This window comes from Desmodus rotundus, chromosome 4 (assembly GCF_022682495.2).
Source record: "Desmodus rotundus isolate HL8 chromosome 4, HLdesRot8A.1, whole genome shotgun sequence".
In the NCBI taxonomy this organism is placed as follows: domain Eukaryota; kingdom Metazoa; phylum Chordata; class Mammalia; order Chiroptera; family Phyllostomidae; genus Desmodus; species Desmodus rotundus.
In genome coordinates, this window is record NC_071390.1 from 117,571,773 (window position 1) to 117,860,130 (window position 288,358).

The 288,358-nt window shown below is 41.8% G+C and overlaps 4 protein-coding genes, 1 long non-coding RNA gene, 2 other non-coding genes and 1 pseudogene across 10 annotated transcripts in view; 3 read left to right on the forward strand and 5 right to left on the reverse strand.

Annotated features, from left to right (window-relative positions):
• Nucleotides 1-18,484, forward strand: part of REST (RE1 silencing transcription factor) — a 21,703-nt gene extending 3,219 nt beyond the window's left edge. For all 4 annotated transcript variants that reach the window (XM_024579827.3, XM_045185788.3, XM_045185792.3 and 1 more), the window contains exons 2-4: nucleotides 1-398; nucleotides 6,317-6,400; nucleotides 12,921-18,484. The exon at nucleotides 1-398 is cut by the window's left edge and continues 506 nt beyond it. In XM_024579827.3, coding sequence (XP_024435595.2) covers nucleotides 1-398; nucleotides 6,317-6,400; nucleotides 12,921-14,815 — 2,377 coding nt within the window. In that variant the 3' untranslated portion in view covers nucleotides 14,816-18,484. The remainder of the gene's footprint in view (nucleotides 399-6,316; nucleotides 6,401-12,920) is intronic.
• A 14,439-nt stretch (nucleotides 18,485-32,923) lies between these two features.
• On the reverse strand, nucleotides 32,924-46,844 carry NOA1 (nitric oxide associated 1). Its single transcript, XM_053923542.1, has 7 exons — nucleotides 45,302-46,844; nucleotides 44,251-44,415; nucleotides 43,163-43,368; nucleotides 38,938-39,069; nucleotides 37,860-37,976; nucleotides 34,962-35,082; nucleotides 32,924-34,294 (listed from the first exon to the last, which is right to left on the reverse strand). The coding sequence occupies exons 1-7, from the start codon at nucleotides 46,449-46,451 to the stop codon at nucleotides 34,086-34,088; spliced, it is 2,100 nt and encodes a 699-aa protein (XP_053779517.1). The 5' UTR covers nucleotides 46,452-46,844; the 3' UTR covers nucleotides 32,924-34,085.
• Nucleotides 34,321-34,490, reverse strand: LOC112296440 (U1 spliceosomal RNA). The gene has a single exon (XR_002973897.1). It is a non-coding gene; the product is annotated as a U1 spliceosomal RNA (small nuclear RNA).
• A 234-nt stretch (nucleotides 46,845-47,078) lies between the features above and the next one.
• POLR2B (RNA polymerase II subunit B) lies at nucleotides 47,079-90,030 on the forward strand. Its single transcript, XM_024579802.4, has 25 exons — nucleotides 47,079-47,254; nucleotides 52,104-52,176; nucleotides 56,074-56,224; nucleotides 58,224-58,336; nucleotides 58,462-58,681; nucleotides 59,061-59,219; nucleotides 61,972-62,136; nucleotides 64,662-64,858; nucleotides 65,014-65,133; nucleotides 67,844-68,030; nucleotides 70,724-70,867; nucleotides 71,113-71,252; nucleotides 71,352-71,463; nucleotides 75,294-75,448; nucleotides 76,187-76,385; nucleotides 76,705-76,873; nucleotides 81,605-81,701; nucleotides 82,729-82,823; nucleotides 83,878-84,128; nucleotides 84,209-84,298; nucleotides 84,544-84,651; nucleotides 85,498-85,611; nucleotides 86,029-86,189; nucleotides 88,807-89,002; nucleotides 89,766-90,030. The coding sequence occupies exons 1-25, from the start codon at nucleotides 47,236-47,238 to the stop codon at nucleotides 89,853-89,855; spliced, it is 3,525 nt and encodes a 1,174-aa protein (XP_024435570.1). The 5' UTR covers nucleotides 47,079-47,235; the 3' UTR covers nucleotides 89,856-90,030.
• Nucleotides 89,945-159,825, reverse strand: IGFBP7 (insulin like growth factor binding protein 7). The gene is made up of 5 exons (XM_024578362.4): nucleotides 159,236-159,825; nucleotides 100,847-100,956; nucleotides 92,604-92,720; nucleotides 91,856-91,982; nucleotides 89,945-90,210 (listed from the first exon to the last, which is right to left on the reverse strand). Exons 1-5 carry the CDS (start codon nucleotides 159,708-159,710, stop codon nucleotides 90,191-90,193), a joined length of 849 nt encoding a protein of 282 aa, XP_024434130.2. The 5' UTR covers nucleotides 159,711-159,825; the 3' UTR covers nucleotides 89,945-90,190.
• On the forward strand, nucleotides 92,716-100,615 carry LOC128780770 (uncharacterized). Its single transcript, XR_008426776.2, has 4 exons — nucleotides 92,716-93,081; nucleotides 93,567-93,609; nucleotides 98,126-98,219; nucleotides 99,785-100,615. It is a non-coding gene; the product is annotated as an uncharacterized lncRNA (long non-coding RNA).
• LOC112322195 (ferritin heavy chain pseudogene) lies at nucleotides 143,292-146,003 on the reverse strand (annotated as a pseudogene).
• Nucleotides 159,826-181,483: 21,658 nt separating the features above from the next.
• On the reverse strand, nucleotides 181,484-181,648 carry LOC112296437 (U1 spliceosomal RNA). Its single transcript, XR_002973894.2, has one exon. It is a non-coding gene; the product is annotated as a U1 spliceosomal RNA (small nuclear RNA).
• Between the last annotated feature and the right edge of the window lie 106,710 nt (nucleotides 181,649-288,358).

Consider the following 288,358-nt stretch of genomic DNA (forward strand, 5'->3'; position numbering starts at 1 on the left):
AGCAGAATCTGAAGAACAGTTTGTACATCACATCAGAGTTCATAGTGCCAAGAAGTTTTTTGTGGAAGAAAGTGCAGAGAAGCAAGCAAAAGCCAGGGAATCTGGCTCTTCCACTGCAGAAGAGGGAGATTTCTCCAAGGGCCCCATTCGCTGTGACCGCTGTGGCTACAATACCAATCGATACGATCACTATACTGCTCACTTGAAACACCATACCAGAGCTGGGGATAATGAGCGAGTCTATAAGTGCATCATTTGCACGTACACCACAGTAAGCGAGTATCACTGGAGAAAACACTTGAGAAACCATTTTCCAAGGAAAGTATACACATGTGGAAAATGCAACTATTTTTCAGACAGAAAAAACAATTATGTTCAACATGTTCGAACTCATACAGGTAAGAGGCTCTTTGTAGTCCGTAAGTTCAGCTCACTTTTGGTAGTTAATTGAGTGGGTAGTTAAAAATAATGCTAAAAAAGGGGAAGGGGGGACTCTTGAGTTCAAACCCTGTTTCATTATATGCTGTCTTTGTGACCTTGAACTCATTATTTATTCTATAGGTGCTTCATTTTCTCAGTGGAGGTCACAGTATACTATAGGATTAAATGATTCAGTGAAGGAACACAAGTATTGAGTGTTATATGGAAAAATAGCCATTAGAAATCTTATCAGTATTCTTTCTAAAATACATATTTTAAACAACTTGGGATAGACCATTTAGCCAGATTAGACAACTCGTTTAGAAGATTTATTTGGCAGTGAATACATCTTAAGATGCATACAGTAGTTTCCCAAAGGAATTGAGGGCTTAGACAAAAAGGAAAAAAATCCGCTGATTAACATTTGCATAACCCCATGTAACACAGCCTCAAACTAAAACATTTAACTTTGGATATTGAGCTCCCAAATAGGACAACCTAACTTGTTTTGTCCCCCGAACATAGAAAGGTGAGAAGTTAGTTTTTAAAGGATTGGTAGGATCACCACACTTGAAACCCATTTTCCTCAAAAAACAAATACATATGGAAAATGCAACTACATTTCAGACAAAAAAATAATGTTCAGTATATTTGAACTCATACAGGTAAGAGGACCTTCCTAATTTATAAGTATACTCTATCAAAAAGAAAAAAGGAACAGTCTTAAAAGTATGAACAATTTCAAATATCTTAAAAGAGAATGCTACAGTGCTCCAACATGTACCCATCACCTATACCCAACAGTTATGAATATTTTGTCACATTTTGTAATTCATTTTTTAAAATAATAGGCTTACTGAGATATACTGTACTCTACTATCACAGAGATCATCCATTTAAAGTCAAAATTCAGTGGTTTTAATATATTCACAGTGCTGGAGAGCATTGTGCTAAGTGAAATATGACAGTCAGAGAAAGACAAGAACCATATGATTTCACTCATGTGTGGAATCTAATGACCAAAACAAACAACATAGAAACAGACCCATAGGTAGAGAATAGACTGACAGCTCTCAGAGGGGAGGGGAGTTTTGGTCTGGGTTAAAAGGTGAAGGGATTAGGCAAAAAACAAACAAGACAAAAAAAACAGCTCATAGATACTGACAGCAGCATGGTGAGTACCAGCGTGGGGGAGGGTAGGGGAAGGTAGAAGAAATTACAGGGGGATAAATGGTGATGCAAGGAGACTTGACTTAGTGGTGAACACACAGTACATTATACAGTTGGTGTGTTATATAGAATTGTATACCTGAAACCTATATAACTTTATTAACCAATGTCACCCCAACAAATTCAATTAAAAAATGATAATAGTCACTTGGTTGTGCGGCCAACACCACTATCAGTTTTAGGTCCTTTTCGCTTCAAAAAGAAACTCAAATCAGTGGTTGCTCCCCCTTTCTCCCCAGCACTTCTTAATTATTCACTTTCAAATTTACTTTCAAGTCTTTGTAATTAGTGGTCTCATTTTTTTCCAAAGAAATGTTTGTAACTCTTGACAGTTAATTTTAATTTATATTTTCCTGTTAAGAGTTGGTGCTCCTGAGGTCTGATTACTGGTCTGAACAAAAGGGGGTAATCTAGTGCTGTACTCTCGGATCACAAGTGAAAGGTGGCTGTGAGTGGATGCTGTTTGGTTCAGTTCCCTTTGCAGGAGTTGTCACTTTGTAGGATTGAATCCTGAAGCTAAAGTGTGGGACACAGTGGGCAGGTAAATTGATACTGCTTTGCTTAATTGGTAGACTTCAAATTTGCAGGTGAAATTCCATTAAATGAAAGATATTCTGCAGCAATATTTCTAAGCTCCAGCAGATGGCTTCTGTATGTAAAGCTTTAAATCTTGTCAAGTAAAAGAATTCGTAGTCCCTTTGCAGTTTGTTGTAACCTATGAATGATTGTCAACGTGCTTTGAAACCATTTTATTTCAAAACTAAAGAAGTTCAAACATTACAAAAAATATAGTGTAGGAAACAAATTACTTGGGAATCCTGCCCCATTAATCACTTAACAGTTTTTTGAGTTAAACAAATTGTTAAAGACTAAGCTCACCTCACCTACAATGTCTTAAAACTAATCCCAAAGAAGATATGTACTGCGTTCATTAGTACTTAATATTCATTTAACAGCCTTTGAAAACCTTGGGGTCTAATTTGGAATTGGCTATAATGTAGAGCTTTCAGGTAGTAACTACAACATGTAGTAAAGTGCATGACTTTTATGTATACACCTTGATGAAGTTTTACAAATATGTATACTCATACCTGCCCTGAAAGTCAACATACAGAATGTTAGCAGCACCTCAGTGCCTTTGTTACATTAATTTTTAATTTTTATTAGTTTTAGTTTGATAACTTTGGAACCGTTGCGTCTCTGAACAGTTCAAAAATTTTCCTGAAAAGCTAAAAATGTTTTTATTTCCTTTCTGTTGAATTTATTGGGGTGACACAGGTTAACAAAATTAAAAATGTTTTCAAAAATAAATTTAAATTGTTGATTTAAGAACATTTTTAGCCCTGACCAGCATGGCTCAGTTGGTTGAGCATTATCCTGCAAAGTGAAAGGTCACTGGTTCAATGCCCTGTCAGGGCAGGTGCCTGCGTTGGGGGCTTGGGAGAGGGAACCGATCAATGTTTCTCTCCCTCTCTTTTTCCCTTCTCCTCTCTCTAAAAATAGATAAATAAAATCTTAAAAATGAAAACACTTTTTGGAAGAAAAAAGACAACTGGAAAAATTTCAGTTTTTGTGTGTATTTCTAATTTTTTATGTGAAAGGTTTTCTTTAAAATAGGGACTTTTTTCACTTATTAATTTTTATTATAGTGATTTATTTTAACTTAATTACAGCCTAGGTGACTAATTTTTAATGGCTATATTTTATATAGATTATACCATTTATTAACATTTTCTCCACATTAACTTGAGATTGGTATTATCACCATAAGGTTATGACTTACATACTAACATTGGTTGTATGTGCCTCATTTCACATTTTATTGTTAAACCTATTTGGTCTTTATGCTTTTAAAAGAGATTTCCCCCTTCTATTACCCTATTTGTAATATTTATGATTTTTAAAAAAACAATTTAGTGATGTATAAATTAAAGGATAATTTAATTATTTAAATTCTGAGAGTATCTTGGTATTAATGCATGGTGCAAAAAAATTGTATTTATGGAAAAATAAATTCACCTAGTGCTGAAGAGTAGAGAAAAGGAATGATAGCAGAATCACTTTCTGCTGTCTCATTTCTCATTAGGTAACCTAGTTTTCAGAGTCAGTTAATGGGTTTTTTTTGAGTGACCAGTGGTAGGTACTTCTGTTTATGCTAAGTTTTGGAATTATCCATTCATGAAATGGGTGTGCCCGACTGTAACCTTTGTTTACTTACTCAGAGGAGGTTCCCAAGGTCACATACAACATATTCAAAGTTCCTAATTTCATTTTTTTAAAATAAGATTTTATTTATTTACTTTTAGAGAGAGGGGAAGGGAGGGAGAATGAGAGGAAGAGAAACATCAATGTGTGAGAGAGATGGTTGCCTCTTACACACCCCCAACTGAGGACCTGGCCCTCAACCCAGGCATGTGCCCTGACAGAATCCAACCCGCATCCTTTCAGTTCCTAGGCTGGAGCTCAATCCACTGAGCCACATCAGCCAGGGCTCCTAATTTCTTTTTATAGGTAATTATTGTGGTGGGGGCTGAAGATTGTTTTAAGTCTTCAATCAAAAGATTTTTAATTTTGTGGTTTAGATATGTAACCAGTTCATGAATTCTACTTTAAAAGATGACACTTCTGCCTGTTTGTGTGACTGAAAAATCACTGTTTCGTAGATTGTGCCTATAGTGTAGAATTGCACAGATAAAAGCAATCTACTTTGTTACAAAGAATTTAAAAGTAAATTATCCATTATTGATTTTTCATGTTACTCTATAGCAGTATTTTATTTAATTTTTATTTCATTAACTTTTTAAAATAACAGCTTAATTGAGTTACATAGCATACAATTCTCTATGTTTTGGCCTGTTCTGGACATTTCATATATGTGGAATCATACAATATGTGTCTTGTGTGACTGCTTTCCCTTAGCACAATGTTTTCAAGGTTTGCTCATGTTGTATATACAGTACTTACTTTCCTTTACTTGTCATACAGTGTCTTGTATGCATGCACAACATTCTGTTTATCCATTCGTCAGTTAATGGGTGTTCAGGTTGTTTCCACCTTTTGGTCTACTATGAACAATGCTGCTCTGAACATTTCTTGTAAGAGTTTTTGTGCGGACAAATTTTTTTTTCTTTTAAATCTCCTTTGGTTGTATATATGGCTGGCAGTGGAATTGCTGGGCCTAATAATTAGGTTTAATCATTTGAGGAATTGCCAAAATGTTTTCTAAAGTTGCTGCATTATTTTACAATCCCAGCAGTGTATAAGGGTTCCAGTTGCTCCATATCCTAACCAATACTTGTTACTATCTGTCCTTTTTTTTTTAAATGTCTTATCTGTTTTGATTATAGCCAACATAATCAGGTGTGAAGTCTTCATCTTATTTTGATTTTCATTTCCCTTATGGCTGCAGATATTGTGCATCTTATGTGCTTATTGGCTGTTTGTGGATCTTCTGTAAAGAACTACTTTTAAAACCTTTAAAACTTTCTGAAAGTTCTTCCAGTTAAAAGTAGTCATTCTATGCTATGAATTATTTACAGCTAATCTGTAGCTGCTAGCCAATTATAGCTAAGCAGTTACTGGGAACACATTTCTCACTCATCACCACATCCTTTTTTTTTTTTAATTCGTTCTTCTTTGTCTCATTTTATTAGACACATGTGTTGCTGTATTTTACTATGTAGACAAAATAACTGATATTTATTGAGGGCTTAATATGTGCCAGGTACAATGTTAAGCACTTTGTATGTATTAATGTAAATTCTCACAATTTAAAGAAGTGAAGATACTGTTACTTTTCTAGACACAGAAACTTGCTCAAGGTCATTATTACCTTGTGGCCAAAGACTAGAAGAAACGAATTTTCAAGCTTAAAAAAAACCCAACACCTTTGTGGTTGACAACCCACGCTCAAACAAAAACAGAACACACATTTTTCTGCTTTAAATTCTTCAGTACAGTACTCAATCACTGGTCTTTCATCTTCAATTGCTCTGTCCCTATGGTTTTGTGAATAAAATTTGTTTTAACACTTACTTCATAACAGTTATATCTACCAGTTGAAATTTTTAGGGTAAAGCAACAAAATCCCCACTAAAAGCATTCTTGCTTTAAGTGGAACAGTTTCAAATGGCAAATTTATCATTTACAAGGATTTTAAAAAAAGTTACCTAAGCCATAACTCAGAAAATTTGGGTAGATTTTTTTTTAAGGATAATTCTAATTAAAAAAATGCTTCTTGATGCCTCATCAAGATAATTTTTCAGTTCTTAATATTTAATGTAGCCCTGGCCAGGTCGCTCAGTTGGTTAGAGGGTTGTCCTGATAGGCCAAGGTTGTGGGTTTGATTCCCCCCCAAGGCACATATGAGAATCAACCAGTGAATGCACAAATAAGTGGAACAACAAATTAATGTCTCTTTCTCTTTCACTTCTCTCTCTCTAAAGTAAATTTTTCAAGAAAGCCAATGATGATATCGGCAAAATTGAAATGATGATGTTAATTAAATTCTGAGTGAAATAATTAACATTTCTAATATTTACATAAATTATTTACTAGGTATAGGAAAAACATTTATATTAAAAAATACTCAGTATTGATTGTATATATTAGGATTGTATTTGCTTTATTTTATTGTATTTAAACATTAATCATTGTATTTTTGCAGGAGAACGCCCATATAAATGTGAACTTTGCCCTTACTCAAGTTCTCAGAAGACTCATCTAACTAGACATATGCGTACTCACTCAGGTTGGTAAGAAATGGGAATTTTTCTGTCATTTTTAGTAAATTTACCATTATAAGGATGTTCTTCTAGACTTGGACCTGGGACATTATTTATGATTATATTTTTAATGTAATTTAGAAATTAGAGTTAAAAATAAATGTTCTATTAATATGGAACTGTATTTAAACAGAGATTGTTAATGAGTCCATAGGTGGAACTCCTGTAAATGTAAGTGTGTGTACACTTTTCTGGAAGGCAGGTCCTTAATTTTCATTAGCTCTTCAAGTTTCATGACACTAACAAAAGCTGAACTATAATTTCATAGACCAAGACTGGTTATCCTTCCGGAACAACTACCTTCTCACACTCCTTCCTCAACACAGCATGACACCAAGTCCATAGTGTGTGATTGCGAGGCTCCAGGGATCCCTTCTTAGCTTCTCAGGTCTTGAAATTTGGATTTGTTCTCTTTTGCAAGTTGATAGGGCTTCTTTGAGTAATAATTTATAAAAAGTAAACTTTAAAGAATTATATATAATCTGAGATACTAATTTACTAGTCTATAATAGATAAAATGCAGGACTATAACAGGTGGGAGATTTATCTACTCTCCAGTGAAACAATCAGGATCACCAACGAGAACTGGTCTCCATTATCAAGGTGGCCAAGTTAAAGAGTAAATAATTAGCAGAAGTGGTCTTGAATGGGCTATTTTTCATTTTGGCCATGACTGACCCATGGTGAACTGCCATGTCTGATCAGAGCACACTCCTTCCAGATTTAGAGTATGTATGTACCCCATGTGGGCAAACTATGCTAAATAAATTCTTGCTGTTTATAAAAGTCTGTGTAGACCCATCTCCGTAAGTTAACAAGGAACTTACATCTGTGTGTCCAGTTGGGTAGCCACTAGCCCCATATGTTTGAGTTTGTGAAATGTGGTTGGTTGGAACTGAGATGTATAAAATAACTGAAATTCGAACAGTATGAAGAGCTCTGGCCGTGCAGCTCATTTGGTTAAAGCGTCCTCCCAATTCACCAAGGTTACAAGTTTGATCCCCGGTCAGGGCACATGTAAGAATCAACCAATGAATACATAAATAAGTGTAATAACAAATCTCTCTCCCTTCTCTTCCCCTTTCCCTCTCCTCCTCTCCCATCTTCGACTCTCTAAAACAAAAACAGTATAAAGAAAATGTAAATAACCAATTTTTTAAATATTGATTTTTAAGTCGACATAATGTTGGGTATATTGGGTTACATAAGTAGTACATTTAATTTTATCTGATTCTCTTTTAACCTTTGTAATGCGACTACTAGAAAATTTAAAATTAAATACTTGCATTTTATTGCTATTGAACATAGCTGTCTTGAGTGATGAGTAAGACATGATTATAGTATTAGATTCTGATTTGAGTAGTAATGAAGGGATTGCATAGTATGCTTGCTAGCCTTTTTTGATACGTGCTTGTCATGTTAATGTACATTGAATGTACCTTCTAAGTCTCCAAGTTACTGAGTTGGGTCACTTAACCAGAACCTAGTTATTTTTTCTGCACTTTGTGGTTTTATTTTCTGAGGGAACTCAGGTGCTTTCTAAGGCTTTGTTGAAGGTAGGCGTTTGTCTTGTTGGTAGCTATGCTCTTGCTCTTCAATAAAACATTTAAGAATCTTACATGAGTTAACTCATTTTAGTCTTCATTACTATCGTATGACGTGTAAGTTCTACTCCTATTTTACAAATGGGGAAACTAAGGCATTGAAGAAATGTGGTCATTTTTCTTGTAGAATGCCACCATTCCGGATTTGTGTTAACTTGCTTTCTCTTGGTGTCATTTAGTTTTTCCTCTGTCTCTGTGCCTTGTATTACTTGCACACTGGAAATTAAATGCTTGATAATTAACTTCATGGTGTTTCATTTAAAGTCATATCTGGTTGTGACCCTTACTAGTGTTTGCTGGGTCACTGGATTAGATTGACAGTACCTGTACTTTTTCATTGAATTTATAATACTTTCTTTTGTCATGGTATAAGCATTTATCTGTGGTGTTTTATACTAGTCAGTAATCTTTGCCTGAACAATTTTGAGTGTGCTGTTGTCTTGGATTTTCTTTGCTATATTTTAAAGGTGTTTTTTAGTAGTTGTTTGTTAATGGTACAGCAAGTCTTTTAAAAAAGTCTGTTAGTAGCCCTGGCTGGGTAGCTCAGTTGGTTAGAGCATTGTTCCCATACGTGTAGGTTGTGGGTGTCATCCAAGGTCAGGGCACATACAAGAAATAATCAGTGAACCCATCAATAAGTGGAACAACAATCAATCTCTGTCTCTTCCCTCCTCTCTAAAATTAATTTTAAAAAGTCTGTTAATAATGAATAGTGGCTACTATTTATTTATTGTATGTGTGCTGGGTGCTGAAAAATCGGGATTTGTTACCTCCAAATTTAGTACTCCTCAGATAACTTAATCCCAACTTGTAGATTAGGACACAGGTTTAGAGAAGACAAATGTTCCCTGTAAGGTTGTCATTCCTCCAAATTAGAAGAGCTAGGAAGAGCTAGGATTTGGCCTCAGACTCCCTTACCCTTCCATTTTTAGTTATCAACAGCCTTGAAAGAACATTATAAGGCTCAGAGAATGGCTGAAGAAGCTACTGAGTTATGAAATTGGAACCAGGGTGTACTGAGAGAGTAGAGCCATTGTCTTGTATCGGATGCCAATAGTTTGAGTTGCAAACAGGAAAAAAACATGGTCAGTCTATTTTGTGTATGAGTATGCTGAATTATTTTCAGCAGATACTGTATTTTAATACTTTTAATAGATGTTGCTGATAACACTTGGAATAAAGTAAAGCTAAATTCGGTCAAATTGAGTAGCTAGTGTTTCTGATGGGGTTGAGTGGAGTGACTATCATGGGTGCCTTCTCTGTGGAATGTAGTCTGATCTTTACAGGTCATCTTGGGCATTTTGGTTCCTTGTACATGAGAATATATTGTATATAAGAGAAGTGTGAGCTCACTGTCTTATTTCTGGAAGAGATTAGTCTTTGTTGAGTTGGTACATTTTAGCTAAACTGACAAAGAGATTGGTTTTTGAAGCAAAAACACATTGGGTATTTACTTGGAGCACTTCTATCCCTAGGGTAGAATGTCAGGCCAAATAGGGAAGGGACCAGAATGTTGATTTGGTCCCTTGCAAAAAGAAAATGGAATATTGATGAAAATACACACAGTAACCTAATCTGGTGTTTTTCTCTTTTATTGGTGTTACTGCCTAATGTTGCTAGAGTATCCTCACCTGGGTAGTCCTAGAGACACATACATGCTCGGCTTTCCCTTTCATATTCTCAGTAGAGATGCTTCCATTTCATCCTGGATGCCATATTTCTTATTGGGTGAAATATATTGTTTGTATTTATTTAGTTCCGCATCCTGCTAGCATAAGAGTTCATTTTTGCCCTGATGTGTGGCTCAGTTGGGTGGTGTCCTGCAAAGCAAAAGCTCATCAGTTTAATTTCTGGTCAGGGTACATGCCTAGGTTGAGGGTTCAGTCCCTGGTTGGGGTGTGTATAAGGGGCAACTGATTGATGTTTCTCTCCCTTTCTCCCCTCCCCTTCCCCTCTCTCTTAAAAGTTCATTTTTAATATTTCCCAATTATGAGCATAATGGATGTTAAAGGGAATTAAAAAACTTACCAATTACCACCTCCATTTAGTATCCTTTTTAAGATAGAAAATTATTTTATTTAGCAATCAGATTATTTTCCTTTCACTAAGTATTTATTATTATTATTATGGGGGCATTATTTTAATAGCTGGGCTTATTTGAAAGATGTTATAGTTTGAGACTCTCTTTGTGAATTCTGTAACAGTATTAAACAGTATTTTATTAAGGTTTAATTTACACACGTGAAAACGCACCCATCTTAGGAATACAGCTCAGTGACCTTACATCTGTTTTCACCTATTTGACTACTGCCCAGATTGACTGAAGACGTGGAACATTTTTACCACCTTCAGAAAAGTTGCCTCATTACCCTTTCCAGTCAGTACTCCCATAGTCTCGCCCAGCCAGTTCTCTAACTTTTCCTATCAGAAAGAATGTTCTCCTATAAAAAGTTTTGGATAATTCATCCCCTGTTTTGTGATCAGAACTTTGTTTTTATTGCTGAGTAGTTATCAATTGTGTGCCCTTATTACTCTTTTACTTAGAAATTTTCCTTGCTGTTCTTTCTAGATTATACTTGATAGGAATATGTAAGGCTTGTAAAAAAAAAAAATCTCTTTTTGAGTTTGCTGTACATTTATAAATTAATTTGGGAAGAATAAAATGGACATGTGATGCATTTGTAAAGATGAAAAATATAGGTAAATAACAGGGTGGGGCAAAAGTAGGTTTACAAGTCGTGAGTATGCAAAACAAATTTTATTCTTGTGTTATTTATTGTTGTATTATTCTTTTACATGAACTGTAAACCTACTTTTGCCTCACCCTGTATTATTAGAATTGAAAAAGTTAAAACCACTGGTACAGGGAAAAGGATTTACATTCAGCTAGGTACTAATAAGCTATAAAATTGGATGAATAGCTACCCTAATACAAGCGGGATTTTCATGGCACTAGAAGGAACATGGGGCAGTGAATGAATGGAGCAGGTAAATTACACTGCCATCAAATTTCGAACAGATTCCTACATCTTCCTATAACTGGATTGATGCTTGCTATGTAGATATGTAAATATGGTGCCCTTACTCACTAGGGTTTTTAAAATGGTGCTGTTTACATTATAATTCTTTTATTAGCACAGATATTTTCATGAGGAGGCAAACTGCATTAATCAGATGTTTACTCAGATGTTGGGTTCATGTGGAAAGGCAGGATAAACTAAACACATGACTCTTCCCCCCACTTTCTTTAACCCATACTAAAAATTAGCCAGTTGTTCCAAAAGTGACGAGAAGTAATGCTTAGTGACTTCCTGGCTACCTGCCTGTGCTAAGCGTTTTATATGGGTTAGATTATTTATAGCTCATGACACTCAACAATATTTTACATGTAGAACTATATACCTAAAACCTTTAATTTGATTAACTAATGTTACCCTGATAAATTCAGTAAAAACTTTTTTAAAAAGGATATTTTACAGATAAGGAAATTGAGCCTTAGAGAGTTTTCAGTACCTTGCTCAAGATCTCACAGGAAGTTGCAGGGTGCCATGTTGATCACCCAGACACTCTCACTCCAAAAAAGTTCTTAACCTATTATGCCACCTATCTTTGCCTGTTCTTTGTACGTGCTAAATGCTTGTCTCCACTGAGGCGATTCACTGGAGAGAGGACAGGATAGGGCCAGGTACTATGGTGTAATACAGCGTGCTATAGAAACCTGTATTTACCATTATTAGTGAACGAACATGGAAAAGAATTGTCCACTTCCCTACACATCCAATCTGGCATACCTGGATAAGTGTGTGTTTTTGTGATTGAGTCTTTTATTATCAGACATTTTCTAATCATGTAAAGCTTACCATCTACATGGTTTTACTTAATGTCTGAGTAGCTTTGCTTTATGAAAAAATTAAGATTTGCTATGAATTTGAGAATGTTTGAGAGATGAATTTTTATAAATGTCAATTTCCATTTTTCTACTATGCATTCCATTGGACCAGTGGGGTATGGATACCATTTGGTAATATTTACTAGAGTGTGATCTAGATGGGTATGTATTCAGATAGAATGTGTTACTCTTGTACCTTTCATTTGGGGGTGGGAGTCCTGGTTCTGTGCGTACCTGTGATTATGACTTTGTTTGCTTATTTTACATACCATATCTATTTGTATGCTCCTTCTCATTTACCTAGGTTCTTGTCCCATTTTTTAAAGAAGAAGATGGGTAAAAATCAAGAAATGATTTCTGATCAGACTATATTTTTGCTTTAAAATAGCAACTTTGGCATTGGAAAAATTTGTTCAATAAAGGTTGACTCAGCTCTTGCCTAGATGGATAAAAGGGTTACATTTAAAGAAAAAGCCTTTGCTCCCTGAGGCTAAAGCAGTGTTCTAAAACTTCTGTAGTGAAGGTCTGGGAGTGTAGCTTAGAATATAAAATATTTCTTTGAGGTCTCAGGTTTTATCTTAAATATGTATGAATTTTATATTTTACTCCATTGCACATTTGTTTAACTAAACATAAAACACTTAAAGTTATTTTTCTTTGAGAGCCCTTGTCCCAAAATGAATATCCAGAGCTCAGTTTTGCCAGTAATTGTGTGCTAACAAATCTCTACTTTTTAATAGTCCTTGAGAGCCTAGCTTGATGAACTTCTCAGATAGTGATGACTGTGAGATAATATTTTTGTTTGGTTTTAGAATCAATGTCAAGGGATAGAAAAAGATATACAAATAAATATGGTAAATGTTAAGTGCATGAAACACCTGTCAAAAATAATTTTTTGTGGGCTTTTTGTTTACATAGTCCAATTCCTTAGTATTTTAATAAAATCTTGAATTTATTTCTTAAATATCTTTAATGTCTCGTGTTTACTTTCAGGTGAGAAGCCATTTAAATGTGATCAGTGCAGTTATGTGGCCTCTAATCAACATGAAGTAACTCGCCATGCAAGACAGGTTCACAACGGGCCTAAACCCCTTAACTGCCCACACTGTGACTACAAAACAGCAGATAGAAGTAACTTCAAAAAACATGTAGAGCTACATGTTAATCCACGGCAGTTCAATTGTCCTGTATGTGACTATGCAGCTTCCAAGAAGTGTAATCTGCAGTATCATTTCAAATCTAAGCACCCTACTTGTCCTAATAAGACAATGGATGTCTCAAAAGTGAAACTAAAGAAAACCAAAAAGCGGGAGGCTGACTTGCCTGATAATAATACCAAGGAAAAAACAGAAATGGAGCAGACAAAAACAAAGGGGGATGTGGCTGGAAAGAAAACTGAGAAGTCTGTAAAAGCAGAGAAAAAAGATAATGTTTCAAAGGAGAAAAAGCCTTGTAGTAATGCTTCAATCCAAGTGACTACCAGAACTCGCAAATCAGCAGTGGAAGCTAAAGACGTGGATGTGCGTACAGGAAACAATTCAGAAAAAACCTGTAAAACCAAGAAAAGTAAAAGGAAGATAGAAGCCGAAGCCCATTCCTTGAAAGATTCTGTTAATGATGAGGAACCTGTGACAAGAAAGAAAAAGAAGACCGAAAGCAAATCCAAAAATAGTCAGGAAGTGCCAAAGGCTGAGAACAAAGTAGAGGAGAATAAGAAGCAAAATACTTCTGGGAAAAAAAACACAAAGAAGAAAACTTTGAAAAATAATAATAAATCAAGTAAAAAAAGCAGCAAGCCTGCTCAGAAGGAGACTGTTCAGAGGGGGCCTGCTCAGATGGAGCCCATGCCTCCCGTGGAGCCTCCTGTGGAGCCTGCTCAGATGCCGCCTGTTCAGACAGAGCCTCCTCCTCCTCCCAAGGAGCCTTCTCTGATGGAAGTTGTTCAGCAGGGGCCTGTCCACATGGAGGAGCCCCCTCCCGTGGCCCCTCCTCCTGTGGTGGAGCCTCCTCCTGTGGTGGAGCCTCCAGTTTCCAAAAGGTCTCCTCGAAAAGATAATAAAAAGGAAAAGTTGAACATGCAGAGTGAAATGGCTAGGAAGGAGCAAGTCCTTATTGAAGTTGGCTTAGTGCCTGTTAAAGATAGCCAGCTTCGGCAGGAAAGTGCAGGGGCACAGGGTTTCTTACCACCATCACCACCATTGCCAAAGGAAAACTTAGAAGAAGAGGAGTTAGCAGACCAAAAATCACTCACTGAATGCGAAGAAAATAAAGAAGCTCCCCTTCAAAAAGTAGAAGCCGAAGAGGCAGATAAGAGTCTAGCTGGTCTTGCTGCTGTTATCAAGGAATCTACCAATATTTCATCCTTGGAACAGAACTTGAATGTGCCAGAGAGTGAAACTGCAGATGGTAAACATCAGGCTGACAGTGGGCTTTGTGAAATGGATGCTAGTGAGAACAAAACAGAGAATCCCCCTGGAAAAGACTCAGCAGTCGAAGAACCAGTTTCGCCACTGCGTCTTCCCCTACCAACAGAAAAAGGTGAAGCAGTGTTCAAAACTGGTGTGGCATCACCTCCTGTTACCATTGCAGTAAACGAGTCTCAGGAAATGGATGAAGATGAAGGCATCCACAGTCATGATGGAAGTGACCTAAGTGACAACATGTCAGAGGGTAGTGATGATTCTGGATTAAATGGGGCCCGGCCAGTTCCACAAGAAGCTAGTAGGAAAAATGCAAAGGAAGCCTTGCCAGTCAAGGTGGCTGAGGGAGATTTTGTTTGTATCTTCTGTGATCGTTCTTTTAGAAAGGAAAAAGATTATAGCAAACACCTCAATCGCCATTTGGTTAATGTATACTTCCTTGAAAAAGCAGCTAAAGGGCAGGAGTAATTAAACTTTGGAAAAAGCTTCAGTTCTTAGTTCTAAGGTCTACGTTTTATATTCATTTATACTGGTAGACAACCTTTTATTTTTAGAATTGCTTTAATTAGTGTCCGATGTTGATTTTTAAGTGGCACTCTTTTTCTTAGGACTCTGTATACCTAGTGTATAAATCTTAGCAAATCCAAGGGAATTAGTGTACTAAACCTGCAGACACCTAAAGCTTTTAGCTTGTGCATTTAATTGAAACTAGAAGGCCAAGGTGGTATTATAGCATTGTGTTGCTTTGTCTAGCTATGACTTGTTAGTTTCCTCCCCATGTCTGTCTTCCTGTTACAACTTAGTTTATTCTTAATTTCTTGTTTAGCTCTATTAAAATTGGCATACTTAAATAGCAAATTACTTGAAGAATTTGCCTGCTTTATATAAAGTTAGCACTTTAAAATGTTTTTAGAGATGAGAAGAGACATTTAAATTGAAAAAAATCTCTCAACAGTGGACATTGTTTCAGTCCAGGTATTTACTCCTGAGTTTTGATCAATATTTCTTATTTGTATATGTTAATCGTCATAAGATTGATTTTGTTTTTTTTTTTTAATTTTTTTTTATTTTGGTGCTTTAATGGCTATATTGCACATTGTGTTTTTTTTTAACCTATGCAGTTAAATTTTTCCTAGATATAGCATTTGTGTTGAACAGTAACACTTTATACCTATATATGCATGTTTATTTTGTCCTCTTTGGAGGGATGCTTTTAGTCTTGTTTGCAAAAGGGCAGTTTTTCTTTTGCTGCAGTTGTCTTTTTTGCAGATTATTAGTGTGTGCAAGTTTGTGAGCAAATGAAACATGCAGGATCAAGTCATTGATTTTGATTTTCACATCTTATATCTATGCCAGATCTGTATTTCATGTAAGTTATTTATTTTAAGTGGATGTAGTAAATTCACCGCTCTCAAATTGAACTTTGCAATAAATGAACCACTAGGCTCTATATTGAATGGATTTTTCTCTCAAATACCAACCATAAGTAAAGTTTATTGGCCTGTTTTAGTACAGCTACTTCTTAAGTGTACAGTATTAAGTCATCTTTGAGGAAAACTTTTTCGTAGATGGTTGGTGTCCATATGACTACTCAGCTGAATAAAGAACTATAAGTGACATTGGGAAATTGCAAACCCGGAATTAAGAGACATACCACCTTCAGATTATACAGAATGTCAGTTATGAGATTCCAAAGCCATAGCAATTATACGGAAAACCTAGGATGATAAAGGCAGTATGAGTGCTGATTGACCAGCTGCTACTTCCTATGAATATAATGAAAAAGGCTGGTGAACCTTAATTACACTTCAGATTTAAAAAATCATACTTTCTCAGGGATCTCCACAAACTAGTGGGTTTCCTGGCTGTTCCTGTGACAGCCTCTTTATACAGGTGAGGCCTCAAATGAATTGCAGCTATCCTGGTGTTCCTATGGGAATACTTTGTATGGGGGAAGGAGTGTGTATTCCCAAACTATTTTGGTAGGTTCTTTGGCCAGGTGCTGAAGAATATGGAAATCCAACATAGGATTTTTCTTGCTGGTAGTAGTTATTCATTGAAGTAAAAATAAAGTATGGTTCCAGTAGGGAATCTTGAACAATTCTGATTTTCCATTTTCTGTTCTGAAATAACCACTTTATATTTCATTTATTATTATTTTTTTAATCTGGTGATCTCTTTGGGGCACAGGTTTCAGAGTTTGGCAGTGCAACATGAAGAAGATTAGGAAAAGCATTGATGAAGTGTGGGTGGAAAACTTGCTAAAAATCTGAGAGTGAAGTTTGAGTTGAAAGACATTTGAATTGAACTTTGAATTGACTGGGAGGCCAAAGATTGAAAGATGATTCTCTCAAGACATGAGGAGTAAGTTGTGTGTTCACGGTGTGTGTTTTGTGTGCATGAATGGGAATTTGTAAACGATGTTGAATTCTAGGTGAATTCTCAGCTCCGACAATCATTGTCAACAGAAGATCAAGCTGCAAATATTTATGTTTTAAAACTTAAGTTATAAAGCTAGTTAAATCTTTCTAACAACTAGTTTTGATGTTCATGGGTACATTTTATATAAGTTGTCTTTTACTTTATATGTGAAAAGATTCATGGTAAGTACAGATTAGAGACTGGGAATCAGTTTGGGGGAGAGGTTTTTGTGGATTCTTTCATACTACAAAAGAGAAAAGAATTGCCCTCTGTGGAATTGGATTGATTTTCTTACTTAGTTTTAAAGACCAGAACACCAAAAACAAAAATATAAAGGAAATTAAAAACCTTTATTGTTTAATTGGTCTGAAAAAATTGTTACTAGAAATTAAGTAGGACTTGAGGCCTTTCTTCCAGAAAACAAGGACTTGATTGTCAGGCCTATATTAGGTTCTGAACCTTAATGCCATGTATTTGTACTTACTAAAAATTGTTTCAGTGAAAAGTATATTAGTAATATGAACTTCTAGTCTAGTTGGGAGTTCTTCCATTTGAAAAATGTGATATTTGCATGGAACTGTTTGAATCTTTTTGTTTTTTCAGTTTCCCCTCCACTGGATAGAACTGAAGCTAGAATTTTCCCTTTTGGTAAAGGAATAAAAAGTGAAACATGTTATATGTAAATTGATGTTTAGTAACTAGAGATAAACTTGAAATCCTAGAAGACATTATAAGCCTAATCATAGGTAGTCTTATGAAAATGTATCTCTTAACTATCTTTTTGCATCTGTAATGTTTTCAAGATATTTTAAGTTATATATTTTTCCTCTTTTCAGAGCTGCTTTGGGGCTTTTTTTTTTTTAATTGAAGTGTAATTTACAAGGGGTAGCAATTTTTGACAAGGCTTCTTACAACTATGGCTGGATATTTTTTCTGGTCTTCCAAGAAGGACTATTTTATTTTTTAGAGTCACTTCTAAAGTCCTGTGGTCTTTAACTTTGGGGACTATTTTGCATATGAGTGCTAATACGTATTTAAACCCAAGTAGACCTCATCACATGTCACCCTATGAATGTTGACAATGGAAGGACTACCTTGCCTGTAGTATCAATATCAGTTCTGGACCGAAAAGCTGGGGAATAAATGTAATTTGCTTTTTTGCATAAATCAGAAAAATAGCTAGTTATATGGAGTTTCCTTGTTGACCTCAGCAGATAAACTGAGCTGATAGTGTTATTCAGATTCAGGAAGTTATCTGAATCTTGGTTTGTGTAGACTTGCAATCTACATGCAATATCAACTAAATCAAATAGCTTTTACAGTTTCACCTGTGTACATAGGCTCTCACCACCCTTTTCAGTATCCATTAGTTATTGAACTTTGTAAACTGGCATTGAAACATTGCAACACTATTTTGTTGCACCAATTTTATAAACTTTTACAGTGCAATACGTGTTATTTTTCAGAGACAAACCAAAGGTTAATTTCTCAAGGTTCTTGCTGCCTGCTTTAGCAGCATTTGATGGAGGATCTTTTATATACATTTGTAATAGATGAAAAATAAACCAGATTGCAAATCCTTTTTTTTAATGCTTAAACCATGTGTACCAAGTTGTTGGTCCAAAATCATGTAAAATAAGTTAAATTGCATTCTATTAACCAATATGAGTGTATTTCTGTAAGCATAGTTATGTTGAAATAAAGTTTTAAAAAGCATATTATGCCTTTGTTTATTATTGGTATATCAAGTATCAAGGAAGTTAAAATTATTTTGGTGGAATTGCAAGTATATCAATAATTTTGTAAATTATTTTTCCAGTAACTCACAGTAGATAAAAAGGTCATGGCAACCTATTGCTTGGGGAAACAAACCATTGTATAGTAGTCCCAAGCGTATCTTTCTGTTACCTGCTTTCTGGGAGGTGGAGGGGAGGAAGAAACAATGAGAGATCAGTTCACAGAAGGTTTTATATGGTAACTCCTTCCCAGCCGCAAGTCCCCTTACCGGTTTTAATGTACCTGTCCCTTGGCAGGTATAGTGGTAGTAAATTTTGACTCATACATAGAAAAAGATGATTGAAGAGAAAGTAAGTTGAGTTACAGAGTGTTTGAGGATTTTTGCTGTATTTAATGGAACTCGTGAGTGGAAATCGAAACTCAAAGGGAAACTGATAAGCCTTTTTGTTAGTGAGGTTTTGCTTCTTTTGTTAATGGAAATACACAATTGAGCTTATGTTTTTGTGAAGTTGAGAAAAAGGAGGAGTTGGAGAAACCTCTCTGGCTTTGCAAGCATCAAAGCAACTGGGTTTGCATTCTGTCCTGATGCAGTGAAGAGACTTGGAAATATTGTCAATCTTAAAGAATGGATATTTCATATTTGAATTGATGAGGGTGATTCACTCTTTCCCCTCTGAGATTCCTTGTAAGCAACAAAGCAAAATGAATTTTTAAGCATTTATTTTATTGGCATGGTAGAACCAGTGATAATGAGCTTGGAAGTTTCTGCCTGATCAAGGATATATGGGGAAATGTGGGGAATTTACTGTGAACACATACATGCTTTTTTTTTTTAAGATTTTATTTATTTATTTTTAGAGAAAGGGGAAGGGAAGTAGAAAGAGAAACATCAACGTGTGGTTGCCTCTTGCATGCCCCCTACTGAGGACCTGGCCTGCAACCCAGGCATGTTCTCTGACTGGGAATCGAACTGGTGACCCTTTGCTTCACAGGTCTGAGTTCAGTCCACTGAGCTACACCAGCCAGGGTTGAATACATACATGCTATTGATGTCTTATTTGGTTTGTTATCCTCAATGAATCAGAATGATTTTAGTGTTTTTCTCCAGTCCCTTGCTGCTATTTTCCTAGAGGTTTACGGATTTTTACATGTGTCAAACATTTGTTCTTAACCTATTTCTCCCTAAGATCTCCGTCAGGGCTTGGCTCTAGTATAGTGGTATGAGCTCCTCCCAGGAATACTTTATAGCTCTTCCCTTCAGCTCCGTGAAGGCAGTCTGGTGAAGGTGCTAAGAACAATGTGCTAATGTTTGCTAATCAGGAAACTTTTTAATGTTAAGAGATTGCCTTTTCACAGGATTTTGATGCTCACTGTATTACAAGCTCTGCAGGGCGTAGAGCTGGGTTCACAATAGAGCTATTTTTCTTACTATAATTGGACAAATCATTTTAACTTTTAATAAACTTGTTTCTTCATCTATAAAATGAGGATATCTACCTATAGAGTGGCTGTGAGTGTTAAATGCCTACTAAACATTTAGCCTAGTGGTTGGCCTTCAATTTTAAGATCTCTTTTACTAGATAACCAAATTAAGTATCCTTAAATATATAAAGTGCTTCCACTATAGGAGTGTGATGAAGTTGTATAATTCACCTGGTTGTCTTGCAAGCAAAAGAGTGGGGTTTTTTTTTACGTAAAAAAAATTGTTTAAAAATTTATTGACTTCAGAGAGAGAGAAAGAAACATCAATGTTCACTGTTTTATTCAAACACTTATAACATGTATGTGGTCCTTAGTAGGGCAAACAGTTGTTCATTGCTTAGTCCAAGAATTGTGTGTGAGGTGTGTTTCTCCTTGTTTTCACTAATTAATAGACAGTTTTACTGAATTAAAAAATTTTATAATGCAGAAATCTTTTAGTTCACAGACAGATTAGGGTATTTTTCTGGATGCCTTAAATGCAAGGAGAGTCAACCCAAGTAGCAGGAAATAGCAAATCTTAAGAAAGAGACTTTTAAGAAACACTATTTTGAGGAGGTTTCAAACTTTTAGAGAAGATGCAGGAATGCTACCCTGAAAATCTTGTGTACCCCTTACTTGGATTCACCACTCATTTGCTTTCTATATGTATTAAGTGTTAGTTGTTGAGCCTCAGAAATTAAATTTCAAGAATACCCCTTCATCAATTTTCTGTGGGAGGATATATTGAAACTATCTTATTCCCCCACAAACGCAATGATTTTTGCATCTCTTGATTTTTGCTTGACTCTATTATACCTTCTGTATGAGGTGGTATTCTGCACATTCCCTTCTCCCAGGAGATTGAAATTCTTTTCATGTGTAATCTGACAGTAATTCACTCACTTTACCCCAGGTCAGCCAGCGGGGGCTGCCCTTTCCAGCTCCCTATATGAGACTTCTTACAGTCAGTTAATATACTGAAAGAGTCTTACTTAGGGCCAAATACTTTGGAGCTCAGACATATCAAAATTTCACTCTGCTTAAGTCATAACAGTACTATAAAATTTATGAAAGCTTGTTGGAATGTTTTGAGGGATAAACTGCAAGTGGAAAGTTATTAATGGTCAAGATTATACCACCAGAAGGGGCAATTTTAGAGCACAATAACCTAATTTTAATTTTGAAATGTCACACCTCTTCCTGTGTGCTTTAATTACATTTAAAATCACATGATGCATATACAACTACATTCTCATAAAATTTAAACAAAATCCATCTTGACTAGCTTTTTCCTATTGATCCTCTTAACTCTCATTCCCCCCCCCCTTATTCATTTGTTTCTTTAGTTAACTACTGTTGATAGTTTACTAGTTACTGTTTACCTCCATATGTGTGCATATTGAAATGCATTATTTCTTGCTTTTAACGTAAGATTATTATTTTTTAATATATTTATTGATTATGCTATTACAGTTGTCTCATTTCCGCCCCTTCACTCAACTCCATCGTGCCCACCCCCTCCCTCCCACATTCCCCCCCTATAGTTCATGTCCATGGGTCATACTTATAAGTTCTTTGGCTTCCACATTTCCTACACTATTCTTACCCTCCCCCTGTCTACTTTCCACCTATCATTTATGCTATTTATTCTTTGTACCTTTCCCCCCTCTCTCCCCCTCCCAATCCCCTATTGATAACCCTCCATGTGATCTCCATTTCTGTGGTTCTGTTTCTGTTCTAGTTGTTTGCTTAGTTTTCTTTTGTTTTGGTTTTAGGTGTGGTTGTTAATAACTGAGTTTGCTGTCATTTTTACTGTTCATATTTTTTATCTTTTTCTTAGATAAGTCCCTTTAACATTTCCTATAAGAAGGGCTTGGAGATGATGAACTCCTTGAACTTGACCTTATCTGAGAAGCACTTTATCTGCCCTTTCATTCTGAATGATAGCTTTGCTGGATACAGTAATCTTGGATGTAAGCCCTTGCCTTTCATGACTTGGAATACTTCTTGCCAGCCCCTTCTTGCCTGTAAGGTCTCTTTTGAGAAATCAGCTGACAGTCTTATGGGAACCCCTTTGTAGGTGACTGTCTCCTTTTCTCTTGCTGCTTCTAAGATTCTCTCCTTCTGTTTCATCTTGGTAATGTAATTATGATGTGCCTTGGTGTGTTCCTCCTTGGGTCCAGCTTCTTTGGGACTTTCTGAGCTTCCTGGACTTCCTGGAAGTCTATTTCCTTTGCCAGGTTAGGGAAGTTCTCCTTCATTATTTGTTCAAATAAGTTTTCAATTTTTTGTTCTTCCTCTTCTTCTGGCACCCCTATAATTCGGATGTTGGAACGTTTCAAGATGTCCTGGAGGTTCCTAAGCCTCTCCTCATTTTTCCAAATTCTTGTTTCTTCATTCTTTTCTGGTTGGATGTTTGTTTCTTCCTTCTGGTCCACACCATTGATTTGAGTCCCAGTTTCCTTCGCATCACTGTTGGTTCCCTGTACATTTTCCTTTGTTTCTCTTAGCATAGGCTTCATTTTTTCATCTAGTTTTCGAACAAATTCAACCAATTCTGTGAGCTTCTTGATAACCAGTGTTTTGAACTGTGCATCTGATAGGTTGGCTATCTGTTTGCTGCTTAGTTGAATTATTTCTGGAGCTTTGAAGTGTTCTGTCATTTGGGCCTTTTTTTTTTTGTCTTTGCGTGTCTGTTACTTAAAGGGGCGGAGCCCTAGGTGTCCCTGGGGCAGGGTAACGCTGGTCGCAGTGCTGTGACGCTGTACATGGGGGAGGGGCTGAGAGGGAGCAATGGCGCCTGATCCCCTCTCCACCGGATTTCGTCACTCCCTCCGCTACCCACAATCAAACTGGGCCCCTCTGGTGCTGGTTCCCGAGTGGGTGAGCTTGTGCACACTCTAGGCCCCTGTGGGTCTCTCCAACGACCTCTCCTGTGAGGCTGGGAGTCTCTCCCACTGCCGCCCCAACCCCCATGGGTGCTTTCAATCAGAGGTCTGAGGCTTTATTTCCCTGAGCTGGAGCCCTGGGTTATGCGGTCTGCTTTGCTCCCCGCCGTTCGTCTCAGTTTATCTGTGTGCGAGTGTGGGGCCACGGGGTACTACCCACCGCTCTTCCTGCCCCTCTCTCCACCACTCTGAGTCTGGCCCTCTCAGTTTATCTGTGGGCGAATGTGGGGCTGCAGGGTCTGCTATTGGTCAAACTGCCTGCCCTGTTCGTCCCACGTTCCGCCTGTCTTGGTCCCGCCACAGCAACTCGAGTCCTCTGCTCCCCGGCTGCCCGTCTCCGCCCCTCCTACCGGTCTGGATGAATGTTTATTTTTTATCTCCTTGGTGTCGGACTTCCTTGCCGTTTGATTTTCCGTCAGTTCTGGTTATGCGAAGAGGCGCAGTGTGTCTACCTACGCCGCCATCTTGGTTCTCCAACGTAAGATTATTGATACTCTGCAATTTGCAAAACTCATAATTTGAAGGTCTTTGTCATTAGTTAAGGACCTTCATTCTCCTTAGCTACGCATAATGTTCTATAGTTATGTATGTATTATGGTTTAATCACTTTAATTTCTTTTTCTGAGATCCTTATTGCCAGAATTTGTTGACAATGTGGAAGTATATGGGAGTGGAAACTATGAAGTGTTTGAGAGGGTCATAATTTCTTAAACTTTACAAGTTTATACTTGTGTTTTTAAGATTTGCCGATCTTTCGGATTTGCCAATAGTAGTTAAGTCTTACACTCCTTATATTAAAGTTTTTTTTTTTAACATGGAAGATTATGTATTTGGAATATTTAATTTAGTGTTTAAAATAATGATGAATAGCATGTCCAACAACTAATGTTCAACATAAATATACCACATTTTGCCATGTATAATGCACTTTTTTGCCCAAATGTTTGAGGGAAAATAAGGATGTGCGTTATACATGGGCAGTACTAATGCCGTATCTATATAAATGTTTTAAATCTTTTATTTATGCTTGTGTGTCAAGTGTAACTCTAGAAAGCAATAACGATACCCGTATGCAACATAACACCATGGAATATGATAATTGGTTTTGTTTCTAAATATAAATACAAACTGAATTAAAAAAAAGATTTTTTTTCCTAAAAGTTTGGGCCAAAAACTTGGGTGCACATTATGCATGGTAAAATACGTAGCAGGGGGACTAACAATTTGGCACTTAACTAACATTACTGGAGTGAATGAATTATCCACATAATGGTATATTAAATTACAATTTAATAAGTTACAGGTCCCTACATGAGCATAAGCTACAACCTTAGGTCAATTCAGCCGTGTCTAGTGAACCAGTGTGGGAAGTCCAGTGGGAGCCTTATTTGCATAAGAGGAGGAAGATCTTTTTGACAAGATACAGCTTACCTTAAAAGACTGGGAGAGAATAAGGCAAGTTTACTCAGGAAGCATGGGTCCTTGGAATTAGAACTAGCCAAGATAAGTATGGTGATTGCAGTACCTAGAATCCAGAGGAACGCAAGGGCAGTAATGGTCATAAGCAGTATTGGGAGTACCGAGCGACCTTGGTAGGGACACTAATGAATGGGATAATTTCACTGGTCCACAGCGGCAGCAGTTGTGTGAGGACACATTGCCTCTGGCTGCTCTGCCTTGTGCACAGAAGTGGGAAATTCCATTAAAGCAAGCTGTTTGGGAGGAAGAAAGTGGCTCATATAAGAGTGGGCAGGCCTTACTCATGAGTCATCTGGGGATCCCCGGAAGTAATCTGAACAGTTTGCATGAGACTGGAGATCCTACATTAGCATTATGAGTAATTCTAGATGGACTAGAACCAAACATTATTCTAACCACATTAGATTAACTATTGATCCCCTTAACATGCCTAAGAAGTAGGTTGCTTTCTAAAGACGAGTTGCATCAAACACACCCACCAACCTGTAAATGGCACTTTGATGTGATGTCACAGAAGCAGTAAGTGACAGGTCTATGCCACGCTCACTGTCTTTCTGATTAAGTGAAAAATATAATGTGAGGAAGTGGATGCTAAAATAAAAGAATAGGATGGGTGGTCAAAAGGATGGGTTTAAGTCTAATTTGAATGTTGTTAATAAGGTTAATGCATTAACATGATATAGAGGGCACTCTACCAACTAGTTCATATTTACTAAAAACCTTCAGAAGCTTACCAGCAGTAAGATTAATTGCACCTTTTTGAGATGGAAGCACATGGTAAAACAATTGTGCCCTGATTCTGTTTATGCCTATAACTGAGTATAAGCTTGTGTTTTTAGATAGCTGCTGCGTTCATTATGTAGGTAACTATTTGAAAACATTAAGAATTGGATTTACTTGGAAATGTCCTTGGCCCTTGGACCTTGTGAGCCTGCTATATTGTAAGCCTCAGTATTTGTCCCATCTGATCCATTAGAATTATCGCTTGAGTTGCAGATACTTGCAGGAGGTTCATGACTCAGTCTCCCAGAATTGATAGGTCATGGTAGAGACCTGCCTTAACAGGACATCTAGACATGAGGAAAGGTGAGAGCAACAAATAGCCTGACGCCAGTCAGTGCCTATCTGCTTGTGTGGTATCCACCAGGCAGAGACAAACACACCCACCAGCCTATGAACTGCACTAACTGCTGGCGTTTGGGCTGATAAGCAGAGGGCCTACTGGCAAGCAACCCCAGGTCCGCTCACCCCATGCAGATAAAGGCAGAGGCACAGACTTATTTCAGGGCCTTGGTCTCAAGTCAGTGAACTCCAGAAGGACCCCGTGTGGAGATAGATCCCCTGGGCTTGGGTCATATAAATGTCCTTTACAGTAGCATCTGGAAAATCATAGAGTATATACCCTGAGATTTTGCAGGTTCCCAGATCCCAAATCTTGCTCAAACACTGTCAATTAAGTGTCCTTTACAAAGTTAACAATTCTGTGAAAGTATGGTGAAATTCATAAAGGTTTTAAAATCTTAAATGTTACAACTTTATATCTTTTTTTTCCTTTTCATTTTTATGATAGTTTTCACATTAACTGGTGGGGATAGTTCAAATAGTTTCTTTTTGGGTTTCAATCTTTTTTTTTTTTTTAGAGTCTGAAAAAAAGTTTTGCATTTGTCAGTAAATAGGATAGTGGTGACTAACAAAAGCTGCAGCTTTAGTGTCTTGGCTGAGGAAGCTAGATTAATATAAATTTAGGTTTGAGTGGATATTAAGGAAATATATGCTACTCTTTCTGGAATATAGTTGACAAAAGTGCATATGCTGGGGGCTTGTTTTCTGGGTTTTGATTTTTAAAAAGCTGAAACTTGATTGCATTTATTTACATTTTTTATCTTTCAATTACAGCTCTCATTCACTGTTCTGTGTCAGTTTCAGATGTGGGGTCTAGGAGGTAGAGACAATCACATACTCTACCGAGTGGTTCCCGATACTTCACGCGTCCCCCTGGCCCCAGACATAGTTACTACATTATTGACTATAGTCCCTATGCTGTAATTTACAGATCTGTGACTGTTCTGTGACTACCAATCTGTACCTCTTAATCCCTTCACTTTTTTTCACCCAGCCCCCCTCTCATCTGGCACCATATTTAACCTGTCTTCCTTCCACCCTCCAAGGTTTTGACACAGCAGGGTGAGCCTCCCTCGCCCCTTGGAGAATATTAGACATTTAGAAGCTGAAGTGGTTTTGTGTGTTTTGCATTTCTTGTTAGAGTTTTTAAAGTGGAGAGGTTTTACTGTTCTTTGATGTGATTGAATTGAAGTCAGGAATTTAGGAATGCCCAAACTCTGACCTTCCAATAATACTACCTCAAGAGTTCCAGAGGGGAGCTGTAACAGGCAGAAATTAATACCTTATCTCTAGATCCCCACTGTAAAATTCTAATAAGACACTGATTGGAATTCTGGTTTAGGAGCAAGTGGGACTGCAGTTATTCTCCCCAAGGCAGAGTAACTTCAGTTCCTGCTCCACAAGGTCCCCTCCTCCAAAACTAAGCCTGGACCCAGTGTGCTCTGACAGGACTGGAGCAGATGTAGGTGGGGATAGGGACAGACGGGAAAACCGCTGGCAAGTGGCCAGTGCTGAAAGGGTCTTTGAAATCACTTCTAGACTCCTGTCACCACCACCCCTCTCCCTGGTTTGAGCCAGTTCTAGGGCCTCAGGATCTTCAGCTTGGATTCTTCCTCAAACCCCCAACTTTTTTCCATTTTAAATTTACCAAAGTATTGGGTTGACCATGAAGTCTGTTACATTTTTCTGTAAAATAAGACACATTTTTCATTTTTACCAATAATTTTATTGGTTTGGATATTTTGAATATGTGGGCTATCTCCTGTAATTGGCTTGTAGTAGGTAGAGGCCAGGGTCCTGCTGAACATCTTCCAATGCATCAGGCAGCCCCACAGCAAAGAATAACTTGGCCAAAATATCAGTTGTACCAAGACACTTCACAAATCACGTTTGATTGATCAAGTTTGATCAGTCACAGCACCTTCTCCATACAATGCACAAATATTTGCATTTCAGTTGCATATTTACCTTTCTCGAAATGATAAAGCATAATATGCTGAAAACGCTGCGTATTTTTCCCATCTTCAATATTACAACGGCTGCATAAAAATTTGGCAGTTTTGATGTTTTTTTTTTAAATGGACACTGACATGACAGCTGTCACAATACAATCTAACAAAACTGTTTGAAATGAAGTTAAAGATAACTAAGCACTACCAGAGCCATCATACTGAAAAAACGTAATGGACTCTTGGCCAACCCAATAAAAATTGCACAGCTAAAAAAAATATTCCAAAAAAGATTTATGATGGAATAGAAATTTCACAGCCTCTCTTTCCTTTTCTCATCACATAGTGCTTTATGCATCTGACTCCTGAGGTAAATGTAGCATCATATTTCTTACTTGGTAGATTTACAATGGATTATCTTCATATAAGGTCATTAGAACAGATAACATGTTGTACTGCATTTTCCTCAAGGTGGATAAAAATGGCCACAAATTCTTTGCAGCCCTTCCAACCAGCTTGAATCTGTGCTGATATTAGGACTTGCTTTGACCCATAGAAGGTGACGATGTATGGCTTCTAAGCTTTGGCTTCCAGAGGCCTTGCAGCTTCTACTCTCACACACTTGACTCTCTGAACAAGCCACCTTGTGAACAAGCCTATAAGCTTGAACTAGCCAACTTGAGGATGAGACCCTATCAGGGGTGATGGCTATGGACGATGTAGCCATGATGGCTATGAATGTGGCCCAACCCCAAATTGCAAATTTACTTAAAACAGTATGAGGATTTTCTGTGTTTATGGTTGCAATGTATCTAATGTGTGGCCCAAGACAACTCTTCTTCCAGTGTGGCGCAGAGATGCCAAAAGGATGGACACCCCTGCTAGGGAGAGTGGCTAATGGAAAAAGGCCCAGCTGTCACAACCATCCCAGCTGAAGCTCCCGACATGGAGATCTCCAAATGCATGTCCTCAGTAGAACAATTAAGCTAAGCCCAGATTACACTGCCAGACTAAATAATGGGAGCAAGTAAATGCTTGCTTAAAGTCACCAAGTTTTGGAGTGGTTTGTTACTCAGCAATAGACACGGATATAAGCTTAATCATGCCCTCAATCTAGTTAATGGAAAAGAAGCATTTCCAATTAAATGAGCAACTGTGCCCAGAAGTGACTTGCTCCATGCCAAATGGGGGAGTTAATGGGTAAATGGGAGTGTTAAGCATTATTTTCCTTTGTTAAATAGTTTCATTCAAGTTCCCATGCTGAAAATTTTCAACACATTTCTCAGAATTAGTTTTATGTAATAGCTTTATTCCGTGAAAAAGACATTTTCCTTAGTGCTTCAATAAAACACACCTTTTATCTGTCACTTTAAAGGAAAGTAGTCCCCATTTTTCTAATTTTCCATCCTGTTGAGTATTTAACCATAGAGTTTAAAGTCAAAGGCAGTAAAAGAAGATAAATCTTTTTTTAGGCCAGATAATAAAACTGGAAATAATAGAAAGCTTTTAATCAGAAAAGCAGAATGCGTTTTTAGTCAAAGTCAGATGGTAAAAGGGACCGGAGGCAGGATGAGGGCTACACAAGGAGAAGACAAGGCCATTTAAACAGATTCAGAGCCAAACTAATTTTATTTTTCAGGCTATGTGATTTGTGAGTGGGGACCGCTGGTTCTGATCCTATGTCACTGGTAGGGCCAGGGTTACAAATCAGTTTCTTTTCTCTGATAGTTTAGTGGTGTGATTCTTTAGATGTTTGCATTCCAGATTTCCTGTGTATCTTACTTATTATTTTCTTAATCAGAATTGTGGGTCAGGATCTCCACTCATGCTGTGATCTGTCCGTGGTACTTGGAAAAGCTCACTAGCAATGTGAAAAGATTCCCAGAGAACCATAAAAGCACAATTTATTTAGTTTATTTTTATTCTTTTAAAAGATTTTATTTATTCTAAGAGAGAGGGGAAGAGAGGAAGAAAGACATTGATGTGTGAGGTAGGTTGCCTCTCAGGGGACCCCAACCAGGCACCTGGCCCACAACCCAGGCGTGTACCCTGACGGGGAGTCAAGCCAGTAATTTTTCAGTTTGTGAGATGACGCCCAATCCACTGAGCCCCACCAGTCAGGTTAAACACAGTCAATTTAAAGCTACCTGAGATGGTAAGACAGCATGGGAATCACACTGGGACATTTGTTTAGGTTTGGGTAGCATTGGTAAAGTAAGACTGGAAGGATGTTGCATCTCAAACACACACTCCTCCTAGCTCTTAAGTATTTTTAAGATAGAATTGTACATGGTAGGAATCAAAGTTAGAAAGACAGTTAAGTGGCAGTTACAGTTAACAAGAAAACTCATTTCTTTTGGAGGTCTTCAAAGTGAGTTGTACTTTTTTCTGAGATAACATGTTCCCCTGCTGAGGTTGGAAAGTTCTGGTGCTTAGACTTGTGATGGGCTCTAGTACATAGAGGAAGTATAGGGAGTAAATGCATGGGTGCTGGTGGGCTCATTCTGTATCCTGATTAAGGTGGCTGTTAAATGAACCCATACAAATATTATCTGTAGAACTATATATCAAAAGGTAAACAAGCCAGTTTCACTATATTATTTAAAAAACCCACATGGGCGTTGGAGCTAGACTGCTTGGGTTTGAATCACAAATCCATCACTTACGAGCTGTGTAACCCTGGACAAGTTGCTTGGGCCTCAGTTACCTCATCTGCAAATGCAGGCAACAATTCTTTCTGCATGGAGTTGTAAGGATTCAGCTAATATATGAAAAGCACCCCAAATAGTGCCTGGCTCAATGCAAGAGTTAGCTACTGTTGTAGGAATGTAAAGAAATAAATGATAAGGTACATGGGCTATTGTATGACTAGAGCAACTCTGAGTAGTCTGAAACACAACTAACGTGAGGTACTACTGCCTTTATGCAAGAAAGGAAGAAACTCTAGAAAAGTGTAAATTCTGCTAAGCATATGTAAGTCTGAGCTACATATGCTCTGTTGCTATTGTCCAAGGAGGACATAAGCTAATTAACCAACCAACCAAATAAAAAAATTCCCTCATTCTCCTAATTAAAAGTCTGTTTTCCAGGGACCTACTGAAAAGAAATGATCTTGGTAGTTTTTCACTTCCCAAATCACCTGATGATGTGTTCTTTAGCACGTGTGTGTGTGTGTGGTTTTTTTTTTTTTTTTTTGGTGGCCTCAGTTTTCCTATATTTACTGTAGCTATACGCCAAAGGTACTGACGATGTCTGTGATTAGGCGTCATACCTACTGAGTCTACCAGTGAGAATGTTAAGACCCAGTACATTCTTCTACTGGGTTCCCTACCCAGAAGATAAATTCTGAGAATTAACTTGGGAAGTAAAAGGAAGGTTTTGAAAAACAGGGTTTCAAGCCATGGGTGTTTTAAGGATGATCTAAACCTATACTTAGAAATATTCAGATAGTGAAACTCTTTTACTAAATGGATGCTCTTGGACAGGAAGGGAACAAGTGAGGCATCATTCCTATATGTTGTTCAAGTATTAATCTCGAACCAGTCCCTTGCCACTCCAGGTCATTAATAGGGAAGATAGCAATGACAGAGAGACATTAAGAGCAAGCAGAGGTGCTATCCGATTCACAAGACTCTGAAGTCTTGTTTTTTATGTTTAAGCATTACTCTTTGACAGTTGAAGGAAAACAATCCCCCTGGGAGGAGGAAAGCAGCCAAGAGAAAATGGAACAGTCTGAGAAAGAATGGAAATGATTCTATTGCTCCATGAGGCAGAGCCAAGTGGGAGGGCAGCCAGGGTAAATGATCAGAGGCTGTCTACGAAACGGCTTGCCTCAGCGCCGGGTGCCTACCCAGTGAAGCAATAACAGCCCTGCCATGGCTGGGACAGCCGAAGCTCCAAGTTAGTCATCTGCAGGAAACGTCTTGAGCTCCCTTTTGCAAGAAGTATCTGAATGATCAAAACACAAGCGCACAAGATTGCATCTGCACGCCACTTCTCCTTGGTCATGGGAAGTGTTACAAGTAACAAACAAATGTAGACTCTGGGGAACTACACAGCAAAGCCCTGGTGATGGGTACAGCTTGCCGTTTATGGTGATTAAAATACAAAGTGTGTTAAACTGAACATCGTCTTAGTAACTTTGGAAAAAATGGTGCTGTTTTAAAGAGAAAAAAGGTGTAACTTTTAAAAATAAAACCTAGTATCACCTGGAAAGTAAAAAGCCCTTTAAGGGCACATATTTTGTCTCTTTAGGTGTCATGAATACAAAAGAAGTGACATACTGGCCACCACAAGGCTGCAGAGCCAAGTAAACGATTTAGTATAAACTTGCTTAATTGTTTTCTTGCCATTCAGAACAACTTGTTCTGTGGAAGTGAGGGGGCTGTCCTGCCACTTAGCCATTAATTTGTCCTCTTTACCAGCTCCTGCAAGCTGCCATGTGTAACTGATTACTGATTCAAGGGACGTCTTTATACTCAGATTCATGGAATAAGGAGCATCAGTAAACTGACTAAAACTCAGCAACTTTCTTAAAGCAGAACCCACTGTGGAACAGTTGAATAGGCCAGCAGTGATCCTGGGCTGCATTAGGTTAGCAGAATATGAAGGAAATTAATACCAGAGCCTAGCAGAAGCCCTCAGCTGTCTGAGCGTGCAGTGTCTGTTTTGTGGGTGTGAGGTGTTGGAACCACCCTTTCCTGGCTTTTCCTGCTTTTTTACTGAGAATCGTAAAAGGTTAGGCCAGAAAAATCTGCCATTTCCTCACTATCGGTGAGAAAACGAAGATCTGAAGAAACGACTAAAGTAACTAGGGAAACTGAAACCTAGTAAACTGTGCTGTTTAAAACTCCTAGCAAGGCACCTGGGATCATTTTTAGATATGCCACGGTCAAGATCTATGAACACAAACATTGAATTTTAGAGGTAAAAGAGACCTGAGAATATAAGTTATGAATGTTAAAAAATGGTCTTTGTAGGCAGAGGCCTAAAAGCCTAGAGAGATGAGGGAGATCTGTTCTGCTTCCTAAAATATGTATTGAGAAGTTACCATGATAGCACCAGTTTTTAGGTTCTGTATTTCTCTACAAATGCCAAGTTTACCATATTTCCTCCATACTTTTCTAAAGAGTAGGCCTAAGCTCCAAACTATGAACGGTAAATAAAAATATAATGGCCACAATTTAACTGTGTAAAAATAATGGCATTTCATTCTGTCCGGAATGAAAAACTAGCAATCAGCTACCAATTTGAATTTGGGAAACTACTGCCCTCTAGAGGGTGAGTTTAGAAACGTCAGCGGTACTTTTAGGTTGCCACAGTGACTGTTGGAGTAGGGGGAGGGGCGACCGGACATACAGTGCAGTTTTAAACATAGAAAACTACCTTCCCCAAGATGCCAATAGCATTCACTTTGAAACACGATGAAAGCGAGATCTACAGTTTTTACAAGTTGCATCTTAAAATATTAACCATTTATTCTGAGAGGACTTAGTGAGAAGTGGGGCCAGAGGGTACACATTGAAAGAGAACAGTTTATGCTGCCCAGGCTGAGTAGCTCAGTTGGTTAGTGTCTTCCAATCCTCTAAATAAATAAGTGGAACACCAAATTGACGTTTCTCTTTCTCTCCCTTCCTCTCTCTCTAAAATCAATAAAATAAAACAATTTAAAGGAGTTTATGTTAAACCTGAGTCTACAGGAACTTCACGGACCTGACTGCATTTCAGGCCAGCTTTCCCGCTCCCATTATCTCAACTTCTGGCAAGGCGTCTGGGACTTGACTTGCCAATTGCTCATTGTATGTATTTATCTAGGAATAAAAAAACATAAAAACTTCTGATTGATGTAATGTTACACAGTGTATACAAATGTGAAAATGGTTAAACTCTGATAGTTGCAGAATAAACTATGGATGCTAACAAGATATAACTTGAAACCTTTTTTACCTAAAATTGCAGACAGTTTTTAACTCATGTAATTACAGTAAACTACTTTTTGTTTTCTAGGGTTCATTGTCCCCTTAAGACTAAAAATCTGAAATGGCCCCTACTCCCCCTTATCTCCCGGCTTTTTGTGAGTGGGTCTGGCTATGTGACTGCTGACCAATGGACTGTGTGAAATGATGTATGCACCTTCGGGTTCTGCCGCTTCTTTTAAACAGGGAAGCTGCTTACTCTTCATCTCCACTCCTCCCCCCTCACTGGGAAAGGATGGCCACTTCGGCAAGTACCAGACGAGAGATGGAAGCCATGGGGTGTTCTAGCAGCTGGAACCCTGCATGACCACATGGTGCAGAGACACCTACTCATATCTATCTTATTTGGAGAAATTGATTTTTTTGCCACTTTTTCACATGCCAATTGCTAAATTGTCCTCTCAACTAGACTCTAAATAAGAAATGACATCTGTTCTCAATGAAAAAAGACAGTAGTGAGAGAAACTTGAATGTAGCAGAACTCCTTTTTAGGTATAGGAGTATTCGGGTCACACATATGTACACACCCTACAAGAAAACTTGTGTTTGCAAACTGAGTACATTACAAATAGGCACAGTTCTGAGTAGTAAAAAAAATTTTAGCTCTGTATTTTAGCTAAAATATTCAGCATAAGCAAGGTCAGCATTATATTTTCATCTGTCGTTTCTTCTGCAGATTGTACACAAGGGAAGGAAGCTTCTTGGTTTTATAGGCCACACTTCTCTTGATGCGCTCTCCTTTGATGTTAACGATATGTGGCAAGAGGGGGGGCCGGACTGTCAGCGCTGTTCCTTGAGGTGTATAGCCTCGGAGATGGAGCCTGTCCTTCAGCTGAGGCGTTACTGCAACCCAACCTATGCAGGCATGTGACAGAACACAAAATGGTATCAGTACTCTCTTCGTCCTCTCCCCCTCTACCACAAGCCATGCAGTGGAGTTTCCCACAGTGGGGGAAATCGCAGGGGTCAGCATATCCAGAGTGCAATGGATAAGCCTGGCCCTGGGAAAACCACCTTCACGATCACAGTATCTCCCCTGCCAGGTACATATGTTAGCAACTGTCTTACTGAAAACACTAAACCTGTCCTAGAAACGTATGGGTTAGAGGGTTGTCCCATATGCCAAGGCTGCAGGTTTGATCCCCGGTCAGGGCACATACAAGAATCAACCAATGGATACATAAATAAATGGGACAACAAATTGATGTTTCTCTCCCCTTGTGCGCTTGCTTGCTCTCTCTCTCAAATTGATAAAAAAATTTTAAAAAGAAAAACCCCACTAAACTAACGCTTAAAATGGAGCACTGAAGAAGGCTAGTGTTCTCCTTCACTCTATTTTTTAAAAGAGCATACAAAGCATTTGTGAAAAGGTACAAATTTATTTTCAGAGTAGGTTGCACTTATGAATAAACTAGTATGTATACACTAAAACACTCACCTTATGTTGGTTAAGGCAGATCTCTACAAAAATATAAGAAGTCTACTTTATTTGCCTTTAAAGAAGTGCCTTGTGTAAAATTACCTGCAGAGGAGAACTTGATGTCAGCCACCGCTTCAGATTCCCCAAGTCCTTCTTCTAAGGTGAAGTCTTCAGCAACAAGCGGAGGGAATTCTGCCATTCGTTCTTTTCCACCCATTGGAACCTTCCATGGGGATAAAACGAAGATGTTTGGAAATGGAAATTCAAATTAAATTCCCCGTAACTCTAATATTAATTAAAACACTGATAATTCTGTATAGGGATCAAGAGTAAAATCCTTTTAATCATTAACTGTTGAAAAAACCCCAAAGCACTTCTAGGTGGAATGAGAAGCACAGGAAGCATTCAGTTCCCACTGCCAGGGGCCACGTGTGGGCGACAACCTGCTGATAGCAGAGTCTTGCTTTATGAGTTTACACTGTTTTTACAGCCCTCCATAAAGCCTTACACTGAGTAACGTTGGGCGATTAAAGCAACATCTTTCCAAATACCTTGGCTCTTATAAGCCTGGCGTCCCACAAAGGGTAATCCCTGCCTCATGACAAACCAAGGGTACATATATAAGATACAGCTTCTATGTTTACAGATGTTTCCATGAATTGGAAGTGACTGGATAATAACTATTCATTAACAGATGTCTCTGTGTTTAGTACTAGGGACACATAGATATTACAGTAGGGTCTCGTCTCCCAGGAAGATCAGAAGGTGGAAATAACATGTAAACCAATTAAGGAAGAAATGTGATGAGAGGCATATATTAAGTGCTATGGTTGTGGAGGAAGAAGTAATGAGTGGGTTTTGGTCAAGGAAAACATTAATGAAGGAGCATATCTCAGCAGTACTTTGAGAAGCAGGTCGAAGTTAGTGCAAAGTTATTCTGGGTTAGCATCATGTACAGATACAAAAGTGGAGAAGGGGTGAGTCCAGGAACCGTAGTTTAACTGTCCGGGTTTGCTGTGTGTATGCGCGTTAGTGATGAGGCTATCAGTGCAAACTGCTCAGTAACGTGCAACTACCAGGGGGCCATAAAGAGGAAAGAGAACAGAGACAACGACAACCGCACCAATCACCACCAGCACCGTGACCTGCTCTGTTTGTATTTGGGGGAGATCTCTACAGTGCAGGGTTCTCAACCTCAGAACTCCTGACCTTCTGGACTGAATGGTCCTTTGTCAGGGATGGGGATGCTGTCCTGTGCAGTGCAGGATTTTTAGCAGCATCTTTGGCATCTACCTGGCACCTACCAAGCTGTGAAAACCAAAAATGTCTCCAGTCATTGCCCAATGTCCTCCGGGGCAAAGTCCATGCCAGTTGAGACCCACCGCTCTTGAGGTGGGGAGGTATGTTTGGGGTGGGGGTAAAACTGGAGGAGGGCAGTAAAAACTGGAAGCTGAGAAAATTTAAGGATCTCAAAAACAGCCTAGTGAAAGCAGACTATAGGCTGAACTCCAGGGCTAGATTCAGAGAGAAACTGAGCCACATTGGGAGAGACGACTGGAATCGTTGCTTTGGAAAGTATCGGTGGTGTCCATCCCCAAAACCACACAGATACCTGGGGTAGAGCAACACAGAGTTCATGTTTCTGAGAGCCACGTCTGTTGCAGAAAAAGCAACAGATCCTATATTGCCAATTGCCTTTACGTCCTCCCCACTTGGCAAATCTGACACGTCTCTGGAATATTAACTGTAGGGCAGTTATTTCAGTGGAGTTTTAATTTCAGTCTGGCTTTCTTAGGAAATCCAGAGAAAAGTAAGTATCTGTATCTCAAGCCAGGTTAGTTTTTATCATCTTTGAAGGGCAGATGTATGTTTTGTGTTTTGACTTATTTTTGGTTACATGAGCTTGAATTAATGTTAAATTACCTCTCATTGGATGTACCTGGTACTTCTGCAACAGTCATATTCCAGCACCACCACCGCCACAGATGCTTACACAGCACTTAGCCCAGTGCCCTGACCTTGACCTCATGATGTAGGTTCAACACAGAGAGGTAAAGGTGACTTTTGCCTAAAGTCACACAGCGTTGTTAAGTGGTGGAACAGAGTGGAATTTGATGGCAGTCTGGCTCCAGTGACCTTACCCATTTTACAGTACTCACTAGCCAACAGTGTCGACAGCATGTCTTGTTTAGGAGCTGAAAATAGTACCCACTCAGTCTTTGGTGAATTTGGTAAGAACAGTTTCATTGACACATAAGGGCCAACAGGCACTTTAGAGGAAGGGGCATGAGGAGCAGGAGCTACCTTGATTGTAAACAAAAGGAATAAAGAGGACCCTGAGTTTTGTTTTTAAAGATGAAAGAAACCTTAACATATTTATAGGTTGAAGAAAGGAGCTTGTAGAACAGGATAGAAAAGGTGAGATATGGTCTGTAAGTGTCTGGGATTAAGAAGCTGGGAGGAGAGTTTTTCTGCCCAGACCAGGGCTTCTCCACATTGGCAGCATGACATTTTGGACCAGATAATTCTTTGTTGTGCGGGGCTATCCTGTGCACTGCAGAATGTTTAGCATCATCCTGGACCTCCACTTATTAAGATGCCAGTAGCATCGCCCAGTTCTGAGAAAATCTGTCACTTCTCTTCACTCAGCATTATCCCATACAACTCTCTGCAATGATGTGACTGCTGAGCGGCTGGAAAGTGGCTAGTGCAAACGACGAACATGTAATATTAAATTAATCACTTCAAGTAGCTACATATTGGAAAGTATGGACTAGAGAAAACACAGCTCTAGCTATTCTAGGATCAGTCCAACATCCCCTTTTTAAAATAGGGCCCACTTCACTTCAGAGTCAAATCCTCAAGGAGAACAAGGTGAGGGGTAGCTAGCTGATGGTATAACAAAGATGGTTGTTCTGCTTTCTTAGCAGAGCTGTGGGGTGTCTAGCATCACGGTGTATGTTAACCTAACTATGCAAGCACCAAAATGTGTCACCTTACCTTGAGTAATGTATGACCTGCATGCTTCTGGTATATAGCATCCGCCTTGTCCAAGGAAGTAATGTGCACAGGAAGGAAGTTGGAAGCCACAACTGTAAACCAAGCTGACTGACTTCCCTTAAGAGAGAAAGAAGTTATTTGGCACAATGAAAGAATTGCAAAAGCAGCACATTACATGATGCAATTTAAAAAATATCAAGCTCCCCTTATAAGTACTGGTATGGCCGCTGTAATCAAACTATATTAATGCCTAAAAATAAGGGCACAAAATGTTAGAAGCAGTGCATTACCACAATTTATGTAAAACAATGATTCCTTACCTAGCCTTGTTGACATCATTTAAAGATACTTTTCTTTAAAAAAAAAAAAAAAAGGAAATACTGTTGCTTCAACTGTCTCCGGGTAAAGTTAGGTTTAAAAAAATTAACATTCTGTGAGCTTTAAAGAAATATATAAGAGTTTTAAGTGTGTAAGGCTAAATTTCCAACCAATTGTGAGCAAACACAAAACCCAAGAAGTGTGCTAAAGTGCCTGCCAGTAGCGAAAAGTGTTGTCGGACACGACTGTGTCTCATTTTCCTTCTTCTCCTCACTTGGCAAGACAGGAGCGATTCTCCAGATAGTCTGAAACCCCCAGGATGATGCTATGTAAATGAATTCCAAACAAAAACCACATATATAAAAGTATACAAATCACGGGGTGGAAAGAAGCATGGAATCTATTTAATGCACCCTGTACTTAAAAGGTCTGACCGATGATTTCCATGGGGAACAATACCACGGGGTAGTGGCAGTGTCTTTTCTTAATGCCAGCTGTATAGGGTACTCGCCATCCTAGGGCAGATACGGTTTGAAGCGCTACTACTGTTAATTTGTCCTAAGTTTTTATTCTCCCCCCATTAATTTGTCCTAAGTTTTTATAATGGGCACTTTGAAAAGAAAACAAAAAGAATAGTATTCAATGCTCCATATAGTCATGACCTAGTTATCAACATTTTCCCAGTGTTCATAAATCTGCTTCCCTAAAATAAATCCTAATACTAAGTCGTTTTTTAATGGTACATACAGACGTCTCTTACCTGCAGGAAATCTATGCGGCCTATGGCACCCAAGAATAAAACCATTCCTGGTTTAAGCACAAAAGTTCTTGGAACGATGGCATGTGTTGGCAAAACAGCATTTACTTCTTTTTCTGTTAGAAGATTTAAAATCTGTGAAGCAAAAGGCAGATTTTTTTTTAGAGAATTACTTTTATTGAAGATATACTGTGATTTACCTGTAAGATAAAGAGATGAAAAAATATTCCAGATTTCACAATAAATCAAAGTATGTCAAAATTAGTTGCACATAAAATTTATTCATTGTTTCTGTCTAAATGAATCAATTTACAAATGCTCTATGCTTGTTTCACTAGTTATTCTTGAGTAATGACAAAATATTTATAGAAGTATAAACCTTTCTTATGTCAGCAGCATCCCCCGAAGGTCAAAATTGGCATGAACTAAAAACACTGATGTTCCAGTCTCAAGATAGAAATACGTGTTCTCACCATCAAGGCTTCTAGAGGGCAGCGGTTTTCAGTTAAAGGTAAGGCAATAAACTGTCTAACAGCCCACTGGCAAGTGTGCATGCATTAAGTGCCAAGTGGTCACAGCATTCTAAGATCAGGTAAAGGTTTAAAGAACCCCTTTCTAAATTCTGGTCTTTAGTTTCCTTATTTCCCCCAAATACTCAGCAAAAATGAGAGAAAGTTATGAATCTGGCTTCTAAGGATGAACAGTTCCTTAACAGGGCAGAGAAAATAGAAATGAAAGTCAGAACGTATAAGATTCTGGTAAGATCTAAGGAACTGACATCTAATTTAAAAAGGAAAAGAATAGAGAAGGTAAAAAAATGGAAAAACAAAATTTTTGTCAACTTGGCTCTTAAGAAAAATAATAAGAATGAAACTGACCACCAACTTACACCACCACCAGAATAAACTCAAAATGGATAAAACTTAAACATGAGCTGTGATGTCATAAAAGTCCTAGAGGAAAACAGGCAGTAGAATTTCAGACATCCCATGTTGCAATATTGTCGCCTGTATATCCTTGCAGGGACATCCAGCCTTTTGGTGTCTCTGGGCCACACTGGAAGAGAAGCGTTGTTTTGGGCCACACATTCAATACACGAACACTAATGGAAACTGGTGAGCAAAAAAAAAGGTTTTAAGTAAATTTATGATTTTGTGTTGAGCCGCATTCACAGCCATCCTGGGATCCATGTGGCTTATGCGCAGCAGGTTGGACACCCCTGCCAGGGCAAGGGACATAAAAGAAAAACTGAACAAATAGGACTCCATCAAATGAAAAAGCTTCTGCACGACCAAAGAAAACATCATCAAAATGAAAAGGGAACCAAACATATGGGAAACCGTATTTGCCAATGACACCTGGGACAAGAGTTTGGTCTCCAAAATATATAAAAAACTCACAGGACCCCACACCAGGAAGACAAACAATCCAATTAAAAAATGGGCAAAGGACCTGAACAGACACTTCTCCAAGGAGGACACACAGAGGGCCCAGAGGCATATGAAAGGATGCTGCTCAACATCACTAGCCATCAGAGAGATGCACATTAAAACTACAATGAGCCACCACCTCACACTGGTCAGAATGGCCATCATTAAGAAATCAACAAACAAGTGTTAGAGAGGATGTGGAGAAAAGGGAGCCCTCGTGCACTGGTGGTGGGAGCGCAGACTGGTGCTGCCCCTGTGGAAACCAGCGCAGAGTTTCCTCAAAAAACTAAAAATGGAGCTGCCTCTTGACCCGCTGATTCCACTGCTGGGATTATACCCTAAGAATCCTGAAACACCAATCCAAAAGAACCTGTGCACCCCAGTGTTCACAGCAGCTTTATTTACAATAACCAAGTGCTGGAAACAGTGCCCGTCAGTAAATGAGTGGATCAAAAAACTGCGGTACATTTGCATTTCAAACAAAATAGAGCCAGAGGCCTGGAAACAGGGAACACAATTGGAGGGGTGAGGCGGGAAAGAAGGGGAAGGGTCTAATCAAGGAATGGGTCTAAATGGCCCATGGACAGGGACAACAGGGTGGGGATTGACTGTGGGGTGTGGTGGGTGGGGCAGGACAGAGCAATGGGGAAAAATTAGGACAACTGTAATAGAACAACAATAAAAAAAATAAAAATTAAAAAAAGATTAAAACAGGAATATAACTCACGTTGAAAATATACAAAAAGAAAAATAATAAGGAAATAAAAAACATGTGATACCTAGAGAGGCTCACAAGAAAATACATAAAGGGGCTGCAAGTGGTTTTCCCCAGGATTTGTGTTTGAAAAAGCGCAGTGAAGAAACTGTGGTAAAGAAACCTTTTAACACTTTTTAGACCCTAATACTTCCATTTCACAACAGAATTTCTTGGTTTGGTTTGGAAAACACTGATTTACGGCCTCAGATAAATATATCAATAACCTGACACTAGATGCAAACTACCTTAAAAACCCTGAAGACCCCTTATATCCAGTATCTTGAGGTCTCATTCTGCTGGCTGGAATATTTAGCAAATTCTTGCCTTTCTGACTATTTGACAAGAGGGTATATGTGACTAAAGGAACTATCCCTGAGCTGAGTCTAAAATGGGAAAATGAGTTGAAGTTAAAGTGAGACCATTATCAGAAAACAGTGCAATTACTCTGAAGTTTTTGATTGCTAAGGAAGACTGGACACAGCAGTAATTCTAGAAGGGAAGGAAAAAAGATTCATATGAGTCTCTGTTATGGGTCACCAAATAGAACACAATTCTGAGACTGAAATGCTAATCCCCACGAGACAAAGGAAGGAAAAGTACCTAAGAAACCCACGTTGTCTTATAGGGAGACACAGAGGCAATTAGGTGAATTACAAACTGGTCAGTAACCAGATTCAAAGGAAGCCGATTAATGGACCTGCAGTTAGGCTGTATCCTGGATGTACACTTGAGTCAATGAAAGACTTGGATGATGATCAAACTGCAAATAAAAAATTGTGAAATTTAATGAGTTCCTGGGATATAGGCTGAATTTAACAAGATAGAATCAAAGCTGTCCAGGAGATAGTGCAATTGGATTAAAAAGGCAGGAAGATTTAATCCTATTCCAAATTATTCTCGTAGGAGGGCACTTATACAAGAAATTTAGTTCTTAGTGTCATACTCTAAGAACAAAAACAAATTCGAAAACATCCTGCAAAGAACATATATGCATGGCCCATGGATGTGGCAACTGTGTGTGGGTTGCCTGAGGGAGTGGGGGTGGGTGGGTGGGTAGAGGGGGGCCAAAAGGGGGAAAACTGGGACAACTGTAATAGCATAAACAATAAAACATAATTAAAAACCCACTAATGCTAATAAAGAATGCTATATTTTAAAAGCAAAAGAAAAAAAGAAGAAACATTCTGAAAAGGACCTGGGTTGATGTAGTCTATTTCTCAGAGAGAACATATGTAGGAAATAAGAACAAATAATCTGGATTATGTCAGCATAGTAAGTACTCAATGTTTGCTGAATGAACTAATGAAAGAAAAAGGCAGAGTGAGGGAGAAATAGGACATTATACTTTAAAATATTTCAAAATCTGACAATAGGCATTACATTCATTCCACACAACTTTGAGGAACAATGAGGACAAGTTACAGGGAGACTGTTCAGCTCAGTACAAAGAACTGATAAAAAACCAAATAGGTTACCTTGGGAGGTAAGGTGGCACTGCTTCAGCTGATGGGTCACTCCTTACTTCAGTTCAAGCTGGATGCCCTCTGATGAATATGTTATAGAGGGACTTCAAAGGTGCATAGGTGGCTGCGCTGCAGTGATATGTACGGTATATTGCTGTGTATAATGTGCACTTTTAGCTCAAATTTTTGAGGGAAAAATAAGGATGTGCATTATACAGGGGTATGATGATCACATACCATGGGCAAAATAATCCCATGTAGAATGAGCATAAAACTGTGGGTGCGCATTATATACGGCAAAATAGGGTATGATTTCTTTCAACCTCAAAATCTACGATTCTGTAAATGTTTCCCTGACTAAGGTAAGAAGCACCATAATATAAGTAGGGTGTCAGCAGTGAAGCCCAACAAATGAAATACAGAACTTGATGGAATATAGTCATCCCTGAATCACTTCCATGAATGAATCAAAATTGAGTCTATAATGAAAGTGGTACCTCCTTTCCTGTGTTCTATCTTAATAGGTAGACCATATTCATGCAGTTTATAGTTGTTTCTAAAACACATCAAATACATACACAATTTTCCTTTGTAATTCCAGGGGTGTCATAAAACCAGTGGGCATCTCTCACATCTTGTGGGGTCAGATCTACTTGTTTGGTGGATTTAGCTGCAACTCTAACAGGTTCATTTTCCATGTCAAAGGCAAGTGAATCAGCATCAAACTCAAAGGGAGCTTCATCCTTCTGTTCTTCTGAATACAAGAATGTTCTTCCAACTCTTCCTGGAACAAGTTATATTGAAGTTATTAGTCACTCCTTTAAAGCCTTTGACTCTAGACAGATAATTCTTATGTTTGTGTCAAATAAGTTACTAAGACTATGAGCTATGAAAGTGAGATACAATGATAACAGCTTTGTTTTTTATAAAAAAGGCAGCAGGAGTCAGACTCTTGCAAGGATCAAGTATGTGGCTGGCTGTGTACATCGGGCATGGGAATCAAACTGTTTTTGGTAAATGAAGGTTGTAAAGAAATACCAAGGAGAGGGGACCATCTTATGTAAAGCTGCTGCTTAGGGTCAACAACCTGTACTGGTCTGCAAGGAGTGGGGCTGTATCTCAGTGGGAATGCTTTTACTGCTGACACTGGCTAGGTGGGCAGTTACTGTATGGCTCCTTTCCTGGATTTCTCCAAGCATCTACTCTCTCAATTTTCTCAGCACCATGAACTCTGGGTTTGCCTCTCAAGGGCCTTGATCTTCCAGAGTGAAGAAAGTTGTCTGTCCCCGCAAAAACTGGCTAGCCCCAGACAGTGGTATTTCAGGTTGCTCAACAAAGAATTTTAGCATAGAGGCCCGGCCAGTGTGACTCAGTTGGCCGAGGGCTGGCCCAATAAACAAAAGGTCTCAGGTTCAATTCCAGACAGCGCACACAAGCCTAGGTTGTGGGGTTGGTCCTGGTTGGACGGGCGGCGGCAGATCGATGTTTCTCTCCCTCTCTTTCTATCTCTCTAAAGGCAGTAAACATGTCCTCGTGTGACTCTCCCTCTCTCCTCCTCCCTTCCCTTCTCTCCAAGGTCTGAGAGCATGTCTTCTGGTGAAGATTAAAAAGAAAAAAAGAATTTTAGCGTAGACCCCTCAAGAGTTTTCCTGCAGAAGATGCTTACCTACTACATAACCATGCTTTTTTAAGAGATGAAGTTGATTTTGTTCTAGCTGACTAAGATCTTCCTCAGCTTCAGTTGCATATTTTTTAAGCCTTTTTTGCCTTTGAAACATTCTGTAAGGAGTTGGGTTGCAAATAGGAAACTTCAGTAGGTTTAATGTAGTACCTGAAATACCAAACAATGTATTTTAATAAAATTGCACAAGGGAATAAGGGGAGGACAAGTAACATTTTTTGGAGAGGTACACACTGTCTTTGGGTACTGTGATTTATTTCACTTAACCTTTATGACAACTCTACAAATTTATCCTTACTTCACAGATGAGGAAATGGGTTTAGAGACTGGCTCACAGGCTTAACCAGGATGTGAATCCCAAATCTGCAAGCTTGATTTATTTTTATTTTACTACCATACTACCACCCTATACAAAAGAACTGCTGTGTATAATTCAAGTAAAGTCCAGGAGAGAGAAGAACAACTTACAAAACAAAGCTAAACACTGGTTTCAAAGAAACAAATGAGGCAGTTTTGACAAATGCTAAATACAAACAGGGTCACAGAGGGACCCAATTTGCATCTTAAAGCCAAAAAAATGACATTTCTTCTCAAGAAAGCCACATATCATCCTGTATTAGTGAATTATGACAATGTTAAATGTCTATAGTATACTGATCTCCTGAATAAACTTAAGATAGTGGACGTAGGTTTATAAAGTCAAAGGGCATTCCAGGAAAACATACAGTAAAGCTAAAGGGAAATCTCCAAGAGAGCAGGAACTTTTTGTTGCCTGGCTTATCTATCTCCAACGCCTAGAACCGTGACTGGAACACAGAACTGCTCCATAAATATTTCTATTATTATTCCAAGCACTATGCTGACACTGAAGACAGATGTGACCAAAGTAGAGAGAGAATTGTTAAGGGGAAGGCTCCAAACAGTTCCTGGTGGACATTTAACATCTCAGAAAACGAAGGGGTTTAGTAAACATTTGATATACAATTGTGTGAAAACAAAAACAAAACACGAAGGGGGCGGACCTCCTAAAGCTCACCTGGCCAAGAGGAGATAGTGGCTCGGTCGATAGCCTCAGGTCCCTTGGCGATGCAGTAATCTGACTCCAGGAGCGTGTTGAAGAGAGTGGACTTGCCAGCGTTGGTGGCACCAACCAGGTAGACATTGCCGCGATAGCGCCAGGAGCGCTGAAGCGCGGAGATCAACTCTTCCACTCCATAGCCAGTCTTGGCGCTGATAAGCCGCACGTCCCTGAGTATAGTACGGGACCCGGCCGAAAGATTCGAATTCTCTTCCCCATCTGCTGGCCCGCCCCCGCCGGGATGCAGTGGCCTTCTGTGGCCAGGGGACCGCGGGAGCCCGGCACGGGCACAGTCTTCCCACAGCCGCTCTCGGAGCCGCTGTAGGTAGCCGGGCGCGTCCTGGGGCAGCAGGTCCACCTTGTTCCCCAGCACGATCAGCTGCTTTGGGCCTACCAGCGCGGGCAGATCAGGCAGGAAGGCATCGGGTAAATCGAGCAAGTCCACCATGTAAAGCACCAGGGCGTGCTCGGGCTGCCGCAGCGCAGCACTCACCAATTCCAGGTACTGCTCGCGGCTCACCTGCAGGCGCAAGGCGCGCCGGTGGTGCACCAGTAGCCAGCACCGCTGGCACACGGTCCGCGCCAGCCCGCCGTCGGCCTGCGCCGCGGCGCTAAGGAACTTCTCGCTGGGCAGGTAGCCGGGCACGCCAGGGTCCTGGCAGTGCAGCTCCGCCCCGCAGCCCGAGCAGTTCAGGCCGCTGGGCGGCACCGTCGGGTCCGGGTGCCCCACGACCGGGTGCACCCGGAGTCTGTCCCGTAGCTTCTGCTGCCGCCGCTCCTCCCGCTGCTGTAGCTTCTGTCGTTCCTCCTCCTCCTGACGCTGCTGCAGCTCCCGCAGCTGCTCTTCGAGAACCGGTGCGGGCTCCGGCTCCGGGACGTACTCGGGAAACAGAAAACGCTCCTCCATGTCATCCCTTCCTTCGTAACCTCCACTCGCCGTCGGGCCACGAGGAAGCCCACGTCCCAGGCTCGCTGGGTGCTGAGAGGAGGTGGCGGCCGCGCATCGTCTCCAGAGGAGCGGCTCTCGGAGGCCGCGGCGCACTACGGCGGGAGTGGATCCCCTAAGTAAGGGCCAGAGCAGTCTAGCCCGCAAGCGTGCAGGCAGCATGGGGAACCAGTTCCCGGACAAAGGGGGTGGGGCCACGTGCGTGTACTCGCGATGGGGCCGGAGAGGCGCTTTAAACCCGAGACTAAACCCCGGAACATCTGAAAGCTGTCATTTGTCATTTGTCAGCCTCCAAAAGTCGTCTCCTCCTCCCGCAACTAATCCCGTAAATTCTCGCGATGAAGGCTGCGAGGTTTGAGAGCCCGTTTAAAGCTGCGGCAAAAGTGCGAGGACTGGGTTGTGCTGGGTGTAGTGAAGGGGCTAGCGAGGGTTTGTCACTTTCAGGCTTCTTCAACACGCCACTGCTGGCACAACCCGCCCTTAGTTTTAAAAAGCATTCTTGTCATTCTTGGCGTTTCTTGTCTTTAAAAGCGCAAAAACTAGAGCATTAAATGCTGCGAAGTCACGGCTGCAATTAAAACTCTTTATTAATAAATATTGACTTTTTTTTCAGGTGTCTTCATTTGTGTAATAACATTGAAAAACAAAAAACTCTCCTTGGCTGGATCCGATTCTAGGACTGCAGTAGTATTAGCAATCAGCCGCAGGAGGCGGTGGCCCACAATTTGCGCCTGCGCAGTTCTAACTACAAGCAAACCTCGGCCTGCCATTCGCGCAGGCGCAGATCTTACGTTAGCTTCTTCGTGGGTGGCCTCTGGCGGAAGACGCAGAGTGTTCTGGGAACGCCGGAGGCGGAAATCACTTCGTCTCACGTTCGTGGTGCCGGTGGTTGCTGCGTACCTTTCCGTCCGCGATTTTAAGAGGAGTTCGGGAACCGTTTGCCAATATGTATGACGCAGACGAGGGTAGGTGGTCGCTCAGAACACAACGCGCAGACCCATCTAAGGAGGGGAATGTGGGGAGCTGGACGAATTGAAGATTTGCGGCCTTCCCCCAATCCCGCCACGAAAGTGTCCGCAGTCGTTTCTCCACTTACCCCAGACCCGGAATGAAGCCGGGATTGCGAGAGGCGGAGGGTGCAGGGAGTGTAGCAATGATGTTCCGGATTAGGGTGATACTGTTCTCTCCACTGCTTGCTCCTTGATGAATCAATACTACCTTCCCGCATTTTAAATAGCGTGCAGAACCATAAGACAAATTCCTTTGTTTTCCCTTTGAAGTAAATGGCGATCTTTTTCGTTTCCCTTAAGGCCAGAGTTAGTGGATTTATTGAATAGTTGAATTTTTGAGCGTCAGCCTGTGCGAGGCATTTAGAAAAGTGAGGTGAAATACACTGGGGACAAGGAATGTAGTTTGTGTGTGTGTGACGGGGTGGGGATTGGTCTAGTTTGGCAATTCTTCATGCTGTCATATGTGTAAGTAAGTCGTCTTAAAAGATGACCGTTAAATTTTCTCTTCCCACCAAATGACGATTAACTGGGCCAATATGTCTTTATTCTTTTCTTTTCACATATATAATTAGTCATATCTAGTGTATTTTCATTGTGTATTTTTAAAGCTCCCTCTTCCATTCTCCACAGCTACTATTTCAAACTTCATTTTCTTCTCTCAATCCCGTGCCACCCTTTACATTTCTTCTTCTTCTCTTATCCACTTCATGGAAAAAATAGGAAAACAAATGCTTAAACTCTGCTGTTTAAACTTTTCTGCCTCATATCTGAGTCTAGAAGTTTATTAGCATCATTACATTTTCCTTAACTCCTATCTCAGTGGAAAAGAAATTAAAAATCTTTCTTCTAGTTTTATCTTGCGAGTAGGTAATACATTCTGACGTCTCACGGCCAGAATTTAGAAGTGTCAGGTCTCTTTCTTGTTCACCAGCTGTCCAGTGTGAGGCCCCCCCACAGCAGGTAATCACTGTTCCTCGATTCTTACCACTTCATAATTCCACATGCATATTCAAGCAAATAAGTGGGATTCGGTTCCCCTCCATTACAGATGAACATTTATACTTTTCTGTATTTTTAATGTTTTGCTTTATGTAGATCTAGATTTTCATATCTGTACATAGTGTCCCTCCCCACTCCCCCCTCCCCCAGCTACCTCGTTTGAGTGGATACTTAACTGAAGTAGTGTCTTATTGATGGACATTTGGGTTATTTCCACTTTTTTTATGGTACAGACGTGCTGGAATGAATAACCTTGTACATATCATTTTGTCCAAGACAAGTGTGTCTGTAGGATAATTTCTAGATGTAGAACTGTCAGGTCAAATGATACACACTTTTAATAATTTGTTGGGTGACCTTAGTGATTACTTTAATTTGTCTTCTCATTAACATTGTATCATAGTCCTATGGAGAAAAGAGTTACAAGATACTGCGTTTATCAAGTCTGCTTCAGGATTGAGTTTACGTGTCATTCCTGTCAGCGTCCTTTGATATCTTAGATACGCCTCCATCAGTTTTCAGAAAAGGAGTATCTGAAGACTGATGGAGATTTAATGTGAAGTATTAAATCTCTTTTGTCTGCAAGAAAATAAATTAAACTCTTTATTTTTTCCTTTTTCTTCTAATATTTTGCCTTTCTCCTCCCATCACTGCAAGCTTCTAAAAAGGATAGGCTGTCCTTGTTTCTGATTTCCATTTTCAGGTTTTCCTCAATCCACTGCAGTCTGATTCTGCTCGTGCCAGCACATTGAAGAGCTTTTATTAAGAATATCAATGATTTCTCAATCAGTCTTCAGATAGACATTAAAAAATTTTGTGTGTGTGTTTATTTGTTTGAGAAAGAGAGCGAGAACATTAATTTGTTGTTCCACTTTGCATTCATTGGTTGCTTGTATGCCCTGAGCAGGATCTAAACTGCAACCTTGGCACATGGGGGCAGCACTCTAACCAACTGAGCTACCTGGCTAGTGCTGACATTTTTAAACTTTATCCAAACCCTGTTGTATTCAACACTGTTGATGACTTACTCCTGGAAACTCATTCCTGCCTTTTGCCACATCACTGTTACTTAATTCTTATCTATGTGACTTTCCTTCTTAACTCTTCTACTGTTCACATTATTCCTGGACGATTTCATTCATTTTCCGTGACTTAGTTACCATCAATATGTGGATGACTTGTGAAAATATGTTTCCAGGCCAGATGTTTTGCATGTCTAACTGCCGTTGGACAGTTTCACATGGTTGTCTCCCAGGTCCCTCAAACTTGTCACTGCCCAAACTGAGCATTTTCTATTAGCAGTCCTTCTTCCAAAGATGCTTCCCCCTGTGCTTTCCATCTTAGAGAATGGTATCACCTTCCTCTGTTGTTGAAACCAGAGCCTGGGCATCATTCTTAATTCCTCTTCTTCACCCCTATATCTAATCAGTCATCAAGCCCTGGGGGTTCTCTCTCCTAAATATCTCAAACTTAGTCACTTCTTTGTCCCCTCTGCCACAGTTCTAATTCAGACCATCACCATCTCTTGCTTGGACTATTTCCTCAGACTCCTTACTGCTTTGTGTGTGTCTGGTTTTCTTGCCTCCCCAATCCATTTTCCACAGGGTGGACGTAGTCATTTTTCAGAAATAAAAATTTGATCTAGCTATATCCTTGCTTAAATCTTACACAGAATCTTTGAGGAAGCTCAAAGATTCTGTGTAAGAGGTTGCTCAAAGCTCTATTAGTGAAGACCAAGCTCTTTGGCCACTCCTAACTTCATACTCTGTGTTTCAGCTACATTGGCTTTCTTTCATTTCTTGAATATCTTTCATTGTGGACTCTTTTGCACAATTTGTATTTTCTGTTTGGAATACTTCTCTATCCCTCCCACCTTCGCCCTCATCTTTTACCTAGTTTATTCCTATTCGTACGTGAGGTCTCTGCCTAGCTCAGCTTTTGGGGAGTCTTCCCTAACCTCCTCAGGTCCAGGTTAGGACTATTCATATCACTTAGTTCTTACTCCTAATTGATTTCATCTTGTCTGTATCTTCTTGGAAGGTGATACCCTCCTTGAGGATGCAGTTCTCGTTTTTATCTTGTTGAAGGTGGTATCTCCAGTGCCTGGACATAGTAAACACTCACATTCAATAAATATCTGAAGAATGGATGAATGAATGGGTAACCTTCATGGAGTTCATTTTCTTTCACATGGCTAATGTCGTGTTCTCTAGTATTCTGCCTTCAGTCTTCCTTCTCTTTGGAAACTCTGTATTCTACCAACCCCATGTTGATGTTCTCAGCTTTTTGTAGTTTATATCCCTGGAGTTTCATGTTTATCTTTGCCTAGTATAAGTATTTAAAGGGGTAAATGTTTTGTAAGTATACCTAAAGCTGACCTCCTCATCATTTTCTTTCCTATTCCCACCTTCTTACTTGCTTTTCCTGTGTGGCTTTGAAATTAACCTCTAATGATCAGATTCTGTCATCAAAGCTAGAACTCTCTGAGCTATTTTAGATAGCTTTTTCTTACCCCTTTCCCCATGTGTGGTTATCAGTAATTCCAATCTATTCAAGAATTTATTAAATAATTTATTTTGGATGTGTATCAGATTTTGAGTCCAGAGCTCTTAAGTTTTACAGACCGTATATATATATATATATATATATAGGTCAGAATAGAAAAACAAAAATACAGCACACTTATTCCTTAACATAAGACGATAATAATATTAGATGATCAACACACACTGGTTTTTCAAATCCTCTGTTCAAATTATTGTTGCTGCATAACTGCTCCAGAATTTGGTTGCCTAAAAATTAGTATGTTCATGGATTTAAGTGGTCGGGAATTTGGATAGATTGTAGTAGGAATGACTCGTCTGCTTCACGTCAGTAGTTTACCTGGGAAGACTCAAAGACCGGGTGTTGACAGCTGGGGCATGCATGATCCGGAGCGTTTACTCACATGGGTGGCATGTAGCTTAGGAGGACTCGAGGGCTAGGATCGCTGACTGATAGCGTCTCTGTATGATTTGGGCTACCTCACGGTTCACAGTTTTAGAGTAGTAGGACGTCTTAATGGCAACTCAGGGTTCCAGAAGCAAGTGTTTCAACAAGCAAGGTGAAACAGCATTGCCTTTCCTGACGTAGTTTCTAAAGTCACATAACGTTGCTTTAGCAGCGTTGTCTTAGTTATGGGAGAATAAAAAACCTGCCCAGATTCAAAGGAAGGAAACGTAGACCCCTATATGTTGAAGGTAGGAATGTCAAGATCAAAAGTAAAAAAGCTTGTGAAATGTAAGATATGATTGGAAAATACCATCTGTACATACATGTACATTTATGACATAGGGCTGTAATGGATCACCCAACCTTAAACTATTGTCCCGCTATTGGAACCCTTTTCTGCCTATACACTCTTACCCTAATCTCTAACTCCAGTCTCTGAGGCGCTTAATGATCAGGGGACTCTGTGCTTGCTCCTGGTTACCTTCATAGTTAGCTATTAATGAGAATTAGATGGACTTTGTGGAGAAAATGAAAAACTACAGATTCACACTTTTGCTGAACCTTTGTTATGAGGCCTGTTTGTGTGTGGGGAGAATACCTATGTGATGTAGACCTCTACATAGATATACCTCCCTATGTATGTTACTTCATTACAATTTAATTCATGTAATTGGAATTTTAGAAAAGTGAGGTGAAAAAACGGCGTTTTATTTAGCAGAGAGTAAATATGTTTCTGCTACTTAATGTCTTTGGAGCCAAGTGTTAATGAGTAGCATTTTATTCCAAACTAATACAATGCTTTTGTCTTTTGCAGATATGCAATATGATGAGGATGATGATGAAATCACCCCAGATTTGTGGCAAGAAGCATGCTGGATTGTAATCAGGTAACTTTGCAGACTAAACTGAATAAGCTTTAAAAGGAACTATAACCTGTAAAGGGATTTCCTGCTTATTTTGTTCTTGAAAACTAGATGTTCTATGTGAGTGTGTCACATGAGAGCCATTTCGTTTGTTTGTCGGTTTATATTTTAAGAGTTTCGGACTTATAGAAAGATTACACAAAGAATTCATGTATAACTTTACCTAAATGCTAATTAACCTTTTACAGTATATTTGTCTTCTTTCTCCATATTTTTTCTGAAACATCTGAGAATAAGTTGCAGACATAAGAACATTCTTTTATGTAACATAAGTCATCAAAATCAGAAAATTAATATTAATATATTGGGTTGGCCAAAAAGTTCATTTAGTGTTTCTGTGTGGTGGCTCTAGCAGTTCTTAGTTGTCTTTAACTTCATTTGAAACAGTTTTGTTAGATTGTATTGTGACAGCTCTCGTATATCAGCGTGTGTTAAAATAAAACCATATCAAAATCGGTGAATTTTTGTGCATCCATTTTAATATTGAAGATGGAAGAAAGTACGCAACATTTTGGTGTGTTATGCTTTAGTATTTTAGGAAAGGTAAAAACACAACTGAAATGCAAAAAAAGTTTGTGTGGCGTATAGAGGAGGTGCTGTGACTGATTGAACGTGTCAGAAGTGGTTTGCAAAGTTTCTTGGTACTATCGACATTTTGGCCAAATAATTCTTTGTTGTGAAGCTGTCTTCTGCATTGGAAGACGTTTAGCAGCACCCCTGGTCTCCACCCACTAGAAGCCAATAGTGGGAGGTGGCCAACATACTCACAATATCCAAATCAATAAAGTTATTGCTGAAAATGAAAAATATCTTTTATTTTACAGAAAAAAACATACAGACTTTTTGTCTAACCCAGTGATAATTTTATTTAATCTATAGACCTTACCCAGATTTTGCCAGTTGTTTCACTAATGTTGTTTATAGCAAAATAAATTATTTTTTCTGATTCTGGATCCAACCTAGGATCACGTAATATGTTTGGTTTTCACGATTTATTCTTTCATCTCCTGTAATCTAGAACAGTTCCTCAGTCTTCCTCTTTTTTTTCTGACCTTGACATTTTTGAAGAATATAGGCCAGTTATTTATTTTTTTCAATATTTTATGTGTTTAATTTTAGAGAGATGGGAAGGGAGGGAGAGAAATATTGATGTGAGAAACATTAATCAGTTGCTTCATGCACCCGAAACGAGGACCTGGGTAGCACCCCAGGCATGTGCCCTGACAGGGAATTGAACTGGTGACCTTTCGGTTTGTGGGATGGTACCCAACCTACAGAGCCACAGCAGTCAGGGCAGCCCAGTTACTTTTTAGAATGCCCCTCAGCTTAGGATTTGTCTGAGGTTTTCTTATTTAGATTCAGAAGGCTACTTTTGGCAGCAGTGATGTTCTGCTCTGGGGGCATTATATTAGGAAGTACATAATGCCTACTTGTTTCATTGCTGGTGATATTAATGTGATTTTTTTTTTTTAATTTAAATGGGTAAAGTTATAATTGGTTGTATTTCAACCCAAATTCCCCCAATTCTAAGTGTAATTAACATGTAATAAAACTCTGGCAGAAGCCTTATATATAGGTAAGAGAAGTAACTTTTCTGAGACCAGATGAGATCAGGTGCGCTCTGGGCAGTTTGGCCACAGACAGAAAAGTAACTTTTAAGTAATAAACTAGCATCATGCTTTCTGTATGTAACGTGATGATGATGCCTCTTTGATACCCACCAGCTCCACGATGTACATCCTGTAGTTGACATTTTCTCCCTTTTCCAATAATACATGCTTCGACATTCTGCCATTTGTATTTGGAATATAACTGAACCTTTCCTCAACATTGTTTTGTTAAAAATGTATGGCGTTTTTAGGATGTTAATGTATATTTTTCCTGTTAAACGTGGACTATAAAAATTTTGTATTGAGACATTTGGATTTTCTATAATGATTGAATATTAACCACCACGAGGCCTTTTACTAGGAAATAAAAACCAGGTAGATGTTCTGTGGGATATGCCTATACTCAAAGAATATTTTGGTCTTAGATGAAAATGAATTATTTTTAACATATGTGGTAGGTTGCTGAAGGATAAAATACTATATTGCGAATGGTCACCACATTTAATATTTTTTGCAAAATAAATGACTTGACTTTTACATTTTAATTGTAGGTGCTGTGGTTATTGTGAGATAATGTTTTGTTCTTTCGGTTTTTAACATCCAGTGACCTTCCCAAGCAATGTGAATGTGATAGCAGTATCACTAGTGACTTCAGTAAGATGACTTCTGGTAAAATAATCATACTATTAGATATAAATATGAAATATATAATTTAGACATTTAAACGATTACATTCCAGTGAAGCACTGTTCTAATGATTTTGGGGAAAGTAGCTATGGCTTAGCTTCCTGGGGGAATGGAACTTGTCCATTGTTTTTTAAATATTTTTTTAAATCATTAATGGTCCATAAAAACCGTTGCTATTTATATTAATAAACAGTGCTTTCCATGTGTTTCTTAAATATCAATGGCTGACTCAAACGGTTGTGAGACATTTCTTTCCTGTTAGCTCACAGTCTCTATGAAGGACATTGCCCCAGCCACTCTTAAGTCTTACCTTACACAAGCATTGTGTGCTCTGTTACCTACCATAGGATCAAACTTCTAATGTTGGTGGTTGTAGTTGATTAAATCAAGGTGGGACCTTAACCCAAAGCCAATCTGTAGGCATGTCAGTGATCTGCAAGGTGACCTGATGATGCCAAATGGGGAGGCTGGTGATGAGTTGGGCTATGCATGTTGCCTCAGAAAATTGATGTGACAATGGAGTCAGTAGTTACGAGGGAGAGGCGAGCGGAAGCTAAGGGGAGGTATCACAGATAGAAAGTGGTATCACTGAGGTCACAAGGTGGAAGAGTTGAGATAACAGAGGTGTGCTGGTGGGGCAGTTCCTGCTGCTGAGGGTTGATGAGATAGTCCAGTCCTTAGAATTGTGTTGGATCTCAGAGCCCTTTGAGTCTCACTAAAGCGTAGCTATGAAGCTGTTCTTGGGTGGTGGTGAGGAGTGAGACTCCTCTTGTAATTATGTCTACTTGTTTATATATATATATATATATATATATATATATATATATATATCTTTCCCCATCCCTCACATGAACAAGTGTCTATTCCTTATAAACAGTAAAGTCTGCTCTTTTAGATTCTCCATCCTTCTTTAGGGCTTCACTACGTGATTTTTATATCTGTGTTACTAGTTCTGACCTCCTACCCATGCTCCATTTTAAAAAAAAATTTTAATAGACTTTTATTTGTAAAAGCAGTTTCATCCATTTTTCATCATCAGTCATTTGCTGAGTATTTTCACTTAAGTGCCTTACTCTCAACTCACCTTTAACTTAATTCAAAATAGAACTAATAATCTTTAACCTAAAGTTGAAATTCTTAATGCATCCATATTTTAAAGGTCACTAATATCATCTTACCTCCTATTGAACTTAGAGTTCTTGTTTTTATCTTTAAATTTTTTTAGTTTTCTCTCCGACATTTTTTTCAAGAAATGTTTCTAAAAGGTTGGATGAAATTTATCTATAAAGGACATTTGTAAATTAGTGCTCCTATATAGTTCTTAGGTTGTATTTTAATTATTTTACCTATAAGTCTTGTTTCTATAAACTTAAGAAGTTCTACAAGGAAAGTTTGCCTAGTCTCACCCCTTTTTTGGATACCTCATTGAGTCTTGTGTAGTGGTGGTCATATAGTGGTTGGTATTTAATGACTATTTATTGAATTTCATTATAATGAAAATGGGGAAATATACGAGGAAACATCACTGAGTTGTAACTAATTATGAACTCAAATATTTCCCCAGTTCCTATTTTGACGAGAAAGGCTTGGTCAGACAACAGCTGGATTCTTTTGATGAGTTTATTCAGATGTCTGTTCAAAGAATTGTGGAAGATGCCCCACCTATAGACCTACAAGCTGAAGCGCAGCATGCAAGTGGAGAAGTTGAAGAACCGGTGAGATGGTCATGCTAATAAAGTAACATAAGTAAAAGAAGAGTATGGATTTGAAATCTCAATTCTCTCACCTGACTTAAAGGTTAAAAAAAAAGTCAGTTGGTGTGTTTAGCAGAGTACTTACAGGTCTTCAGTCAGCTCCTACTTTGTTTTTACAACCGGAGAGATGCATTTTTGCAAGTACATTTGACCCATGAACAACATACATGTGGCTGTTTTTCATCTTGTACACAGATGTATAAGTTTCATCTTGTAAATTTATAGTCTTGATAAATACAGTGCAGTACTAAAAATGTATTTTCCTTATGATTTTCTTAATAACACTCTCTGTTATCTAGCTTTGTTGTAAAAATATTGTATATAATACATTTAACATTCAGAATGTGTTAATTGACTGTTGTGTTATCAGTAAGACTTCCAGTCAACATAGGCTATTAGTAGTTAAGGTTTGGGGGAGTCTAAACTTACATGCAGATTTTTGACTGCATGAGATTGGGGGTGTGGGTTGGCACCCCAGACCCCAAGTTATTCAAGGGTGAACTGTAATTCAAAACCCTAATCCTATTCAGATAGTAGGTATTTAATAGTTGGGAAAAGGAAACTCAGAAATAAGATGAAGCAAGCCAAAAATAGTCATATTCCTTCAGAAAAACCCACTTGTTTCTTTGACAAGTATAAGGAATCATAAAAGTAAAAGTATTTGAAGGACTGTTGGGGGCAGGGTGGAACTTATCTTAGTAGAGAAAAGATACTTAGGCATTTCAGCAAGAAAATGCTTGGTGTGTTTGGCTTGGGGATGGAATGGGGACCACAATATTCAGTATATGATTTTTGGTTTGATCTGTTTTTGGTAGGTGCTAATGGAAAATGAGCTGGAACCAGATGGTCCCAGGCTTCGGATATCTTTGGGTGTCATGGGGAATTGTTGAAAAATCTTGGTATAGCCTAAGTTTGAAATAATAATGTCCTAGAAAAGGGTGATGGTAAAAATCAGGAGTAGATGGAAGGCTTCCTTTTGCTTCATTATCATTTGCCCTTTATTTACTCCATTTTGGGAAACTGGAGTGTCAGTTTACCTTCAGTGATTTGTTTAGTCCCATCTTCTCTTTTTCTGAGATTTGATTTAGAGAGAAACTCACTATCCATTTATCTCTGGAAAGCTCTCATGGATCTTGTTATTGGACAACAAATACACACACAGACACACATATCATTTTAAAGATCTTATTTATTTATTTTTAGAGAGAGGAGAAGGGAGGGAGAAAGAGAGGGAGAGAAATATCGATGTGTGGTTGCCTCTTTCATGTCCCCAACTGGGAACCTGGCCTGCAACCCAGGCATGCATGTGCCGTGACTGGGAATTGAACCAGCAGCCCTTGGTTTGCAGGCCAGCACTCAGTCCATTGAACCACACCAGCCAGGACAGAAATAGATATTTAATTGAAACCCTTCTTTTTTCCTCCTGCTGTTGGCTGAGCTGTAGTCAACTAGGGTTGGAAGTTATACTACTTTACATAGAATAATTAAGTATCTTTTTGTATGTTTCATGTAAGAATTAGGTGTGGTTTTTTCTGGTGTTCAATTGATTAGATTAGAGGGAAGCTCTTAACTGTATGGATTACCTTTTCTTTGTTTCCTGATAACTTTGTACTTCTGACCCTAACTAAGAAGAAGCACATGGAACTATGTAGATTTTTAATACAAATACATTTTAACTGTTTGTTATAAACGTAGAGCACATGAGATATGCATAGTCTTTATTTACTTTTGATATATTGTTTTTTTTTGTCTTCTGCCTTAAGAAAGTGATTAAGTATAAAACTTGACATCTATGGAATAAGAATGTTGACTTTGGAACATCCCTGTATTAGTAAAGTGAATGAATTTTGTCAGTTTCTATAGCTTCTACTCACAATGTTAATATGAGTTGAAATGGAATCATTAAAACTTTTATGGAAAAAAGTTATTTACCCTCTTTGTTTTTTTGGTTTTATTTCAGCCAAGATATTTGCTGAAGTTTGAACAAATTTATCTCTCCAAGCCTACCCACTGGGAAAGAGATGGTGCTCCTTCACCAATGATGCCAAATGAGGCCAGATTAAGAAATCTCACGTAAGAAAAGATTTTTTTCTAGCAGCTGGTAATGAAATACAATTCAGAAAATGCAAGTTTAATGAGTTGAGAGTTTTAGCAAATACCTTACTATTACTTATTATATTCTATTTTTATTTTCAAAGGTATTCTGCTCCACTTTATGTTGATATAACAAAAACAGTTATTAAAGAAGGCGAAGAACAACTTCAGACTCAACATCAGAAAACTTTTATAGGAAAAATTCCAATTATGTTGCGTTCAACGTACTGCCTGTTGAATGGCTTAACAGATCGTGATCTTTGTGAATTAAATGAGTGCCCCTTGGATCCTGGTGGCTATTTCATAATTAATGGATCAGAAAAGGTATAGTAGCATTATTTTAAGAAACTTACACAATGATGATTAAAATTTAAATTATGAAAGTTGAAATTAAAAAGTAAACTTTTATACAGAATAACCTGGAAGTGGCAGTTGAAATATTTATAGAGGTGTGAGAGTTGAAGTTATGTAAACCAAAATTTTATTTAGCTGTATTATATAATATGCACTGGAAATAAGGTCTATTGTTTGAGCTTACTTGTTTTTATGAAGCATTTATGCAAAATGGAGTTTGTGATGTTCAAGAATTGATGTTTCAGTGAGCCTGTATGATCAAATTAAATTAAGATACAGGTTTCACTCTTCTTTTATTTCAGGGACTTTGTGGGATTTATGGCAGTAACTTTTTTTATTGTCCATATAGGTTTTGATTGCTCAAGAGAAAATGGCAACAAACACAGTCTATGTGTTTGCCAAAAAGGATTCTAAATATGCCTACACAGGAGAGTGCAGATCATGTCTGGAGAATTCTTCCCGACCCACCAGTACAATTTGGGTTAGCATGCTGGCAAGAGGGGGACAGGTATGGACTGGGATATGATGTTTGGGTTTATTCCTTTTTGTAATTTACAGACTGGATTCTTAGAAAGGTTTTCTTGAACATATCAGTGTTATATGACAGGCATTGTATTATTTACTTATTGCTGTGTAACAGATTACTCCAATAGCAACATATATCTTTTCACAGTTTCTGTATCCAAACTCTTGGTGAGGCTAAGCTGGGTCCTCTAGTTGAACATCTCTCACAAAGCTGCAATCAGCATGTTTGCCTAGACTGCAGTCATCTTAAGGCTAATTCACATGGATGTTGGCAGATTCATGGCTGTTGATCTGAGAGTCTCAGTTCCTTGCTGGCTATTGGCCGGAAGCCTCTCCTAGTTCCTTGCCACATGGGTTCCGTATATACAGCAGCTGACAATATGGCAGCTTGCTTCATCAGAGAGAGTAATTGAGAAGAACCATAGAGTGTACAAGCAAGGTGGAAATCACAGTCTTTTATAACTTAATCTTGGAAGCACCATCTTATCATTTTTGCCATACTGTTTTTGTTATTTGCAAGTCAGTATGCTCAGCACCCTACTCTGTGCGAAGGGATTACATAGGCGATAATAGTAGTAGGAAGGGATTGTCAGGCACTGTCTTCGAAGCTTCCTACGACAGGCATGTTAGTTAAAATAATGTAATCTAATAATAGGTAGCATTTCTTGAATATTTGCTGTGTGCCAATTAAGTTATTCAGATTGCTTGATTTAATCTTTACAGTTATTTTGGAAAGTAGTTGTAATTACCTCCATTTAATTTTATGTACATTTTTTATTAAAAATTTTTAAAAGATTTTACTTATTTACTTATAGAGAGAGGGGAAGGAGAAAGAGAGGATGAGAAACATCAATGTGTGGTTGTCTCTCATATGCCTTCTACTGGGGACCTGGTCTACAACCCAGGCATGTGCCCTAGATTGGGAATTGAAATCAGCAGCCCTTTGGTTTTCAGGCCGGTGCTCAATCCACTGAGCCACACCAGCCAGGGCTAAAAAATTTTTTGAATAAATCATACATGCATGATAAAATAGTTGAAGAAGTACAATAAAGGGTATCTATAAAAAGTAGTCTTTGACCCCCAGGTCTCTTCCCTGGAGGTAGCTGCTTTTGAAAATCTCTGGACTGTGAATCAGTCCAGAAATAGTCTTAATGCAGAAAATACAAGTGGGAGCATACCACACACACTTGGCTGGTAACCATTGAAGTCATATTTTCATCAGCGCTTGATCATTCTTTTTGGGCTGTGATATTCCATATGCAGATGTAGCATAATTTTACTGTTTCTCTTAAGGGGGACATTTAGGTTTCCAATCCTGTGCTCTTAAAAGTAGTTCTGCTGTCTAATTTCACTTTTTATAAGTCTTACAAAGATCAAAACCTTGAAGATTAGAGAGTTTTAACTGCCTAAAGTTAAATACATATGTAGAATAGATATTAATTTAAAAGGTTTTACTTGTAAATGGGAGTGGGACGAGGCCCAAGTATAAGTGTCAGGAAAAGATCCCCAGGTGGTTGTGATGTGCATTTATTTTTGAGAAGCATTGGCCTGGGTTGTGGAGGGCAGAGATATGAACACAACATATGTTAGAGAGATTATCATGGCGACAGTGGGCAAAATGAATTAATCAGAGGCAGAGAATGGAAAATCATCTGGATTTAGTGATTTGATAGAGTATGAAGATGAGCCATTTAAGATTTTGCAATTTCTATCCCGGCAGTCTGTATAAAATAACTTTCAAGAATTTATTTTTAGAGAGAATCTATTGATTTCATTTTGAGACAAAAGATTTTTTGGGGGGAGTGATGTAGGCATTATTTTTTAGTGTTTTGTGTATTTGGAAAAACATCTATGATGAAACAAATAGACTGAATGGAATAATTGATAGAAATAACCAAATGGTAGTTAGACATCTGAGGGCTGGGAGTACAGAAAAAAGATCAAGATGAGGATTTGGGGATCATTTACGAAAAGTTGTTGCTGAGCAGCTGTGACATGGGATAAGGTTTCTGAGGAAGGAGGCCTGAAGTAGGAAGAGGAAGGCAACAGAAACTACTGTTAGAGGGATGGTGATAATGTAGGGTTTTGAGGCCAAGAGGAGGTAGAATTTGATATTGAAGGAAAGAAATATGATTAAAACTGAGAAGCCACATATTTGTGTCCCAGTTCAGGCTAGCAATTTTTATTTTGTTTTTCCATGTACAATTAAAAAGAGAAATTGGAAAAAATGAAGCTTGTGAAATAGGCTGTTTATTCAAACTAGGAGATGATACCACATAGACCAGCTCTGAGCTTGTACTTATTTTTCAGCTTTTTTCCAACATATATCTGTCCATATTCTCTCTCACTTTTTCATATTCTCTCTTTTCTTTCAGAGGATTGATTGATTGATTGATTGATGTTGTGGGTAGAGAAGCTGAGGGGTCAGTGTTCATACTTTTTTTTGCGACCAAAAAGTCATTTCCAAATACAGTGTTGAGTGATTCTGAGAGAATTTTGGCAGGCGATAGTAGAGAAAGGATGTTTTCTCAGATCTAAATGACAAATCTGTCCATAAAATTAATAAATCTGTTCCAGTGGTTTTGAAAAGTAGCTATAGGACATTCCTTAGAGGGTGAGAAGCATCTTCTTTGGAAATAAATACAGTGATTAACATGTGTATAAAATGGTTCTTATGATGTTTTCATAGGGCTGTTAGATCTGTATACTCATGTTCTAATACTTTGTTTTCCTAGGGTGCAAAAAAGAGTGCTATTGGTCAGCGCATTGTGGCAACTTTACCATACATCAAGCAAGAAGTTCCCATCATTATCGTGTTCAGAGCATTAGGTTTTGTGTCTGACAGAGATATTTTAGAGCATATTATTTATGATTTTGAAGATCCAGAGATGATGGAAATGGTAATGTGTAAAAAAATATATTTCTTGTGTTTTATAAGATGTTCAAAGTTACTGACTGTTGTTAATCTTAAAACAAGTAGAAAGCTACTCTAAAGAGCAATTTACTTGTCACAAAGCTCATGCCATTTATTGTGTAGCGAAAGCCTTTAGCCTTGGGTTTTTCCCTGATAATTCTCAATAAAATAGATATGAAAACTAGATGCTTCAGGGTTCATTGACAGCTGCAAGAAAGAACAGTAGTAAGGAAAATCATAGAAGCATTCCAGTGTGGTATAATTTAGAAAAATGGGAAAATTAGTAGTTTATATCTTTTTTTTAAATACTTTTTATTTTGAAGTAATTTCAATCTTACAGAAAGTTGCAAAGAACTCCTGTGTACTCTTTACTCAGAATCGCCTGTTGTAACCTTTTGGCACATTTGCTTTAGCATTCTCTTTACATGCACCTTACTTCTGGAACATTAGAGAGTGCATTTCAGGGGTCATGCCCCTTTACTCCTAAAAACTTCAGTGTATATTTCCTAAGAACCAGGACACTCACTTACATAATCAGGACACTAAACTTAGCTACAATTCTGGTAACCCACAGATCTTACTCAGGTTTTTGCCAGTTGTCCCAATAATGTTCTTAGTGGCGTTTCCTTTTCCTGGTTCAGAATCCAGTCCAGGATCATGTATTGCATACTGTTTTCTGTCTCTTTTCCTCTTCTTTTTCCTCAGTGTTTAATAACATTGAAAGTTTTGGAGAGGATAGGCCATTTATTTTGTAGAATTTCCTTCAATTTGGGTTTTCTGATACTTCCTCATGATTTGATTCAATTTATACATTTGGGGGCAGGAAAAATACAGAAATAATATTGTGTGCTTCCCAGAGCATTGCATCAGGAGTCACATGATGTCGTTTTGTCCTATTATTTGTAATGTTAACTGTACAGTGTGGTGTCTTTAGGTTCCTCTTCTATAAAGTTACGATTTTTGTGGGAAGGTCCTTTGAGTCTAGATAAATACTCATTTCCTTATCAGTCTTTTCTATTAATGATCCTTGTCTCAATAAATACTAGTTGAGTCTTAAAATTGTTCTGAATTTGTCCAGAGACTTAAGACTACAGAGAGATAAAGTAAAATGCAGGCTGAGTATTGGTCACAAAGTTAGAAAGTGGAATACATTTTAGTTATCAGAGTATTTATTGATACAGTTACTTGAGAAAAATGGGTTCTGGTTAGATTTTATTGGTTTAAGCTTTTACCAGTAGTCATATGCTTTTTTTTTAATACTTAAAAATAGTGAGTATTTATTATTAAAAAAAAAGTAATACATGTTATCTTTTATCGGAAAGGCATCCCAAATGATTTGAACTGGGTTCAGATAGTACTGGAATTTTCTTAGTAAAGTGAAAGACCTGATTTGCTTTATGTATGTTGTCTTTTTGCCTTTTTAATGTACATATGTATGTTGTCTTTTTACATATACTGTATATGCACATTGTCTTTCTGAAAATTACTGTTTCTTTCTATATCTCTTATGAAGCTTAAGTCAGATTTTATGTCTGTGAGTCAAGCATTCACTGTGCAAAAGTGCTTTATTTTCTTTTCCTGAAAATACATTGTTATTTTTTTTTCAAATCCGTATCAACCTTAACAAACAGTTTCGTAACGACAATTACCTTTCAAAAGATTACTTTCTTTTTTTTTTTTTACCATACTGTAGCCTCACTTTTGAGTGGTTGACCTGACTTTTTTATGATCTTTGGTTCTGTGATTGGAATTTGGATGTTTAAACTTATGAATCGGTGATACGTGGACATAGGAAATCAAAGACAGGAAGGGCATGTCAGTGACTGTGATAGGACTTAAAGTGTATTTACAAGGGCCAATGTTACTAAATGTTGCCCCTCATTTCTCACAGTTCATTATTGTGTGAAATTGGAACTTTACAATGTGAGAACTGAAATGGGATTTAGAGATTATTTTGTTTAGCCTCTTTGTAGATGAGGAAACTGATTACATGGCTGCTGAGATACCATAGCTGCAGCAGGTGTGGAACGCAGGTCTCCCTAACAATGTGCCTTTAAAATATTCTCCTTTACATAAAAGTAAGTGGTTTTATTTACAGGATAAAAAACCTCTTAAACCAAGGTTTAAAACAATCTGGCACATTTATTCACTTGTAGGTTAGTAAATTTTAATTTAACTATTAAACGTCTTTAAATTGATTTCAGATATTTTGAAGGAACTTTGTTTTACCATTTTTATTAAAATGTAAAAAAAAAAGAAATGCTTTTGTTTTTATAATGGAATTATTTGTATTTTTCTGGAAAGTTCTGATCAATGGATTTTGTTAGAGATTTCTAGATCCCTAAAGTATCTTCACGTTCTGAGATTTTTTGGATTCCTTGATTTTCTAAAAGTATTTGCATAATTGATTAAACTTATCGGGATAGCTAACATATTGTAAATTAACAGTTGACTCATTTTTAAGGTGAAAATATGAATTTTAAAGTAACTTTTATGTAAATTATCTGATAGGTTAAACCTTCTCTTGATGAAGCTTTTGTCATCCAAGAACAGAATGTTGCACTAAATTTCATTGGCTCAAGAGGGGCAAAACCTGGTGTCACTAAAGAGAAAAGAATTAAATATGCAAAAGAAGTCTTACAAAAAGAAATGCTCCCTCATGTTGGTGTCAGTGATTTTTGTGAGACCAAAAAAGCTTATTTCTTGGGGTATGTTAAATTTCATTGTTTTAAGTTCTCTGCAAAGTATGTAGCTGAGATAAAGCTTTTCTTCAAGCTCAAAATGTCAAAAATGATTTTTTAATATATAAACTTTTTAAAATGCCAAAAGCCATGTATTTTCTTTTCTTTTCTTTTCTTTTTAGGTACATGGTTCATAGGTTGCTTTTAGCAGCTTTGGGTAGAAGAGAATTAGATGACAGAGATCACTATGGAAACAAAAGATTGGATCTTGCTGGACCACTACTTGCATTCTTATTTAGAGGGTAAGCAATTATAAAATGACATTATTATAGGTAGAGAGATTTCATTTTAGATTGGTCATTGCACGTAGAGGTGCTAAACTATCTTGGCATCAATACTGGGTGATATGAAGTTAACTACATTCTCTTTGCTTCTTGCCCAGATTTAGTTCTGCTTCATGTCTGAGAATTTCAAGTTTGTGAGAACAATTTATTATGGTCCTTGTTTACATTTTCTTTATCTCTCTGATAGCTTTGCAAGGCATTTGAAAAAGTTGATTTATTGCCTTGCTTTTCTCAGAGCCGATAATAGAACTTTTATTAGTCCTGCTTTTGCATTTTTTAAAAACACAAAAGCTGGAAGGAACTCCTATCAAAATATTAGCAGTGGTTGTCTCATGGTATCAGGGTTATATGTGATTATTTTTTAAAATATATTTATTGCTTATGCTATTACAGTTGTCCCATATCCCGCCCCCCTCACTTCACTCCATCCTGACTCCCCCTCCCTCCCACATTCCCCCCCATAGTTCATGTCCATGGGTCATACTTATAAGTTCTTTGGCTTCTACATTTCCTACCCTATTCTTACCCGCCCCCTGTTTATTTTCCATTTAAAATTTATGCTACTTATTCTCCGTACCATTCCCCCCACTCTCCCCCTCCTGCTCCTCTATTGATAACCCTCCATGTGAGCTCCATTTCTGTGGTTCCGTTCCTGTTCTAGCTGTTTGCTTAGTTTGCTTTTGTTTTTGTTTTAGGTGTGTTTGTTAATAACTGTGAGTTTGCTGTCATTCTTACTGTTCATATTTTTGATCTTTTTCTTAGATAAGTCCCTTTAACATTTCATATAATAAGGGCTTGGTGATGATGAACTCCTTGAACTTGACCTTATCTGAGAAGCACTTTATCTGCCCTTCCATTCTAAATGATAGCTTTGCTGGATAGAGTAATCTTGGATGTAGGTCCTTGCCTTTCATGACTTGGAATACTTCTTGCCAGCCCCTTCTTGCCTGTAAGGTCTCTTTGGAGAAATCAGCTGACAGTCTTATGGGCACTCCTTTGTAGGTAACTGTGTTCTTTTCTCTTGCTGCTTCTAAGATTCTCTCCTTCTGTTTCATCTTGGGTAATGTAATTATGATGTGCCTTGGTGTGTTCCTCCTTAGGTCCAGCTTCTTTGGGACTCTCTGAGCTTCCTGGACTTCTTGGAAGTCTATTTCCTTTGCCAGATTAGGGAAGTTCTCCATTATTTGTTCAAATAAGTTTTCAATTTTTTGTTCTTCCTCTTCTCCTTCTGGCACCCCTATAATTTGGATGTTGGAACGTTTAAAGGTGTCCTGGAGGTTCCTAAGCCTCTCCTCATTTTTCCAAATTCTTGTTTCTTCATTCTTTTCTGGTTGGATGTTTGTTTTTTCCTTCTGGTCCACACCATTGATTTGAGTCCCAGTTTCCTTCGCCTCACTATTGGTTCCCTGTACATTTTCCTTTGTCTCTCTTAGCATAGCCTTCATTTTTTCATCTAGTTTTCGACCAAATTCAACCAATTCTGTGAGCTTCTTGATAACCAGTGTTTTGAACTGTGTATCTGATAGGTTGGCTATCTGTTCGCTGCTTAGTTGAATGATTTCTGGAGCTTTGAAGTGTTCTGTCATTTGGGCCATTTTTTTTGTCTTGGTGCTTCTGTTACTTAAAGGGGCGGAGCTTTAGGTGTTCCCCGGGGTGGGGTAACGCTGGTTGCTGCGTTGTGATGATGTTCGTGGGGGAGGGGCCGAGAGGGAGAAATGGCGCCCGCTCCACTCCCTGCTGGATTTTAGTTACTCCCTCCGCTACCCACAATCAAACTGGGCCCCTCTGGTGCTGGTTCCCGAGTAAGTGGGCCTGTGCACACTGTAGGCCCCTGTGGGTCTCTCCAACGACCTCTCCCGTGAGGCTGGGAGTCTCTCCCGCTGCCGCCCCAACCCCCACGGGTGTTGTCAATCAGAGGTTTGAGGCTTTATTTCCCGGAGCTGGAGCCCTGGGTTGCGCGGTCTGCTTCGCTCCCCGCCATTCGCCCGGTTTATCTGTGCGTGAATGTGGGGCCGCAGGGTCTGCTAGTGGTCAGACTGCCTGCCCCGTTCGTCCCACATTCCGCCTGTCTTGGTCCCGCCATGGCAACGTGAGCCCTCTCCGCCTCGGCTGCCCGTCTCTGCCCCTCCTACTGGTCTGGATAAATGTTTATTTTTTATCTCCTTGGTGTCGGACTTCCTTGCCGTTGGATTTTCTGTCAGTTCCGGTTGTGCGAGGAGGCGCAGTGTGTCTGCCTACGCCGCCATCTTGGTTCTCCCTAGATGTGATTTTTATTTTATTTTTGTTACGTTTTTATATTTTCCTTTTATGGTGAACATATATAAGTTAAAAAAATTATTTTTGAAAATGAAATATGTAGGCAATTTAATAAAAATAAGATAATATTAGCAGTGTTGTGTATGTTTTGTTATTTAGTGTGTTGTAAATTAGTGTTAATTTCAACTTTTTTTATCACTCTGCTAAATAACCTCTTTTGACATTTTTTGTGCCTAATTGCTCCCTATGTGTTTATGTACTCTGTACATCTGTAATTTATACATGAAAAGAGTAATAATACCTCTATTTCTCTACTCCAACCACTTTTTGTCCCCTGTGGTCAGTATTGTTCCTACTGAGGATGCATGAGATAGACTTTCAGTTGTGGAAACAGTACCATTTTATTTGACAGCATGTTTAAGAATTTGCTTAAAGAAGTGCGGATCTATGCCCAGAAGTTTATTGATCGAGGAAAGGATTTTAACTTGGAGTTGGCAATTAAAACAAGGATTATATCAGATGGCCTAAAATATTCTTTAGCCACTGGAAACTGGGGTGACCAGAAGAAAGCTCATCAAGCCAGAGCTGGAGTATCTCAGGTAAGGAGGTCAACTGTGACTACAGGCGACAGGAAAATGCTATGGGACTAATAGATTCTTTCATTCATTCGATGCGAATTATTTTGCCTCCCCCCTCCTTGGTCAGATGTGAAAGCGCTAGAGGTTTTTGAATTATGAAAACGAAATTTTTCTTAAATCAGCTATTACTAATTACTAAGAGAGACTTAAGGTTTTGACTTTCATCAAGATAGTTAATAAATTAGCGTAGCTGTTTGGGAGGTGAGACAGTCCCTGTTAGTGAAATTTTTATGTCTTAAAAAACTTCGTATTAGAAGCTGACTCAGAATATAAATGGGTATCCACTTACTTTGTTGCAAAATATAGAACTTCTAATGCTGATTTCTCTGTCGGGTGGCTGTATGTATAGTGATTGCAGTATCTACTCTCAGATGGAATAATGGGGAATGTCTCACTAGGCATTTTAATTTTTTAAAATTTAGTTTTCATTGAAGATTGAGAATCTATAATGTAATGTCTAACTTCATGCTTTTTCTTTTTTTGGATCTTGGCCTCTTTGCTTGTACCAGTACCACCTGGCTAATTCAGTATTCAGACACCAACTTCAAGTGCTTGATTCCCAGAAACCTAGAGGCTCTGAGAAATTCTGGGAGGCTTTCTGATAGCAAAGTTAGATTTCTAGTTCCATTTAATTTAGTAAGGATTTATTGAGTATACACAGTATTTGTGATGCTGGGTTCACAAACATGAGTGGGATACTGTTCCAGCCCTCGAGGAGCTCACCATCTACTACAGGAAACAGGTTCATCCGAGTACAGCTTAGTAGGCTATGAGCTACGTTAGGATAAATGCCGCGTTGCCTGTTCAGTTCAGTGAATGTGGTTATTGGGAGTTTTGATGAGCCAGGGACTCTGCCACACATTGGAGATGCAAAGATGAATAAAACATCATCCCCAATCTCTAGTAGCTTACCATCTGTACTCACAGGTAGATGGAAATATATAGTTACAACATGGTACAGGATATATAAGGAGAGATGTGCACAGCTGCTTTGGGGAATGCTGTAAAAAGCATGTAACACAGCTGAGAGGGTGAAAAGGCATTCTTTAGGAGGTGACACCTGAGCTGAATCTTGAAGGGCAATTGGGAAATAGTCCAAGCCTGGGAGGAGTGGAGAACCAGTGGCTCACAGGAAAATGGGAGAAAATTTCTTGATATCCTGAACAAAGGGATGGAGAAAAGTGAACTAGTGTATGTGGGAGGAGCTAGAGCAGTCTAGGACTTTCAAATCAAAGTGGGAGGGTTAGGAAGACGGAGTTGGAGAGGGGAGTGACGTATTCATTTTTGTTTTTAGGTAGTTTCACAGTAATTGGCAGTGTGAAGAAAAGATTTGAGAAGGGTAAAGTTGGTGGGAGGAAGATTGTTGCAACAGACTGAGTGACAAATAATTGGGGCCTGGAGTAGAGCAGTCTTGTGGAGATGGAGAGTGGAGTCAATTTGAGAACTATTTAGGAAGTATGTTTTGTAACATTTTGTGATTGACTAAGTTCAGTGATGGAAAACTCCATAGAGTATATAGAAAAGAGAACAGATCTTCCTGGAGGTAGTCAGATGGCCTTTACAGAGCAGGCAGAGCAGCATGGGGAAATGCGTTCTGTTCTGTGGCAGCAGCTTGGTCAAAGGTACGGAGGTGAGAGGGTGTTTGGCAGTGCTGGCGGAGTTCGGGAGTTTAGGAGGCTGGTGTGGGAAGGTCGTTTGGGACTTCATGGAAAAGAGTTTTAAAAGTGTGCTCCTCAGTAGTTGGTGGGGAGCTGTTTTAACATTTTTTAAATGGGTGAGAGAGGTGACGTACCTGTGTTTCAATCTGGCAGTCGAGAAGGGTAGATTGAAGGGGACATTGCAGGAACTTACAAGGTGATGATAGTAGTATAGGTAAGAGTTGAGGGGCTGGTGTTTGCTGTGCCATTGGGAATGGAGGGGTTGAGTTTCTGAGAAAATTTGAAAATAGAGTTGACTGGGTATGTTTGTTGATGTGTGATACGAGGAAGTCAGAGGCAAAAACTGTCTTGAGATTTCTGGATTGGAAGATTAAGGGAAGGGTGATGCCATTAACCATGATGGGAGACTTAGGAAGAGGAAGGAGGTAGGGTTGTTGTAGGGCTGGGAAAGATGGTGATTTGTTACTAGCTATATTGAGCTTGTATTGCTCACTCTATATCCCTCTAAATGTTACCTTACTTATTGCCTTGCTTGATATCCTGTAAGTATTGAATGTCCTTGTTGGATTCAGAGGTCTCAACCTGGAAAAAGTACTGGGGTGGATTAGTGATGTCTGTTATGGTCAAAGGAATGTGAATTGATACCATTTAATGCTTACTGAGTGCCTCATGTATGCCAAGTATTGTTCTAGGCACTGAGATGCAACAGAGAACAAAACAAATAAAAAATCCCCACCATAAAGAAAACATTTTTGCTGTGTGGTGGTGTATTAGAACTGTACATTACATATTTACCATCTGTGTTTAAAGGAGCAGTTAAATTATGGAAGTTAACGCGAGTGAACAAGATTATCCTGGGAAAGGATGATGTAAGGCAGGATGGGGTCAGTTTGACGCATAACGGGTTATATGTAAAAATATGACTTTGCCTCATTCTAGTATTTGCCAAAAATGTGACAAATGCCTGAACTTTAAAACTTTGTCATTGTGTTCTAGGTATTAAACCGCCTGACTTTTGCATCTACTCTTTCTCACCTGCGTCGTTTGAATTCTCCTATTGGTAGAGATGGCAAGTTGGCCAAACCAAGACAGTTGCATAATACGCTGTGGGGAATGGTGTGTCCTGCTGAGACCCCAGAGGTAATGCGTGAGAATTTATGTTCGGAACAAAGAGTCTGCCAGTAATTATGTAGGATATAATTACTTTGAGAGAGAGTTTTTATTTAATTATGTAGTGTGGTTTAGAATTACGATATTATTTGTAATTTTGTTCTTTGAAAGTAAGAGTAAATCCTAAAATGCAGTTGAAGGAAAAGTGTTTATGAAAGAGAATTTTGATAGGCCTGTTAAATCAATATGACTAATACTTTGTTTATTATTCCCAGGGCCATGCTGTGGGACTTGTGAAGAATTTAGCCCTGATGGCTTATATTTCAGTTGGATCTCAACCTTCTCCAATTCTGGAATTTTTAGAAGAATGGAGTATGGAAAATTTAGAAGAAATTTCTCCTGCAGCTATTGCTGAGTGTGTACACATGCAATTAAAACAAAAAAGCTACTAATTTTTGGTTATAGCTCAGTGTAGAGTTACTAAGTGCAAAATGCTTTTGGTTTTGTATTTTAGTGCAACCAAAATTTTTGTTAATGGCTGCTGGGTTGGAATACATAAAGACCCTGAACAGCTCATGAACACTCTGAGGAAACTGCGGCGTCAGATGGACATCATCGTGTCTGAAGTAAGAGTTTAATTAACTAAGAGGGCGTGATCTCTGGGATTTCTAAATAAGGCGTAGGATGAGAGAAAATTTTCTTTGTATTGACATCTTTAACTGGTTTCTTGAATTGTAAAGTACATTGTCAAAAGTGTAGGTGATATTTTGAGCTAAATTCAATTAGTATAAAGTATTGTTTGCTCTAATGCTTTAGATATATGCTCCTAAAACTTGCTATGTAATTTAAGTTCTTAAATCACATTTTAGAACTTAAATTATATTTTAAAGTAAACAGAATTTTTTTGAGGATCTTTTAATAAGGATGACAACAATGCTTTTATTTTATTTTTTTAGAGAGAGGGGAAGGGAGGGAGAGAAATATCAATGAGAGAAACATCTATCGGTTGCCTCTTGAACATGCCCCAACCGGGGACCTAACTGCAACCCAGCCATGTGCCCTGACCGGGAATGGAACCTGTGATCTTTTGCTTTGTGGACAACGCCCAGCCATCTGAGCCACACCGGTCAGGGCTGACAACAGTGCTTTTAAAAAGGGAATAATCATCTCTGAACCTTCTGAATCCAGAGATTCATTCAGAAAGTGTGATTTACCTCTAATTGATTCTCATATTTAGGTGGATATTGAAATGCTTTGGGATAAGGTTGGATTTTTAACAAATTACTAAAATAATAACATGAGCTTTATTACTTCCTAAGGTAGGGCTTTTGCTTTTAGTACTCTATGAAGTCTTTTTGATTCTTCCAAATCTACCCGTGGGGTCTGTCTAGGTGAAATGGATTTGGAGGGAAACTGTAATACACTTAAGCCAGTAGCTGGCCTCCTTTCTACCTAGCAGAGCGGAGCAGAGAGTTTGGTTGCTCCAGGCCTTACTCCAGCAGGCAGACACCCTAGGTGTTGACCCAGTGTTTTCACAGCTTGAAGGCGGGAAGAGCATGTTTTCGTTTGAGGGCAGGCAGGGCTGAGAGAAAACCTAAGAACCAAAATTGGCTGTATTTTTTATGAGTAAGAACTTTGTTAATGCCATGTTTTTCTGCTGAGAGCCATCTTCAGCTTTTCTGTATTCTCTGAGGTAAAACTAAATTCTTCATGCTGTTTTAGGCCTTTTTACCTTTTCATGGCCCATTCTCTCAATCTGGAGTTATTTCTGCTCCCCATGGCCCAATGCCTCCTTAAAAACAGGCAGTAGGGAGAAGGGTGTGCTTATTACTATTATTTTTTCCAGGTGAATCTCACTTATTCTGCAAATGCAGATTAACACTCATCTTCTTCAGGATCCCTTACCTGACTTCCCAGTTTGATTTAGATCAGAGGTTGGCAATCATTTTCTTTCTTTTTTTTTTTTAAGGTTTATTTTTTCATTTATTTTATTTATTTATTTTTAGAGAGGAAGGGAGGGAGAAGGAGAAGGAGAGAAACATCACTGCATGGTTGCCTCTTGTGTACCCCCTACTGGGGACCTGGCCCCCAACCCAGGCATGTGCCCTGACTGGGAATCAAACTGGAGACCCTTTGGTTCGCAGGCCGGTGCTCAATCCATTGAGCCACACCAGCCAGGATGGCAAGCATTTTCTATAAAGGGCCAAATATTAAATATTTCAGGCTTTGTTTACCATGCAGTGTCTGTTGTGCAGTTCCACGCTGGTGTCATAGTGAAAAGCAGCCATAGACAGTATGTGAACCAAATAAACTATGTATAAAAACAGATGGCAGATGAGGGCAGATTTGGCCTGTAGACTGTTCACTGACCCCCATATTTAGATTATTGTTACTGTAGATAGCATATTTACTTAAACACTTCTGACAGGATGCTTATACCGTGTAGTAACTATTGATTCATGTGCCTGACTCACTCACTACATTGTTAACTCCTCGGAGACAGGGAACAAGTCTTACTATGCCTGGATTTTCTGCTCTGAACATGGTGCTGACCTATAGTAGACCTTGAATGTTTGTCGAACACTGTAATTGGGCGTGTGTCCTTGGACCAGGCAGTTTAGTCTCCTGTTGGAGAGAGATGTTGGGAGCCTTTCTGTGGGGGGATTGTGTCTATTTTTCAGAAGTAGTCTGTACTTTTTCTTTTCCTTCGTATTTTCTGATTACCAGAAGTTATCATTTTCCCCATATCTAACTTGAGTCATCTGTTGGGCTTGTTAGGCTTTCCTGTCAATAGTCCTCTAAAAGTTCTAAAGAACACCTGTTTCCTTTGGAACATAAGATACTGTTTGACCTTTGAGAGGCACAACTCAATTTATGTCCTTTTGTTAAGTTACTAGAGCTGTATTCTACTAGGCATTCTCTAAGGATTCAAGGCAAAGCATTTGAAAGCAGTGTCTTTTCTGTGACTTGAGAATGCCACTCATGTTTTTGCTCACAGACAACTGTTTCTCATATTGTTTTTCAAGGATAGGAAGTGGGCTAAGAACTTGGAACATTTTCTTCTTATTGGCTTTGATGCTTTAGTTTTGGAGAACTTAATGTTTTTGGTAAAGCTTTTATGCCTTACTATTTTTTAAAAAGATTTATTCATTTAATTTTAAAGAGAGGGAAAGGGAGGGAGAAAGAAAGGGAGAGAAACATCGATATTAGAGAAAACCGTTGGTTGGTGCCTCTAGCACATGCCCTAAGTGGGACCGAACCAGCAACCTAGGCATGTGCCCTGACTGGGATTCGAACTGGCGACCTTTCACTTTGCTGGATGAAATGCAACCGGTCAGGGCTGGTTTACTACTGTTTTTAAACTGAGTAATTCAGATCTTTTCCTTTCTTAAATAGACTAAGTCTTTCATTTTATAATAAAAGTATCCAGATATGATTTTACTTTTTAAAAGTACTTTTATAGAGAAATAGCAGTCTATTTTTTTCATTTCCTAGCTCATTGGCAGTTCATTTCCTAGCTGACTTCCAAGATTATATATTAGATCTAGAGAATTAACTTGAAATTCTTGGGGTTTTTTTGCTTATTTTTTTATGTATAAGTACTTCAGATTCTGCAGTGCTTTTAATAATTATTACACTCTTTATTGCAAATTTTTTATATTTTTGATATATTCTAGGAATATATTTTTTAGCACTATCTGGGAGAAATATGTGAGCTACATACTCAATTAAAATTTTTCTAGTTGCCATTTTAAAAAGTAAAAAACAAAATAATTTTAATGATATACTTTATTTTGACCTGATGCATCTAAAATATTACACTTTTAACATATAATCAAAATAAATATTATTAGTGAAAAAATTTACTTTTTTTTTTTTTTTTTTGGTGGTACTGTCTTTGAAATCCAGTGTGTAGTTTATACTTAGAGCATATGTCAGTTTGCATTGGCCACATTTTAGGTGCTCAGTGGTGATGTGGTTAACAACGACTATATTGGACAGCTAGGCGGTAAGCCGTTTGTCTCTTAGGTGAGTGGGAGAAGTCAGGCTTATTACTGGGAAAGTATTATCAAGTCAGTGTTACAGGGCTGGTTGTCAGAAGGTTACAGAGTGAAGTACATGCAATTATCAAAGAGGCAAAGTAAGAAATTGCCATTTACTAGTGTTTGCGATACCAAAAATAGTTTTTCAATTGCTTTATCTTGCATGACATTATTACTAGAAGTTGCTGCTGAGCTCTATAGTTACCAAGATTAGATAGTTGTCCTTTATAAAATTTAAAATTGTACCTAGATTTTTAGTATATTAACCAATGATAAACTAAAATTTGTCCATTTTGTTTGATAATTGGGTGCTCCACAAATTCATTAGGAATTTTATTGTATTTTTAGCTAAACCTTGATGATACAGAGAAAATAAAAGTCCGTGAGGTTTTTTTTTTTTTTTTTATATCTAGGTTTCTATGATCAGAGATATTCGAGAGAGGGAGATTCGGATCTATACAGATGCAGGTCGTATTTGTAGGCCTCTCCTGATTGTGGAAAAACAGAAGCTACTGTTGAAGAAGAGACATATCGATCAATTGAAAGAGAGAGAATATAACAACTACAGGTGAGTACACGCAGTGAGAACGAATTGAGCTATAATTCACAAACCGTAAAGTTAATGATTTTAAAGTATACAGTGCAGTGGTTTTTAGTATATTCACAAGATTGTGTAACCATCACCACCATCTAACACCGGAACATTTTCATCGCCCAAAAAAGAAACTGTACTCATCAGCAGTCACACTTGTTTTTTTTAAAGTTTTGTTACCAAGTAAGGGACTTCACAAGTTTTGTTTAAGCGTCAAAGTCTTTGTGATTCGTTAAAGTCTAGTAAAAATAATAAGTAACAAATATTACAAATAACATATAATATGAACAATATATAAATAAATTAAATAAAAAGATGGACCTGCTTTAAAATTTATTTTTAGTAATATATGAGTGTATATAATTTTATTGTAAAAAAACCCAAACAGTATGTGTAATAAAAGCCCCTAATTCATACTCTCGTCTTCAAAAGTAAGTACTGTTAACCATTGGGTATGTATTCCTCTAGACCTTAATCTGTGTATTATATACCTACCCCTTACCCTCACAAATATATTCCTTTCTTCAGGGTAAAACAAAACTAGTAATAATAATGTCTAGTAACTTGCTTTTTTTCACTGTTAACAGTAATATGCCTATTTTGGAACTCTTTCTATATGAGTAAATATAGGTATAGGAATACTCTCTATTAGGTAGAATGATTAGTTAAAAGAGTTCAGAAAATAAGGAAACTAAAAGAATTCTTCTTTTTTAGTTGGCAGGATCTTGTGGCCAGTGGGGTAGTAGAATATATTGATACTCTAGAAGAAGAAACAGTGATGCTTGCAATGACTCCGGATGATTTGCAGGAGAAAGAAGTAGCTTATTGTTCCACGTATACACATTGCGAGATTCACCCGTCAATGATTCTTGGTGTCTGTGCATCTATCATTCCATTTCCTGATCATAACCAGGTTGGTAGCCGTCTGTAACTTCTCATTTGTGAGAAATTGGGGGAAGTAGAATAGAAGTTAGAGATTAGTGTGTCGTTTTTAAAGAAGAGCCTTTTAAAGAAAAGCCTGTGAACTCCAAAGAATCAGAATTTAACATGCTTATTCTTGAGTTTCACTGTTAAGAGCCATAATTAATTATTCCAAAGGGTTATCACTTCTCTCTCAGGAAAAAAAAAAAAATTTACCAATCATATTTTGATTTATATAGTAACCTGTAGAGTCTATTCCTTTAGAAATAATTAAATTTTTATTGATTCTGCTTTTTTATTTCTGTCCCTAGTCCCCTAGAAACACATACCAGTCTGCTATGGGTAAGCAGGCTATGGGAGTTTATATCACCAACTTTCATGTTCGTATGGATACATTAGCTCATGTTCTTTATTATCCTCAAAAACCACTTGTGACTACACGGTCTATGGAATATCTACGATTTAGAGAGCTGCCAGCGGGTATGTTCAGTTTTGTTCTACATTTTTTAAGATTTTTCATGCTTAAGGCACTTCCTGGGTTCTTGGGAAGGCTAATAAAATGTATATGACATTAACCTTCCCAGGTTAAAAACAGATAAATTCTGGTTTTGACCTATTGATTTTGAGTTGCTGCCAGAACATCTAATTGGAAGAAATTATCTTCCAGTAGTGAGTTGCAAGTATGATTTGAAAGAAGGTCAAATCTAGAGCTGTGCAATTTTTGATATATTAATGGTAACTGTAGATGACTATAAAATTGCTGAGGTTATGTTCAGAGCTAGACTATAGCCCGAGGTAGACAGAACTTTAGTCCCTAGGAAAAGAAATCAGGAGAGGGGATTTGGGACATAGTTGATGAGGAGAATCAGCAGTTGGCAGGAGGAGATTCTCAAGGAGACTGGACAATAGGCAGAGTGGTGCAGAGTAGTCTAAAGGGTATGAGAGTGTTGAATGTAAAAGCAGACAGCGTGTTCTTTGGTACAGTTGTCTTCTTGTATCATTAACAAATTTTGGCTTTTACTGTGGGTAACATTGTGCCTTGTAAATAGTGGCTTTAAATTATTAATTGTAATAAGGGACCTAACATTTGGATAGCAGATTCTCATAGGTTAGAATGATTTATTTTTAAAGTCCTCCACAAGGGGTTACTCTTGTCTAGAAAAACAAAAGCTGTTAAGTTTTCGACAGTGTGCTCATATCTTTGGGCTATGCTTACAGTGCTATGCTTTCTTCAGCATACGGATGGATACTAGTTTCTTCATAGCTAAAAAAGAAAATAAAGATAACTGAAGGATTGGGTTTGAAGTAAAATGTCCCTTTGGTACTGATGGGAAGTGGTGAGAGCTTGGTGGTAGGGTCTGCATGCCTTTCAGTTCTGTTACTGTTTCATGCCTTAATCATGTTATCTGTCTGTCTATCCATCTGTTTAAAAACTTTGAGATATTTCAAACTTAAGGAAAAGTTGTAAGACTAGTACAAATAACTCCTGTATACTCTTCATCCAGATATCCTAGTTTCTATTTTACCACATTTGCCTCATTTCTCCCCTTTCTCTTTCTGAACCATTTGAGAATAAGTTGCAGAGATGAAGCCACATCATTCTTTAATTCCTCAGTGTATGCTCCTTAAAAACAAGGACAGCTCCATACGACAGTCATCAAATCAGCAGGTTAGCATTGATCCCCGTCTAGTCAGTAGGCTCTGGTTCAGATTTTGCCGGTTGTCCTCACAGTGTCCTGTTGGGTCCAGGATCTGATTGAGGACTGTGCATTGCATTTCGTTGCATGTCTCTCTGAGTCTTCTTAATCTGGAACAGTTCCTTAGTCTTTCCTCGTCTCTCATGACGTTGACGTTTTTGGAGAGTTCAGGCAAGTTACTAGGTATGTTCCATGCTATTAGAATGTCTTCTAGGCCCTCTCACTTGACAGCACTAAGAAAAATAGATACGCGTATATCCAAACACACCCTCTTACCTAATTTTCTATCTCTGTATAGGAAAGAATCGTGAGTTCACACCATGGTGTTTATCTTAGAACTTCTCACAGTGAAGAAGCCTCTCACAGTGAGAAGTCTGGCCCCTGTTGTCCTCAGTGTATTTGCTTTGCCCAGTCTGTTGCTGGAACCAGTCTCCTGACCACCCTGGCTGAATTACTGGCCGCGACCCCTGCGTAACACACCAGCGGCAGTGGCTAACTTCTGAGTGCTGACCAGGGGCAGCGGGCCGATCAGGTTATCTTAAGGAAAGTATTTCTGATTACTATCACTCCTGTTTCTGTAGAGTACTGTTACCTTGTGTGACATCTTTCTGGGAGCAAAGGTCCTTGTGGCGAAAGTTCACCTTGACTTAAAGTGGGTCTGGGCTTTGAGCCTCCTCAGTGCTGAGCTGAGGCTTGAAGTGGGTGGAGTGGGTGAAGACAGAGTGGCAGGAAGGCTTGGAGCCTGGCTGACGTGATTTAACAGGTATATAGTCCTTGAACTGGCAGATATTTTAACAAAGTTATTAATATTTATTGAACATTCAATGTGTGTGAAACACTGTCCAAGGTGCTTTACACATAATTTCTAAACCTCATAAAAGCTTTGTGATGTTTATTCACCTGCAAAATGAGAATGATAATAGTACCTCTGTGATGATTAAATGGTTAAATCCACTTAAAAGCCATGGCTTAGTGCCTTGCAGTAAGGGAGGTATAAATGTCAGTTGATTAGTAACAGTTGTGGTTATACCATCTCTGTTTACACATGTGGAGACAGGATCAGAAGGGTTATTGCCTAGAGTTACATAACTTAATTATATAAATCCAGAATTTAAACTCTTGTGTATGTTATGCCTTTTTGACCAGATATAGGCCTTGACCTCCACCACCCCCCGTCTTTCCCTTTCTTGTGTTCTTTTTACTACATTGCTTCCTGATTTTGGACTATTAAGCTAAGGAAACAATTCAGAAGTTTACTGTTTTCAGCTAAATTGAGCTGACCTCTCGTACCTGCCAAAATACCGTGGGTAAAGGTTGTAGGATGGAGGAGGTTGCCTCCTGGGCGTTAGTGGACGTGGCATACATGGGCGATCCAGGGATTGCCGCACAAGAGGCTGAAAGCCTCACAGGGCCAAGACGAGTTGAGCACCTATAGGCTGCGTACCTGGAGAAGAGTGGGGCCATAGCAGTGCTCCATGGAAAGGTGAGGACATGCTAGGAGGTCTTCCCCATTCCATGTATCACAAATGTCACTTATGTCCTAGGATCACATCATGTCTCCCAAGACCCTGAGATTTCTGCAAATTCTCAATTCTTTTCAGGTCTCTCTGCCTTCAAAGTCCTGCATTATGCTGCTTAGCTGTGTGAAACTTAAAATTCTTCTAGCTCTCCCACAGAATGCACACAAAAGGATGATGACCAGTGTGGATGTTACTGAAGAGTTCTTAGAGGAAATCATTAAATTTCAAGAGGAGTTTTTATTGCACACCTGAGAAGTGACTCTCTGACTTTGCTGATCTCTTCTTGTCAGTCTACTACTGGGGACTTTATCTCTGGCCCTTCCCAGGAAGGGCTCAGCTCCCCTGACACTGTCCTGCCCTTGGAGAATTTCACACTCTCCTTCCTCCCTAAGCAGAGCATTCTAGCTTTTTCCGCTCCCAGGCTAAATACTCCAACGCATGCAGGTGCTCAGAAAAACAAATGCCTTGTTTCTATGATCCCTCATCCCTAGAGAGCAGTCACGTTTACAGTTAGCACAAGCATTTCATGTTACGTGTTAAAGAGCCCTGCTATCTCAGATTCGTGCAGGACTAGGCTGGGCTGGTGAGTAGTTGGTGAGTAGTTGGTGAATGGAGAGAGGTTTGCCTGCCTCTCGAGTTTAGCCTGATTTAGCTTGATCTGTGGTTGTGATATGTATGTGCAGACCCAGTGATGTCAGATATATTTTTCAAGAAAAGTTTGAAACCTAAGCTTTTGTGTGAAATTTCTTTTTAAAATGTTAGGGATGAATTCAGGTTAAAAACAGACTCTGGAATCAGCTGCCTTGGGCCAGCGTGTGTAAAACAGCTGGTGGAAAGCTTTCCGTGGCACAGCAGTCAGAGCTTTCAAGGAGCAAATGTAGTTGTTGGGGAGCAGGGCCTACCCTTCGCGTGCATCCTTTCTCCAGATCTGTTTGTCCTTTGGGTGGGGGTGAGTGGGACTTGGAGCAGTGTGTCTGAGTGTCCCAGACCAGCAGCACTGCCACCCCTACTTACACTCCACTTGTTAAACTGTTATATTCCTGCTGAATTCACAAAGGAGTAAATGAAGGGTGTGTCTTTTTATGAAGGGTAGGTTTTTTGAAAATTCAATTTTGGTTTAAGGAAGCAGATATAAAAGATTTATTCAGAATTCAGATAACCAAAACCTTCAGTAATCCAGATTTTGGTTCCTTTATATTCTGTAGTCATAGTTTTTAGTCCACATTTGAAATATTTAAATGAAGATGTTTTGTTAACTATAGCTTTAGAGTATATTTTAATTTTTGGAAAAATCTGATGATTTACAAATATGTGGATTATGTTCATTGAAACCATACTTGCATTCAAAAGTCATTTCTTGTATTGTAATCTAGTGTGATTTCACCTTTTTTTTCCCCTCTTGAATACTTGGTATTTTTTTTTTTTTACAGTCTCATCAAAAGTAGTTTCTGCAGCGAGGGGGGTCTGGAGCAACAAAGAGTAAGATTGTAGTGGTGAAGATATAATACCACTTTTTTGGTGGCATAGGAAGTGGATCTAGGAACAGAGCTGGGAAGAGGTGGTACCAGGTTCCAACCTAAAGTCAGAAATCAGCCCATTGCTTTTTAACTTTGGGATCATGGATAAGTTACTTAATTAGCTCTTTCTGATAATGAGAATAATAATAATAATAATACAGCCTTGTTTATGACACAGGGTTACTGTGAGAATCATGAAACTTGGCTTGGGGAGGTGCTTTGTAAATCTGATGTAACTTGTGTATATAAGCACCAGTTCTAAGAAAGAATAACTGGGAATGACTGCTCTCAGGATTTGCTTGTATTAACTGTTAAGCCATCGGAGTAGTTGCCTCACGGATTGCTATTCCAGGAGGAGTTGCCATGGCGAAGAAAGCTGTGGCAGATACAGTGAAATAAAATTGATGTAAAAGAAAAGGGCAATTTGTCTTTGTTTCCCACATGATGCTTTAATGTGTGCTCTTCAATGCACCACAGGTATCAACTCAATTGTGGCCATTGCGTCATACACCGGATACAATCAAGAGGACTCTGTCATCATGAATCGTTCAGCTGTAGACCGAGGCTTTTTCAGGTCAGCTATTTATAAAAGTTGAATATAGAAATGATGGAAATATTAATGTGTTAATCAAAACACTTCTCTAAAAATAGGTTTGACTTATATGCATTCAAACTTTTTGGTGGTTTTGAAGGTCAGACTTGGAGAAAGTTCGATCTGAGAACAAATTTTTCTGTTAAGATACTTAATCTTTTGCCTCCATTCATGAAGCTTGTGGCTCTCTGGCAGGCCCAGGCTGTTGTGGGTGCCTGTGTAGAGCTTAGTGTGGCGAAACCAGTGCCTTACTCAGAAAGCAGAAGGCCTGGTTGACGGCCTTGAACCGCTGAAGACACTGCTTCCTGTACCTCAGGATTTTCAGATGCTAATATTTTGATCCCCCCCCCCCCCCCCCCCCGAGGCTTTTTTGTAAAAGCAAATGCGTGTTCGAATTTAGGTAATATAGAAACATCTAAGAAATAAAAATAACCCTGTAATCTTAGGACCCATACATAACTGTTAAAATTATAATGTGTTTTCTTTTCAATTTTCTTTTCTATTATGCTATTTATTAACAAAACAGTTTCAAATCCTTGGCATATGCTGACTGGTTAAAAATTTGGGAATTTAGAAGAGGATGCATTTTTTTTGGGGGGGGGTGCAGTTTCAGAGGCTAGCACTAGGACCATAGGGCGGGCATTATAGCTTAGCATATCATGCATGGACTTCTCACTTGCACTGTTGGGACAGATCCCGGGTGACCATCTCTGAGGGTAGTAAAGGGAGGATTCTCATTTTGGGTAGGAGGGTGGACTCAGTGACATTAGGTCCTTCCTGTTCTCACATATAATTTCAGTTGTGTTAAGGTTATGGGTCAAATGCCACATGTGTGGCCCATGTAATACCACTGAGGACTTAATTGTGACCCTTAACACAGTTAACTCTTACCCTAAATTCATGATTTAAATTATTTCCCAAATACCAACTAAGTAAAAATGATTGGTATGTTCTAAGTCCTTTTACTAGAGGAAAATAGAAGTTACCTTCAGAACCATGTGTTTTTTAGGTCTGTTTTCTATCGATCATACAAAGAACAGGAGTCTAAAAAAGGATTTGATCAAGAAGAAGTTTTTGAGAAGCCTACACGTGAAACATGCCAGGGTAAGTGATAACAACATTTAAATTATGGAATTCATACTTAACTTACCATGGTTTTCCTAATTAATTTTTCTGGGTTTTGTGTCTCCCCCTCTTTTTTTCCTGCTATGTAGGAGTATGGTTTTGTGTCATTTTTAGAGGTCATATTTAAGAAAATATGTGTGTTTAACAAAAGTTTTTGTACCTGGGAGTGGGCTTAGTACAAGTTCTTCTATCCTGGTAGATTCTGCTTTGAGGAGGGTGTTTGCAAATCAGAGAGGTCACGTAATTTCATGGGATGCACCTCAGCTTCATTCTCACTTGTGCGGTGTACGTCCTGTCCCTTAGTTTATGTATTTGCACGGGGACTCCCTCCCTCCTTCACATCGTGCTGTGACCGTATTTGTCTAGTCACAGTATTTGTGTACATTTACCAAATAAATGATAAGGTACCTGACATTTTTTGTATCTTCTAAAAAACCTCAAACTTATTTCTAGTAGTTATTATTTTCATAGACACTTAGAAAGTATGTATACAGTAGAATGGATGGAATGTTCCAGGGAAGCAGGGTATCTCTGTTTCAGTTTTGACTTCCAGTAGTATGGCATGAAGCAAAATGTGTTTTGTTCCCTAGGCAACTTCCTATTTCCTCACTTACCTGGGCTGGTTCTGTGCAGTAGAGAATTTCTGTCCAGCAGAGTTAAGATTACATAAGACAAAATTCAGAATGGCTGTGGGTGGATGTGTGAGAGGGCATAGGCACTTTCTCATGTAAGGTGGAGATCTGAAGATGGCAACACACCTACTCAGAGTCGGCCGGCACATGGAGACTAATTTTCCAGTGCTCAGTCCAGAGCTTTTTATGGCGTTCAGAATAACTTGTAATATTTGGAGTAAGGGCAGTCTAGTATTACTGCACATAGGGTCATGGTGTGTTATAGATTCCTGTGAGCTTCTCTGACTTGGAATTGATTTATGTATTTGGTTTTTAATCTTTAGGGGGGATTATGTGACATTTTAAATACTTTCCTATGTGGTAGTGCCGTTTCAGAAAATTTCACGTCTCTTTCCTCGTAGGTATGAGGCATGCCATTTATGACAAGCTGGACGATGATGGCTTGATAGCTCCTGGGGTTCGTGTGTCAGGAGATGATGTTATTATAGGCAAAACAGTCACCTTGCCTGAAAATGAGGATGAACTGGAGAGCACCAATAGACGCTACACCAAGAGAGACTGCAGCACTTTCCTCAGAACTAGTGAGACAGGCATTGTGGATCAGGTTATGGTGACCCTCAACCAGGAAGGGTATAAATTTTGTAAGATAAGGGTGAGTATAGCTTTGTCTTACCACTGTTTATAGAAAATAAACCAGACCGACTTAACTAACTTACTTTTGTATGAATTCAGGTACGGTCTGTTAGAATCCCACAGATTGGAGACAAATTTGCCAGTCGACATGGTCAGAAGGGTACTTGTGGTATTCAGTATAGACAAGAGGTAAGTTTTTTTCTAATCTCCCTCACTCCTAACCCAGTTTTGTTGAATATTTTATTAGATCAAAATTTGCTTTAACTTTAGAGTCCAAAGGTGGTAAAGGCTTGACATTTAATTTTAGTGTTGAATAAGTATATGAACATACTATACTGAACCGAATTTAGGACATAGAAAAACTTAGATGAGGGGGGACCTGGTTCCATAGCTGAGATTTAAGTTTAAGTTTCTTTTTAAAAATTTCTTTATAGGATATGCCTTTCACCTGTGAAGGTATCACCCCTGACATCATCATAAATCCACATGCCATCCCCTCTCGTATGACTATTGGTCACTTGATCGAATGTCTTCAAGGGAAGGTAGGAGGTTTTCTTTAACAATATGGGTTCCAAGCTGATGTTCCTTCCAGAATGATAGGTGGTTTTTCTCATGTTTGAGCCAGGAAAAAGCTAATGGAAAAAGCTAGTATGATACTTTCCTGCTTCTAAATTGGTTAGCATTCTGCCTTTTTTCCCCTCCAAAATTTGCAGTTATGGCCAAGTTAAAATTTTTATAAAATTTAATACATCCAACCTACACATATACAGAGGTAGGCAAAAGTAGTTTTATAGTTGTGCATATGGAAAATAATAAAATCATTAATAAATGATACAAGAATAAACTTTTGTGTACTCACGATTGTAAACCAATTGTAAACCACCTCTGTATAAGTTGGTTATACTTTTGTTTTTTTGTATAGATAAAGTGTTAATTCATTGGTGGTTAATTAATTGTCAGCTTAATTTTATTAGTCGTGTGTGCATTTTTCATTGGAGGTTTTCTATTTTTAAGTGTCTTAAGGTACAATGGCTGCAGCCCAACAGTTGGATGACTTATTTTTAGGGCATTAAAATGTTGTTTTTCTTGAGCCATAGGAAGTATTTGGGAGTCTCCTTTGTAACTGTTCCTATGGATAGCTTCCTATTTCAAGTGTTATAGTTGAGTTTTTATTTTTTAGGTAAACTTAGTTATAAATACTATGTTAATAATTAGTTATAAATACTGTGTTAATAAAGTGAACCTTATTATAGCTTTTCATAATAGATTTTTTATGTTCAAAATCTTTCCTTTTCTGGAAAGGATTTTTAATCAAATATATTGTTGATACAGATTTCTAAGGGGTGAATGAAGGAAGCATCCTTTTAAAGACTACTTTTTTTTAAAAGGTGTCAGCTAACAAGGGTGAAATTGGTGATGCCACTCCTTTTAACGACGCTGTTAATGTGCAGAAGATTTCTAACCTGTTATCTGATTATGGCTACCATCTCCGAGGAAATGAGGTACGCTTGCTTTTACATTTACCAATGTTGCTTACATTTGTTATGTGTATTCTTTTTTCTGTGTGTGTACTTTCATTCTTAAGAAATTAACCCTTTTGTTGAGGTATGACATATAATTCAAATATGTATATAAATCACAAATGTAGAGCTTGGGGAAGTTGCACAGAACTTGCATGTGTTACTGGCTCCAGACCCCGAAAATTAAGTTACCAGAACTCTTTTATGCCAAGACCTACTCTCGTGTCCCCTCCAGTAACTCCCTCCCCCCTCCAAGGTAACCACTTTCTTGACTTTTAACAGTATAGATTAGTTTTGTGTGTTTTGACTTTTAATAAGAATACAATAATAAAATATATGCACATACATTCTTTGAACTTGTTTAGTATTTTTGAGTCTGTGCTTCAAAATCTGTTTCAGGTCCTGTACAATGGATTCACTGGCAGAAAAATCACATCACAAATTTTCATTGGCCCCACTTATTACCAGCGTTTGAAGCATATGGTGGATGACAAGATTCATTCTCGTGCTAGGGGACCTATTCAGATTCTTAACAGACAACCCATGGAGGGCAGATCCCGGTAAGAGAACTGCACTGTTGTCATTGTTATTATTAATTAGCTTTTTGTTCTTTGATGAAAAATGTGAAACACAGAAAAATCGAGACGATGGTATAATGAACCTCCATGTTCATGTCACCCCACTTCAGTAATTATGAACTCAAGGCATTGTCACCAACCACTGGTTATTTTTAAGCACAGTCCAAACATACAATTTCTTTTGTAAATAATTCATCAAATATTTATAAAAGAGTGGTTCTCAAATTTCTTGATTCCAGGACCCCAAAGAGCTTTTGTTGAAGAATTAAATCTATATTTAAGTGCATGAGGATAATTGTCCTCATGTACATGGATATGTGGTTGGACGAGGGAAAAATATTTTAATAACGTTTTCAGGCAATTGTGGATATATTTCTTTGGATGCTACACCAAAATGACAACTTGTAGTTTCTCATAGGTTAGTAGTAATGTAGGGTCTGAAATCATATTAAGTGAATTTTTATATTTATTATATTAAAATTTGTCAACCTGTTTTTGCACTTTCAATGTATCTTTAACGCATACATGATTTTGTAGCATCATTGTTGGTCATTTGGAAAATATTGGTTCACTGAGTTATGCAGATTTTTAAATGTTGACATATTTCATTATACCAAAAAAGAATTCACATTTGTGAATATCACCACTGAGGTCATCAGAACAGTCTTGAAGTATTGGGAAACACCAAGCCCATAGTGTTGGATAGAGGTTTTCTCAAATTCTAATTTTTGATCGAAAACTCAAATTTCTAATCATTTTCAGAAAATACTTAAAATTGTTTTCTGGAAGTAAAAGGCTCACATTGTTCCTTTTCAGAAAATATTCCACCATATAAGTCTGAATTATTATAATTTGGTGTTATCATTGGTGGATTAATATGACTGGAGTCAGCCTTTTTTTTAAGTAGAAAAGGTATTCCATGGTCAAAGTGGCTAGTTCAAGTGCTTTTCTTCTAGACAGTCCTATTCAGTATTCAACAGAAGTACTTTATGAGAACTTCCCATTTTGTCATAAAATATTAAAAAGATGGGTATTCAAGGGTCAAGTTTTAATAAAACTAATCGTTTTTACTGCTTCATTACTGACGTTCTTAAGTAAAATTTAAGTAAAATTCTTAAGTTTCCTCCTTCACTCACAGTAGCAAACAAGACAGCTAGTAATGTTTGGTTGCACTGCCTCGATGTGTGCTCAGGTGCCAGCAGTTGTTACTCAGTTACTTTGCAACCATCTGTGTGCAGTGTCAGCAGAGTGAAAGAGGCGGATGTGGTGTTAGTATTATTGTAAAAATAGTTTTCACATTCATGGGGTCCACAGACTTTTAAAACCTTTGCTTTAAAAGATTAGAATATTAAAAAAGAAAACCAAAACACTAACCGCAGTAGCTCCTTAATATTATTAAATATGCAGTGTTCAAATTCACCTATTCCTTACATAATTTTTAAAAATATTTGTTGGTTTCAATCAGAATACAAATAAGATCTACACTTTGGAGTTGATACCTCTAAGCTTTTTAAATCTATAGGCTGCTCTGAAACTTTTTTTCCTTGCAGTTTTTTTGTTGAAGAAATTGGATTGTTTATCCTGGAGGGTTTCTCCCATCCAGATTTTGCTGTCTAGATTGCATTCCTGTGCAGTCTGGATCTTCGCATTCATGGGCTGTGTGTTCCTGTTTTCCTTGTGATTAGCTAGTCACTTCTAGAGCCTTGATGAGATCATGGGATTGTGTTCAGTAATGCTCCATAGGTGGTTGTATACTTGCAATACCTGGTTGACTCTTGATTTTAGCAGCTATTAATTAATGATCGTTACCTAAAGCCCTTAATTAGATAGGGATTGCAAACCAATGAGATTTTAATTTTGTTATTCCTTTTTCATTTATTAGCTAGAATACTTTTATAGAAGAGAAACTTGGTGTCATCAACTGGTTACCTGGTGGCATAGTTCACATAGTAAAGGCAGATAAATGCTTCATTCTCTGCCTTTATTGTCCAGTTCATGAATTGGTTGTCTAGCATCCTTCGAAGTTGACAAATGATTTATTTTTTGGTAATAACATTAGAAACTCAACTGATTTTATGTTTTTGTGTATTGAGAATGTTAAGAAAGCCATCTCCATTCACGTGCCTGGCCATCTGAAGGCGTGTTGTATTTCTCTTCCACTCTGGGGAAACCTGTTGTTGTTCACTTATTCTTCCCACTACTTTTGCCAGCATGCATTTATTATTGCAGGCTTGATTGCCTGGGACACTCATTCATGGAGAAGCTATTTTATTTAGATCAAATTTTGTTATTCATTTTTGAGCATAGAGTTGAATTCTAATAATTTGAATTAACAGAAGACTCTACTCTGTACTTCATTGTATTTTATGAGGAAAATTATATGCTGTACGTGAGGATCTAATGTGTTTACTCTGGTGACCTTCTAATGCACATCAATAATTGGTAGATTTCACCTCTCCCCACCATGTAGAGAGAATGCTGGGGTATACAAATTAGACTCTACTTCCCCATTACTGATATCCTTCTTTACCTTTGCCATTAGTGAAGGTGGTGTTGACATAGAAAAATACAAAGTAATCTGTTGTTTTTCCCCTAACAGTGATGGTGGCCTGCGTTTTGGAGAGATGGAACGAGATTGTCAGATTGCCCATGGGGCAGCCCAGTTCTTAAGGGAAAGGTTGTTCGAGGCATCAGATCCCTATCAGGTTCACGTTTGCAATCTCTGTGGAATAATGGCGATCGCCAACACCAGGACGCATACGTATGAATGCAGGGGCTGTCGAAATAAAACCCAGGTGTGTATAGACTTTCGTGGAGGTTGATTTTAGTTCAGGGTGTAACCATGTTGGTCTCATCACCCACGCAGATTTAGTGTGGTGGAACAGATTGGCATTTTCACAATTTCGAATAGCACGCCTCTGTAAGATACCTAGTTTTAAATGAAAAAAACAAAATTAGATATTTTAAAAACCAGTTTAAATTTTACTGTGGTAATGTCTCTAAGCTGTTCATCTTTTGGAAAAGGACTTGTAGAAGGAATTTTATTTTTTATTTTTTTTATCATTTATTTTATTTTTCAATTACATTTTAATGCTATTTTTTTTAATTATTGTTCAGGTACAGTTAAAAAACCTATTGCTTAAGAAAGGTGAATATAGTCTTGGCTGGTGTGGCTCAGTGGATTCAGTGCTGGCCTGTGAACCAAAGGGTCGCTGGTTCAATTCCTAGTCAGGGCACATGCCTGGGTTGCAGGCCACGTCTCCAGTAGGGGGTGCACAAGAGGCAACCACACATTGATGTTTCTCTCCTGCCTTCCCCTCTGTCTAAAATTAATAAATAAAATCTTTTTAAAAAAGGGTGAATATAAATGGTCTGGCAGAAAGGGTGAAACACTAAAACCTATTAAGAGAAAGGACCAATGAAGGCCAGCTTTGTAGGATTTATCTTCCTACTTATATATTCGTCGTTTCCAGTACCAAGTCTTTACCTCTTTCTGGGGTAGGGAAGTAGGCTTATTTCAGTACAACTTTGCTAATTACTTCTTTTTTTTTCTTTCAGATTTCTTTGGTGCGAATGCCTTATGCGTGCAAACTGTTGTTTCAGGAGCTTATGTCTATGAGTATTGCACCTCGAATGATGAGTGTTTAACTCTTTTAAAAGATTCACAATAAGATACTTTTAAATATCTTTTGTGTCTTGTTTTTATGAAATGGCTTTAAAAATAACTATGAGCTACATTGTGAGAAAAAGCATTTTATTTGTTTTGTTTGATGATATGCATGCTTTTCTTCTGTAAATAGATAATAAATTTTTGTAGATAATCTTGATGTGTTATCTTTATTTTGTATTTCACTATGTAAAACCAGTGAATATAAGTAAGGTGTTAGTGGACTGGATGAAAAGAAACTGATTATTAGGCAAGAACAGGTGTTGTAGTTATCCATGATTACTTTTAGCTGTGCAGGGTAATATATTCTTCAGGTTTATAGCTTGGCACCTTCACCTGTTTAAAAGAAAGATGAAAAAGTTAGTTACATGTATTACATGGTTGACTTTCTGATTTTTAGCTATTTTAGTGTTTCCAAGTAAATGATATTAAAATGTGGGGATAAAGGATATACTGTATACATGACTTGGGGGAGTCTTCTTTGGAGATTGAGCTATATACCATTTTAGATGTGGAAGGTGATTTTGTTGAACTGGTCTGTGTCTAAGAATGGACCTTATGGAACTGGCAGAGCACATTTCACAGACAAGCAAGTTGAGATCCAGAGAGGCTAAGAACTCCTTTGTCATCCGGCTTTCCTCGAACACTTAAAGTGGCATAATTACTGGCAGAGCTGAGGCTCACACACATGACTCTTAGCTATTGCTCTGTTTCATCTCCTGGCTTTACACATCTTGGCTGAAGAGAATCTGATGAAACATCTTTACTTGATATTTCTTCTTTGATACCACAGCTGAGTGGTCCACATACAGGAATGGTTTGACAAATGCTGACAGTAAATTTTGTTCTTATTTTTGGCTTAAGGGCAAGCCCATCCAGACATCATCCTAATAGAACTATATACTGTAAACATAAAGCTGTGTTCTTCTGACACCACCAGGATGGGTGCTTATGAGGAAGCTTTTGAGAGTGGAGGGTGGGTACAGGCAGAACAGAGTTGGGTATTTGCCAGTGTACTGTCCTTTTTGGCTTTTATAAAAAGCTCAAGGTGGAGGACCCACAGTTGTTTCCTTTTAAATGGGAGTTTAATAATCACAACGCCAAGGAAAAATGCCATGTAGACAGATAGAAAGTTATGGGAAATACTGGGTTGGCCAAAAAGTCTGTATGGTTTTATCTGTAAAATAAAAGACACATTTTTCATTTTCACCGATAACTTTATTGATTTGGACATTTTGAGTATGTTGGCTATCTCCCACGTAGTATAATGTTGATTCTCAATGTCTCAATTGATCGCTGTCAACTTCAGCTGGTCTACCGGAGCATGGAGCATTGTCCAGCGAGAAATCTCCAGCACAAAACTTAGTGAACCACTTTTGACGCATTCAGTCAGCCACAGCACTTTCTCCATACGCATTCAGTCAGCCACAGCACTTTCTCCATACACTGCACAAATCTTTTTTTGCATTTCAGTTGCGTTTTTACCTTTCTTGAAATAATAAAGCATAATATGCCTAAAATGTTGCATATTTTCTTTCCATCCTCAATATTAACATGGCTACACAAAAGTCCACCAATTCTGATTTTTTTTTTTAATGAATGCTGATATGACAGCTATCACAGTACAATAACAAAATTGTTTTGAAGTTAAAGACAACTAAGCACTCCTAGAGTGATCTTACAGAAAAGATCAAATGAACTTTTTGGCCAACCCAATATAAGCCATTCCAGTCGAGTTTGAGTTTTTGTCTCTAGCATAAGATAAGGTGAAAGCATCTAAGTCATAATAGCATTCCATCAACTGTCTGAAGGGACTTTTAGAGCTATACACTCCACATTTTGATTACATACTTAATGCCCTGTGGATTCCTAAGTTACAGGATTTCATTAAGAGCTATGTTTGATAACTTCAAATTGGTTCTGTTCTTTATTAAGCAAAAGCACTAGTCATTTTTAAGTGGTTGTGAGATTTATTACCTACCTTTTTTCACTGGTATTTCATGTAAGCTATTAACCACTGTAATTTTTGCTGATGCTGAAGCCTGTCCTTGGGAATTGGAGGCATGGCACTCATACTCTCCTGCGTCCTCCTTACTGAGAGGGGATAACTGTGGAAGAAAGAGGATCATTAGTGCCTCTGTGCTGCTCCTCTCTTTTTCTAGTGGATTCAGTTAAGTCATTATTTTGTAATTTTCCTAAGATGACCAGGGAATTCACAGCAAAGATAGTGCTAGAAATAGTGCAAGTCCTGTGCTAGGAGAATCATATAGCTACCATATTTGGTCTGCTGGGAAGATGGGTACTCTAGTTGTGTACAACTTTTGGTCACTTTGTAAAGGTTAAAAACTGGAGAGGTGCATGTATCAGCTTGAGGAAAACCAGGATAGGGTTTATGATCGAAGTACTATCCATGAGCATTCAGGGCTATCAAAGATCAAGTAAAAGAAAGTACCTAGTAATAGTTGACTAAAGTAATTAATGGCTTGGATCATTTAGTTGGCTGTGAGAATTTTGCTTTGAACTCTTAGGAAAAAAAAAATTGTAGTTCTTGTTTATTTGTTGGTCAGTTCCAAAACATCCAATAAATCTCTGCTGTGTTTTTAGTTTCCTTTCAAAGTGGAGCAGCAGCACCTTGTAAGTACCTTCAGCCTGGTGTGCATGAGGCATCTTCTTCAGGTCCGCTGAATCTAATCCCAACAAAGAAATCTGTGCCAACTCTTGGTACTCACCAGCACCCAGCCAGTTACTTCATGCTTTTCTGGGCCTCCTCTGGTCTGAATGGCCAAGTTGTCCCGGTCACCAGGCAAGAGTTCTATCCTCTGAAATCCATCATCATCCCTTTTTACCTGCAAAAAAGGGGGGGAATAGTCACCGTGTTCTCTGCACTGCATCGTGAGCTTGGAAGTGGCCACATTTCTGTAATTGCACAAGGGGTACATCAAACTTTAAATTAAAACTAGCAATTTTCACATTCCCCTTTCCTGAATACTTACAAAAAATACAGATCTATTCCTGTCAGTTTCCCTCTAAGCTTACATGTTTTAAATTAATGTATTTTTTTTTGCATGGTTTAGGAATACATGTCATACTCTCCTGCCACTGGCTACCACCATTCACTCATGCCCTTGGAAATTGTCCTCAGTGCTGGGCCTTTTCTTGCTCGCCCAGGTGTATCTGACTTTGACAAACTGTGTCACCCAGTGCTAGGTAGGTTGGATGCTTGGGATCTTGTGTACCCAGATCCAGAGTTCTTCCTTCAACATGCTCATCAGTGAAAATTAGGTTGAGTCCATGGCCAATATCAACCCTTTGCTCTGAGGGTGAAGGGTTCATCAAATATTTACTGCAGTTCTGAGAACAAAACATGCCTGTCAAATACTTGCCTCTGTCATTGTTCTCATGACCAAACTTGCTGCCTACCCTGGTACATCTCATCATGAGATGCGGGGTGGGTAAAGAAAATTGTTTCCGTGATTTTAGGCCAATAGTGAATACTGTCCTAACTTTCCCCGTCATTTAAAAAGGCAAACTGTGCTCATTATATAAACTTCAGAAAATACACAAAAATTCACAATAAAATTTTCTTGTAACCCCTCCATGAATACAACTTTAGCATAAGTTTTAGAAGTGGAATTGAATCACAGAGGATAAATATATTTTAAGCCTTGTTATAATGATGTTTTTTTTTAAAGGATACATGAAGTGATGTTGATTCCATCCCAGTTTCTTTAAAAGGTAAGCAGATGATTACTGATACTACCTTTGTAATTAGAAAAAAGTTACAATTCCAAACAGGCAGTTCCCTTTTCATTTTCTTTTATGATGAAGCAAATCTTGAGTTAAAAAAGGCCAGACCATAGTATATACATTTTTTTGACACTCTGCATCAGTGTTGGCCATCCTACGTGTAACCCCACTCTCACCACATGGTGTTACTAAGCCGTTGTCCCAGCTTCAGACCCACTCTATTTTCTCTGCTTTCTGATGCCAGGGCTGAGACTCTGAAAACCATGCAGAATCTAGGCCAACTCGTACTCTGTAAAAAATATCTAGTATTACTGATTTGGAATGCCTGGTTGTTGCCGCTGTGCTTTTCTGCCCTAGGGTTTCCCCACATTGTCACTAATAGAGAAAACCTGGTATCTTTGTGTTTTTCTCACGCATGTTGTAAGACAAAACTCAGTTTCCCCCATTGCTGGCAGAAATGGTTTATGCTAGTGCTGATTTTTGAAATAGTTATTTAAAAATGGTTTCTAATGTGTAAGTATTCATTAGATTCAATGACTAAAGTAATACATCTTTGGTCTTCATTCACTGAGTTCAGGATTGTTTAAGGGTCCGTGTGTGAGCAAAGCAGGAAAACACTGCAGCATCACCGTCCTGCATCTGAGCAACCGGGCCTTGCTCCTCAGGTCACACAGCTCTTTGTGAAGAGCTTTTGGGGCCAATTAACCTAACCTGCTATGCACAGAGATTGTTCTCATCAACTGTTTTGATTGGAAAATGAATACTCACACTTAACAGAAGTCATTTTAATATATTGTAAAAAGTTAATACACTATGTAAAAAATACAGAAAAAAGTGTCAACAATTTTTCCATGGCAAATACCTGCTTGTGGAAGGGGAGTGCTTTGTTTGTTTGTTTTACAAGATGAAGGTGGAGAAAAGCGGCTTCTAGGGTGATTATACAAATATGCAACTGGCTGGAAGTGCCTCAAAGCCTCAACTTGAGAAATCTGTAGCACAGAAAAAACTTCCTAGTAGTGACCACTCACCATAAAGGACCAGTCGGGGAGAGAGTCAGAGGGAGACCAGGAAGTCATTTCAGGCCCCTCGGTTTGTATTTTAGCTGCAACAAAATCTTCCTGAACCCTGCTATTGCAGATAAGCAAATAGTAAGAAAAAGAAAAGTGCCATAAACACTGGTGGCAAAACTGGGTAGCCACCTGCAAAAGAATGAAAGTGGACCACTGTCTTATACACTGTCACCATATACAAACATTAACTCAAAATGGAATGAACATGAATGTAAGACCTGAGACCAAAAGACTCCTAGAAGGAAAAACATAGGCAGTAAGCTCTTTGGCATCAGTCTTGGTGATGATTTTCTGGATCTGACTCAAAGCAAAGGTGACAGAAGCTAAAATAAACAAGTTGGACTACATCAAACTAAAGAGTTTCTGACCGGCAAAGGAGACCGTGTGCAAAATGAAAAGGCAACCCACTGAATGGGAGAGCTGGCAAATTTCATACGAAGTTAGTATCCAAAATATATAAAGAACTCATACGATTCAACAGCATACACACACAAAAATCAGATTAAGAAGTGGGCCAAGGATCTGAACAGACAGTTTTCCAAAGAAGACAGATGTCCAACAGATGTATGAAAAGATGTTCAACATCATTAATCATCAGAGAAATGCGAATCAAAGCCACAAGGAGTTATCTCACACCTGGCAGAATGGCTGTCGTCAAAAAGATGAGATTAGTAAGCGTTGGCGAGGATGTGGAGGAAAGCGGACCGTTGCCCACTGTTGGGAATGTAAATTGGTGCAGCTATCATGAAATACAGTATGGAGGCTCCTCAAAAAATTAAAAATAGAACTAGCACATAATCCAGCAATTCCAGTTGTGGGTACTTACCTGCGAGAGTCAAAATCACCATCTTGAAAAGATGCCCGCACCCTCATATTCATTGCAACATTGATTGTAACAGCCAAGACGTGGCAATAACCTAAGTGTGCATCGGCAGATAAATGGACGAAGACAGTGTGGTATAAATACATATAGGGGAATATTATTTAGCCATAAGAAGAAAATCGTGCTATTTGCAACAACATGGATGGACCTTGAGGGCACTACACTAAGTGAAATAAGTCAGAGAAAGACAAATGTATGATCTCAGTTATATGTAGAATCTAAAACACAAGAACAAAAACAAAAGCAAAACAACCCCCAAGTGCACAGGTATAGAGAACAGATTGGTGGTTGCCAGAGATGGGGGGTATGGGGTAAAGAAATGAATGAAGGAGGTCAAAAGGTACGAGCTTGCAGTTATAAATAAGTCATGAGTATGTAATGTACAGCACAGTGACTAATTAATACTGTGTTGAATGTTTGAAAGTTGCTAAGGAAGATCTTAAAAGTTCTCATTGCAAGAAAAGTTTTTTTTGTAACTACCTCAAGGGACAGATATTAACTAGACAGAGTGTGGTGATTTCACCATGTATACAAATATCAATTATATTGTAGACCTGAAACTAACATAATGTTATATGTTAATTATACTTCAAATCATTTTTTTTTAAAGTGCCAGTGATTACAGAAGCAGGATGGCTTAGTTTGATTCCTACAGGTTAATGCATTTTAAGGGTTTACTAAATTTCATGGAAACTTTAAAGGACATTTATACAGCCCAGAACATATTTTTTAGAAATTTTATTTATTGATTTTAGAGAGGGGAAGAGAGGGGAAAGAGGGAGGGTGGTTGAGGGGGGGTGGGAAAGAGAGAAACATTGATTTGTTGTTCCACTTATTTATGCATTCATTAGTTGACCCCTGTATGTGTACAGACCAGGGATCGAACCCACAATCTTGGTGTGTCAGGTTGACGCTCTAACCAATGAAGCTACCCCGCCAGGGCCCAGAACGTATTTGTTGTGCCTTTATGGTAAAGTTTCAGAAGAGTTTATGATGAAATAGAATTGTGTCTCTTAACACTTTCAGATCCCTAGTCACTGTAAACAAATAAAAGATAAAATGACTGCCTAGGAAAAAATATTTATAATTCGGGAGAAAGGGTCCATATCTTTAATGTACAAAGCCACAGACTGATAACAAGAAACAATCCAATAGAAAAATGGATAAAGGATATAAACAGGCAATTTATAAGAGAGAAAGTCCAAATATGAAAAGTCCTTCTGAATGTAGTCAAGGAAATAAAAGCAATAATGTGATGGTACTTCTACCCATCTTTAACACAAACTAAAAGGAGAGGATGCAGGGACATGGACCCCCACACTGCTGGGAGATGTGGACTGCTCCAGTCCCGGTGGAAAGTAATCTGCAATGTCTATGAAACTAAAATCTTTTGACCTGCTCATGGAACTTTTGGGGAAATCTATCCTTTAGGGGAAAAAAAGGAAAAAATTTTGTATATGTACTTAGATGTTTAGGGTAGCATTGTTTAATGATTATGGTACACTCATACTTGGAATATTATGTAGTTATTGGAAGCAGACCTGTAGGGGTGGCCATGAAGCATTTATCGAGCAAAACAAGTTTCAGAGTAATACGGACACTGTATTCTCACCTCACTCCGCATACAAAGGGCATTTACTTGTATATGTTTGGACATAAAGGTATGAAAGATACAAACCAGGGCAGTTCACATTGGTAATTTCGGGGGAGAGGTTATAAACTCTTTCTTCATCTTTGGATAGTTTCTCCTTATTATCATTAGATCTTACTGTGTATTTGTAATTAAAAAAAGGAATATTCTTAGAAGTCGTAAAAGCCCACATCTGAAGAAATGTTCAGGCATGAAAAAAAAAAACTGAATAGGGAACTTCTCCACCTCAGAAACATCCAAGTGTTTGGCAGGGAGGAATTTTGGGTGTTTTACCTTCCCTGTAAGCATCGCCTGTGGCTTATTAGGGTTTATGAAAATACGGATATTTCAGTTCATTTTCCCATTTCAAAACATTGCCCTTGGAATATTAATAGGCGAGGAGTTTGCTGGAAAAGCATGGGACTTGTTAACACCACGAGACAACTCCTGGTCAGGAACGCACAGACCACTCACCAGGCTGGACACCCAGAGGAAGTGTTGCTGCAGCCCTGAAGCGTCTCAGGGAGAAGGCTTGTTCTGTTTGTTCTGGGGCTGCCAAGAGTCCTTGAGTACGGAAGACATGCCATCTTCTCTGAACCTCTGTCTAACAAGCAGGGATTCTAACACTCCTGTCTGAAAAGCAGTTCTGTGCTTAAACTGGGGTTGGACATCGTGTGAACTTCCAAGTCTGTATTTTTAACAGTTTGATTACAAGGGGAATGGGGAGAAAACAAATGTCCTGTTTAATTATTTAAGTCATGACTTTTAAAAGTGTTTTGACGTGGCCCATAGTAAGAAATATATTTTGCATTGTGATGTGGAATATACAAAAGAAAAGTTCCAGGAAATGATACCCTTACTAAATGTGATGCCTTAAGATATTTTCTGTCCCATTTTTAAAAAGATTTTGCTTATTTTTAGACAGAGGGGAAAGGAGGAAGAAGAGAGAAAGAGAAACATCAATGTGTGGTTGCCTCTTGCATGCCCTCCACTGGGGACCTGGCCTGCAACCCAGGTATGTGCCCTGACTGGGAATCAAACCAGTGACCCTTTGGTTCGCAGGCGGTGCTCAGTCCACTGAGCCACACCAGCCAGGGCTTATTTTTAATGAAAATGCTGGTTGTGATCCCTGCATTACATTCAGGACTCACTAATGGGTTGTGATCTGCAGGTTGAAAAAACTGCTTCATATCATGAATGTGGCAAATTAGGTTATGAAGGTGGAGGAAAATCAACAGAGCCTAGAGGCTGGGTTTTTGCTTATTTCTGGCAAGTATGTAGAACATTATTTTTTTCCTGTCCCTCCTCCCCCAAGTCCTTTCCTTTACCCCCATCCCCTTCCCAGTTGACAAGCCCCAGGGAAGCCCATGGGACCTGCCCCAAGCAATTCAAGAAGCCTAAGGGAAAAGATTCCCCAGGCAGATTGATTTCCCTGGTATTTTTGTCCGTTAGCTGGGATGGGGCAGAGACGGGGCCAAATAAATTATTCTTGGCCAGATTCATCAGTGAAGTCACAGGCCGGGGGACACTGGGTCACCCTGGCTTCTCACTGCGTAATCCCTAGAGCGCTGCAACAGAGCTCTGTATGGATGATCTTTGCAGATGTTCTTCCACCGCCTCTTAGGGCTCGCCCACCCCGCTCCAACCAATAGCTTCCAAATAAACAGTGAGGATCCTCAGCAGCTTTCGCCAGAGGCCGGGAGGTACATGCCTACTGGCTGTGTTTTTGCTCTTCATGGCTCCTCGCTCCCCTTTAAAAAATAGCTTATTGAGGTGAGATTTTACTGTTTTATTTAACAGAAATTCCAGCTGTAAAGAATAGTGGTAGAGCTGGTGCTGTCTCTAACCACCTCCACCCCCAGGCATTTTCAGGAAAAACCCTGCATTCACTCCCACCAGAGGGCCCCATGGGGCGATTCATCCTTCTGGCCACGTGGGGGCGCCAGAGGTCGGCAGGTGATCAGTGGGAATTTTACAATGCCCTAGATAGAGTGGAAAGAAATTTCCTCTGGGGTCATTAATCTGTGGTTATGTGAAACTGGAACTGCCAGTGACAATATCGCCTACAGTGTATAGGAAGCTTTCTGAGGTGGAAGTAAAAAAAAGTGGAAGCAGAGTCAACAGCAAAGAACCTGACCACACTTACCCGGATCAGGCTGCCCTTGAGGCTGGAATCATCACCCGCTCCACCCCCACATTTCCCTTACTGCCCCCGCCCCTTTTTTTTTCTAAACTAATTTGAAGTGAGTTTCTCCAACTTGCAACAAAAAGAGTTCTGGTGCCAAAGTCCTTCCCAGAGCTCCAGAAGTTGCTCCTCTGGTCAGACACCAAGCAAACAAAATAACCAAGAGACCATGTCCATCTTCGAGCGCGCTGGGGAAGTAAGCCTGCACAGAGAAGTATGTGGCTATGCCTTTTTACTTTAACGGATTTCCTTTTTGTTAGCTCGAGTCTGATGATATTAACTCAACAGGATTGTTGTAGCATCCAAACGAGTCAAAATGTATAAAAAGGGAAAAATAAAATAATGTACAGTACAATCATTATTATTTGACCCAGCAAATGTTTTCCCTTCTACAGACATGCTGAGACTGTGCTGACCTTCGAGTGTGAAGACAGTGATACAAGATAATGCCACTCGAAAGGAAGCATTTCCGGGAATAGCACCTAACAAACAGTGCTAACGATGCATCTGACACCAAGCCGAGTGATTTTACCTGCTTTACTTCATGTAAGCTTTACAAGAATTACATGCTACTTTCACCATGGAGAGGAGGAAGCCGAGACCTAGAGCGGTGGTTCTCAGTGTAGGTAATTTTCCCCTAGGGGACATTTGGCAGCGCCTGGAATCGTGTTTGATGGTCACAACTGGGAGGGGTGGCTACTAGCAGCTAATGGGTAGAGACCAGGGATGCTGCTAAACATCTTACAGGGCGCAGCAAAGAATTGTCTGCCTCAAAATGTCAACAGTGCTGAGGCCATGAAACCCTGGCTTAGAGAGAACTCAGCCAACCAGGCTAAGAAACTTGCATTTTTTTATTCTTTTTTTTTTTTTAATACTCACCTGAGGATATGTTTATTGATTTTAGAGAGAGAGGAAAGGGGAGAGAGAGAGAGAGAAATATTGATGTGAGAGAGAAGCATTGATCTGTTGCCTCCCGTACACGTACCGACTGGGATCCAAACCCACAACCTAGGTATGTGCCCTGACTGGCAATCAAACCCACAGCCTTGTGGTGCACGGGATGGTGCTTCAACCAACTGAGCCACCTGGCTAGGGCATTAACCACTATTCTTAAATCCAGTGCTTAACCTTCCGATGGGGACACACACACACACACACGCCCACGTATGCACACGCTCCTCACACACATTGAAGCACATGCATGCTCACACATACACACACGTACACGCTCAGAGGGTGGGTCTGGGTGTTCGGCATTACAGACCTCCAGTTCCTAGGGCTCCCTGTAAACTCACTGGCTGGGTCTCGGGGAGGTAGGTGGAAGACTGCCAAAAGGCTTCAGCTTTGAGGAGGAGCAGGCACTGGGACAGGCTGAGGATTTTAGGTTAGACCACCCTTGGGCAGAAAGAGAGGAGCTTGTCAGTCTAGGATGTCTTTCTGAAATCTGTGTCACTGACCTTGTTCCAGATGAGGACAGGGGTTGGGATTCCGATGACCTCACAGCTCAAGTACACCTTGGCACCAGTGACATTCCAGATGTCCTTGGGGGGGGTCACAATGGAAGGGCCTACAAGAGAGGGCACAAAGACAAACATGTTTTTTTAAAGGCTTTAATGTCAGTCAGCATGATAGGAAATGAATACTCGATTATGTTTATGAGGCCGTCCCCTCAGTGGATTGTCTGAAGCGAATTTCAAAGACCAGATGGGCTTCCTCCTGCCACCAGCACGACTTTAAGCTGTGCTTCGAGAATGCACACATTGAGACAAAAACGGTAATTAGGAAGAAAAGTGTATTGTTTATAAGATTTTCTTCTCTCGTGAATCATGCTTAAAGGAGTTTGAATTTACCAGCTGTTTTTTATTATCTGGGTCTTTTCAATTAATATAAAATCTTAGTTCCAAAATGTTCATGTTTTCCTCTTCTGTTGACCAGTATTTTTATTTGGGGGGGGATGACGTACAACCACTCCTTGAGTAATCAACAAAACGAACCTAAGCAGTTATATGAAAACGCACTGAGTGCCCTGAAAAGACGGTAGTCCCTGTCTTCAGAAGCTTAGGATTGGAGATTGATGAGTCAGGGGTGATAAAGCAGGGATGGTAACTATCATCAGAGAGATCGGCATGAAGTGTGTGTGACCTGGGAGACTGGAAGGAGACACTTTTGAACAGAAGAGGCCTGGGTGTCAAGGAAGAAGGTGGAAAGAAGGGTCTTTCTTCCCAGCACGAGTTGGGGGACACAGTGGGTAAAGGAGAAGCAGTGACAGGTCTGCTGTGTGTGACCAGGGCCCCCAAGGAGAGGGCTCTTCCCCAGAATTCTCAGTGTCCAGGTCCCTGACAGTGGGCACTGGCAAGTGGGGGCATCTGTCAAAGCATTGTCTGAATAGAGTCACTGGTATGGGACCAGCCAGGGAGCCCAGTGACACTTCCCTGTCCCTTCAATTCTGGAACATAGGCCTTCTCTATCATACCCCCTCCAGTAAGAAGGTCCTTAGCACCAACATAAACGATACACATCCTTTTTTAAAAAAAATAAAAGATTTTATTTATTTTTATAGAGAAGGAAAGGGAGGGAGAAAGAGAAGGAGAGAAACTTTCCTGTCACTGGGGACCTGGCCTGCAACCCAAGCATGTGCCCTGACTGGGAATCAATCTTGCGACCCTTTGGTTCGCAGGCCAGCACTCAGTTCACTGAGCCATACTAGCCTAGCCAGGGCAGATATGCATCCTTTTTGTTACTAAAGAGGTCCCGGGGTTGGCAAACTATGGCCTGTGGGCCGCCTGTGTCCATGTGGCTTGTGAGTGGTATTTGCATTTATAAGTGGTTGTAAAAAATTAAAAGAAAATTTCATAATGTGAAAAATTTAAGAACTTCATGTTTCAGTAACCATAAAATAAAGTTTTATTGGAACACAGCCATGCCCCGAGAGGAGCATGGTGGTGAAGACTATATGGCCCAAAGTATTTTCTATTTGTCTCTACCAGAAGTGCAGATCCCTGCTCCGATCAGCTGAGAAGCAGCCGATACTGAGATAAGGCATTATGGGAGGGTCTCCGGACTTCAGTGTGTTACACATCACCCAGAGCAGATGCAAGTGCACCCAGGGCGTGATTTCTGCTCCAGCTCTGAAATGCAGCCCTTTGGAAGCCGACAGATGCTGAAAGATTGGTACTTGCTTAGTGCTCTTTCCTGTTCAGGTGCCAGCTCCCCAGCATCTGCAGCAGAAGAGACAAGGATACCTACTTTTTAATAGGTGGAAATTAGAATTTTACTTCTGCTAATTCTGAATGCCAGGTTTCAGGCACCAGGGACCTTCAGAGAGACCGCGGACAGCCCACAGAGGAGGGGATTGGAGCTGGGAGCTGGGTCCCTGCTCTGTGTGACACTGCAGTACTCCAGAACCAACCCTGGCCTCAGGCTCAGTTCTCAGGCTCAGTGCTATTTCTTGAATGAATGAGTTAAGTCTTCCCTCTGAACTGCAGCTCTCCCCTGCCTCGGGGCTCCAGCCGCAAGTCTGACTGCAGGGTCATCCTGCATCAGAGTCCTGGGAAAAGGACAATCTCGCCTTTAGGCCTGGAAAGTTTTCTCACATAATCAGCATTCAAGGGACATGAAGTCTCCCCTCTTGCAACAGGCTATTTCCAGCACACCATTAACTTCTTGAAACAGAAAGGAAATGATCCTACCATGTAAGATTTTTCCCACTCATCTAAAGGATTAGAAGCTGATTTTTGAAAAGTCCCTGGGGCATTTTATTTTTCTTTCCTGTGCAAGAATGTGCAAAACAATCAAAGTTTTGAAAGCTCTAAATGTATTTGGCGCTCCCCTCCCTGCACACCTAAAGAGGAAGCTCTGTCCTGGCTGGGGGTCTGGACTCCTCTGTGGTGAACGTGGATGTGGTGAGCACGAGGTGCTGTGTTTGTGTGTGTTGCTGGCTCTGTCTCAAATGCTTCCTCGTCTGGCTGCACCGACCCAGGACCGCGCAAAGGGCTGCGCTGGGCCTCGCCCCATCGCAGGCTTCCTCCAGGGCCCTGGGACCGCAAGACCTTGGACACCACACCACCGGATCTGGCTGGACTTTGAACTACTTTCACTCACCTCTCTGAGGCCCCCCTGTGGCTTTGCCCTCCTCCCCACACTGGACTTAGCAGGCTGACATCAAAGCTCAGGGGATCTCAAGGGACTGTCTGGGAAGAATACGCCAGTCTTCAGATATTTGCAGGGGCTCAGGAACAAAGCTCACCTACCGAAACCTCACGGGAACGTGAGGCGTTTTCACTGTGAGGGCTCCGAGTGCCTCCGCCTGGCAACCCGCCGCTGAGTTTAACTCGCACCCATCTGCCCGCAGTCAGAACAGGGAGCGGGTCGTTCCGCTGTGTCAGGGGCAGATTCTGGGGTGCACGGGGGATTCCTACCTGGTTTTCTGTCAAGACGTGCTATGGGTTTGTCCCACAGCATAATTTAAAAACTAAGATATTCTTAGTTTTAATATAGTCCAATTGAGCACGATCAAGTTTTCTTTTATAATTAGTGTGTTTTGTGTCCTGGTAAAGACAGTTTTGCCCAGCCCAAGTCTGTAAAGATCTGTTTTCTTCTATCAGCTTTATGGTTTCACTTTTCACATTTTAGATTGTGGTCCATCTTTAATTAATTTTTGTGTATGCTATGAAGTAGAGGTCAAAGTTCACCTGCTTCCCCCAAACGACATCCACTTGCCTTGGCATCACTTGTTGAAAAGACCATCTTTTCCCTGCTGAACTGTAACGATGACTCTGTGGTAATCCATTAGCCATCCACGTGGGAGCCTACTCGTGGGTTTCTCGGTTTTGTCCCATGGATCTGGTGTCTGTCCTTGACCAACAACCACAGTATAATTTAGAAGTAATTGTATTATAACTGAAGCACCGAGTAGAGGGCAGATCCATTATTTCCATCTCCCTCCAATCCTTTCCTTATTTCAGGAAGTAGAACATATAAGGAGGAGCAAGAGTTCTTTAACAAATGTGAACCCTAAAACGCTTTCAATGAGATCCACCACCAGGGGTTCAAAGGTTAGGACAAGTTATACTATAGGTTTCTCCTCCTCTTTCCCAACCCTGGGAATACATGTAATACTTTAGGCTAATGAGCTGAGTCAGTATTTGGTCCATTCTAAAAATATAAATGATCTTGTCAGTTCTGCCATCAGGCTATCCCGGGAATTCCACCGGATTTCCGAGCAACGTCAGTCTGCATTACTCACTGACTCCTGTTGAGTTGATGGATGGAGGGGCCGAGGAGGGGCCGTTCGCACCAGTTTGCTGCACGTCATTTACAAAAACCCACGGCTATTTCAGAAGTCCTTGAACAGTGTTGGATGCAGTAACAGTATCGAAACTGCAAAGTGCTAACGCTTGATATGTGGTCTCTTGCAAAGGAAAGTCAGATCAATAATTAGATATACTCAAGTGACCAGCCAAACTTCTTGAGTAGTTGGAGGCCGGGCTGGCTTCAACCTGACTTCCCGGTTGGAAGAGTCCACAGGTTTCAGATTCTTCCTGTTTACTTTGTTCAGTGCTGGTACCCATCGGATCATGTACTTACTAAACTCTGCCTGGTGAATTGCCCCTCACTGGGCTGGAAATTGGAAATTGCCTCAGAAGATAAAGACGGAATGGAGAAATGCTTGATGAAGGCATAAAACAGCGGCTTTACAGAAAGATGAGTGATGGTTCACCGTGAGAAAGAGGAAGGAATGGTGACCCGCAGAGATAGCGAGTGGACAAGCCTTGCATGGAAGGGACGGAGGGCGAAAATATGTGGGGCTGACAGGACGGCAGATCCAACAACCCCACCCTCCCCTGCCCCACATTCCCTGATAAGCAGCTTCCCTGCACACAGTCACTGCAAATTGCACGTCTGTCCTGCAGCTCAGGTCCACCTCAGCACAGTGCTCAGCAAAATGCCTCTTTCCCAAGTAACTCCTAAATCTCTCCATGGTGCCTTCTTTCCAAGAACACCAAAGCGGATCCAGAATTTATTTCTGTTTTTAAGAATAAAGGACCTTTTAGTCTACTCTGAGCTCATTTTCTGGCAGAAAGCTCAAAATCAGCCCTGGAGACCAGGCCAAGGTTAACAACAGCATGCCATCTAAATCATGCTTGGTGTTTGGATTCCGCTTAAAGCAAGTCACAGAATATGTAAATGTACAGGGACAAAGGGCAAGATAGGTTCACTTATTTATTTATTTCCATTGTTTTGGTAAGGACTCCAGGCTGCTCACACACACCTGTCTGGCAAACATCCTGTGTATAGAATTAAATGACTGCCACTACCTTTCTCCACCCCTTCCCCACCCTGGGCAACTCCAGGCAGCAACCAAGCTGCCTGCAGTGCTGCCTGGTGGCTGGTGGAGACTGTCTACCCCATGCTTTCCCCGCCTCAAACCCACCCATGTCTTTATGTCTCAGAGGACTGTACCCAAACCAGGCTACTCCATTTCCTTTCTTACCTTTCTTGACTGTTCTCAGTCAATCTCTTCTGATTTTCTCAGCTCTTTAAGTTCATTTCTTGATCTCTTATTTATAACTTTTGCCAGTAACCTTAGATGGTGTCTCTTTGTTTGTTTGTTTATCATTATAATTTTTCCTTTTTATTGAATTTATTGGGGTGACTTTGGTTAACAAAATTATACAAGATTCAGGGACACAATTCCACAACCCATCATCTGTACACTGTATTGTGAGTTCACCCCCCAAATCAAGTCTCCTTCCATCACGGATGGTGTCTTTTTAAAAATCATTCCTTGAAAAGAAAGAGGAAGAAAAAAGGAGAGAGGAAGTAGAAGAGATGGAGGAAAAAGAAAAAAGTGAAAAGAAAGACAGCCAGATCCCAAATGAAGTTGTAGCAAGGAAGAAGAAAGTTGTAAATTTGAAAGAAAAACTAAAATTCAATTTAATGAAACAGTGTCACCCTAAAAGTACCTAGAAGGAGTTAGGTGTCTCCCGAAGACACGCCACATATCCGTGTCCTCCTCCTTAGCCCTTTTCATCAGGTTCTAGATAAATGACCCACTGACTAGCAGGTCACTTGAGGAAAATTTGATGATAATCTTGAAATAACAGTGTTCTGTGAAATCACTAAAGCTATAGAAAAGGAGGAATTATGGGTGGATGGATTTGCTTATTTATTTTTAATTAAATTTATTCGGGTGACATTTGTTAATGTGGGTGAATGGATTTAAATCTGGAAAATTTTGACTTGGTTCTGAAGAAGCTAAGGACAGTTCTCACAAAATACACAAATGTCATGAGAAGAAGACCCTGAAACAGCATTAACTTTGAATCTGGCCAGCAATTCATCCAAGCTGCTTTTTCATAACGTTGTAGTAAAGAAAACAGAGTTAAAACTTACCATCCTATAAAAAGCATGGGGATAATGTAAAAGAAGTATGTGAACAATTTCCTTTTCTCCTTCAGAGCACAAAGCACTCCCCAGACGTGACCTAAGATGTCCTTACCATGTTACCATGAGCAAGAAAGCACTCTTGGGGACGGAAAACTTGGCTCTGGAATTTTGCCTGCCTTTTATAGCCCAGAGACCTTGAACAACCCACTTACCTATTTTTACAGAAGAGGAAACCAGAGCGGGTCTGAGAATCTCTTTGGGCACGGAAGTGAGGGATGTTCACTTCTGTGCCCACAGAGATTCTCAGACCTGCTCAGAAGTGAATGAATGTGTCTGAGAGCACAGTCACGGGGCACCTTTGACCTCCATGAAGCCCTCACTTAGTATTTATTAATATGTCTAGGACAGCTGAGTATAAAGACTTCTGTAAGTTATGGTAGGTGGGCAATCCACACTCATCTTTTTATTTATTTTTTAAAGAATTTTATTTATCCATCTTCAGAGAGACAAGAAGGGAGGTAGCAAGAAAGGGACAGAAACATCAATGTACAAGAGAAACGTCAATCGGTTGTCTCTCGCACACCCCCACTTGGGGACCCGGCCCTCGACCCGGGCATGTGCCCTGTTCGGGAGTCCAACCAGTGACCTTTTGCTTTGTGGGATGACACCTAAACCCATGAGCCACACTGGTCAGGGCAAACCTCACCTGTCTTGACTCTTAATGATGCTGGGTCCTGGAATAGCTCATGCAAAATTTGTGCATTCATACCAAGAAAAGGAGGGTTTAGGAAAGACCTGAGGTACCACATATGGAGATAAAGAGTTCAGACAACTTGGCAAAAATCTGCAGATTGGATTCCAATAACACATTGAAGGGAAAAGCACCAAACAAAAGTACAGCATGGGAAAAGAATAGTAGGAAAGCACTATGGCCAAGATAGGGAAGGGGATGAAACATGTGTAAACTTCCTGAGATTAAATAAGGGGAAGCAGTAACGGTATGGCTAATTAAAGAGTGAAGCCACTTGCCAAGGCAAGTCATTTCGGGAACTTCCAGAGGTGGGGTGTCTTAGCAGCTGGACCTTGGTATGGGAATCTCACTCACAGACTCAAGGATATCAGCTGAGGCCATCAAGAGTAGGAGATAAAAGCGCTAAACCTTAAGCAGCATAGTTTAGGTTTAATTTCAGGGTATTAGTTTAAGGAGAAGTTATCCAGTCATGGTAGCTACAGTTAGTCATTTACACTTTAGTGGGAATGAAAAACCAATAGTTTATAGTGATGGGGCCCTGCCAAGCACTGCCAGAGAAAAGTGTGTAATAATTGCTTCCTCTTTTCTAAATATAATCCACTGGGGTGGGATGGGGGAGGTTCAACACATTTAGACTGAGAACAAAATGTTGGTCTGTGGTGAATTTGGAGCATAGAGTTTGGGAAGCAGGAGCTCTGCTCACCACACTGAGTTATGTGACGCTGCGTTATTCAACATCTCAGTTTATCCATCTGTGAAATGGGGTAATGACACCTAAGTCATTAGATTATCAGAAAGATTAAACAAGGTACAGGAACTAGCACAGTGCCTGGCCTGCAGTAAATAATAAGTATTAGCCATTGTTTTTATTTCAAAGTAAATTCCTTGTGATTAGAGCTAATACAAATCGCTTATCAGGGAATGGAGGAAACACATCACTTGAACCTTGGGTGGCTGGGGAAAGGAGACGGCATCTGAGTGGGCCCTGAAGTTCAGAAGTCGGCCTTCTGTCAAGGATGGTTTTCACTTTCAGAGAGCAGAGGTGTGGAGGCAGGAAAACACCACCCCGCCTGCGGAACAGACAGCAAGCACACCAATCTGGCTCTGGGGAGCCCCGTGCAAAGGGGAGAAGCTGAGATTCCTGGGTCTCCGGATGCTGGAACCACGTAACTGAAGTAGCATTTCAGGAGACGATTTTAGAGGCTTTTGCAGCAGGATTGAGACAGGGTGGGGATTAGGGGCCTCAATCAAGTTCGTGGCAATGGAACAGAGAGGGAGGAGGCAGACTTGAGACTGTTCAGGAAGAACTAACACTATCCAGTAACTGATTGGATGTGGGGAAGGCGGGAATGAGTCAAAAGCTGTGAGCCTGGGCGAGAGGAGGCTGCCTACAGATGACAGGCAGAAGCAGGGATGTCAGTGTGAGGAAGGCACTGGATTGGCGCAGGGGGAAAGGGTGAATCTGAGCTTAGATCTGCTGCATTTGAGCTATCACCTGGGCAACAAGGACGTACTCAACCCCATGGAGAAAGGGGAAAGGATACAGATGGGGGCAGACCAGTGGTGCTAAGGTTAACACTGTCTAGTTTACGTTTTAGCCCTGGGTAGGTTAGGTGGGTTCATTCATATGCAAGGAAGACAGCTCTTGGCTCTCCTTCCCCAGGCAGCTCTCTGGAGGGAAGTTCCCTGGTGACCCCCAGCCTATCCTCACCCCACCCCAGCTAAAGCAGAGAAGTAGACAGCTAAGGCATTGCTTAGCCGCCAGCCACTTATTTACGGGAGCAGCCCATCTGGAAGCAGACTTTCCATTATGATACCAACCTGGCCATGGCATACACAGACCCTGCAAATTATACTTCCCGACTCCTCGGCGCCTCTGGGTTACTGAGACACCTTGTGTTGGCTCCAATCTCTGACACTGGAAATCCTCCTGGAGTGTATTAGACTATTTCTTCTGTAGTAGACGTCACAGTATTCAGATGTCTTTCTATGATGATTGTGAATCTAGCAGTATCTCTAAATGATCACCCTAAGTTTGAACTTATCATGGAACATAAACAGAAAGTTGATTTTTAACAATCTGTTGCCAGCAAACAAATCTGTTCCTTGACCACGCATTTTTATTCTTTTCCCCTAACTTGTATGGCCGGAGCACAAGAAAGGGTAGGTTCGGACCAAGCATCTGACTCCAGGGTGTGAGGCCCCTCCCCCACAGGGTTTCTGGTTGGCTAGGGCCATCCTTGGAGGAAGCCTGCATTAGGTAAGGTAAATCCATGAAGGATTTTAGGGCAAGTTCAGATGTGTAAGGTGGAGAGATCTCTCTGGTAGCTGAGCTCCCTGGGGCTGTGCCAGCAACACTGCCAAGGGATGAGCTCATTCACTGAGCTGCATGGAAGCTGAAATACCACGGCTACCATCCTAATGCCAGGCTGACTGATGCCCGCACAAATTAAATCAGCAGGCGAGATTTTTATTTGGTTTGAGCACAATGAGAGGACTGACTACAACATACCTTTATGGAGGGAAACGCCCCAGGGATGGGGGTGTATCTCGTTCATGTTACCGTAGTCTTGGAAATATTTTCCACATGTCATGGGCCTGCCCTGTCTGGACTATGACACACCTTAAATTCAAAGAATTAAAACCTGGGGTCACCTTTTCCTCTTCCACAAGCCCCGAATCGAGTGGGGAAGTTTCCACAGGAAGGCACTCACTGCCACCTAATTCTGGGATTCCTAGAATCTTGGTCAGTGAGTTCCCGCAGCACACTTCCTCTTTGCGATCCTGTCCACCCTCTGCCCTACATGAACACCCAGCGCTGGCATGTCAGGCATCAGGAAGCATTTCCTGAACTGAGCTGTGAGGGGAAGTCTTCCGGAGCCTGCAGGCTCACCTACCCTCAAAGCTTAGTCTCGTCCCGTGGGCTCTGTCCTGAACAACAAGGGCTGCGGTCTGTGGCGTCCCAAAGAAATAAGTGTTCTTGAACCCTGCCCCTGGGGAGAAGGATATGAGGAACTTCCCCATGGCCTTCAACTTTAGGAGGGCTGGTCTTACTAAGCCGAGCACCTAGAACACTGTGGAAAGCTGAAGAAGGCTGGGGCCTCAACTTCCAGGAGGCCTTGGGAAGATACTACTGTGGAGTCACCTCTGCTGTTCCCTGTCCAGGGGACAGCCCAGCTACCGAGGAGCCTCCCACGGGGGTCTTTAGTGGAAGACTAAAGTTCTTCAACTCCCCGAGAACTAGAGAAGCCCTCAGTTCCACTCTCTGGCCAAGGAAGGGCTTTCCCTTGTAGCAGTCCCAGCAAAGCCACAGGCTGGGCGGACAGCTCTGCAGACAGCCCGAGGAAGCGGTCAGTCAGTGCTGCACACAGGGTCACCCTTTCAGACCGGGAGTCGTCATCAGGAATAGGGTTGTTCAGTCTCAGGAAGGTTATGCATGTTGGGAAAGATCTCGCAAAGGGGAGTCAGCAGGAATAACAGGCACCAGACGTGCTGAGCCAACAAGGCAAGCTCCAGACACTTGGAAACTGGCTCTAAGACGGGTTCTTTGTTGCAGTGGTTGCCAGCCCTGGCTGCATGTTGGGCTCCTCTGGCAGAGTTTCACTAATACCCAGGCCTGGGCGGCACTCCCAGAGTCTCCCATGGGGCTGGGCGTGGAGTCTGGCACTGGGACTTTCAAAAAGCTCCATAGAAGGAACCACTCAGTTCAAACATGACTTCAGAAAAGGAGTTTGTCAGATGATGAGAAAGACAGGAAGGTGGGAAGTAAGAGAGGAGGACAGGAAGACAAATTTGAAGACATAATGCTCCCAAGTCTTTTCAGAGAGGGGCCAAGGACACCTGGAGATGCACGTACTCCAGGAGAAGAGAGAGAAGGCCCGGGAGCTGGACTGAAGGGGGAAGGGTATAGAAACCTGACAGAAGAATGACACTGTGTTGTTGTTATCGTCATTGTTTTAAGCCGTATCAGGGAATGGTGGGCAGTGTCTGACCTCCCCCCTTTTCTTGTTAAAGTTCTGAGTTGCCTGCTGTCAGAGTTTAATAGTTCTCCTGTGTTATTTTCCCTTTCCCCCCCCCAAAAAAAAGCATTTGGTTCACAGCCCCAGCCCTGCCCCTGCCCTCTCCTGTCTTCCTAATCCCTCCCCTTAATGGTAGTGTGCAGTGACGGGGCGGGGTGCTGCATAGGAGTCTGTGGGGCTTAAAAAAATCCCACTAAATCAGGACCCTTTTCCTTTGCTCATTTCGTGTTAGATCGCCTCTCTGTCAGGAGACATTGGACTTGGCCTCGAGAGGCCAGGAGCAGGGTGAAACACAAGGGGTCTGTGTGCAAGGAAACGGCCGTGGAGGCCGGGAGCAGCGCTGGGGCCTGCCACGCTTGCGCCTGGCATTTTTACTTGGTGATGTTTTTTGCCTTCAGGCTCCAGCCTTCTTTTTACTTCTCTCTGGGTTACAGTTGCCTGCTTGGCCGACAACCCCAGACATTAATCAGCCAGCATAACAGCTCCCCCTGTTCTTTCTCAGTGCTTTTCCTTCTCTCAATGGTGCCCTCTGGTTATTTTCTGTACTCCTTTGTGAGGTCCACAGACTGGAAAGCTCTCAGCTGTTTACCCCAAGTCTCATCCTTTGTTTATCTCTGCTTTGCTGAGTGTTCTCAGATTTCCTCCCAGCTTCCTAGTAGGATTTATCACGTCTTTCCCCCCGGTTCTGTATTTTCTAGTGCTGTCCCTCAGGCTCACACTGGAACAGAACACTCCTCTGACCCTGTGGGTACGCGTGCCCTCGGTACTTCCTTTGCTTACAACTGTGTACTTGCATTGCCAGTCCCTGTGAACACACCGTGTTCCTGCGCAACTGCAAGACGTTCTTTCTGAGGGGAAATTCACATCACAGAGGACGCTAGCTGTGGGTGCACTGGGCCATCTGGGCTGGAAGAGCTAGACTGTTCAGTGTGGCTCCGAAGGGCCAAACACTGCGGTCTGAAGACCAGGGAAATGGGTAGGGTGAAGACCAGGGTGTGTCTCTCTGATCACAGGGCCTACCTAGTGGGAACTGGGAGCTTTGAGTAGGATATTGTATTTTTCATTAGTGAGGCAAGTCCCACTTGTCGTATCGGGTGGGGGACAAACTGGAGCCCAACCTGATGGGTGTGAGCTCTGAGAAATGAGAAGCAGTTGAGGGAAATCTGTGCCAACGTACAGGGGAGTAGCTACCCTAGAAGTAGGGGACCTGGGGGCGTGGGTTTGTTCGTTCCTGCTTTTGCTGGGATTTGTAGGACCAGACATTGTTACTTTGGCACTGTAATTAATTTTCGGCAGTGATTATTTTTCCGTAATTAGTGGTGCTTTTTTTGTTTGTTTTGATTTTGTTTTCCTTGAGTTGCTAATTCCTTTTACAATGCAAGAAGAAACAAGGAAAGAGGTTCCCATGGTTTCAAGTGGATTGGTTTTGAAAGGTGAGGATTTGCTTCTTTATAAGAACTGGGAGCAACTATATGCAAAGTACCCTACAGGTGAGGTGAGCCTCAGGGAGAAGCCTGGGCCCCTTGTAGAAGCACCCGTTCCCTCTGTAGGTCTTCCCTAGGGCAGCCACCAGCTCCGGCCCTAGAGATTTTATTCTTTTGTCTGATAATTTCCTCAGAGAGCAGCTGGGATTTCAGATTTGGCACCTCTTCAGAGCAGCCATACATAAAAGTAGGAAACTTGTTCTTTGGAGACTTGGGAAGAAAATGTCCCCGGCCTTCCTGAAATTGACACGGAAGCTGCAGTTTACGTCTCCTCAGTCCTTCTGGGTACATTTTTCAGGGAATCTCTTTAGCAAATGGGTGACTCCTTTAGGAAGCAGGGAGCTTCAAAGATGATGCGTTTCACAAGGGGTAAGATGCTGTTCTACTTGTGAATGAGGGAGGAGAGATGGAAAAGGAAAGGGTCCAGACTACTCTGTCCATGGGAAAGGACTATGGTCTCTGGGACTGTAAATCAGTTAAACAGTCACTTGAAGAGACGAAAACTCAAAGGAGACCCAAACAGGAAAAATAAGAACAAGCCCCTTGGGGCAAGTATGACGTTGGCTAAACATGCAACCTGTCTCCACATTCCACCCACATATCCATGGGAGCTTGACCTGTATGAGAACTGAGGGTCGTGACTGCTGGAGCTGAGATAAATCCCACTCACAGACAGATCTAAGCAATTTTCTGCAATGAGAAGGCAGTGTTTTTACCTACACTATAGTAATGAGGAATCACAACTCCACAAATATTCCACAGTGCCAGCGCTGGAGAGCTTTCCCAGGGTCATGCAATACGCTCAAAAGATGATTACAAAATGGCCTGGGACATACTGATCACCAGGTAAAACTGGGCTGGCCAAACGCTTAATTCCTAATACTCAGGGGATATCAAAAGAAAAATGCCATCCATTCGTCATTAACTTTAACATCCAACCGACCCTTAATAAGAGTGTTAACTTCCACTGTGGCCCAGCTGAATTTATCCTTTAAAGGAAAGTCCCTGTTGGAAATGGTATAAGAGCTGAGAAAGACCCACAGTAATATTAAATAAACCAAATGTCAGCACTGCATGGCGTGAAGCCGATAGAAACGTGGAGCAGATGAAGTCATTCAGGTCCCCCGTGAACTGAGGGCTGTGCTGGGTAATGTGAGGGATGGAGGATAATGTGGTTGGACACCTTACCTGGTGAGGGTTTACTACCCAAGAAGCATAGACACATATACAAGTACACAAGCAATTATAATATGGATGAAGTATGACTGGTCCTATGACATAAATGTAAATATAAAAAATATTTTGACTGAGTGGGTCAGAACCAAATTCATGGAAGAGGAAAAAGGGCTTTCAAAAGTTAAAGACGGTGGGTGAAGCAGGTAGGGAAATTCCAGGCAAGGGGATCAGCATGCTGAAAGAGGTGAGATGTCACCTGGCGTGTCCGTTGCAGGAGAAATAATAATACTTAATATTGGAACTGGGCTTTATACTCCACAAAGAGTTTTTACATCCACTACTTCCTTTGAACTTCCCAACAATCTTGTGAGCTAAGCTGATCATTTTACAGACACACAAACAGGTTCAGTAAGGTTCAGTGTCTTGTGCAGGGTCACTGAGACTGGGAGTGGTATGACCAGGGCAGGAATCTAGGTTTTGAGTCCAAACTCAGAGCTTTCTCTAGGCTACTGTGGAGCCTCTCTACATAAGGCTGCAGCATTCTGCCTTGCTTTGTCTTGTTGGAGGGTGAGATAATCCAAGAGAAGGAAAAGAAATCTTGGGGACTAGAGGCCAGAGTAGGTTTTCAATGTCAAGCCAATGAGTTTAATTATGTCTAGAAGTTATCGTAATGAAAGAAAAAACAAGAGAGTAAAAACATTAACATATTTTGGAGAGCATGCCACACAATTGCTAGAAACATAAAATAGAGGTCTTAGCTCACCACTCACACTCTGGCCCGAAAAGTTTCAGAGGCGTTATCTTACTGGTTCTGGGTAATTTGGACTTGCGACTCCAAGTAGGTGAGAATTATCCTCCTTATATACAACGCTGCGCAGGTGTTGACCCTGCTACGACCATATGGCTCGGGTCCTAACCTATCTTAGAATGAAACAACCTGGGAACTCCAGCACTTCTTTTTTGTTGGATTTTAATGGTTTCAATGAATGTTTAAAGGCAAAAATCAGTGTTTGAAAATAATCTCTCATGTTTTTTTCTTGCAAATGACTAAGACAATGTCATACCCTTAGAAAGTACCTCATAGAGGCAGGAATCCAATGAGAACTTTAAAAGTCATTGTTAGCCCTGAGCAAACAGTCCTGGGCACAGCCGAGCAATCTTTATATTAGTGAAAATGTTTCCTCTCTAAGGTATGTTGTAGATTTACATCTTCATCTTGAGAAAAAATTCACAACTGCCAGAAAGGAAATGAGGGTCCTAAATGCATACATTTACAAAACTAAGAAATCCAGAATAAGTAAGATCTGGAGCCGAGTATCTTCCCAGCCTCATTTCTTGCCACATCCCTCCTGAACCCTGGGCTTCAGCCCTAATGAACTTCTTGTGTTTCTGCTCTTTCTAGACTCTCATCCCCCTCTTCCCATTTCTCCCCATCTTCGCCTGGTTATCTCCTGGGTGTCCTTCAGGTCTGGTTTTAGTCATCTTTTGGTTTGACAAGCCTCCTTTGACAACCTTCCTTCTTCATTGCTCTCTTTTCTTCATCCCTTGTTGCCTCTCCCATTTAGAATGGGGGCTTCTTTCCTGCTTCTATGACTTTGTGTATTTATCCTTACCACAGCATTTTCACAATGCATCATATTTATGTCTGCACATCCCACTAGATTATGGGCTCCATGCTGTTAAGGACCCAGCAACCTATTCTCGCTACTTCTTCCCTGTGTGCCGAAGGCTTGCACTGAGTGGATGGTCAACAAATTGCTGGGCAGTTGAGAAAATCAATTCCATTACCAAAATATACACCAGGTTAAGTATTTTCATATGAAGGTTTAAATAGTAAGAGCTTAGGAACTGTTCCAAGAAACTGTCTTTCTTTGTTGTTGATTGTTAAAAAGACTTTGGGGTCTAGCTAGCTATAACTACGGTTAATCCTTGAACAATGTGGGGCTTAGGGGAGCTGACTTCTGCATAGTCGAAAATGTGCATATAACTCCAGTCCACCCTCCACATATGCAACGTTGGTCCTTGAACAACACGGGTTTGAACTGCGTGGGTCAACTGAAGTGTACAAGTCAACTGAGAAAAAAATCCGTGTACAGTGGGTCTGCACAGTTCAAACCCCTGTTGTTCATGGGTCAGCTGTACTTTTATTCCAGAGTTTGTACAAGGGCATGTTTTAGCATTCAGGAAAGGTTGAACCATAGGGATTTTGATTCACTGTGTCCGAGTTAAAAATTGGTCCTCAGCTGTTCCTAGTACCAACAGGTCAATGTTTAGGTATGCCCTTCTTATGCTCCTGACTCAGCTGCTCAACTAGAGCAGTAAAATAGCCAAAGGTGCTGATTCTGTATTTTTACACCTATGCTAACATACATCATATGCTAAAGCTCTATAAAGAGATAGTCATCCCATTAAACAATATAGGTAAGACCCAGGAGACCAAAAGTAAAGACAGACTCTATAGCAAAATGCCCCTCATTCATAAATTTATAAGATTTAAAAATTGGGGGTTTGGTCAGACTTCTGGTGGCAGAAATTACAATGAAGTTTGGGGTAGCTACTTATAAAGTGCAAAAGTGCAATTCTGTGTTGCCAAGCAATAAAATTATATTGGAAAAGATGGATTTAAAAGAAAACCAACTAAGCATAAGTCCTAGTTATCCAAAGATGTCCAAAACATTTATATGAGGTTTTAAGTGAAAAAATTCAACTTACAATCTGTTTCCAGACATGAAAGAAGAATTGCTGATTCCATAGATAGAGGAAAAACTCCCACTAAGGGACAGGCCCTTCTAGTGGGATGGGTGATAGAAGCCAGTATTGAGGTCATCCTCCTGTAGTATTCAAATCCCTCCCTGCTAATACTTTCATATTCCGAAATTATCACATAACCGATGGACCTTTTAGAAGAGCCCTAAGAACCATCTTGTCCAAATTCTCATTTTATAGATGAGACTTGTGTGGGTTAAACATTTGCCTAAGCTCATTCCTGGATGATGACAGAATAGTAAGTAGAACTATACAGATTCATGTCCTTGTGCTTTATAAATAACACAGAAAAAAATTGTTATCTGTTCTCAATCAGTGGGTCACCATTTAAACAGTGTGACACTGAGAGATTAAAAAGGCGCTGAGCAAAGCCACTAAGCATCCACAGCTACAGTTCCCAGGCAGAGAGGCAGCATGTAGCTTAGCTGTGGGAGTATTTCCAATTGGCGTGAATGGAACACGGACAAATAAGATAAGGCTGGCTCCAGGAACGTAATTTCCCTAGTTCCTCTGAGCCTTGGATTTGGAAAACTGTAGCCTGCTCTGGAATTTGGGACCATCACACATGGTACTGGGTAGAACTCCCTGTGGGACCTCAGCCCACGCATGGAGGCTTGTCAAGGCCCCAGGTGCTGGCTCGCCCACAGGCTGTGGCAGAGAGAAAAACACAGAAAAAATCCTCCCAAAACACACACACATAAGCAGAAACTATCTTCCTGTGTTCTCTGCCAAGAGAGCTGGAGCCCAAGAGATGATTTTGAGATGCTGATTCATCCAACAAGACAAATAAACTCAGTCTATGGAGGTTAGGAGGCCAATTCAGGAAGTAAACACAAGTTCAGCTTTGGGAAAAACACAGAAGCCATCCCTGGAATCTAACTCCACAGCGAGAAAAGGGCTCTCTTAAGGCGTAGAGTTCTGAATATGCCACCAGATGAACTGGTTCAAAGAAGCAACTCCAGAGGCAAACAGCACCATGATGCTAGCCTTCCACCCACTCCACAGAAATGTGGAATCGGGGTTCTGAGCCAGCTACCTGCTGAACTGCAAGAGCCTCACCAGTGGAGAACAGGGCCTGATGGTGCTGTGACAACAGCAAATGATTGTATGATGGGTGAATAGTACTTCCTCCTTCCAGGACTGCCGAGCTCCTGGGCTGGTCTGGAGCATCCACTCTTTCCCCTGGTCCACACTGCCCTTACCTGTGTCACTTCTCTGGTTTGGTTAGCTAGTCGTTCCGCTGGTTCTCCATGCCACCCACCCCCTACCCAAGCCCCCCACCTACCACAGGCGTGAGCTTGAGTCCACATTCTTGTTGTCTCTCCTTGTCTCCCAGAGTCACTAGAGTATCTGGTCCAGGTCCTGTTCATCCCTTCTGCTGCATGGGTCTCCCATCCCCTTATCAAATCCTCTCTTTATAGGTACAGCCTAATTCTGCTCCCCTAGAGTATGGGCCGGACTTAGTAACTCACTTCTAATGAACATAATATGGTAAAGGGACAGGTCCTTAAAGGCATTGCAGCTTCCTTCTTTTTAAAATAAAAAAAAAATTGATTGATTGATTTTGAATAAAGGAAAGGAGGAAGGAAGAGGGAAGGAAGGAGAGAGGAAGAGAGAGATAAACATTGATTTGTTGTTCTACTTATTTGGTTGGTTCTTGTATGTGCCCTGACCAGGGATGAAACCTGCACCCTTGGCATATGGGACAATGCTCTAACCAGCTGAGCTACCCAGCATGGGCCACAGCTGCCTTCTTGCTTTGTCTTGCTTCACTTGCTCCGGGAGAAAGCAGGGACCACGTTGTCAGGATGCTCCAGCAGAGCAATGGAGAGGTCTGTGTGAGGAGGCACTAAATCCTCACGACTACAGCCATGTGAGTGAGCCAGTGTGGAAAGAGACCCTCAACCCAGTCAAGGTCTCGGCTGACTGCAGTCCCCTCTGACATCTTAACTGCAGCCTTACGACAGACCTCAAGCCAGAACTACCTACATACGCCAGTCCCAAATGTCTGACCCACAAAAGCTGCATGAGATAATAAATGTTCATTGTTGTTTTAGGCTTCTAAGTTTTAGACTAATTTACTATGTAGCAATAAATAACTAAAACAACATCTTTGAACTTTCTCCAGCACTGAGTTCTCCCTTAATTAAGCTATTTCTTTTTGGAGAATGAGAGGGTTTTTTTCCCCTTGTTTGTTTTTTGTCATAATGTTCTCTTCCCAAGGGTTAGGGGAAAAAAAAACCCACATTTATAGAGTCCTCATGGATGGGCATTTATTGATTTGAGGCCATTGTGGCTCAACCCCAAGGAGATGACTATATGATGATAATATGCATTTTCAAGGACTATTTTTTTCATGTGAGCGTGTCTCAATAAAGTTTTATTTACAAAAATAGGCACAGATAAAAGTTTGCCAGCTCCTGCTACAGATTTTCCTTTATTTTATGTTTTAAATTATATTTTATTGATTATGCTATTAGAGTTGTCAAGGACTACTCTTAACATGTTCTTTGTACCTGCTAACCTAGAATCTTTTATGTTACTTCATCATCACATAAAAAAGGATTGAAACTTATATTTCTCAGAATCCCTAAGACGTAAGCCTCAACTTTGAGCATTTGCAACCTTAAATAGCCACAAAAGATACAAGAGACCGTTCTTCAAGAAAGAGTCTTGTATTTAAGAACAGTGAGTGAGATTAACCTGCCGTATACTACGTGGGTGAACCTTGAGGACGTTATACTAAGTGAAATAAGCCAGTCGAAGAAGGGCAAACACTGCGTGGTTCCACAAGGTATCTAGATTAGTCAAACTCATAAAGCAGAAAGTTGAATGGTGGTTCCCAGGGACTAGGGGGAGAGGAAATGGGGGAGTTGCTGTTCAATGAGCATAGGGTTTCAAGGCAAGATGAAAACGTTCTAGAGATCTGCTGTAAAGCAATGTGTGCAGAGGTAGCAATACTATATTGTACACTTAAAGTTTCAGAGAAGAAATTTCATCCTATGGTTTTTAACCACAATAAAAAGAAATAATGAGATAAAAATGACCTGCCAAGAATTCCAGATCCACAGTAGTAATTCCTTTTTTTGCAATACTCCAGAACTGAGTGTCATACTGTTTCAAAAAAACCTCAAAAGTAAATAATAAAAAAATAAGAAATAAAATTTCCTTCTTTTTCAATAAAACAAAAATGTTTCTCCCTTCTTCCCAGAGGACTGGCAGGGTGGGATGGGAGGTAGGATGCCATGTAACCACACAGAAGGATAGGATGTTGTAATTCCAAGAAGTCTGGAAATCACTGATCTAGATTTGAAGTTTCAAAAGAAGTGAGCCTAAGAGAAAAAATACATTTGAAAGATAAACTCCAATCAAAGCACTGACATCACCAGTTTACTTTCTAATTGTCCTGACCGCAAAGATTGTATAAACACAATGCCCAAGGAAAAGGGCAGAGGGCAAAACAGAAACCAGTGAAGCCTCAGATAAGCAATGAGCTTGCGCACAGCTGAGAGGGGCCGTGCGTTACATCCGTATTGGCAGAGAAAAAGAAAGAAGATGGAAATGCTCTCTATTCATTAATACTCGATTGGGTCAACGATGACGAACTTATGGATGGCAAGTTTCTGTTCTATCATTTTCAATGAGAACAAGGAACGAAATTGTCACAAGAAGGGAAAGGGCACACGAGGAGTGGAATTTTCACGGTGCATCTGCCTAATTATCATTGCCACATAGTGAACCAGGGATGGAATTAGTGGAAGGCATGGAGGGAATTGAAAAGAAACTGTGGATATTATCAGGACAAGAACAAGGCGGCAAGTTTTGAATTTAGAACATACACCAAAGCTCTCAAAGTTGACTGACAGTTGAAGTATGCTTTCTCTTATTCCTCAGCCTGCTTTTTTTTTTTTTTTTTTTTTTTTACATTAAAAGCTAATTCTGTGAAGCTTTTCAATTACCACTCTCAGGTGCAGGCCCCTTCTGAAGAACATGAGAGAGAAGCCAAGGCTCTTAGGAAGGCTCTTCGGCCAAGACTAGAGCAATGTTCTGAGCCCCTTCCTTGCCCAGACTTTGGGGGGTGGGGTCAAAGTCGGGAGACTGAATTCTGGGCTGGCTCCCACCAAACCGACGGCTCTTACGCTTTCCTCTAGGTGTGCTTCCAAGAACCAAATGAAGGAGAACAATACCCTCTCTTGTACTCTTTCAAGACAATATTATCAAGACACACTGACTTGCCCAGTAAGAAAACAAGTTGGTGTGGAAGCTGGCATGCCCACCAGAGGCTCTCGGGCCATCTATGGGGCCGGAGGGAGCGGAAGAGAAGGATAAAGACAGCAACTAAGCAGAGAGCAGCTGGGCAGGAACCACGCATGCTCTGGTCACTGAGGTTCCTATCTCTCTAGCTTGTTGGAGGTCCCTGACAGCACAACCCAACGCAGTTCCTCAGCAGGAGCCCCTCAGCAGCAGGAATCCTCTTTAGATTTCCCACAGGGGTCTAGGTGTGAGTCTTCCTCTCTTTCTTCTAGAAGTCCTCCCAGAGTGAGATGTTTTCCCCTCAAAGTGTTGATCAGACTCGCTGTATACTATTGTCTTATTAAGAAGTTAATTTTATACAGAGGAGGCTGGCTTAAATAAAAATGAAAAGCAAAGAAATACCCATTTCATGTTTGACAGGGCTTTTCTAGCTTTGTCTCCTCCACGGTGCCCTCCTCCCCCCTAGTCTGACGGAATTATTACAGTAACACAGGTCCTGTTTGTCTATGCACTTCCATTATGGATAACAAATGCAAAGAAAGCACATTGCCTGCTGGAAAAGTCACATTTAACAAATCCCTTTAGGGACAGGAAAAAGCACAAACCATTTAAAAAGATTAATTTGGGGGAGGAAGGAGTCAGTCCCAAATCATTCCTCCGCATTATGCTGTACAATGAGGTGGATGCCCCAGGCCACATTTATAATGATGGAAGGTTCTCAGTCTCTCACTGCAGGCCTCAACCTGAGAGGAAAATCGTTCTCAAATCAAAACATGCAAAATGTTAAAGCAAAGGCTTAAATAAAAATACTTTTGTTTTTTCTTTTCAGTGTGTAGGATAACTCAAGCCAGTTCACTAACTGGGGAGAGGGGTACTGGGCAATGAACACAGGGAAACCTCAGTGCACTTTCTAGTTGATCCTGAAAAACAAATTCGGTCAATCTTGTCGATCAGTGTTGAATGGTGCAATGCATACATTTCAATATACTAAATAATTCATTGAAATAAAGTGGCTAATTAAAAAGGCCAGTTTATCTGTATATGGGTTCTCTCCACACGTGTTCATTTTATACTCTGTCCTATTTCTTTTGCTCTGAACGTACCCGGCCCACCAGGTTCACACAGTCACTCCGGTCCACGTGCATATGGTGGTGGTGAAGCCTGGTTGGTAGAATTATGCAAATTGGTACAAAGTGCAGTGTAAGTACGTTTTGGCCAGAAGTGATGCCCATCAATGCACAACTCTAGGTCCCATGGAAGGCACTATCTTTGATGTATCTGGGGTGTGAAACATTAGCTTGGAATTTACAAAGGCTGCTTCCCCTGCTACCGCCTTTGGAAGGCCTCTTCTAGTCAAGCGCTACATTCCGTGTCATCATTGAGAACATGACTCTGCACATCAGGGGAGTTCTGCATGTGTAATTAGAGAGGGTCGTCCGTAAGAGGCCCATTTGGGACTCTCATAGCTAGCATACCTTTTTCCATCTGTGCTGACAAAAAACAAAACAAAACAAAAAACTTGTGTTCATTCTGGCATTGAAACTGTTTTTTTTAAAAAATATACTTATTGATTATGCTATTACAGTTGTCCCATTCCCCCCCTTCACTCCACTCCATCCTGCCCAGCCCCTCCCTCCCACATTCCCCCCCTATAGTTCATGTCCATGGGTCATACTTATAAGTTCTTCGGCTTCTACATTTCCTACACTATTCTCACCCTCCCCCTGTCTATTTTCTACCTACCATTTATGCTACTTATTCCCTGTCCCTTTCCCCCCCTCTCCCCCTCCCACTCCCCTATTGACAACCCTCCATGTGATCTCCATTTCTGTGGTTCTGTTCCTGTTCTAGTTGTTTGCTTTTGTTTTTGTTTTAGGTGTGGTTATTAATATCTGTGAGTTTGCTTTCATTTTTACTGTTCATATTTTTGATCTTCTTTTTCTTAGATAAAGCCCTTTAACATTTCATATAATAAGGGCTTGGTGATGATGAACTCCTTTAACTTGACCTTATCTGAGAAGCACTTTATCTGCCCTCCCATTCTAAATGATAGCTTTGCTGGATACAGTAATCTTGGATGTAGGTCCTTGCCTTTCATAACTTCAAACACTTCTTTCCAGCCCCTTCTTGCCTGTAAGGTCTCTTTTGAAAAATCAGCTGACAGCCTTATGGGAACTCCTTTGTAGGTAACTGTGTCCTTTTCTCTTGCTGCTTCTAAGATTCTCTCCTTCTCTTTAATCTTGGGCAATGTAATTATGATGTGCTTTGGTGTGTTTCTCCTTGGGTCCAGCTTCTTTGGGACTCTCTGAGCTTCCTGGACTTCCTGGAAGTCTATTTCCTTTGCCAGATTAGGGAAGTTCTCCTTCATTATTTGTTCAAATAAGTTTTCAATGTTTTGTTCTTCCTCTTCTCCTTCTGGTACCCCTATAATTTGGCTGTTGGAACGTTTCAAGGTGTCCTGGAGGTTCCTAAGCCTCTCCTCATTTTTTTGAATTCTTGTTGCTTCATTCTTTTCTGGTTGGATGTTTCTTTCTCCCTCTGGTCCACACTGTTGATTTGAGTTCCAGTTTCCTTCCCATCACTGTTGGTTCCCTGTATATTTTCTTTTGTTTCCCTTAGCATAGCCTTCATTTTTTCATCTAATTTGTGACCAAATTCAACCAATTCTGTGAGCTTCCTGATTAGCAGTGTTTTGAACTGTGCATCTGATAGGTTGGCTATCTCTTTGTTGCTTAGTTGTATTTTTTCTGGGGCTTTGATCTATTCTTTCATTTGGGCCATTTTTTTTTTTTTGTCTTGGCGTGCCTGTTATGTAAAGGGGCAGAGCCTTAGGTGTTCCCCCGGGCGGGGTAACACTGGTCGCTGCGCTGTGACGATGTACGTGGGGGAGGGGCAGAGAGGGAGGAATGGCGCCCGCTCCACTCTGTGCTGGATTTTAGTCACTCCCTCCACTACCCACAATCAAATGAGCCCCTCTGGTGCTGATTCTCGAGTGGGTGGGCTTGTGCACGTTCTAGGCCCCTGTGGGTCTCTCCAATGACCTCTCCTGTGAGGCTGGGAGTCTCTCCTGCTGCCGCCCCAACCCCCACGGGTGTTTTCAATCAGAGGTTTGAGGCTTTATTTTACCGCGCTGGAGCCCTGGGTTTCGGGGTCTGCTTCTCTCCCCTGCCGTTCCTCCCGGTTTATCTGTCAGTGAATGTGGGACCACACTCCGGCCACCACCTTGTGGGGTCTGCTAGCTGCAGCCTGGCCTGCCCCATTCCACAATCCACCACCTCGCTGGGTCCGCCAGCCGCCGCCTTGCCCCAAGTCCTTCCCTCCCTGGCTGCCTGTCTCTGCCCCTCCACTGGTCTGGATGAACGTTTCTTCTTTATCTCCTTGGTTGTCGGACTTCCATACAGTTCGATTTTCTGTCAGTTCTGGTTGTTTTTTGTTTTTAAATTGTTGTCCTTCTTGTGGTTGTGTGAGGAGGCACTGTGTGTCTACCTATGCCTCCATCTTGGCTGGAAGCCCCTGAACCTGGTTCTTGATCGCTCAGGCTTTGACCGAGGAATCCCAGATCTTCAGTACTGGCAAGATCCAACATGCACAAGGTAAGACGGCCTCTCTTTGTTTTTCCCTGGATCGTCACTGAGTAGACGGGTCCTCTAACAGCATGCACTGGGCCCTCAGGCCCTGACCCGCAGTCCCAGTGCTCGGCCCAGCAGAGGGGTTGGGCCTCGGCCAATGTCAAGCACACCTAAGGGATCCACACTGGTATTGCGCCATACTTGGTGTGGAGGATATCAAGGTACTCAGGAAGACAGGTCCACACCGGCTTTTAAAATTTTGGGTCTGCTTAGAAGGGCTTGAAGAGCTTTTCCTTGAGTATTGGGAACCCTGGCTGGAGGGAGGAAGGTGGTTACAAAGAATGTCCCAGAACTGCCCAAGATTACTAGGGTCTCTGAATCACAGGGGTGAGACTTGGATGGGCGTTTTGGGCAGCCTCACAAACTTGCACGACTACTCAGTAATTGGCTGGGCTATAAATCAGCCCAGCACAACACCACTGTCAGCACCATCACCTCCAACTCCCCCCGCCACCCGCCACTGACCATTTGTGGAGCACTCTCTGAAGTGTGTATGTTACTCACCACCAGCAGTGTCCCTGTGACCCCTGTCACACAGAGGTGAGGATGGGGGAGAGGGGGTGAGGAAGAAGGACTGAGTTGCCTGCCTGAGGCCAGGAGCTCACACAGCTGCTCTCCTGGTATGAGTCCCAACACTGCTGGCCCATTTCCTCATTGGAAAATGCCTCTAACCCGGAACAAAACCATTCTATTGTTTCTGCCCCTTCCTTCTATCCTTCTTTCCTGTCTCCTCTTGGCTCTGAAGGTGTGAAAAGGTAAAAGTGAGCCCTAACTGGCATCTGGGTTCCGCTTCTCATCAGGCAAGTCTGAAAGTACTGCAGGCTTCACCCACCTATCTCATCACGTGAACACTGGCGTTTCCACTCCAGCCTTCTTTAGGTCGGGGGCTTAACTCAGTCTTGTGAAGCTGTCTGTTCCTCCTCCTTCATCTCTTGAAGCTGGAGGAACGCCTGTCCTTCACAGCACCGCTGTGTTCTGTCCTATTTATACCATTCTAACAAGGAGCCCTCTTTTCCTTTTTTTAAAACACATTTTCTGATGGCTTGCTTCTTATAAGTCCTTCAATTTAAAAAGATACAGATCTTAAAAAAAAAAAGTCACCAGCACCCAAGTACTGTCATGGGTGCTGACACTAGGGACTTAAATGTTCCTTCATTTGCTATAATCTGTGTTAAAACAATATAGCGTTATCTACTTTGAATGCACTGGAAGCCCTCAGGGTAGCGTACTTTGTGTAAGATATTAAACCTGGTTGGAATTCAACAAGAAACTGTCCTGTGGGGAAGTCTGTGCCTATTGGACCCTTGACTGATCACATTTCAAAGCCTAGTGCTTCGCTAAGGGGCATCTTTCTTTAACAAATAAGCAATCCTATTACTCAGAGCCTTCTCTGCGCACCATAGCTTTGAAGGAATTTGATAGTTTGCAAATTTGTAGTTGAAAATTAAAAACCCACGAATAAGACTTGAATCCATTTATTCATGGTAACATGGACATAGCTTTGAAAAGTCTATCCGCATCAACATCATTTCAGTGTAATCTGTAGTCTGGCGTGAGGCTGTTTGACAAGCCTCTTGCCCACGGAAGGAGACCTGTTTTCTGAAATGAGCTCTGTCTTCCTTCTTCACGAATGTTTCAATGTTTTCTTAATCAGTGCTATTTTTATTTGGCCAGATTTAGAGTGTGTCTTCCCCTCCCGGCAAAATGCATTATAAAAAGTCCTGGCCCTCGAAGGAGTGATCAAAGCTTTGCAGTTCACAGAGGATTGTCCATCCTCCAAGCTGGGGGAGGTTTCCTAACTAATGAACTAGGACACTGTCAGATGTCTGGTTGCCAAGTAATATATTAAAGTGCTTTTCTAATGAGATTTCTGCAAGGTAACTATAAAACCATAAAAACATAATAAGCTTCAGTGAAGCAAAAACATTAAAAAAAAAACAAACAAACGACTAAATGCCTTTAAGGGAAAGAAGAGTTCCACACAGCAGTTACAAAGCTAAAGAGAATTTGACAAGTAGAAAAATAAAGTCCAATAATATCACATCTGAGAAAAAGGGTGGACACAAAGCAGAGCAGTATAGTAGTTAGATTACAAAGGAGCCACCCGAATATCTCAATATCTGACTTTAAATATCTCCCTTTCTATGCATCCTTTTCCATTTGTAATGTGGATCTGTGATAAACATAGCTACAAATGTCCCCTATTATGAAAAGAAGGAACATCTCTTCATTTTTAGAACCTGTTCCTCAGAATTTAGAAATAGTCTATAAATGGGGGGTGGGGGGAGGGGACAGTGGGTAGAGGGGATTACAGGAACTACTATAAAGGTCACATGGACAAAACCAAGGGGGAGGGTAGAGGTGGGGGAGGGAGGTGGGTTCACCTGGGGTGGGGTGGAGGGATGGGGAGAAAAGGCATACAACTGTAATTGAATAACAATAAAAAAAAAAAAAAAAAAGAAAGGCAGGATAGAGAGATTGAAGGAGCCTTACAGCTTGGCTTACTACCTCTGGACTTATTGTTAGGTGAGAAAAAATAAACCTCTGTTTGATTAAAAAAAAAAAAAAAAAGAAAAGAAAAAGCAAACAAAATCCACCTCACAGCCGTCATAGGAAGATTGTAACGCGCCAATATTATCCAAGCTTAAAAAGAATGACGGCAATTACAAAACCCAAAAGATCATTTTAATGTTTTTCCTTGCACAGGCCCCAGTAAATTTGTTCTCCAAAAGGTATCCCCCCCCCCCAAAAAAAGAAATAGTGTATAAAAATCTTGACTACAAGGCTCTCTTTGTTAGAGTGAATATAATGAGAAATTCTCACTTGAAATACAAACAGCAGCAATGACATAAAGCCTCTGCCACGGACCACTCTGAAACAGTGTTTGGAAGCTCTTCCCTTGGCTCTGCTTATTTAACCATGGAGCCCACCATCACAGTGAGGCAGAGAGCTAGAGGCCAGTCCTCTTGGTCTGTATTCGTGCTCCCCTATGGCTCCACTGTGTTCTGTACCCACCCAACCAGCCCTGTAGCCCTGGGTCCCGTTCAAGAGGTTAAGAGCAGAACTGACCCATTAAAGGATGTCGTGGGGTCTGAAAACCAACATAGATAGTATGTGAGTGTTTAACTAAAAGAGAGAAGCCTGAGGGGAAGGAAGTACCTGTTAAATATCTTTTAACATCTGAAGGAAAGCCACGTCAGGGGATGAGGAGTCTGGAGTTTAGTTACTCCAGAAGAAAGCACTAAGATCAAAGATGCATTACATATTTAAGGTCAAGGTAACAAAGTGTGGGTAGACAAAGCTGTCTGACGATAAACAAGACTTCCTTAAAGGCAGTTGTGTGTATATGAGCAATGGCTTAGGGTTGTCAAGGATGAAGTCTTTATTTTCTTTAATCAAATACACTCAATTGATTCCAAAGAAAATTTTTTATTACTTAATATTACCATGTCTTTTACACAGCTAACCTCAATAGCATTGGGAAATGCTTCATTCAAGATTAATAGATTAATTTTCAAAATATGGTGTCCTGGATTTATATGCAAGAAACAAAGCATGGATATTAAATAATTGCTTCTATGAGACCACAGGACACAATAAATCAGTCCTCCCTTCCCAGAGGTTCTTCAAGGTAAGCAAATTTTAAAAAGCCAAATGATTGACAGTCCAATGCAAATGTTGGGCCATAGGAACCTTCAGGTGAATTCTGCACCAAAGCTCTAGTCTTTAGGAATGGAATAGAAAATGGAACACAAAGGGAAAGGAATTGCTGTGTTCGCATAATCTCTGGATTCAGACAGATCTAAATTCTAATCTAAGTGACTTTGGGTAAATTAATTAACATTTTGAGCCTCAGTCTTCTCATCTATAAAATGGGGTAATGCTAGGACCCCACTGGGAGATTGTTGTGATACATGCACAGGACTTCCCAGGCTGGCTGGCACACAGTGAGCACTCTACACACGGTCACTGTTACTTATGATTTAAAGATAATTATTTAAAAGTGTGATAGAACTTGTTTTCCTGGTTAAGGAAGAGGCTAAACTAATCGACTTGCAGAGTTCCTTCCACCCACCACGCTCTAAGACCCTACTCCACATTGCTTTTTCCGCCCCAACTCACTCCTGCCCCCACCGCCCCACTAGAGGCCATCAACAAAAACAACAGCAACCGCTATTCATTGATTGCTCACTAAGGGCATTCAGATGTGGAACTAACCCTCTCTACAACCATGTGTGGTTGGAGCTACCTCCCATTTTACAGAGGTGAAAACTGAGGCACAGACAGGTTGAGTGTCTGGCCTTAAACTCACAAGGCTAAAAAAATGGTAGAGCTGGGATTCAAAACTAGGCAAGTTGGTTCTAGAACCCAGGCTCCTACCCACTACGCCACCTTACCTTATTGGTAACCAAAAATTCTGCCTTAACACATCATTAACCACCATCCAAGTAAACTACTTGTTGCAGTTGATAGAAAAGTGGTTATAGATCCAGGGTTTGCTTTCAAGCTCCTCAGTCTTCAACATAGTTCTTCTACCTCAAAATTCCAGAGTTTTATTCCTAATTATCAATTTCTTTCTCTCTTCCCTCAAAACACCCTTAGCCTTGATGGGCCAGTGATACAAATGTGCATTTCCTAGTCACCTGGGGGGCGAGTTAAAAAATACTGGCACACTAGGGGCATGGAGGGCTGGCTAATCCAGAGCTTACTGAGCCCTGAGCAGTCAGGCATTCCAGAAATGTACTCGTGGGTGACTAGGAGGTTTCTCTAACAACGGAAAGTTACCAACGGAGCTGTTAGGGCTCTAGAAGACCAGCTTTACCACCCCACTGCACCCCCCAGCCTCCCCCCTCCAGCCTGGGAGCTGCCACCCGGCAGAGCTGGCTGCTGCCCACAGGGTCCCCGACCCTCCTGGATCAACTCAATGCCTCCTGCCGCAGTTGCTCATTTTTTCCTGTCCCAAATCTTGTCATCCAGCCCCAGTGATTAATGCCTTCTATTTAAGGTGAGAAAAATGACCTTGCCATCCATGCAAGTGGGAACCATTCATCCCATCTATGAGAGAAGCACAAAACTACTTGGTTCAACCAACCCAGAGTACTCCTCTTTGCTGTCTTCTTGCTGAATATCATCACTTCCTCACACGAGGTATTATGCAGTCTTGTAATTTACTTTTCTTCTTAAAACAAAAACAAATTGCATTTTGTGTTGCTAAAATTCACATCCCACTGTACTTCATTAGTAAAGGCCCTTCCCCCACCCCCTCCATCCAACACTGCTCCATTAGATGCAAATAGAAACCATTTCAGTTTTCCGGTTGAATGGCCATGAAAAAAAAAGCAGCACCTGGCTTATCTCTGTGTTACACATTAACACAGTCCTCTTTTCCAGAGGTTCTCTAAGGTAAGCACACTTTAACAAGTCAAATAATTGACAGAATAATTATTCTGGCACTCCAAGGTCAATGCAAATGCTGGGATGTAGCTTTCAATTGAATTTGGTACCAAAGCTGCAGTCCTCAAGAATGTAATAGAAAATGGAATGCAAAGGGAAAGGACTTTCCCAATTGCTCCACTAAGATGTGATTGGAAAAAAAAAAAAAAGAACTCAAAGGAAGGAAACCCAGCAAGTCAAATTCTATATGAAATCTTCCCGTCCTGCAATCTCTCCCCCCACTGACACCTAACGGTGGTTTGTCCTACCACTCTTATGCTATTGGTCTCATTAATAATAATTGTTAATAATAAAAATTACTACTGCCCTTGCTAGCACCAGTAATACTTCTGCTACTACCATTTACTGAGCTTACTATATGCTAGGCGCAGTGCAGGCTCTTCCTTATGTTATCAGATAATTTTCCCAAGAATCCAATGAGGTGGTTATGCTTATATTAACCCCATTTTACAGATGAGAAGGCGGAGGCTCTGAACAGAGTCATGGAGCTTATCAGTAGCAGGGCCAGGATTCTATGGTACATTTAACTCAGAGCTTTCATCCTGACTATGCTCCCAGGTTTTTGAGTAATGGCCCACCAATATGGCTCTTTCCATCCAAATGATGGACGAGCAAACGAATGAATAAATGAACATATGAAGCAACAAACAAGTGACTGTTTCTGAACACTAGCTTTTTAAAATAAAGTACTCTCGCAGAAAAGCAAGAAATATCTAAAATTGAGCATGGGAATCCTTATGGTTTCAAAATGCAATCATTTCTCCATCTGCTTAAAATTCAAAGGAGAAGAAGAGGCAGAACTGCATTCTGTCCAAGTGTTCCTGGCCACCGGGGTCATGGCTGAAATAACAGACAGATATTCCAAAGAACCTTGATTCCAGATACATGAAGGGCTTTACTAAAGTTAACACCAATGTCTTTTTTTGCAAGACATTTATTTTTCTTATGTTTATTAGAATTAGTTAGAGAGAATGCCAGTCTTATCCACCCCCACCCAACACCCTCATGCCCCGTAACACCCACTGGTCCAGGAGATGTGAGGAGACAAACCAAATAGCCGATGGGAAGGAAAGGGCTCAGAGACACAAGCTGGATCAGCACTACCAATGAAAGTGCTTTGGATCTCAAAAACTCTGCTGCTTTCCCTTCCCCTGCCAAGGGGATGTCTCGGCTGGCTCTCTGCTCTTCATCTCTCATCCCTGTCCTGGCCCCATGTTCCTGGAATTCCTTGGCTGGGTTGAGAATGCTGAGAGGTGCCATCTACTCCACCTCACCTTTCCTCCCCCAGAAGTCAACACCCATTTCCTCCACCGAGCCTCCCCCTTTTGTCAGCGCAGGAAATGAGAATCCACGAGAATCTCAATCTGGGTACTTCAAGTGTGCCTTGAGTGGACACTTTTGAAGCATTCCTGGCCTCAGGGTGGGAACCAGGGAAACTGGCCCCAATGTCCAGTTTAGTTTGAAACTTGCTTGGTAATCACTTTGAAATTCCCCGTTCTTCACAGATCCTGTCCCTCTTTTCTGTGGCTTGCACCCAGGTAAGGGGTGTGAGTATGAAAGCCTGTCAAGGACTTAAAAATGGCTGCCGCTACACTGTGTAAGAATTATGAAAGGAGGAAGCTGATATTTAGACTTACTCTCTTCCACCTCCTCCCACTCACACCATAGACCACATAGTTTCCCCTCAGAAAGGAAAACATTCTTGACTTCTGTCTAAATGTTTATCAGAAGTTGTCTGGACTTGCAGAGTCTCTGAAGTCACATTTTCATTAGTCACATCCTCCTTGGTGTGTGGTGTGAACCTCATATCAGACAAGGAGGAATGCTTGGACCTCATGCAGAAATCATTTGGTGCTGGAAGCATCCACTGCTCCTCAGGGATTTTCACTTAGCCCAGACACAAGTAGACGTTGAGCAAAGAACTTGAGCTTCTTGATGGTGGCAGGGCTTCGGTTTTGAATAGGTGTGAAAAAATAATCGCCTTGGTTCCTAATCCTGTGGGACCTTGATCTTAAAACAAAGCCCCAGCATGGAGAGGGGAAAGTGGAGGTTCTACATCCTTACAACAAAATTAGGAGCCATTCTGTTTTATCCTGGCTCTGAAACACTCCCACTTTGCCTACCTGGGCCTTCGACATGGATAAATTAGTTTATACTTTGGATGTTCTGTTAGTACTATGCATCTAACGAGTAAAAGACATTGTATGCAGAGCCAACTAGGGGAGGCTAGTGTGTATCTGAGAGAAAGGAATGCCCAGGACAACAGGAAGTGTACTGGTGTGGGACGGAGATGAGTGGGTTTTGGCACCAGTTCTCCCCACAGGCGGGTTCCACATTCTCCTGGGTTCTCAGTTTTTCTTCCATCTCTAAAAGGGGTTGGTGGAAGCAATCACCTAGGAGGTTCTTTTGAAGCCAAGAATCATTTCTGATTCTTTAATATCTGAAGTGGGGGACATGGGTATAAGTTTCAGCACAAAGGGTATCAGTCACAATAAGAAAGATGTTCCTGAGTGAACCTGTTTGCAAAGGATACTCTGGAACTTTTCTTCCTAGACCAGTGGGGGTCCCCGGTGTGGTCTGAGAGAGCTCTTCTGGTACTAGTGTCTTTGGAGTCATTGTGTTTGAAACCTCTTAGATTAAAATGGAAATGCAAGCAGGGGATGGTTAATTAGAAAACAGAATGGAGGTTCTTAAAAAAATTAAAACAAGAACTGCCATATGATCTAGCAATTCCCCTGCTGGCTATTTGTCCGAAAGAAATAACACTAACTAGAAAAGCTATCTGTACTACCACGGTCATTGCAACATCACTGACGATAGCCTAAACGTGAAAACAAATCTGAATGTCTACCAATCACTTCTGACTCATTCATTCATCCCAATCAGTCTAGGATGAATGGATAAATGTGGTATACATATGCAATGCAGCCATAAAAAGGAAGGAAATCCTGCCTTTTACAATAACATGGATGGACCTTGAAGGTATTAAGTCAGAAAGAGAAAGGCAAATATTGTATAATTTCACTTACATGTGGAATCTAAAACAAACAAACAAACAAGCAAAAACCGAACTCATAGAGAACAGAGGTTTCCAGACCACGGGGGAGGTGTGGGAGGGGAAAATGAGTGAAAGGTGTCAAAGGCACACAATCCAGTTATAAATAAATAAATCATGGGGATGTAAGGTACGGCATGGTGAATACAGTTAATAATACTGTATTGTCTATTTAAACGTTGCTAAGAGGGTAGATATTAAAAGTTTTTATCACAAGAAAAAAATTTGTAGCTGTGTGGTGAAGGCTGTTTACTAAACTTATTGTGGTCATTTTGCAATATATACAAATATCAAATCATACTGTACATTTGAAACTAATGTAATATGCCAATTATATCTCAATAAAAACTTTAATGAAAATAATTACACATCTTGTTATGTAATGTGATTAAACTATTACAAAAACTGGGGGTTTGGGAGGACTCTTAGAATCATGTAGTCCAGCCTTCAAATTAGATACGAAGTCTCCTCTCCCCCCGCTGCAGGTCTCGGCCTGAACATGTCCAGAAACCCGCTCCCAAGGTTCTGAAATCCATTGTTGAATCACTGTTATTGTTATAAAGGTTTTCCTCAGATGAACTAAAAATCAGCCTTCCTGAACTTCTACCATTGATTACAGTTCCGCCCTCCAAAATATTGTGAAATGAATTGTTTTTCCATATGATGTTAAAAAAGTACATGCTCATCGTAACAATTCAAAGAACACTTGTATCTAAGTATGTTATAAGAGGTAGTAGATTGTCCTCTTTAATCTTATAATCCTTACCCCTAAATAACCTACATTAGCAGTTTATACGTACATATACATTTTTCACTTTCCTTTTTAATTAAAAATTTCATACCAATTATCTGACAAACTGCCTTGTCAGTGAACAATCAATATACCATATATTGATCTTATTAGGTCAATACACGTAAATCAAATTCACTCTTTCAAAAGCTGTAAAATATTCTATAACATGGACATACCTCTAAGAACATTCAGGATGTTTCAAGTTTTTTTTCTATATACAAACTATGATACAATAAAGATTCTTATGGAAATGTCCTGTGTATTAGTGCTTTTGTTTCTGTAGGATAGGTTTCCAGCAATGTGGTGTCTGGGGCAAAGGGTATGAGATGTTTAATTTTAATAGATACTCCTATTTTCAAAAAGGTTGTTAGGACTTCTTGGACTTGCCAATAGTGTATGAGGGTGCTCATTTCCACACACATTTCCCAGCAGCAGGAGTTAGAAATTTTTAAAAGTTAGGTCAAGCAGAAGGGGAAACGCTGTTTGTCATTGTTGTTCTAATTGCTCTTCTGGGACTGCTGTGAGGTTGAGCAACTCTTCACATGTTTATTGGCCATGCGTAGTTGCCTTCCTTTTAATTCACTATTTGTAACTTCTGCTCATTTTCCACTTGGTTTATTTATCAATTTATATGAGCTCTTTTTTTTTTTTTTTTTTTACAGATATTTACTCTTTGTCATATAGTTTGCAAACAATTCTCCAGGCATCACTGTCTTTCAGTTTTGTCTACGGCCATTTGCTTGTGGTGTTGGTTGCCGTATGGCACGTAGGCCCGAGGGGAGCGGTGACAATGGCTGTGAAGTACACTGCTGCTTCCGATCCTCAGCACTGAGGACATGTTCTGCATCACAACAATGACGCGGGAATGAATGAATGCACGAGCACGTAAGCCGAACATTTTTGTGTAGCTGTCAATCTTTTCCTCTATGGTTTCTGGGCTATCAGAATAGCTGCATTTTATTAGTTTTACTTTTTTTTTTTTTGCAGTTAGTCCTTTAATCCATCTTGAATTCTTTATTATTTTTTTTTTCCTATTTGGAATCCTAATTCATCTTGAATTTGTTTTGCATGTGGTGTGAAGCAGGGTAAACTCTGACCACTGAACTTTGCCCACTACTTTGTACAAAAAGCATTACATTAGATGCGAATTCTTTTTAGAATTTATTTCAAGGTGTTCTATGCATTAAAATGTAAATATACCCTACTATCCATTTTATATATTATTAAAATATCTAAAAATAATTAGCCCCGAAATAAATGAAGATGGAGAGTGCTTTATAAATTTGCTCAGATTTCCCTTTAATTCCATACAATCACTTTTGTCTCGATTACCAACCAACTTGGAGGCTGGATTATCAAGGGGTCTACTTACACATAAAAAAAAATTAAGTATGTTGCTTAAATCACATCTACTCTAATGAAATCACTGAATTGTAAAAAATTTATTTAATAGCAATATATCCTGGATTTACAGAATAAATCACTCACATTCCAATATTAAAAATCATTGTAGCAAGAAATAATGTACTCCTTGTAAAAATAAAGGAAAAATATGGACATGGGGTGGTATACAGTGAATCCGATATTGTACATAGTTAAACATTTTGAGAATACATCACATTTATACATCATGATTCTGAAATATGTTTGCAGCTTAAACATTTTCAAGGCTTTCTTTAATGAGAAAACACTTCCACCCTCCTCTATGAGGCCTTCCTGCTTGAGAGTGGTGCCTTCTGTGTCTGGACTTGTCTAGCGATTGCTCTTTCCACCACTCCCAAGGCACTGCTCACAAGGTGGCTTGCCGGCAAACCTAAGCTGCCTCCATCACTCAATAGTTACTCCATTTTTCCAGCATAAAGAGCTACTGTCAAGAGGTCTGATAATAATTTTTTTACCTTATAAGTCACTTTTTTTTACTCAGATGTTGAAGGGATTTTTTTTCCCTTTGAAAGTTCACTAATTTTACAAGAATATGATTTAGTGTCTGTCATTCTAGATCATTATTCTTAGGTATACTCCCTACTTCTCCAATTTTATAGACACACACACATATTTGGACAGTTTTCTAGGATATAGTTTTAGAATCTAGTTTTAGAATACAGTTTTAAATATTTAATCTGCTCTCTTGCTATAGTTTTTTGTACTATATCTGCTTTGCATATTTTCAGTGGTTAATTTTGGTTTCTTTCATTTTTTGTCATTTCTTTTTAATTTTAACAATTTTCTTCCTTGTGACCTATTTTTAAGGAATTATCTGTTGTGTTCATATGCTATTGTGTTTTTTTGTCTTTTCACTATAGTTCTAAAATAATTTTACTTTTTATTTGCAATTATTTCCTGAGCTCTTCACCTCATTTTTTAATTCTCCTGATTTCTATTATTATTTAATATCTTGTATTTTAAAAAAAAGTCTTGTAGCTCATTTACAATGGTAGGTCATAGTTTTCCCCTGTTTTGTAGGTATGTCTTGTGGCTTGCTTTCACTATCTGTAGGGATGTTCTATCCATTCTCTCTCTCTCTCATTCTTATATGGGATTTCTTTCTAGTATGATATTGAACTTATTCTTTTTCTGTGCTTGTTTTTATGGAAAATTAGTTTTCTTGAACTTTTACAATAAGGTATCATCCAAGGTACCTTTTCTAACTCCTCAGAGCTCCATTTTGTGTTGTTTTCATTTAGTGTTAAAAACACGGTGACTAGATTCCCCCAAAGCTCACTTTATGAAGGCCTTGTGGCATGGGTGGGTGGGTTGTTTCAACCCTTTTTATTGGGATTCAAGGGAATAACTAATCACCTTTTCTGTGGTAAATGTTGTCCATGGGGTTTTGGTATCCAGTGGTTTTATTTTTATTTTTTAATGTTTAAAAATTGTGGTGAAATACACATTACATAAGATTTACCATCTTAAACTATTTTTAAGCCTATAGTTCAGTAGTGTTAAGTACATTCAGCTGTGCAACCCAATTTCCAGAACGTTCTTCATCCTGCAAAAGTGGAACTCTGTACTCATTAAATACTTCCCCCTCCTTCTTTCCCCAGCCCTGGCAACCACCCTTCTGGTGGCTCTGTCTCTATAACAGGATCGAATTCAGGGAGATTATCAGTCTCTGCTGTTGCCAGGGCCCCCGGGTTAATCTGTAGCTCCTGGAGACTAGTCTGTGCACCATGCCCGTGGCTCCAGTATAGCACCTGACACATGGAAGACACGCACATACTCAGCTGATGAGTGAGTCACTCTTAATTCCTGTTTCTGGCAGGATGATAGGATGCTTTCTTGTAGTCATTAAAGTGATTGATGGTTAACATGAAAGTTGCCATCGTTACCTGGGCTAATACCTTTCCAGGTCAATATGCAACATGAGCTTCTAGATGGGAGGACGCTGCCAACTCTTGATTACCCAGCTAAAGGGCAGTCTATCTCAAATGGATGCTGATTTTAAAGTACTTTATATTCTGCCACGTATGAATTTGTTGTGGCACATTTCCTTACTAATTATGCTTGGTTCAGGCTCACATTATAACATAAGCAGTCTCTGGGCACTACTTGCTAGTAGTGATTTGAGGGGAGGGAAGTACATGGCCCAGGTATACATGAGTGGCCTATTAAAAAGTAAACATTTGACACAGATGCACACTATGTAATTAACTAATTGGGCATATTTGAGAGTTATAATAATCGGTGAAATCAAAGGGAAAAAATCTTGCCTTGATATAGTCTTTACAGTTACAAAGGGCTTTCAAACCCACTACCTCGCTTATTCCCACAACCCTACCCTCAGCCTTTAATACAGGTCCTGCTAGCTCCACTTTGCAGGTGAGGAAATGGAGGGGCCTGAGAGACTAAGGGATGTGCTCACAGTCGCACATTTAGTCAGTGCGTAGCCAGGACTCTGACTCTGTTCTTCTAAGTTTAGTGTTTACTACACTATCGTTATTACCTGAAGAGTGAGGTGGTACAGACTACCTCATATCCCACGTTGGAAGAAGGTGGGTATAAATTATAAATATCTAAAAACAAAGAGGTTCTGGACTAGTCTGGGCAAATATAGGCTTCGTTGTCTTCATACAACCCCCAAAACAACTGCTACCACCCAGTTTCTGCCTCCATCCCTGATCAGCACATCTCTAGTTGCAGAAAGACAAAAAGAGGGAAGAACAAAGGTAAAACACCATGGTATAATAGTTCTAGAAGCATTAGAACTACGACTTACCATGAGGGCAGTGACCAGGCTGAGTCCCTACCATGTGACTGACAGGCACCATGCTGGAAGCCTCACTTAGAGTTAGTCCTATTGCCAACCCTGCGGAGTGGGCACTATGGCCCCCACTTTACAGATGACAAAACCGAATTTCAGAGAAGTAACTTGCCCAAGGTCATGCATTTATTAAGTGGGAGGGTCGGGATTTGAACTCCATGTTGTCCTAAACATTAATCTCTGCAATATGTATGACTTAAATAAGCACAAAAAATTACAATTAGAAATTCAGCGTACTCAAGACCTGAGGGTGAATTGAAGCTTATCTTCATACAATTAATGAAAATCAAAATATGCTTGTTTTCTAAGAGTTTTACAGCACATGTCTGCATACAAACAATTAAAACATTTTTTCCTATTGTTTGAATTAATTTCAAATGATTCCTTTTCACATAGTGGAGCAAATCAGGCAGGAACTCTCAAATGTGTTGCCCATCATTTCTGCAAAGGAAACTGTTAAGGAGGAAATATGTCTCTCAAAATGGTCTCTGTGAAGACTTTTGGCATTTTTTAGAAAGGACTTCTTCTCTCTTCCCACTGAATTTTGGGCATGGCCCATTTTGCTACAAAGCTTGTCTCATTTTTTTTCCCCAGCCACGATCTATTTTATCATCTGGTTTTCAAAAGTGATTGATTACTAGTCTGAAGGGGTCTGCGGATTCTTTGACACTACACTTCCAGTCACCCTTTAAAATTGCCTTCAGCAACCGTTTCTGAAGTGTAACTAAAACCAGGAACTGCTGCCCAGCGATGTAGACGCTGTAGGTAGGCTGATGCCACCTAATCCCCCACCCCCTCCTCCCCAGGCTGTCTTGCTGCTAGAGGTAGCTAAATGACCATTTCTGGCCAGTGAGATTAGGCAGACATTTGCTGAGAGGAGAGCTTCTGAGCAACATTTGCTCATCTGATAATTTTGGACATATGACTGGAACAACCCTTTTCCCTGTTCCTTCTAACAGCTTTGACTTAGGAATCAATATTGGGAGGTGCAGCACCCTACTTTTGACTGTTAGGCTTGGGCTCTTGACAGCATTGTTGGGTGGTTAAACCCACACCAGCAGCATCTACACCTGGACTCCTTGTTCTGCATGCAAGTACAGCTGGCCCTCCATATCTGCAGGTTCTGCACCTGCAGATTCAATCAACTGCAGAGCGAAAGTACAGGGGTCTGGCAGAAGTAATGCCTGCTTGAGTGTGGTTGGTAGGGTGATAATATGGGTGTAATAATTTATAGTTTTAATTTGAACATTTCACCTAAAATGTCATATGGTGTGCTTGAGTGTGATATTATGTTACAGAATTACATGCTTATGATTTTGTAATAAAAGATTTGTAATAAAAAAGGGGCGTTATTTGTGCCAGACCCTGTATTTTAAAAAAATGTTAATGTTGTTGCTGATGTGTATTGTGTAGTTAGGCTTATGATGGTTGAGTCTGTACTAAACATGTACAGACTTTTTTTTTTTATTGTCGTTATTCCCTAAACAATACAGTGTAACAACTATTTACATTGTATTAGGTATTGTGAATAATCTAGAGTTGATTTAAAGTATATGAAGGAATGTGCATAAGTTATATACAAATACTACACCATTTTATATAAGGGGGTCCTGGAATCAATCCCCCTCAGGTAGTTGAGGAGGACTGGAAACCCCTTTTACTTCTCGTTGGGTGAGCCACTGTAGCCAGGTTTCCTTTTACTTGCAGCCAAACACATTCCTTACTGACAGAATAGCTGTTGTCTTTGGGTGATCATTTTTCTTTTCCCCTTCCCCAAAACTCACCCATATTCTTCTAAGCTGAAGGAACTAGTACAGAATGTACCTTCACATCAGGTGAAGATGTACCTAACAGTATTTACACACTAAAGTATAATACAAACCACCTACGAACTAAATTACATGACTGATTACTGAGACATGTTTCTTCATCTCTTTGCGCAAGAATTTCCTGAATCTGAGATACGTGTCAGGCTTCCATAAGAAACTTACTATTTCCTGCTTTCTCAGGCAGTGTCCAAAGTTAGGCTTCCTAGTTCTACAACACAGCCTATTGGTTTTAAGGACTTCACAGTGGGTCACATTCTCATTTCACAGAGATGAAACACACCCAAAATGAAATCTCCCCAAAACTCAATTTAATCAAGTTGATTAAAATTTAATTTTTTTCATAAAGTTTTTATACCTTTATGTTTGATTTTTAGAAGATATATATGAAAGCAGCAACTTATCTGATTTTCTAACTTATTTTACATTTTACTCAGAAAATTTATGTCACATTGGTTATTTTATTGAGCAAAGCTAACAGACTCAGGCTGTGTGTGTGCTTTGGGAGTTGGACCATCTGTAATTAACCAAGTTAATCATGGGCACTTGGAGAATAATTTTATCATGCTATATTAGACAACAGCCATTACCGCAACCTTGAACTTAAGTTATGTTAATTTACTAAAACAACATCTTTAGATTCTCTGGATATTTTTCTTCAAACACACCTACTTGGTTTAACAAGACAAGCACAAGCATGTGCATTTCCATATACTGGTTACAATCAGAGTAACTGGAGATTGTGAAAATGTAGCATATTAATAATACAGGAAATTTAATGAAGGAGACAGATTTAGGAGTGGAGACTGAAATCCAAGAACATACAAGAAGGACCCCTGGACGTGGACCTTCTTATATGTCAATGGTGTGGGGATTGACTATGGGAGTTGGGGGTTGGCTGGAGGGGGTGTGAGATGGGGAAAACTGGGACAATTGTAATAGCAGAAACAATAAAAGAATACAAAACAAGAATGGGAATGAGGCCCTGGCTGGTGAGGCTCAGTTGGCTGGAGTGTCGTCCTGCAGACTGAAGGGCTGCAAGTTCAATTTCTGGTCAGGGCACATACCCAGGTTGTGGGTTCGATCCCCAGTCAGGCGCATGCAAGATGCCACCAATTCATGTTTTTCTCCATCAGTTTTTCTCTCCCCCTTTCTCTCTAAAAGCAATGAAAGGACGTACTTGGATGAGGATTTTAAAAAAAAAGAATTGGAATAAGGTGTCTTCTATTTAACTGGCTCTGAAACTCAATTTTAGCTTCCTATGGCTTTAAATGTGAGCACATGTGTGTGTACGCCCGTGTTCACGGCAGCTCACCTCAGATCTGCTCGGGCTTCACTCAGTCCCCATTATTTAGGGCTCTGCTTGGACATTCAGATGCACTGCATCTTGGTTGCTGATTATATAATGTGGGGCTAATACTTACATCCCAGCATCCTTGTGAGGATGAAAAAGGTGATCTACACATGAAAGTATGTGACCATTTTTATAAACTATACTGTGCGATGTTCATTTAAGTCATTGCTGTATTCCTATCTCCTGGTCAAATAAGGGAAAAATTCTGCCAGAAAAATCACAAGCAGCTTCTTCACTTTATAAATATACCCTCGGCACTGTCTAGTTAATGCATTAGTGGGAACAACTGCCTAACAAAGAACTATTGTTGCTGAATGTGCTGGCGATTAAAGGATCTGAGGGAAATAGAAACAAGGCTTTGTGGATCTCTTTAAGGACCCAAAGACACATGCGGTTAAGTGCTGCGAGCAGATTCCTGTCCTGGTTTAGTAAGTGGAGCCGGCCAGAGGCGCTCCCTGAGAGCTGGAGAGTAACAGCACAGCTCACACTGAGATGAAACCAGTGGTCAAGCCATGGTCTCCGTGTTGTGTGTGGAGATGCTGGGGGATCAATTGTACGGGTATTTGACTGTAGTCAAATAGAGTTGTGAAGGCCATTTTTTTATGCTGTGAGAAAATACTAAAGACAAACCTCCAAATTTCACATAATTTTCACTGTTCACATCTCATGTAAGTGCCTGCCATTACCAGACGTATTCAAGCTGCTCTATCAGGGATGCACATGCTTTTTATGAGCCCCAATGCCATGATGTACAAAGGCATATTCTTTCCATTTCCCCATTATTTTGAAATATTTTGTTGGCAAAGCGGGCTTTAACCAAAGAAAAGCATGCTAGCAAGCATACAGCCTTTTTGTCCTGGCTGGAAGGGTTGTAGCTGAGCTGGACTACTCCTGATGCCTGGCGATCTGGGATGCAAACTAGACAATTGGTGGGGCTTTTTTTTTTTTTTTTTTTTTTGGCCAGTCATTACAAATTTCCTACACAGGAGCTGGGGTGAAATACTACTCTCCATGGTCTCTATGCCATTGGGGAGGGACAGTCACGAGTATAATCCAAGTCTGAAGATAATTAAAAAGTAATTTCAACTGCATATTAGAATGCTTTGCACTGGCTTTGTGTTTTCCAGCGAAAGCGTGCCTAAATTATTTAGAAGAGGCTAATTTTTAAGATGGAATCACCAATGTCTACACATATAAAATTAAAAATATGTTCATACTGTTGCATCAGTAATTCCAATTTGAGACCTACTCTTAAAAAATAATGCTGAAGAAATACAGTCTTTATGTCCAAAGATGACTATTTAAGGGTTATTTGTGACAGAGAAAAATGGTAGTAAATCATGGTTCCTTCAGATGATTATGCAGCATTATAAATGATATTTATAAAATATTTTAAACACATAGAAAATAATTATAAAGTAAAAACAAGATGTCTAAAAAGATATGAATAGCACTATCAATTTATTTATCTATCAAAACACTGGAATAAAAAACAAAACATGGAGGGGGAACAATGAAAATATTAATGACTGTCTTTGATTTCAATGAGTCCTACAAATTTCAATGTTTATGTTTTTCTCCAATAACAAAAAAAATCTTTATTGAAAGGGAGGTTACATTAGCTCACATTCCCATTAAACATATTCGCATACTTGCATGGCAGCTGAAATGAACTAACAAGGATAGAATTTAAAACCCACTGTGGTTTGTCCAAACAGCTAAATGTATGACAATGGACCACTAACGGCAAGATAGTATCCTAATTGTCTCAATAGGTCATTGTGCCAATTAAAAATTTTGATTTTGCACATTTTCAGGGAATGAGGAAAAGGAAAGTGAATTTACTATGTATTTTTTCCTTAGTGTTTACCAAGATAAATACAACCTTTAGTATTCTTTTGGATCAATATTCTATCCTCAATTCTGAGCAAACAAAACAAAATTCATTCATCTCCACTCCAGAATGTCACTTTGGGCAAACTAATAACTAATTCATTAATTTATATACTGTACATCTAGTCATAGTTACATTATTTATAAGCTCATACATTCTATAATTAAATTATAGTGTATTCATAGGCCACAAATGTGAACGTACCTTTGTTCATTTTCCCCTTCCGGTAGAAACAGCATAGAAAATACATGCTTGCAATGATTAAAAATAGTTGAGGGGTGTACATATGTGTGCACATTCTTTGCTTGTCTGCATTTCTGTTGACTCGACTTACACTGGGCTCTTTTATTTTAGTCTAATTGCCTCTTCTGCCTTCCCACACTTCAGAACCCACCAGATGGACCACAGGTTTGTGGCTCCTTAGAGAAGGGGCATTATGTCTCGTCACTGAAACTTTCCTCATGGCACCGAGCACAGCGTTTACAAAAAGCCAGCACTGGACATGAGTGACAAGGAATCACAATTTTCTATTTCTAGTGACAGTGAGAATCCAAGTAACCTTTGTTTCTTGAGCTACATGATAGGTGAGCTTGGAGGAGACTGGACAGAGAGTAATTTATAAGCATAAACCTGGAGTGGGATGAGAGGCCTGTTTGCGGGTGGAGTGAAGGACAGGCTGGCTCTGTGTGAGGGAAGGGCCATGCAGGAGACTCCAGCTGGTGGGAAGACTGGAGAAATGGGAGGGACTTTACTGTTGCCCCTGTGGAAACTTAGAAAAATCTCCACTTCTCACTAACACCTGTGGATTGGGCATCCTGCTAGCAGGTGGGTACAAGGCAAAAACAGAGGCTTGTCATGGAGACAGTGTACACAGGAATAGTACGTGTTTATCATGTGGGATCAATAGTCCAAAAATGATCCACTAAGCACCCTCTCTGTGCCCAGAACTATGCCGAATGCTTGGGGCATTCAAAGGAAGCATATCTCGTGTGTGCTCCCCATCCTCAGAAATCCTGGTAGTTCCCTAATGCTTGTCACTGATCTGACTATTTCCAACACATTGATCCTCATTATTCACAGATGCCATATTTGTGAATCCACCTACTTGCTAAAATTTATTTGTTATCCCTAAATAAAACCATTCCTGGACATGCAGAGTGGCAAAAAAATTGAGGTCCTAGCTGAGGGACAAGACAACACTCTGCCTTGTTGTTTCAGCTTTCATACTATAAACCAGTGTCCCTTTCACAGTCTACTTAATGCCACATATTTTTTGCATTTATGTGCTTTCTGTTGGTGATCTTGCTGTTTAAAATTGTCCCCAAGTGTAGTATGGAAGTGCTGTCTAGTGTTCCTGGGGGGGGAAAAAAAGGCTATTTAGTGTCCTAGAGAAAATTTGTGTACTAGATAATCTTTGTTCGGGCATTACTCAGAGGCCGTTGGCTTTGATTCTCCTCTAGGTTGGGGGACCTATAAGCCGGACAGAGCCACCTCTCCTTATTGCAGATCCCAGGCTGGGTGACAGAGAGAGAGGAGGCTTCTACCAGGTTCCCCTTTCCAATGGGGCATACTGAGCTCCACTCTTTTTGGCAGGGGTTGCCAGATTACTTTATTTGAGGGGATGGTACAAATGAAAGGTACATACATGGATGATTTGGTACAAGTTATAGGAAAGATAAAGGTAACTCCAACATGCACACACTGCTTTGGTGACCAGGGAAGTCCCCTGTGGCTGTGGGAAGCCCGCCTAAGGCTTAGCTCTCTCCACCGTCTCCCAGAGTGTGTTTGTCAAAGAGATGGTCTGCCACACCAGATCCAGGGGCCCCCAACCTGCACAAGTTGGTTACGTGGTCACCCAATTCTTTGATGGATTTCATCTCCTCATCCAGGTAGCAGGTCTCAATGAAGTCACACCAATGAGGATCATGTTTTTCAGTGGCCAGTTTGTGCAAGTCCAGTAGTGCATGATTCATTCACACTTGTTTCCAAGTGTAATGCACACTCCATTACATTCAGCCCATTCTCCCAGTCATCACGGTCTGGTTTCTTGATATCCAGAAAGAGGATTTGGCCATCTCATTGGTTCTGCAGCTTCATCAGTTTCTCAGCATGTTCTCTCTCTTCATGAGATGGGTGAGGAAAATACTAGGCAAAATTCTTCAAAGCCACATCATTGCGGTCAAAGTAGTAAGACATGGACAGGTAGGTAGGTAGATGGAGGAAGCATAGAGCTCCAGGTTGATGGTGGCTTCTGAGTCCTGGTGGTAGTTCTGGCACACCTGTGAGGTGGACGTGGTGGTCATGATGGGCAGCTGAGGAGTGGTGGCTTCGTGGCGCTGGAGCAGTAGCGGAGGCCTTAGGGCCATCCAAGGGCACTGTGAGGAGGTGGGGGAAGGATGGATATGGGTGGAGGGCTGGGATGGGGATCAAGTGCCAGGTTCTGTTCAAGCCCTGTTGAAGCAGGGAGCTGTGGTGAGTCTTGGTGAAGACCCTGTAATCCACTCTTATTTGTTCACTTATTCAACAAGTATGTATTGAGTGCCTACTATATCCCAAGGACTCTTTAGACTCTGGGTATTCAACAATTAACAAAACAGATAAAAGCACTAAGCTCATGGAACTTACATTCGAGTAGTATAACTGAAAGATTAGACTCTTGTGGCTTTAGGTGAATACTTTTCTTAAAGTACTGTGGTACTCAAACTTCTATTAATACCAATAATACTGATGGATGTAGAAATATTATATCTGATTCAGATAATGGCAGTAAAGTAGCCAAGAGTACAAGAAGCAGCCAAACCACTATGCTCCCTGCACTGTACCAAGTGATCATGTTTTCCAGGGTTTCTACTTCCTATGGTGTATTAGAGACATTCTGAAATGTCATCTTGCTGTAAAACACTAAATGTTGGATAAACTAAGCAAAAATTGGCCCATCATTATGATAATTATCCCAAGGAAAAGATGCATCTTCAAAGTCACTTGAAGTCTTTTTAGAAAAATGTCCTAAACTTGGACATTATATCATCTGGGAAGATTTTAAAAGTCCTGCTGTCCAGGTCACAAGCAAAGTAGTGAAGTCAGAATCTTGGAATTGAACTCAGGCATTGAAACTTTGTAAAACTCCCCAGGTAGTTCTGATGTCCAGCCAAGGTCAAGAACCTCTGCTGTAGGAGGTGATAGAGTACCCTGTGCATAGAGAGTTGGTAGTCCCAATATTCTGTCAATTTCACTCACAATTACTGATCCTGGTGAACCTGAAAAGTTATCCAGATTCTTAAATCTCCTCTGCACAGCTTCATTACTTCTTCTCTCCACCTTATGCTGGGGTTGGGGTGGATATTATCACTTCTCTGATAGATGCCGAGAACCAACCTTAGTGCGTACATTCCTGAGTCTAAACATGTCCATTTATAGTTAAATGTTTTGGTTTTTTAAACGAGTGCCTGCTAAGCTGAGGATACATGTGAAAGCCAAAGAAGAGAGACATAAATTGTGAGTAGGGTTTTATTATTTGCACCAATTTATTTGCAAAGGTTATACTCACATATTCTCTGGCCTAAAGCTCTAAAAGTCAAGGATAATATCTAATATGTGCCCAAATGACATTAATCATATCACTTCTCTACCAAACTCTGTGATTTTGGTTCACATTCGTCTTTGAAGCCAATATCTCCAACTTAAAAAAAAATGAACCAACCAACAAAATATATTTCTTATACATGTGGGGCAGAAAGGGACCAATAATTACTGAATTTAAGTGTCCTTTGAATCCACAATGTCCTATATAACTAAAAGGTGTCATTAGAAAATCGTGTGTGTGACTCTGAACTTGAACATGGAAATATTCCATGCTGTAAAGCAAAGCCAACCCTCTGACCAGCACCTAGGGTGCTTCCCATGTGACTGCGTCTGGGCCCTGAGGTCTCTTTAAGATAGAACAGGACTCCTTGTCCTGGAATCCCCGAGGAGCAAGAACAAGAGCTAGATGGAAGCTTCTAGGGATTTGTTATAAGAACATTATCCTGCCATTTTGTTTGCAAAACAGGCTTCAGGTCTAACTTGCAGATACATAAGGCAGTATTATGTTTGGATTGGTCAAAGTAAGACATCAACATATCACAATCAAGGCTCTTATAATGAACTCATACCAAGGTTTATAATGCTAATGACAATAAAAATGGAAGTGAGAAAGCATTCGCTGAGACTTTACTATGTGCTAGATACAACGTTTTTCATGCCTTGGGGTTGTGGCTGTCTCCCTGACCCCCTGGACTGGGAGAGGGGCCATAAGGTTTTGGGCTGATGCATGGAATAGATTAGGATACTAAGACATCTGTAAAAAGTACATCCCAAAGTAGCATCAAGAAAAGAAGGGACAACCATTTCCTGGGTGACATGGACTGTGTTGACTACCCCTTAGAGGTGGCATGCCAAGTTTTGGGGGAATGCCAGAGGTGGCTCATGAGTCCAGGGATGAAATGGCGGGGGGGAGCAGATTGAGAAGAGCTCAATTTATCAAGTTGCTGGCCAAACCCTGTAACTGAGAAAGGGTTGGGGGTGGGCAAAGAAAATCACATTTGTGCTCAGTGAGACAGGAAAAAGGGGCAGCATGCCATGAGAGGCCAGGCAGAGCTGATGAAAAGCAAGAGGGCTCAGATGAGACAGAAATGAGGTAGGGGGCTGCTAGCTTTTCCACCTCATGACTGGTCCTGGACAGCCTGCTCCTGCCCTGACAGTTATCTTTTAGTGAACCAAAGGCTCCGTGATGCAGACAGAGCCTCGCTGGATCAGTTTCTCCCTCCTGCCCTGCAGCTCTCATCTGAGACACACCTGAGTGGAGAGCAGCCTCGGGCTCCACAGTCCTGGCCTGTCAAAACTCAGTAGCATCTTGATCTCTGCCCCGGCCTGCCCACTCCAGCTGGGCTGAGCGTCTCTAATAAGCAGCCTCACCACATGGATCCCCTCAACCAGCCTTCGCTAACTCAGAGCGGCACTGTTGCCTAAGCATTTCATTTTCTATCACACGTTCTGTGGCTTCCTGAGGTTGGGGGTGCGGGGCGCGGATTGTAATGTAATTGCTGCAGCTGCTATTGAAATTCATTTTTGGATTTCTGTTCCTGAAAGCTCTGAAAGCTCACAGGGAGGAGGGGCAGGCTTTGCGGCCTGCAGGCTCAGGCTCCCCCTGACAAATTCCTAAAGCCTCATTTCTGTGTGGTCTCTTTCAAAGCCTTCTGAATGTTCCAGGAGATCTATTTCTTGATAAAATTTTCTCCCTTGCTTGGGGTCAGGCCAGAGGAGAGCAGAACAGATGTTAGATCTAAAGCTTTCCCGATGCAACCACTTGACCACTGGCCCACTCACTCAGGGGAAAAGACAAGTCTCCAAAAAAAGCTGGAGACTGTGCTTCAAGAAAAACAACATGGAAGGACAGGGTGATTGAAGTCAGCTGCATTTCTGCTTGTGAGAATATTAAAATGCTGTCCCCCCCCTCCCCTCAGAAAGTCAAAATGGATTATGCACGAGTTCTCAAACCCCTACATGGATTTTCCTTCTTCTGGAAGATGTCGCCTGACGAAAAATATGCTTCAGTCCCTAAAAATGCAAATTCCCTGGAGCTAGTAGCCCTCCAGTGAACCACAGCTTAGATGTGGGGTAAACATTATTATCTTGGCTGGGAAAATTGATGGCAGAATGGTACTTCAGACAGGGCTCAGTCAGCACGCAGCACTAAAACCTCAGGTGGAAATGAACACTTGAGCATGTTGCCGGTTCTGAGTGATTTTTCTCCTCCTTTACTCTACTCAGAATTACCAGAAAGGCCTGGCAAATGATCAAACACCACACACAAACGTTATGTCCCAAGAAGGCCTGCCTGGGAAAATATTCGGGCCTGCTGCCCCCTACCCACTGGCCATTTAGGAGCCTGTTGGTTGCGGATGAGGAGACTGGCCCTCAGATTTCCAGTCGGGCCCTTGGAGGGACTGATGCTAGATTGGGCTCGGGAATCTATGCAAAATCTGTCCCCTCAGAGACATTCCTTCATTTAAGAAATTCCGTCTTTCCCAGAATGTGATATGACATTTATTACAGGGTGTACCACATTACCACGAAAAAACAACCTAAATATGACATAAGCTTTGTTATCATATAGAATTTCTACTTTATGCTAATTTAAAGAGCACTTTTAAAGCTACTCAGACAGGAATGCATCATGTATCCCCCTTATCAATTCATCAAAAAGAAAATATAAGCAATATAAATTCATTAAGGTCTTCCTAAAACTTTTCACACCCAAGAGTTTGACTCCTGTGAATGACTTAATTTTTTTATTGATTGGTTGATTTTGGAAAGAGAGAAAGGAGAGAGAGAAACCATCAATTTATTGTTCCACTTATTTATGCATTCGCTTGTTGCTTCTTGTATGTGCCCTGACTGGGGATTGAACCTGCAACGTTGGATAGATGACGTATCTGGATGATGCTCTAACCAACTGAGCTACTTGGCCAGAGCTGCTTCAGTTTTAAACTGTTTATTTTGAAACTGTGTTAGGTTTACAGAAGAGAAAGACAGTACAGAGAGCCAGTGCTGGTCTCTAGGCCATACTTCGAACAGCAAAGCTGTAGCAGGACATCTAGATTTACATGCCAGAATTACTATTTACTTGGTTATGTGATAGCTGACTTTCAGTTTCCTTATTTGGAAACTGGGACAGTAATTTCCCTTACTTTCCAAAATTGTTGAACAAATGAGGAAACATCCACAGAAGCCCCCAGTAACCTGCGAAGTACCACAAACCTCAGTGATCATTATCACCACCTACAGGGCACTACATGGAATTCTTGCCCAAAGGAATTAACAGGCAGTCAATAATACTTCATATGTATTTGGCACTGCACCATTTATACTGTGATTTCATATCTGTTCTATAATGTGACCTTTGCAATAATCCTGTGAAGGAGGTAAACTAAAACTACTTGCACTTATATATTTTCCTTAAGGTTTGGGGGGTTGCTTTCTCATAGTGGTAAACTCTGCTTTGAACATGTCGGCTTGTGCTTAGCCTTGTCAACACTCTTAGTGCAAGTAAGAAACTTCACACCGAATGAATGGGGCTTTGTCAACACGGGGTTACTAGGTCTGTTTTACCTGGTCTGAAAAGTTTTCCTTGGGAAAGTTTTCCTTTGACATTTCTAGTCCTTCACACCTTTCTATGCCCTCGCAAAAAGGATTCACTGGGAAATCTTTAAAATTGCCTGAAACAAGCAGACTCATTAATTTATATACTTTTAAGTCTCCTTCCATTTCAAAGCTGTCAAAAGCTGCCACTCCTGGATTTAAATTCCAAAAAAAGTTATACTCACATATTCTCTGGCCTAAAAGTTCTTCTGACACTAATTCAGGGCCTCCTTTCAATAGTTGCTAAGAATAAGATGTTATTTATCTTGCAATTAAAAACACAGATGAGGTCAGATTGTTTGGGGAGTATCTTGAGGTTAACGGAAGCACCATAATCTTATCCACTGTGGGGGAGGAATTTAGAATAAGGGAAGGCCAGCTGGCCTTGGACTCTACCCAAGGGAGTTCTGTCACTAAAATATCCAAGAGATACTTATAAGGCAGTTTCTTCTAGAAGGCAAGTCTTCGGTAAACCCCGAGGGCTGGCTCTAGGGACATGATGGAAATCATATTTAAAGATGATGATAAATGCCTGCTCAGCTTAATCATTCCGTGTCATATCTGGAGTATAAAAGATCTTAACAGTGATAACATCCTCTCCCAGCTTCCCCTCCTCACTTAGGTTACCTCCCAGCTCTCCCACAGAGAATCTGGAGAACAGAATTCTCTGCACTCCTGCATGAGCATGTAACAATATTCAACGGTTTTTAACCTGCAAATTCTTCCCGGTGTGTAATCGAACTATGCTTTCTGGTGTGGACCCTGAGAAAGAAAATACCTATTAAGAAGGGCTCTCAGTGGCTTAACTGGGCTCAAATTTGAAAAACTGCCTAGCAGACATTTCTATACAGGGGTCTGTCACGCCAACTGCACTTCAGGGAGAAGAACCCTGTACTAAGATACCCACCTTAGCCCTGAACTGCCTACCTGCCCTATATTCCGCCACCTGAGCCAGCCCTTATAAAGAGTTCCTGGAATCCTATTTCAACCAATAGGGGTGAGACTTTTCCCATCCAATTGGAGCTGCACAGCTATATATGCATCAGCATCTTTACCAACCAATCACAGCAGCTCCATTCTGACCAATCAGGACAGTGCCTTTTGGACTAATCAAACTGGGAAGATTTGGAGTTCTTATTTGCATGAAGATGGACCAATCAGGGACCAGGGGTGGGACTTCTGTCTATATAAGCCAACTCCACCAAGCCCACTTTCTTTCTCTTTCCACCCAAGACTGAGGAGTGCATTTCCCCAGCTGGACCTCAAAACCAAACACATCTTGCAGGAGCAAAGGAGCAGAGTGATGCAGACAGACACAGATTGGGGTGGACTGCAGCAGGTGGAGCAGACCAGAGGTGCCTAGCTAAAGAGGGGCCTCTCTCCAGGGCCTCTTTAGAGCCTTGCTGCTTCATAATTGAGTTATAACACTATTGAGCTGTCCCACAGCTGTGCTGTATCACAATCGAGCTGTTTTCAATGAATAAAGTTTCCTTCTTTACCAAACCCCAAACTGGGGAGTCCTTTTGACATTGAATTGGTGCCAATGACCATTGGTTGAGAGGGGCTATTTATTTTTTTAAAAAATTTTAAATTATTTTATTGTTGTTCATAGAGGGGTTATTTAATTCCAGCCTTTTAATTCCATCTCTTGAAGAATTACAGAAAAGTAGGTCAGGCACTTTCCATTTAATAACTAATTTCCAAACCACGAAGAAACATTGATTTGTTCTTTGGATTACTTTCCTCGAAAAGAATCTTAAGTCCTCTAAGACTCTTCTTCAAGGCTGCCTATTTTCTTTTTTTTTTTTCGGAGAAAAAATAACAAATATTTAACAATGTTAATACCTTTAAAAATTCAAAATCTTCTACAAATAAATATGAAAAATACAAAATAACACAGAGAAGAAAAGGGCAAGGCATACATAGGCAATTCCCAGAAGACATACAAGATGTTCACCCTCACTAGAGTCCAGGAAGGTGCACACTGAACATGGAGATACTGCTTCTCAGCTTGGTGAGAATTAAAGAGATGGATAATAGCCATGCTGGAGAGGGTGTGGGAAAACGGATACTCATGTATACAGTTGGAGGGAGTATAAACCTGTTAGGCAGGCAACTGGCCTGTAGCATTTAAAATGTGAATAACCTTTATTCCATCAATTCTACTGATAGTAAACTATCAATCAGAAATACTATTATAAATTCATAAAAATGCATGTGTAGGGTGTACAGTAAAAAACCAAGGTAATTGTGAATAAATGTGTGGCCATACATAAATATATTATACCTTTGCTATATATGTTACATGTACACACAAAGATACGTTCACGTGTGAACAGGAAAAGCTCTGGAAGTTCACATAGCTGCTAATGGTATCAGTGCCCGATAAGCAGGACTGGAGAGCAAGGCTGCCTGCTTTCTTTTCTAAAGCTTCTTCAGGTTCTCAAATCTTTCCTAAGATGTAGTGATTAAAACTGGGTAAAGTGATAAGAAAGAACCACTGATTCACTCAGTTTTCTAGAAGTTTCTGTACTCAAGAAGGGCAACTGAGACTGGAAAAAGTTTTAAGCATTTCTGTGGAGCCTGGGTAGACTCCTCGGAATGTGACTTTTTCTGCTTCTGATCTGAAAATGGGGAGAGAGAGGAATGGAGATTATAGGGGGGAAAGCTTCCTGAAATGAAATAAGCAAGTGGCTGTAATTTGGGCACAGGGCTGGCTCATGAAAAAGCGATATCAGGGTGCTTTGTGGGGAGACATTTAGTTAAGAAAAAAGCACAGTACAGACTTTTCACTTCCAAGTAACGAGCAGCTTGCTGTGGCAGGTCAGGACCGTGGATTCAACAGTGCTTCTAAGGTCTGAGAGAGAAACCGAATGTCCTGTGAGGAAGCAGTTAGTCATCTCGTGCTGGGATTGTTGTAACAGCTTCCTAATGGGAGTCCCTGAACACAGTCTTGTCCCTTCCAAGCCATCCTCCTAAGGGACAACAACAGAGATTTTTAAAAGCACAAATCAAATCACATCATTCAGTGGCCCATCCTCTTGTGAGAGTGTCTGAACTCCTAGGAGGCCCACGAGGCCCTGGATCACTAAGCTGTTAAGTGTCTGGCTGCCCCCTTGGCTCTCCCTCTCTGTCAGGCAGCCCCATGGAACCACGTGCTGTTCCTTCTGCTTGTAAGGCTCCTCTCACTTCCTTCTAACTCCCTACAAGCTTCATGCTAGCTCTTTTCCAGCCAATTCCTTCTCATCCCTGTCTCAGTCAGGATATGACTCTTCTAGGAAGTCATTCCTAGCTCTTCATGAATCTGAATTGAACGGGCTCCCTGTCCATCTTTGTGGTTTGACAGTGGCAGTTTAACAAAGTACTGCACTGACTTGCATTGCCCGCCTCCCCGACCCTTTGCCACTAGGTAAGCCAGACCATTAACAATTTCATTTAATTTTGGAACACTCTGTTTCAACTTTCAATGACTGCTACCATTCTGACCCAGTTGCATGTGTGTCTTCGTTTACATCAGCAAACAATTCTCCAACACCACCTGGGTGTCCTCCAATTCAACTAGTTCTGACACTGCCTACCTGGGACAGTATCGGATCACACAAGTTAAGGGCTCAGTCCAAACAGACTGCCCCCCCTACATGTGTCAATCACAAGTCTAGGTTGTCATCTGTGCTTCTGACTGACTGGTTATAGATTGGAGGTTCCAACAACCCCTTCCCTGGTTTGATTAGTTTGCTAGAGTGACTCACAGGAGTCAAAAGCATTTTATGTACTTACTAGATTACCAGTTTATTATAAAAGGCTATAACTCAGGAACAGCCAGATGGGAGGGATGCACAGGGCAGGGTGTGAAGAAAGGACACGGTGCCTCCATGTTCGCTGTGTGAACCGCTCTTCTGGCACCTCTACCACCCAGAAGTTCTCCAGACCCATCCTTTCGGGCTTTTAGGGAGGCTTCATTACATAGGCGCGATGGATCAAATCACTGAATCATTCAGTCACTGGTGACTGAACTCAGACTCCAGCCCCTCTTCCTCCCAGGAGGTTGGAGGGGTGGGACTCAAAGTTCCAACCCACTAACCACATGGTTGCTGCACTGGCAATTGGTGGCCATCCTTAGCTGACTCAGGGGCTCTCTGAAAGTCACCTTGTTGATTTAACACTTGGACAAATCCAAAGGTTCGAGGAGCTATATGGGATGAAGATCAAATATATCCATTTTGTATTATAAATCACAATATCACAAGTTCATAAATTCATTGAAAAACAGTAATAGAACATGGGCATTTAAGTAATATGTTATCAACATAAAAATGAGCATGAAATGAGCTTCTTAAAGAACAAATGTTTAAAATCCATCAAAATGAGTTTCTACAAATAAAAACATTCACTGAAGCTTTTTCCATTTACAGAACAGTTTCAACAGTTTCTGTTGCTCTGAACCTAATTCTAACCAGCAATGGGATGCGGAACTATTGAGATTTGCCAGGGAGGGCAGGAGTGGGGAGAGTGACCACCTAATGTTAGAATTCAGGATAGCAGAGGATGGGAAGGTGAGTAGATGTTAAATGTATTCTCTGGCCTGGACTTTAAGAAGGCAGAAGCTACAAGGAGAAGAGAGAGCAGACAGGCAGGAGAGTCCATTGCCTGCATTTCCAAACAGGAAGGCACTTTCTTAAGAGAGTCCTTAGTTTAATCAACAAATATTTATGAAGCGTCCAACTATTAGCCAGCCACTGTGTTTATAAAGAATTACAAGATGGAGCCCCTCTTTTAGGATGCTCCCAGTCCAGGGGAAAGACAGATATTCAAAGAGTCCTTTGGAGGCTGTGGGGAGGTACTATACTAACCAGCAGAGCTTGTCTTCCCCTCAGAAGCTCTGCTCCCTTTACTGAAGTCCTCACATGGGCCCTCCACATGGCTTGGCCCACCCCGTTTAATACTGCTCATCCATCTCTAGGCTCTGTCCCATTTCCCATACATTCTTCACAGCACATAGGACTGTGTGAAACTATTTGTTCAGTTATTTCTGTGTAAAGCTTACAGTAAATGCCATAAGACAGGGATACATCTTGTCTATCTTATTCAAGGCTGAGACTAGAACAGTACTTGGAAAATTCATATATTCATTCACTAACACATATTTAAAGCATCTACTAGTACCAGGCACTGATCTAGGCCCTTGGGGATGGATCAGGGAGCAAAAATTCCCTTCCCTCATGGAGTTTACTTGAAGGTTGAATGATGACAACAATGCATGTTCTTTGAGGGCTTTCTATGAATACCCTTCACAACAACTCTATGAGACAGGCATGATTACAGTCCTTATGTTACAGGCGAGAAACCCCAGGCCCAGAGAGGTCAAGAAATTTGCTCAAGGCTAAGTAAATGACAAAGATTCACTTTCTGCGAGTCTGGTTCTAGAGCTCAATATCTGAACTATTCTTCTAGAATACCTCTTGCTTTTATATGCACAGTAGGTGTGCAATAAACATTATTGAAAAAATGGCTGGAAGGGACATCACTGGGGAGCTGTGGGGGTGGGAGAGTCAAGGAGCTACACAGAGAAAGTGACACCTACTGATCCTGGAAAGCTAAGAGTTCGGAGCATGGAAGGGTAAGTGAGGGTGAGAGCGTGGTGTGACTGCAAACAGCAAACACTGTGGCTGGTCTATAAGGGAGCTGCAGAGAAGAGGTAAAAATAACAGAAGAGTTATTGTGAAGAGCCTCGTATGCCCTGCTAGGTTGTCTGAACTTGGTCCTAAAGGTACGAGCAAGGGAGACTCTTAAGAATGAATTCTGATTCCACAAGTTAAAATTAATTCTGAGGGGGAAAAAGAGAATATGGGACCCAAAGGGACGAAGGTGGCTGGACTGGGATTACCGAAGTGCCCAGATTTAAAAGGCCATGAACAAGAGGTGTCACCAAGAACTGGAATAAGGGAGCACCATGTTCTCTTCCAACTGCGAGATTTTATTATACATCGCCGCTTCTCTGTATTACTTTTTATTAAACAGAATTGTCAAATCTCCTCTTCTAGTTACTCATGCCTTCAGGGACCTCAATAAGACTTAGTGGCAGCAAATTCATGATGACAGTTCTAAGATGTGAGATTATTAGCTCATTACCTTTCAAACAGATTTTCAAGAAGATGGCTTTGCCTCTTATCACAGAGGTACAGAAATGAAACAGTCCCAGCTCTGTCTCCTGAAGGTCGCTAAGTGCTCTTAGAAAATAAGGGGAAGATTCGGGAGTGTCTCCGGGTCTCCAGTAAAAGCATGCAGGGAGTTGAGTTTGCAACTTGTATGGATACTTTCTTAATCAGCAACACCAGTTGTGTTTGTGCATCCCTTGCTCTATAGCACCTAGCATAGAGCTGATGCACTTTGGATGCTCAGTAAGTGTGGGTACATGAGACCAATACAAAAGAACATAGATTGGACCACGCCATTGTGGCTGAGTCCTACAATGTCCCCTCCCTCTCAATATATGAGCAAACATAACTCATGTTCCTTCTGAGGGTAGAAATGACCGTAGGAACCTAGAAAATGAATTTCTTACTCTTTGCAAAGCCTCAAAAGTAAATGGTACAGAAGTAAATGACACTATGGGTTTGCTTCTATAATTATCAAAACACATTCAGGAATCAGAGCAATACATCAGAAAATCTGTTTTTTTTGCCCTAATTGTATCTGCTGTGGAAAGCACTCTGGTGGACCTCACAGTCTTTTTTTGTGCTCTCTGGAATTCTCCTATAAATGGTCCTAGGCACTAGACTTCATCTCTAAATTTAGGTTGGGAAGAAATGGCTAATTTATGTCTAGGTTTCCAGTTTCAGATGCTATTTCTCTTAACGTTTTCCCAAACATAAAGAAAAACCAGGTCGATACCCTCATGGGGTTTGCAGCCCGGAAAGAGGCTGAGAAGCTGGGTGTACATGGTCATGTGTCACACAACCACAGGTATTCTTCATTTTATCACCCTTCTCCTTATTGCATTTCATAAGTGTCAGTGCTTAAAAAACAGATTGACGGCAAGGCCCTCCACCTAACACAGTGATTACGACTCTGATTCAGAGGTCTGGAACCTAACTGCATTACCTCTGAGACATGCCACAGTTCCTATGACTATCAGTCTTGGCTACTGGAAAGACTATGATCTGGAGAGACTATGGAGAAAAATGCCCCTTTGGACATTTAAGAAAATCTCAGGACTTGAAATGAACTCTTCAGCTATGCACATTTCTCTCTCATGATGTGACTGATAAATTAGATCCAAAGGAACAAATGACTGTTTCTGTTGGAAAAGTATGCGCATTACTTTGGGCTGTGACTTTCTAAGTTTCAAGTGATAATAATATAGCTACCAGGTAAGTTATATGATTTAAGGCTTTCAGTAGTGAACTCTGGAATTAATAATATATGACCGTTAGCATAGGGACTTCTGGGAAAAGCTGTAAAAATGAATTATTTGGAAAGTTTGGTGACAATCTGTGCTGTTAAAGAAGCAACTGCGCCTGTCATTTCAGAACTGTCTCGCTCCCCTTTCTACTTTGGCTGGGACCAGGGGATGGACTGCCAAGGCTGGATTTCTAACCTTCCCTTGAAACTCCTGCCTATGGAAAATGTTATTTCAGGCATTAGAGTTAAAATCTGTTTTCTCCCCCAAGTCAGGACTCTACTTATTTTCCACTTTGATTTATGGCAAGATTGGACTTGTCTGGAATAAACCGTTACACAATAACCTCAAAGCCATTCCTGCTGAACAGTGCATCCTGGGGACAAACTATACAAAAAAGGAACAAGAAAGAAAAACAAAATGTCCATGAGGTTCATAACGTAAACTACATCATAAAGACATTCGTCAAAGTCTGTATATATTTTTTGCTCACAAAATAATTAGCTAGTTTAGTGTTTAAGAATCTGTAATTTCCCATAAGTGAAGTAGTTTTCTATATATTAAGAAACCATGACATCTTGATTTTAATTCTAACAATCTAGCCAATTAAAGGTGGGGCAAACAACTCTCGGAAAGTCCTTACTTCGCATTTCATGGTCAAACTTCTTTTCCCTATTTCTTGACTTCACGTTTATCTGTACTCCCCAGGCAAGAACAAATGATGACAACACGATTTCTCTGGTATCCCACAAATATGGGAGCCACTTTTGCAATTGACTTGCCAGCTGTTAGCATCACTTAGGTGAGCTTTTGGGATACGGTAGTCTGAGATATCTCAAAATCTTTTCTACACGTACATACACCGGCCCTTCAAGTTCTCATTTTCTTGCTGCACGCAGCAAACTCTTAGAACCACATACACACACACACAAAAGAGGGAGAGAAAGGGAGAGAAGGGAGGCGTCACCCATCTCTATCCCCCGGCTGCCAGCTCCTCCCCTCGGAAGCGTTCCCTCGGATGCCCGACTGAGGAGTCGCGGGAACCGGCGTGGGGCTCACCGGCCACGGTCGCCTGGTCGGGCCTGGCCCGCCAGGGGGCGCCCGGCTGTCCAGCCTTGAGGACTTAGGGGGGCGGGGTCGGAGAAGAAAGCGCTGGTGCCCACCTTGATCGCAGGTGCCCTTGCTGACCTGGGTGATGGCCTTCTCCCCGCGGCTCTCGGCCCTCAGGCTGGCGGCACGCAGCTGGCACCCGCTGGGGTAGGTGTTGCCGTCGCTGCCGCACACCGGGTAGCGGTTTTTGCACAAGCACACGCCGCTCACCACAGCGCCGCCCGCTGCTGCCCCGGCTTTACCCTTCCTCCTCTTGCGGCTCTTCACGCACTCCATGCCCGGCGCGCAGTACCCCCTGCCGGCGCCGCTGCCCCCGCACGGCTCGCCCTCGCCGCGGGCGCACATCGGGCAGCAGCCGCACGCGTCCCGGGTCTCGCCCAGCCGACAGCCCCGCGGGGGCAGGGGAGGGCAGGAGGCCGGCTCGCAGGGACCGCAGACGTCGGAAGAGGAGGAAGAGGGGAGGGGTAGGAGCAAGAGCAGCAGCCCGGCGGCGCCGAAGAGCAGGGAGCTTAGCGGCGACCGCTCCATGGTGGGGCGCGGTGGCGGCGGCAGAGGGAGCGCGAGTGAGCCGGGACCTGCTGGCCCGCGCCTTAAACGCGGCGCCCCACCCGGCCGGGCCGCGGGAACCACACCCCGGGGCGGCGAGAGCTTGGCCGCCCCCGCCCGGGACCGCGGCTCGAGCGCGCTCCTGCTGGCGGGGAAGGGTGGGGCATCCGCGCGGGCCCAGGGCGCCCGGGCTCTGGCCTGCTGCGCCGGGCTTGGGCCTCAGAGCGCACCCCGCCGGCTCCGGCTCAGCCTCCTGCCCTTTGCCTCGCGGGCTGCGCCCCAGCCCTTTGTAGATCGCCTCCCACCATCTGGACCCTCGATTTCCCAGTGCAGATATTTGTACTTAATAACAATGACTTTGAACTGACTTAGTGTTTAATGTATTAACTTCTCCGTGGGCCCGAGAAACCTGGGTACTCATGACCCTGTGGTTCGTTTTACAACCCCACCTGGGGATTTTGAATCCCCGTGGGCCACAGGCCCCATGTGGCCTTGGGTGCCAGGCCAAAAGGTACGATCGTTGCCAACCACTACTCTTTTTGGGACCTCATGACTGCTTCCTCCCCCTCTGCTTTCTTATGCCAAATAAAGTTTTCAGTGGGAGTACTGGAATCCATCCATGTGAGAGCTGTGCCATTGTTTTACGCTCGTACTAAACCGTGTTGGATCTCCATCATACCTCTCCAGAAAACTGAGCTGTGGGTGCCACTGAAGACCTAAAGCACCCCCAGTTTTCACTAGCAGTTTTGTGAGGTTTTTGATGTAAACGCCTGACAATTCCTCCTCGATGTTTCGGTAAAGAACTCTACAAACTCAACTTGAAAGTCTCTTTCTCCAAGAAATCGGTCCTTCAAACTCCTCTTACTCAGAATTTAAGTTGCTTCCATTTTTTTTAATTGAACATAAAATACCTCAGTGTGTGTGAGCTTCTGTGTCACGTTTTAGTTCTTTTTTTCTTAGCTTAAATCCAAGGATTTATAGGACTTTGAGCTAACTCGGAGTGTGTGGCTCACAATGTCATCAATGATATGTAGATGTCACTGTCAACGGTCTTTCTAGGATTATTATTGTAAACTTTTTGAAAATTAAATAATCACATTATTGAAGGAAAAAATAAAAACCAAGCATCCTCCTATTAAGAAAACCCGGTACTGCTTTTTAGCCTCTTCTTAACATGTTCTAGGAAAGTAGTACTTTTTTAAATAAAGGTCATATGTTAACATGACAATTGTTTAAAAACAATGAAAAGTCTTTAGGGCAGAATTTTCCTGAATATTTTTGCCTTTGTCCTACAGTAAGAGATACAGTTTACAGTCCCAAGTTGAAACACGTGCACAGTGTACTCTGGTATTTCCTATTCTATTCTATTCTATTTCAATTTTATTCATTTGCTGGTCAAAGTCCACTAAATTGATTTCATGGTTTACTGGGTTCCCCAGCAGCCAACTGTTAGACAAAGATCCCATGCAAGTAGTTTGTGTGTCTGAGAGGCCAGGTCAGGACACACCAGTTGAGGGGGGGTAGGGAGTGAGCAGGAAGGGAAGAGCGCCAATAAAGATGCTTATCAAAAAAGGGCGGATCATCAAGGAACGCATATAAAGGACACAGGGACCAAGCCAAGGGGGGTAGGATTGAGGGTGGGAGGTGGGATGGCTGGGGTGGGGGGGGAAATGGAGACGACTGTACCTGAACAACAACATTAAAAAAGAGAGAGAAAAAAGATGCTTATCAAGTCAAGGTGGGCTCTGCTGCCAGACAAGACCCCAGGGTCTACAAACTGAGTGTGTGTGTGTTTGTAAGGGGCATAATAGGGGCACTGTCAGCAGCTGCCCCACTAACAGCTGCCCCACACTGTTTTTAAATGCTATGTGGGAGCCAGCAGCAAGAACACAAGCTGTTGGGACAGTAGAATCCCCTTGGGGGGGCCCCACTGAGCAGCAAGCAGAAGAGTAAGCAGGGTCCTCATCACTGAAGGGGACACTGGGCTGTGTGATGGTGCCCGTCTCGAGGACTTGAAAATAGGAAGAGAACACCTTGCTTCCAAGAAAGAAGGAGTTCTTTGATAACTCCTTTCTTCCAAGAAAGAAGACATTGTCTCCCATTCAGTTTCAGTTCTAGTGAGATGAAGGTCCTGGATATGGAGACAGGATTATGTTGTCTGCAAATAGAATTTTACTTCTTCCTGTTTAATCTAGATGGCCTTTATTTCTCTTTCTTGCCCAATTGCCCTGGTTAGAACCTCCAGTATAATGTGGAATAGAAGTAGCAAGAGTGGGTATCCTTGTCTTATTCCCGACCTTAGAGGGAAAGCTTTCAGTCTTGCACCATTAAGCATGATGTGAGCTGTGGATTCTTTATAAATGAGGTCGTATGAGGTTGAGGAAATGCCTTTCTATCCCACTTACATGCTTTTATCATAAAGAGGTGTTGAATTTTGTTAAATGCCTTTTTTTGGTATCTATTAAGATGATGTATTTTGTTCTGTTGATATGGTGTATTATAGTAATTGACATTTGAATGTTAAACCAAACTTGTATTCCTGGGATAAATCACACTTGTCATGATGTATAATCCTTTTTCATATGTTTCTGGATTTGATTTGCTAATATTTAGTTGAGGACTTTGGCATCTGTATTCAAAGGAGGTATGGGACTGGAATTTTCTTGTGACATCTTTGGTTTTTGGTATCAGGATAATAGTGGCCTCACAGAATGAGTTAGGAAGTATTCCCTCATTTTCTTTTTTGGGGGAAGAGTTGTGAGGAATTGGTATTAATTCTTCTTTTAATGTCTAGTAGACTTCACCAGTGAAGCCAACTGGGCCTGGACTTTTCTTCATGGGGAGTGTTTTGGTGACTACTTCAATCTTTTTACTTGTTGTAGGTCTGTATTTGTTTGCTAGGAATGCGTAACAAAAAAAGCACTGACTGGGTGGTTTACATCACAGATATTTATTTCCTCCCAGCTCTGAAGGCTTTGAGTGCAAGAACAAGGTGCCAGCAAAGGCGATTTCCTCTGAGGGCCGTCACGGCAAGATCCTCTCCCAGTTCAGGCACAGTGTCACCACAAAATACTAAGCACCCCTGTCTCTCACTGAACAAGACTGCTACTTTACCAATCATAGGTTTATACTGCTTGAGTCTGCCTTTAATACAGGGAAGATTTATTGAGATAATCATATAATTGACCCCATCCAGAGTGAACTCCTGCTTCTTTAGGCCTTCCCCCAAGTTCCTCAGTCAAAGCCCAAAACCCTAACTGATTCTTTCTAACACCCTCTTACTGAGATACCCTGCAGTTCCATATGCAGTCCATTCCCTCTTGCTACGATGAGTAATAGACCCAATGTATTTGACTGCAGGTGTGTTCCTGGTGGTCTTTGGATGAAGGGCAAAGACCCATGAGAGATCTGCCTTCCAGCTCCTTCTTTTCTGTACTACTTCAGCGCAGCATTCCCCTGCTCCAACCCACAGTACACTCCAACACCCTTTTCTGACGGTCCTTGCACCTGGCAAGCAGCCTTCTTGGTGGGACACCTCCAAGACTTCTCATGGCATCTGGGAACTTCAGTGGCACCTGTGGAAAGCTCATGGTTTCAGGCAGCCTGCCCTGCTATGTTCCTCGGTGCCCTGCCTCTCCAGCAGATGTCTGACTGGAGAATTGAATGCTTGTCTCCCTTTATCAATGTTTGTGATGCAAACATTACAAGTATGTTGGTTTCTCCCTGTTCGTTTGGCTTTTTTGGGGGGGGTGGAGGACAGGCGTGGTTGGGGAGGAGAAACCTTATGCATCCTCCACTGGGTTGTCACTCATCCCAACCTGCTTGTACAGAGTGGGGCTTAGTGTGCCACGCGGGATTGATTGTGGTAGGGCCCTTTAACAGTGAGGAACACTCTGCTCCAGTTCTTGATGGCTCATTTTTAGAATGTGGGCATATGTAGCACCTCTAATTTGGGGTTGTGTATCCTAGTACCACTTCCAGGGAAGGGAAAAATGGTTCTATTTAAAAGTTGTTGTGGTAGTTATTTATCATCTTTAGCATTGCTACATTTTTTCCTCCTCTCCCTCCTCCTTCATCATCATCTGTAAGTAGAGTGTTGGGTGGTGGGGTGGGGTGTGGATGATCATCCAAGCTCCGATAAACAGCATGTGCAAAGGAATGAAGCCGGGGAATCATTTTGGCACATTCCAGCAGCTGGAAAAAGGCCTGCACAGGTGGAGTAAGGTTTGTATGGGGAGAAATGAGTGTGGAGATAGGGCAGATGCCAGATGCCAAGGACTTTGCATGCCATGCCCAGGACTTTGGCCCGGACATATAGGTGGCAGTGAGCTATTGAAGGATGCAGGAGAGAGGCAAGATCAGGTTTGCCATGTGGGAAGGTCAATACAGAAGAGGGGAATGGATTCTAATAGGGATAGAATGTAATTCTCATAATGCAGGAGCTACCCTTAGCCTATGCTGTGTTTTTATGTGAGTTAGAAAAAAGCACCCCTCACTGGGCAGATACAGGGCAAGGAGATGGTGCTGTTATGCCAAGAAAAATGTGCCTCTTCCTTCTAGGAGGAGACCCGAGCCTAGCATGGCTTAGCGGGTGAAGGGAGGGCTGAATTTAAGCCTCACTCGGTACCTGGGCCGGGTGCTCCGGGGCACTGTGCAAACCACACAGCCTTTCAGGGGAGCCCAACCCGGTGCCAACACGGTGTCTGCTATAGAATTAGCACTCAATGAAAATTTTGAGAAAGTAAATGGATGAAGGGGAATATCACTCAGGCAGCTACTTCCAGCCACTATTGCCAACTACTGCTACCATCTATGGGGGTCAATGAGAGCTAGAGTAAGTTGGCTATGGGAATGGGGGAAATGGGCCATATTAGTTGTTGTCCATCCCGGTCACTTTTGTTCATAATTATTCTGGGACAACCAGGATAAATCAAGATTGTCCTGGACAACAGGGACATATCACCCTAAATAGAAGGGGAAGGGTGGATGAGAGATCTTTGAGAAATAAAATATACAGGCCTTGGAAAGTATCTGAGAGGAAGTTGAGAGACCTTGACATTTTTTTTTTTTTGCATGGGAGCCTGGATAAAGGCAGCTATAAAGCAGGTTTGTGTTGGGGGAAGGTGCCAAGCTGGATTTTGGACGTGCTAATTTCTTTAGAAAACCAGGTCTGTCCCTTTCGGATACTTCCAGAGAGGGAAGGGGGCTTCTTAGTGACCATGGCACATTATCGTAGAGACCTTGCTGGCCATTTGATTTAGAGTAAGTCCTTGATATTTGTTCTCTCCATATATGTGAAGTCCCTCAATGATAAAATCTCATTGTGTAATAAAGGATAGAAACTGATTTCTTAACAGCATTCTTATCTGATCTTCTAGAAGAGTTACGGCTGTGCAGGGAAATAGCTAATGATATAATTGAAAAGGCATTAATAGCCTATAAAATTCAATATTTAGAGACACAGGATTTGAAGGACTGTCTAGGGGTCATTTAAAGCTGGACGGCACTGGAGCATGCTGCTAGCCCTGATCATTAGTCATCGGGGCTCAGGGATACCCAAAGAACTCTTAGGCATCATCAAGGAAGATGGTCTCTCTCGTATTCTGCTCTATTATTTGACAGCCTTTCGAGATTTCTGAAGGTCACTGAATAATAAGCCAACTTCCAAATATACACAGTTGCAATGAAATTTAAACTCTAATCCTCACACTGCCATATATATATCATAGGAGGCTGTTAAACCTCTAGGAGCTTCATTTCCTGGCTTAAAAAATCATTATTTTTCACTGTAACTTTGAATTAACACCGACTTTTACACTTCCCTATACAATAGAGAGCATTGCTTTTTGTGACAACAAGTAGAAAGAAATCTCTTTGGGCTGTTTCCTAGTTAGGCTCCATCCTATTTTGTTATGGGGGAAATGATGTGGTCATTGGCTGGGAAATGATGCAGGGCCCCACATTAATCTTCCAGTTGCCTGATTGCATAATTCACCTTGGCAAAGGAGAAAAATAAAAAATAAAACGTTTCTCCTCACCGTTAGAAGAGGCCTAGGAGAGCAAAGTAGGGTGAATAAGATATTTTCAGGGAATACGTTGTTGTCACAAACAACCGAGTGTGAAACTCTGTGCTCCTGAAGGATTCCACGGATGTCCGAACACCTGTATGTTTATCCCAAGAGCACCGATTCCTTCCCTTCTGCACAGATCATTGGCTAAGATGTTAAGGTGTGGAGTAACACACTAATAAAACAAAGGCTTGTTAAGGGATTCAAGTAACCACGATTCCTTTCACTGATGCTAAAGATTTACTTTTGTAAAAGCAATAACTGAATGACACGATTGTTGCTTTATTTACTCTTGGCTGGGGTGTCAGCCTCTTCAGTGAATAACAAGCTCATCCCAGCATTGTCACATCTATAGCCATTAAGCCTCAAATCCAAATCCAAGCCACGCCCCTCATCAGTGCCTTCTTGTAGCATTAACGTTTAATAAAAATGCTTGCTTTTTACGAGAAACGATGATGTGCCAGAACAGTGGGAATGCTGGAAAAATTTAAGTTCCTCTTCTATTTTGATTCTTTTTCATTGGAATTCTGTCAGGTCATTTGAGTATATTCTTATACCCTACTGAGAAGTAAAACATATTTAGGTTTTCTCTAAGGTTCAAAGGTGAAATTTTTGTCCTCATGTTACTTGACTCTGTGTCCTGGAAGCCCATGAGATGCACTGGTGGTTGGCGTGCAAGTCAGGGCCTTCAGGGGCAGGGCAGGCTCCCTAGTGATACTCTTCCTGCGGAAAAAGTGAGAGAGGGGAGAGAGGATACAGCTGTACGAGAAAGGAACTGGTGTTTCCTTGGCTCACAGTGCGATCTCTTGCAGCTGCGTGAAGTCCCAGGTCTCAGGAATTCATGGGGCAGGTTAACACAGGGCTGGGGAGCCCAGGGGAGGCTTGCTACTTTCCCAGGGAAGTAGACTCAACTGAGAAGAGCCAGTAGGCGTGCAGTGGGAGTGTTTGGAGGGGCTTTGTGGCGGAAATGACGCCTGTGTGGGAAACCTGCCACATCTTTAGCATGGCAATGAGGTGACAGACATTCACAAGTCCAGAAAATTGGCTTATTAGGGGAAAGTGATGCTTTCCAGATTCTTATGCTTCTCAGAAACCATCTTGCTAAAAATCTTTTCTTACCACATTCTTAATGTAATTCTATACCAATAGCATTTGCAGGAGGCTCATTGGGGACTGAAGAAAAGTTATGCCCAAGTATAACTTCACCAAACCAATTAGAACATAGAGAATTCTTAATCTGGGCCTCTTGAGGCAGCTCTGGTCAATTGAGGGTTTATACCTAAATAAATACTGTTGATTTACCACCCCAGTTCGATAAGAATGACAGACTTTAAAAACTTTAAAAAATATATAATTTTTATTATATTTTTTCCATTATCATTTAGTCCCCTTACACCCCCTAAAATTTTCTTTATAAAGCATTTTAAAACCTGTACTCCAGCTGCATCCTTGATTTTCCCCTTTGACCTCCCTGAACTGCCAAACCAAAATACTTCTGGTTCTCTGGATGTGATGTTCTCATTAGGTTTCTTATGTGGCATTTATTCTCTTTGGAATTCTCAGGGGAAACTGGGCATTTACTTTACCCCTAAGCCCCGTTTGATCCCCCTGAGGTGGACCTTTGCCTCCTTTGCCCATTTCCCTTTGGGCAGTTGTCTTGCTTCTGAACCCCAGCCCAGTCTGGACTCCCATAGTTTGTTGTGGACAAAAAAGGGGCCACAACATGGTCAGGTGTGGACAAAAAAGGGGCCACATCCTGAACCCAAAAAGCTCAGAGGAGGCCTGCATGGTGGACCTTACAAACTCAGAGGCTGAAAGTAACCACACAGGATGGTCTGAACATAAAAATTCCTAACTAAAAGCAGGTTGTGGCAGATAATCCCGTTCTAGGCCTGTAGCTTCCTTGACAAAGGTCAGTATTTACCTTAAAGAGCCTGTCCATCGTTTTTATCATCTAAGATAACCTTTGAAATGTCGGAATAATCTTTTCCAGACTGCTCGTGACACACTCCCCACACCAGAGCAAAGATCACAGAAGCCCTCGTTATCTCCTCTCTGACGCCCAGAGCATTCGTGCTCGTCCTTCAGCTCAGACATTGCTGTCTGTGGGAGGCTCCCTCTCTGTTCCTCAGGTCTGGTGGAGGAGCCCCTCCTGGGTGCATTTTCTATCCTAGATTTATAGCATTGTGTCTGATTAATCCCCAGACTGTGCAATTGATGCGGATCCTGGCCAGCAGGATCCTTTATTGTGGCAGCAATAGACAAAGACACACGGACTACAGAAATCCTGTGGAGAAAAAGGGATGGCATGGCCACTGTCTAAGTGAGAGAGGGCGTGAGGGCCAGAGAGAGCCCCTGAGATAGCCAGACCCCTGCCCAGACAGGCTTTCACTGCCTTTCTCATCACATTACATTGGGGATGGTCCTCATTGACTGTGCACAGGTTCACTGTAGGTGATTACCTCTTACAGACAGCCAAGGACACAATGCTGCTAATTACCTCAAAGAGAAGGATGTTACAGCTCAAGGGGGAAAGTGGTTGAACTGGTTACACTCCATACTTGGGTGGTTTAGCACTTTAGGAAGTTAAAGATACTCAGTAAACATTTGCTGCCTCAATCCAGGGTGAGGGAGTTTTAGCAAAAGCAAGTCTTATAGCAGCCTAGGTACATGCAGGCCTGATTCCCCATGGGAGAACCTGTTTGTGGGTGTGGGTCCTGCCTGCTGGACCTTGCTCGCACTGGCTTTTCCGAGTGGGAGCTGAGTTACATTTCCCACATGTGGAAGAGTTCCGTATATGCAATCTGAAGGTAATAACTAGATTTAAAAAGTGATTTAGTATTGCTGTGTCTCTAGAACTCAGCTCAATGGGTGCACGTATGCATGAAAGAAAAGAAGAAAGAAAAGAAAAGAAAGAAAGAGAAAGGAAGGGAGGAAGGAAAGGAAGGAAGGAAGGATGGAAGGAAGAAAGAGGGGGAAAAAAAGAGAGAGAATAATCTCTCTATTCATTTCCTACTGGTTAGCTCTGTTTCCTAAGCCATCTTAATGGCCATATAATCTTTAGAGTTTGGGGGGCATGCCTTGAGGGGAAGAGGAATCCCTTTCTTTTCTTACTCCAGTTTCCAGCACTTCCAAACTGTATGACCTTGAGTAAGTAACTAAAGCTCTCCGTGCTTCAGTTTCCTCATCTATAATATGATACAAGGTAAGAGTCGTACCTGCCTCACGAGGTTCTAGGGGCAACACATGAGCTAATGCACATAGAGTACTTGGAACAGTGCTTGGGACATCACTCTCAATAAATGTTATTATTTATTATTGCCTCTGCTTTCCTTGGTATTTTCACAGGATAACTAAAGCAACAATGTTAGACAAAATTGATTGATAGATTAAAATTAAAAAATAAATAAAATCTTTTTTTGCCCCCAATGTAGCATAATCATGGACATGATATCTCATCATATTTACAGTCCAGGAAATTAGGGTAGGAAATGTTGGATGGAAATGTCAGTTTAGAATTCTGCTTATTATAATTGCCAAATACTGTCTTCTGAAATTAACTCTTCACTGAGGCCAAGCTGTGTGGCTCCCTTCCTTGCGTTTGTGTGCCTTGTACCTCACAGTTTGTTGGCTAGGTTCTGTAACTTAATCGATACAATTCTCCCTGTGGTTCAGGGAGGGGTGCCAGTCTTCTAGGGCATCAATCCCTGGTTTCATCTGTCGGATTCGGACTTTGAGGTTTAGTGTTCCAAGCACCCATCTTTGCTTGGAATATGCAAGGGGTGAATGAGAAGCAGATAGCAGCTGACAGAACTCTGACCAGCCTCCAAATGTTGAGTGTTTTAATGTCACAAGTAAATAAGAAATTGTGGCTGTATTTATGGACCGACGATTATCTCATTACATAACTTCTCAGGCCTTGAAAGATGTTTTGATAAAGAACATCTGCTGTTGTTTTCAATTAAATATTATACCACTAAACTTTGATTAAAAATGGATTTTAAAATGTACTAGCCTCCTTATTTAGAAGATGGCTAAATGCAAAAAAAAAAAGAGTGACTTATCTAAATTGTTTTTTGCCCCATCTTTGTTGCTCTATTTTAACCAGATTCCCATTAATGACTGTTTAAAACCAACACAATTTTAGATTCAGTAAATCTAGAAGCATAAATAAGACTACCATACCAATACTGCTGTTCTCACTCTTTTACTATTGATACCTCATTTTATTTTTATGCTTTAATTAAATTGAGTATATTTTATGCTTCCGTTTGCTTTAAAACAACTGCAGTACATATAATTGACACTATTTCATCCTTGTTAGAAAGTGCTGAGTTGAATTAAATATACCAGTTCCATTTCCTTTTACATTTAATCTGTATAAAAGACAGAAGTAATATGAACTGTATGTCTTTTCCAAGTTATCCTGATAGGTGAAAATAACTAACCACTTAGAAACTACTAATAAAGACTGAAATGAAATCTTTACCCTTAGCATAACTCATATCTGTATAAAAATAGTTAGTGATATGAAGTAATTTTACTCAGTAATTTTTCCCAAGTGGTATATAACAAATAATAAATACATTATTGCTATTCCATGCACTTCATATAAAGCGTAAATCTTCAAGCACATATTTTAATATTTTTTATTATGTCATGCTTATTATGTCATATTTAGTTTAAGTATTTTGGATGGGGAAATCATATTATGCCATATTTCTGTGGATCAGAGCTCAGCAATCTTTTGGTTAAAGGGCCACATAATAAATATTTTCAACTTGCCAGGCTATATGGTCTTGAAACTGTATAATTCTGCTTTTGTAGCATGAAAGCAGCCATAAACGATATGTAAACAAGTGAATGTGGCTGTGTTTCAATAAAATTTTATTTACAGAAACAGGTAGTGAGCCAGGTTTGAGTCCTGGGCTGTAGTTTGATCGCTGCTGCTGTCAAGGATAGTGAGCAGACAGGGGCTAATGTTGACAGCTGAGAAAAAACCCAATAGGTCAGTTCATGAATTAGGGTCCTGATTAGGATACTGTTGTTTTCTCAGATTTTTTTTGTTTGTCTTGCAAGAGTTTGTCTAAATTTAATCTGTTGATTCCCACACTGGAATTTCTTTCCGTATCTTCTTCAAATGGGAATCGAGACTCATCAATATATTCACAAGCATACATTAAGTTAACAAATAATTATCCTGAAGAAAATGTGTTATCTTCTCCAGTGGTTCAGACTGTACCTACAACATGTTATCTTGCAGACAGACTTGGTCTCAATCAGGCCAGACTTCGCAGGCTCTCAGCTTCATGCCATTGTATTTTAGATTAGTTTTGGGTGGGAAGAGGGTCAAGTACAGTGAAAAAGGCAGGAAGTGTTTCTTAATGGAATTTGGGAAATGGATACTATGATTTTGCTAAAACAAAAACAAACAGGAAAGACATTTCTCCTTGACTTCTGTGAATGATGATGCTTTTTCCCTCACGTAAAAATATGCCTGAAACACAGGAGAGATGCCTGGCCCAGGCTCACGTGCTGTTCCCACAGTGCCTTTTCACCCAGTGCTCTCTGTAGGCGCAGCATTCCTATTCAAGAGCAGTTACTGAGCCCTCGGTGACTTGCTTTGTGGCAGAATAGCTGCCTCCTGGTCTGCAGTTGCTGACACGAATGTTCCTTATTAAGGGCATTTTGCCTCAGGGAGAAGTCAGAGCCTGGGCGGTGTTAATTTTCAGAGAGGTGCACAAGTCTTTCTTATGTGACTGAGCTCAGGTGGCCCCCGCAGAAACAAAGCCATCCTTTTCCTTCATGCATGATCGTTTTGTCACGGAGGCAGCATTGCCTTACACGTTTAAACCGTGGAGTATTAAATAACACTCTGCAACAGCTTGTTGGGCGCATTAGTAACACTTATACCTGCCACTTTACCGAGGCTCTGTTGTGTTCTAGGAAGTTCTAACATGTTTTATCTGATCCTTACAATAATCATATGAGGTAGGAATTATTAGCACCATTTTATCTGTATAGAAAGGGAGCCTCAGACAGTTTCAGTGACTTCAGAAGATGGTGAAACTGTAGGGGGCGGGGCTGGGACTCTGCACTCAGTCCACTTGAGAACCAAAGCCCTTGTCTTTCTCTTAGGGTACGTGTTTTGATATAACTCTAGTGGTTCTCAATGGCCATGTTCCACCTCAGCGCAATTAAGTCACAGTCTCCAGAGTAGGGTCTGGATGTGGATATTTTTGAAAGCACCTACGTGACATTAACAAACAGTCAAAGTTGATAACCACTGATCTCAACAGTAAAATCTAGCGATAGCCTGTGTTTGGGTAAAGGCTGGGCTTATGCTAGTTGTTAAATGGGCAGATTTATCCTCATGACCCTTGCTGCCTCTTTCCTTGTCATTTTGTGCTGCCACGCCACCCTCCAAGGGCCTCCTTCAGGGACCTGCACACGGACCTGTGTGAACGCACTCACAGCAGCCTCTTGTATCAGGCATGGGCCTCACCCTTTAGCTCCAGCTTACTGTGAACAAAACTGCAAGGGGCTTTTGTGTGGCAATTTTTTATCTGATTTTTAACCTTTCTTTTGGAAGGAAGCCTGGAGCAAGTCCCTTACCAGGCGATTCCGGAGTTTGGGGAAAGGAGTGACTAATTCAGAATGACAGAATCTGGGAAGTGGTGAAATCTGAGAATTCTGAAAGGAGGTCGTAACATCTATAGACTGACAGAGGCCGTTGGACTTGGTGGGGGTGAGCCTTTCTGGCAGAGGAGGAACAGCTTGAGGCAAGATCTAGAAGCAAGAAACCCAAGGGGACCTAAAGGTTCTGAGTGCCTAATGAGAGCTGGCTGTCTTCATAGGGCGTGGCCCATGGGAATGGGGTAGGGAATGGGTTGCACACACACTGTGTACACCTGTTTGTAGGGGGAGGCGACTCTGCAAAGGTGGGGAGTCACCTCTGAGACAAGTTCCATTATCTTCTTCACCCAGGCATCCCTCCAGAGGCCCAGCACTTCCTATTTCCATGGAGAGGGCAGTCTATGACCACCCCCCTTCCCCCTTGACCTGGACGATTGGGCCAAGGATGGTTTCCAGAACTAAATGCACAAGTACACTTGCTGGCTAGAGAACCAGTGAGATGATCTCTCTTGGGAATTTAAGCCAATAGTCCCAGAAATTTCATTACAGAGGGCACTGGGCGTGAAGGATCACCCAGAGGGCTCTCTGACTCATACCGCTTAGGGCCCATGGCTGTGGGGACATGCAAGACAAAGTCCTGCTTTCATCCAGCTTACCTTAAAGTGGGGCAATGAACAAGCAAATAAACACGTACATTTCATGTGGTAATTGTCTTCCTCAGTACCACAGACTGGATGGCTTATACAAAACAGAAATTTAGTTCTAGGGGCTGGAGGTTCAAGGTCAGAGTGCCAGCATGCTTGGGTCCTGGGAAAGGCCTGCTTCCTGGTTGGCAGCCAGCCAGCCTTTTGTCGTACCCTCCTTGGCAGAAGGAGGGCTGGGTAGCTCTCTTGCTGCTTCTTATAAGGGCACTGCTCTACCTTAGGACCTAATTACATCCTAAAAGCCCCACCTCCTAATAACATCACAGTGGGGATTTGGTTTCAACATATGAATTTGTGTGTGGGGGGGAACGCAAATATTTGGTGCATTGCAGCAATAAAGGCAAGAAGGATAAACAGGGTTATCTGATAGAGTATACCTGGGAGAGACAGATATCGTCAAATGGGAGGGTCGGGGAAGGTCTTTCCAAAAAGGTGACAGAGCCTGGTGGGCATGTGGGCCATGGCAGCCAGGCAGGAAAATCGTTGCCAGGGGAGAGGCAGTGAGGAAACTAGAGGTGGGAGGGGCCGTGTGGTCCCAGAGATTTAGGGAGACGTCGGTGATTCCTGGTGGGTTTCTGGTTCCTTTGAGCCCCAGAGCTATATCCTTCCTTGGGTTCCTTCAATAACTCACACACGCACACACAAACCTCCCACCCCCTTTGGCACTAGCTTGAAGTGGGTCTCCCGTTTTGCAGGCCAAAGTACTTCAACAAAAAAACAGGGATAAATTGAGGACTATTCTGAATGGCAGCCTGCAGTTTCGGACTCTGTGCGGTCTCAGGAAGGGCTTCTCAGCAGTGTAGAGTGTGTCTTCTTGTTCTGGTGTCAGAGAAAACATTCCTTTTTCAAGGATGAAAAGCTACTGATAACACTGAAACTGGCATTCCTGAGCCAACTGCTGGAACAAGAAAAACAACCACCACCGCCCTGACTACCAGCAATCGGGCCAGCCACCACCTGTCCTCAGTGCCTGTGAGTAGTATTTAGCTTAGCTAGGCAGCTCCAACAGCACCTGGTGCAAAAACATCCTGACTTTCTCCAAACACCGCAGCAGACCTATTTAAACAGCACGATATTCAGGAAATAGTCATTATCTCCATACCTCCTGCATTCAGTGGGGTGGATTATTGGATTCGCTTCAGAGGGCAGCTCCAGCGAGTGCCACGTTCTACCTGCCTAGATCTCCCATCCATGTGGGTACGCTACCATTGGGACCACAGAGCCAGGCTGCTCCTCAGTTTGTTGGACAGGAATTTGGGCTTGATTCTCTCCCCCTGTGTGGGCTCCTCTCTGTATCAGCAGCAGTGGGGGAGGGTAGGGAAGGTGCAAATTTGTAGGGGGATGGGGAGAGGGGAAGTGACTGCTGTTGTTGCACATATTTTCCATGGGCTTTGGCCAAGCATGGCGGGGGGGTGGGGTGGGGGGCGGGGGAGAAGGTGCAGTAAGGCAGAAGAGACTCATCCATCCTCCCTTTGGGAGGATACACTGTTAGCATCAACTGGTGTCTTCTTCCCTCCATTCTCCCTTTCTGTCCTACATCTGGCAGCAATCAAAGCTGACCTTCAGAGGTAGAGCAATTGTTACCAGTTTGGGCTGGATGAGGGAAACAGAGGTTGATAGTCAATAACTACATGAAACTATAGAAACACTCTCTGTTTTCAACTACATATTGTAGCCCTCTGGTGTACCCCGATGTGCAGGCCTACTCTTTTGTGGGTTTTAATGTTTACGTAAAAGTCAAAGCCTTGTGAATTCTGTAGAGCTGGTCAGAAGCAGGTCAGCTGGGCTACTTCCTAAGGAGGCAACTTTAAGGGATTCTGGAAGTCAGAACTATGATACTTTTAAACTCATGTTTCCACCTGCTGTTATTTTCAAAAAGTGTCCAAACGTGTATTGTTCCTATTACTGATGAAGGAGAGGCCCTCATGTGGAATAAAAAACAAAAACTAAGACACAAAACACTCTTTGATGGCAGTGGCCAATGGTTTTGGAATGCTTTTATGACTCCAGTGTGTGTGAAGTTCATCGGCCCCAGTCAACCCTAGCCAGCCAGCCTAGAGTAGCCAGAAGTTGGCAGCCACAATCAGCTGAAATTCTAAAATCCAACAACATATTGCTTAGTTCCACTTACTGAGAACGAATGATTTATTTCATCATATAAATTTTAAGTCCTTTAATGTATCCTAAAATGTATCTGGTTTGGATGTATCCAGATTTACATCCTAAGTGAGAACATATTTCAGAAAAAGGAAAGACAAAACAAAACAGGATAAAAGCACTTGGAAAAAGCCACATAAGCTGCTTCTGTCCCTGTGAGTTTGAGGGTCTGGATGTGAGTGAATAGTGCTTTGTAGTTAGGAATATTGGAAAATCAGTAAAATAAAAGACAAATGAGTTAAAAGATATGGTAATGATAAGTGTATGCAGTTGTCCCTTGTTCTGAACATAAAAGGATGTATAATTTTTATCAACAGGAGTCAATCTTTTTCTACTGTCGGTGTTTGCTATCACCCAATATTTAAAGAATTGGTCCAAACCATTAGCCAGTTGGGAGAACTACGGCATCACAGACTAGCCTGACTGGGTGGACTCCCACTGCAGTGTCTTTGGCTGAAGTGGGAGTCTTTGTTATTCCCTCCTTCCCTGCAGCTGCTCTGCTGAATCATTGCCTGAGGATTCCTAATCTTTTTTTCTCTACATTCCCTAGTCTCCCCTGACTTCATTCTTGTCTTTCCATCATGTCTATACTGGTAGTTTTCAAATGCCTGTGCTCAGAGCAGCTCTGAGCAAAGTTCACACTGTACATTGAGTGGTGAAAGAAAATAGCAGCAGTTTAGTGAGTTTTTAAAAACAAATTACTCAATTTAAAAGATTTTCATTCATTATGAAATAATGTCTACCCCACTTATATGGTTGTTAAAATACTCTTAAAAAAATAAAATGATAAAGATAGCAGATTTAAAAAGTAATCCTATTTTTTGGGCAAAATATGAAGTTATTAGTTCTGTATTGCTGCTCAAGATTTTTATTAAAATTATATATGTTTAGAGAATTCTAAAATCTGGATACCACTGTTTTAAGGTACATTTTAAATTTTAATTTAATTTTATTGATTATACTATTATAGTTGTCCTGATTTGTACCCCTTTGCCCCCCTCCTCCCAGCACCATTCATTCCTTCAGGCAGTACCCCCACCGTTGTTCATATCCATGGGTCATGCATAGGTTCTCTGGCTACTCCATTTCCTATACTGTACTTTACATTCCCATGGCTATTCGGTAACTACCTATTTGTACTTCGTAATCCCCTCTCCTCTTCACTCATTCCCCCATAGCCCCCTCCCATCTAGCAACCATCAAAATGCTCTCCATATCCATGATTCTGTCTCTTTTCCTCCTGTTTGCTTAGTTTGTTTTTTAGATTCAGTTGTTGACAGATATGTATTTATTGCCATTTTATTGTTCACAGTTTTGATCTTCTTCTTTTTATTAAACAAATCCCTTTAACATTTCATATAATAATGGTTTGATAATGATGAAGTCCTTTAGTTTTTTCTTTTCTGGGAAGCTCTTTATCTGCCCTTCGATTCTAAGTGATAGCTTTGTTGGGTAGAGCAATCTTGGCTGTAGGTCCCTGCTTTTCATGACTTTGAATATTTCTTGCCAATCCCTTGTAGCCTGAAAAGTTTCTTTTGAGAAATCAGCTGACAGTCTTTTGGGAATTCCCCTCTAGGTACCTAGCTGCTTTTAAAATTCTTTCTTTATCTATAACCTCTAATTAGGATGTGTCTTGGGTTAGGTCTCTTTGCATCGATCTTATTTGGTACTCCCTGTACTTCCTGGACTTGCATGTCTATTTCCTTCACCAAATTAAGGAAATTTTCTTTCATTATTTTTACAAATTGATTTCCAATTTCTTGCTTTTTCTCTTCTCCATCTGGTACCCCTATGATGTGAATATTGGATTGCTTGAAATTGTCCCAGAGTCTGCTTATACTATCCTTGTTTTTTGGATTCTGTTTTCTTTTTGTTGTTCTGATTGGTTGTTTTTAGCTTCCTTATGTTCCAAATCATTGATTTAATTCTTGGCTTCATCCACTGTACTGTTGTTTCCCTATAAATCGTTCTTTATTTCAATTAGCTTATCCTTCGTTTCTAATTGGATCTTTTTTTGTACTGTTGAGGTCCTCACTCAAGCAACCTTATAACCACTATTTTGAACTCTGCATCTGATAGATTGCTTATCTCCATTTCGTTTAGCTCTTTTTCTGGAGTTTTGATCTGTCATTTCATTTGGGTCATGTTTCTTTGTCTCCTCACTTTGGCAGTCTCCTTGTGTTTGTTTCTATGTATTAGGTAGAGCTTGTTTGACTCTGCATCTTGGTAGTGTGGCCCAATGTAGTAGGGCCCTATAGGGTTCAGTGGCACAGCCTCCCTTATCACCCAAGCTGGGTACTCAATGTGCGCCCTCAATGTGGTCTGAGTACACCCTCCTCTTGTAGTTGAGACTTGATTGCTGTTCACAGGTCAATGGGAGGGATTACCCAGGCCAGTCAGCTTCAAGGACTGGCTGTGACCACTGACCACCAACCTCCATCCTCTGTGGAAGATCAGCTGTGTGAGGGCAGCATGGTGGTGCTCCAGCGTGGTCTGTAGCTGTCAACTGGGTGCTCAGGCTCTGGGGTTTCCCAGGTGGTGCAGGCCAAGGAAAGCCCCCACCTGTGTTTTGCCTGGGGCCATTCTGCCTGAGCTATAAAGCAATATGACATGGCTGCTACTTGTGCTGGGCTTGGAGATTCCCAGGCAAAGCCAAACTGTAAATCTAGGCTGCCTGCTGCTACTGCCAGGCCTTGGGCCTCTTAGCAAGAGGCACAGGGGCCGGGTCCTTTGTGAGGCTGTCTCTTGCTTGTTTGAGAGGATTTAGAAAGTTGTGAAACATGAACCAACACCAGCCATCCTTATGGAAAAGTCATGGTTAACAGCTTGTGGGGAGGCTATATTGGTGTGATGGAGTCTCAGGGAACCTCCAGGGCAGGTCAAACAGTGTTAGCCAAGTTGATGGAGTCTCAGAAATGGCATCCGCCTGCTAGCCCTGTGGCTCTGTGGGGGGAGGGTTCAGAAAAGAGACAATGGCCTCTGTCTGCCTTTCTGTCTGGGAAAAAGCTCTCCGTCAGCTCTCACTTCAGTTAGTCCCTGTTTGCCACTGGTGCCTTTCAAGCTGCTACTCCAGCTCAGAGGGTGTGAGTCTGAGTAAGTTCATGTGTGGGTTCTTTAAGAGGAACTGCTTGGGACTCCAGAAGTTTCTTCTACTAACTCAATCCCCAATGGTTTTTACAGCCAGAAGTTATGGGAGCTTGTTTTCCTGGCACTGGAACCCTGGGCTGCAGGGCCTAGAGTGGGCCTGGGACTTTTTGCTCCCAAGATATCCCTCACGAATTTTTATTCACCACATGTGTATGTGGGACCAGCCTGTTCTGCGTCTCTGCCCCTGCTACCAGTCCGGATAGATGTGGTTTCTTTAATTCTGTAGTTGTCAGACTTCTACTCAGCTTGATTTCTGGTGGTTCTTCGTAATGGTGGTTCATTCTATATTTTAGTTGTAATTTTGATGTGATTGTGTGAGGAGGTGAGCCATGTTTACCTATGCTGCCATCTTGATCAGAAGGTAAGGTCCATTTTAAAGATGCTCTATGTTTTATTGAAAAAATAGAAACATGTATTTTTCCCTGATTATGAAGTTACACATGTTTACATCTGACAAGGGGTTAATATCCAAAATTTATAAAACTTATACCAATTAACACCCCCCAAAAAATCCCCCCAAAACAACCCAACCCACCCAGTTAAAAATGGGCAGACGACCTAACTGGACACTTCTCCAAAGAAGACATAAAGATGGTCATAGACATGAAAAGTTGCTTATGTCACTAATCATCAGAGAAATACAAATAAAAACCACAATGAGATATCACCTCACAGCTGTCAGAATGGCTCTCTTCAATAAATCAACAAACAACCAGGACTGGTGAGAATGTAGAGAAAAAGAACCCTTGTGCATTGTTGGTGGGAAGGCAGATTGGTGCAGCCACTGTGGAAAACAGTATGGAGTTGTCTCAAATTAAAATTGAAACTTCCTTATGATCCAATGATTCCACTGCTGGGGATTTATTCAAAGAAACCCAAAACACGAATTGGAAAGAGTATACACACTCCTATGTTCACTGTACCATTATTTATAATAGTTAAGATTTGGAAGCAGCCCAAATGTCCATCAACAGACAAATGGATAAAAAAAAGCTGTGGTACGTATACACAATGGACTATTACTCAGCCATACAAAGAAGGAAATCTTACCATTTGCAATAGCATGGATGGACCTAGAGGGTATTATGCTCAGTGAAATACGTCAGTCAGAGAAAGACAAATACTATATGATTTCACTTATATGTGGAATCTAAAGAACTGAATAAACAAACAAAATTGAAACAGACTCATAGACCTAGAGAGTGGACTGGTGTCTGCCAGAGGTGAAGCAGGTTGGGTGACTGGGTGAAAGAGGTGAAGGGATTAAGTACAAATTGGTAGTTACAGAATAGTCATAAAGTGGGGTTATAAAGTGAAGCATAGGGGATATAGTCAATAATATCGTAATAACTATATATGGTGCCAAGTGGGTACTGGAAATATCAGGGGGAATACTTTTGAAGTATATGATTAGCTAACCACTAAGCTGTACACCTGACATCAACACAACATAAAGTTGAAAGAAAAAAAATTTACACAATTAAAGTTACACATGCTCATTAAAATATTACAGAATACAGATGGTAGAATTGGTGACATTATAAAGTATTAATGTATAAGTGATAGCAGCTTTCCCCACTGCTAGCCTAGTCTGTTTCTTCTGGTTCTGTAGCCTCACCTTAGAAAAGACAGAGGTTAGGATCTAGTGTCTTTTGGGCTAATTGAGGAATGTGAGGCTGCAGGACTGGAAGAAAGAGAAAGACTATACTGGTTTTTAGTGGAGAGAGTGCAGACCTATTGGAAGAACAGAATAGATTTCAGAACGAGTGTTTGAGGTGGGAAGGAGAGGAGCAGACTGGAGTTTTGTATGGAATTGCCAAAGAGCAATTTTAAAATACACATCAAAGGAAGTTTCCCCAAATTTCATTCCATCTAAACCCCCTTTCCCATTTTCTTCTGAAGGTTCCTGTATAGGTTTAAATTGCTTTTCAGTGTCTTCTTTTGGACTCTTTTGCATGCAAAACTGTGATGCGACTGACCATGAAATACCCAGTTTTATTTGGGTTACAAAGAGAAAGAACGAAGAGGAGAATATAAAACATTCATAATCCCATCTTCAGAATCTATTAGGTTTTGAAAACATGGTAAGGGCAGTATTTCACATTTATTATCTTTTATTCCTCCACGGAGAGCAAGCACGTCAGAAAATACGTCAAGGTAGAAAGTTACTATCCACTGGCTTCTCTGATAACGGGACCCTACTGTCATCACTGGCTGTCTCCACTGTGCTTCTTTCTGATAAAGGCCTTCCAGCTGTTGGACCTTGTGACCAGGGCTTTAGGAGCAAACTCTGAGGACTTGAGGTACTGACACCTTTTCCTCCTGTGATAGAGAATTCTCTTCCACATAGAAAATAGTTGACCAATCATCTTTAGCTTAAATGATTATGTGGAGCTTCTAGTTTCAAATAATATATGGATTCCTTTCTTTAACCCTTGATACACTTTCACCAAAACAAATAAGGGGCAAAAAATTTGGACTATAAAATACTACATGATTTCAAAACATCCAAGGCTAAAATAGGGCAGAGCCTCACTTAAGCATACCTTTCCAAAACAGTTGAAAGGAACCTTCCCTAGAGAAGCTCACATCTTTCTTCTACCTGGACTTTTTAGTTTCTGGAAGTCTATGCCAAAATATTTCCTTGATGTCTTTTAGATGATTAATCCTCCCTCAAGTTTCTTCCTCCTCTTGTCCCTGCACCCAAGTAAGTTTTAAATTCTTGCTGTTTTTTGACAAAAGGGAGGATTGATGTAAAAAACATTTTATGACTGAAAATGCCCATAGAAATGTTGTAGAGTCCTTCAAAATTTTTAGTAGAAATTTATTATTATTATTATTAATTTATTTTTAGAGAGAAGGGAAGGGAAGAAGAAAGAGAGGGAGAGAAACATCAATGTGTGGTTGCCTCTCACACACCCCCTACTGGGGACCTGGCCTGCAACCCAGGCATGTGCCCTGCCTGGGAATAGAACCAGTGACCCTTTGATTCACAGGCCAGCACTCAATCCACTGAGCCACATCAGCCAGGGCTTTTTTTTTTAAGGGGAGACCATGAATGCAGTCCCCCACAACTACAAATTATGCAGTAAAGTCTCCCATATTTGGGGAAATTGCAGGGGTCGGCACATCCAGAGTGCAATGGATAAGCCTTGCCCTGGGAAAACCACGTTCGTGATCATAGTGTCTCCCCCTGCCAGTTAAGTATTATTATTATTATTATTTTAATATATTTATTGATTATGCTATTACATTTGTCCCATTTCCCCCCTTCACTCCACTCCATCCTGCATACCCCCTCCCTCCCACATTCCCCCCCATAGTTCATGTCCATGGGTCATACATGTAAGTTCTTTGGCTTCTACATTTCCTATACTATTCTTACCCTCCCCCTGTCTATTTTCTACCTACCACTTATGCTTCTTATTCTCTGTACCTTTCCCCCCTCTCTCCCCCTCCCAATCCCCTGTTGATAACCCTCCATGTGATCTCCATTTCTGTGGTTCTGTTCCTGTTCTAGTTGTTTGCTTAGTTTGCTTTTGTTTTTGTTTTAGGTGTGGTTGTTAATAACTGTGAGTTTGCTTTCATTTTTACTGTTCATATTTTTGATCTTCTTTTTCTTAGATAAGTCTCTTTAACATTTCATATAATAAGGGCTTGGTGATGATGAACTCCTTTAGCTTGACCTGATCTGAGAAGCACTTTATCTGCCCTCCCATTCTAAATGATAGCTTTGCTGGATAGAGCAATCTTGGATGTAGGTCCTTGCCTTTCATGACTTCAAATACTTCTTTCCAGCCCCTTATCGCCTGTAAGGTCTCTTTTGAAAAGTCAGCTGACAGTCTTATGGGCAGTCCTTTGTAGCTAACTGTGTCCTTTTCTCTTGCTGCTTCTAAGATTCTCTCCTTCTCTTTAATCTTGGGTAATGTAATTATGATGTGCCTTGGTGTGTTCCTCCTTGGGTCCAGCTTCTTTGGGACTTTCTGAGCTTCCTGGACTTCCTGGAAGTCTATTTCCTTTGCCAGATTAGGGAAGTTCTCCTTCATTATTTGTTCAAATAAGTTTTCAATTTTTTGTTCTTCTTCTTCTCCTTCTGGTACCCCTATAATTTGGATGTTGGAACGTTTCAAGATGTCCTGGAGGTTCCTAAGCCTCTCCTCATTTTTTTGAATTCTTGTTTCTTCATTCTTTTCTGGTTGGATGTTTCTTTCTTCCTTCTGGTCCACACCATTGATTTGAGTCCCAGTTTCCTTCGCATCACTATTGGTTCCCTGTACATTTTCCTTTGTTTCCCTTAGCATAGCCTTCATTTTTTCATCTAATTTGTGACCAAATTCAACCAATTCTGTGAGCATCCTGATTACCAGTGTTTTGAAATGTGCATCTGATAGGTTGGCTATCTTTTTGTTGCTTAGTTGTATTTTTTCTGGGGCTTTGATCTGTTCTTTCATTTGGGCCATTTTTTTTTTTGTCTTGGCACACCTGTTACAAAAGGGGAGGAGACTTAGGTGTTCACCAGGATGGGGGTCACACTGTGGCTGGGCTGTGATGCTGTACGTGGGGGAGGGGCTGAGAGGGAGCCATGGTACTTGCTCGGCTCTCTGCTGGTTTTCAGTCACTCCCTCCACTACCCACAATCAAATTGGGCCCCTCTGGTGCTGATTCCTGAGTGGGTGGACTTGTGCATGCTCTAGGCCCCTGTGGGTCTCTCCAACAACCTCTCCTGTGATGCTGGGAGTTTCTCCTGCTGCTGCCTCAACCCCCACGGGTGTTTTCAGTCAGAGGTTTGAGACTTTATTTCCCCGAGCTGGAACTCTGGGGTGCACGGTCTGTCACCCAGTCCACCAGCTGCTGCCTCGCTGGCCAGCTGCAGCTTTGTCCACCCCACTCCACAATCCGTCACCTCTCTGGGTCCGCCAGCTGTCACCTTGCTGCAAGTCCTCTCCTCCCGGCTGCCTGTCTGTGCCCCTCCTACCCGTCTGGATGAATGTGTCTTCTTTATCTCCTTGGTTGTTGGACTTCCATACAGTTAGATTTTCTGTCAGTTTTGGTTGTTTTTTGTTTTTAAATTATTGTTGTCCTTCTTTTGGTTGTGTGAGGTGGCACAGTGTGTCTACGTACGCCTCCATCTTGGCCAGAAGTTTTCTTCTTCTTATTTTTTAAGAAAGGAGTAGAGAACCAAATGTTTGTTCTGGCAATCTTTAGTTTCTTACCTGCTTCCTTTTGTGGTGATCAAGGTATTTCCTGCCTTACCCCTTCTCCTCTTGTCTGTTTCTCAACAGCTGCTCTTGACTAGCAGGGATTTCTTGCTGAAACCTGTATTTTTTCCATCCCATAGCTCCATGGTGTCTGATGTTACCTTTAATGTCATCTTCAGTTGTCTCTGTTGCTTGTTAGTTCAACACATAGGTAGTGAACAGCTTCCATTGCCAGGTGTGTCTCTTGGGACTGGAGATGGATGCAAAGATCATTGAGGTCATGGTTCCTGCCCTTGATGGTGGGAGAGGGAAAAATCCTGCATTGATTCTCTATGCCCAGTCCCACCGAATTGTCAACAACCCACACTGTTATACAGACCTGATGGTAAGGGAGGGCTGGGAAGGACACCTGGATCTGCCTGACCCTAATGATCTGTCTGTGCCCTTTCCACTGTGCTTCACCACCCCAGACTTGGCTGGAAGGCTGAGGAACAAATCGTCACAATTTGGGGAAAGAGAACTGCAGTATTTGGAAAATCCTCAGTGTGACTGTCACTTTAGATATATGGCTTAAAGGACAGAAAGTTTAGTCATTGAACTAGTCTTTGAACTTTTTATGTGGAAAAAATATTGTGATTTTTTAAATTGAAGGAGTCAGGTGCATATTTCTAAACAATTTTTTGTTTATTTATTTTTAGAGAGAGAGGAAGGGAGGGAAAATGGGAGAGAATCATTCATGTGCAAAAGAAACATGGATTGGTTGTCTCTTGCATGTCCCTAGTTGGGGACCTGGCCCACAGCCAAGGCATGTGCCCTGACTGGGAATGGAACCAGTAACCCTTCGGTTTGTGGGATGATGCCCAACCCACTGAGCCACACCGATCAGGGCTTAGGTCCATATTTAGAGAACGAGGCTGGAGGAAAGGGAGCATTTATGATGAATGCAGTGGCTGAGGGTAGAAAGTTAATATTTCAAGATTCAGCAGAAGGAAAATGGACAAGAAGAGAAAGTGGAGGTGTTTTTCTCCTAAGCGAGTTGGTGCAGCATTTATCCTAAGGTGAGTTTGAAGGAAAAGTGATGGGTGATGAGATGAGAACATTCAAAGATTGAAAGTAGAGAATTCGGAGGCTTTGTCCCCAGGCAGGTTTTCTCAGAGGCCAGCAGGTGCTGTGATGAAGATTACATTGGATAATCTCATATGAGTTTGTCCTAAAACACAAGAGGTACACTGATATACATGCAGTGGGTGGGATGGGAGCATCCACATGTTCAGTACCCCCTCTACCTATAACTGTAATCGTCACCTAAAACAAGCCAGAACAGAAAATGAATCTGGGGCTCTGGGCAAATATAGGATCCATTTAGAGTGGAAGAATTTCAGTCAGTAGAGACCTTCCTGAGAAGAAATGATGATGAGGACATGGTTACCTGTACAGTCTAAGTACCAACTGGGACTGTGGGGAGGAACTGCCTCTGCTCTTACTCCGGGGAAGGAGAAACATGATTAAGTCATTAGTTAGACAAAGCAAGAGCTGACAACAATGATAAAGCATTGGAGTATCTAAGGAAATTTTTTTTTGTGCTGCTATAACTGCAATATTTTATACTTTAAAAAAGGTGAAGTCAACCAATTTGTCTTGCTGATTATATAAAGCATTAAAAACCTATTTAATGACACTCAATTCTATTGAATGGTGTGTTTCTCCTCTTCAAATCCTCTCTGCTGGGAGTGTGTCTCCTGGGTGGTCCTGTTTTCCTCATTAGTCATCTGGGAGAAACCAGGGAAGTGAGTTACAGAGCTGGAAAGGCATGAAAAAGCTCTTCTGGGACTTACTGAGGTTCCAGGAATGGCTTGTGCAATTTCGTCCTTTTATCTATAGGACATTTCATTGGGACTAATTTCTCTTACAAATTGGTTTAGAGTTTTACTCAAACTGATCCTGGGCTAAATTGGCAAGTAGGAATCTGTGGTGTCTTTCTGCATTTTCTTTTTGTGACTCTCTTCTTCTTCCTCATGTCTCTCCCTGATCAGGGTGTTTCATATTCCCATAAAAGCCCCGTGGTCAGTGCCTGTCACCTTAGAAGTCATCTCTGCAAAGGTGGAGATAATATTTAGACCTCTCAGTGGTATTAGAATTTTTATAAGGGCCAGTTACAGACCCTGATTTCATTACATTTGTAATGGTGACATTTTAGGTATAATAGGTCACTGAGGGAAGATTTTTGGGTTAGGGGAAATTTTGGGGAAGTCTTGAATTCTGTGATTCTTATCCTGTGATAAACTTTGTACTTAGAATCTCTGAGTTCACCAGACTCTGGGATTATGAGTAGCACGTGCGAGAGGGTGTGAGTAGCACAAGGCTGATGCTCAGACTGTTCCTCTGTTGACCACCAATGACCAAACAACCACCCCTGCAGGATGTAAAAGTATCCAGGAAGCCAACTTAGCCAGTAATGCTGAATGCTTTTAAACATCAGAAAGTGATAGAAACAAATCACTGTTGCTGCATCTGAGCAGCAAGGCTGAAGTCTGGGCTGGCTTGGGGTGAGATGATGATACTGTGCATGTGCCGGTTTCCGTTTGGTCCCGTTCACCAGCAAGCGTAAGGTGTGTACATCCTAGGGTAGGTCAGGCCATTGGAGATAGAAGTTGTTAAATGGTGACTGGGCCTGAGATTATGGGGTGACTTTTGAGGAATTCAGTTCTGAAAAAGGTTAAAGAATATGAATGTGTCTTCATCTTAGTCAAATGAAGGCAATCCATCTGCCTTTTGCATGCCATACACTGGGACCTTAGAAGTGAAGATCAAATAATCCAGGATGGAAAGTTGGCTGGAGAACATGCAGCCTGACCTGGATGTGGACATTTCTCCTGCCTTGTCTTGTCTTTTGCTACAAATCATCCTGCAAAGAGTAGGCAACAGCAACTTCAATTCACACGCACTTGAAGGATGGTGACTTCCGTGTTATCCATGGTGAAATTCACAGCCAACACTCAATACATATTTTCAGGCAAAGAACCATCAGTCATTTCTGTTATTGGAGAATCTCAGGCAGAAATTTTCTCTCTTGTGACTTGAATGCACAGCATTTTCAACTGCTTTGCCACTGTGGCAGAGAAGAGAGCTTTGCTGAGACTAGCATTTAGCCACTGAAGTTTTCTGAACTGCCGTTTGTGTTGGAGTATCAAGGACAAGTGTGAGTTTTGGGGGGATGGGAAGGAGAATAGAGGAAAAGAATAAATTGTCTGTAGGGAAAAAGCTAATTTTGTCCTGTGGATGGAAAAGGGGCCACATACTAAACTCCGTAAGCTCAGGGGAAGTCTGCATGGTGGGTCTTACAAACCCAGAGGCAGAAAGTTACCACATAGGATGGTCTGAACATTCCTAACTGAAAGCAGATCGCGGTGGGTAGTCACATCCTAGGCCTGTAGCTTCCTTGACAAAGGTCAATCTTTATCTTAAGGAAGCCTGGGTTTGTCATTTTGCATCTAAGATAGCAAACCTTTGACATGTCAGAGTAATCTCCTTTTCCAGATTCCTCAGGGTACAACCTTGCACCAGAGCACAAGACCAAAGGACTTCTCATTGCTGTCTTGTTCCCCACACACCATCTCTAGGTGCTGTAAATGTTAATTGTTAACAATCCTGTGCCCACCAATCTAAAGGAAGTATATGTCTCTCTGTTTTGATCTTTATCCAACCTCAGACATTTCCCTGCTTTGCTTTTTCCCGCCTCCCTAATCTACCACCAGTGAATTTCATGTCACTCCCCTATGTCTCCTCCTTTGATTCTCATGCATAAAATGAGCTGTAAAACTGCTATTCTCTGGAGCATTTCCTCAACGCTCCAGATTTTATTTCCTGGGAATTGCCGTCAGTTTGGCTCAGATAGACTCACAAAAATTCTCTCCAGGTTTGAACGTTTCTTACATTGCAGTTAGCTTGAAGCTGTGTAATTTGTTATCATTGACACTGAGTGTAACGTTGATTTAACTTTTGCACTGGGGTTATTGATTTTACAGTGAAATGCCAGATTCCAGCCATTGTCTAACAATGACCACCGCAATCGAAATTTCAGACCCAGCATGACAGAGAGGAGGAAAAGTTGCCAGAAGATAAAGGGTCTTGTCTTAGCTCTGAAGAATTATCTGGGTGACATTAGCCACATCACTTTACCTTTGTGGGGTTCAGATTTTGCATCTCTCAGGAGATAAATGTTGAATATCTGACCTGAGGTGCCTTCTAGCTCTAAGAGTCTTTGATTTTAAGATCAGGGTTGTGTTTTACTCTTCACTAACATCATAAATGAGTAAAATGAGGCAGGTTTATATCAAATGACACTAGGTTGTTTCCAACTCTTTGCTGCGACAAGTAATACTTTAATGAACTTCAAGATTGAATATATATATATTCAGATATATATATATATATATTTCTATACTTTTGAGAACATTTCCAAAGAGTATATTTCTGGAAGTAGACTCACTGGGATAAGAGTTATGCACATGAACAAACTTTTAATGGACACTGATAAGTTGCCTACCAAATGCTATATTGATTTATACTCTGAATCCATTAAAATATCTTTATGTCAGGTGATAGAAAAGTCAACCCAAAATGGAAAAAGAAAGTTGTACTAAAAAGTCCAGCAGGGACTGTTTTTAAGCATGGTTGGATACAGGCTCAGAAATGATGTCATCTGGCTGTATTTTCTCTCTCCTGGCCTCTCAGCTCTACCTTCTCTTTGGAGGCTCCATCTCAGACAAGTCTCCCTTCATGGGATTAAAACAGCTGTGGAGTTTCAGGCTTCATCATTTCAAGTTCTAGTCTAGTGAGAAACATCACGGGTTCATATCCCAGAAATTTCCATCAATGTCTCATTGGCTTTGATGGGTTATGTGTCCATCTGTGAACCAGTTAAAGTGCTCAGGACCATGAAGGCTTTGATTGGCCAAACCTGGGGCTGGGTGTGGAGTCAGCTGCATGGGGACTCATGGTCTGAGGGGGGCAGGGCGGCTTGCTAATTGGAGTTGGCAGCTGTATCTGGAAGTAGGGTCAATGGATAGAGTGTGAAATCAAGAAAGATGGGTGGGTGTTACTATGGAGACAGAGTTTTCCATGTGGATTTAGGAGCTTAGACTTTGTTCTGTCTTGAGAGTTGACCTTTAGATGAGTTGATGTAGAAGGTCATTTTAGGTGGTATCATTCAAACAACATTCTTTGCATTGCTGGTTGGGACTGTAATTATGTACTACTGAAAAGTCTTTAAGAGGTATTGTTAGATAAGATTGGCTTTATAACTAACCCCCCCCCCAAAAAACCCCAGTCCCTTTAAAAGAAAGCAGAGAAGAAAAAGAAGGAGCAGTCCCTTTAAAAGAAGGAGCAGAAGAACAGAAAAAAAGCCGGTCCCTTTAAAAGAAGGAGCAGATGTATTAAAGAACAAAAGAATATAAATGGTTTTGTTTAAGTTGCTATGGAAATGACTGAATGTAAATTTTATTGTAAGTTTTTTTTGAAGTTAGCAATCTTAGGGGAGGAAAGAAGTAGTTTGGAACAGTTTTTTTATTTGTTTTTTAGAGAAAGAGAGAAAGTCTTAAGGTTGGGGCAAAAAGAATGAAGCTTTTAATCTGGAAGAGACCTGTGAGGTCATTTGAGTGAAAATCACCTGGAAAAGTTGTTAACACACAGATTTCTGATTTGTTAATACACTGTGGCCCAGAGATTCTGATTTAGTAGGTCTGGGTAAGGCCCATATGTTTGCATTTCTAATAATTTCCCCGGGGATGCTGCTGCTGGGATGGGGGGAGCCACACCTTGAGAAGCAATGATTAGGGGAAATTAAAATTTGGAGAGGTGAGGGGCTGGCTCAAGCTGACTCTGAGAATAAGCAGAGGAGCTGGAGTTAAAATCAACTCTCCTCTCCTCCCACCCCCTTCCTCCCTTTGTGAGGAAACTGACTCCAGGTTGGTTATTGCCCAATCACAGAGCAGAACTAGTATAGAAGCCAGACTGCAGGTTTGCACTTTCTCCGTGTCTCAAAGGTTTCCACTGCTAGAGAAGTGGCGCATCAGGGAATTATGGGATTTCCCTTCAGTAGCCGGATTACTCAGAAAGTGTTTTCCTTCAAAGTAGGCAACAAAGATCTTGCCTCGTTAGGGAGAATGAATCCTGAGCCCTCACAGTGGAGGGAAACTCCATAGTGTTCCAAAGGCTCTCTGTCTTGGAAAAAAAGATGCCTGTAGCTGATGTTGGGAAGGAAAAGCTTTTTATGTTCAGTGACTGGGGCCTGTGAATTAAACCAGCCAAATACTGATTAACAAAGGAAAAAAATGGATACAATTTAATCAATATTTTATTTGCACCGAAGTTTACAGAAGAGAAGGGAAACTCAAAAGAAGGGTTAAAATCTGTGGGTTTGGGCTTCTAGAGCCGACACATCACAGGGAAGCGACTAATACATGGGGGAACTCAGGGAACATAAGGTTATTTAGTAAGGTATGTTTACATGAAGTCTTCCCAGCATGGTAAGAATGCTCTTCTCTTCATGGAATGGGGTGAGGAGGGGAGTAGCTTCACCCAGGGAAATTAATGCGCTGGTTTTAGGAAGGTAAGAGGTGGGCAGAGAACTCTCTCTGCATCTGTTGACTCTCAATTGCCTTTAGCTCAAAATAATCTTTGTGCTATGGTAGCGTACTTTGGGGCGGCATATTCTGGGCCCCTTCATGGGATAGAGGATTCAGAGACTTGCCAAAGTCAGGGCTGGTGACACAGACGTGTGCCAGAGCAGCTTTGCAGTGTTTTATTAGAGGGTGAGAGAGTCGGCACGCAGTCATCCAGCAGGGGGGGGGCGACGCTGGGATGAAGTGCTTATCTAAAGGACTAGGAGAATTAGGTTTCAATTATTTTTATTAAAAAAAGCCTTCCCTTAATTATGTGTTACGTTTTAGAAACTAGTATTTAATTATGTGGCTTAATGAAGAATTCTATTTGGGCTGTTAGAAAATATCTATGTCAGCCATGCTGTGCAAAGGATATCTATTTTTACCACTAGACAATTACTAAAGGACTATTATCCACCTATCTCAATTAAGGGCAAGGTAGCTGGGAAGAAATAAACCGCACTTGCAAATGCAAATCTATAAAGTGATAGCAAGGCTCACGATCCTCCTGCCTTAAAATACCTGCCCAGCCTGGAACCCCGGTGCTTGGGTTAAACATTAGCCACTTCGTGAGTCATCTTGCAAAATGTACACGCATTGACTTTTGCAGGTCACTCTGAAGGAGTTGGTTTATTGGATCGCTGCTCTCACGACAGGAGGGATCCGGGGCAGCACGAGGGGCAAAGCAGATGTGCTGGGAAGGAACAAAGGAAGCGGTGCTGGCTGTTTGACTCTGTGGATGAGATATTCTCCTCAGGATTTATATATTATCATTTCTCTCCAGTTTTGGAAGGGAAGGGACTGCAGTGAGCAGTTGGCCAGGTGGGCGGAGTATTTTGGGTGCAAGGGACCTTCCAAGAAACATGAAATCTCATCAAAAGGTGACTGCAGTTTTTCTTCATTTCTGCTCTTTCCTCAAAGGGACTCACTCCAGCCCGACTTTCTGGTACATTGTAGGCAGCAGCAATTCATTCTCAGAGTCTTCTAACCAGCAAGCCCAGGAAGGTGGCTTACGTTCCTGCTGAAGCAACCTGCTTCTGCCACTGCGTTTCCCAAGAGCCTTGGTTTCCTCAATTATCTATATCTTAATTATATATATATATATATATATATATATATATATATATATATATATATGTATCACACAGTAGTTCAGCACAAGATGGGCAAAGTATATAAAATATCCAGTATAATTGAATCTAGGCCATTGCAAGTTGGGTTTTCAGAAGCAGATGCTGAAATGGAGTTTGGGGTGCAAGACCTTTGTCAGGGATCAGCTCCTGTGAGGAGAAAGGTGAGGGGGCAGGACGGGGCAGAGGGGAAAATGAGCTGCAGGCCCTGTGGAGCCTCGGCTAACCCCAGAGCCTGGAATGAGTACTGTCCACGGAGTTGTCCCACACGGGGCCCAGACAGTGGGCCTTTTGCCTCCCCGCCTTACTCAGCCACTGGGAAGGGCACGCCCTGGGTGACGCAGCGGCTCCTACAGCAGAGGCCCACCCTGAGCTGGCACCTGGAGGCTGCCTGCTGCCCTTCCCCAAAGACTGTGTCAGGCAGGTGGCTTATTTTCACATCTACCACATAGGCATTCAACCAACATGCCTCCTCCCTGTCACTGAAAGCATCCTCTTTTTTACCTTTTCTCCACCTTCTTTCCCATCTGTCTGCTCCCCCTGGAGGGCCTGTCCTCCCGAGCATCCGGCCAGCCTGGGCTCTGGGGCAGGAGCTTCCACCTGGTGTACGCTTCAGCTGCTCCTCTGCACAGTTCTATTTAAGCAGGAAGTCTCTCAAACATTTTCTTGTTTTGAGATAATGTATGAGCTACTCACAACTCCCTTTTTACTGTGGGAGAGAGAAGAAAACAGCCGGGCTTTATTCTGCAGACTAGAACAACCCAGATGCCGGTGGAGGCGCTGTCAGTCCGTGGACTGCGGCTGGGGCTAACCGTAGGGAAGAAGGCATTGGAAGTCTGGCTAATGGATTTGCAAGAACTCTATGGGCAGTCAAAAGCCATCTGGGCTTGTTTCTTCTATGTCACCTTTCTAAAAGATAACAAGGCCGACAGATCATGAATGGGGATATAAATTTGATAACATTTGGTAGGAGGTTACTGTGAAGGGAGCTAGGAAGCCGATGTAGAAATTAGAGCACAGAAGATGGTAGATTTCTAAATGCTTATGATGCTCAGAAGCTGCTCCTACGGGGAGTTTGAAGGTGTGTGCGCAATGGGAAAGCAGACCACGGGTGGAGGATTGGAGGCAGCTGTGAGGGCCATAGGTGAGTGTGTGACTGTCTTCCTGATGTGAGTGATCCTGGCATCATTCCCTGGAGACTCCAGTGTCCCTGGGTGCCCCAGTCCACATGCCTCTGAGCTCCTGGGATAATTCCAAAGTGGCAGAGAGAGCGACGGCATGTGCGTCTTTGCTCACACTGTAGAGAGTGTCACTGGTTCTGGGTTCTGACAGGTGATTCGCTCTACGTGAATCTCCTGTGTCTTGGCTAGACGCACACGTCAGGGGCTGGGAAAGACGACCAGCTCCCTCCGAGGACGGCAGCCGTGAAATCCAGTGTGCAGCAGCCGCTCCCAGACTCTCTTCCTTCAGGGGTCCCTCCTAGTCCCAGGGAAGTGGGAACTTCTTTCAGACTCCGTTTCAAGCCTCAGCCATTCTTGTTAAAAATTTATTTTGGTAAAAATGCTTAACGTGAAGTCTATTTTAAGGGCGCAATGTATAATAGTGGACTACAGGCACAGCGTTGTACGGCAGAGCTCCAGAGCTTACTCACCTTATTTAACGGAAACTTTACGGCTGTCGGAGAATAAGCCCCCGTTTCCCCCTCCTCCCAGCCCCTGGCAACCGTCATTCCAGTCTTGGATTTTGCGAATCTATTTTACGGCATTTTATTTATTTATTTTTTAACATTGTATTTTGCGATTACAGTTGACATTCGATGCTGTTTTGTATTAGTTTCAGGTGTGCAGCATAGTGGCTGGACAAGCATATGTTTTGCAGTGAAGCCCCTGTATTTGAAGTACCCCCCTGGTACTGTACATAGTTATTACAATATTATTGGTTATATGAGTCTGAATACTTTAGATTCCTCAGGTAAGTGGAAACAGGTAGTGCTTGTTCTCCGTGCCTGGGCTTATATCACTTAACCTGATATTGTTGCATATTACAGAATTTCCTTCTTTCTTTAAGTCAAGCCCCAGCCTTTCTGCAGAAGAAGCCAATAGCAGGCCCCCATTTAGCTTCATGTCCGGGGAGGCCAGCCTGGGATCCTGAAGTGCCCTGTGCAGGAGGAGAGTCGTGCAGGGTTTTGCAGCGCGGAGACTCGATGCTGCCAGCAGCACTCCATTTGATTTGTGAGGATGGGGCCCTCGGAGCAGGGCAGGTGCCTAGTTCTGGCCCCATCGCGCTCCATAGACTTCATTCAGGTACATAGTGACTCTGCTTCTGACTTTTCTCAAATCAGAGAAGACAGGGGAACGTTGACATCGAATCCCAGGGAGACACCAGTCAGGCTCACAAAGCGAGCAGGGCTTCAGCGATGTCACAGGTCCTTACTTACACGCAGTCGGGCATCGCATTGCCGTCCACTAGGCCACGCTGGCCACCTGCCGCACTGACTCTGAGCACTTGAACTCTGGCTAGTCCAAACTGAGATGCGCTGTGTGAGTTTCAAAGGCTGAGTGTGAGAGAAGGTGAGTTATCCCTTTAATACTTTTTATGTGGATCATGCTGAAATTACATTTTGAATATATTGGGTGAAATAATTATATTTATAACTGATAACTTATATTTATAACCATATAAATATTTTATTAAAACATTTTACCTATTGCTTCTTACTTTTTAAAATCGTGACTGCTAGAAAGTTGAAAATACCCATGTGGTTCACATTACATTTTTACTGGATTACTTTAGGTTCATCTGCACCCCTAACTACCTTTATTTTTAAAAGGTTTTATTTATTTATTTTTAGAGAGAGGAAAGGAAGGAGAAAGAGAGGGAGAGAAACATTAATGTGTGGTTGCCTCTTGCACACCCCCTGCTGGGGACCTGGCCCCACAGCCCAGACATGTGCCCTGACTGGGAATCGAACCAGTGACCCTTTGGCCCACAGGCCTGCACTCAATCCACTGAGCCACACCAGCCAGGGCCCTTTACTCTATTTTTAGCCTCTGCCTCCTTCATTTGACATCACTGTTACTGGTGGGAACTGGGTAGGTCATCTGCATTGTACCTTGAAATGTAAAAGGCAGCTCACTGCATGAGTGTTATCTCACACTCGGGTGCGCGTGGTCATAACCAGGCGCTCAGAGCGGACTCGGCAGTTTGGTGTCAGTGAAGCAGCCTCCTACGGGTCATGCCTCGTTCATTCAACAAATATTTATGTAGCAGCGTCTCAAAGACGGACTACTATGCCAGCTTCTGAGACTATGGGAACCAGAATTAGTCACTGGCCTTGGGGAGCTCACAGTCTGGGAGGCGCAAGGGACACTGTGATGGCTCATTTCATTTGTCAACTTGACTGAGCCATGCAGGGCCCAGATATTCGGTCTGATGTTACTGTAGGCATTCTGTGAGGGTGTTTTGGGAGAGATTATTATTGAATCAGTAGATTGAGTAAAGCAGATTGCCCTCCCCGATTGGGGTGGTCCTCATCCAATCAGCTGAAGGACTGAAGAACTAAAAGGCTGAGTAAAAGGGAACTTCAGTGCCCTGACTGCTGGCGTGGGCCATCTGTCTTTTCCTCCTTTCACACGTGGGCTGGAACTACACCATCAGCTCCCCTGAGGCCCCAGCCTGCTGACTCCAGATGTTGGGACTTTTCAGCCTCCACAGTCATGTGAGCTAATTCCTTACAATAAATATGTCTTCCTCTCTCTCTCTTGATATGGATATGGATAAGGATAGGGATAGGGATAGGGATAGGGATATGGCCCATGGGTTGTGCATGTAAGTTCTTTGGCTTCCCCATTTCCTATACTATTCTTAACATCTCCCTTTCTATTTTGTACCTACCATTTATACTTCTTAATATCTGCACCTTTTCTCCCATTCTTCCCCTTCTGCCTCCCAGGTGATAAGCCTCCAAATGATCTCCATTTTTGTGATTCTGTTCTTGTTCTGGTTGTTTGCTTAGTTTCCTTTCTTAGATTCAGTTGTTGATAGTTTTGAATTTTTTGCCCTTTTAATGTTCATAGTTTTGATCTTCTTTTTCTTAAATAAGGACCTTTAACACTTTAAAGGTCCTTAAAGGTGTAATAATGGCTTGGTGATGATGAACTCCTTTAACTTTATCTGGGAAGCACTTTATCTGTCCTTCCTCTCTAAATGTTAGCTTTACTGGATGGAGTAATCTAGGTTGTAGGTCCTTGCTTTTCATCACTTTGAATACTTCTTTCCAGCCTCTTCTTGCCTGTAAGGTTTCTTTTGAGAAATCAGCTGACAGTCTCATGGGAACTCCTTTGTAGGTAACTATCTGCTTTTCTCTTGCTGCTTTTGAGATTCTCTCTTTATCTTTAACCTTTGACATTTTAGTGATGCTGTGGTCGTCTTTGGGCCATATTACTGTAAATGTGCTGACCTCATCTCTGCCCATTTTTAAAGTGGGTTGTCTTTTTATTATTAAACTTATATGTATTTTTAATACATTTTAGACAATTTCCTCATCAGATATTTGATTTTCAAATATTTTCTCCTGTTCTGTGGGGTCTTTCACTTTCTGGAGAATGTCTTATACAGTGTCCTTCAAAGTCCGATGTTTAAATTTTAAGTCCAATTTATTGTTATTTTCTTACTTTTGTTGTTTGTGCTTTTGATGTCATATCTAAGAAGGCTTTGCCCAACCTGAGTTAATGAAGATTTTACTCCTATATTTACTTTTAAGACCTTTATAGTTTTTGCTCTGGTGTTTAGGCCTACAAGCCATATTGGGTTAATTTTTGTATGTAGTGTGAGTGAAGGGCCCAACTTCATTCTTTACATGTGGATATCAGTTTTCTTAGCACCGTTTGTTGAAAAGGCCGTTCCCTCCCCATTGAATTTTCTTGGCATCTTGGTCAAAAATCAATTGACCATAAATGTTAAGGTTCATTCCTGACTCTCAGTTTTACTGTTTCTATGTCAGTCCTTGTGCCCGTTCCACACTTACGCCATGGTTACCGCAGCTCACAGTAAGCTCCACAGTGAGTTTGGAATCAGGAATGTGAGTTCTCCAACTTTGTTCTTTTTCAGTAAGTGGCATTTTGGCACCAAAACCACATCCCATTGTCAAAGCCAAAACTCTAGGTAAAACAGTGAAATAGGCAATTTGGGGCAACCCTTCTCCCTTTCTCTACCCCTTTTCTTTTTCTTCCCTGTGGGCATTCAGACTTTCTGTGGTTTCTATCCATCTTTTTGGCTAAAGCTGCTCTCTGGAGAAGAATAAACTTTTTTTTTTTAACTTCGGTATAAATGACTAAAAAGCTTAAAGTTATTACTATTCTCAGGAGAATTTGCTTTTCAAAAAAGGGAACTAAACTGTCTTCAACTTGAGTAATTATTCTCTAATGGTAACATTTTCTCTAGAAGCAGGCAGGGAAAGTGCTTTTTTCAGGCAGGGAAGTCCTTATATTGCATCGAAAATGATGTTGTGGATGGTTCCTTATACTGCCTAAAGCCAAGGCTAGCTTTATTCAAAGTTTCTTGATCTTCTCTCCCCCAATAATGAGTCTTATACTTATCACTTACTTGCTTTGTGACCTTGGGTGATTAACCTCTATGAATCTCAGTTTTCTCTCAGAGAGAAAATCATGCTCACTGCAAAGATGTCTAGCATTTATTTTGTTTAGCTGCTAAAAATAAGACTTACATACATTTTGAGTGGACAAATACAACCCCAAGAAACAAATGTCCTTTGCACTCTCTGGTAACTGTGCTCCAGGGACAGAGGTGTGCTTTTTATGAAAGCCATTTAATTCTTCCTTACAACATCCCTAGAGATGCCACGGGAGAGGCACTCAGGAAAGCCGGGTTTTATTGGGGAAAGTGGAATGGAGATACTCAAATTCACCCGTCAACACCAGCCACCACTAACGAGATCGGAGAAGGAATTCGCACTTGATCTCATCCAGTGATTACAGTTAGCTTTACACTTCCCGTGCTCTCTCCAAGGATCAGGGTGTCTGATCCTCCAAGCCTTTCTGTGAGACCAGCTTTACTGCCATGTTACAGATGAAGAAAATGAGCCCAGAGAAACTGACAGACTTAAGTAAAACTTCTTTTCCATGTGCTTCACACACCTGTAAGGCTGAGAATGACCTTGGACCCTAAAACAACCGCCCACGCCAATCCTGAACCCAGAGACAGACATGTTTTGTTTTATGTACACTTATTGGAGAGTTTTATCTGGTTTGGCCATGGGAGTGTTGTTATTTGCATATTTTTCCCGAGTTGCTATGCGAGTCAGCGAGTCTCTGTGTTGTTAAGCCTGAAATCCGCCCACTAATAACACATCCTGGTGCTACTGTTGAGCTGGACAGGCTCCCACTGCGTAGAAGTGCAGTGGCCACCTGGGCGAGCTCCGGGAGGTCGAGCATTCCCGGACATGTCCGCTAGATGGCAGCATTGTGCAGCCGATGCCCCTTCTCCCAGCCAGCCTGGCTTCTCCCCTCTCTAGTTTGCTGGGCTGCAAGGCGAAGTTAGCAGCGCCTGCTGTGCTGCACCGTCTGCAGATAGTCTGAGCTTGGCGGGTAACAGGTCTGCGTCCACAGTACGGGGCTGACTCAGACTCAGGTGTTTTTGCGGTTCCAGGTATAACCGTTGCTTTGGCTAACTGGCGCAGCTTGCTTGATTTTTTTTTTTTTTTACCCCTTCTCAAAGTAGAAGTGCAGGAAAAGCTCATAAACGTCACGCATACAAATGGTTTCCTCCCCCACTTCTTTTGCGCTATAAGCTCTATTATTCCAGGCCCCCTTATCCTCCCTCCTTTCAGGGTCCCAAGTCGCTGCCTTTTGCTCAGTCTCCTGCCAACAGGGGCTCTGCATGCCCTGCGATGCCGACAATTACCACTAGAGGGCGCCATCGTCACATGCTGCGCTGGAGTCCGGCCCAAGCCAGCAGAGGGCTGTTCCTGCGCTCGGTCCACCTCCTAGACATGACCTTGGGACCTGCAACCGCTTGTGGCGGAGGCATTCCCTGGCCTGGACTATGTGTGATCTTTCACGGAGTGCTTCATCTCCCATAAGCTCAATAGTATAATTTCACCCATCTTACCTGTTTCTCAACCTGTCTGAATATGTTGGCTTTTCCCATCAGCTTTTCAACAGCCTCAGATAAAACTCATCTTGGAAGAAAGATTCTCTGTGTCAGTAAGTTCCCCTCTGCCCTCTCTCTCAGGGCATTCCGCACGCGGCAACCATGCTTTTGGTTGCCTCCTCCATCTCTTCACAACTCTTTCACCCTCTCCCTTCCGCTTCTCAGAAGTTCATCCTTATCTCTTTGACCTCTTTGCAACTGACAGCCTCTCCTTTCTTCCAAACTCTATCCTACCCGGCCTGGATTTTGGTTCTGAGACTTTCACCGCTCTGGCTATTCCTTTCTATTCCATAGGAATTTTCTTCCTTCACCAACCCTTTAAATGTCGGTGGCCCCAGCATTCTCTTCGTTCCCTCTCATGCTCCGCATCCTCCCTCAGAACCTGTTTATGTCCAAACAACCAAAACCCACCACTGCCTTCCCCACCAGCCTCTGTGGATCACTTATCCTGATGACGACCACGTTATTGCCTCCAGTTCAAATCTCTCTCTTGAGGTACAGACCCATTTCTTCATTTTGCCAGGCTACTGGGGAAACAATGCATGGAAACAATGCATGGGAAGTAGTGTCTGGGCTGTGCGCCCCAGCCAGGGAGGTCCGCAGTGTTTGCCTCGTGCACGGCAATGCGTGAACAACGCTTCACCCTGAATAGCTGGCGTTCCTCTTTCAAGGCTTGCTCAAGATCGAAACTTGTCCTTGCCTAGTGCTCAGCTGCAGATGCAGTGGCTGAACTGTCCTCTCCTCCTCCAACCTCTGTTGAGGGCATCACACCTGGCCACGCGCGATCTGAACTTCTTTCCCAGCCCTGGCTGATTGGGCCAGGGCAGGACCCCTGAGCCAAAGCCACAAAAATGGGGTGGCAACGTGATGGGCAGAGTCTTCTTTTGAGATTTTCAGACTGAAAGGAATGGTCTAGTTGCAATTTGGAGAGCCGAGCTGAAAAGTCCCACAGCCAGGGTGGGGGACGGTATGTAGAAGATGAGTAAACCGGGGCAGCCAGCTGAGTAGGAGGAAGGAGAGAGCGGCGAGGGTTAGCTAGTCCCGGATCACCTCCTTTTCCCGTTTCTCAGGACACCCACAGTGTCCTCTGCCCTTGGCTTCTGAAAGGTTTCAGTGTTATGCCCATAGCCTCTTCAGCTGGAGCCAGTCCAGAATCGAGGCGCACTTATGAAGGAGTGCAGAGCACTAAAAAGTCAGGCAGCAGAGAGGACAGGCAGGATGGGGCAGACACCCCCGCTGGGCTGCAGTGGTGGAGGGGGTGCCGGCCGCCCCCTGTGGTGGTGGAGGAAGCAGAGACTCTGCCCCCACGTGCACTTCACCCCACGTCTTACCGGGAAGCTCCCCGTCCTACCTACCTCGGGGTCTTAGTGGGTTGGTTAGCCATGGCTCTAAAAGTCTGAAGTGTTTTGAAAGTGTCTCGAGATCTGTGGAGGGGGAACATAGCCAAAGGCATAGCAACATGAAGCACTTAGCGGCTGCCTATTTTATGTCGGGAACTAAGGAGGTTTCTGGGGAAATAGAAGTCAGTAAGACATGGTTCCTGGGTTCATGGAGCCCACCGTCCTTCCATGACACAGTGAAAATAGTGAACCAGAATTGTGTACAAAATGCTACAGGAATACAAGAGGAGGAAACATTAGTTCTGCCTTTGATGGGCGAGGGAAGCAGAGAGGGAGACTTTCAAAGGCGGAGGTGACTTTTGACCTGGACCTTGAGGGATGAGCAGGAGTTTGCCAGACAGAGTAGAGGGGTTTGCATTCTAGGGAGAGAGAAAAGGCCAAAAGACATATAAACACCTGTAGCTTTCTGCTGTGTATGTGGGAGGGAAGGGGGTGGGTGCCAGTGGCAGAGGAAGACGACATGGGAAGGGCTGACTGGGGCCAGAATGTGAAGGGTCTGTCATGGAGTTGGAGTTGACATCCTGAGGACACTGTGGAACCCCAGAGGTTTTTAATCGGGGAGTCTGGGTAATCAGAGCTGCTTTTGGAACGATGACTGGAGGCTGAATAGAGGGTGCTTGGAGAGAGAGAGAGGGGAGGAGGTCCATCCCAGCAGGCTCATCTCAGCTGTATCTGACAAACTCTCTAGAAATAGCCGGAGGCTAGGATAAGAACTGTGGGAAGTCGCAAACTGTAACTGATTGGAGCCTGCACTCAGGGGAGGCTGATGAATCCATGCATGCTACTATCAACACAGATGGCCAGTGGCTGTACCCTGGGGTGCTGTATTCATTCATTTAGCAAAAAATACTTATTGAATATCTCTTAGGGCCAGGTACACTGCCTGGTGCTGCTGGGGAAAGCAGGTATGGCCCTTCCTGTCATAGAATCTATTGCTTAGTGGGGGAGAGAGCTATTAATCAGGTAATTTTGTGACCACGTGCATGAATTTTCTACTTGGAAGGAAAAAAAATGTGGTTCTGTGAGTTTACAGCAAAGAAGTCCCTTGGACCGCAGCTTGAGCTGAGACGCAGAGGAGAAGGGAGGGGGTTTCTGGTGAGGAACGGAATGTGTCAGGGCCCCGCGGCCGAGAGAGCACTTGTGGCTGAGGAACCTGAAGCCTGGGCCAGCGAGCAACTGGTGAGAGAGATGGGAACCAAGCTGCAGGGCCATGTCTCGCCCAGGTCGAGCTTTGTAGAAAGCATTTGGAGAGAGCCGGCCATTTGAATCTGAGTGATACAAAGCTGGGAGGAAAGTGGGAAACGTGAATTACAGAGTTGAGATCCAAGAACATCTCGCAGGTGTAATTAGAAGTGATGGAGTTCAACCAATGTGAAGTTCTGCACTTGGGTTGAAAATTTTAATAGACTGTCAAAGATTTATGTTTATCACTGCACATTTGTAATAGTGGATAAATGGAAAAAATGAAATATTCAGCTCTAGGAAATGATTAAATATCCCACATGAACAAAATTGGGTTCATATGCTAGCTTCTCCATTTCCTAATAAAGCCATCTCATTGGACAGGTTCTGTACCCTCTGTGTGCCTCCGTTTTCTTATCTAGAATACAGAGCTGTTGATACTGCCTCACACAGTGAGTGATACACCGAGCAGGACACAAGTGTGAGCTAATGTTACTACCTGCCAATGTTGTTTCCAAATATGTTTATTGGCATTAGAAAATGCTCAGGAGATAATGTTAATTGAGGAAAAATACATATTATGCAGTGTAATTCCCTTTTGTTACACATTATGTGGGTTTATGTTTTTGTGTAGTTTAGATCGTCTATTTCGCCTGCTTGGGGCAGAAGACATGGTCACATGTCTCAGTACAGCAGAAGAGAGTGCCCTTCTCTTTCCCGGTGGGCCCCTTTTCGTGGTAGGAGTAAGGCTCCTCAGTTCCAGCTTTTTCAGAGGAAAGGACCCAGGGCGCTCCCCAGTGCCTGCGGAGAGAGCCCCGGGGGAGGGGCCGGGGGAGGGTCTGGTCAGTCCTGCTGCACTGCGCTACCACTGTGGCTACCCGCCCTCTCGCCTGGGAAAGCAGTGGGCCACCCCCGCTGTAGGCCACCCCGGCAGGCCGTGCAGCCACAGCTGGTGGAGGAATGGTTTTCTTAGTGCCAGAAAGAGGCGATTTCTTCTCATTGTTCTGTCCCAACAATGGCCTGGGCTCCCAGTGTTTCAGCTTGTTTGTTTGCCCTCGCACACATTTTTTTGTCAAACTGTGACTCTCTGGTGTCCCCGTGGCTGTGGCAGGTTCCTGGGTCCATCCCGGCCCTGCCCTGTAGCGCCAACCACCCAGCGATGCAGGCTCCTGCATGAGACATCAGGTGTGCCAAAAATGAGTGAGCCTTAGGGGTAGGTGGGATCTTGATTGCTTTCCTCTTAGGAAGCTTCTGGGCTCTCTCTCACTTGCCTCACTTACTTCCCGGGACATTTGGCTTCGGCGCCAGGACGAGATGGACAGCCTTTGTCAGGGAAAGCATTGTCCTGGGACTGACGTTCTTGCCTCTGGATGATGGGTGCCGCTGCCTACGTCTGCAAAACGGAGGGAAACTGCCCATGAGATTGTTTTCGGAACAAAAGTGCGTCTCAAGATGTCGTTAGACATGGACGTGGAGTGGCTGTCAACTTTCAACTCGCAGATTTTCGTGCTAACAAAAAATTTAAAAATTCCGTCTCATCAGGGACACCAGTGCATACTCATGAAAAAGTAAGTGGCTGGAAAGAACTAGACGGCGGTACCAGCCATGCTCACCTCTGGGTGGTGGGATTCCAATGGACTGTTTTCTTTTTTGTGTGTTTTGTTACATTTTCCAGATTTTCAACAATGAATATGTATTCCTTTCACAATTAGAACCATAGAGCCTGCCAATAAATTTATTTAAACAAACCACTCATATGAATGAATACCAGATGGCAATATCTATGTGGATTTTTGCCCCTGTCCTAGATGCATCCCAGTTATTCTAAATGACAACCTATTTTCTGCAGGCAGAGCTGGCTCTCCCCTCGTACCAGTGACAGGCCAGCGGGCCTGTTATGTAAGAGTCCCGTATGAGAAAAAAGTCCCATCTGACTCCCATATGGAGGTTTGGAATTAGCCTTTGTGGTGGGTTCTACGTCTGAGTTCTAAGCCTTCCAACAGCCACCCCCTCCCAGATTCTGCCGTCGGGAGGTCTGTGTGTGGGGGGGGGGCCCAGGATCACTCTCAGATTCAATAATTTGCTAGAACTCACCGAACTCAGAAAACATGTTATAGTCACAGTTATGGTTTATTCCAGCGAAAGGATACAGATTGAAAGATACAGTTATGGTTTGTTACAGCAAAGGAAAAGGCGTAGAGAGTGGAGTCCAGGAGCAGCCTGGCACGAGCTTTTGTCCTCATCCAGTGCGGGCACACGGACAGTGCACAGAGGTATTGCTCACGTGAGCCTTGGTGTCCAGGGTTTCTATGAGGGGTCTGTCACGTAAGCGTGGAGTGACCCCGGGACTGACCTAGCTACTCAGTTGCCAGCCTCCCCACCATCACACTGATCGAGTCTGGCCCAAGGGCCCAGGCAAAATGACTGCAAACATAGTCATTTACCATATATCACACTGTTAGCATGAGCCACCTGCCATGGCCCAAGGCTCTCAGTGTACAAAGATACTCTTCTCAGCCAGGTCGTTCCAAGGGTTATAGGTCACCTCCTAGTAACTGGCGAGGGTTAGTCCTTTCTTTGGGATGTGCCGAGTCTGAACGTCCCAAGCCTGCAAGTTGACCTTGACTGGGGGGGTGGTTGGGCTCTGCAAGCAGAGCCTGACTCCCTTCTGTCTGGATCTCTTGGGTACTTAGAATTTTTCTGTTTTTCACCTTTTTCTACATCATGGGGCCTAAGCCAGGTGGGCAAAGCCCTGATTTAAGCGCTCATGGCTTATACACTGTTCCTGAGGCTCTGTTGGAGGCAGAGTTTAGTGTGGGACCTTGGGCTAGCTCGCCGTTCTCATAGTCAATATGTCATACCTCTGGAGCGGTGGCCCTGCTCTGGTGTCCCCACAGGGCTCTCTGAGACCCCTGGAGGTGGGCAGCACTGGCTTGTGTCTACTTGGAATAGGATTTGGACAATAGATGGCCTATCTTGGGGTCATAGGTCCGCCCACACAGCCCTGAACTTCTCCCAGCTTGGTCCAGCCCCTCTCTCCCAGAGTGCCTTGCGACAAATGCTCTCCTGCAAATCATATACTTCTTGCTGAGTGAGAATCCTGAAACACGTAAGTAAGTGCAAGAGTTTTGGGGATTGTAGTAACCACAAGTTTTTTGTTTTTCCAGTTACAGTTGACTTGCCATGTTATTTTATATCAGTTTGGGTGAACAGCACCGTGGTTAGACAGTTCTATAATTCACGAAATGACCCTCTAACAAGTCTAGTAACCACCTGGCTCCCCAAATAGTTATTTCAGTAGCACTGACAATATTCTCTGTGCCGTGCTTTACGTGCCCACGACTGTTCTCTAACTACCAGTTCGAATTTCTTTCTCCCTTCCCTTTCACCCAGTCCCCCAGCCCTCTGACAACCACCAGTTCTCCTGTCTGTGTCTATGAGCCTGTTTCTGTTTTGCTCGTTTGTTTATATTGAGTTCACCACCAGCTTTAATGAAAGAACAGGGATGTAGTCCTTAGGAAAGTATTAGGCAGTATGGATTATTGCGTAGAGTGGCAGCTTCGGATCACGCAGAGCTGAGTATGAACCCCTGCTTATTTATTTTTCAGTTCTGCCAACTTGAGCATGTCATTTTCTCTCTGAGTTTAAATTTTTTCATCTGTAAAGTGGAAATGTTCAAGTCGGCCGTGGTTATGATTGGAAATGGTGTGTGCAACTGGCCAGCACAGTGTCTGGCCTGCGGTGGGCGTGGTGAATAGTAGCTACTGCTAATGGTATTTGGCTGTATGGACAGAGTAGGTGTTTCGAGAGTAAAGACAGTAGTTGATATACTGCTCAGCTTCGTCGGGGGCACACGCTCAGTTGGGGGCACCCACTCTAGGAGGTGTGTGTGCGCATGTGCATTTGGGCATGCATGATCGAACATTTAGTCTGTTCAAGGACGCTGGTTGGGAAGGCAAAGAGTCTGGAAAACTTGTCATGTGAAGGAAATGGGATATTTAACTTGGAAAAGAGAGCACTTTACTTTTTCTGCCTTTAAATATTTGCTGAGTTACCATGTAGAAGTAGACACACGTGGTATAGCTGTGAAGAACATAACCAGACAGGGGACTCCAGGGAGGTGCTATGCCGCTGGAAACATTCTAGCCATCTAACAATTGGGGCAGCCCGACAGTACATTCCACCGCCCCCGAACTGTCCTGGTCCTGCACTTATGCCCTGGCAGATGTGTGACTTGGGGGGACACGGAGAAGATGTCCATGTGGGTTGGGAGCCTGGCTGAGAATGAACTCCAAGGCACCGTGTCCCTAGTGGCTGTCTTGCTCATTTTTCTTGTGAAGACCAAGTAGGAGGCACCCTTGACATTAAATCCCACTGTGACTCTGAAGGAGCTACTCTGACTACTGCTGCAACCCAGGGGACGTGGAAAGTGAAGTCCTCTTCTCTACCTCATTATCTCCGTAGAATGAAATGTCAGCTTGGTTTAGGAGTGTTCCAGCAAGTGTTTCTCTTCAGAAGGATTAAAATCTTTGAGTCCATCTGGACTCATTCATGTTAACTATTCTCTTTCCCAAGAACATCATCTCATTACTTTTTCAATGACCCAATATTTTCAGCACAAGTGAAAGAGTCCAGCAAATCATTTTCAGCCATTGATTATTGTTGGTAACCTTCTGATATGTTCTGAATCCCTTTTAATTTCCATGTATGTCCTGTCTTGTCATCTGTTCTGAGCTGAAAATAGTAACTTGGCTTGACCTTATTATCTACCACTTAAGATTTTATAGTCCTTGGTTAAATCTCATCTTAATAAGTGTTGCTAGGCTATAGACTGCAGGTGTTTTTTTTTAAGGCTGCTCTTTGCAGTTCGTATTTGTTATCGCAGGACTTTACTGCCCTTCTTTAAGTATCCCCAAATCTCACTTCATCTTTTGATAACAGCCGGCTTCAAAGATAGCATTCCTAAAATATGCCTGCTTGCTCAGGAACACTTCCTCTTTAGCTTTGAACTCTCTTCCAAATCTGTTTGTGAATACACAGAAAATCAGTTTGGGTACATACAAAAAATCCTGCTTACAGGGGACTTAAAATGCCATGGGAGCAGGGCAACGTGCTGAGGGGTGGGCGTCTTCCTGTGGCTGAATGTCACAGGACTAAATTTGGTGTGGCAGAAGAGATAGGGCGATGGGAGAACTCTGGGCATTGATTTGGCTAAACGATACTCTTTTAGCAAACATTTATTGAACGCCTGGGTAAGCTTTGGCATTTAGACACGGAAATAAACATGAAAAAGACACTCCAGTTGACCTCAAGGACCTGCTGTGCAGGGGTGCAGGGCTGTGGGTGAAAACACATCAGAAAACAAACAGGGAAGTTTCAGAGTCTAGAAGACAAACTTCAGATTTGGGGAAGACCAGGATCTGGGTGGCCTGTACTAGTTTTTATACTCAGGAGTGGGGAGAAAGGAGACAGAGAGTGTTTGAAAAGAATAATTTTCTTCTACCTCACTGGAATGCTTTCTTCATTGAGGCATAAAAATCTTCAGATTTTTAATTACATTTCTAGTGTGTCCTTCCTGGTTGGGCGTCACTCAAAACCCAGCCAGTCCTTTGAGGTTTGGGCAGACTTCTGATGCAAGTCCTCAGGGCCTGTCTTTGCTGGCAAATCCAATTTAAGAGGAGGCAGCCTCTCAACAGCAAAGGAACAACTCCCTTTCCTTCGTGGCCAAAGCCCTCCTCCTCCCCCTCCTCCTCCGTGTCACCAAGTCCTCTTCGTGTTCCCAGGCCCCGTCCGCCTCCCACCATCTCCGGGTACGCAGCTGACTGCAGTGCCTTTAACCATCCCACTCCAGAGCTCTCCCGTGTGCTGGCTGGCTGGCCGGCACTGCCAGTTGCCCTCTCCCGTTGAGAGTGTGGGAGGCTGGCCACAATCCCATCACCGGCATAGCTCTCAGAGAGTGGCAGAAAGGCTACCGGGTCACAGGGCCATGCACAACACTCCGCCCGCCATCTGCTAAAGGCTCGCAGCCTGGTCCGGTCTTTCTCCAGCTCGTGTTACATGGGGCCTATGAATTCTGTGAGAACTTTAAACACTATGTTCCCCTTTCAATAATAAAAACATTTGTATCAGTTATAAAGATTGAAATTACATTTTACAATGATAATTGGCTACTGAGAGATATTTTCAAAGAATAAGAATGAACTTTTTAAAGACTGTATTATATAAATGGTGGTTTTGTAAGTAATCTCCGGGGTTAAGAGACAATTTTTTCCTTCAAAAGAGGTCCTTCTGTTACTCAGGTTTGACACACACACATGCTTAGTTGATTTCACGCATTCATTCAATAAGCACTCGGGTGCCTGCATGTTATGTGCCGGGCACTGTCCCTCACGTGAGCAAGCGGTCAGGGCCGCTCTGCGCTCCAGGATCCTAGCTGCCCTTACTGACTCGCCAGGTAGCACCTCCTGCACGGCTCAGGCTGCCCATGGCTCTCTGCGTTGCTCTCTCCATCGGCAAAGAAGGTGAGAGTATCTATTTCTGTCCTCTCAGAGGTGTAGAAAAAGAAAACCCGAGACTGAAAAAAACCTGCAAAAAATTACTTGTATCCAAATTTGGTGTTTCCAAGTCAACTGCAAGTGCATAATCCATGTTTTCCTACGCGCCCCCCCCCCCCCCCAAGTCTCAGTTGGAGGAAACGGGTTCTATGCTGCAGAGCTATTTTCAGGTTTGTTTACCCTGCCACCGATCTCCAATTTCTAGGATTCTTCTCTGCTTAGCAGGAGCCCCAGGGCAGCTTGCTCGCTGATGAGTCTCATGTTTAAAGAACAATCTGTCACAAAGCTAAGAGGCTGATTACTCATTCTAATAGTGAGCACTAAATAAACACCAGACTAGGTGGAGGCATAACCTGGGACCTTTAAAACAGAGCTAATACGAATAGCTATTAAAGTAGCACATTTGCAAACCCACCACCCACTGAAACAGTTCCTGTTAAAAATGCCTAACCGTGGGCATCCAGTCGCAATGCAGTCAGCGAGAACTAGAGTGTGACGCTTAACAGGTCCGAGTAAACCTCTAGCAGGGCCAGCACCCTGCTGCTCTCCCGCTGCTGGAGTAACAGGCGGGACACACTTTGCTTTAAGGGACAGATTCCTTTTTTAAGTATTCTAACAGACAGATGTGGACAAGGGATCACTCAGCCTAGCTGGGCAAGGTTTTTGGATCCTTAGCATCACATCCAGTAGGGCAAGGTTTTGTTTTCCAAGCTTCCAGGCCTGGGGCCAGACCTTTACAGGTTTCTAAAATGCATCAAATGTGGGCATTGTAGAAGACAGTGTGGTCCTTCTTTACCAGGGCTTGCTGTCTCTTTCTCTGTGTGGAGTAAGAACTGCTAGGGTCTTTGTTGGGGGGGGGGGCATGGTGCCTCCATTTATTAGTCAATATTTATTATCTACTTTGTGCCAGACCCCACACTAGAAGCCAGGCACACCGAGGTGGATAAGACACAGTCCCTACCTTATAGATACTTATAGTCCAAGGTGGGGTACTGACAAGTAAGGAGGTGATTCTAATACAGGGCAGTCAGAGTGATACAGGCTGCTGGACCCAGTCTTGGAGGGTCAGAAAAGGCTTGCTGGAGGGTGGATGTTTCACTGAGTTGTGGAAGATGTATAGGAGTTAACAGGTCACTGCAAGAGGAAGGTGAAGTTACAAGTCCTAAGGTGTGGGAGGGCGTGCCAATTTGCGAAGTACACGTATTTCCGGATGGCTGGTCATAGAGTGCAAGATGGTGTGAGGATAAATGAGATAGGAGAAGTAAACATCCTTGATAGTATGGCCTCTTAGGTATTTTCCCCTGCACTCTTTCCCCACAGCAGACGTGGCAGGTTCATCTCTGTGTGTATGTATTAAAAAGCAAAAACAAGCCCTGGCCGGTGTGACTCACTTGGTTGGAGCATCGTCCCATAGACCCAAAGGTCACGGGTTCGATTCCCAGTCAGAGCACACGCCCAGGTTGTGGGTTTGATTCCCACTTGGGGTGTGTACTAGAAGGCAACCAACTGATGTTCCTCTCTCACACTGCTATCTATCTCTACCTCTGTCTCTTTCTCTTTGTCTCTCTCTCCCCCTTCCTCTCTCTCTAAAAAGCAATGAAAAAATGTCCTTGGGTGAGAATAAACAAAACCCAAGACAAAAAAACAAATGGAGAAAAGAAAGCCCCTTTAATAAATTGTTCTGGGAGAACTGGAAAGGCACATGCAAAAGAATATAACTAACTACAGTTTGTTCCCATGTATATAAATTAATTTAAAATTGATTAAAGACCTAAATGTAAGATCTGAAACAATAAATTATGTAGAAGAAAACAGAGGCACTTATGGACCTTGGTCTTATGAAGATTTGATGAATTTGACCCCAAAGGCAAGGGAAGTAGAGGAAAAGATAAATGAATGGGACTGTATCAAACTAAAAAGCTTCTGTGCAGCAAAAGAAACTGCTAACAAAACAAAAAGGCGACCAAATGAATGAGAGAGGATATTTGCAAATAACACCTCCAATGGGGGATTAATATCCAAAATATATAAAGAACCCACAAATTCCACACCAAACATACCAATTAAAAAATGACACTTCTCCCAAGAAGACATACAAATGGCCAACAAATATATGAAAAGATGCTCAAAATACATGAAAACATGCTACTAGGGAAATGCAAATCAAAATTACAATGAGATACTACCTCACGCCTGTTAGAATGGCTATTATTAGTAAGACACTTAATAACAAGTATTGGATAGGTTGTGGTGAGAAAGGAACACTTATTCACTGCTATTGGAAATGTAAACTTATATAGCCATTTTGGAAAACAGTATGGAGGTTCTTTAGAAAATTAAGAATAGAGTTACCACATGACCCAGCAATCCCTCTTCTGGGTATCTAACCCCAAAATTTGAAAACATTCATTCACAAAGATATGTGCGTCCTTATGTTTATTGTAGCATTACTCACAGTGGCCAAGACATGGAAACAACAAAAGTGTCCTTTGATCAATGACTGGATGAAGAAGAGGCGGTGCACACATACAATGGAAAACTCCTCCGCCGTAAGGAAAGATGAAACACTGCCATCTGCAACAACGTGGATGGACCTTGAGAATATTATGCTAAGTGAAATAAGTCAGTTAGAAAAAGCTAAGAACCATATGATCTCACTCTCATGTGGAATATAAAACTGACACTCATAGACACAGACAACAGTGTGGTGGTTCCCAGAGGGAAGAGGACGGGGGGCAGTGAAGGGTAAAGGGGGCCGAATCCATGGTGATGGAGGATGGTTTGGCTTTAGGTGTAGACACAGTGCAATGTACAGATCATGAATCATAGAAATGTACACTTGAAACCTATAGAATCTTATTAACCAATGTCACCCCAGTAAATTTAATGAAAAAATATAAAAACAAACAAACAAAAACCCTCAAGTAACCTTTTTAATTGAAATGTTTAGCTTGCTTGGTTGAAGGTTATTTAGAAGTAAAATGATGGTCTCTTTGCTCGTTCCAAGCCAGGTTGAGGAAAACATCACCTGAGAGGCTACTTATCACAGGGGCTGGGCCTGGTATTTGCTGAGCTTCCAAACGCTCAAATGGAAGTTCAGTTTTTTAAGAAGGAAGTTACCAGGGAGTGTTGGCATAGAGACAGAAGGAGCTGGGCCAGAGGGATGCTAGGAGCGACCCTCACGTGTGAGTGTGAGACAACTGCAGGTGAGGTCGTGCGACCTTCCAGACCTGCGGAAGTAGACACTGTGGTCCTGGGATAAGATGGTGACTGCTAGTGACAGCAGGGTTGTCAAATCAAGACAGCAGATGTAATTAACAACAGGAAAAATATCACTTCTTGGCGTGACAGTTATACATGTCGCAATAGTTAAGACATGGGTTCAGCTGGTGTATTAGAGAACAAAATAATAGCGGATGTAATAAAATAGGTTATTTCTTTCTCCTTTAGAAAAATGAGCTGGTAGGTGGCCCAGGGGTGGTAGGGAGCTCTGTTTCATGAGGTTGTGCAGGCCCCAGATGTCTTTTATTTTGCTCATGCACCATCCTTTAAGGTCAGATATGACTCATCACCACCAAGTCCAAATAACATTTGCAGAGAGAAGGAAAGGGGAAAGTCGAGCAAACAGCTCCTTTTTAAAGGCATGCTCTGAGAGTTGCAGATATCATTTCTCTTTGTCTTGCATTGGCAAGCAATGGTCACTTGGCTACATCAGCTGCAATGAAGGCTGGGCCCTCTAGTCTCTGGCTGGGCAGTGTGTGTTTAGCTGGAGTTTGGGTTGTTATTGCCAAGGGAAAGCAGGGAGAATGGTGAGTAGTTGGCAGTCTCTTCCATAGATGTTTATCTCATTGTGTCATTTGATCCTCTCAAAAGCCTCTCTGAAAGGAGACAGTGATTATGTATCCTCCTGTGGTAGGTGAGGAAATTGAGGCAGAAAGATTAAGGGGCCTGGGCAATGTTATGTGACGAAGCCGTGTGGCACAGTGAGACAACTGGAAAGAGCTTGGTCGTGAGGTGCCTTGGTAAGTGCTGTAGTTCCTTTCAAGAAATATCTTCGAGGTAACCATGAGTGGGAGGTCTGTAGAGCACAAGTCCAAGGACATTTTGAACATGGCCCCTTGTGGTTGTGGTCTGGTCTTGTCTGACTCTGTCTCTTTCGATCCAAGCACAGACCTGAGCAAACAGGACCCACGTAGTCATTTTCCACTTGCGTCACTTGTATACCGAGGCAATGCTGGGCACTGAGCTTGGCAGGGCACATCTCGGTTAATCTCAGACCAACATTGTGAAGTAGTTGCTATTATGTACATTCTACAGAAGAGGGAGCTGAGGCCCAAAGAGCTGAGTGGGCCAAGGTTATGTAGTTTGTGAGAACTGGAGCTGGGATTCCAACCCAGGCCTTCTGCCCCACCCCAGAGCTCTTCCTACTAAAGCACGCTGTCCTGTAGGTCATGCAATGGCGGGCTGAGCAGAGCTGAAGCTGAACATGTGACTGGTTGCATGCACAACCAGTAGCATCTCTACCCGGGGCCCGTGTGGTTGAGCTGTGCCCTCGGTGACTCTACGTCTTTGTAAATGAAGCCCCTCTACTGGAGTGCACACATCCCACACACAGGCAGTCTGTTTCCTGGTGGACCTTCCCTGGGCGGCTCTTTTTAAAAACAATTATTTGCTTCTCTTTTCAAAATTACCAAAGGAATACATGCTCATAAAATTCAGATAATATGCAAGGGTCTAAGATACATCGTGACAGTTTTCCTAGCCTCCCCTCCCGCCCTTTCCAGCCCCTTTTCCCAGAGGTAACCACGGTTGGCAATCTGGTGAGCTTGTTTAGATGTTTTTGTCTCTGCATTTATTTTTGTCTAGATTTTAAAAGGAAAAAATGGGAACGTGTAGATTGTTCTGCAATTCCCTTTTTGTTACTTAATGGTATGTCAATACATTGCATTTATCTTTCCATCACAGGACATTAAAATTGACCTCATTCTTGCCGGTGGTCATGTGTTGTACTGACCACATAGCTGACTCTGGATCTTGCTCACATTTTCTCTACATGGTACGTTGTTAATAGTGTGGACTTTGGACTGATACCACCTTCCTTAGGATCCTGGATCCATCACATGTTAGCTGAGTGACCCTGACCGAGCTGCTCTGTGCTTCAGTTTATTCACCTGGAAAGCAGGCTCAATAACACTAACCTCTCTCACTGGCACACTAGCTGACTTCACACGTGCCATGCACTGGGAACAGACCCGGGTGTGCATGTCCTGTGGGTGCTATGTGAGGTTTAGCTGGTCTTTTTATACTGGAGAGTACTGCATATTATGTCCAGTTTCCCATCACTTGACATTTAACTTGTTTGTGATTCTTTTTTTTTTGATAAAACAAACACTGTAGTGACCAACATACTAGTGTGTACTTTGGTACCCATGGCGAAGTGTTTCTGTTCAGTAAATTTCTTGGAGTAGAATTAGTGTGTCAAAGTGTTTGGGCATTTCCAACAGTGTTAGCAGCTGGCGGGCGTCGCCTGGCTGTGCTTTTCTTTGTCCTTTCACCCAGATGGGCACCCTGCCGTTGTCCTCTCCTCTGCACAGCCGATGGCTGGCGGAGCCATGTGGCAGCAGCATTTCCCTTTCCTTTCCCAGGGCCGGCTCCTTGTGCATATCTATTAGACGGGCAAGTCTGATGGGGATTCTGAATTGGCACTTTGTGTGGAGTTTGGTGCATAGGGGGCAGATGGGCCTGGCCCCACTTGCCCGTTGTTACACTGAGGATGAGACGGCATGGGTGGTCAAGAGGATGGACATGTGGCTTCACTCCGGAATTTGTCCAGGTTCTCTGAGGGCTCGATGACATGGGACTTTTTTCCTTGGCTATCATGTCTTTGCCAAGTGACAGGGAGGAATGAATGGAGTAGGTGTGGATGTGGTAATTTATAGGAAGCAGAGACTGAGTGCTGGGCAGTGCTCCTGTGATATTTCTCTTGATCTAGTTAACACGAGAAGGGCTAAGGAGTAAATGTGGTAATCTAACTTGGGGACCAGAAGGTTGGTGATTTATTTATTTAATTACAAACACTTACTCAGCTGTCACTTTGTGTTAGGTGCTAACTTGGCTCTGGGGGCGTGGAAACAGCTAAGACATAGCCTCTTCCTTTGAAGACACCACAGAAATTTTTTAAAAAAGATTTTATTTACTTCTTTCCAAAGAGAGGAAGGAAGGGAGAAAGAGAGGGAAAGAAACATCTATGTGTGGTTGCCTCTCTTGCGCCTCCTACTGGGGATCTGGCCTGCAACACAGGCATGTTCCATGACTGGGAATCGAACTAGCAACCCTTTGGTTTGCAGGCCACACCTGGCTGAGCCACACCAGCCAGGACAATGCACCACAGAAATTTTAAGAGCCCTTGAGAAGACTTAATTTTTCAAGAACAGTGGGAGTGATGGTAATAATAATGCAGACAGATCTGTGGCTGGAGGAGTGGTGTGGGTGGGAATGGGTGTTTTGGGGTTCCTTTGCAAAGAAATGATTAGTGGAGAGGCTTTCCTGTACAGATATTATAAATTAAAAATTACATTCTATTTTCTTTTTCTCTCATTAGAAAAGATACAGACATATAGACAATATAGAAAAATGTAAAGGGAATCCAAGGTCATCTGTGACTTTCTCATCCAGGGGAAACCATGGTTAACAGTAAGTGTATTTGTGTTTGATCACATTTCTATGTAGGTACAGTTTAAAGATAAAATTGGGAATCATGCTTCAAATACTATTTTGTGACTTGCTTTTTCACTTAAGCTATATTAGGAGCATTCCTCATATTTTTCCATATTCTTTGATGATTTATATAATGGATATATGATATTGCATTACACACACATATATATGTATATATGATCTATTTAGTCAACTAATGATTTTATGGATTTTTAGATTATTTCCAAGTTTTTACTCTTATTTGATATCTTATAATAAATATCCCTTTTATTAATCTTTCTATACATTTCTCACCCTTTTCTTAAAATATAGTACCAGAAGCAGAGTTACTGGGTATAAAATTGTGGACTTTTAAAACCTTTATTACTAAATTATTCTGCAGAAAGTTTGTGCCATATGGCATGTTCAGTGAGGGGGTAAAATAATGTAAATATCCCTGAATCCTCAGAAACACCACATGTTATAAGCTTAACGTTTGTTTCACCAGTTTGCTTCTGTTAGAGATAATATGCAATGATGGGTGTGTGCTATGGGTAATGGGATCTAGGAACTGAGGTCTGAAGATTCTCGACCTTGCTTTTCACAACACACTCTAAAGTAAGTGATGGGTGTGAAAGTGCTGTGTCAACTCTATGAGGCACACAGACATAAGGATATGACTGTGATTGTCATGCCCAGAGGCTGGTCAAGCTAGGCTGCTGCTGAGATGCAGTCTGGTGCAATAAAAAGGTACTGACTTCATAACAAGTCCTTGCTCCATTACTTACTGGGTGTGTAACTATCTTAGCCGGCTTGAGGTCCTATAAAAATACCATAGACTGGTTGTCTTAAATGGCAGACATTTCTCACAGTTCTGGAGGCTGGGCAGACAAGGTCAAGGTGCTGGCTGATTTGGTTCCTGGTGGGGACTCTCTTCCTGGTTTGCAGACGGCCGCCTTCTTGCTGTGTCCTCATATGACCAAGGGAGGTCTTTTCTCCTGTGTCTCTTCTTATAAGGGCACTAATCCCATTTATGAGGGCTTCCTCCTCATGATCTAATTCCCTCCCAAATGTCCCACCTCCTTCCACCATCACATCGGGGGTTAGGGCTTCAACATTCTGGGGGACACATTCAGTCCACAGCAGGAACTTGGTAATTTACTTACCATCACAGAGCCTTCGTTTCTTCATTGTTAACTGGGAGAATAGTGCATGCTCAGTGGGTTGTTGTGAAAATTACATTAGATAATGTGTGTGCATGTAACATGTACTTGATCAAAATTAGGTGTTACCTATAGAAATAGTTCCATCATTTCTAAAATTTTCCATAATTACCAAAAGGTGACTGACTACTCCTTATGTTTCTGGATATTACTTAGAGGTATCATATATTTAGAAACCAAAGTGGAGCCCACTCATGCAAAAATAAAGCCTTTAAAAATTACTGAGAAATGCACCCATGCACAACAATCAAGGGAACAGGGACTCCAGCCTTTGTTGACAGATGTACTCTGGGGAGGTAGCAAGGGTCCATTGGTTGATTATCATTGTCATTTCTCCTGTGCTTTTGCTTTATTATTATTATTTTAAAGACACAGAAGAAATCTAGAGTCTGTGTAATCTCCATCCTTTGTGAACACTGCTCACAGGCACAGAAAGCAATAAGATTTCAGTTTCTGTGTTCATTTTAGTATTCACCTTCAATGGCCACCATTGAAAAAGTCCTTCCTAGAACTTCACTTGTGGTCTTCACCTCTGACCTGATTCAAAGCTCATTGTGCAGACTCCCGCCTTTCCCATTTTCCCTTCCACTCGCCCGGTGCCATTTCTCCTTCCTTTCCAGACACCTTGGCTGCAGCTGACTCCAGAAACATTTTTCCTCTTCAAGTCTGCTCCACAGGCCACTCTCTTCCCCTCATCATTTCTCATTTTTCACCGCAAAAAATCTCTTCTTTCTCTCTTTATGGCTTCCTGAGAACTGAAAATAGAGATAATTTAAATTTGGTAATTATGACAACAATGAAACAACTTCTGCAGGAAAGCAAAGTTTAAAATTCAGGAGTCTTCTCTTGTTGAAACCTAATTCTTTCTTTGCATTTATTTTGTGGATGTCCCCGTGGTAGTATGTCTCTCTTCACCCCAGACCTGGCGGCGAGTACTGTAGGATGAGAAACAGCCACCACAGGCAGGCAGGTGACTTCACTTTAGAGGAGTGAAGTTGGGGGTGCGGTCAACCAAAGGTACCAGGTTCATGTTCAGCCTGGCCTCTTCTACCTGCAATGACCTTCCTAACCCCCATGTGGAATCGTTGCCCTCCCACACTCCGTACCCTGCCATGGGGCTTTACCATGCTCCAGCCACATGGGGGCATCAGGTAGCTGGAATCATGGAGTGGGAAGTTGGAAGGGTGTGACTTTTTCTCTGCCAGTGACTAGGTGAATGACCTATTCATGGCAACCTCTTTCTCCATTCTTGCAACAGAGAGTTCTCAAGACTTCACCCTCTCAGTTTTAAGTGCTTTGAACTCCCCCAAAGCCTACAGTGAATGTATTAGTGCAATTAACATCCTCCTTTCCTGGCACACGTCTAGGCTTCCACTGAAACAACCCGCTCCAATTCTCAGTTGTAAAAAAACCTCCTAAAATCTGGTTTCTGAAGGAGGACATGGGAGGCATACAACATCGAGCCCATCTCCCGACGAGGGCCATCTGTTCTCATTAGAGTGATCTAGCAGCTTCAGCTTAGGAGAGAGCGGCCTCCAGGTGCTCAGAAGGATGCCTGCTCGTGAGTTATCCTTTCGGAGACTTTGCTTTTTTGTTTTGTTTAGTTTTGTTTTTGTCTGGCAGGCTCAAAGAGAGACTGTCCTACTTTCCAAGAGAACCACTGCTCCTAGATTTTAAGAAATTAAGGCCCTGGGAAAAGAAAATTCCTTTTGAGAGGGCTGCTAATAGCTCCTTGACCACATGCTGTGTTGCCCAATTTATAACAGAGAAATATTACAGAAGTTGGGAGCCAAAGTTGGCGTGCACAGCCGTTGCTTAAAAAGTGATGGATGCTTTCTGGGGACAGTGATCCTCCCCCCAGGCTCCCCAGCACGCATTCAGTCTGGAGAGGATTTGTCTGCCAGGCTCCCATGCCTGCATTCCAGGAGGAGCCAGGCTCATTCACTGTCCTCTGCATTTGAAAAGTGATAATAATTCCTCGAAGATAGTTCTTCTGATGATCAGAACTGCTGTGTGTGTGTGTGTGAGAGTGTTGTGTGTGTGTGAGTGTTGTGTGTGTGAGTGTCGGGAGCGGGAGGAGTCTGTTTTGCAGGTATCTTTCTATTACCTGCCTGCGGGGATGCCCATTAAGTCAAAAACACATCACCATGAAGGTACTCCTTTGGGGGGTGTCTTATTTCACATTGTAGGGAAAGGCAGATGAAATGACAAGAGTATTTGGCCACAAATAAAAATGATCCTTCCCTAGTTTTAATATTATAGACTTTGCCTACAAGATTGGCCTGAGGCCTAAAGTGGGGCTCCAGGGCTTCTGTACACTTGTAATATCCCCCTCCTATCCTGGGATATCCTCCTCCTCCCTGCCCGTGCCCCCACCCCTCAGTAGGCTCCTGTTCTGCCTCCTCCCAGGGCTTGTTTGTTTACCCTGTACCGTCGGCCGACTTCTGCTAAAATGTTAGCCGGAGGTGAGGATATGCTCATGGGGGACATTTGCATTTTAATAGGAGGCTTGAAAATGGAAGAGCTTCTGCCTAAAGCAGGGAAGCCTCACTGGGGAAGTGGCAGGCAGTTTTGGGTGGGGACAAGCATGTGCAAGAACCGGACAGGGTCAAGTCCCACTGTGTGTATTCCACAGGACTAGCCCGTCTCTCTCCCCACTCCTCTTTCTCTTGTCCCCTAACCTCTGAGTGCATGGCACCTCACATACTTTTGTGGGGCAGAAAGGAAGCCTTTTATAGACACGTAGGAAACAACACAGCAATTTTCCAATTTACCGCAAGTCAAGGTGAAAGCCCCTATAAAAGGGGATGATTTAAGGTACTCTTTTTTTAAGGCACAAAGTGAAACTTTGCTTTGGGATTTGGAGAGGAGATGCATTGATGTGGGTTCTGAGCAGAAGTCCAAGACTGAATGAAAGGCGCTTCTTCCTTCCTGACCCTGGGAGCGCAGAGGGGCTACGGGGGGGGGGGGGGGGGGGGGGGGGGGGGGGGACACCGGTAGCGGCAGTGACCAGGCTGTAACGTGGCTGCATTTAGCAAAGAAAATCCAAGACACCCAGTTAAGTTTGAATTTCCGATGAACAATGAGTACTTTTTTTAGTATGAATGTGTTCCATGTGATATTTGGGACATATTTATACAGAAATTATTGTTTATCTGAATTCAAGTTTAACTGAGTGTTTTGTATATCGTCTGGCAAACTAGCCTTTTACAATTCCTTGTATATGTTGTTAAAAATAATGTCTAAAAGAGGTAAAACTATAACTCTTATGCAAACATAAAATGAACTCATGTCAAAGATATTTTAACTCATCGATCCAGTATGATGGTACAATTGGTGCAAAGGAGAACTAAGGACACACGCACACACAATTGGGAAATGCTGAAGTGAATTTGTTAATAGATGGAAAACTAGCCCTATTTACAGGGCAGTAATCAATTGCACTCCTTTGGCAAGATTAATTTGCATTTCTATGGACAAGAGACTTCTGCATCACTCTGTTTTCTGCAACTTGCAATAGTTGTAAAGTAGGTCAAAGGTAATGAAAGGCACCGATAACCAGGAAGGGTGCGTTAGACACAATGTCCAGTAATTGTTTTTGCCTATTTTAAAATCTTTCACAATTTCTCCTAACACTGTCCTGCTCTGTTCCGTCACAGGCAGGGCCTTTGCACAAGATGGTTCTCCCACCTCCTTAGTTATCTCGTCCTAACTTTTGATATCTTATCTCAAACATCATTGCCCCTCAGAATTCCTCCCTGACCCTCTATCTAGGTCAGGGTCACGTGTTACATGTCCTGGTTGGAGCATGTTTCTTTCCTTAGGTCACTTAGGCAGTTTATAACTCATCGTCCTTACTGAGATCTGTAAATCCTTGCGCAACCTACCCCTGTTCTCACCAGTGTTCCTCTCAACAATTATGCCCTGGTCACACCTTTCTGCTCTTTGACCATCGCAAGTTCTTTCCTGACTCAGGGACTTCGCACCTGCTGTTCTCTGTGCCTGGAATTTTTTTTCTTGGTTTCCATGTGGCATCTTCCTTCCTTCTTTCCTTTTTTTCATCTCTCAGGACTTGGTTTAAACATCAGAAAGGCCTCTTCTCATTATTTTACCTTATCTAAGATGCTCTCCTCCCCACCCTTACTTTCTATCCCAGTGGTTCTTAATCCTTAGCACAGTTGTGAATCCCCTGAAAGGCTTGCTAAGACACAAGGCTGGGACCCATGCGCAGAGTTTTTGATTCAGTAGGTCTGAGGAAGGGTGCGAGGATCCATGTTTTAACAAGTTCTAGGGTGATGCTGATGCTGCTGGTTTGGGCACCACTCTTGAAGAAACAATGCTTTGATTATTTTTTTCTCAAAATATAACATTACCCCCCCCCCCCCCCCCCCTTACTGGTTTGCTTTTTGTTCCCTATACAACTGAAAGAAAGTTCCATTTGGGGAGGAACACTGACCCTCCCATTCTCTGCTTTACCCAGAGCACTAAGGACAATGTCTGGTTTTCAAAAAACTCAATAAATATTTGTTGAATGTAAACCAATATTTGTTGAAGTAGTTTTGTGAACAAACCACTTTCTCTCTTCTGGTTCTGTATTCTTAAAAAGGGGTTGGGGGGGGTTGTTCACCAAACCCCCTGCTGGATTTAAATGCCAAGATTAAGCCAGAGGGGTTGGTTTTCATCACTGAGTTTGTGAAGGAAGGAATGGCCTTGACAAGCCACACTGGTATCTTATCAGTGACTGTTGGGGCCTGTGCTGTCCCATGAGTGTGCCCTCCTCCCTAGGGCCAGTGTCACTCACCTATAGTTGGTTAATGTTAGTTAACAGCATGACATCTGCAGGGCCCCAGCTTACCTGGATTCTGCTGGACTAGCCGCTGTGATGAGTATTCTGAAGACAGGCAGGTGGGGGTGGGGGAGGGGCTTGTGCTTTGGCCTCAGGTGTGTCTCTCAGAAAAAGCAGCTTGGGTAAAGGAACAGGGAGAGTATGGAGCAGGGGCCACCCTTCCTCTAAGCAAGGCTAGTGCTCTCAGTCTCTAGTCTTGGCATCTTCTTAATTGCCTTAGTGTCCTTTCCCTTCTGGTCCTTACTCCTGGGCCTCCTGATGCCAACATTCTGCTCCAAAGGCCCCCCGTCCAGGCTTTAGGCACACCCTCAGCAGCCCACCTTGTTCTGGCCCTTCCTCTTCTATCCTTCTGAACTACTCCTCCAGGCTTTCATCGCATCACAAAATGTGATAAATTGCTGGGTCCTCGAGAGTGGGAGAGACAGCATGGCGCAGTGATTAAAAGTACGTGCCTTGAAGTCAGCCCTACATTCTAATCTTATTGCTGCTAAATACTGTGTGTCCTTAACAAAGTTACTTAACCACTCTGTACTTCAGATTATGGGGACAGCAATAGCACTCCCTCATAGGATTGTTGCTGGTATTAAAGACATGACACTTGTAAGGAGTCTAGCCCCTGGGTCTTTTAGTTACCAAGAAAATGACCTAATACTCCTTTATTGAAACAGCTCTGCACTTGAACAAGGGGCTTTGGTAGACACACGCGCTCACTACAGCGAGAGTCTTGGCAGGTCAGATATTTGGGAGCCTGCAGATGACAACATGTGGGCAGATGTCCACTCCATATGCGGGTTTGAGGGCCCTCTGCAGACCTCTCTGGGGGACAGAGGTGACTTGGCTGTTGACTCCGGCCCTAAGCTAAAAAGCCCTGCTCAGACCCTGGTGACTGAGGACAAGACAATAGCAGCAGCGTTGTATTCCAGACCCTTGCTTTAAATAATCCTTCTCCTTAATAGCTTTGCCCCTGGCGTGTGACAGGTGTTTACATTATTAAGTAAAAGCCTTTAAACAGTGACCTCCTTGGCATAAGGGTGAAGGAGATTAAAATCCAAGCAGTGCTCCAGCCATTTAAATCAATGAGAGTTGTCACATCTGTAACACAGGAGCTGCTTAGAGGGCGCCGTCTCCTATTGTTTGTGAGCTTCGGCTAGAGTCTCAATGGGCTCTTTCCTTGAAAGTCTGGCCAGGCCCTGGGATGCTCATTAAAGGCTGGTCTGGCCGTGGCCTCTCTCCCTTTGGAAACAGCGTTATTTAAGAGTCGACTGCATGTGCATCAAGCATGATGCTAGTAGGGCATATCTGAGGTTGGGTTGATTCCTGCTGAGAGAAATGACCTTTCAAGCAATCCCAGTGGTCAGGTCCCTTAGCTAATCAGAAGCAGGGACTGTGAATGCTGCCCTCTCCCCCGAGGGAGTGCCTGCCTGGCCTGCTTGGCTTAACCCACAGTCACCCTTTCTTGAGTTGTGTTGTCCCAGACCTCGGCTGCAGCATCGGCCACCTCTGGTCCGCCAGCAGCATGAGGAGCCACGTTTCTGAGACTTGAATCTCTTTTTTAAGCTTCATGTGATCAGCACATGTTGGAAACTTCTGTCATTCTTTTTAATGATCAAACCTAGATCCTTCATATTTGGCAGCAGCGGGGGAATCTCCACGTAAGAATTGCAGCTAGAACTTAAAGATCCAACTCCTACTCCTCAAGGTTTATCTTTCCTTGGTGGGGGGTCTCCAGCTAATCTCAGCAGGCCCCACAAAGCTGGTTTCAGGGCACTGATTCATTTTTTTCCTCACCTGAAGACGTTTCCATTTTCTCTTTTAGAGAGAGAGAGGGGAGGGGAGAGAAAAATCCACGTGAGAGAAGCATCGATGGGCTGCCTTTGTTTGCACCCATGCTGGGGATCTGCGCTGGACCAGGGATCACGCGTCTGGACCAAGGGTCACCTGCGCTTGCGCTCGAACAAGGGATGAACTCCCAACCTAAGTACGTGCCCTAACCAGGAATTGGACCTGCGAACTTTTGGTTATGGTATGATGCTCCAACCACTGAGCCACACTGGCCCAGGCCGTGCTGATTCAGTTTTAATACTCTGGTTCTAGAGGGGACTCTTGACCCTTCTTTTAATGCCTTGGATGCACAGTGGAGTCCAGCTGAACACAAAGGAACTGCATGCAGGTAGGGTTACAAGGCAGAGGGCTTTCCTTCCAGTATGGCCCCATACCTCAGCCTGTGGGAAAGGGGGGCAGGGTCCCTCAGCCCTGAGGGACCGTTCGAGCCTCAGCTTTGGACATGCTGGCCGGGCAGAGGGTGAGGAACTTCCTCTTTAGAAGGTCGGAAGGTCCCTTTTCTAGGTGACTGCCTTGGGGAATGTTTTTCATTTCAGAGGTAAGCCCTCCTGCGACTCAGCAGTGAGGTGGGACCATGGCCTCTAGTGTCCATAGAACGTCTTTGTCAGAATGTGACATCGAGGCCTTGGCACTGAGAAAGACATGTATAAATCATACCTGGCCATTCACAGTGTTGGGACCAGCAGCCGTACAGGCATCCTCTGCCTGATTCTTGATACTCAATATTTCTGGGAAGGAGAAATAAACCATCAATACCACGTTTTGTTTTTTATTGTATTTTATTGTTAATGCTATTACAGTTGTCCCCCCCCAGCCAGTACCATGCTGTGTATTAGAAATACCATGTTGTGGTTCTGATAGGTGGCACGCTCAGACATGCACCCCTTGCTGGGTTCTGCCTCTCCCCTGCTTGACCCTACCTACCCTCACGACCCGAAGCTGGGTAGAGCGCCTGTGGACAGGAGCAGGGCTCATCACAGAGGATTTCCCAGAGCCACCAACCAGCTTGCAAAGGACATGTATTTTGCAGCCTGATTCCTGGGGCTCAAATAGCACACTGCTTTCCACTGACAAATGATTTCAGGTGGGGAGATCTTGTGACATAACGCATGCACACACGTCTGAATGTTTTATTCCGAAAGGTAACTGTCGAAAGTAGAAGTTAAAAAAAGATATTCCTCTCTCTTCTCTCTGGGAGGAGCTAAAAATGCCGAGAGGGGTTTTCATCTGGCGGTGAACCGGGTGGCTTTCGATGGCCCATTTTCCTTCCGAGTTGAGCTCCAGTGTTCTGATTGCCATGGCTTTGATTCTCTGTGCTCAGGTCCCCCTTGGTGCCTGCCTGAACCCCGTGAAACAAATCATCTTAATTACTTCAGGCCTGGCTTCCTCCTCCAGTTCTCATTTTCTGAAATTCCTGCCGTGCTTACCAAATCAGTCTGTGTGGGGCTCCAGCCCTGGGAAACAGCACGGAGGCACCTGCAGCAGCCAGAGGAATTTCAAAGTTAGTTAAAAGGCACAGGAGGAGTGAGGGAATTGGATGAGAACCCCCTGGTTTCAGCCTGGAGATGTAACGTTGCCCACTGTACTCCAAGGCCGTGTTCCTCGCAGGGCACAGCCGCCACCCCTTTGTTTGTAGAAGAGCGAATAATTAAAGCTGTATCTTTTTGGCATGGTACTCAGAGCCTTGCTTCCATCAGCTGTGCCCCCAATGCTGTAGGAATAGCGTCCCCCCCTTCGTGAGGAAGCTCATGTGGGCAGAGAGGGGGAAGCAGATGGTGGTGCGCTGTCACCTGCTGGGACTCCCAGTTTAGCCAGTAGCAGGCCCCAAGCAAAGCACAGAGTCCGAGGGATAGGGGACCAACTCCCGGGACCTGTCACTGAGTTGGAGTCAGATTGTATGGGACTGCATTTGAAGTGAATTCTGAATGAAGGATCTCTGGCAGAGAGGTGCCCAGGCAGGCCAGGCTGTGACCCGGTACTCGAGGGTGGTCCAAGGGGAGGTAATTAGGAGCAACGAGCTGAAACTGTGGAAAAGAAAATGTAAGCGGAGCAGCATAAAAACTTCCTGACAGTGATGTCTATTAGCCGACAGAATCCTCTCCTAAGGGAAGTGTGAGAGACCCATTACTGGAGGCATTTGAGGGGGGCCCTAGTAACACTGGCGGCAGTGGCCTGCTGGAAATTGCATTGCTCCTTCTACGGGCTGGGGCCCTACTGTACTCGGCTTGAGGCTAATTGCTCGACTCTTACACCTTCATTGTTTTTGGAAGGGCCACTTAACACAAGTTGCTTCAGCGGGATCACTCCACCTTGGGGAGATTTCTGCCTCTGCAAAGGGAAGGTGCGGTGTAGGCGCATCTATAAATATACCCAGCACATGCTCCGGCCACTCAGGTGGGGAGGGACTCGGGTAGGTAAGAGAAATTTTGAAAACAAAATTTTTGCCGGTTGGGTGATAGTTTGTGAAATCTTTGGAAGGAGACTTGTTTGAGCTGGATAGATTTACTCACCCAGCACACTTAATTTTAAAACAAAGCGGGGGTTGGGTCCAATCAAATAGAAGCGTCATTCTTCCATCCCCTCTTTCTGATGGTTCCAGAGTCCTGGGGAATTTTCGGGGTCACCAAGTGATAAGGAAGTAGCTTCCCCTGAGATAACCATCACTGTTCTTTTTCTTTACTTTGCTCTGTTCATGAAACACAGTAGTGTGTTAGGTACCCCAGGGAGACTAATTGCATTAGACTCGGGCCCAGATCTCCAGGGCTTTGCACACTTTTCTTATACCCTTCCTCCCCCTCCTTCAGAAGGGCCTCTGGCTGCTCCTGGCCAGGCAGCTATTTAGAATGAATGCAAAACTACACTAAGAAAATACTGTATGTTTCCCTGCATAATGTGCATTATTTTTGCCTAAATTTTTGAGGGAAAAAGTAAGGATGTGCATTATATATAGGTATAACGATTGCATATGGTATGGGAATAATAATGGGTATAATAATCTGTGTATAACAAGCACAAAAACGTGGCACACATTGTACACGGCAAAAGACGGTAGCTTGCCGTGAGCTCCAGCTTTCCCTCGATTCTCCAGCCTGCCAATCTCATAGCACCCGTAGCCCTGTTGACGCTTTTCAAAATATTGCTCGTGTTCACTGCCTCCATCTCGTTAGATGATCAAGGACTCAGTCTTGGCTAATTGCTATTTTGTGACTTCCTTGTTTTTATACTCGTTCCTTGTAACCCATCCTTCTGCCATCTCCAGGTTCATCTTTGCTCCACTGTTTCATCATAACATTCACTTTTGTAAAACCTGTTAATGGTTCCACGGCTTTCAGAGTGGAGTGTGGGGCTGAAATGAATGTCCATGTCCTACCTATAAAAATAGTTGTTTCTGGTAATACTTGAAAGATTCAAACATTCATTTCAGGAGTCAACCAGGGTTGACATTAAGGACTCGTTATTTCCTCTTCATGATTCATGATTTAAAATTATAGCTAAACATTGACATTGATAATCAAGTTACATTCTGAATTCATTACCCTTTTAAGCGCAGCCTGTTCTGTGAGATGAGGGAGTTGGAGTCAGACGCTGGTTCTCCACTGCACATTGGAATCATTTGGGAATTGTTGCAAATTATGGATGCCTGAGTCGGGATCTTTCAAGGTAGCATCTGGGTACTGGAATTTTTAAAGAGCTCCACAGGTAGTTCAGATGTGCACCAGTATTAGGAATTACTTTATTAAATTACCTCTAAGACCCCTATCATTTTTGATATATTTTTTTGGTTCCTTAATTCTTGAACTCTTCTATGTCAGCTGGATACTTAGCTAGCATGAAGTAGGATCCTTTTAGTTAGGGTCAAATTATAATCTTAGATCCAAAATGATTCTTTTTTCTTGTGGCCACTATAACCCCAAACAAAATTCTCTTTTCCTCTGATTCCAAAATCATATTCCTCATTCATCCATTCTATAAATGTTTATTGGGTACCTACCATAAGCCCCATTCTAGGCACTGGGGAAAGATACGGTGGTGAGAAGGCAGACAAAGGGCCTGTTCTCATAGAACTTATATTCCAAAATCAGGTCCACATCAGTGTGACTCTCCTTTTTTATCTTATTTGAATCTCTTTCCTCACACAAGTTTTCTCATGTCCTGGAGTGATCTGCTCCAAATAGCCGATGTGTACTTTGACCTAGGACAATTATTTAATGTCTTTGTGACTCAATTTTCTTTTGTAAAATGGGGGCAACTTCTAGTATCTACAACATTCAAACAGAACAGAGCTTGGTGCACAGTAAGCAGTGAATAAATATTACGGCTGTCCCTCAGTATTCATGGGGGTTGGTTCCAGGACCCCCCTTGGATACCAAAATCTATGGATGCTCAAGTCCCTTATATAAAATGGTGTAGTATTTGCATATAATGTTCACACATCCTCCCATATACTTTAAATCACCACTAGATTACTTATAATGCTCAATGCAATGTAAACAATATGTAAATAGTTATTATACTGTATTGTATAAGGAATAATGACAAGAAAAAAAAAAGTCTGTGTATGTTTAGTACAGATGTTACTATTCTAGGCCTGACTAGAAAAAAGAAAAGAATCTTTTTCCTAGTCTTTCAACCATAGTCTTCTGGCTCCTCATCTCCACTTCATCCCAGGGCAGCAATATAAAATCTGCTTTTATCATTGTTTATCTTTTGTCTACAGGAAAACCCTATATCAGGTAAGACATAATAATTGGGAAATACAGTATCTAAAGAGTATTATGGTGTCTCCATAACATGTGGCATTGATATCCTTTTATAACCAAAAAGGCTAAGGAATCTAGCCATTTGGAGGCATATACTTTACTGTATGTATTTAAAAGTCAGTCTCACTTTCTATTTGTAGTGGATATCGCTAGTTGCTATCACCATCCATTTACTCACCTGTTAAACTTGGGAAGAGACATTTATTCTCCATCCTCCATTGTTACATGTAGAGACTGCTTCAGAGTACCACTTCTAGTTTCTCTACTCCCTGGACCCCTCTTTTCTCTTTGCCCCAAAGGAGAAAGAGTGACTGAGCAGCCGGGTGAGTTGTGGTGTAGTGGCTGAGCATGTTAAGCTCAGCTCCTTTCTCTCTCTCTTCCTTTTGTCACCTCTCAGTTTTCGGAGAGCTTCCCCATGCCATTAACCTGCCAACGACAGGCCTCCTGCAAGACTGAATGCCTGTGAGGGCGCATCTGTCTCATTCAGGAATTAGCCAGCTCACTTGGTTAACAGGCCTAACACTGTATAAGAAAGGTGACAGTTTTTTGCCTTTCTACCTGGCTCTTGTTTTTTCTTTCAACTGGTTCCAAGGGTGTTAGCCTTCAACTAATTAGCTCCAAGAAGCCTTAGCCTTCTCAGACCCCAGCGGTAACCATCCCCTAATTGCTCTTTAGAGAACCACCTTCTTCAAGTCATAGTTTGTACTAAGTAAAACTGACCCCACACGAGACCCACAATTAATTCTCCATGCCTACAATGATTAGTTTAAGGATGACAGATGACCCAATCAGATTCAATGAGCCACAATAATGTCTTCCTCATTGAGAAACTCTTGATCTTATCTGCTGGGCCTAAAGAGGGTGGAGGGGTTAGAACCACCGCTGCCATTTCATTCCAACAGGAAGCTGAGAGATGGAGAAAAAACTGTCCTGATAACATTGGGTGAGCTCAGGATCAGCCGAAACTGAAGCTAATTACACCTCCGGACTTTTCATCCTAAGTGAGACAGTAAGTTCGATCTTTGCCTAAGTTTGGGTTAATGTTATGCTACTTTCAATGGGTAAATGAGCCCCTCTGCGTATTATCTTCACATCGTTAGTTTTAACTGATTTTAGAAGCCAACAATCACCTTTGTAATTCACATTAGATCCCAGGAACTAGAGATGCCTTCAGAAAATATTAATTCACCACAAGGAGGGTAGTTAGATTATAATGTCACAAAGCCAATTATTTTATTTTATTTATTTTTATTTATGTATTTTTAAAGTAAGCTACTAACGGACTTTGCCTTACTTATTTCTTTTCTTTTCTTTTTTAAAGATTTTATTTATTTTTAGAGAGAGGGGAAAGGAAGGAGAAAGAGAGGGAGAGAAACATCAATGTGTGGTTGCCTCTCACATGGCCCCCACTGGGGACCTGGCCTGCAACCCAGGCGTGTGCCCTGACCAGGAATCAAACTGGTGACCCTTTGTTTCACAGCCTGTGCTCAATCCACTGAGCTACACCAGCCAGGACACAATGCTAATTATTTTAGACATTTTTCATTATTTATTTCCCTTATTTATTTGCTATATTTTGGAAACAGATAATTTGATGTGATACTTGAATTTAATAAATCTTTAACTCAAAAACTTTCAGAATGCAGTTTATATTTTCCTTTGATTATCTAGAGAAGAATGAATCTTGCCCTTTATTTTATTTATTAAATGTAATTTTCAGTGAGCTCTTTTTTCTTTTTTAAGATTTTATTTATTTATTTAGAGAGAGGGGAAAGGAAGGAGAAAGAGAGGGAGAGAAACATCAATGTGTGGTTGCCCCTCACGTGTCACCAGCTGGGGACCTGGCCTGTAACCCCGGCAGGTGCCCTGACAGGGAATCAAACCTGCAACCCTTTGGTTTGCAGGCCTAAGCTCAATCCACTGAGCTACACCAGTGAGGGGAATCTTGTCCCTTAAAGTTGTAATAATTATAGTATCCTCTGGAAAAAAAAACAAACACTTTAGGGAAAGTTACTTTAGCTACTTACCAAGATAAAAGACTGGACATTTTTTTATTGGAATTCTAGTGGAGTTGAAATATAACCAGAAGGGTATTGAGGTTTGGATGGGCAACAAGAAGGGAGAAGAGCCTTCTGATACTCAGGAAAGAAGTTAACAGCGGAAGAGGAAGAGGGAACCATAATTATGACTGCTGAGGTGGCGATGTCCACAGAAATATGTGTTCCACCTTTCATTTTATACAATTGTTATTGGGAAGTTGTTGCCCCTCCAGGGAATATATTTCCCGGCATGCTTTGAATCTGGATATGGTTTTGTATTTAGTTTTCACCAATGAAATGTGAAGCAATACAGCTGGTTATTGAGAACATGGGCCCAGTGTTTTCAGGTCTAAAAGTTTTTAAAGAAAACTGGAAATTTGGAATTTCATGTCAAATTGTCTGGTTTGCACAGGTGGGCTTAAAAAAAAAAGTAAAAGAGACCGAAAAGCTTTGTGTGGCCAAACATGCCCAGTGTTGAGTTTGGCCTCTAGACTGCCGGTTTTATAGCCAGGAGACCAGTAAGGCGGGCCGTCTCGTCTTGGTCGTTTGGAGGCAAAATAACTTTTACACCAATGATGAGCTTCAAAAGAAGGAGGAATAAGAGCTGTACAAAGTAGTTGCCAAGGTTACATCTTGCTGATAGGAAAGGGACAGCAATTGGGTTTTATGTAGATGCAAGTGGGGGAATGAAACTAATCTTTCTCTGTATTCTTTCTGTTTAAGATCAGCGAGGAAATGGATGTGGATGCAATGTGGCTGCCAAAGATTCTCAGGAAGCAACCCTTTTCCCATTCGGAGATACCCCAGTGAGACTGGATCACCAACTAGCAACATACTTGGAAGTCACAGCATTAAATCTTCCAATTTGCTAGCAGCAAGCAAATCAATGAACTTCAATAGCTGCTGCTTTAAGCTAGCATCCAGGGACAAACTATTTGATACCTAAATCTTAGTGAAGAAAAGTTAAAGCTTTTTCTTAAAGCAGGGGGGGAAATGTTGTATTAAGCAATTAGAAAAGAGTTAAAATTTTGTGAATAAGAATTGGTGTTTTAAATTATATCTTTACTTAAATGTATTGGGAAACTATTAGTAATTAGTATTTTGTTGTATATTTATACTTACAAATTAATATGAAAGTCTTTTATATTTTGTTTCATGTAATTGAAGCTAACTTTATTTCTTATTATGACAACGAGGCATTGTTCTAGAGCTGGCCCAACTTAGGTAGTCGTTTTTACCCAGGCAAGACCTACTTTGGTGTGTTCTCGGTGCAATGAGATGGAAATTTTAGAACACGGACAGATACTCGCCTGAGGAATTGTGCTCTCCCTTTAATCCTTATCAAATTTCCAGACATTGCCTGTACTGCCTCAGCACGCTGCCTGAAGGTGAGCTTCTTTGATTGTATAAAGCGTTCCGGGCCCAAGAGATGGCTTGATTAACTTGGTACTCGGGGTAAGTAACAGGGTGTTGTCTATGATGCAGTCAAGCCTCTTTTTCTTTTAACCAATTTTGGACATTTTTTGGGAGAGATCTACCTCATCTCTTTTACTAACTGTGTAGAATCCCTGGACACATTTGGAGGTCTCCAAATATTGGTTGTCATTTATGGTATATTCTGTTTTTGTTATAATAATATTGTAATAACTATCCTAGCAATCCATTTTTGCTTATATGCGATATAGCATTTTTGGAGGATAAATCCCTTTATGTGAAAATGAAGGGTGAAAGTATATATGGATTTGAAATTTCAATCGTTGTTACCTAATTGCCCTACAATGGTATTTCCATTTCCATTAATAGTTTATGAAATTGCCGATTTCCCCTCTGCTTTACTACATATTATAAAATTTCTAATCTTGTCCAATTTGGTATAAAAAATAACATTTTATTGTTCTCGTTTGTTTTTCTTTCATTATGAGAGTTTGAACACCCTTTCATGTTTTAAAGATGTTTACATTTCCTTTTCAGTAAAATAACTATTTATATTTATATATTAAGCAATTTAGCCTTTTGTCACATAGGGTTGGTTTAACAAATAAATACTCTATGTATTCATAGTCTCAGCCAAAATCTGAGGAAAGTCTAGACAATAGCTACAGACATCTACCTGCCCAGTGAAAACTGCCTGAATTTCAGACATAGGGCCTAACCTAGAAAGACCCACACGTGAAAATCTATCAGGTAAGACAAAGTCTTAAAACCATCTGGCCACGGTGCCCTGAGTGCTTAGTGCAGTGCCATAGGCGCAGGGGATGGTGGTTGGAGGTGGTGGGTGAATGTGTGCTGGGTGGGGAGGACAGGGCTAGGTCTGAGGCGGGATTAGCGGAGTGACATGCCTGTGGGCATCTCAGGGCTGGGACTCTCACGGCAGGACTTCTTTTTATTCTTATTCAGGAGCAGTCATTTTGTTACTGGAGGAAATAGGTCCTTCTGCGGTGTTGTGCAAAAGAATTTTGGGGACACACATGTGGGAGGGTTTTAAGCAAGAGTGGCAAGATTTATTGGTGTGATAAGAGATAGCATGCCCTTGGGGAGGCAGAGGGCAGGCAGGCTGCAGGCAGGCTGTGTAGACTCAGGAAAGGGACTTACGGAGGCTAAAGGAGAGTCCTCTGCATTGCTTGCTGCTCACCCAGTTGCAGATCTCGTGGGGACCTTTAGAGTTTAGGAGAAAAAAGGCAAAAAGCACATGCCTGCAAGAAGGGCATGTGCTGGGTTCGTGGTCTAGGTTCCACATACTTCCTTGGGCTCAGGGAAAGAGCAGGCTTTCTTTAAACTATTCAATCTCTTTTCTAGCTTTTTCCCAGGTCCTTGCTGGTGCCCTCTCTCTAGCCAATCTCTTTCCTGGATCTTCCAGGGCCTGTGCCCTTCCCCTATCTGATCTTTTCCCCAGGCTTTTTCGGGCTAGTCCACTCCCCCTTTTATGGTTGCCGTTTTGGCTTCTGCACATGCCTCATAGTTCTGCTCAGTCATTTGGCTTCTATTGCACATGTGCTTATCCCTTGTGCCGTCTCGGCCTCTACTGTGTGCATTCACTGAAAGGAATTTCCCTTTGCTTTCCGTTACTTGTTACTCGGGTGGAATGGCGCCACTTGCTTCCTGGGGTGACTGAGAAGCGCCTTTCCTGCCAGAGTGACTGTGAAACTGTCCTTTCCTAGTTAATTCAGCTTAATCATATATCTGGTTATGTTTGCACCCTTCCTTTTCATTAATATCTAACTGGCTGCCTACTGTACTGATTTTGCCTCACTGCTTCTTGCTTATGCATGGAGAACACTTAGTTTCCTGTGGCTCCCCTTTGCTGCCATTGCCTTTCCAGGCTAGTGCTTTGCTTACGTTCAGAGAGATGCTTGTTCAGGCCGGCGTGAGGCTCTCTTGGAGATAAGAGGCATATTTTCTTTTGAGTAGCCTGTGTGGTTCCCACATGATACTTGCCCTCATTTTGGGCCCCAGTCTTGTCTAAAGCTCTCCTTAAAAGCTAATGGTAAAACCACAATTAGAGTTAACCCAATTTTCCTCCTTTGGTATTAATAAAGCAACACTTAAAAAAACCTTAAAATTTACTTAACTAACAACAAAAGCCTTTGCTCCATTAATTCCTTCCTGGAGATGGTTATTTCTTCTTAAATAGGCTACTTTTCAGACTGGAAATTACCCCAAATCCTCAAATGGCCCAGTGTTTTTCATGTATGATTCTAGCAAATTACTCTTTGCATGATACCTTGGTGGGGACTCACTAAGAACTAGATTTGTTACTTTATTTACTGACATTTTAACATAATGTTTTCTGTTGCCTGAATAATTGTAATATTTACCAGAAAATGATCAAAATAATGAAAGGTACCTGTAATTATTCATATCTCAACATTACAAGCCTTAATTTCCTACCTGAAGCATGATGAATGACTCATTTTTAAAGTTGTCTGTAGCTTCTGGGAGTCCATGGTGATGTATATAGATGGTTTAAAGATTGGGAGAATCAATGAATATCACAGGTTATTAAGATAGGAGGTGTGATTATAAGATAATGAGATCAGCTAAAAACATTGGATCTCACACATCCAGATTGGAAGATTTCCCTTTGCTTTCCGTTACTTGGGTGGAATGGCGCCACTTGCTTCCTGGGGTGACTGAGAAGCGCCTTTCCTGCCCGAGTGACTGTGAAACTGTCCAGGCTTGGACAGAGAGAGGGCTAGAGAGAGGGAAGTATCTTGCTCAAAGTGTTGTGGGTACCAAACAATAGAGCAGTATTCTCCCTGTGTCTGAGATCTGCCCTTACCCACATATAGTTCTTTCCGCCCTTATCACAGGCTCAGGAAGGCCAGGCAGTGGCTTTGCAGGAATAAAGGACTGGGCTCTGGGGGATGGGGTCTCTGGGTTTTACTCTGGCTATACCCACTCTGGGAGAGGCCGATGACAGGTATTTTCATTCTCAGTGGCTTAGCATCTAGGTTAGCCAACCTATAGAGCGGGAAACCCTTGTAATTTGCATGAACAGAAAAATGCTTACTTGATTAAAAGATACTTATTTCTCCTGATAGAAACTGCTGTTATTAGAATCACTCCTTAAGGGATTATCAGTGTAAAGATGCATTTTAATGGACTAAGTATTCTCCTAAGTGGGAAGGATAATGTATTAATTAGGAAAATAAACATGTGGTATAGCCTCCCTTCCCCTATATCCAGTCTCATAAACCCACATTCATTTTTGTGCCTCTTACTCTTTGCTCATATTATTGTCTTGACCTGGAAAGATCTTCTCACCCTAGATAAATATTAATTTTCCAAGACTCAGGTTAAATATCACTCACTTCTTTCTATGATTTTCTTGATCCTTCCTCCCAAGTAGAAATTGGACCATATATACACCTGTACAATTCATTTGCAAACCTCCTCGTTCTACAGAGTGTTTGAGATATCTTACCAACATACCTATGAAAGGAAGAAGGGAGATCAGGGGTCAAGGGGAAGCAAGGGCAGCAAATAAATGCCCACCCCCCACCCTCAGATAGTTGCTAAAAGAGGACTGCAAATTTGGTCCCAAGCTTCTGGCAGCTAAAGTGAAAATGGAAACAATGGATTATACTATTTTGCAGTATCCATAAGACAGAAACAAATGAGCTGTTCTGAGAAAGTTCTTCCTGAATCTGAGATCTGAGAGGAATTTCTCCATGGGGCCTGTAGAAAATGAGCACAGTGTAGTGTAGGGGAGGACACTCCTGGCGTTCCTACTTTGGGTATGTATTTAGTTTCTTTTTCTTTTAAAAAATATTTTATTTATTTTTAGAGAGGGGCAGGGAGGAAGAAAGAGAGGGAGAGACACATCAATGTGTGGTTGCCTCTTGAGCGCCCCCTGCTGGGAACCTGGCCCACAACCCAGGCATGTGCCCTGTCTGGAAATCGAACTGGTGACCCCTTGGTTCTCATGCTGGCACTCAATCCACTGAGCCACACCAGCCAGGGCGGGTATATATTTAATTTCATTCAGCAAATTAAAAAAATCCTGCTATGCCGCTCAGTCTAGGCAGATGATGAGAAACTGAAGTTCAGCTGAGTAAAGCAGTTTCACTGAGGTGTGGAAACAAGGCTGTGGATCATGTTGTTTTCGTTCTTCATAGTTTTTTTTTAAACTGAATTATGCTTCTATGTACATGAATAGTAAATTTGAGGATATCTAAAGTAATAAATGGGTTATTTTTCTTTTAGGTAAACCTCCATAAATTATTTATTGTAAGTATATTCGATAAGGAATATATAACTGAGAGTTCAAGGTTACATTTTTTCCCAGTAAGAACCAAGAATGCAGATAACCCACAGGTAATTGAGAACAGATCTGTATGATTTGTCAATCAATCTGTCAGAATGTACCCATAATGTAACACGTATCACTTTGTTTTATAGACAGCGGTATCCCTGGCATAACTGCATACTCTTCAAGGGCAGGAAGTATTTCTTTTTTGTCTTGGCATCTGCAGTCCCTAGCATAATGCCTGAAACATAGCATCTCCATAACAGACTTTGTTGAATTGAATCAATTTAAAAGCTTCCTATTATCATCCAGTGCTACTTGACAAAAATAAGAGCCTTGAGGAGACAAGGGCAGGAAACATAGGATAGCTCAGCTTTGAAAGAAATGAAAAGGCAAACAGGTAGGAAAGGACAGGAACTTGGAGTATCGTCTGAGTAAGCAAGTCTAGGTGGGGTGTCCCAGTAGATGGTAGTGAGTGGGCCTTTACATGATGAGCAGACAACATTAGGGCATCAGGAGATTAAAATGAGGGAGCCTGAAATGAGGTGGGTAGGGAAGTATGGACATGACTGGAAACAACCTTTATCCATCGTACCAGCTGTTGTCTGTTGTTAGTCCTATTCCCATCTTTATTTCTTCTGCTCTGAATTATAGGCTGCTGGAAACCATTCCAGACTCCCTTCGTAGCTGGACTCGAGACAGAATTTGTCAATGGAAGCACTCGTTGGAGATTGGAAAGTGGTCAGAAGGGAAGGCCATTCATTTGACTGTGACAGTGGTAGCCATGCATGGTGCCGTGGGTGACTGGGACTCCAATAGCATTGGTGGTAGTTTCATTATTGGGAGCTTGTGTGCTTGGCTTCCTGTTAGTTGCTATGATCAATAGCCCCCAAGATGGTCTTCCATAATCCTTGTCTCTTGGCATTCATAACCTTGTGTAATCCTCTTCCCTTGAGTAACTTACTGCTAAGCAGTAGAATAACACAATGTTGAGGGATGCCACTTCTGTGATTGGTTACAAAAGATTTTGACAACTGTCTTGCAAGAAGACTCTCTCTTGCCTTCTTGGCTTACGTGCTTTGGTGAAGCAACCTGGCATGTTCATGAGTCCCACGTGGCAAGGAACGGAGGGTGGACTCTGGCCAAGAGCTAGCAAGGAACTGAGGTCCCGCCTCCAAGGCACTGAATCCTGCCAACATCTATATGAGCCTGAAAGTGTATCCTCCTCCCTTTGAACCTCCCTTCAGGTGAGTATAATCTGACTTTGCATCCTGTCAGACACCTTGCGGCAGAGGAAGGACTCAGCGAAGCCACGCCCAGATTCCTGACCTACAGAAACTGTGAGATAGTAAATGCGTGTTGTTTCAAGTCCTTGTATTATGTTTTTCTAAAAGATTTTATTTATTTATTTTTAGAGAGAGGAGAAGGAAGGGAGAAAGAGGGGAAACATCAATGTGTGGTTGCCTCTTGTACGCTCCCTACTGGAGACCTGGCCTGTAATCCAGGCATGTGCCCTGACTGGAATCGAACTGGCGACCCTTTGGTTCTCAGGCTGGCACTCAACCCACTGAGCCACACCAGTCAGGGCTCCAGCCATTATGCTTTAAAATAATTTGTTACACAATTGAAATTGACAACTAATACAATGGCACTCCAATCAGTTCCAACATCAGCAGCAAGTGTGTGCTGGTGGACTCGGCAGGGCACCACATTCACCCCTTTGCTCCTCCCACTACAGGAGCAGTCACAACTGCAGGTGCTGATCTCTAGGTAAAGCCACCTTCCTTTTACCCAAGTTTTCAGTACCCGTGTCACTCTTGCTGCATTGAATCCCCTCTGTCTGAAATATCTGAATGGTGCCTAATACAGCTGCATTACTATTTTTCCTGGGAAGGAGATAAAGGAAAACATCACATTATTCAAAATGCAGTCAGGTCCTTTTAGATGTTAAAAAAAATGTGATGCAACTTTTAGTTTTTTAATTTAAAGTGAACAGAGGTTGGCTTCTCTGCAGGCCTTGGTTTCTGGGGGAAGGTCAACTTCAGAAGGTAGAGTCGTCTGTACCTTCTTCCCAGGGTGTAGTCAGTGTACATCCCTGCCCGCCTGCAGGCAGCAAAGGCGATGCATAAGGGATTCTGAAGGACACACATGGCGTCTTCTCCATTTGCACGTGTAAGTCCCTGAAAGGACAATCACTGCATGCTTCCTGTAACTAGAATAAAATAACATGGTGTGCGTATGAGGGCAAACTCTTAACTCAGCAGGCAAATAACCATATCAACCCCATTTCCCCTGGAGACCGTGAAACTAGAAAGAAACCTACATATCAGGCCAGAGAGGCCCTTGATAAGACTCAAAAGAGAGGTGACAAACTCAGAACTACACAGCAGAAAACCAAGTCAGAGGGAGCAAAAGCTGTAGCATGAGAACAAAGGGAGAGAAAAGACTAGTCAAAGAGGCCATATCTACCCACACGTGGGATGCCTAGTGAAGAAAATGGTCTATACTTTTCCCACTGGAAGGCTTGCAGGGAGGAGACATTCAGGAAAACCACAGGGACAGAAAATTAGATAGTTTATCTGAAATAGGGAAAATGAACTAACGCCTGCTTTTGATATATGGCTCAAAGTGAGAACAAAGGCGTAACACCAACCTATACTTGGCATTGGAAGAATGCCTTTTTATCCACAGATCTCAAAGCAGTTTGAGTCTATTAATTGACTTGTGACACAGTTAAATTATTACTTTTTCACTTCTATGCTGCCTTTCATTCTAAAATTTGCTGAGCATTTTACACCCCAAGTACATTGGTTATTCCCCAAATAATCTGATCACTTTGTGGCCATTTTTGTGATCATGCGGAACACATGTGGAAACTCACCCTCAGAGAAGTTGAGTAACATATTGAGGATCGGGGAGGATAGAAGGTTAGAAATGAATGTGTAAACACTGAATAAGGAACGGGGAACGCTGTGGACACAACCCAGTCTTTACTCTGGCTAGTTCTGGCATCTGTGGCGGGCAGAATAATGGCCCTCCAGAGATGTCCAGGTTCTAATCCCTGGAACCTGTGAAAATGTTACTTAACGCGGCACAGGAGACTTTGCAGGTGTGATTAAGTTAAGGACGTTGAGATGGGGAGAGTATCCTGAATCACCTGAGTGGGCCCAGTGTAATCACCAAGGTCTCTGTAAGGGAAAGAGGAAGGTAGGAGAGTCAAAGAAGGAGATGTGATGAGGGAAGCAGATTGGAGTGATGTGAGGCCATGAGCCAAGGAATGTGGGCAGCTCCTAGAAGCCGGAAAGGAAAGGAATGTTCTCCCCTGGAGCCACATGACAACCCAGTTTAGTCTTTCACTTCCAGAACTGTAAGATAATAACTTTGTGTTGTTGGAAGCCATTAAGTTCATGGTCATTTGCTACAGCAGCAATGGAAGAATAATACTACTTCTTTGACCAGCAGAGATCTGGATGATTCCCTGACACTAAAACCTGAAATTTCATTTTCTGAGTTACTTGAGTAATACAACTGAAGAGGATTTTGCGGCGGGGGTGGGGAGGCAAGAAGTACTGGACAATAATAGATTTAATGGTTTGCAGGAATGATGGGTAATAATTATTGAGACTTACTATGTCCCAAGTGCCGCGTCAGGTTCTCGATGTGCCTCCTCTCTGGTTTCTTATAACAGCTCTCTGAGGAAATAATGGTCCTCATTTTACAGAGGAGGAAACTAACTGCGAGAGAGCCATGCATTTAGGGAGGGAGCTGGCATTCGCACATCAGTATATCTGACTCTGAACCACTACTTGAAAAGACTTTTCTAGAGATTTCTTAATTCACTGAAGGAAAAGAACGAGTCCTCTGTGAAGGCAGATTAGGACAGAAGGCTGAGGACAAGCTTCCTGCCGGCATGGAGGACATGTAATGACTCTGCCTCAGTCAAGAGGAAGGGGAGGGCCAACTTCTTTCCTTCTTTTCCTTCTGCTACTCTAGCCGACCACTTTATAAAGGGCCTACCATTACAGAGCGACACCTTTCCCCCAGTCTTTTTTGCCGAGAGTGACAGCTCTGTTGCAAGCAAGCAGGCAATTTCACATTGCATGATAAGTGTCTTCCCACCGGAAGCCACTACCAGGTTTCAGAGTGGTCGTTTGAATCTTTGGGAGCTGCCTAGGTGAAATTTGAAATTGACTCCCCATACATGGAGGGTAAGGAGAGAATGAAGAAAGGTAGACAACTCCAGATTGGAAGGGGGCAGGTTTAATAGGTGAGGGAACTTACATGAAAGGCTTTTCTTGAGTGACCGCAAGATGAGTAGATTTCCACACCCACCTGCCGGAATCTGAAAAGTTTACATAGAGGTTCTAACTGGGTTGAGTCACATATACTGTCCAGATGATTTCAACAACACATTGCTCTTTCCATGCTGTGTCCTTGAAAGTGTCTCCAGCTGCAGGAACATGGGGCAGAACATACATTCCAAGGGCAGGGGAAGGGGGAAGGGGAAGGGGTGAGCAGCCCCGGATTGCCTGGGTCTAGCTCTGGGGTCAACTAGTGGTCACATCCTCTTGGTGACCAATTACAACACAGAGGCCCCGTGGCTTCAACTTATGGGAGTGGGGACTGCAATGAGCGGGTTAGAGGATATGAGATGCGAGGACCACAGCCTTAATGAGACAGTGCTGGAACTAGCAAAACCAAATTTGATATCAGTCAGAACTGAAATAATCCAAATTGTTATAGGCACTGTTGTAAAATGGAATTTATCATAATCCCTACTTCATAGGGTAGTTGTGTGAATTGAGTTAATACATGCAAAGTGCTTTGAATAGTGCTATAAAAGCATAGCTCTAACTCCACTGCACCCACCACTGCAAGTCCTGCTGCTACCAATGATGCTCCGATTACCGCGGCTGCTGCAGTCACTGCCCCACCACCGCCACGGCTGCTGCTCTGTTACTACCACATTGTTGCTCCAATTACTACCAACCACCACTAGAACCATTGCTCTATTACTACTTCTGTCACTGCTATGATTACTGTCACTATTGCAGTTTCTCTTATCACTAGTACCATTGACCACCTTTGCCTCATCACTATTATTTCTACTACTACCATTGCCGCTACTATCACTGCTGCTGTTACTACCAGAATTACTGTGGTCACCACCATTACCACCGCCGTCAATATGCAGGCATGGCAAATGCTTCCGTTACAACAAATATGCAGCCCAGACTTCTGTACTTTCAAAAAGGCGTGGCTAGAGCAAACCCTCAGGTCATCCTGCGTTTTTCTGGCAACACTTCCTCATCTGGATCTTTGCTTTGGGCTGTTGCCCTCCTTTTGCTACTGCTCAGGCTCGGACAAGGTAGCTGTCATGGCTCTGAGCTCTGTGAGGTAGCCACTCTGCTGGCTTCACTAGTCCTTGTCAGTGACAAACGCTTCTCCAGTCCATTCCCAATGGCCCTCTGAAGCGGACAGACAACTCCACAGCCACGAAATATCATGTTTTAAATAGATGGCACTGTGTCAAATGTCATCAGCAGCTTAGCCGTGGGGCTGCTGGTCTCAGACTGATTCAGACAGTTGTGGGATAATAGGAAGAACTCACATTTATGGAGTGCTTATCAGGTCTTACCAAGTCCTTTTTGAAGCTCTAAACACAGGCTGACTTATTTTACCTTCCACAAAACTGTATGAGGTGGTTTAAATTATTAACCATATTTTACACATGAGAACATTAAGGCACAGAGAGGTTAAGACTCCTGTTCAAGATAACACAGTAAGTGGAAGAGCTGGAATTGGCACAAGCAGCCTAACTCCATGAAAGATGCTGGTGGCCCCTGCAAACCAATGCACTGGCTTCCCTGTTTACAGCATTCTAGTCAGAGGAGATTAAGGCCTAGCTAAGACAGCTGCACATTGTAGGTGCTCAGGAAATGCTGGACCAGTGAATGAATGTGTGTATAAAGACTGGAAGAATGAGAGCAACCTAACATGCCGTTTGTGTGAGTGGAGAAAGGAGGTGACATTATGAGAGTTCTAAACCAAAGGGGCAACTCAGTTATCGGCGGGAACAGATCGCAAAGGGATTTGCAGGGGTCAGAAGAAACTGATGAGGAGGTACACATAGAGACCTACTTTGCTGGAGATCTAGGGAATTTGTTACTAGGTGTTTGGATGCTATGGATTTTCCTGGGCTTCCCGGGCCTCCCGGTGGTTGGAGAAGCAGAAAGCAGTTCAGTGGTGGAGGCGGCAGGCAGGAAGACTTCTGGACACCCAGCCTTTCCTTGGACCTGTCCTATAGGGCACACGATGGGCTTCCATCTTCCACAATATGTCAGCACCTTTGTCTGATGTGGAGAGTGGTTCGTTTGCTTGTCTTAGGTATTAAAACTTGTGTGTCATAGAATTTTTGTGCTGGAAAACTCCTTAAAGGTCAAGGCTTCTCAATTTATTAATTGGGAAACTGAGTCCCAAAGGGGTCAAGTGACTTGTGAAGGCCATGAAACTAGAGAGGGGTGAGTTTCCCTGTTTCTCCAGGCACTAAACCACACCTTAAATTAAAGTATATTCTTTGGTTTTCCCTGGTCTGGTGACAGTCCCTTGTGCTGATTTAACTGCCTTGGTGTTTCAGATAAAAAGGCTGGCTGGAGCCAGGGCCACAGGCATCTTTGCCTTTAATATAACAAAGATCTAATTAGCTAATTAATCTGCACTCTGCATTCCCTTGGTACAAGGTCATCCAACTTTCATTGTTAAGATGGACAAACTAAGGTAGTTTGCATTCTCCTTCATTTAATATTTAAAACTTCTTTGTAAGAGGAAGCAACCCCAAAGAGTACTATTTGTACTTATATGGATATCACTTAATTAAAAACATTTTTTAGCATTATAACAAATAGAACAACTACCTTAGCTCTAATATATATTCTTCTAGCAGCAAAATTTCATCTCTTTACATAGTTAACAAATGTGAGCATCATAAGATCATAATTAATTATTTAGAGGGTATTTACTTTTAATTATTATTTTCTTAATAATTTCTAAAATTCAATTCCAAAGCAACTAAGGTGACTTAGTTACATGCAAATATTTCACACTGGACTCATTTTGGCTTTATGGAAGTGACTATATTACTGTATTAAAAATTTCTTTTGCCTTTAATAATGGAGAAAGGGAGAGGCTGCAGTGTCATTTAATCACTCACGCTGTCCTACCTGGCATCGTAACTTCTCCATAATTCTACTATCTTACAGCTTCTCCTCCTGAAAAGAAAATACCAAATCTCCTCTCTAAATCTTTGCTCTAATTATTATTTCTATTTGACATAAAACCGTGATTAGAGTAACTCGTATCTAGAGAGAATCTGGCAATAAGTTTCCTGTCTCATTCCAGTGGGCGACATAGATGTGTAGAGAGACCCAGACTGTTAGTGGTTTTCCCTGCTTGGATAGCTCAGCCCTATTTGGGGTTTTCTCTCATTCAAAAGGGAAAAGCGCCATTTTTATTCCTAGTCTCAGCAAACATTTTTACTTTTAAGTCACCATTTAGTAGAAGTCCATAGATGCTGCAGTATTTTAACCCAGGTGAGTAATGTAGTTCTAATACCTTTCCATTGTGGACAGGCAGACACATTTTTGCTGTTCATGGCTTACAATTCAAACTGATCCCAAGTTTCTCTGAATTTCCCATCCCTCTTATATTTCTTTCCTCTATTATTCCATCATTTTGTTCTTGTGGGATTGATATCAATTGGCACAACATGGAACTCAAGTGTCCTGTTTGAAGCCCCTTTCTTCCCTTGTAGAGCTCACAGGAGACACAAATGTAGCTTCAAGAATCTCTTCCTTTTATCTGTAATCTCACCAAGGAGCCAATGTTGTTTTTCCACTTTAGAGATGGAGATATTAAGACAGAACCGTCTTGGCACTTGCTCCAGGTTATAGGGAATCGAGATAGCCATCAAGAAGAACAAAACAGGAATAAGAGTAGGTTGAATAAATAAACTTATTGACCCAAACTCAGTGTTAGTTGAAAATGCTAGTATAAAACTCAAGGAGGGTTTAAATAAAGTTGTGGATGATAAAACCGTAATAAGAGCTTATGGACATTTAGGAAGTTGCTTCTAAGCTTGTGAGGCCACGCTTGTGGAGGAAGTTGCAATTCTTTTCTATGAAATGTCTCTTGGTGATATTGTCAGACAGTTGGTCTAAGCTAGTATGGCAATTCTTATTTTGTTATGTTTCTCAAAACCCCTTTTGGTGTTTTATCTACTGGAGCGTTCATTTGAGACAAACAGCTTATGTACTCTTTCTAGCCAAGCAGAAACCAGAATGAATGAGAAAATCGCCTAAGAAAATCTGTCCTCCCTGATTTCCCCCATGAAACTGGCTGGAGAGTCACTGTTCCCCTGACAGAGCCTTGTGTAGGCTCCACCAATCCTTGTCAACTGCTTGGCTTGTCGTGGGGATGGTGGCAGCTGCTGTTTCCACTTCTTTAAAACAAAAACTGCAAATAAGTATATTTAAAAAGTGTGTCCATCCTAGTTCCTAGTTCATCTTCCCAGCTGTTTTCCTGGTGGAATCAGAGTAGCTGTGCAAGTGAAATATTTTCTGAACCTCATTGAAATCCAGATTTGCCTAGTCAGTGGCTTCATTTATTTGTTTTTATTTACCTATGTTATTTATATTGTTTCTTATTTTTATGAATATTTTTGATATACCAGGCACCGTGTAAAGAGCTTTATATGCTATCCGGATCAGTTTGGGCTGCTAACCAGGATAACAGCTCTGGAAGCTGGGAGGTCCAAGGTCAGGGTGCCAGCAGATGCATTGTCAAGTGAGGGCCCCCTTCCTGGCTTGCAGACTTCCATCTTCTCATTCTGTCCTCACACGGTGGAGAGAATGAGTCCTCGTCTCTTTCTCTGCTTATAAGCACACTAATTTCATTGTGTGCAGTGTGGAGAATCCACTCTGATGACCTCATCTAAATCTAATGACCCCCAAAGGCTCCATCTCCTAATAGCATCCCACTGGGGTAGTGTTTCAAAATATGAATTTTGGGGTGACACAAAAGTGTAGTCCACAATACATACAATATCTCATTTAATCTCAAAACAGCCCTACAAAGTGGATGCTATTACCCACAGATGACAATACCTGGTTTAAGTGACTTGCCAATGTCACCCAGCTGGGTGGCATGGTCAGGTCTGGCAGACCCCAGGGCCCATGTTTCTAATCAGGATGCTTCATGCCCTTGACTGGGACCTTTAACAGTCTATGGTCTTGCAGAGCTGAACCTTTTCAGTGTCCTTGTAAATGTATCACCTTGAAGATGGGTTCTTAAAGGGGCCTCTGGCACTTAAAGTTTTTGTAACTCCCTAGGGAATGGTGGAAATGAATCAGGCTTTCTGTGAGCTGCATTCTTATGTGCCCATTGCAGCTTTGGGGAGTGCTGATCTGGCCCCAGACCTCCTGGTTTGTGTGTGCAGGTATGTGTGCATGTATGTGTGTGTGAGTACCTGTGTTCTGTGGCTTGGAAAGTCAGCAATTACTGATGATGAGAGTTCCCCTCATATCCTCTTAGGAAGACTTCTTAGTGTCCCTTCATTTGAAGGTCAAGTTGAGTGCAATAGTTCTCCCAGAAATTCTTTCCTCTTAATTCTGTAAAAACAAGTAGAATATTTAAGAAAATAAAGGGAAAAACAATCAACACCAATCCCCAAACACCTATAAGCATGCACCCCAAAAGTATATGTAACATAGATGGAGATGCATTTTCAGAGCACAGTTGATTATCTGGGGCAAGGTAGATGAAGTTTCTTGTTGGCCTTGCTGAGACTTGCTTTGAACCTTTAATTCTGCATATGAGCCTATATCCACCCCCTTGTCCCTGGGTAGGCTCTTCATCCTCTGTACAGTCACTTTGCTTCCTAGGCAAGCCTTACCTAACAGCAGAAGGCTTGTCTCTCTGTAGTTTCATAATCCCTTTCTGGAGTGTAGGTCATCTGGTGCTCTGATCTTGTCTTCCTTTTTTTTTTTTTTTTTAATATATCTTCCATGGGCAGCTTCCAGTGACGCTCAGCTTCTTTACTCACTAGGGTAGAGTGGTGGCTGGGCTTACTTTTTCTTAAGGTCTGGAGTCTCTGCAGTTGAAGAGTCCATCTTGGGAGCATCTTCACCCAAGTTCAACTTCCTGCCAATATAGGCAAAGCCGACTTTTCTTCTAGTTTCACGACTTTAGATCTCCTGTTGGATTTCTTGCTATGTTTCTACTTCAGTTTTAAGGGATATTCCTTGTGCTCATTTTCAGAGCTGGAATTCTCAAAAGAACCCTACCATGTTATCAATCATTCTACTTCCCTAGTTACCCTTGGGGATTCACCCAACCAGAGGAATAGTTACCAGCAGAAAAATATCTCACACATAGAGTGGAAAAACAAACATATGAGAGAAAGAGTTTTCATTTTCTGAATGCCTTTCTCATATTATTATAAGATGTAAAATCAGGACCTCGAATAATAATGAACTTGTTGGAAAGCATACTTTTCCTCCTTAGGATGTCCCCCATTCTATGCTTCAGTCTCACATTCATGGAACCTTAGAATGATGCCTATCAGTTATGATGTTTTGGGTTGCAAGTAACAGAGATCAACTCTGACTCTTAACGCAAAGAAAGGACATGTGGACAGCATAGTGGAAGTCAGGAGGTCATGCTTGGAAACAAACATGAACCAGAGAGTCAAGAAGCAGGAGAATCTGGCCATGCCACTGTTGTGGTTAATGCTGCTGCTGCCACGAATACACTTAACCAATCCTTGATCATTGCTTTCCCTGCTCAAAATGCATGTGTGTGTGAGCATCTGACAGGCTGATCCTTGACTGTGAGCCAGCATTGCCTACCAGGGTATGGGGAGAGGGAGGGTTGAGTCTCTGTAGTTTCCTCTGTGGGAGCTTGTGGGAACTCTCTAATGTATGCTCAAGGAATTCTTCAAAACCAGGAAGGAGGCAGGTTGGATGCTAGACTGTCATCCAAAAAAAAAAAAAAAAAAAAAAAAGGCAAGTCAAAGGACTTCAATGGGAGAAAAAAAAATCCCATGGCTAGTCCAATATATTTCCTCAGGACTGTTATTTTTTAATATCAATTAATATTCTTAATACTGTTCTCAATCTCTATAGCTTTCCCTTTTGTTCTCTTTCTTAAACACACAGTTTTTAGGTTAGTAGTTGCCTTAATACTGCCAACATTTTATACCGAGACCATACAGTTGCTGCTAGAGTGTAGAGTCAGAATTGGATTCAGAAGATTGATGTCCTCCTCAGGCTGCAGACCATCTGATTACTGGGTCTCCTCTGGGCAATGAAGCTGCCTCTTTTTTCTCCTCTCTCGACCGTCAAGCTTGCACCACAGTAATAATATTTAATAAGAGCTGCAGTAAAACTATGTCATCACTTCTCTGATGGTCAGAGTGGAACGTAGCTGCAAATAAAACAGGAGTGATTGTCACACAGATAATACAGTTGTTTTAGTTCTTTCACCTTGAGAAAAGATGAGGTAGCCTGAATGTTGATTGATGCTTGTCTCTCATAGCCGACTGGAATAATACATTAGGTTTTCGGGTGAAACTGTGAGGTGCACTTGGTCATGTATTAAACATTTGTGAGCTACTTGCTGCTGTACATTCTGACAGGATTTTATAAAACAGTCCTGTTAGTTCAGGGGAAAGGAAACAAAGCCTTTGTGGTTTTGCCTGCTTTATTTGAATCAGATGGCTCTTTTCCTGAGGTTATCCAAGCACTTTGCCACACTCATCTGCCTTTTTCTCAAATCATCCCAGAATAGGTGAAGATCTGTAATACAGGGGAACCTCATTTAAAAGAAACTTCTACATACAGAAATCTGAATTTCCAAAACAGAAAATTGTAGGGAGGTTATTTACATTAAAAATAATGTTCTTTTTGGTTTTACAAAAGGATTCACATTAGGATTTCTTTAAATAGCCAAATCCCTTACTGGGTTAAAGATGTGACTGAAACTCTCTCTCAGAAATACATCTACTATAAAAACAAGCCATGTTTTATGTTATCCAATTTTATAACTGAAGAACTGGGAATAATTCAAAAAAAGTCATAGAAACTTTGTGTGGCTCTAGTGAGAGGATGTGGGATAGCTATTTTCACTCTCCGACTCTCGTAGGATAAAAGAGTAGCTTCCATGAAAATAAAGAGCTGGTACCTGGGAGATTTGCATCAAGTCATGACGTAATTGTGAGGTTATTCTACCACTCACGGTGACATTTTCAAACTGTGTTGTGGATAAGATATCACGTTGATGGTATACTTTTTTCTGCTTTGGAACAAAGAATTTTAGTGAGTTTGACTTCTAAAACTAAAATACATTCTGAGACAATACTGCCTTCAGATTCCCTAGTTTGTAATTTAGGGGAAGACATTTCACGGTAAACTTCCTGGGCCTTAGCTTCCTCACCTGCACACTAAAGGAAGTTTTATTTTTTATTTTTTTGTTTTAAGATGCTCAACATCTTTTAATTTTTAATTTTTATTTCTGATTTTAGAGGGAGGAGAAGGGCAGGCGAAAGAGAGGAAGGGGAAAGATTGATGTGAGAGACACATCGATCGGTTGTGTCTCGTAGGCACCCCGACCTGGGACAGAACCACAACCCAGGGATATGCCCCGACCAGGAATGAAACCAGCCACCTTTCGGTTTGTGGAACAATTCCCAACCAGCTGAGCCACATCGGCTGGGGTCCAAACTAAAGGTTTTTTTAAACATTGAAATAATTGACATATAACATTATATTGTATTAGTTTCAGGTGTACAACATAATGATTCACTATTTGTATAAATTGTGAAATGATCACCATAAGTCTAGTTCATTTATCCAAAATGAAGGTTTTGAACTAGGTACTTTCTGAGGCCTTTTATTGCTCCCAAATCTGATACCTAGTTCTTTATGGAGTAACATAAACCCCATGATTCTGAGATTCTATCCCCTTTCCTTTGCTTAATTCAAATTCTACATTAAATCACTAGTTAATTTATTCTATACTTTATCTTCTCATCTTATAAATATACTTATTTAGGGTTTACAAAGCCTGTGTCCAGAGTGTGACCTCTTCAGGCCAGATAGAGGCCTGAAGTCTAGTGCAAAAGAATGTTGGGTGTACCTAGATACTGTTCTTCTTTTCCTATTGTAACGAGGAACAAAATCTTAGATTGTTACCCAGTGGAGGTGCAACAGGAATAAAAGTGTAAGGGAGGAAAACATAGAGCCAACGAGCAGAGACTCCCCTTTGGCAAAGGCCTTGAAGCAGCTGTGGTGGCTCATCATTATCCTGAATGAGTCCTGTGTCTCGTGGGTTAAAGTAAGACCATCTGGTGAAGAGGCACAGTGAATCGTGGACTTGGAAGCAACAGCCCTTAGAGAACTGTTGCTCGTGAGAGCCATGTTATGGTCAGTTCTGATTCCTGAAAGTCTCTTATGGCCAAGTGGAGCCGAGTATACACCTGTCCACAGAGCTTTGAGCAATGACTTCTGATGCTAACTACCCGGACTTAGGCTGGACCTCACAGGTTACGGGCACGGTCTTCCACAGGACTGCGTGACTTCAGACTCCAGCCACTAGCTCAGGGGTTCCCAGGCCACGCTCATTCACGGCTGATTGGCTACAGATTTGGGGGTTTCTGTTAATTTAGGATAATTTGCTAAAATGACTCACAGGAAAGTGCTATACTTGTGATTACCATTTTATTATAGCAAAGAGGAGAAAAATCACAACCAGCCAAAAGAAGACACGCATAGTCTGAGGCGTCTTCTCTCTGTGGAGTCGGGCTGCATCCCTCCTCCAGCCCACTGCTGTGTGACAATATACAGAGTATTGCCAACCAGTGAAGGTCCCCTGGCCTTCTGTGCTTGGAATTTTCTTTTGTGCTTGGCATTTTACTGGGGCTTTATCATGTAGGCGTGGTTGGTTGAATTATTGACTAAAAGGTTGAATTCAATCTCCAGCCCCCTTCCCCATAAGTGGGGCTCAAATCAGGTGGTGCAAAGCGCCAGCCCTCTACTCACAGGTTTTTCTTTCTAGTGTGGCCAGCCCCCATCCTGAGGGATGTCATTAGCTTAATTTATGTAGGGCCTACCTTGAGGGATCCCCATAGCATAACTCTCAGGGCCCACTGAGAGTACCAGAGACAACTCCTATTACTCTGGGAATTCCAAGGATTTAGAGGCTTCCTTCCAGGAACTCAGGACAGAGGCCATCCAAATTCTTTATTGTATGTCCCCTTGCTTTTGTTTTTCTCTGTTCTGTAGTCTTTGTAAAGAGTACAAGTTGCTAGTTCTGTTTTTCTCTGACAGAGACTTCAGGACTGGATTGAGGTCATTGATTAGATTAGAGACCAAGCAGCAGAATGGTTAACAGCATGGGCTGGTTTGGATTGCTGTGTTCTTGGACCTTGGCCTAAATGGGATTGGTGGCAGGAGAGCCTCGGCCTCATGATAGCCAGGGCCTCTGGGCCTCCCGCAGGCCTGTAGACTTGTGGCCACACCTGTGAGGTTCACATTCCTAACTGCATCTCCTGCGGCCCCGCCCCTGCACCTCTGTTGTGTGGGAGCACAATCCCCCACACCCAACCTAGCGCCGGGGGCTAGCGGTTGTAGCTCTGTGACACTGGGTGTGGCGTGCTTGGAGAGGTGCCCGTGAGTACTGGGGTTTGCTTGAAAGGTGACATGAGCCAGAACCCATACTGATATTGCAATAAATCTGCAACAAAGTGCCTCTGGCAACCAGGTGTTTCTTATTATAGGGCACTCCACCCACCTGACAGAACTCGTGAGATCCGGGAAAATCCGGAATAATCTGGGCGAGTAGGATAATCGGTAGCAGCGTCTTGGTCCTGCTTCCTTAACTTCGCAGCTGATCCTGATGTTCAGCGCTTTTGAGCTCATCCTCCTCCTGCCCCCAAATCTGGACTCAGCCTTATTTCCCTTCCTACCCATAGCTACAAAGTACATCCTGAAAGCTCCAGCCGTGCTCTTTCCTTCATGGGAAACCCCGCATTTCACTCACCCAGACCAGGCCCGCACGCCTCCTCAGTGGTGCTTAGAAGGGAGAACACGCTCTGACTGAGGGCCTTGGGTGAAGAAGCCAGCTGCCCCACCGCAGGGTGCTAGCTCTTGAGAGCAACGCTCTGAGGCTGTTCTTCGGTGGAAAGAGAGCACTTCTTGGCCCCTCCCCGCTACGGGACCTGCTAGGAGGAATAGTTGGCCCCTGGATGATGGAACAGTGCGTTCTCCGTTCCTGCAGCCTTGGACTTCGGCAGAAGTTGCTTTGCGCTCCAGGAGCCCGCGCCAGCAGCCCGCGCCAGTAACCCCTAAACCAAATGGAGGTTAGGCTGCTTGGCTTCATCCTGATTCCACCACTCGCCAGCTTGATGATCCTTGGGCAAGTTACTTACTTTTTCTGAACTTTGATTTTCTCATCAGTAAAATGGTAGCTTATCATAATGAAGTAAGTTAATGCCTGTATTGTGCTTCGCATAGTGCTGGGCTCATAGGAGAAACTCTTGGTTTGCTATTAGCAGTTGCTTTTGGAGTTTTGAATAGCCATTGAGGATTACTAACTGTTTACTTTTTTAAGGTGGTTTTTATCAGATTTCTGGAAGTCAATGCCTTTGTTAAAAGAAAATCTTTCACAAAATCCTAATTTGTAAAGCAGATAAAAATCTGTGCAAAGTGGAGCTTCTCTAGTTGAGGAGGGTCTGGCTCCTGTGGCCACCCTCTTAGCTCCAGGGCGCTGAGACGTGTTGGAGGAAGTCCTTTTGGAAGCTGTTCTAGACCACGGCCAATCCGGCTTCCTTCCAGACCCCGCCGCCAGCTCCTGCGCCGGGGTTAACAGGAGCACTTCTGGGCAGTGTCAAAGTCAGGCTGTAATTCTCTTATCTCAGTTTCTCCATGAGCAAAATGGAGAAGATAGTGCCAGCTTTGTTATGACGGTGAATTAGATAATGTCTGTGCACTATTTTGAGCCTTTAGAGATCAGCTGTAGAGACAAAGGCCTTTGCCATTGTTAATTTCTAGCTTGTGTGTTCACACACTAAAGAATGGGTCAAACCAGTATTCTGTGTAATTTCAGGATAGGATGCAAGCAGTGACTTCATTAAAGAAAAAGTATGCTCTGATTAATTGAGAAGACAGATTTTTGAATAAGAGCTATTCAGAAAGTCTGTTAGGAGACCAGGAGAGAGAGGGCTATGTGGCGGCATCTACAGAGAGGTGGTTATGAAGCTGGGTTAGAACTTGGTCATTCTGGTCTTTTCTGTAATTAAATGCCTTTTGCCGAAGCCTGAGGCCAATCCTCACTACAGACTCCCCGTTCCAATACGGCCAGTTTCACAGCTGGGCCTATTGTAGTCACTCTACTCGGCGCTGATAGGAGGTGAGAAGACGTGGCTGTTAGTAGCCCGGGGTTTTGTTGCTAGACTTCAGTTGGTTGGTACTGTTTCTCTTGCATTACCAGAGGAACGTCAGTAGTTTATGTGATCATGGGAAGAATGGAAATAACATTCTATTTCAAAGGTTTGCTGCAAAGATTACATGAGATAATACATGGAAAACACAAGTGCCTGTTACATAGTAAATGATAATTAGATAGCAACTATTTAAACATTATCATCATTATTATTTTAATTCTTTTTTCTATTGTAGCATAATTGACATAACATCTTAATTTTAGGTGTATAGTGTAATGATTTGATATTTGTACATTTTGTAAAATAATCACCAAGGTAAGTCCAGTTACCATCCATCACCACACATGGTTACATTTTTTCTCCTTATGAACTTGCAACATTCACCTACTTTCAAATATGTAAAACATTATTATTAATAATAGTCACCATACTGTACATTATATCCTCAGGATTCATTCATTTTATAACTGGAAATGTGTATCTTTTGATCCCTTTCACCCATTTCACCCTCCCTTGACCCTGTGCTTCAGGCATCCACCAATCTGTTCTCTATATCCATGAGCTTTGTTTTGTTTTTTAGATTCCACATATAAGTGAGATCATATGGTATTTGTCTTTCTCTAACTTATTTATTCTAGCATAATGTCCTCAAGGTCCATCCATGTTGTCACAAATGGCAAGATTTTATTCTTCTTTATGGTTTAAGAATATTTGTGTGTGTGTGTGTGTGTGTGTATGCGCCATATTTCTTAATCCAGTCATCTATCCTTGGACACGTGGGCTGCTTCCATGGAGCAGCTATAGTAAATAATGCTGCAATGAGCATGGGCTTACATATATCTTTTTGAATTAGAGTTTTTGTTTTCTTTGGATAAATACCCAGAGGTGGGATTGCTGGGTCACATGGTAGTTTTTTGAAAAAAAAATTCTATTCAGATCTTCTGCTCATCTTTAATTGGATTGTTTGGTTTTTGCTATTGAGTTATATGAGTTCTTTATATTATTTTGGATACTAACCTCTCATCAGGTATATGATTTGCAAATATTTTCTCCCACTTAGTGGGTTGCCTTTTCGTTTTGTTGATGGTTTCCTTTGTTGTGCAGAAGCCTTTTAGTTTGATGTAGCCTCACTTGTTTATTTTTCTTTTTGCTTTTGTTTCCTTTGCTTATAGTGTCAATTCCAAAAAATTATCACCAAGACTGATGTCAAGATGCTTATTGCCTATGTTTTTCTTCTAGTTTATTGGTTTCAAGTTTTACACTCAAGTCTTTAATCCATTTTCAGTTAATTTTTGTGTGTGGTATAAGATAGTGGTCCAGCTTCATTCTTTTTCATGTTGATGTTCAGCTTTCCATACACCATTTATTAAAAGATTGTCCTTCTCCTTCTGTATATTCTTGACTCCTTTGTCATAAGTTAATTGGCCATATATATTTGGGTTTATTTTTGGGCTATTTTGTATCTTTGACCTATGTATCTGCTTTTATGCCAATACCATACTGTTTTGATTACTGTAGTTTTGTACTATAGTTTGAAACCAGGGAAATGCCTATTATTATTAATTGTAAATTTATTTCATGGATGCTAAATATCTGCCTATCTATATCTATTCTATGACCCTGGCCTAAATTTTAAGTTTTAAAATTGTCAAGAAATTAGAAGTTGAGAAGTAATGGCCTTCCACAATTGGAAAACCTGAAGCTAGAATAGGTTTTGATATGCTCAAAGGTGTTCTGGGAGTCCTTTTTATTGAAGTCTTTATTATCTGGGAACAGAGCTTCTTATGCTGCCACTGCACCCCCCCCCACCCCCAATGAAGTGACCACTCACAATATTAATCCTGATTTAAATATCCTTGAGTAATACTAGCTTCTGCCCCTTTTTGTCTTATCAATATCTTTTAAAACTAGTCTCTTGTTGATTGCTTTAAGTTGTTAACTTCAGGCAATACAACAAAAAGAAAAGGAAAATTGGTTGCAAAGTAAAATTGCAAATCTTGTAAAGGATGCAGAATTTTATGAAGGGGACTAAAGTGGTATTGAAGAACTGTTGAACTAGTCATTAATTCAACAAATATTTATTGGGCATCTCCTATGCAGTAGGTACCAGGTTTTGGAAACTATCCCTGAATAAGACGGATGAAAATCCTAGCCCTCATGGACCTGACATGCTAGATACACCCAGAACCAATGACAAATGGGTCTGGCAGAGTTGAATCAGTCAAAAATCAGAAGAGAAAAATTAATAAAAAAAGTTGACATAATAGACGTTTTTGGTAATTTTAAAGCACGTCCCCAAAAGGTGCCTAATTCTTTTCCCCTTAAAAATGGGTTGGCTTTAAAGATTTGCATCTAAACCCAGGCTGATGTGGCTCAGTTGTTTGGAATGTCATCCTGTACACCAAAAGGTTTCAGGTTTGGTTCCTGGTCAGGGCATGTACCTATGTTGTGGGTTCTGTCCCCGGTCGGGGTGGGTATGGGAGGCAACCGATCAATGTTTCTCTTTTACGTTGATGTTTCTCCCTCTCTCTCTCAAATCAATAAACATTCTCTCTCTCTCTCTCTCTCTCTCTCAAAATCAATAAACATATTTAAAAAAAGATAAAGATTTGCATCTAGGGAATAGAATGGGGCAGAAGTCATGCTGTGTGACTTCCCAGGCTAGTCAGATCATAAAAAGTGATATTCTGTCTTCTCTCTTAGGGACCCTGAGGTGTCATGAAAATATATCCAGCCACATTAAGGCACTATGCTGGAAAGACCATGCATTGGGGGGTGGGGTGGGGTGGGGTGGGAAAGGGAGGGAAGGAGGGAGGGAGAGAGAGGAGGAGGGAGAGAGAGAGAGAATGAATGAGAATGAGAATGACAATGAGAGCTTGGACTGAGGAGGCCTTGCTGCTGGTCTCCAGCTTTGTCTTCCTAGCCCAGGTGCCTGACATGGGAATGAGCAGGTGATCCCAGCCCAGACTTTGACTGCCCCAGCTGATGACAAGTGCAACAGTGATGAGCTGTCCCCACTGTTTCCTGTTCAAATTGCCCATTTGTGAGCAAGATAGGTGTTGTTATTTTAAGCCACTAAATTACAATCTGTAATAACTAGAACAATGCCTCAAAACACAATGATACGAATATCAAAGAACAATAGAGACCCATGAGAAAACTGAAGAAACCTTTGAATATTTTTTCAAAAACAACACTCTTTGTGATCTTTCTGTGAAAGTTAAACAGGAAGTGATGGATCTTAAATTGTGTTGTCATTCAGTTCTTTGTGGGAAAATAAATAAAAAAACCTCACATTAACTTACTGTTTAAAGATGTTTAGAACTTACATTCTGTTATATATGAGATAATACACAGTTTTTAAAAATCTTCATCCAAGGATATGTTTATTGATTTTAGAGAGAGGTGGGAAGGGAGACAGAAATATCAACGTGAGAGGGGGACGTTGATTGGTTGCCTCCTGTATGCTCCCCAACTGGGGATCGAACACGCAGCCTAGGTATGTGTCCTGACTGGGATTGAACCCACAACCTTTTGGTGTGGAGGTCGATGCTCCCACCAACCTGAGGCACACAGCCAGGGCCACATGTCTTCTTAATACATACTTTCACATTTCTAAATAAAGTCCCAATCCAACCCTTTCTGCCTACCATGATTTACTCCTAGAATTTGTTCTCCATTTTAAGTGGAGTCACGTTATAAGCAGCGTTTCTCACTTACCAATTTTCTCTGGACGTCTTGTAGCAGTGACAGGAAGGGAAGTGGGACTAATGTGGACTTCGGTTTATTATGATTGTTATGAAGTGGCTTTCTTCTGCGAGCTCTGGAGAAAGTATGGCACATCTTCTTATAATCAGCCCAAAGCACGAACGATGAATCAGTTAAGAAGAAGAGTACATGTAGAGTCATTGCTGTATTTAGGTTTTGTAGGGAGGTGATGGTCTTATCAGAGGGTGCTCTACACCTAATCCGTTCTCCAGAGGTTCCTGAAACACAGGCCCTCCAATTGGTTAAAAAGCCCTTGCCTTACATCACTCTATAACAACACAGTCCACGGTTCATTAGAACAAGCTTTCACTCTGAAAACCAAGGTGCATGAGAATCTCTGAGAGGGTGCCTCACAAAGAACAAGGGGTCAGCCATTTAAGTTTCGGAACTGAGGTGCTTAGAGTTTTTGTTCTACAATTAGGATCCCTTAGGAGGAACCTGGTGCTTTTTAAAATCGATTGCCTTTTCTGCACTAATGTAGTTAGGAAGAAGAGAGAATTTTTGCAGAATGTGGTGTTGAGCAGAGGGAGAATATATTAGACTGGCTTGTTTCCTTGCCTCCAGGCATGGTTTGTTTCTTGAAGGTTAGAGCCAAGGGGATTCTTTATCTTCCAACATTTTCATTTAGGGCAATCAACACCACAATTTGCAGTCTTCAGCTTTAGGGAATCTCAGACTTCAATAAAGAGGATGGTATTTTATTATCTCCTCAGGTTGTTTTCGTAACTTTGAAAAAAATCACATAAATACTTCTACTGACTGGATGACTGTAACGGTGCAGAACAAACCACTTGAGTCTAGTTTCACTTAGGAAAGCAATTTTCATTGTTCAAGACGCTGTAGTAAGGATACTACTACAAGTGAGGTTTTAGATTTCTTAGAAACCTCTTTCAGCAGCCAGCACTTCCACTTTACTGTGTGCGAGGAGGGGGAAGTTGCAAGTAAAGGGATTGTTTGGGGTAGACAAATAGGACTCCAGAACTTTGTTTTGCAAGTTCTTATCGGTCAGCACAAACCTGACCTGCCCACCATGAGATTTCTTTTCCCTTCAAAAATAAATCTGCCCCTGAAATCTTGTAGGGGGAAATGTAGGGAGATCTGCTGATGTGCCTGAACGTGGACTCAGTTTTCGGTCCCAGCGAGGGCCCTGACTGCTACATGAGGTGCCGCTGAACCTGCTGAGTCTCAGTTTCCACATCTCCGAAGTGGGGGTAAATAATAGCTTCCTTGCAGCTGTGATCGCAGGCTGGCATGAGGTGGCTTGTGTAGTAGCCTTAGATGGTAATTAGTATGGAGCAGATGCTCCGTGTGTGTAATAACCCACATGTTCCTCTCAGCCTTACCTTTCTTATCTTTATCAGCACATCAGGAGGCCGTGAGAATCAGATGTGTGTGGCAGGGAAACTGTGATGCAAGAGACAAACATAAGGCATGTGACTGTTCACTTCCACATAGGGAGTAAGAAGGGTGTCAGTAAAAGATATGAAGAGGGTGCCCTAAATGAACAGTCTTTTATGCAACCTGTTTAACAGCGAGGAGCCAGGTGGCCAGAAGAGTTGGTCATTAGGCTATTGAGACCCGGGCTTAAGGACTAATGTTCCTATTACAAATGTGGACCCTACTTTTTATCCCTAAAGCAGAAGGGGACATTACTATTGTTTCTCAGAAGCGGGCATATTATTCTTGGGCCTGTGACAGGTTGGTGGTCCTCATTTCACCTGAACACTGGCTGGAGCGTTTGGGTTCCTATCCCCGATTTACCTGGAGTTGTCCAGCGTCAGCCAGTTCAATGAGCCCTAAGATAGCCAACACTCTTTTTTACCCAGGGGCTGGCGAGATGCTCAGCGGGGAACTCTTCTGTTAAATCATTTGGGAAAATGCTGAGTCACAAGCCAGGTGCTAGGGGCAGGTGCTGCTGGGCAACCAAAGCAGCTTCTTCACTTGACAATGTGATTCTTCAGAACAGAACCTCCTCCCACCCCATACACACGTAAGTGAGCAGTTGGTGTTGGTTGAGATTGTGGTGCAGTAGAGGGAGAGCTGGGGAGAACGAAGTCAAAGGTCAACCAGTGGGGGAAGAAAGGATTTAAGTTGGTAAAATTAGGTTGTTAAAGTTATTCAATTAAAGTTAGGTTATTCAAGTTATTAAATTAGGTTGTTATTAAAATTTCCCCCAGTTGGAGGTAATCTACTCGTTGTATCTAATAGAATAGAGGTAGAATAGAGGTGAGACTTTTCTTAGTGTTGGGTTCTCTCTCTGACTTTGTGTCTGCCCTTAGCCCTCTGTCTCCTTGTGTCTGCTTCGCTCTCAGTCAGTGTTTCCCTCTCCGTCTCTGCCTAAGTCTCCTCTCTCTGCTGCCTTGCTCTTTCTTCTCTCAGCCCTTCTTTGTCTTTGCCCCCATGCCTTTCTTTTTCTCAGAGGAAGGAGGTTTCCTTACTCACTCCTTTTTATTGGCTACACTGAGAATAAGTGAATAAAAGCAATCCACTGCCATCACCTAAGTAAGAGACGCTGGACCCCGATACCCTCTGCTCACACCGGCAGAGAGTATGCCATGAGGTTCAGAATGCTCTCATCTTCGATGGCCTTAAGCAGTCTTCATGGAAAAATGCAGGGCAGAAATTATCCTTCTGTTTTAAGTAGGTAAGTCTTGGGAGCCAGGGAGGTTGGAAACTTGCCCAAGGTCAGCCAGGCAGTGGGCTGGTGGCAGAGTCAAGGCTAGAGCATATGTTTCCACTGAGGGGCCCTTCCGTCCACCACAGAGATGGAGTCTGATGAGGACCACAGTGTTCCAACCTAGGCCCATCTGGTGTGATCTGAAATATAAGACTTGGGTCCAGGTTTAGGGTCAGTACTAAGGGTGCTGTATACTCTACCTTCCAGCCATTTTTATCTAGGTCAAGTTAGTGTAAAAAGACGCCAAGGGGAAAAGAGGGCTGGGGTGGCGGGGGAGAGGATGAAATTACAAAGTGGAACTTGTAACTCGAGGGGATGTGTGGAAGGGAAGGGTGTGTTTAATTTCATGAGAACTGGAATGAAATTTCCTGCTTCCTGGTACCAGGTCAGACCACTAACTGTGATCTTGGGCAAGTTGCTTAACCCCTCTGAGCCTCTCCTCATCTGTAAAATAAGGATAATTGTATTACTTACATAATAGGGTTGCTTGTGAGTCTAGAACAAGACAATTCATATCAAAACGTCGGGTACAGTGAAGCACTCAGTGAAGGATGAAACCAAGCCCCAGATTTTGTTTTGTTTTGCTTTGTTTTTAACATTAGCCGGGACCGGTGCTACCCCTGCAGTCTGCCTCCTGACTCACTATATTTATTGTTTATATCAGCGAGGCACAGTGCCAAGTTTTGTGGAAACAAAAGTAAACTAAATCTATTTTCTGATCACAGAGATATTATCGCCTACTGCCTATTGGGTGAGACGTGCCATTGTATTGCTGGGCAATTTCATTTCGGTGTGATTGATGTGTTGTTGAGATAAGGTAAACACGAGGTGGTACAGAGACCCAGAATGAGGCATCCAATCAACACCCCCAAGTCTGGACCCTGGCGCTACCCCTTTGCCTTGCAGACCCAGGCACACTGCTCAGGCCTCCCTCTCACCAGGTTTAGCAGGAAGGAACTGAGAAATGGGTGGTCTCCAAAGTGTGGGTTACCCCGCGGGTCAGAAGCCTTGCCTTGTGGGACAGACGCCACCACTAGAGCCCACAGGCCTTCTCTGAGTTTAAAACATGAATACAATAGAAACATTCTTCCCAGCCATTTTCTTAGATCTCCTGTGACTGCCTCTCTGCGCACACACGCAGATGGGGAAGTTTGAGCAGCGGGAGAGCAAGCAGCGCTCACAGCTCAGAAGGGCCTCCCCGCGGCACAGTTAGTGGTGGCAGGCATAGGAACGTTTTGTGGAGACTACAGAAGTCATTTCAACAGGCCAGCTCTCCCAGCTTTATCTCCCTAGGAGTCTCTCCTTACAATAGCGTTTACAGCAAAGAAACTGCAGGGTATAGACAAAATAAAATAAAGTCATGGCCTGCTCCCCAGAGGCAGAGAGGATGCTGGAGTGGAACCTTAGTTCCAGTTTTCTTGGGCAGCAGCAATCTGCCGGCTGCTCCCCACCTGGTACCCTGCTAGGGGCTTAGTTGTTTCAGACAGAAATGACAGGTGTTTGGGGTACAGCATGTCCTCGTCTCTGCCTCTTGTCGGGGTCTGCAATACAGCGCAGTGCTTGCATTCATGCTTTCTCTTTCTTGGGAACAAGAATATTTTCTCCCAGATTAGGCCATGGTTTTAAAAAGAATTTTTGGCATTGGAACATAATGATGCTGTGACTACCCCTGTGCAATAGGATGAGGCTTTGGAAGAAAATTCACTGCTGTTACTGAGGGTTTTTTTTTTGATCATCACATTGTCCAACATGGATTCAAAACATCGTTCTTGGGCAGGAGAGCAGACAGGTTACAAACAGACTCCAAATGCTCTGGCTCCATGAATGACCATATGACTCTGGGCCAGGCCCTTTACCTCCCTGCTTCAGTCTCTGCATCTGTAAAATGGGCATAATATACTCCCTGCCCCAGAAGGCTAAGTTAATTGTTGAAAACAGCTACTGCCTCACGGTGAGTTCTGTGTCAGGTTCGCTATTATTTTTGCTATGAATACGTAACCGAACTTTACATGCTAGATAGTCTTTGCGGTGAATGTAGATCTACTTCATGTAGTGACCAGCATGTTTCTACTGGCTCTGGGGTCAGGTGGGTGACTCTGAACCCTGGGTTAGTACTTACTAGACGTGTGACCTTGGTCAAATTATTCACCTCTCTGTGCTTCAGTTTTCCTATCTACTAAATGGGGACAAAGAATAATAACTCCCCCAAATCATTGCGGTGAGGATGAAATGAGAGAGCACATGAAGTCACTTAACCCCTCTGTGCCTCAGTTTCCTCAAATGCCAAATGGGGATGATCCCGGGGCCTACCTTGTGGGGGGGGGGGGTTCTGTGAGAATTAAGTGAGCACGAGACAGGGTGAGTGCAGTGCAGTGAGTGTGGTGAGCACACGAGCCACCTCAGCGATTATTTTCTAAGGCCCACGCCCACGGCATCATTATAATATTTCTACTACCACTCATTCAATGCATATCATATTTAAGATTGTGATATAATGACCTACATATTCCAACTTGTCTCACTCTGTGTTTTCTCAGGAACTGGCAATTTTGAATCTCCCCTCTCCCCAGCACCCCATATCGGCCTGTTTGTCTACTCTGATTTTTTTATTAACTCAATTACGGCCTCCCTGAGTACCATCTCCACATACCAAGTTAATGGCATGCCATTTGCTGACGGAGGCTTTTTCCTCTCTTGCTTCAGTCTGTGAATGGTCTCTTGAGCTCCCTCCTGACATAAAGAGCTCAGGTATAATGTTATTAAAGCTCCCAGTGGATTCCTGGTGTATCTTGAATTTGTGACTATAACTGCTTTTAAGCAATTTCAGAATGTTATCAGCCTGAGGCCTTTGCTCAGTCAGGAAGGGTTAGCATTAATTAATTAATGCTCCCAATATAGGCTATTTGGAATCTTTGTATGTTTTACCTTCCATGGTGATTGTCAGAACATATAAACTCTGACTCATATAATTAATTCCTCAATGTCCTCAAATCCTTTCTGGAAGCAGAATATAAAAAGTTATTAATAATAGCTTAAATCTTCCCTGCATTCTTCATTTATTCATTCACTATTTGAAGCATTTATTGAGTGCCTATTATATGCCAGGCACACCGGACAGAAGTGGAGGTGACAGTGAGAAGGGTTAGGGGAAGAGAAAGATGTCGCATGAATGCCCAGCCTCATCTTTGCAGTGTAAAACAGAATGAATAAATGAATAAGGGTAGTATTAACCTTTATTGAGCTCTTAGTATTGACTATGCATCCTTTACTGTCTTCAATCATTGTGAACAATTACCATTATACCCATTTTCCAGAGGTAAAAGCTGAGACTTAGGGAGATCGAGCAACTTGCCCAAGATCACGCTGCCAGAAAGTGGCAGAACCATGATCAGAATCTGGGCTTGTTTAGTTCAGAGCCTATGACCTTGAACACCATGCTTTGCAGCCTCTCAGTCATGCAGCTGAGGCCTCAAAGTCCGTGATCTCTGTTCTCATCCCTAAGGGAAGAAGAGACGCTAAGAAGTCATGCTGGTTCCTAGGTCCCCACAGTGAGGGGACAGCTCCATCAGATGCGGAAGAAGAAGCACATGCCGCCTTTTCATTCACCTACTTGCCAAGTGGGGCTTGGGAGTAAAACAGCCTCACTGGATGCCTTCGCTGCTTGGGACTGATACTTCGTGGCCCAGTCATGCTATTCAAAATATAATGTTGATAAGAATAATAACAGCCAATAATTATTCAGCACTCACTAGGTTCTATTTGAAATATAAATTTATTTAATCATCACAGCAACAAATGCCAGTCTTAGTTTGGGGTCCTTAGACTCCTATGCCAAGACTAGGATTTTAGTATAAGTAGCTTGTTAGGGAGGTGAGAAAACCCCTGTAGGGAAATGGGGAAGTGAGATGGGAAAGGGTGGCCACCAATAAAGGCAGGGCAACTGGAGATTGATGCAGCTGGGGACTCTGGGAACTGCAGAGAATGTGTGCCTAGGAAAGAGGTCAAGGGGGGCAAGGGTGCCGACACAGTAACTTGTGTAGGGGACTGGTTGCGGGCCTCTCCAGGGGAGTACCGGCCTGCTGTGGCAGAGCCAGGATGACTGGCTGATAGAGACAGCCCTTAGGCGGTTGGTTGAAGGTTGGGCTGCTAGCCCCACAATGGCAGGCCCCAAAGGCATGTGAGGAGAGCACCAGCAAGGCTACAGTCCGTGTACCTGCCCTGAGGAACCCGTGGTGCAGAGGCTAAGCGACTTGCCCAGTGGTATAATGGATTGAATTGTGTTCCCACCCCATTCATATATTGAAGAACTAACCCCCGGTGCATCAGAGTACGACCTGATTTGAAAGTTGGGTTATTACAGATGTAATTAGTTAAGATGAGGTCATTGGAGGTGGGCCCTAACCCATTTGACTGTTGTTGTCAAGAAAAGGGGAAGTTTGGACACACACGTACAGGGACAAGGCCAAGTGAAGAAGGATAGATCAGGATGGGGCTTCTACGAGCCAAGGAAGCCCAAAGATTGCCAGCAACCCGCAGAAGCCAGGGGAGAGGTGTGGAACCGATTCTCCCTCACTGCCCTCAGGAGGAGCCAGCCTTGCTGACACCTCGCTCTCAGATCTGCAGCTTCCAGAACTGTGAGGCAGTAAATTTCTGTAGTGTGAGCCATCCAGTTAGTGGTACTCCGACAAGGCAGCCCTGCAAATGAATGCATGTGTCAGCTGTTGCTTGCTGGTTACGATTTCCAGTTCCAGTCTGTGGGGGCAATGAACGTGATGTAGGGAGAGGCAGGAGGAAGACAGCAGTTAGCTGGCCCTGTCAGACTGCCACGGTCCTCCCTGCTTCCTTTTTGTTCCTCTCTTTCTACGTTTTCTCCTCCTCCTCACCATCAAACATTTATTGAGTGTGTTGAACTCTTTACATGCATTACTCCATGTAAGCTCCATATAGCTTGACCCAGAAGGTAATATTGGTACCTGTTTTACAGCTGAGGCAACTGTGGATTCAGAGAGTTTAAATGACTTGTCCAGGGACACAGAGTGAGCTAGGAAGGAAAGCCAGGCTGTCTGACTCTTGTTACACAGCCTTCCCCATTGCAGCAGCCAGACCGACTCACGTCCGTGAAACAGACATCTATGTTAGAACCATCGTAAGGACCAGCTGATGATGCTGTAGAGGAGGAAGGGGTTTCTCAAGGAGAAACACTGAGTGCAGAATATTATGCGTCATCAGAGCACAAAGCCCCAAATGGATTATTTGACTGTTATCTTCTATTTCGGGTATTTAAAATCCCATTTTCTATCTTTGCGAGGCTATGCGGAGAGAAGGAGACATCTGCTCCCATCCCGAAAGTGTCCTGTGAACACTTCGGTGTGGAGCTAGAGTAGCTGTGAGGACGTGCTGCTTCTGCAGACCTGCACTTGTTCTCCAGCCCCGCCTGGCTCCCCAGCCCATCGCCAACACTGCGAGGAATTTAGTTCTACTGCATTGTCAATTTTTTTTCAGCCAGAAAAATGGTCTGCTATGTAACTTTTGTTCTTTTCCAAGGAGGCTGCGAAGTTATAATGTAGTGGCATGTAGAGAAAAGTAGAGTTTTTTCATTGCAATTCCATTTTCCTCCCTCCTTTGGGATTCTTGGGAAAACCTGATTAAAATGTCAGCCAGAAGAATGGCTGGTGATTCTTTAAAAGGACTGATTAAACTGGGATGACCCACAGCACTACCAGGAGAAGAAAGCCCTGTGGTGATCTGAGTGTGTAACTTTATAGTTATTTGAGTGTAGCAAAAAAAAAAAAAAAAAAAGAAAGAAAGAAAGAAGTTTTGATAGGGAGGGTGATAATAAAATTATTACCAATGATGTTAATAAATACCTTGAGTATCTGTCCTAGACCCTGTACTAAACCCTCGTCTATATTCTCTATACAGCCTTGGAGGTTGGTGGGGTAGCCTCATCCTCTGTACTGAGTGTAAGTAATGTGCCTGTAACACGCAGCCAGGGCCTGTCCTCTGGGCCGAAGGTTGTATTTAGGGTGAGTGTAAAGGCCTTTAACGTGAGGAAGATGGCCTGTCCTAGGACTGGGCAGCAGCAAGCTTGGAGAATTGATTTATTCTGCCTACAGAATGGATTTATGCACTAAATCTTTGCCTGCTTTTCTGGGACTCTTTTTTTTAAAAAAAAAAATTATTATTATTATTTTTTGGGGGGAGAGTAAAGGGAGAGAGACGCCGATTTGTTGTTCAATTTATTTATGTATCCATTGATTGATTCTTACATGTGCCCTGACCAGGGATGGAGACGGTGCTGTAACCAACTGACCCACCGGCCAGGGCCTACAACCCAGTCTTTTTTGCCCTGATCTTGTACTTGCTTTCAGAATTTTTTCCTAATTGTTTTCTGTTTAAAATTCTCCCGTTGGGAAAAGCTGATTACAAATATATGCAGAGAATCATCTGGTTCTCTGTAGAAAAGGAAGAATTTATTTAGTTGAAGCCTTTTGATTTTGTGTTTTCTGAGGATTGGGTTCTATGTGTTGAACATCCCAAAGGGAGAACGTCAGAGTGGGACCAAAATGTGTGGCATGTTTGATTTCCCCTGAGGTTACCTGTGGCCTGCGCTGCCCCATGTGGTTACACTGTGCAGGGGGAGCCTGCAGGAAGGATGGGCTGATGGACTTGGGCCAGGCTGATCTAGAGACTGACCCCGCTAGCTTCTCTATTTCTTTCTTCTACCACTGAAGGACCAGTTCAAGTTAAACCACATAGAATCTTGTCTCCTCCAGTGCTAAATATGCTCAAAGCACCCTAGTATGTTACTCTAAAAATTATTTTATTTTATAGTATTACCTGCATAACAGATTGTGAGTTCCATGTGGGCATGAAAAGATCTCTCTTTACTGTTTCTGCCTTCCCTCATTGCCCCACCCCCTAATCTACCTCTGCTAGTAACATAGTAGAAGGCACTCCGAATCTGTTATTGAATGACTGTTACATGTTTTTCTTTTAGAGCGTCAATTTCTGTAGTAAAGCCCTTGCTCTGTAGAATGAAGAAAGGATTTGTTATCAAGGGGGGACTAGGTGTGAGGACCATGAAAAAGGAAATGTCAGGCAGAGAAACAGTGACCTTATAGACCATTGCTAAGCCCATTGTTGGGGAACTGCTTTTTAAAGTCCCCAAGGTACCTCTGCACCAGCAGGGAGTGGGATGCCCAATGCCACGTGTTCTTCATTGTGGTGCATTTGTGGGCTTCTTTCCAGAAATCGACTTCGTATTGGCAACAGGGAAAAGAACATCTATGACCTGAAAGTCTCAAAGTCAAAACCCCTTCTTTGTGTAGAGAGGATGGATTTCTATGAAAGTAGTGGGCTGAGCCTACCCCTTCCTGTGTTGGTTGAAATACCATGTTGTCATTGAATATCCCTGCGGGTCCTGTCTCTGTGCCGAGGAACACGGTAAACAGGCAGGGAACACTGAAGAATTTCCGGGCTGGCTTCAGAATTTCACTTTAAGGAGCAGAGAACTACTCTGTTGCTGTCTCCCAGTTACCTATTGGACCCCTGGACTGTTCACACAACTGGAGAGTCCCCGTCTTCTAGCAAAGGGAGTGAGGGAAACGTCTGGGTCTGATGTTAGCCCCCACTTAATAAAGTCTACAGCATGGGTCTCTATGTCTTGGGTTCTGCAATTTTCTCCTCGCTATAAAAAATATAATTAAAATATTTTCTTCCTTGGAGGGCGTCAACGTCACTAATTTGTGCATTCCTAGAACATGCATTCCCTTCTTTTTGGTCTTTCCATATGTACTTTGAGCCTCCTTATCGTACACAGATGAAGAGACCGTATGGCAGACATCTCACCCATCAGCTATTCTCGTCCTCTTTTTACTCTCCCATGGTTTTGGTTGTAAAATCTACCCCAAAGGGAAGAATCAAACTAATTTAAGCAGACTTTATAATTCAAAAAATATACACAAGGGGGCAGAGGGCAAGAATTTGAATTATGTGAGATGATGATTTTTTTTTCAGGTAATACAGTTATTTGATAACACAAGCTTTTCCTAAAATTTCTCATTTGCAGCTAGATGTATGCTCCTTTTTTTTGTGTTGAAGAGGAAATGTTCCCAAATAGACTCCTGAGTTTTAAAAGATTTACATTAAAAATAAAACAGAAAGCCCAGTTTAAAAGAATTACATTAAAAATGAAACCACACAGAAATTCCACACTATCGGTGCTCCATGCACTAGGCGTAGGAGACTGGGAGTATGACCCTGGCTTCTTCAGCGCTTGCTGACCTCCTTAGGTCCTGTTGTAGGGGTCTGAGCATCTTCTCTTAGCGTCTTTGGTGGTTCACAGAACTACAGAATTTCAGGGTTTGCAGAGCTTGGATTAATATCTAGTCTGATCCAATACCCAGTGCTTGAATTCTTTCTTTAATATCTCTACCAAATGTCACTTAGCCTCTGCTCAAATACCTCCAGGCACGAGAGCTCATTATCTGTTAGGGATCTCATTTCATCATTGGGCAGTTCTTTAGGAAGTTTTTTATGTGGAACAAAAATCAATTCAAATATATTTATTGAGTGCATACAACGTTCCAGATACTATTAATGCTCTGAGGATACAGCAGTGAACAAAATAGATGGAAATCTTTGTGCTCTTAAAGCTTGCTTTCTGGAAGAGGGAGACAGTGAATTAGGCAAGTAAAATGAAGAGCATGACAGGAAATAAGTAAGGAAGGATGATAGATAGTGCCAGGAGGGGGCACTTGCAATTTTAACTGAGGTGGTCAGCAAAGGCCTTACTGACAGTGACTTTCACGTGGAGTCCTGACTGAGCCATGACTGTGTGGGGGAAGAGCATTCCAGACGGTGGTAACAGTTAAGTACAAGGCCTGGAGGCAGCGGTGTGCTGTGTGTGTTCATGGAGGAGTGGGGAGGCTTGTGTGGTTGGAGTGGGGAATTCGTAGGGGAGAGTGGTGGGATGTAAGATTAGAAAGGGAATGGGAACCAGGTCATGTGGGGCCTTATAGACCACTGTAAAGATTCTGGGCTTTATACTGAATATGGTGGGGAGTCATTGGAGGGTGTTGAGCTAGGGACTGGTATGATCTAAGTTTTAAAAGATTTGCTTTGCAAATAGACTACACAGAGATGAGTGGACTTAGGGAGAGCAGTTAATGAGGCTGTTGCCTGAGTTCAGACCAGAGATGATGGTGTCTTGGATGAGGAGAGGTATGCAAAATGCTTGTATGTATTTTACATGGTGCTCTTCAAGTTTCACCTGCTGATCCCAGCATTACCACCCCCCCCCCCGGGTTTATTTAACACATGTAGTCCTTCTTTATATATTCAGACTAAAGTAAAAACAGGACAAATCTTCCCTTTGACATCCCTTCCTCCCTCCTCATAGACAACCATCCTAATATATGTGATATGTTTGTATCCTTCTGTTTGTATGGGTTCTTGTAATATAGGCATTGTTCTTTTGTGATAGATTTTTAATTTAACTAGATGGTATTGTGCTGTAAAGAACACATTTTGTTTCTCCTGTACCAAAAGTCTGCTGTTTCTGACTGAAGCAACTTCTTCAAACGAGACCATTGAACTGTGAAAAGACTGGGTTAGCACATGTTTCCCCTGAGTTTTCTCCTCTTCAGTCCAAACCTGTCCACCTCCTCCACCTGTCAATAGGTAGCATGTCTTTGAGGCTGCTCTAGGCCTGGACACTCCCCTCTGAGCCTCCCAGGGTCTGTCCCTGCTCACAGACCTGGGCTTCTGAGAGCAGCTTCTCTGTCTGGAAACCCCCTGCTGTTTGTCATACTGGAAACAAGGTTTAGTAGCTAAGAAATGGGTGTAGGGACTCTGGGGCAAAGAAAATGGAAGCCACAGGACAAAGAGAGCCCCCAGGTTCCAGTGTGGCCGGGGCAGACCTCTGCGTTGGCTTTCATAGGCACAGTAGAGCAGTGGTAAGAACCTGAGCTCTTGTCTCATATACAGGCTCTATTTGTCTTGTCTACCAGTTGCGTGACTGGATTAACTGCTAGCCTTTCTGAGCGGCATTTTCCCTTCTGTGAGGTGGTTATAATTATAGTTCTAATTTCACAACGTGGTTGTTAGTATTAGATGCAATATTGTACATAAACTTTTGACATAGTGCCTGACATAGGGTGGATTCTTGGTAAATATTGGCTGTAATTTTGAAATATGACTTAATTTAAACTGGGATTATTGCAAAAATTAAATGTGTGGTGTATCTTTTTGATTTGCATCAAAAAGATACTGAGACTGTCTTTAATAGCAGTTTCTCTAGTACACTGATGATACACATTAACTGACCAAAGTTGGGTTATAGACTTCTTTTCGGCTATAGACTGTGTAAAGGGTGCTTTACCTGTGTGATGACTCTGAGGGAGATGTGCCACATGGTAGGAAGAACCATATTGAAATTGTTCTGTCCACATGCAGACACGATGGAGTTATTGTGGGTCTTCTCTCCATTAATCTCTCCCTGCCTTCCATTCCCTCTCTCTCTCTCTCTCTCTCTCTCTCTCTCTCTCTGACTCTTCCCCTGCTCCCTGCCTCATTGCTCTCAGAGTGCGTATAATTGTAGTCCCAATAGTGGGTTATATTTTCTGAAAAATCTTGAGGATAACACTATACTTTCAGAAGTAATGGACCCTATTTTTCCAATGAAAAAATATACTAAAAACATAGATGAAAAGGACTTGAGGAGACTGAAAGAGTTTATTGTCACTAAAATTACAAGATTGGAAGGCATCTCAGAAATCAGCAAGTTCTTCCTTATCTTTGTACAGTTGAAGACACTGAGGCTTCTAGAAGTGGGGTGGCTTGGCCAAGGTCACTCACCTTATAAAAGGCACAATAGGGACTCAGATTTCCTGTCCAGTGTCCTATATTCCACTCATGGTTCCTAGTAAGGGTTGGATTTTAATCACTTTTGGGTCTATTTATTTTGTCTTAAAAACTTGAAGGGAATTTGTACCTTTTCATGGTAACCTATCCCAGTAAGAAAGTTTTTCCTTAAACACAGTCCACTTGCCTCTCGTAGCCGTTTAAATATGCAAAGTTAGGCCTGCCACAAGAACTATCATGCTTGCACAAATTTCTAGATATGGCCAAGAGAAAGAAAAGACAGAGTAGTCTGTGCACATTTAGTCTGTGGTTTTCTCCTTTTGCCCCAACTCCAACTTCTTCTTTTTTTTAAAGATTTTATTCATTTTTAGAGCGAAGGGGAGCGAAGGAGAAAGAGAGAGAAACAATATGTGGTTGCCTCTTGCACGCCCCCTTACTGGGGTCCTGGCCCACCCAGGCATGTGTCCTGACTGGGAATCCAACCCCTGACCCTTTGGTTTGAAGGTCAGTGCTCAATCCACTGAGCTATACCAGCCAGGGCCCAAATCCCACTTCTTAAAGCCTCCTTCTTCCTTCCTCCCCTCCTTTGTTTAATATCTCTCCCTCTAGAATGTGAGCATTTACAACTTGGCCTAAGGATTAAGCTTGACTTAAGTTGTGCGCATGTGGTTTTTTTCCTTCTACATCTTGGCAAGTGTATGCTATAAGAGACATGCAACACATTTTCTTGAGCATCAGTATGGTGTATTGGAAAGTTCAAAGACACAATTAGAGAAGAGTTCAAATCCATGGTCCTTTACTTACTAGCTGAATGACCTAGGGCAAATTTCTTAACTTTTCTGTTCTCTGGAGTATAAGAACTAGGATGACCCTAAACCACCATACACATTTCATTATAAGGATTAAGTGTAGCAACATTTCTAAAATCAGAGTTTCCAGGCACACAGCTGCTTTTTTGCATAAGGAGACTGAGTGAGATAATTCCATGCATTATCTCTTTTACTCTTTTTAACAACTCAGTGAGGTAGGAGCTATTATAAGCTCATTTTGTAGATGAGGAAACAGAGGCTTACACACACACACTGTAAGAAAGTGAAACAAGTCGTCCAAAGTTGGAACTGGAGCCAAAATGACTCATAGATCAAAAGAACTGCCCCAAAGCATCACCCACTACTTTTCTGAAGGTGTCTCTGTCGTGTTCGGTACTGATGACTTGGCTGCGTGGGCAGCGACTTTAGAAAGACGCAGGAACTGAGTCATTAAGCTTCCCCTTTATTGTTTCCACTTTACAGATGATAAAACTGCTTGGGTGAGAAAGTTCTACCAAAAACTTTAATATGGTGAAAAAGAAAAGTAAAAACGGTGATAGCCCTCTAAATAGCTTTGCAAAGGTCAATAGGACTGATATACTCGTTGTACATGGTTATTTTAGCTGAGATCAGGAAACGGCATGGGGAAACTTCACAGACTACTTGTGTAATGGAGATGTGATGTGCTTGCCCTTTTCCTCTTCTCTTGTGGCGAAGATGTTGATTACATGATGCAAATTGGTAGAATAAATGGTTACACCAAAAAAGTTGTGTTCTGGAAATGGGTTGATTATCTGTAATGTTATTTTAGATTCTCAGATTCATCGAAATCATTAACCGCTGGTATCTTGAACAGGTGGATAATGTGCAACTACAACTGAAGGACTGGAAGCCTGGGGAAATGATTGCTCTTGGGGGCATTTGCCATTGCCTCCTAAGTTCTATACAATTTAAACAAACTACCTCTAACTCACTGTAGAGGTCAAACAATTTTTAACGTCCTGTGAAATGAAAATTAACCTTGAGGCAAATTCATAGAATTTTCCAGGTAGAAATTAGAGTCCTAGCAGACATTAATAAATGATCTCAGAAAAAAATGGTTATGTACTTAGAAAGTTTTGAAGCCACTGGGTTTAGCAGAGTTTTATAGGTTCCTTTGGCGCAGGGCTTCTCAGAGTCTCTAAGTGCTAATGTGGGCCCTGAGTCTCCTAGAGGGCTGCAAACAGCATGAACTTATTTGACTGCGTCACCCCCCTACATTTTTTCCTGAACATTTTTTTAACATTTTGTGGGGTTGGTGTCCTCTGTAAAATACTTAGAGAAGTATTGAAAGTCTCTAACCCTCCTCATTTTATAGTTCAGGAAATTGCATTTCACAGAGTTATGTACCATCTATTAAAATATCTTATTTTTGTGCCTGCTTATGAGGTGTCAACTGTAGAGTAGTATTATTATAATTTTATAACCATAGAAATATTGCTTGGAGATGAGTAGTATCTTTCAAAATGGAACCTTTGAGTATGTTTATGTTCAGTGTCTTGCTGATGGTGTTTTCATCAGGTTCGGGTTTTTGCTTTTGGGTTTTGCTGTGCTCCGGGTACCAGACCTGTGCAAAGGACCATCTGCTCAGGGCTGCAGAGCAACAACTGCCTGGTGCTCTCGTGGTAGAAGAGCGCTGGATCAGAGCATCAAGGACACTTTGGTTCTTTTAATCTCCCGTTGACCATGAACAAGTTAAATGGCTTTCTCTCTCAAACTCTCAGCCCCAGTTCCTTCTTCTGTAAGTCTGGTCATTAGAGTAGCTACCTCATGTGGCTAAATGAGACAATGCATGTGGACTGAACATCCTTTATAGGAGAGATATTAATTGTGTTGGCTCTGGAAGCTGACTGCTTGAGTTAGATGTTCAATTCTGCTGTATACTAGCTGTGTGACCTTGGGAAAATTATTTTACTGTTACCTTACTTTTAGAATGGGAATGTAAGAATTTCTACGTTATAGGTTTGTGTGGATTAAGAAAAAATACATGTGGAAGTATTTAGCGCAGTGCCTGAAGCATAGTAAATGTCCTGTAAATGCTGGGTGTTATTAATCTAACCTGTAAAGTATCGGATAGATTCAAAAGCAATTCCCTTTTAAGGGAAGTCTTGATTTTGTTAGGAGTGAATACGTGGTAAAGCAAGGTAAGGAAGAAAAGATGGAAGAAAGATATCTTGGGTAAAAAAGTTGCATATTGACTAATTGTGACTCAGAATGACTGAAGTTTGTGTATTAGTATCTACTGCTGTGAAGTAATAGTACCACAAGCTTAGTGGCATAAAGAAACACACAGAGTTTCTGTGAGTCGTGAATATGGTCATGACTTGGTCGAATCCTCTATAATGTTGCAAAGGATTAGCCAGGGCTGGCGTTGAATACAAACGCATGCCTGGGCAGGGCTTTCCTTCCAAGTTCACATGGTTGTTGGCAGCCTTCAGTTCCTTCCAGGCTGTTGACTCAGGGCTCCGATTCTTGCTGTCTGTCAGCTCTAGGCCACCCTCAGCTCCTTGCTATGCGGATGTTCCTACCATGACCATTTTTTTCCTCAAAGCAGCAAGGGAGACTCGACTAGCGAGGTGGGTCACCATCTTAGCTAATATAGTCATGTGCATGTAATTTCGTATATCACTTGCTCTTTGCCATGTTCCATCGGCTAGGAGCAAGTCACAGACTCCACCCACACGTGAGGGGAAGGAACCCAGTGAGGGCACGCACCCTAGGAGGCAGAGTCCTGGGGGCACCTGAGAGTCTGTCTGCTGCAGGTTGTTTCCTAAAACCAAGCCCAACTCACCAGAATGAGTCCCTGAAACCAAATTAAAAGATGACATTTTTGGAACCAAAGCAGCATGGTTGCAATATGTTTAGTCTCCCAAAATGATCATTTTGAAAGGACAATACATGTTTCAACCAGAATTTACAGCGTGTCAAGCTGTTTGAAGCCAGTCATTATTTCTTGGTCAAATTTTATCAATTCCAAAACTAAAAGAATTTTCTTTATAAGCCACATTCATTCATATACTGTATAACCCTTTGATGTTCTATTGTGCATGGACTTTAGGTGACTGAATCTGCTTTTATTATGCAGCCAATCTTAGCTGTGACCTCTCATTACCTACAGAGATCTGAAAAGATAAATCTTCCTTTATGGAAATGTCCTGGATTTTGTGTGTTCAGGGCTCTGAATTACCACAAGTATTTACTTCTGTCTGGCTGTATAGGCCCATGGGAGTTTGTGTTCAATAGCTCCCGAGGCCTTTGCTATAATTAGGTACAATCACCAGGCGTTGGGTATCGAACATCATGACATGGGAGAAGTGCTGCGTGGAACTTTGTCACGCTCATCTGTGTGATCATCGTCTTAAGGTGAATGACACTCAGGCATCATAAAGAAACAGCCTTCATAAGTACCTTTTCAAAAACAGCCTTGGGGCATAAGGCCATCGAAACTTTGGGGTATAAAGAAGCTATAAAGTCAGCAACTCATGGGGTCGAAAAAAATTTGTTAATTTAGCCTGATGAAGACAGATTTTAGGTTGTGCTTGAACAAGGGAATGTGAGGTTACAGCCAACCACACGAAAAATGGAAATAAGCCGGAAGGGTCTTGCTTAGTTTCTGCTCCATAGAAATCACAGCCAATAATAAATGCATTTGGATGCTGTGGTTGCTCCCTGGAAGAAAATCTTCTGTGAAGATTTTTCAAAACTCTGATCCACTCTCCAGAATTCGCCAGTCATGTTATTGATTCATTATTTTCACTTCATTTAGAGCATTATTCATTTATGGCTTTGGTCTGCGGTTGAGTTCTGAGAATAAAATCAGCAAAACGTTTCTACTTGAACTTCATTTTTCTTTGGCTGTTCTTAATAGTACTAGCAGGACCTGGAGCGTTTTTGTCACAAGCGAGTATATTACGCTTGTAGCTATTCAATCCTGAAATACTCATCATTGAAACTTTGGGTCGGGGTAGAGCATGCTGGCTGTATAAGTAAATTTATAAGTAAATCCAAGGTTTCTTATAAATACTTTGATATTAGCAAATTAATATTCTTAGGCGTATATCTTAAAAATATTCCATTACTGGTATGAATCAGCTCAAGACCCCAAAAGTGAAAAACTCTAACCCCATCTATGACAACAGCAGTTAACAACAAAAGATCTCATCCTCACATGAAATTTTAGTCCCGGGTCTGCCCTGTGTGTGACATTGGGCCTTTCCTGTAACCCCAGACTTGGGTATTATTTAAAGAGCATTTGAGATCTAGAGTCCCACAACTCCTGGGAAGATGGAGGGGTAGCCACCTTTTACGAATGAAGTGTCAAATTTCTAACCTCTGATCTTCTGGTATTTTTAGGGCAGAACTGAGGTCACTTTGTGCTGACTCCTGTGAGCAGGGGTGAGGGAGGGAAGTGCAGGGATGATAAAGGGTTGAATAGAGAGACCCAAACTGCCAAAAGAAAAGTGTTATTGATAAATTCAGCCCCATTTAAGGGTAGGGCACAGGGCCAGGTATTGCAGAAGGTATAGAGAGAATTAAGATATACTCACTGCCTTAAAAATGCTTATAAGACAGAGGGAAAATAAAAGTTGATCAATAAAATAAGCTAAGCCAGGGCAGGTTGTAATTACGATCACAAGAAAGATTCAGATCAGATGTTGTTACAGTTTACATGGAGTGATCATATCTAGTTTAAAGAATGTGGGCCCAGAAAAGCTTTCACTGAAAGATGACATTTGAAATGAACCCTAAAGGGTGGACAGGAGTTTGCCTGATGAAAATGGGGGGAAGAGAGAGCTGGGAGAGGGAGATGCATAAGCTGTGACCTGGAGATTGGAAAACGTGGGCTTTGGGGATGAAATTGGATGGTCCCCTTTGGTTGGACAGTGAGCAGTTGTGTTGAAAGAGCAGGCAGTGGGCTTGTGACTTTATCAACAACAAAATTATGACAGCCCAGATAGGTTACATGATTGGGCATTAGGCTTCTGGAGCATGCTCATCTTCTGAGACAAACTCATTTTCGTCTTTATGGCAGTAGAATGCATTTTAAGGATGTAACTGTCATTCCAACAACATCTTGTCGTTTTCACCGACCCATTGTAGTCACAGAACTTTTATCTGTGTAATGCCGTGCTTTCTAGCCACATTAGAGAAATAGCTAACATCTTCATTATTCAACAGCATCAAGTGTCAGAGGCATTTAAAAAAGCTCTTCAAAGCTTCTGTGTGGAGGAAACCGCTTTGTGTTTATAGTATTCTCTTGAACAAAAAAAATGGTCTGATTCTTAAAGGGACCATTTCCAAACCTGGCTAAAAAATGTAGTACCTCTTATTTTTATCACCTGATGGCTATCACCTTCACATCGCTTTGGCCTTAACTACCCTTTACATATTTGTTGTGCCTTCTTTGGAGAACTTAGAAAACATTTTTTTGACGTTACTGAATCCCATGCCAGCTGCGTGTGTTATCAAAGATCATGTAAAGGCAGAAAAGGAATAAGACGCAAGGAATAAGCTGCTCTTATGCAGTTTGCCTTGTCAATTGCAGGCACAACTCTTGCGAATTACTGAATATTGAAACTCCTGCTCCTCTGGAGTGAGCCTAGTGGTGCTGCATAAAGAAGGCTCTTGAAACTCCCCTTAAGGAATCCTACTGTCAGTGGTAGTGAGGGAGGTCAGGTGGCAGCGGCAGTTGTAGGACTGAAGTCCTGCATTGGGCCAAAGGACTGGACTGAGATGTGGGCACATTTCTGTAACTTATGTCTGTTGGTATCTCACTTCAAAGCACTTTTTATGCAGAGAAAGGTCTGGTCAATGAGGGAGCAAAGCAAAAGTATAACAACAACTTTAGCAACAAGAAACATTTGCCAGGTGTGTAGTTGCTAGAACTATATTCTGAAGATCCCATGTTATGATTATTATTTTCATTTTTCAGGTAAGAGAACCAAAACACTGAGAGGTTAAGTTACCGATTCAAGGTCACGTAGTAAGTACTGGAGCTGAAACAGGCAACAGTATCTTCCAAGTGCAGAGGATTCAGCTTTGGCAGGAGAGCTGGAAAATATCAAACATGGAGTGAATTTCTGAAGGGGCACTTGTGTTCCCTAATGTGGCTAATGCTGCAGGACCCTGCCCAGATCTCCTTGTGGAACTAAGGCGCTCATTCTCCAGCTTCTGGGAGTGTTGGCAGCTGATGACTCTTGCTAAGTCTTTCTCTGTAATTGCCATCAGCAGAAGAGAGCCACTTCACCTAAGCTCATACCCTCTCCCTGGGGCAGCCAGAACCTAAAGACCGGTCTATGGGGACAATGGGCTATGAATGTGCTCGACCCCCTTGCCTTAAGGTCAGACACTTTCTGAAGGCCAGGTCAGCTCCAGAACCCTACACAAAATTTTGGGATCAGCTTTCCCATCATAACTTTCTTTTCTCCCCCACAGGTATTGAGGTGAGGGCTCCCTCCAAAGATCTTCTGAATATATGCCTGCAGCTCAGAGTCTATTCCTGATCTAAGGCATCAGTGTGGCAGACAGAGTATGGGCTTTGGAACCTGGAGACTTGGGTTTTTCTCCTGGCTCCACTGTTTGCTCTGTAGCCATAAGATCTTGGGTTCACTATATTACCTTCCTGAGCCTCACTTTCACCATCTGTTCAATGGGAATGATACTGCAGAGTGATCGTCAGGACTAAGTAAGATAGATGTATAAAATGTATTGTCCATGGCTGGCCCCCAGTGAACACTGTTTAGGACTAATAAGCTAATTGTTTGTCTCTTCAGTCTCAGCAGGAGGTGGCTGGGAAAGAGAGAAGTCAGGAGGTTCTCTGGTGAAGGTCAGTTAGGTAGATGCCAGAGGGCTGTGGTCCTAAGCAGTGCTGTCTACCCTTTGTAGTGTGAGAACCGCAGTCACGACTGCCCGTCCCAACAGCTTTGCTTGATGGCCTGGCTTCGTGGGAGTTTTCTAAGCTTGGTTTGTGCTAACATTCCCATCAATTTATAATATATACACACATTCATATATGCATATGTATACATATATTTTTAAAATTGATAAATCTTCTATTTTCATTTTCCAATATAAATTCCTAATGGTATGGTGCAGGGAGAAAGTGGAAGGGGAGAGAGAGAGATCTAGGTTCATGACTTTGAAACCCTTTGAACTTGACCCTCATTGGGAAGTACATTTTACTTCACCACCTGGTATACCACCTGGTATACACATGTGCACACACAATAAAAATGTAAGTTTCTGAAACTAATGTGTGCTTTTCTATGTGCAGTGCTCTGTGATCTCTTCTTTCCTGTCTATTCCATGCCATGCCAATTTCATTCCACTCCCATTTTGTTCCATCCCCATTCCCTTCCATTCCCACTCCCCATTCCATTCCATTTCTAAGAAGAGACTAATCTGAAAGTCTGTGGAGGCTCATTTTCTTTCTTCTTAGCTTAGTAGAGAGCTGGCTCAGTAGGTCTCAGTAGGAACAACAGGGCTGAGCTCTGGAGTGTCCCTGTCACTTCCTGAAGCAGGAAGCCCCTGCTGTTACATGCTGGGTCCCTCTCTTCTGGTTCAGTTGCTGCATGCATCCAGTCCAGTCCACTCAGGAGGACAATGAGAGTTTGGTGATCTTGTGTATACTGCTCTTCCTGTGTGTATCGGTCTTCTCCTTATCAATCCTATTTTGTATTTACTTTGCATGGTGCCAGAGACATATGTTGGTGCCCACACACCCCTTGCCCAACAAAACCGAGACATATCAGAACTGCTGTGCAGGGTTGTTTTGAAAAAGCTCAGCTGGTATCTTTGTCTTGTGCTTCTCCCCACCCTGAGGAGAAGACTGTTGTCCGACATCAATAAAACCCCCTCAGCATTTGAAATGGGGGGGAGCCTCTTGCACTCTGCAGCTGGGTGGTTCTGGCCTGAGAATGCGGAATGTGGAAAACCATGGGGCTTTGATAGGGGTGGGTAGGGAAATGTTCATAAGCAAAACTGGGGTTTTGAAAAAAGTTCCCCTTTTTTTTCTGCCACCTTAAGTGTTTTAGAGAGATTCCTGGAAAATGTGTCTCAGTCTTGGCACTCCTGACATTGTGGGCCACATAGTTCTTTGTTGTGGGGACCTATCCTGTTCATCGTAAATGTTTAACAGCATTTTTGGCCTCTATTCACCAGATGCCAGTACCCCCACCTCGCGGGTATGACGATCAGAACTGTCTCCAGACGTTGCAAAATGTCCCCTGGGAGCGAAAAGTTGAGAACCACTACAAAGTTGAGAACCCCGCTTTGGTGGACCCTAAATGTCATTTGTGCTTCCCAGTGTCCACACTGTGTTATTTAGTTATTTATTTATTTTGGTGAAAGCATCATAACACTTGTACTTTGAACACATAGTAATGCCGAACAATGATATTTCTACTTGTTATCAATTATGTGCAAATTATATTTCCACATACAGGTGTTTGACATATTTTTAGAGTGTCCATTAAAAATGCTGTAGACCACTACAAAGCTCGTCATGAATGAGTCATAACTATTTTCCCCCTGTTCTTTGACCAATAGGGTCACCGGGGAGAATATTGTTAGAACGACTTACTAGGTAATGAAAAATGGAGGTTCTATTGGATATTGATTAAAGAGCAATGCGTTGACAGCAGGTCCCATGATTAACTCTACCCCTTATTAATAAATAAGCATCAAAAATAACATGTTAATAAATCGGAGGTATTTCCAAGGTAAAGTTAATAATGGAGTCCACAGGGAGCCCTTTGAGCAATGACTTGCAGGAAAGTCCGCTCGCTGGCTGTACACTGTTGGTTAGTGTCAGCTCGCCCTGGAGCCGGCTAGCTTCCTCCCAAACAATATGTACTAGGAAAGGGAAATGCAAAATACTTGAACCTAAACAAAGCATAAAGAAGGAAAGGGAAGCAACTGGGAAGATAATAATCATACTCCACGTTGTAAAGCTTTTTGAATAATCCCTGTGATGGTGCCTCTCCTGTAGAGGAGCTATTGCAAGCTGGCTGGGGAGGGCGCTTGCTGGCCTTAAGAGAAGCAGAGAATCGCTCAGAGAGAATGGAATGTCTTTTGTATCCTAGAAACAAACAGTAGTTAGCTTCTCAGCATTTAATAGCCACAATGATGTGAAGGTTCCCAGAGAAAGCTGAGAAAATGCTGTAGTGAAACCTCAATTATCAAGGCTGTGTGGCTTCCTGGAAAAGGAACTAATTGTTTTGGAGCAGTGCTATTTTCTTCCTTTCATTGTTCCTTCCTCAGTGTCTTTTATTTGTACTTTCTTTTGTCCCTTTGCTGTACTAAACAGGTACGTGCCCATGTGTACACACAGGCATTAAGCACACACAGTGACATTTCTGCTGGACCTGCATTTCCTTTCCTGAAAGCTATGGAAATGCAAGGAGTACTCAGCCTTTAGACACATTCTCTCTGCTTGGATGAGCTCTGTCTTGTCAAATCTCTCTGTCTCCACTCGGCTCACTTTTGATCTCTGTTCCAAGAGAGTGCAAGAATTTGGAAATATATTTCAAAATAATTTTTAAATTGGTTTTTAAAAGAGGATTTATTCTTTCCATTATGAGGGTATTACATATGTGTCATAGAAAATTTTGAATTTAAACTAAGAGTGGAAAGGCGAAAGAGGAAAGTGGAAAAGGGTGGGGGGAGAAGAGGGAGAGAGAGCAAGAGCGAGAGAGAGCTCACTGTGTTCCTACCACCCAAAGGTGGCCATCGATAGGCTTCTGATCAGCAGTAATAGGACCCAGTACGATGTTTTGCAACTGAGAGCCTGAAAGCTCCATAAACAAAACAGAAAGCTAACCTGCATTTTTCTTTGTTCCATTTGTATTCCTAGCAGAGCCTGGCACAAAGTAAAACCTCTGTCAATATTTGCTGTATGTTACTTATTTTTACATGAATCTTACATTACTCAAACTATGCTGGCGAATGAAGAGAACAGGCTAGGAAATGAAATGAAAACACTTTGGCTAAACCCCTCATTTTGCAGATGAGGGGCCTCAAGCTCGGGACCCAAGGTCTGACAGGGCAGAACCGAGACACCCCAGCGCTGTGCTTCCACGATCAATCGTTTATAATCTAAAATCCTCTTGATTGAGGTTTCCAAGAAAAGTCCAGTCATATTTGTCTGTTTTGAATAGGTCTTTTCAGTTTAACCTCAGGTGTGTTTGAACATTTATCTTTGAAATTTGCTTTATCATTGGTTTTTAGCTCTGACAGTACGTTCTCTTCATCGTGAGACTTAAAAAAATTGTATATGCCCAATCCCCTACTCAGATTTACTGATGCAGAATGTCGAGGACTTGGGAATTGCTGTTTTAAATGGATTTGCACAGTGATCTTGATATTGGTGAGACTGATCACAGGTGATGCTGTGACATTCAGTGATGTTGGGAACAGTTGCTCCAGATAATACACTTTTTATTCCTTGACAGTATTTCTAGAGTCCATTTCCTGTGGATGTGAATTTGAGGCTCTTATTTTTGTGGAAGCATCACACCATCCTAAACATTCCTATGTTTTTCTTCCAGACTGATAAGTTGTTAGTATTAGGAGTTTCAATTTATAAATGGGAACATATAGGATCTTTTTTGAAGTTAACAATGATTGAATTCCAGTATTTATCCCCTCTTTTTCATTATAATAGAAGTTTCTGTTACACAAGGCTGCTCAGCAAAAGACCACAATTCCAAAGACCAGCCTTCTCTGCAGTAAGGTTTGGCCATGTGACTTGGTTTTGGCCAATGAGTTCTGGCCAATATAAATTTGGATCATGCCTTTAAAAGGAAAGAAATTTGTTGTCTTCCTTCTTTTTTCTCTTTCTGCTGGAGAGCCACCATGCCAACTCTGATCCAGTCTATTATGAGACAGAGAAATAAATTTTACATTGTTTAAGACCCTATATTCTTGTCCTTTATTATAGCACTTCAACAAATATGCTAGGCTGATCACATATAAATTATAACACTGGATTCCCTGGACCTCACTTCCTTTATTATCCATGACACAGCACAAGTCTTTCCACAGTTGAAATCAAGTCTCATGCATTTTTCTACTTTTGAAAGTCTGGCAGTGATAGCCACACCTATTTACTCAGTAGCGCTATGTTGATCAGTGCCAGTCTTCCTATACTCGAAATAGAAAAAAGGGGATAGACTTTCTTTCTGAGACAACTGCATTAGCAAAGTGATAGAATCTTGTGACTGAGACTGACACTTGTTCATGAAAATCCATTTCTCTTCTTCTGGAACACACAGTTGGATCACATCTCCCCTTTTGCAGGAGTTAGGTATGGTTACATGACTAACGCTTGATTCACTCAGTTCGATCATTGTATAACATCTTTAAATCTCCTGCCCGCCTTCATGTTGCTTGTCACTCTGACTTCCATTCCTGTTTTCTCCTTCCCTACTCAGGCTACCTTCCCCTTGGAGCCTACCCAAGTCTGTGTCCTCTACCTCATGCTTCCTGTGGATTGGAAAACCATCTTTTTCTCCTGCCTTCTCTCACCCTATCACAATATCCCAAACACGTCCAACATTCATCTTGCAGGTTGCATTTAGAATGAAATTGTTGATTCAGAAAAGTAAAGCCACACTAATGTGGTTGCTTTCTGTTTAAAATTAATGTTTTTCTTGTTTCTCCCTGCAGTATTGTTTTTACATACTTCTTATTTCCCGTTTTTCTTGGGCTACGTGCCATATTTCTGGCCTTAGGAAAAGTGTGCCTGAAAGAGCACAGAAGTAGCTTTTATAACATCCCTAGTTCTTTATGCATTATGCCAGCTGCAATCTTTGTTTCTTTGTTCTTCAATTGTCCTTAGAGGAAGAGCACTTGTGTGTCACTAACTTGGGTGTCCTCTTCTATTGTCAGGTGCTGAGTGTAGCATGTGTCGGTGGAACTGAACTAAAACATGTAACAGATCAGTGAGTGCTCAATAATAGAATGGCAAGTGCGAAACCTGAAGGATGGGTATCATTTCTAAAGGCTCACTTCTTTGAAAAATAAAAGAGGGACAGTGTAAAGAGGTATTCATGTTAAAGCTCAAAGTACAGTTTTAGATGTCAAATGTTCATAAGAGTGTTCTTCAAAACAATTTACTTGCATACAGTTTAATTTAGTCAGAGTATGGATTACTTTGACTTGCTGTTATCAGAGGAAACCTCAAATCATTAATTTTGCCACCATTTAGGTTTCCAGGTTACTACCGCTGTATTCGTTGCATGCTTCTCTATTCACCTTTGCCTGTGTGTTACACCACCTGTATTAATTGGGGTAACACAAGGTCTTCTAAATGTATAGACCCAAAATGTATAATGAGTTCAAACACAATAGAAGTTTATATATTTCTCACTTTCTGAACAAAGTGAGTGCTCCTGGTATGCAGGAGGGCTCTGCTCCTGAAGGCATCCATGGAGTTGAACTGATGAAGGCTGTGCCCTCTTTATCACTTGTCTTCCTGAGTTGCCCAGGTCGTCTTTGTCCCAGCCAGCCAGAGGGTGAGAGGGATGGAGAAACTCCAGTGAGAAGTTTCTGTGGGCCAGGCCTGTCAGTCATCACGTCTGTTTATATTCGGTTAGCTAGGATTTCTTGTCACGTGCCCACTCTGAACCACATAAGAGTTTTGGGAATATTATCTGGCCAGGTCCAGGAGGAAGAAGAAATGGATGTTTTTGCACAGCTGGTAGTCTCTGCCACATGCCCTTCTATGACTTCATCCTTCTGTTCTTTTAGCTTATTAAAAATCTTAGTTTTCAAGGTCTAGCTAAAAGCAACTTCATTGTCCCAGGCCCCTAGTTACAATGACTTGATCCTTCCTCTGCCTTCCATTTTGAATCTCTGTTATAGCCTTTATGTTTTTTTTTAAATTTTTATTGTTATTCAATTACAGTTGTATGCCTTTTCTCCCCATCCCTCCACCCCACCCCAGCTGAACCCACCTCCCTCCCCCACCTCCACCCTCCCCCTTGATTTTGTCCATGTGTCCTTTATAGTAGTTCCTGTAATCCCCTCTTCCCACTGTCCCCACCCCACTCCCCCCTGGCTATTGTTAGATTGTTTTTAACTTCAATGTCTCTGGTTATATTTTGTTTGCTTTTTCTTCTATTGCTTATGTTCCAGTTAAAGATGAGATCATATGGTATTTGTCCCTCACTGCCTGGCTTATTTCACTTAGCATAATGCTCTCCAGTTCCATCCATGCTGTTGCAAAGGGTATAAGCTCCTTCTTTCTCTCTGCTGCGTAGAATTGCATTGTGTAAATATACCGTAGTTTTTGGATCCACTTGTTTGCTGATGGGCACTTAGGTTGCTTCCAGTACTTGGCTATTGTAAATTGTGTGTTATAGCCTTTATGTAATTCTACCCTGTGTTCTGATTTTTTTAAGACTTTATTTTTTAGGAGCAGTTTTTGGTTTTATAACAAAATTGAGAGGAGGTACAGAAATTTTCCATATATCCCCTGCCCCCACAGATGCACAACCTCCTCCTTTATCAACATCACTCCCTGGAATGGATACTATTTACAAAGGGTGAACCTATGTTGACACATCATAACCACCCAAAGTCCACAGTTTACATTAGGGTTCACCCTTGGTGGTGTACATTTTATAGGTTTGGATGAATGTATAATGACATATGTCATTATAATATCATACAGAGTATTTCATTGCCCTAAACATTCCTTTGTGCTCTGCCTATACATCCCTTCCCCCCATCCTACCTATGGAAACCACAATTTTCTTATCGTCACCATATTTGCCTTCTTCAAAATGTCATGTGTTTGCAATCATATAGTACAGGGTGGTGCAAAGGTAGGTTTACAGTTGTTCACATGGAAAATAATGCAATAATTAGTACATGGTAAAACCAGAATAAATTCTAAGGTTCACATACTCACAATAAAGCCTGTGTCTAGATTCATTGTTTTGCATGTGGATTTCTGGTGTCCTAGTACTGCTTGTTGAAGAGACTATCTGTGCTCCATTGTATTGCCTTTGCTTCTTTGTCAAAGATCAGCTCACTATATTAATGGGGGTCTATCGCTAGGCTCTATGTTCTCTTCACTTGATTTATTTGTCTATTCTTTTGCCAGTACAACACTGTCTTGATTACTGTAGCTTTATAGTAAGTCTTGAAGTTGGGTAGCTGTCCATCCTCTAACTTTGTCCTTTACCTTCAGTATCATGTTTGCTAGCCTGGGTCTTCCGCCTCTCCACATAGACTCTCAGTTTGGGAATATCTATGAGCTAACACGGTGGGATTTTGATTGGTGGTTAGTTTCTTTACCTAATGGTCTCACTCACTTGACTGGAAACTCCTTTAGCAAACTGCCGTCGAATGGCAGGAGAACACAGAGGCCTGGATTTAAATCAGCTTTGCTACTTTTTAATTGTGAGATCTTGATCAAGTCCCTTTCCTCACTTCTCTTCAGTTCCTCATCTTAAAAACAGTGGAAATACTGATAATGTTTTAATAAGGATAACTGAGGTAACATATTTGAAATTTTCCGTCATCTGTATATAATAGATGCTCAATAAATGTTAATGTTGTTGCCTTTTCTCTTTCATGGTGATATTCCTTTAGTTGATTTTTTAAAAACATGTAGCTGAACTGAACTGCAAATCTTAACAGCATTACAATAGTTCAATTAAGAGTGTGAATTCCTATATGCAGCACAGACCAGGACAGAAGGAAAGAAACCGTTGGGATAGCTTCAATATGTTGGCTGTGCAGGCGTTCCCTCTGCTCTAGAGCACTCTTTGTCTATTTAACAAGTTGTGTTAACTCCAGCCAAGCTTGCAACTGCCTGAGATGACCTTTGAGAATTGTGTCACAACAAGCAATAGCTGCTTTATCACAGACAGGGCCAGAAGCAGCAGGCAGGGCTCAGGCCAGGGCTGCCCCAACCTGCCCCAACCTGTCCAGTCTCCCCCAGAGGCTACTGGACATTGGAGTGAGAAGAGAGGGTTTAGGGGAAATCCAATATCCAGAGAATGGCCTAAAGTATGTTATAGATAACTCCAGTCAGTATAGATTTATTCTGATGCCTACAGCTTCTCAGGCACTTTGGGAAGTAAGATTTTAGCTGTGGTGACTTTCCTGGGTGAGATGGAGAAAAGCAGACCAAAGGATGTAGACATTTCAGTTGATTATTGTTCTTGTGTCTTCAGTTCTCCCCCAGGAGAATATTATCACTGCCACACCACAGTGGGGGGTCCAGCCTGGGATGAGGGGTTGTGTGGATTAGTGATTAAGATCAGGGTTTTAGCCCTGTCTGGTGTGGCTCAGTCGGTTGGAGCACTGTCCCATGAACTGAATGGTTGTGGGTTCGATCCCTGCTCAGGGCACATGTCTAGGTTGTGGGTTAGATCCCCAGCTGGGGTGCCTATGGAGGCATCCAACTGATATTTCTCTCTCTTTCTGCCTCTCCCATCCTCTCTCTCTAAGAGCAGTGAAAAAAGGTCCTCAGGTTAGGATAAAAAAAGATCAGTGCCTTAGAGGCAGAGCATCCTCAAAACTTACTTGTTTGTAATCTCCAGTCACCAAGTCTCTAGGTTCCTCAGTTTCCTTATGTGTATGGTGGGCCTAATTACCTCATAGGGATATTTTGGGTTTTATAACATACACACACACACACACACACACACACACATGCCTTAGAACTGTGCCAATGGTCATTGTTATGTAAATGATTGTTAGGTATGCATATATGTATAGAACTCCAAAACTATTTTCCTCCCTTTCTCAGCATACTTCACAGCAGTATTTATTATTCTCAGTGAAAACAAGGAGCCTGCAGACCCTTCAGCACTGACCGCAGTTGGACTCAGACCCTTTGGTAGGTTAAATGTGTTTCTGTGTGTGTAAACTAAAGCCACATTTCAGGAAGGGTCTGTGGGGATGGGCGTAGAAAGTTGAGAGAGAATTTAGCACAAAAAAGCCCGAGTCTGGCTTGACTAGGAAGATGGATTTCTGAGGTTTGGAGAGGAGTAGAGTCCAGGTAGAGGATGGTGGCTGGTCATCCTCCTCCTGCCTGTTGTGAGAGGGTCTTCTTACCTTGGGAAGAAAACAAATTGTGTTTGTGAACTTAGAGACACGTTGCCCTCTGTTGGGGCATAGCACAGAGGAAGGGAGGGCATTGAGGACTGAGAGACTGGTTTCCAGGGTGACCAGCAGAGGTGTGGGTCTGAGCATGGGTGCAGGAAGAAGGTCATGCTGAGCACGTGGTTCTCTGGGCTAAGTCAGCTGCTAGTGGTGGCCCGGATGAATTCGTACCACAGGTTATGTTCTCCGAAAGCAGGCAGTGAAGTGGAGTTTGGTGTGCAGGATCTTTATTAGGAATCAGTACCTGTGGAGGGAAGGGGAAAGAAGCAAGATTGGGAAGATAGAGAAGTTCAACTGTGACGTAGAACAGACAGAGCCTTGGCCAACCCCATTGGGAGTTCAGGGTTGCATGTGGCCTGTCAGAATTGTCCAAGTGGGCTGAAATGTTTGGGCCTTTGCATCCCTCTTCTATCAGCCACTGGGTACAGGCCGCCCTGGGAGGGCTGTGCCCTTGGGTGATGTGGCTCTTTGCAGCTGATGGCTGGGACAAGTCTGCCCCTGAAGGGGATCTGGGTGGCGAATCTCCGTGTCCACAACAGTTCATATAGCCTGAGAAGAGGATTCTCAGAGATCCTGAAGGAGGGGTGGGAGCTCTGCCAAGAACTGGCGTTCCTATGTTAGCAAGTGGAGAGAGAACTGGAACTAAGGAAATGTGTGCGGTTAATATTAATATGACTTTGTTCATACCTATGACCTGGTGAGGTCTAAGACATTCAAGTTACAAATGCTAATTGCACATGCTTATAATAAAAATAATAGAAAAAATGAAAGAAAATGACCTAAAATTCTACCAGCTCCCTTCTGATATGTCTATAACTTTTATAGAGTCCAGTTTTATCTTGTTTTTATGCAAATTCAAGCCATTAGATCTGAAAGTCTAAATACCATGTGGGCAAAGTGGTCTGGACGCATAGTGGCCAGCATAGGAAAGACGTGACAGATGTCACTGCTCAGCCCAGGCACCAAGTAAAGAATAGGCTGGAGGAGATAAATATTCTTAGAGCTCTGACTATGATGAGCTCCACCCACCCTTTTCAGAGGAATTCGTCTTTATGATTGAGCGGTAGTGTTGGCATCAAGAGCAAGGTCCTTAATATCTTATACCAGCCTCTTTCTTCTGAGTCATCAGTACAGTTTCCCTGAGCTTGTTAGATTTTGCGTGTTGCCCTCCTAACAGACGGCTGCATTTTGGGTTGATTATTTGCATTTAAAAAAATAGACTGCTCACACTGCATTAAATTTTTATAGCTCCTCTGTCCATTGATCGGATCAGTCTGTTAGCAGTTAACTATTCCAGCTGTATATTTTAATTACACTTGAACAATCAGCCTTTCTTAGTCCTTGAGTAATTTGCTGGGTTTAATTTGTCCTTTTGTCTAATTCTGACTTAAATTATTTCACTAGTGTTGACAATGCGGTATTACACACCCTTCCTGGTCTTTTTAAATCAATTTCTCAAGGTTTTAATTATGTAAAACAGTCAATAAAAGACCTATTGAGGCAAATGATCACAAATAATATATACCCATGAGATATATTTTATTAATGAACATCCTTAGCATTTATGCCAAATATTAACTAATTAATTCATACCACATTCCACAGGAATGGTCTGCAATTTTATTTTTCATTAGTTAATGACAAACTGTGGCACAGAGAAACTATACAAACTAGTGGAAGCTGCTCAGCAAGCTAGAAGAAAAATGATCAGGTGTTTCTGGATTGTGGAAGCATTAACATAAATTATTTTTGAAGATAATCATAATATATTAGACTGTGATCTAAACATTGACTGCTGCTGATTGTTAGTTTTATTTTCATACTCTAGAAATTTTAGAAGGAAGAGACCCAAGCATCTAGTTCGGAGGTTTTAACTTGCCCGACTGTGGGCTGCGTTTGACTCATAGACCTGCTTTCTGAGGTCTACACAGTTCTATTTTTTAAAGTTTGGAATCCCTTTAAAAGGAACATGAGCTATCCAGTCCCTACCTCTGCCCTGTAGTCTTGTATTTGTTCTGCTTCACATATATTTAAATTACCTCCCTGACTTTTTGAGGCACCTGAGTTTGCTACACCTGATTTTGGTTCGATGCCCTCACTTTCCACTAGAAAATTAAGACCTAGAGGGCTGAAGTTGGAAGGCACCCATTAAATTAATAGTAGAGCTCAGCCTAGAACCCTGGCTTCACAGATCCACTTCAGTATTTTTCCATTACACCAAGCAGCCTCTATCAATTTCCTTCAGAGAATTAAAGCAAGGCAATTATTTCATTACATCTTGTTGGAAATAAGGCCTTAAAGCTATAATGTAGATCTGTGGAGTAAATCAAAAGTTTCCTAACACTTAAGAAGTGTGTTAGTTTGGTGTGGTATGGGGAATGTTAGCTGCGAGTCAAAAGCCACAGTTCCAGTCTCAGCTGTGTCATTAACTAGAGGCTATTTGATGCTATGGACTTCGGTTTCCTCAGGGTATTGTAGTAGATGAGCTCTGAGTTCCCTTCCAGCCCTAGGGTCCTATGATTCTTTCATGAACTCCAATATGAGAGTACACAGGAGGCAGAGAAAGATAAGCCATTAGGTTAAAATGCCACTGTTCTAGGCAATCAGTCGTCTTCTGCAAGCATTTTGAAACTGAGCTTTATCATCCTTAACCTACCTCTTCAGTTGGAGAGGAAATTCTGAACTGTGTAA

Coding starts and splice junctions, on each gene's coding strand:
- POLR2B (XM_024579802.4), top strand. Junction 71,464..75,293: donor TGGACATCATCGTGTCTGAA/GTAAGAGTTTAA, acceptor TTTTATATCTAG/GTTTCTATGATCAGAGATAT. Junction 89,003..89,765: donor GCTGTCGAAATAAAACCCAG/GTGTGTATAGAC, acceptor TTTTTCTTTCAG/ATTTCTTTGGTGCGAATGCC.
- NOA1 (XM_053923542.1), bottom strand. CDS start 46,451: ATGCTGCCTGCACGCTTGCGGGCTAGACTGCTCTGGCCCTTACTTAGG. Junction 39,070..43,162: donor GAATTACAAAGGAAAATTGT/GTATGTATTTGA, acceptor TTTGCTTCACAG/ATTTTAAATCTTCTAACAGA. Junction 34,295..34,961: donor CATCAAGTTCTCCTCTGCAG/GTAATTTTACAC, acceptor ATGCCTGCATAG/GTTGGGTTGCAGTAACGCCT.
- IGFBP7 (XM_024578362.4), bottom strand. CDS start 159,710: ATGGAGCGGTCGCCGCTAAGCTCCCTGCTCTTCGGCGCCGCCGGGCTG. Junction 100,957..159,235: donor CAAGGGCACCTGCGATCAAG/GTGGGCACCAGC, acceptor CCTCTCTTGTAG/GCCCTTCCATTGTGACCCCC. Junction 92,721..100,846: donor CTGTCCTCATCTGGAACAAG/GTCAGTGACACA, acceptor CCTTTTTTGCAG/GTAAAAAGGGATGATGATGG.